Raw genomic sequence first — 286974 nt, 5'->3', positions numbered from 1 at the left:
TTTCCTTGGCAGGCGACTGGTATTTTTCCTTATGCCCAGAAAGGCTGCGCCAATTTACAGCCCATGACCTGTGGAGGGGGAGGAAGAGCCAGACTCGCGTCCCACCCTTTTCCCCCCTCCAATAATCTCAGTCTGTGGAAGCACCACACACCCTCCCGTTGGGCAGGGACCATCGCCCTGAGAATTAATTCCTGTGAGCAGGGCAGCAGTCCTGACCCCCAGGTATCCTGTGTGCCCCTCACTTGGGTTTATCATACAGCCAGGATCTGATCCTGAACGTGACCCCAAGGGAGTGGGGCAGCCTCCCCTGCTCCAGAGCTGCCTCCCAAGCCCTTCCCATGCTCGCAGGGCTGTCCCAAGGGATGGCTGGCACATCCTGCTCCTGCCGGACAGAGATCCCACCAGCACGGCCCCCCTGATGCTATCTCGGTACTTCCAGCACCGGGGCAAGCAGGAAGCACAGGGCTGTGGGAAAACTAAACAAGGAAGTTTGACGAGGTTTCTCACACCACCGAGTAGGTTTGCTCCCTTCTCACTGAAAACTGCTGGGCACAAGTTCAGGCCAGGACTTGCCTTATCACGAATTGTTTCTCCCAGGCCTCAATTACCTTCAGCAGCTTCCACCATCCTGCTCCTGGCACCATCCCCGGGCCACAGCACAGGGGGCTGGATTGTGCTCCTGTATTTAGGCAGGGAAGGAGCCCTAAGTACACAGATATTGACTCTGCTGATAGCTGAAATCTCTCCCAGGGAAGCTCCTTCTGGGGCGTAAGAATGGGGAAAAACTCAACATTTCATAGAGGGTTTAGTCCCTACCCTCCCAAGACTTTCCCCATCTCAGCTCCTGAATCTCCATTCACTTCCCTAAGACAGGAATCACGGCAGCTTTAGAAAACTGAAATCCTCCACTGAAGCAGCAGATCTCCCCAGGCTGGGGGAGGTTTCCAGGCCTGCCCTTTCATCCACCAGCAGGATAATGCTCAAAAAAGGAAAAAAACAAAAGAGTAAAGCGGAGGGTTTGCTCAGTGGCTCAGTGCATGCATCCCTCCAGCTTTTCATATGAATTACTCCTCTTCCCTCCCAGGCCCCCTCTTGCCAAGCACTCTGCCCTACCAGCCAGGCTGTGCTGTGGTGGCCAAAGTCCCACAAGCCCAAATAGCCTCTTCCCACTGGCCTGCACCAGCAGCTCTTCTCAGCGTCTTGGTTTAAAGTGGAGCTAAGAGCAAGTGTGACCCCAATCAAGCCCCACCATCTGCACCAGCCCCTGGTCCCCCACGGCCTCAGCTCACACTTTGGGGCCACACAGATTATGCAGAGTGCCTGGCATGGCAGGGAGCATCACAGTGCCTGCTGTGCCAGCAGGGCTGTGGGCACAGAGGAGCTGCAGGACCTGCACAGGGAGAGGTTGGGTTTGGCCTGTGTCACTACAGCCAGAGCCCGAGGACATGAGACCACTCACTCCAGAGCCCGCTGCACACAGGGAACAGGACATTCCTGCTCCCCTTAGGCAGTTCTCAGGAGCCAGGCAGAACCTGGGTGGTTCCAAACCCCTGTCTGCATCCACTGTGCACCCCAGTCCTCAGCAGCTGCAGCTGAAGGCCTCAGTCCTTGGGGGAATTCTTGAAGAGCACTTCCCACCATTTGAGGGCAAATATGGCAGGTCTTTGAACTTAGCAAGATACTTGCAGCTGCTTAGCAAGATGATGACAATGAACATTAATTATAACCCAGATTATGTACTTCATCCAGCATGTTTCTACAAGCACAAACCCCCCAAATGTCCCCAGACAGAGACCTCCATGAGCAGATATGGATGGAAGGGGAGGAAAGCCAAGCGTCAACTGGGCTAATCAGAAAGGAAATGGCCTTTGTCACTCAGCCAAGTCAAACTCAGATTGTCTCTTGGATTTAAAGTGCTGCTGAAGCAGGAAAGCTCTTTGAGAGCACACACAGTAATTGTCCAGCAAATAGAATGGTGCCAGCTTTTCTCCTCAGCTTTGGAAAGGACATGCAGGATGCAATACAGGGGTCACAGAGTGGTGATTCAGTGATTCGGCACCCAGCAGAAAGCTCATTTGTCACCTCTGCTAATTGCAGATCCCTCCAAAGGTTCCCAAGCTCACAGTCCCTCAAACTCTGCCATGCACCCCAGCAGAACCACAGGGCATTCTTAGGGGCTGCATTTCCCTCATTTCACCCCTGCAGTCCTTTCAGAGGTGATTATTCATCTTTCTGGACTCTCCATCACACCTCACGGCAGCAGGACTGCAAAGCTGCTCCTGGCATTTCCATCTGTATTATTGCTGGCTGGGAACACAGCTTCCAGTCTGGCCCCTGCCCCTGCCTGTGACTCCTGAGAGGCGAGGCTCCTGCTGGGACTGCTCCAGCTGCGGCAGAGAAAATGCTTTGCAGGGATTGTTTTCACAAACCTTTCTATTGCCAGCTATTTTGATACCCCAAGTCATCCCAGCAATGGGGAGGAGAGATGTCCCTGCCCCTCCAAAGGATATCCATGCTTTGTCAGGAGGCTGCTGAGTGCCAGAGTAAAGCTCATGGAAAGGGAGTCAAGGGCTGCCCCTCTAATCAGGGTGGTCCTTCCTGACTCCTTTTCAAAGTATTTTCCAAGGAAACTGGATGCATTGGCAGCAATCTGGACAACTCATAAGAGAAATTTCACCGGCTTTGGAGGCAGACAGCTTCACAAGATGGAAGGTGTTGGACATTTCTTGTCCTGGCAGCAAGCTCCCTTCAAATGATTCTGTTCTGCCTGTGAGGTATGTGTGACCCTGGAGGACTTGGGGATACTTTCCCCTGCAAGTCCCAAGTCCATCACCACCACTGTAGCTGGAATTACACCTCCAGGCCCTTGGTAGCCCAAGAGCTGCTCAGAGGACCCTGCTGCCCACCCAGCCTCTTGGGTGGGAAACGGGAGGCTGCACCTTGGAGGACTCAGGGTCATCCTCATCCAGGCTCTCCTAGAAGACATGGAGTAGGGTGATCCGGACTGGGCAGGAGTGGATGCAGGGATCTGGTCTAGAGCAATGACAGGGTAACACACTTTGAGACAGGGAGAGAAAAAGCCCCATGTTTCCCAGGTTTCCAGCTCCAGCCTTTCTGAGCCCAGAGCCAGGAGCCCACCCCACTGTAGCTGAGGGTGCCAGTGCCCCAGAAGCACTCCCAGAGGTCAGGGTGGTCACAGCATGGTGTTTCTCCCCAGGGGAGCACTCTGCTCAGCACAGCACACACTCACCTCACACCCCTGAGTCAGGGACCGCAGCGTGCCGTGTCCCGCTGCCTGTTCCCGCAGGGCAGGAGGAAACCAGGCAGCTCCTGACCCACCAGGCACCTGGAGCAGCCATCCCATGAGGTCCCTCAACCCCTGCCAAGGGAGGAGTTTTGGGGCTGGGAGGGGAGCATCTCGTCCCGCCTAAACACGCTTGGCAGCGCTGGAGGAGCGTGACTGATCCTGCAGTGGCGCTGGGAACGCGAGCGGCACCGTACGCCCCAGCACCGGGAAACGCCGCCAGCACCAGCCAGTGTGAACACGCTGGCCGGGTGTGATTGCTCCAGAATGGGGTAAATAAGGAAGTGGCAGCTCAGCCAGGGCACCAGGTAACCCCGGCCTCACAGACAGCTCATGCTCTGCCTGCAATGCCCTGCCCTGCAGCTCGTTCTCCAGACACACCGAGGGGACAGGGCTGGGATCCTCATGATCCTTGTGATCCCAACTGCTGCAGACACCAAAGGAGCTCTCCCAGGGACTGCTGTTGGGCCAGGGGTTTCATCCCCTTTGGAAAAGGCAACGTGAGTTTTCTCTCACCCACCAGATGGGCGTTGCACAGTTCCATGGGGTGAGACCCTTGTGGGAGAGCATCCCCAAGGGATGAGCTGGTCCATGGAGGCACATCTGGTATGGAGCAGGCTGACTGCTGGGGACAGATGTGTCCATTACCTTACAACCCAACCCTCCTGTTCATCACACCCAAGCAAGAATTCTCTCAGGAACAAAGGATCTTTCCACTTGCCTATGGGCAGCCCCAGGTTTTGTGTCTGGCTGTCCTGGGAGGTCAGCTGCAGCTTTTCAGGACAACAACTAGCACAAAGAGATGCTGTAAGTACATTCGTATGCAAGCAAAGGAAAACAAACCATGATTTTCAACAACACAGATCAAATAATATTCCAGTTACAGCTAACCCTGCAAGAATGTCAAAGCGAGGAGTGTTTTTCCAAGATTCTTTTCCTTTGATTTACAGTGTGCATTGGGATTTCACCCCCAACTTTGTCATATGCTGCACTACCTTCTCCTTCTCATGATTTCAAGTTTTCCTGCTCCAGGTGCAACTGAAGCATCTGGGGAAAACAGTGACAAGGGTGAACTCAGTCACCTCTGTGGCACCAGCCAGAGACTGCCAGGTAATGGTTTTGGACACCAGTGTGACACTGGGCAGTCACACAGCTGGGGAAGTCACAGGTGATGGGGCAGACATGGCTGGGACAGGAACCAGCACCTCCTGCCCAGCTCCTGCAGCCCTGCTCGCAGCTCATACACACTCCCAGGGGAAGGCTGAACCAATTGACACGGAGAAACTACAAGGGCTCAGTGGAAATGATTTGTTACCAATTAAGGCGGAAGTCAATTAAGGCAATCGGTACAGGTTAAAGAAAAGATGGCCTAAGAAATACCTAATTGACAGGAAAAAAATAATACAAAGAGCCACCTTGCAGCAGCCCTGCATTAACCAGGGAGACCAGGGATGCTGTGAGGTTTCAAGAGTTCATCGCATTTATGATCAGGAGCACAGAACTCCAGAGGCTTCTGTCCAGATGAAAGGCTGAGGGAAAGATATTGCAAATCATCACTGAACCCTCGACTGCTTGAATCCTCCTCTGTTCCCTTTTTCTCCTATTCACTGTGTCAGCAATATCTGGAATCCAACACCCACAGGTGTGTTTTCACACACAAGTGATGTGTAACAACTTCCACATCCACCCATCTAAAGAGCATCATCTACCGTTACAATTCCAGACACACGCTTCCATCCAGCCCAGGAAACCCCCAAGCTAAAAATATTTGGAGGCTGGAAAATCCTTAGACATCAATCATCGTGAGCGTACTGAAGATCCAGGAGCCACAGAGGTGCAGGTGACCCCAGGAAATTACCAGGGCAAGGGCCAAAGAGTCTAAACAGCAGAGACAAAGGCAGAGGTGGTACTGAGGATCCATCCTGCCTGCTCCAAGGGAGCTGAGCTGCAAAGAAGTGCTGGGGAGCCCATGACAGCTCCTGGTGATCTTGGGACAAGGACACTGCAGGGGTTTCCAGAAGCAGAGATCTCTGGAGCCAAGGACTGCAGCATGGCACAGAGAGGAAAGCAAACTGATCCCTCCTGGTGCTGCTCAGCTTTGGTCCAGGCTGGCAATACTGCCCATGAACAACCAAGAGTACCCATCACCAGCACCACCTCCACCCCTCCAGGAGCACACTGCCCTTGTCCCACCAGCACAGGGCCAGGCTTTGGTGACCAGCAGAAGCATTTGTACCTCACTAACTGCTGTGTGAGCAGGTGGTTGCACCTTGATCTCCCCTGCAACCTCTACAAACCATCTGCTGAACCCTCCTGCCACCACCTCCTGCCCTGAAGAGCTCTGCTCCCACAGATGCCAGCACACACATCCATTATGGGATCCTGGGGTCCTTTGCAGGAATAACTCTGATGTGCTGCAGACTTCAGATGGGGCTAAATCACTTGCCTAGTATGAAGGATGCCTTCCTTGGTGACATTTTTAACACTGTTTTTAAGGAGCATATTGCCCAGCTGGAAATGAGAATCCATCAGGCAATAGCATATATCGTAGGTCCTGGTCAGTAAGTGGAAAGAATTGGGGTTTATGGCTCAATAAATCATAGAACTTTCAATTAGATGAGTAGCTTAATTACTCTGCTGGATTTCGCATCCTACCTCTTTTGTAAGATCGTATTCTTTTAATGGCAACACAGCCGTTACCAAGGCCCTGACAAATTGCACTTCGTTCCTTCCTATTCAGCATCTGACTGGAGCAGGTAGGACATTACAGCTTAAATTCATTAAATTACTCTTAACGTACAACTTCCCTTGACTTTCTGTAGATTTTTCAAAATAAATGGCATCCCATGAACTCCCTCTCCATGGGGCAGGATTACTTCGCTTCTGTGATCCTCTCCAAACAGAAAAACACATAGAGTGAAAACGGGGGAGATCAGCAGACATTTACTAATGGGCATCAGCGTGCTTGTTTCAGGACTTCTGACACTTCAGGCCTGGTCTCCCCTCCATAGGCTGGGCAAGGTTGATGTCATTTGGATTGCAAGGAACCTCTCTAGTTTCGCTTATTTGTCACACACCTCAATGCCTGAAAACCACAGTCAACATCAGTCGTGGCCCCAAGGAGCAGCAGCTCACAGTGAATACACAGTCCCAGCAGCCCTCAAAACAGTGCTGCTGCCTTCAGGTAAAGAGGGGCTTGTCAATACGCAAAAGTGGTCACTTACAGCCACAAAAACATTGCTGAAATCCTGGGCATAAACAAACACGGCTTTCAACACAAAATAGACCAGAAACTCCCTGCCCCTCGGCAGTGGAACCCACCAGCAATCCCAAAGACAAACTGTCATCAGTTTTCCAGAAGGATCTGCTGGCAGCCATCTGGCTGAGCTCTGTGGAGCTGTAAAGCTTTAGCGGGAGAAATCTTTTGGCTGCTGCAGCCTAAACAGGGCTGTGGGGAGTGCCCTGGGCACAGGGAGGAGCTCTGCCAGCAAACACTGCCCATCCTGCTGCCCACAGACCCCAGCCATCCCTCCACAGCAGCACCCAAGAGCAGCAGGCCAGGATGACCTGTGGGGTGACCAGTCTCGGGGAAAGCTTCAGCAGCCGGTGTGAAATGAACCTGTACCTCATCCTCACTTCTGAAAAGCCAGGTTTTAGTTGAAAGCCAACGTTTCCCACACACAGAACAGAGTATCCGATCCATGCAGAGCGACTCCCCATCTCTCCTCACTTTCTTCCTATTGCACCTCAAGAGTTATAGATCCTTCACACTCATAAAAGATAATCACCCTTCATGGGTGAAGGAGCCTCTATTTATACCACTGCAGCAGGATGAATAGGCTGTGCAATTAAAGCAGGAGCTGCAGCAGAAGGGCTGGGCACAATTCCTATTGAAGGGAAAAGCCAGTATTTTCCAGTACCGAAAAATTAAGTGTTTTCACTGCTGGGATAGAAGCCCTAGAATTGAAGATTTAATCCCGAGGCTCAGTCGTGCCGTTTCCCAAGATCAGCATTGCTCCACGTCCTGCAAACATGTGTGTACAACAATGCTCCAGGTACCATGTCCCGGGGCCCATCCAGGAGCTCCAGGCACATCCCTGGGCGCATCCCTGCTTCAGGGCTCTCCAGGAGCAGCAGGACGGCCGCTGGCCGGGGTCTGCAGGAGCCCTGGATCTCCAGGGACCCTCTGCCGCAGGCGCCTCCTCGGGGGACACTTATTTACCTTGTTAATTTCTGAGGGAGGCGTTTTAATTGCTTGAAATTACCGCTGGTAAAACCGAGAGTGGTCAACAATCAATCAGGCTGATTTACCACCCCGTGCCCACCCGCCGCGAGCCGGCAATCAGCTGCCGCCGCCAGATCTATTATTGATGAACTTTGTGGCGCTGCTAATTAGCCTCGAGCGCAGGTCCCCGGCATCGCTGAGCCGGCAGAGCTCGGCGGTCACCGCTGTCCTGGACAGGGACACCGGCAGGGCTGCCCAGCCAGCCCAGCTTTGCTTTGCTTTGCTTTGCTTCCCTTCCTGGGCAGCGCATTCTGCATCCTACAGGCAGCAACAGGGGTGAAGAGGGCGAGGAAGACTGTGCCTTCCCTAAAATGTAGGGGATAACCCCTGGGGGGGTAAAGTGAAGGTGTCCAGGGAGAGAAGCCACCCTTGTGTTGGAGCAAAAGGAGTGAGGGAAGAGGAGGGCATTGCAATTCCGTGCAGGAATCTGGAGTTCCCATTGCTGCCAAGAGCACCTCCACGGCGACGGGCGCGCGCGTGCCAGTCATCCATCAGCCCACTGATCTCATCCTTGATTTTCATGGACAACTTTGATTTTTCATCATAAATTCTCCTTGTTCCTCACTGGAGACTGACAGGGGGTTTAAGTACAGAATGAAACGGAGAATATTAAAGTGGCTGCTGTTCTTTTGTGCCTGTCAGCTGATTCACTTTAAACACTGTCCTCTCTAGTGAGAGTACCACAACACTTTGGGACCCTCAAGGATATTTGATTAAGTGCAGCTTCCCCTGGAAGACCCTTCCTTTTCTTTAAGTTCCCCACAGTTTAAAGAGGGGCAATAGAGGTCCAAGGTTCCTGCCTTGCCATTCAGAATCACTACCACGATTGGTTGAGAGCCCTACAGCCCCCAGATGCCCCCAGCCCTGGCCAGCTCCTTCTGCCACACTGCTGCTGGGTGGCCCCACGCTGGTGACACTGGATGGCTGCTGTCCCAGCTCTCCTCACAGGACCAGTCCTGACAGGAGTTCCCAGGAGCCCTCAGAGCACCCAGGGACAGAGAACCCTGCCTGCAGCTCATGGCACCAGGCTGAAGCCTCCCCAAATCCTTGCTTCCAGGGGCATCAGCTTCCCTTCCACTCCAGGGAGAAAGCTGCTTTGTCATCCCCTGCTTGTTCTAATCCCATCAAAGCACTCCTGGCCGATGGCCCCCTCACCTGGGCTGCCTCTAGGCACCCACACAGCTCTGGTGCCAGCGCCTCTCCCTGGCAAGCCCAGTCACAATCTTACATCTGCAGACACAGAGCAGCAGTGCCCTGCAGCTCCTCCGCTAACAGGTGATTAAACGTGCATAAAGATTTACTCATTTCCCCTTCCCAGCGTCAGTAAGCAACACAAAAAAATAAATATTCCAAGCGCTCAGATATTAAGGCTCCAGGTTCACAGTGGGGAAACGACGACTTGGAGCTATGGAGGTTTCCCAGCTCTGCTGGAAGGAGGTTTCCATCCAGATGCAGGAGGCAACCATTCCCTGATACCACTTCACAGGCGCTAACTCCGTGCTGCTGCAACTTCCTGTGGCTTTTCTCAGCAAAGGTGCTGAGCCTCACCCGGCTGCCAACGAGGCAGGGCTGGGCACACAGGGGAAGGTCCCCAGCATGGGTCTGGCTGGTGCTCTCCTTGTCCCCACAACCCCCAGAGCATCTGCACAGCAGCCACCAAGGTCCATCAGGGCACCAGTCCCAGAGACCAAGCATGCTGCTCCTTCCTGGGACAGGGTTGGATGTGGAGAGGTGGGAGATCTCTGGTTTGGGCACATGGGCCAGGAGGTTGCAGCCCCAGCAGGGACAACCCTGGAGGCATGCCAGGAGTGGCTGAGGTCCCATGCAGGCTGCTCTGGGTGCCCTCACCATGCTCAGTTTGTTCAGCATTCCTGACCTGCCTCCAGCCCAGCTTATCTCTGCATGGCTCTGGGATGGAAACAGCCCCAGCCCCAGGGGAAGTTTGCTCACCCTGCAGTTTACACCTGAAAGATCCGTTGTTTATCCAAAGCTGTGCAAACTGTAGGCCTGGAAACCGGACTGAAACCCTTATGCAACCACCCTGCTGAGCCAGAAACAGCCCAGCAGCAGCTTGCACGGCTTGGCCTGGAGCAAGGTGGGTGTAAAAACTGGAACAGAGCCAAAAGCAAGTCCATACACTGAGTATCTCTGTGCCTCCAAGGAAGCTCAACCTCCTGGGTGACACTGAGGTGACACTTCTGTGCTGCCAGTACACACACTTGTGCAGGCAGGAGAGTCCTGGGAGGCTGGAAAGGGAATCCCACATTGAACAGCACCTCTAGCCCATGCCCAGGCCTACCTGCCCGTGCAGAACTGCCCCTTCACCACCTCTATCCAAGGAGAATAAAGTGCAGGAATCCCACATCAGAGCTCTTGGTAGTTCCCTGAATTCTCTGACCTCACTGCATCAGCTCCTACAAACACAGAGAATGGCACAGACATGACATTTGAGCCACATGCCAGGAGGAAGATGTCACCACCCTCTCCTCACTGCCACCAGTTTGCTTCCAGACAAGGAAAAATGCTGATTCTTAGTCAGGCACACCAAGGAAACCCAGAGACAGAGCACCTCTCCTTCCCAGGTCTCCCTGGCCAGGGCAGCCACTCCAGCCAGAGGGGCAAGACACATCCCACCCAGAGCCAGGGGATCCACAGCACAGGGCTGGGCTCTGGGCACACAGAGCCCCCAGTGCAGCCCCTCACCGTGGGGGAACCCTCGGGCTCCTGCCCAAGCAGGAGGAGCAGCACCCTGCTCCAGCCAGGGACCCCGCTGCACCCAGATCTGACCCAGCAGCTCACCACCAGAGACACCCGCAGCATGACTGACACCAGAAACAATAGCCCCGAGCCCCAGCACTTTATCACCACCACTGCATTCAGCCCGGCGGAAATCACATTTTGATTTGTCTATTGATTTTTAAACGTTCAAATCAGCGACAGACTCACTTCTTACCCCGCTTCCTTCTGATCACAGCCACGTGCCCCCCAACCCCTGAGGTTCCCTGGGATTCACCTTTCCCCGGCTCCTGCTTTGTAAACGCCCCAGTCTCCCCACTGCACCACTGAGCACATCGGGGCTCCTGCTCCAGCACGGACCCAGCGCTTCCAGGGTACAGCTGCTGCCAATTACCACTACTTAACTGGCACATTAAGCACAGAGTAAGGAATTAGGAGTTTCGGTCTGCTCTCTACTTAACAATAACAAAGTCACTTGACCTTTTTTCAGCCACCACAATGGCTGTGTAAGTGACTGCTTGACAAATGGGCTTTGTAATGGTCTCTGCTCTTTCTCATGTGGCTGGTGGAACAGTTAATATCTTGAGTCACAGCATTAAGAGGAGTGCTCGTGATTAATTTAAGATGTCAATTAATCACCCCGAATGGACTGGTTTGTCATCACTTCCTAATGGGAAGATGTTGATTTGTCCCACAGAATTTGTAAGAGGAAGGGAGGCTGAAGGCCCCGCTCAGAGCGGCGGGAGCTCTGTGACCAGCGCTAGGGAGAGAGGAAGGAAGAAAGGAAACAACCACTTCCATGTACAAGGGTGCCACTGTGTTCCCGTTTTAAAAATCACACTGCCCTGAGAAGAGCCTCCATGTGTTTTTTTCTGAAGTGCCAGCCCTGATTATGGCTTTAGACACCTCCTTCTAGGAATCCAAGGTGCATCACCCACAGTGCAGGGTGTGAGGGGCAGTGCCAGCTCCAGCCTTTAGAAAACTCCTACATTCTTTCTCTCTAGCACAGACAGCAAGAACTGGAAAAATCTCTGATTTTTGCTGGACAAAGGAGACGTTGACGATTTCAAATCTGTCCTTGGTTTCCTTTTATAGAAACAAGACATGTGCAGCGATGATTCAGAAATGTAGCTCCAGAGATTGCCAGGGCTGCTCCACACCAGCTCCTCCGAGCTAAGCAGACTTCCCTGGCAGAGTCTCTGCACTCAGAGTCACCCACCCTGGCCGTGGGATACGTGGACCAGGAGCTGCACTGGGTCCTGGTTCTTACACCCCGTTTCTGGAGGCCAGCAGAAGCCAGTTGGTCAGTGGGAATGCTGCTCTGCACTGCTTGGATGCTCAGAACACATCCACGGTGTTGCAGCGATTCTGGGCAGATTCTGCCAAGCCCTGCAATTTTGCTCCATTTCTAAAATATATGCTGTTTACTACGTAGCACTGATTGCTGAGCCCAGGGCTACCACAGCCAGCACACACTGCCTCTAGGAAGTCCATCTTAACTTTAGATTGTATAAGAATCTCCTCCACTGGGAAATCTAAATGTCCAAAATATCCCCTCGTCAACCCTCATACTGGGAAAAGCCTCAAGGTTCCCCATGCTCCAGAGAAGATGAGCAGGCTTTGTCTGAACAAAATCCTGTGCAATAGTGTGACAGCCATGGTGACAAGCAACTGGACCTCTCTGGATTCAAAGTGGAGAAGTTTGTACTCAAAGCAGGAGCCAAGCACTGTAGTTTCCTCTTTCTGGAGGAGGAACTGGACCTGCGGAGCTCCCAGACAATAACACACAGGGAAAGAGCCCTGTCACCCAGGGCAAAGAAAACCCAGGGTTGGTACATGCAGCACCATCATTTGGGTATTAGTGAAACAGCTAAACAGCAGCTTCTTGTAGCTATAAAAATATCTCAGAGTTTTTAACAGCTCCTCTCCGTGAGCCCACTTGTGCCCAGACTCAGCATCACTGAGGCTGCCAGAGGTGCAGGGAAGAAATCCTCCCTTCCAATCACAGTGGGCACCAAGATGTGGGAGACAGCAAACGCCTGCAAACACCCCAGCTGACTCCAAGGGGCTGTTTCCTTGGCTGCACTTTTCCAGGATGTTTCTGGGTCACTTGCTTCCGTATGAGGCATTACCTGGACTCGTGTGAGCTGTGTCACCCCTCATCAGTCTCACACTGTGGCAATAAATAGAGTCCAAGCAGAGACAAATTTTTTTTCCACCCTGAAGTCTGAAAAAGAAAGGGCTGCAGGAGCTGGAGATGGAGCATCACCTGCCTCAGGCTCCCATGCAGGTCCCAGAAACGCATCACAGTCCAGGCTGTAATTCACAAGGCATATTAATCACATAACAAAGAAGTCATTTGGGATGATGGAAAATAAAAGCAAGGATGAAAAAAAATTTTTTTTTTCAATTGGTGTATAATGAGGCAGGTTTTCCCCCACACAGGCAGGTTCCTCCCTGGGAGCAGAGCCTTGCTTCCTGCACACCCAGGGGCCCACAGTCCCGCTCTCGATCACATCCCGTGAACCGTGCTCCCTGCCCAGCGCCACGGGAAATGTGCACTCCTTTCCTACGAGTTCCCATGAAATCACAAAAATGTTGGGGGTCTGAGGGGAGGAAGCACTGCCGTTCTCATCCGTTCCTTGCCTCCCATGGAGGAGGTTTGAAAACAACTGTCCTTGTGTCTGTGTGTGCCTCGTGCGCGGCAGCTGCAGGACGGGTCCTGCTCACAGGGTTGTGGTGGGACCACGCTGCACTGGGGACCCCATAGACAGGGTCAGGAACTTCTTTCTCATGGGGGGACCCCAAGGAAGTCAGATGAACTCCCTGCACACAGGAGATGAGGCCGGACTGGGCAGAAGAAGGCACAGCATGGCACCAGCCTGCGCTCGCTGGGATTTCTCCACGGCTTTCACCAGCCAAAGCTCCATGACAAAAATGTCAAATCTGGAATTTTAACCCATAACAAAGCCATGAAATCCCAGATGCATTTCTATGAAAGCAGCCAGCCCCCTTCCTAGCCATGCCTGGGCACACGCTGTGGGATGCAGGTGCCTCGGTGCCAGCACCAGAACCTCCAGTGGAGTCACAGTCTTGTAACCACTGCTGCCAATGGGAAACTGGTTTAACTGGACAGCCAGGTCCCAGGGAGGAAGGTATAGGTGACATATCCCTTCCCTCCACTCAGGAGCCTTCCCAAGGGTCTTGTCCAGCCATCACAAACAGGCACACATGTACCCAGCTTGTCTGGGGCGTGGGACAGAGCGAGTCTAATGCCAACCTGGGCAGCGGCAGCAGCAGAGCTGTGCTCGTCTGTGTGCAGCCTCACTCACTCCAGAGCTTTTGTGTTTATCAGCTCCCTAAAACAGGCACTGGAGCTGCTGCACGCTGCCTCCAGCAAAGTCCTGGGGAGAAGGGAGAGCGTGGCCCCGGGAGGAGGCAGCTCTGCTGCTCTGATCTAACCGGGAGTGACACAGCGGCTGGGGGCCAGCGGCGCTCACCCTTCTTCTGTGATCCTGGACTTCTCATCCACAGCACTGCAATGGGAAAGTCACAGCCCGAGCAGGGCCACAGTGGGCAGCCAGGCCTGGGCTGGAGAAGGTTCTTTTGTCACAGACCCCTCAGCACAGAGGAGAGGATGATTTCCTGATAATTTCCTGATTTCAGTCGGGGATCAATTGGCCACTTGCTCCCGTTCCTTCCCCCCAGGACCACAGCCTGCAGCTCTGCATGCAAAGCAGTCGCTCCCTATTTCCAAATGCAAATGCCTCTGTGAAAGGCCTTGCTTTGAAACCAGCATTATTCCCCAGGGTCCCGACCCTCCCGCCACATCCCTCACCCCGGCCTCTAGCCCAGCCTCTGCCTCTGCCTTCCCAGAGTAACAAAGGTTACGGGAAATAAAAGCAGAGCGATTACCATCTGGGAATCATCAGGCAGAGCCCAGAGGGATGGAGCAGGCTGCAGAGACCGGGCTGACCCCACAGTCCACCACCCATGTGTGCCTCAGCCCCCCCAAACCCCAACCGAGGGCTGCAGGGACCCCCAGCAACATGCTGTGAGGGGCACTGAACCAAACTGAGCCAAACCAAATGACATCCTGCAGCCCACCGAATGGGGCTGGAGGGAAGAGTGTCTGCCACATCCCTCATCGCACCCTGACACAGCACTTTGCACCCCCAGAGCCAGGCACAGACAGCCCAGGATGGCAGCAGCATCCAGAGATAGCTACAGCAGGGCCAGAAAGTGCCTGGCAGCTCCATCTCACTCTGTCCTCATCCCGTGACCCGCTGCCTGGGTTGGTGAGGAGCGGGCAGCTGGATGGGTCTCACACCTTTGCTGGCCCCAGTGCTGGGAGTCCCTAGGCCACAGTGGGAACAGGGATGGGGATGGGGACATCCCCCAGTTCCACACTCCCTGTGTCCCCTCAGAGGTGGCTGTGCCCGTGAATGGAGTGGATGCTCCTCCCTGTCATCAATCTCCTGCTCTGTCCACTCTGGAGCCTGGAAATCAACCCCCTTGTAAATCTCCACCACAACCCTCTGTTTTGGTGGCGGAGGGCCCCACATTCCTGAGTTTCAGACTGCAGGCACGTCTTCAGGAGCGGAGCCACAAGAGCTTTCTGATGGTTAATTGCTGGCACACTCTCACTGAAAACATGAAACACCCCCTGACAAGCCGTGTGATTTATTACTGCCCACTGCAAAACGGAACAAAATCAATTGGCTATTACCTCACTTAACGAAGGCTTGTCACCGCCTGGGAGCAGGGTGTTAAAAATAAAAGCCAGGCACAGCCCCGGCTGCGATCCCCACGCTGGGGCTGCTCCACCTGCTTTGCCACAGATAACACCAGGGCTGTGCTGGGGCCGGGCTCTGTGTGCCCTGATCCCTGCCAGGCTGGTGCAGCACCAGCTCATTCCTGCTCTGCCGTTATTAATCACACAAATGCCATTGTGAGAGCCGGCACAGCGAATTTTACAAGACGTGCAGAGCAGTGGCACAATATTTATGACAGAAACGTATCCTTTAATTAATCAAATTCATGCAACCTTTCCTGCCCCGGCAAGACGGACTCTCCATGCCCGGGAAGCCACCCTGGGCTAGTTGTGGCACTGGCAGGGAAGGGCTGTAGCCTGTTCATGGGCAGGTGGAATGTGCCAGGGAAAGGGACTGTCCATCCACCCGTGTTTGAGTGTGACAGCCTTGGCTTTCCTTGGCTGTGAGTGTGTCTCTGAGCAGACACCCTCGGTGTGCCCAGTGCAGGCTGCTGAACACCCATGCTGTGGCAATGCTGGTGCAGCTGCCTCTGCTGGCATGTCCAAACATGCAGGGAAACCCACATATTGCCCTAGAAAAGTGACCAGAGAACCGCTCCAGCAGCAATCCGCCTATATTTCCCCAGTGCCAAGTCTTTTCCTTGAGAAGGAAAAGGGAGTGAGCTATAAACCACCACGGAGGCAGGGGAGGTGTGGGAGCACACACCCTGACAGCAGTGGGACAGCTCAGGAGCCAGGGCCAGGGCAGCTCCAACTCAGTGTGACACTGCAGCCAGTGCCAGGGGACAGCCCCGTGCCTGGCAGCCCCGGGTTCATCACTGTGACCCATGAGAGGCAGAGCCCTGAGGGCAAGCAGGGACCCTTCTCCCAGGTGTTTCCATTGTCAGTGCAGAGTCAGTTTTGGGAACTGTATCCTGGTACACGTGGCACAGACTAAGGCACTACCCGCAGGGTGGGTGGCAGCTCAGGAGCTGGCAGAAGTGGCTGAGGCGTATTTGCAGGATATTTCAGAAATTGAACAGTCCCTCTCTTTACATTTCATCGCCTTTGTTTCATACCCAAATCACTTACAGGCTCCTCCACTCATAGCAGGGAGATGCTCCTCCCATGAAGCTCCAAACTGTGCACAGCATAAAGAGGCTGCATTATTTATAGACTCTGGATGGATATTTCACATGAGGTCCAGCCCATTCCCAGCATTCCCTCCATTCACAGATCATTAAGTAGCACTTGCTGACATACAAGGCAATGCAAGTGAGTGGGGAACTTTGAATATTGCCACCCAGCCCCACAGTCAGTGAGAATCAGGATGTAATCTTCTGAAGAAGGGGGACAGTTTTGCCCTCCCAAACAAATCTCAAGGCATCCACCAGAGCACCCAGCACTAATGCTGTTGCAGGAGGACCCGTGGGACCCACATGGCCTGGGCACCACCAAGGGGACATGAAGGCTGCGCAGGGCCCACAAACACCATTGCTGAGCCTAAAAGGGGGTTCCTGCCCGCTGAGCTCGTGGCTGAAAGGTAATCAGCCTTGTGGGGGCAAAATCCTCCCAAAACCTTAGGAGTAGCGCAGTGCAGAAGAGCCATGAGGGCAAGGCAGCCCTCCAGATGTTTAATTCAGAGCATGGCAGGTACAGGAGGGGGTCTCCAATGTGAGCAGCATGAGCAGATGTTTGTGTCCAGGTGCTGCAGGACACCTTTCATGGCTGCCAAGTGTTCTGTGCCCTGTGACCATCCTAGCTGGGGTGCTTGGAGCAACCAGTGGCTCTGCTGCTGGCCCCAGACCCCACTCCAGGCAGGCAGACACTGTCCCTACTGAGGGCTCATGGCCATCACATTCTTGCCTACAGCTGGAGTAAACCTGGGGCTGTGTCTGCCCCCACCTCAGGCCACAGCCGAGCAGAGACAATGGCAGGACGTGACTGTGGGGACATCTGTGCCTGATCCAGGAAACATTTTGGCATCTAGTAGAGGCAGTGAGTTGTTAAAAAGCAAAAAAAAAAAAAAAAAAAAAAAAAAAAAAAAAAGATGTGTGATTGCAAGAAGATCTGGGATACATTTGCAGGCTGCAGCAGAGCATTTCAGAAGAGGGCAAGGCTGAGGTTTCAGTTCCCAGGAAGCCTGACACCCTGCTCCATGGACTGTGACCCTGCCAGGAGCCAGTCCCCAATGGGCAGGTTATGTCACCTCCCCAGGGGCTCATCCCTTTGCCCAGGGATGCAGAGTGAGGCTCACTGCCCTCTCGGTCCTTATCCGCCTGTGCCCTTCAGTTCTGTGTGTCCCCTCAGTCTCTGCAGTGTAGAGGGTGGCCAAAGAGGGAGGCTGAGGTCCAGAGCAGAGCACCTGCATCCCATCCCAAGGGCAGCCAGCGTGGCTTGGCCATGCAGACACCCCAGGGAACAGCAGCCTCCTGCTGCCCCTCACTCGGCCAATCTGGGGACCAAACATTCCCTGCAGCTCTGAGCCCCACTCTCACCCAGGCTTCCTCTGCTGAGGCTGGTCAGGGTGACCATCCGGGTGGTGCCACCAGCTTGCCCCAGGAGCACAGAGAGCTGTGGCTCATCTGGTTCCAGCCTAAGGGCACCCTGCACAGCAGCACTTCCATTTCAGTCCATGGTGCGGTGTGCTGCGGCGACGGGAACCGCGGGGCCAGTGGAAAATGGGGCTCTGAGCTCATGTGTCTTATTTTAGCTCCCCATCCTCTCTGGAAGCTATCTCAGGCATGTTTTGGGAATACAGCAGGTATTTTTATGAGTGGGATTTGCAAGGGTATTTTCATCTTAGACTTGGAGACAACTGGGCCTGCTGCCAGGTTTAGGAAGCGCAGGGGCAAGAAACATGAAACTAGTGAGAGGTAGGCTTCCCACTGGGGCTTATATTTAGCTGAGGGGAGCAGGAGCACTCGAAAATGTCCTGCTTGGTGCTCCCTATGCCAGGCCATCCCTCAGCTGGTTCACTGAGGCCAACCTTGACCCAATCCAGGAAAGGCAAGGGGAATGTGTCCCAGCTCATGGCACTTGTCCGGCTTGGCCCACCTGGCACTGCCGAGACCCCGGCTGCCCTTTGAATCAGCTGTCCCCAGAGCGAGCTGGATGTCACCTGCACTAGGGGAGCTGCCACTGAGCAGCACAAGGACAAGGACAATGAGGGCTGGGGGCACAGCACTGGCCGGGTGCTGCTCTGTGCCTGGGGCAGCAGAGCCGAGCTGCCCGGGCAGGATGACCAGCCCTGGGCAGCAGCAGAGCACAGCCCCAGGACACACACGACAGGCAGGGTCCCCTGGGTGCCACAGGGTGCAGGGCTGCTGCCCAGTGGGGGATGACAGCTGACAGCTGAGCTGGAGGGGCCAGGGAAAACCACGACCTTGCAGTGACACGGGCCTGGCCGTGCCATGCTGTGGTCGGGAACATGAGCCGAGCAGCTGCGTGGTGGTGCTTGGCCAGGGGCCGAGGTGCACGGGCTGCTGGTAGCCAGCACCAGAGCTGCTGGGAGGCCCCTCAAAGACCCTTCCTAGCAAGCACGGCCAGCTCGCTCCAGAAACAAAATGCCTTCCCAGGGGAAGAAAAAAAAAAAAGAGAGAGAGAGAGAGAGAGAGATTCAACGAAGAAATAGCCACAGGCAGGTTTTGTTTTTAAAGCATTTTTATTTTCTTCATTTTGAATTGAATTTTTAAGTGATTTGTCTCACTGAAAACGGACACATTTTGAAATCCCATGTGTTCCCTCCTCTCTGCCCAGAGGGGGTTGGCTGCTGACCCAGTGCAGCGAGCTGGGGGGCTGAGCCACAAGCTCCTCATTTTCTGTGGCAGCTTGGAAAAGGTACAAAGCAAAGACAGTCCTCAAAAAGGGGTAACCTCAAGCAAATACCCCTGTCTCCTGTATCTGCGACTGGTTTTACTGCACCTGGCAAAGAGGGCCAATAGCTGGAGGGAGCAGAATCAGAAAACAAGATTTCCTTATTACTTTCTATTTTATAATCAAACTGAGTGTAAGGTCATGCCCCACCATCCAACGCAGCCCATCACCTCATGGGGGTTTTAGGCCAGCACTCGCTGGTCTCCTTGTGTGTCCTCAAGAGTCTCCTGAACAAGCAGCACTGACAAGATCCCTGATCTGACACGGCACAGGAGCCCTTGAGCTCCAGCTCCACCAGCACAGCTTGGAGCGGGACACCCTGAGCCATGCCTGCCCCACTGCTCCAGTGCCACACAGCACCGAGGGCAACCCAGTCCTCGAAAATGTATTGGTTTTGCACCAAAACAGAGCGGGGCACGTGATGCTCCACCATTTTGGTGGCTGCCCTCGGCACATGAAGTGAAATGGTGTCGGCACAGCTGCACCACCAGTGGCTGCCATGGCGGCCCCGCTGATTACAGCGCCCTTGTCACGCCGCTCCGCCAGCGCCGCCGAGCTAAATTAGAGCAACTAATTGCACGTCTCTTTGAAACAATCAGAATGACAAATCAGTGGTAATCTCTTCAGTTCTAGAGGGAAGCTATTGCGGCTCGTTCACAAGGATTAATCAGCTTTTCATCAGTGTTATTATACCAGCGCTGCCTCAGGAGAAGCCCGGAGGCCACGCTGGCTGGGCTCACACCATGGGGACACCGAGGCATGGCCAAGCTGCTGCTCCCAGCCCTTGGTCATTGCCAGAGCTGCCACATGCACTCCCAGGCTCCGTGGCCCTTGCTCGGGCTCTGCCCAGGGGCAGCTCTGCCTGGGGGGCTGCTGGAAGCCTGGAGAGAGGCTGGAGTCGACTGCATCCCCCCCTCAGAATGACTCTCCAATACACGAAACCATTTTAATGATCAGGGCCAAATCAGAGATCAGTCAAGGAGAAATAACTACAGGCCTTTCCCTTCTACATAATGAGCTGCAGGAGACACCCTGGTGCCCCTCCCCAAGCACAGGGAAGGTTTGCTCCATGCACCACCAGCACTGCTCTGTGTCTGTCTGGGGCTGCTTCACTTAAATCCCAAACACCCTGTTGAGCGGGAGCTGTCAGCAAGCAGAGCTGGTGCCTTTCAACTCTTTACCACCTGCACTCAGCAGAAAAGCACTCAGCAGCATCCCTTCTTGGCTGACACTCAACATCCAGAGGATACAGGCTGCAAGGGTTGAATGACCTAGGCTGGGTTCTTCCAGCCCTACCCCTGCTCCATGGCATGACCATATCCAAACAAGCCACTTTCCACTCAAAGAAAACTAAAATGGAAACAATATTCATCGACATCAACACTTCCACTGCACTTCATGGCAGTCCCAGAGCACTTCACATCTGCCCACACATGTTAAGAACGGCGATGGCAGAGAGCTTTACTGAAAATGCCCAGAGCTTGTGCTGAAAGCAGTGGTGGTGCCCTTTGGCCAAGGCCTAGGAGGGAAGGATGTTTGAGGGAAGAAAAGCAATTTGTGATACCATTCCATTGACAGAACTGACTACTTGCTTTTCATGGACTCATCTTCCCCTATCAAAGACCTTCCCCTGGTCCACAGAGGTTCTTTTTCCCCACCAAGCAGAACTGAGCACACAGTGTAATCATACAAAGAGGAGAGGAGAAGGCCACCACCAGCCATGGTGCTGCCACAAAAGGACCCAGAGACAAATTCCTGATCTTTCATGCACTCAGACCAACAGCCCTCAGAGCTGAAGCACTACACATGGCTCTGCTGTGCCCTGGAAAAATTCTGCAGCGGGCACGTGGCATTTCAGTCCCGTTTCAGTTTACAGGAACACAGATCACTCCCTCCCAAGCACAGCCCTGCTCTCTCTGGCCAAGGAGCTGATGCTGGCCAGGGAGAAGCCCTTCCACCAGCATGACCGTGGTGCATGTGCCCATGGACGGGGCCAGCTGAAGACTGTACCAAATGTCCCAGGTGCTGGACATGACTCTTCCTTAGGTGCAGGTCAGCGCTGCTGCCACGGAGCCTGCCCAGGACAGCAGCTCTGAATGGGACAGTGCCCAGCCTGGCAGTGGGAGATGGTTCTTGGCATCCATGAGACAGTCAGCAGCAAGACCAGTGTGGTGCTGCGTGGGGGCACCCTCCGAGCAGGAATCACCATCTGCAAGGGATGGAGAGAAGAGAGGATTAGCAGAACTCAGCCATAGCCACGAAAGCCCAGCTCCCAGCAGCTCCTCTTGGCTCAGACCCTCTCCCTGCTCAGCCAGGAGTGAGACTGGTGTTATGTGGTCTTGGATCAGGGCCTGAGGCACCATCTTCCATGGGAAAAAACCAGCCTGCAGCCCATTGCTGGGGCTGGGGAAGGGTGTGCACAACAACACGGCAGCACTCAGAGCAGCTGAGCACAGCTCTCCTGTCGCCTTCAATAGCTCTGTGCCAGCTCTGCCACATTACAGCGCTTGGATCACACCATCAAAACTCAACAATGCACTTGAGTTACATAAAGATGCAACTCGTGGAGAAGAGGCTCTTGACGTTTCTCCACAGCAGGCTTTTAGGGTATGTTAGGAATGCTAAAACCATAGATGGAAAGTGCATGGGAAGGTGAAGTCAGGCGTCAAGACCCTCCAAAACAGTTAAACTAAAACTGCTGAAAAACAGACAAGAAAACATACAAGGTCACACGCTGCAACCAAAGGACTCTTGAAGTTGTTTACAGATGAAAAACCTGCACTACATGGCATGTGTAACTTCAGTTTCCCACTAGCACGTGTGTGGGCACACACCAAGTATAACAAGTACATAAAATAATACAGAGAGATATATTTAAGTCCTCTTCATGCACACGTAAAGCCAGCATCCAAGCAACAAACTTCTGGTGAATTCAAAGCACTGAACTAGGAGAAATCCTTAAAACCGGAAGAGCTCTCTTAACTACTTGTCTCTCACACCAGAAAAAAAGTCCTTGCCAATCCTTATTTTTTTAATCCCTTCTGAATACCAAACTCACTCCTACCTGGATTTGCCTTGCTGCTGCTGGACCTCTGGTGCACACAGTTTACCCAGCGTACGTTAAAAGACCCATGAAGTTCTGTGCTGTACCTGCCCTGCTCCAGATGATTCTCTGCAGATCTCCACTTGCAGCTTCACTCAGGCCAACCCACTTAGAAATGTCTTAAAGTCAGAGCATTGCTCTCACTCAGGGAGTATTTTGTAACTGGGGCTCACAAACACAATCCTTCCCCCATGCACTGCTGTTGTTGCCCACAACAAAGGCGTTTGGGATCAAAGGAAAGGGTTAACCCCCATGCAGTCATCGCTTGGAGTCCTGGAGGTCTGACTGCTGCCAACTCCTGAAAAATGGCCACCAGGCAGGCAAGCTGCTGAGAATCATCAGAATAAGATTGGAAGGTGTCCACATCAATCAATCACTTGTTGACAGATGACTGGAAGCCCCCACTGTGCCCGTGGACAGCTGACCAACTCTCGGCTTAACCTGGAGTCTAACATTAGCCTGTTTGCTTCGTGTGGGTGGCTGCTGCGTTATGACCTTAATAGTCAATCAATCTTGCAACGAGCAGTCTGTCTGGCAGAAACATTCATTATCCACCCTATTCATGCATTGAAAAGCTTTATCTTCAAAAACTCTGCATCACTTAGGGAGGAATAACAGAACCCTGAGCAAGAAAATGGGCCCAGCCCCAGTTTCTAGGGGGGATCCGGATGTTGGGGCCGAGCCCCCACAGCCACTGCAGCCTCAGATCCGGGGGCACTCGGGGCAAGGCTTGGCCTCCCTTTTATTTCTGGTACCTATTCAGGCTGCTTTGAGGTTGCTGCTCTTGCACCAGCAACTGCTGGAATCAGTGCCAAGAGGAAGACAAGGGGGAGAGATATAAAAGGACAACAAACACACATCAATTAAACCTTGCAAGCTGTTAGTCACACTAGTTAATAAGTTCTTTCTATCTGTAAAGTGCTCTTAGTGACAAATCCTTTAACTGGCACTCAGAGCGTTATTATGGCTTTCAAGATGCCTCTGTCTTTCATGTGCAGCTTCTTGTACACATGTGAGTGCTCCCCGTTGTGCAGCCTGTTTACACTAGTTGTGAGAAGACATCATCAAAGCAAACTGAAAGCAACACTAAATGCTTGAGAAAAACAGAATTTATTCACTGCTGCCTGCTCTGAAATCGCCTTTCACTTAACCAACCGCTGCAAACTGCAGCAGGAGGCAGGCTGGCACAGCAGCCTTCAGCCTCTACAGGCATCACCAGCAGCATCCATCTCCCAGCATCAGGCAGGGGGACCTGAACGTGCTCCCACCAGCTGAGACCTGGTAGCCACAGTCCAGGGATGAGGAACTGCAGGAGCTGCCCATCCCCTGCTGTGGCCAGGGGTCCTGAGGATGGCAGTCTGTGTACCAGAGCTGTGCCTGCAACAGGACAAGGGCAGCTCCTGTGCCCAGGGTTGGGAACCAGAGCAACGCCCCAAGGGCTCTCACCATCACTCATCCCAGCCATCCCTGTGCCACAGGGCACCCAGAGGGTGGCAGAGGATTTGTTTCAAAGAGCCGAAGCCAGACAAAGCTTTGTGCAAGGGGAAGGAAGGAGAAGAGCTCTAGAGGAGCGCTCCTGCCTCGCTCACCAGCTGCAGAAGCTGGCACAGGGTGAACACCCATGGGTGCCCATGGGGCAGTCTGCAGAAGCCTTTTCAGGGCTGGCTGGTCCCTGTTCAGGAAAGGTGCAATGAGAAGGTGGCTCCAAGCTCACCTGCATTGCACAACATCCCAGGAGAGCAATATGTGACATACAACAGAACATAAACACACCAGCACCAGGGAGGATGAGGAGCTGACCCCAAGTGCCCTGTCCAGGCCCAGCAGCCACACAGACCACACACTGCCATGGGATGCCCTTACAGAAACCATCCTCTCCTCAAAGTCAAAGCAATTAGGGCCCTGCAATGTTAGATTAAAAAAGAGACAGTTAATCAGAGATTTTCCATGATCCTTCACACCCAGGCTGCCAAAGCAGCCGCAATTCAGCAGGCCTTGTCCAGGCTGATTGTATGTCCTGAAAAATGAACGGTAACTCTTGCACAGGAGCAGGTTATGTTTCTGCAAACTCTCTCCCACGCAAACTAAATATTAATCACCTTAATAACCATTAATGTGTAATGGCCATTCATTAAATTCAGGAAAATACAGGGCCTCAAAGCAATCATTTCATGGTTTCAGTTCCTGGGGCACTCACCACACAGCACCTGTGCTCCCTGTGCACAGCATGTCCCAGGCCTCTGCTGCCCCATGCCACCCTGTTCCCCTGGCACCCACTTGTCAGTGGCAACACAGGCAGGCTCCCAGACCGTGCAGCAGGAGCTGCACTGCCACATCATCCCCTTCTGGATGTGCACAGAGAACAGCCCACTCTGCCAGGACAGCCACCGTGGCTCCCTCTGTGCTGAACAACTCAGTGCCTTGCTTGACCTGGCACAGCTCCTCCAGCAGCATGGCCCAGCACAGAGGAGCTGTGCCACTGGGGAGTGGGATGGCAGCAGTGGTGTTTTTAGGGGGCCTCCAGGCTATCAGTTGCAGGTGACAGCATTAGATCTGCTGCCCCAGAAAGTCCTCTGTGCAACCTGGTCTCCTCTGGCTGGCTCAGGGCTTCACGGACGGTGTCAAGTGGCAACTTTCTGGATTCTGACCTTGCTGGAATTTGCTGCTGGGGGGGGGGGGACACGCCAGTCCATAAAGTTCCCATTAGTGTAAAAGCAGATGTAAGCACTTTGCTGGCAGAGCCCAGCAGCAGGGAAGCCTGCAGTTGATCAGTTCTGCCTCGCTGGTCACTGCAGTCAACAGGAATTACCGCAGAGGGTTCCTGTGCCCCTCTCTCAAAGCCCACCTCTCCAAAAAGGATGGTTTAAAGAAGCCAGCCAAGTTCTGGCAGCACTCCAGGATAACACAGTAAACCCACGTGATCCGTGCTGAGGGGAGCCAGCCCCAGCCGGGAATAGCCAGCAGGAGAGCAGTGTGGATTTGTTTATTGTACAGAACAAATCTAAGTATGGGGAGTCGCTGCTGCTCCCATGAGGAGCCGGGGACTCCAGGGCCTTGGTGGCACATGACTACTCAGCACAGGACCCAGGGACAGGCAGGTGGCAGCTGGGACTGGCCTTTGCCATCAGCTCCCACAAGGACACGCAGCACCCCCGGATTGTCACAGCCAGGGAGCAGCACCTGCCCCTTCCCACAGCACCAAGGGCACCAGGGGACCGCCAGACCCTGGAGCTCCACCCTGGGCTGGGGACCTGAGTGCAGCCCCACAGACCCCAAATGGGCCACAGTGCTCAGCTACAACTGCAGGGAGGGGAAAAGGCAGCAGCAAAGGCTGCTGTGGCCACGGTGCTTCCTGTCTCTGGTGGAGTGGGACTGCCAGTCCTCCTCCCCCTGTGCTCCCTCTCCATCATGATGCACTGAGAACCAGCACCAGCTGACCTGGTTTCAACCAGTTTTCCTTCATGATTAACACTCTCCGGGCCCATGCTCACTCTGTTATTCTCACCAAATTAAAGAGCAGTCCTGGATCCTCGTTAGATTTGCTCACATTTGAGCAGTGTCATGTGGTCAGTAGCCCATGGCAATACACTAAATTAAAGGCCTAATGCAGAATCCACCTACGAGCCTGACAACTAATGAATCGAGGGCTTCAGGCCCCAGAGGAGCTGCGCTGGGATGAAGCCACTTCACACCGAGCCAGAGCAGAAGTGCAGTCCCTGGGCTGTCATTCAGAAATAAAGAATTGTTGAATTTTATTCACCACAGGACACAGAAACAACAGCATCTCTTAACAAACGCTGGTTTGCAGCGAGGAGCCCTCTCAGCACTGATCCCCCAGGGCACAGCGGCTCCTGCCCGCACACCAGAGGTGCTGCAAATGATCTCCCACTTGGTTTCAATGGGCTGGGTATGAGTCTCCATCAGGGACACGCTGACTCTTCCCTCTGGTCAAAATTAATACCTCCACCCATCCCTCCAAACCTTGCTGGTACTCCAGAGCACACAACACGGCCCTTTCCTGTGCCCCAGAGGGCTCAGGGGAGCTCAGCCCATGCCACAGCACCCAGCCCTCACAGGCATCAGCCAACACTTATCAGGCTACCCATAAGAACTACAGAGATTGTGGGTCCCACATTAGGCTGTCAGCACCCTCTCCCCATCCCCAGCAGCAGCGGGGAAAGAGCTAGATGTAAGCTCTGGGACCAGTGCTGTGGCCATCAATTTTGCTCTGAAGCATTTCAAGTTGGAGCTGAAGCCTGGAAAGGTTCAGCCTGTTGCATCAGACAGCTCCAGCCCTGCAAAGGTCAGGGCTGTTTTGGTAAGGAGCTGTTTGCTGAAGCCTCCCCCTCCCCCAGATCCCTGCTCTTGGCCACAGGCTCATGCACCCATACCCCTGCCTGTGCACACACACTGACACTCTGCTCAGCCTTTGGAAGTAGAGAAGCTCCACACCAGGACACTGCCCCTCGCAGTCAGCACATCTGGGTCACGAACCAGGGGCTGTGCAGCTCTGCTGAGGCACCCAGCATGGCACTGGGAGGATCTCACCTCCTCTGTGCCCAGCTCCTCTGCCTCTGCTACAGCTGGGAGCCCAGGCAAGCCCTCTGCCAGGGAGTGGTGACCTCTGGCCAGGTGTGTACTGGCAGTGCCACCATCCACTGTGCATTCCCAGTGGTCTCAGTCATGGACCTGGACCTCCCTCCTCATCTCCACAGCAAGGGCAGACCCACAGCACAAAGGAAAGTGCTCTCTGCTCAGGCTGCTCTGAAATGCCCTGGGAGGAGCTGCCCCAGAAAGCAGCACACTGCAGACAGAGGACACCCAAACCTTTGGGGGACAGGGGAATGCTCCCAGTGAGCCCCAAAACACTGTGATGGAGCTCTGCAGATGTGCTGCTGGGTGGTGCAGAGCAGTGCTGGGAGCAGCCAGCCATACTGCAAAGGGAGGAGGGTGGTGAAAAGGGTGATGAGCTCCATCATAGCCACCCTCCAGCCAGGCACAGGGGATTGTCCCCCTCTCCTCTCTGCAGCTGGCATCCATCCATCCATCCATCCATCCATCCATCCATCCATCCATCCATCCATCCATCCCTCCCAGTGAGGATGGCAGGGCAGGGAGGAGAACTTAAGGCTGAGACATGTTAATTGATGCCAGTGCACAGCCCATCCTCCCCACATTCCTCCATCTGGACAAGGCATGGCCACTTCTCTAAAGCCATCTTTTCATCCCTAAAGCGAGAGCTGCATTTTAACATTTTTTTTTTCCTAGACAGACTTAAATCTCATTAATTTTAAGACACTTCAAGCTCTCTTTAGCAGTCCCTAACATAATTCTCCTAACTTAAGATACAAGATACTAGATAGAAGTAGCCAATCCCGTTTATAATTGTATATATGACCAGCAATTCAAATTCACTTCCCTTGATTTAATGTCCTATTTGTATTCTATCAATAGATGGAGTTCTCAGGACCATACTTAAATGGAAGCAGCACTATGCTCTGATAGCCAAAGCCAGCAAAAAAAAATTGCATCACTAAACTAAAATGTCTTGTAGTATATGATTCCTTGACTTATTGTTCTCTCCTCTTCACTGCACTTGAATATTAACTGTTGTATTAATAGCTCACTCTTAATTATCCATGAGTAATGTACTACAACCAGAAAATTAATGGAGGGAAGCACCACAAAAATGGAAAAGAATTCTCCCTATCCCAGATATATTTTCAAGCACACTGGGAGAGGAAGAAGATACACACACTGCCTTGGACACAGCCAGAGAAGAGGCCAGTGCTGGGGAGGGTCCATTGCTGAACCCTGGGGATGGGCCCTGCTTGCCACAGGAGGGAGGTTCTGAGCCGGGGTCCATAATGATCCCAGAGACCTGGGGTGATCTGGAGAGGGGCAGCAGAGCCAGCCAGTGACTTGGTTCTCCAGCCCAAGATGAAGGAGATGAGTGAGAAATTTACAGTCATTAAGGAAGGCTTTGCCACAAAACACATAATTCAGCTCCAGATCTCACTGCAGCAGGAATCTGAACTTGAAAAGACTGACAAAGGACAGGGTGTTTTCATGGATGATGTGGATTCTCAGAGTTAAACGTTACAGCTGACCAGAGTGCAAAGATATGCTGCAGCCCTCGTTCATCACCACCCCTGCTCTCCAAAGGGCACCTGAGAGAGAGGACCTCTCATCTCTGCTGGGACATTTTCCCTCCCCAGAAGCCTGTTAGAAAATGCTCACCATGATGCCATGAAACAGTGTCTGTGCCTCCGAGCTGGGAACAGGGACAGTGCCAGCACGGCTCCTCCAAGGCAGCCAGGAGCTGCACAGGCAGGGCCACCACATCCATCTCCACAGGTGCGATCCTGAGGCTGCTCCAGAAGATTGCAATGGTGAGGTGCCTAATTAAATATGTGCCTCCCAGTGCCAGAGCCCTGCAGCAGCCATGAATTATGCAGCGGCTCACTTACATGTCAGCAGGATCACAATATTGATGAGCTATCCTGCGTGTAATCTGATAAAAACCAAGATAAACTCAGCAAAAATTGAGTGTAATATGATCCTTTCCTTTCAATAAACCACTTCCAGCCCAGCACTGGGAATGTCTCTCCAGGCTCCCTGCTCACCTCAGGCAGCCAAGCCCAGCACCTCCTCAGTATGGCCCAACAGGGGCACGGAGCAGCAGCCGTGCTGGCAGCATCCCCCTGCACCTGCAAAGGCACCACTGGGTGTCTCTGAAGGCCACCTGGGGATATTTCCATGCCCTGTGGGGTTAGAGGCTGATGCTCTCCACAGCTCTTCAGTGCATTCCACAAGGTCTGCGTTTTGGCATTTAGATTAATGCTGGAGACAGGGAGGAAGAAGTTGCCATGTCTCACACCGACTCCCTCCTCTCTGTCTGAGCAAATGAAGGATGACAGAGTGCAACTCCCACTCGGAAATGCTTTGCAGTGCTCGCACAGACCCAGGTCCAGCTCCAGCTCCCGTGACAAGCCAACTGCTTTGTAACCTGGGCCGGATGGTTTTGGTACCCTGAGAACAGCCAGCAGCACAGGCTCCTGTCCTCAGCTAAAACACATCATCTAAGAAACACCTCGAAGAGAGGGGAGAGGCTTCTGGACAGTTTTGGTCACCAGACCCATGCAGAAGGCTGAGGGCTGTGAGCCAGGGACAGGATTCTGCTCCCTGCCCCAGCACTTCCCCAGTGCAGCAGGGACTGGTGCTGTTCCCCCTGAACTTAGCAAGACCTTCAGAGAGCCCCTGAGGGCAAGCAGTGCCCACCTGCCCAAGGCACGGGGAGCCCAGCCCACCCCTGTTCCAGACAAAGCTGGAGGCCATGAGCAGCCAGCAAAGTGACTGCCCTCACCTTGGGGACACACACTGGAGCCTCCTCAGCAGCCTCATTCCCAAAGTCGCTGTCCCATCAGCGTCAGGGACATAACGAGGTGATCATTTCATTGACAAGAAACAAGCAATGGATGAAGTATAGACATGAAGGTTACACCAACTCTGGAGCCTGTTGGACACTGGCAGGGGCTGGGGACCCTGTGACAGCCCATAAACTCCACCACCAACCCCAGTGCTGCCAGGTCCTTACAGAAGAGGTGACCATCAAAAGCTTGGTTTTGATGAAAGTAAGTGTAAGTAAACGAGGGATGTTTACTTCAGAGCACAAGAACAAAGTTTCAAAAGCAGAGCACTGCTGGTTTTCTTTTAAAATGAAATCCATAGTAATGTAAAGAGAGAGGAACACAAAGCCTGAGAAAGACTCAGACTGGAGGATCTGCCCAAGAGAACCAAGAAATGGCAGAAAAAGACACATAAAATAAATGATGAATGCAAAGACCTCATTAACTGAGCAAGTGGCCAGCTCCCAGCTCTGCTGCTCCTCTCTCCAGACCTCTCTCTGGCCCATGGGAGGGCATTAGCTGGGTGGAACCTGGCTGGAATCTGCCCTGAGAGCTGGGGGTGACATCACAGCCAGCACCATGTGCCAAACCAACCAACCACAGGCAGTACCAGGTTCTCCACAGCCACAAGTTCCTCCAGTTCCTGGCGCTGCAGGAGGGGTCTGGATCCAGCCAGGCCCTCCTTGCCCCAAAGGCTGCTCTCCCTCATGCCCAGAGGGTCTACAGTGGCCCAGCAGATGCAGCTGGGGGGATATTGGGCTGCCCAGCACCCTGCAGGGGTCTCCAGCCCCACTGATAAGCCTGCAGGGAGGGACAGGAATGTGGCTGCCTGGAGACGCCTCATTTCACAGATGTGCCTGTGTCTGCGCAAGAGAGGAACTTTCACAGTTTTACTGCTTTTCAAATATTTTAATGCAAGCCATTTGGTGTCATATTTTTAAAAAAATGGGTACCAGCACAAGCTACATGCACATTAGCAACTGTCTCTCTATTAGTGTAAATACAAGAAGCAGAAAAGCACAGTCTGACTCCTAATCCATATGGTTATTCCAAATAGATTGCATGGTCTTAAACTTTGGCTTATTAGACTGGATCTTACATATGGAAAGAATTAAAATGCTGGATTTACAGTGCAGGCTAATCAGAACATGTTTAAATAACGATGCCCCAGCAGCCCCAGAGGGTCACAGCCTCCCAGACACCTGGTGGAGAGGCTGATCCTGCTCCCACAGCAAGAACCTCCCCAAAGCCTGGCGTTGCAAGAGCTGCACCGTGGCGCAGGGCAGGAGCCAGCCTCCAGCGCTCCAACAGAGCAGGCTGCAAGGAGGAAATACCTCATTTCCCACCGACTAGTCCATACAAGCAGAGACAATAGGGCCAAGTGTGCGCTGCCGGCAGCGCTCCCGCGTTGGAGTGCCGGCCAGCACTGCCCTGACTCTTCCTATCTGAAAAAGCCATCAGCCCGCCTGCTCCTTCGCTTAGAATGAAAGGTCACTTCAGGGCTTTTAGGGTGGTTTTTTTTCAAACAAAAGAATTATCTCGATTTAAAAAAAAAAAAAAATCTTCGCCCTGAGATCACAAAAGCTATTAAAAACAAAGCAAGGTATTACTGTTAACAAAGGCAGAACTCACGGGAAAGTGGATATCCATTACTTGCTTCTGCTAATTAATTTGTGGACAAGGCCAGACTCATCTCAGGTGCTTCAATACTTGCATGTCCACCACCACAGAGCTAAACATGCTCCCCCACCAGAGAGTCTCCTTGCAGCAGTCCAAGCCTCTCCCCTTTTATTCCACTGATGTTGTTTCCATGTGAGTCAGTTGCCTTTTTATTGCTCCTCTAAATACAGCTTTCTCCAAAGTTGCTGAATTTCTAGACTTGGAAGCATGACAGAAGAATGCACTGATTCACCCCCTCCACAGGGCTGGCTGACACCTCCCCTGGAGCCGACTCCGCAGGGAGGGTGACCAGTGTGAACCAGTATGAATCCAGCAAAGGAGACGTGGCCTGGGGAACTGGAAGCCAGCCACACCCCCAGCTGTCCTGGACTCTCTGCTGACCCAGATGACAAACCCCAAACCTGGTCCCACACCAGCCCCAGGAATGGTCCTGTATTGTGCTCCACCACCCAAGCTGCAGTCCATGTGCTGCAGCCAATGTCATCCGCAGGAGTCCAGCCCCCTCAGCTCCACCCTAGACTCAATAACACTGATCAACAATGCTCCTTGTCCTGGGGGATCATCAGAGGCTCTGCAGAGGGAGAGAGAGTTTCAAAAGCACAGCCAGCCCCTTAAATGACTACATCGAGTGGCAAGTCAGTTATTAGTTTAACCGCCAGAAAACATCAGCACCAGGAACCCAAGCAAGTGTTTAGTGTCTCCTCAACTCCCTAGTGCTGGGAAGTCTGCCACTTGCTAAAGGGCAGCTCATGGCCAGGGTGTCCAAGGAGCAGGATCACACCCCCAGCCCACACCTGCTCTCTCCTCCTCCTCAGCCCTGGCTGCAGAAAGCCGTGTGCTGGGTTTCCAATGAGCACGGGCAACCAGGAACAAAAGCCAGCCCCTCCATGCAGCTGCAAGGGGGCTCAGCTGTGTCAACCTGGCAGCACCCAGCACAGGGCAGCTTCCTGGGCAGGTCCTGAGAGCACAGCTGAAGCCCAAAATGGTTTTCCCATGGTCCACACTGCCAGCTGCACAGGAGCACCTTATCTGTCTTGAAACCGTCATCAGATTCTGCTGACAAAAGATGCAGAGGAACTTGGAAATGCCACAGAGGAATAACCCTGTTCTAACCATCCCCTTGGTACTGAGAGCAGTTCTACATAAACACACTGCACTAACTGTGGCCTAACAGGGTCTTCCTCTCTCCAGCCTCTCATTACTGAGGATCAGGAAAAGAGGAGTATGTACTCCTTTTGGTTTTAAAGGAAATTATTAAATTGGGCTCAACTTTTCATCTTTCCCACAAAAAGGTGCTCTGTCATCTCATGCCTGTTCACCTACACAAAGACGAGATGACATCTCTGGCTAAAGGCCGACAGTTCTGCACCTCCTTGTCGCTTTTAACAAGAAAATAATCCTGCAGAAACACTTGAAAAACAAATCGGTGTTGACACTCCTCATCTGCTAGGTACACTTTACAAAAGGAAAGAAATACTGCATTAGCGTTTGACCTCCTCACCTTTCTGACATTGGAAGAAAATAAAGAGGGAAGGCTCAGAAAAGCTGAAGTAAGAATGGCAGGAGAGCAGGCAGAGCTGGAGGCTGGATCCCGCAGCCCAGCGGGCAGGGCAGGGCTGAGTCAGCCCAGGCAGAGCTGAGAGCATCGAGGGGCACACAGGAGTCCCAGGGAAGGGTGAAGAGATGCTTCTGCAGATCAAGGCATGAGGACTTACAGAAGGACCATCACCAAAAAGCTTCTCAGTCCAGTGAAACCCTGGGGCTCTGCCCTTGGGCTGCAGTCAGTCCCTCCACATGTGTGAGCCAACATCCTCCCACCTGTCTTATCTCTCCCCCACAGCAGCCCTGTTCCAGCTCCATCCTGGCACCAGTACGTGCCTGTGTAGTGCTGAGTGGCTCCTTGCACACTCACAAGAGACTGCCTTGTCCTGCTCTAAATGCTCCTGAACCACGCAGCACACTTCCAGCTCCTGACCTCTGCAGCCCTCAGGCAGGAAGGAGAGGGTTTCCTCAGCTCCCAGCACTGTCAGCTGCTCCCTTCATTCTGGGCACGGTGGATTTCACCAAATAAGTCATGCTAACCCCACCTCCTCTTCCCTGAGCAGAGGCTACCAAGGAATAAAACTGAGCTTTGTCTTCTGACAGCCAGACACTCTCCACGAGAATGCTCCCAGCACAGCCAGCTTGCCCTTTGGACACAACACTCGGGTGGCTCTCCACGTATGCAGGCACCAGATGGTCTCACTGCTCCCCCAGTGTGGCTGGGCACAGCTCTGCTGCCTTGCTGGGCACAAGTCCTTGCCTGTAGGAGGTGGGGGCACTTCGAGGAACTCACAGAAATATTTTCCCACCGGTAGCTGTCGGCCTGAGCTAATGCGACATGACACATATCTCACTACGAACAATGTGCTGACATTCAGAGCCTGCTCACCATGTTCCCAACCACCCCACTGTCACCGCAGAGAGATCACAGGCAGGGGGATACATTTCTTCCCTGAGCTTGTTCAGAGCACCCCTTGGAGGTGGCACTGCCGTGGAAGGCCCAGCAATCCCTCCAGGAGACAGGTTTGTAACAGGTAGCACAGCACCATGGTAATGTCATCTGGAACAGGAGGACAGGGAGAGAGGCAGCGCTGCCTGAACAAGGAGTCTCCTGCAAAGCCACTCTCATTAAGTGTCCAGGCACAGCAGCAGCTTCACATCCTGCAAAGATGGCCCTGGACTCTGCCACGTCACTGTAAAAGGTGCAGCTACACACGGGAGCAAGAGTCAGACACGAGTGCCAACTGTTCACAGCCTAAAGACAACCCTTCCACCGACAGCTCCATCTGAAAAAGGGCTCTGGAATCTGTCCCTGCGACACTCACAGGAAAGTGGATGGGAAGTTCTTGGGACAGATCCCCTCCAGGCTGCAGGTGGGGAAATGCAGGGAGCATGACAGAGCATGGTTTGTGTGCTGAAACCCTGACACCCGCCCGTGCCCTGCTTACACAACAGGGTTACACAACACGGCGCTTCCCTGGGTTGCATAAGGCCAGGACAGGCACACCCGAAACCCCAGAGATGGCGACGTGCTGGGACAGCAAACCCACCACTGGTCACCCAAAAGCACATTCCCACCATGCTGCCTCCCCACTGGCCTTTGCAGGACACTCCTGAGAGGAGGCAGCCCAGCACAATGACAAGAAGCATCATAGCATGATGCCAGGAGGCAAGAGAAGGAGCTCTTTCACCACGTCCTGGGAAGAGGCTGAGCTGACCCCAAACTACCAGACCTGGAGAGCCCTTTCTTGCTGCCCAAAGAAACTGTGTAACTTTTGGAGAATTTAAAGTAAATTTTGTTCGAGGTCATCCAGGGCCAGCCCAGCACAAGGGGCAAGCAGCAGTTCCACACATCTGCAGGTTTCAGCTGGGTGACAAAGGCAGCACCGTGGTCATCAGCAGTTTGTAGCTTCTATCAAGTTGCAAGAAGGAGCAGCACTGCCAGGTGCTGCCATACTGCAAGTGTGAACTCCTGGACTGTGTTTCAGAAAATCCATCCAGTACATCCCAGTGAATGAAAAACAAAGCATCTACCACACAGCACAGAGAAGGCTGCTAGGAAGGATGAGGCTTGGGTTTCTCCCCAGCCACTAAACTTTCCATTTTCTGCACCCAAGCCAGACGCCTGCAGCCTGAGCAAGGATTTACGACAACACAAGCTTCAGAGCCCCTTCTGCTTCTCAAGGAAGTATCAGGAAATAAAAGGGCAATTGCATTAGTCAGTCATCAGGAGTTCAGGGTTTCTGCTTGGTTTCAATGACAGCAGGTAAAACAATTGCTCAGCTGCCTGACTGCAGCCAGCAGCCCTACAGGAGGTCAGACACGTCCCTTCCCAACGTGCTGCACACACCACACCACACTACCTCTGCTCTGGTGAGTGCCAGGACCAAGCTCAGGCCATCCAGGGTCTCCCCCACCCAGCACAGCAGAGCAGGTCCCAGCAGGAGCCACTGTCTCAGCCTGAGCTCTGCTCTTGTCTGTGCAGGGGTCAATGGAAATGCAATGCCTGGAGGGTCTGAGTGTCCCCATGAGGTCCTCCCAGCTCGTGGGCTGGTGTGGAGCCTTTCATCTCTATTGAAAGTCCCAGCAAGATGAGATTTGCCTCTTCCACAGCTGAATCCCGCCAGCACCCTCCTATCCCCATGGGACACCAGCCCCTGCTCTCCATGGGCACTACACCCACGTTCTCAGCGGCGGCAGAAGCACCATCAGCAAGGTCACAGACATCCCCACCCTCTGTTACCTCACAGCCTGCTCAGTGGGGAGGCCACCCACATCTGTGGGAATGATTTCTGAGGTTACATTATGAGCAAATTCCTGTTTTCTCACAACATAACTGAGCAAATACCGCTTTCCAGATCTGAAACTGATCCTTGGAAACCCCACTAACATACTCCTCCTTCCTCTGTGTGTCCCCTTCACGCTGCTCTTGGCTGGTGACCAGATAGCCAGTTACACCCACAGCGCTGCCCCCAATAATTGGTTTCCTCTCTCATGTAACAACTCCTATAAGGCCACTGCAAATCCTTTCAACAAAAGCTGAGGTAGCCAAATCCAGCTTCTACTAGCCTCTTTACCTCTCCTCCCCCCAGACATAAATTTTATACGTGGAGCTACTAAAGTTGGCTGAAAATAATGATAACTGACAGATGCTGGGTTAAATAGGCCACAGTCTTTCCCTCGGGCCTAATTTAGACCGGATATCAAAATGATACAAAATATCATTGCTTGCCTTCACTCCATCAGGACATCTGTAGACAGACCGATATTAACTCCTTCCTGGGAACACTGTGTTTGCACTGTCACCTTGCAAGAAAAAGCACATTTTACCTGATCTCCTCCTGCCCTGCATCCCATGCTCCAAGGTGGTTCCTCAGCAAAGTCTCTTTAGTTCCAGCCCAGCTCAGTGCCAGGTGCTTAGCCCAGGACCTGCCAGGCAAAGCCACACCATCCTGAGCCTCTGCCCCTCGTGGCACAGCAGCCTTAAACCATAACCCACCCATGACACTGCAGAATGTGGGGCAGCAGGACCCCCACACCAGCTGGCACCACTCAGGACAGGTAATTAGAGGCTGTATTCTAATGAATATGCACAAGGGGGCAGAGTCAGAGTTGTGCACCTGAGGTAAAGTTATGCATATTTTAATTGTTCAACGCTTGGCAGTGCAATCTCACTTAGTTCACTTGACCTCCTGCATCTCCTTTCCTAGGAGGCTTGTTGGGTTTGTTTTTCTTCAAAGGAAATGTTACAATAGAGTGTCCTTTGCCTCCATCAAGCGCTCAGGGCAAAGCCCACGAGCAATCCCAAGCCCAGACATGGAGCATGCCACATCCTCACTGGCACCTGCCTGCACCAGAGGCAATGGATCCATCCACTGACAAGACTGAAATGTCTAAATAGCAAATCTCATTTCCAGTTGCTTATAAATTTACTGAGGGTTAACTGATCAGCCCAAATTTTCCTTGGCAAATACATCAGCTGGACTGGATATATTGATTTGAAGATTTAATTTAGAATTTCTTGGTTATTTCTGAGAAATATTTCTGATGTAAACTCTCCATCTCTCCCACTGTCTTCACTTTAGAGGGCAAAGGCACATTCTGTGTTCTGAAAAAAACATGAGTTTGATTTACACAGTTATTGCTGTCACATTGTTACTGCACTAAACAACCAGCAGTGAAAGCAGCTTGAGTAGAAGCAGCAGCATTACAGCCATCTCCACTCCACACCTGGCTGCAGCTACAGCCCTCAAAGCTCTCCATCTCTGAGGGCTCAGAGCTCCTGAGGCCTCAACAAAACCCACAGAGCCGGCCAAGGCAGAAGAAAACACAGTTGGTGCTTTAAAGTGAAGTTGAATTCAAAGAAAATCAGTTCATCAGTTTAGAGCTATAAATGTTAAACCCAGGAAGGGGATCATTTGTGCTCCCATAGACCCATAAAACCCTATTAAACATGAAGTACTGTGTTAAAAGGACATTATTTCCAAATCCAGCATTCAGAAGTTAGGAATGCCTCTGCAACCTGCATTTGACCTTGTTTCTTTCAATTGTGACAGACTTGGGTTGGTTTTCCTCCTGAAGCCGAGTGCAGGCAGGTGCTGTGTGCTGGAGCTGCTCTGTGAACAAACTGAAACTGCAAAGTGGTGGGCACTGATGTCATCAAAATCCAGCTTCCCCCACTGGAGCTGGGCATAGGAGACAAAAATGGTTAAGGGAAGCCCACACACCCTCACAGAGGGCTCGCTGCACTCATCACTGGTGGATCCTGTGCTGCCCAGCCACTGCTGCCAGACCCCGTGGGGCTGGGGAGGGGATGGCAACAGGCTGGCAGCCTCCAGAGCCAGGGAAGCAGCCTGCTGCCCACACAGCTTCACTGGGAGGCCGTGGTCCTGCAGACCCAGCAACTCTCCCAAACCCTGCCTTGGGCTGGGTGAGTCCTGCTGCACACTGGATCTCTGGCACGGGGCTGTGGGGAAGGGCACGGGGCTGCAGGGCACAGGGGCTGAGCCAGGCAGCAGGCTGGGCAGCACGGGCAGGAGCAGCCACGCACGTGTGTGCCAGTGAATTGCTCACTTAACTGGACACTGAACACAGCTGACCTGTCAGCGTGTCAGCACGGGCACTCCTAATCCCAGGCTGTGTCAGGGACAGCCAACGGCCTCGATAATCACAGAGAGGCACAGGCTCATGGCCTGGCAGCAGAGATGCTGCCACTGATCTGACTTGTGGAGCAGGGCAAGGCAGCAGTGCCCAGGATCGGATCATCCGACTGCTGTGCAGAGGAGCACCACAGCCCACGGGGCTGCTCCTCTGCCTGCCAGCCCACACCACCCCAGCAGAGCCAAGCCATCGCTGTCTTCAAACTCTGCCTCCTTCAGAGGGCAGGGAAAACAGGGATGTCACAGAGAAGGGATTCCCTCAGCCTGCAGGCAGCCAAGCAGCGTTTATACCTGTGTGTGGTACCTGCCACTCTGCCGTGCTGAGATGTCAGGTTAAAGAGCCAAAGCATGTCAGAGCCCCCAACAGCAGCTCTGATGGTTTTACTCACATCATTAACAAATTAAACTTGGAGATTTGGAAAAGGCAGTGGCAACAGCTGTTTCCTGGCATTGCATCTTTCCTGGATCACTCCTTTCCTCCATGACAGTGTAAAAGGTAAGAGACCAGCATCACCTCTGCTCCTGCAGAGACATGCAACTCTCACAGACATCACATGGGAAACACTTCTTGGGGACAGCTGTGATGGAGGGAGAAGCAAGAGAGCAGAGAGCACTGCTCCAGGTTGCCCAGATCTGTGCAAATAGTTGCTGGGATTCCCAGCAGCCACAAGCAGGAACACAGTTTGCTACCTTATTTTCCAAATGAGAAACCCCATTTTCTGGAAGCTCTGTGAACTGCAGGCAGTTACTAACAGGGTGCTGGTCCTGCTTCTCAGCCCTGCACTGCAGAGTTTGACCAGGGACGGCCAACACAGAGCTGTGAGACAGCCCACAGTCCCCAAGGGCAGTGCTGCCAAGCACTTTCCCAGCAGGAGAGCCCAAGGCCTGGATCTGTGCCCCTACCTGGCCAGGCAGAGGCTCAGGCTGCTCTAGGGGCTCAAGGAATAAATCCCTCCTGCAAAATGAAGCCCTGCTCGGTGCGCAGCAGGATGTGCCACTGAGCTGACACCACCACCAGCTCTCTGCAGCACGTCCATATGGCTGGCCAGCAGTGGGCATGTTCTTTCACTTACATTTCCCTCGAGTTTTGATACTACACCAGGAGGTGCAGCAAAGCAGTTTAATGCCCAGAACAATCATGCAGCCAGACCATGGTGAGAGAGCTTTCCCCAAGAGCAGCACAAGCAGCAATGAGACAGCGTCACACGTTAGCCAGGTTGTGCTCAGCTCAGCCCAGGCACAGATGTCTGAGCAAAACCTCTCTCCTCGCTCCAGCCATGCCTCAAGGGGCACCCACAGGTATCCCCACATCCCTCACACCTGCACACTCCCCACAGAAGTAAACCCAGGCCTGTCAGCAGAACCAAGCAAGGCAGCGGCTGTGAATGGCTGCTCCTCCTCCCCACGACCAGTGCCTGGGGTGCCGGCAGCCAGTGTGGGCTCTACAGCCCAGGGGAGCTCCCATGGCCAGGCAACAGATCCCCCAAAGTCCAGAGGGATACACCCAGACCATCCCTTGATATCTACCTCCACCCAGCCCCAGCCACACTCCACTGAGACTGAAGAGCCACCTCTTCCCCTGGCCAAGTAGTATCTCCTCTGTGAGCAGACAGAATAAGGCAACAAACTATTTCATTTTTACTATTTGTATTTGACCTTTTTATATTGTTTGCTTTTTCCAGCATAATCCCTTAAGAACACGACTGATGATTTATAACAAAAGAATATCTCTATAGTGGGTGCCTTGCAAGACCTCTCTCCTGCTGCTTTAGAGTGATTTACTTTTGGATTAGCCTCTGATAGAGAAGGGCTCGGCTGACGATTTGCCCTCGTATATCAAAAGGGAAATCCTTAAGACATCACTATAAAACAGCAGGAAAGAGCACCTGCCTGACTCATAAACTTATATGATGTGGTTTAGTCAGATAGGCCATCTGCTTCCCTTACAGACCCATATGTCCTTCGCTGTTCCCCGCTACCTCACTGTTAACTTTGGTGATTTTCTCCTTCACTTCCGCAAAACTAGAACAGAGAAATGAATCGAATGATAAACTTTCATGCAGAGAGAATCAAGTGCAGTAGCCACTGTCTCTGCCTTCTAGTTACACAATAAATAATGACAGTGGAGGTGAGGAAACACACGTCTGCTCTTCATTAGAGCCGTCGTATAAACTTAATGTGCCAAATCCTGCCCTGGCCTACACCCACACGGCTCAGCCAGCTCGGGTGAAGAGAGGGAAGATCCACTCTTGCAGTGTGTCCAGCTGTTCCCAACAGGAGCAGGCCATGGTCCCCAGTATAGCTGCACTCCTGTGCTGGAGTGTCTTCCTGTGGGCGAGGAGTGGTTGTTCAGCCAGGGCTGGGGTGGTTTGCCTCAACCATCCCAATGTTTAGGGGAAAAAAATACAAGAAACTGGAGATTGCTCCATTCCCTAGAATAGGAAAACACACTCCATCCTCATCATTACCTATTTAGGGATTTTATTTAGGGACTGACTGAGCCAAACTATGTATGAAACCTCCATTCCCAATGACCAAATAGACCTTTGTCCCCTGAACTCACCTGTATCCCTCTTGAATCCATTTCTGTCTTGGCTTCTACAACCCATAACCATTACCTTCAGAAATGTATCTGAACACCATGATATAAAAGGTAGACCAGCTTCAAAACTCCCAGCTAACTTCATTATGTACCCCCAGCTCTTGCCCTTCTTAAAGAAGAAAGCAATTAATTGTTTTCTAACGAACCTTTGCCTCCCACACATGATTGCACATGGCTGGCCAGCACCCTCAGGGACCAACCCAACACTCCTTTCCCACAGGGACAGCCTGCTCATCCAGCCTGCCTCACACAGAAGTTCTTTCATGCCACCTTCTCCCCCTTTCAGCCTCTTTAGAGGTTTATTCTGCCTTTTTTGCAAGACAGGGCTTGACTAGCACATCACTTGCTATATCCAAAATGTGCTTGCAAAGACCACTGCAGCTTCTCCACAGTGTAATTTTGTCTGGTCCTCTATCCGCTTTGGTCATGCACAGTCATCAAACACTGAGGAGAAAAACCAATAGATCCTGACTCCAGCCACAATCCCAAGGAAAATGCCAGCGTGCTGGCCTGGGGGGGTGGAAAGTGCCGTGCATGGAGGCAGAGCAAGCTGCAGGCACTCGTTCTGCAATGAGAGCATGTCTGCATCCCCCGGCCTGGGCACGCTGCTGCAGTGCAGGGAGAGGGGAGCTCACACCAACCAGCCCTGGGGGCACAGGGAAATCCCTGCAGTTCAGGGGGGAAAGAAAACCTCCTGTAATTTACGTCCTTTTTTAATCTTCGTCTTGCTTTTTAATTTCCCAAAAAAATCCAGTCCCTGGGAGTTCATTTTTCTCCTCTGCAATAGAGTAAGGCAAGCGGAGGTTTTTCCGGCCCTCTGGAGAGCTGCCTATAGCCTACCACAGAGTGGATAAAAACCCGCATAAAAAGACCACCCAAGGGACTGGGAAAGTGGTCCCTAGAGGGAAGAAAGAGGCATTTTGTTTAGAAAGGCTGAAGCACAGACAATTACCCAAAGCAGAAAAAAAAAAAAAAAAAAAAAAAAAAAGGCATGAAATCTCCTGCTCAGCTTTCCCATCTGAGAGCCCTGACAGGAGCACTGGCTGGCACCGTGCTGTGCCACGGGCACCAGAGCTGCCAGCACAGGAGAAGGTAGCAGGCAGCACACATGCACACACATGCATGCACCAGCATGTGTCCTTAAGGAAAAACAGGCAGAATCTCAGGCACTGGGAACACTTCACTGCCCTTCCCCTTACAGAAACCCCAGTTTATTGCTCACTGTGCAGAGCAAACGGCTCCAGTCCCACGGCTGATCTCCACAGAGACGCAGTTATTGCAACACTTGGAGTGTGCCTACCCGTGGCACGTCCCCTGTCTGCTCTTACACACTCTTGCACACATTGTGTATGCAGCAGTGGCCTTGCACACCCACGAGGGCAGCTGGCCCTGCTGCCAGCCTGCAGGGGCATGGCAAGGGAGTGCCCAGTGGCCCTGCCTCGGGCAAAGCAGAGCACAGCTCCAGCAAGGACTCTCTTAAAGAAATTAAAAGTGGAAAAGGCATCACATTAACCTCCTTAATTTTTCATTTCTGACACACACTGTTTTCTCCTCATTTCAAAGAATTTCAAGTTAATGTCTGGAGGGCAGAAAAATCCATTTCCCAATATGCCTGCTGCAGCTTTTTCACCAATCGACTGCCCTTCCTGGTACAATCACTGCGACATTGATTTTTTTTCCTCTTTTTTTTTTTTTTTTTTTTTTTTTTTACCTAGAGCATCATCCAAAAATCTATCAATGCAAACAGCATCTTTGAAAAAAACGCCAGCAATACAAGGCAAGATGTTTCCTCCACCCTTTAACCCCAATGCTGCAGGAAACCTCTGCCTGGTACCAGTTCTAGCAGCATCTATTGCAGTGTAGCAGGGACAGAGGCAGACTCATGAAGCTCACGGCAGTGGGAAAAGTCTGGGGGAGGCGCAGTGGGCAAGGAAGAGGCTGCTTTGTGCAGTGCTAGACAGGATTTAGGGAAACCCACTACAGGCAGCTCCATGTATGTCCCCCCGGCACAAAGGTGACAAGGGACAGACTCATCACCCCAGGGACACAGCCCTCGGCAACTCTGGGCTCACCTTGAGAGCTCCGTGAGCAGGGAGAGCAGCAGCCGCGGGGATGCAGCAGGCAAAGGAGGTTTTTCTACATTGCCTTCGATGGGACCCCGAGGTTGCACATGCGACAGCTCAGGGCTCTGGCGAGCCGGGCAAAACCCGCCTCCTATTACTATGCTAAATAAACACTTCACTCAACAGTCTTGGCACTTATTAAGCACCTGGGAGAGAGACTGCCTTCACGTTGTCCAAAACACTCTTAATTACTGTTTAATCAAGATCGCTTCCCCTCTAGAAATAAATTTAAAAAAAAAAAAAAAAAAAAAAAAAAAAAAAAAAAAAAAAAAAGAGGCGGGTAAACATTTGCATGTATTTTCCACTGCAATCACATTACACATCTCTGTGACAAGCAAATTCTTGGCAGAGCTCAGGAAGAACACGCTGCCTGTGCAGGAGCATCGCAGAACAGCCTGCTCAGCCAAATAGCCTTAGGTCCCCCCTTCCTTAGGTAAGAAACGGAACCAGGAGGATTTCCTGGCACATGGACTAACGCCATCAAATGCTTCTTTTATTTGTTGTTGACACATGTATAACAGTAGAAGAATCACTAAATAGCCTTGTAATATCTTGATTTATGGAATTATTCTTCCCTACGAATAGCACATGGCAGGGACAACATGCCTTCGTGCTGTATCTCTGCTAGCACAGGAGCACTGGATTGCTGCTGTTAGCACCCACAAATCCCACACAGCACAGGGCTGAGCCAGGCACAGATGGGATGCCCAATCCCCACTATCAAAGTGGGTGAAGGCACAAAGCACAAAGCGTGGGAGTTTAGGATCTGTGCATCCTTTTTCTGTTTGTAAACCTCCGTGAGCTGGATTTTCCCTGAGTGACTCCTGCATGGAGCTTTAGAGCTGTGCCTGGCAATGTGCAGCTGTTTCCAGAGGCCTGGGGACTGCTCTGTGGCACCACCAGCCTCACTGCCCCAGCCAGCACATGGCCTGGGCTTGGGGGTCAAGACCCTGCACAGAACCTCCCATCCCCTCCACTTCACACTCAGCTCTTCCTTAAGATACAGGGGATTTGCCTTAATTGATTCCACTGGCAGTTGCAGCGCTCTGACAAAAATGAATTAATATCAGAGAAGCACAAGGAAGAGAAGGGCCCTTGGGACAGTATCACTACACTGCTTCACACCAGGGGCCAGGTCCCAAAGGGGCCAGGCAGGTCTCAGTCTGGGTCACATCACCACCGCCTCCATCACAGTCAGAAACATCAAGCAGTGCCCTCTAAAAGCCCTGGAAAGGAGCAGGATGGTGTCCAGGGCATGTGTTCCAGCACTGGTGTGCTGCACCTGACCAGCTCTGTTGACTAGCTGACAATTACCCGGGATTCACTGCTGGTGATAGATTATCAATGGCATATGACTTTGCATTTTAACAGCCACTAATCTGCCTGCTAAACCCAGAATATCAGGTTAAATCACCTAATGTGATCTTTTGAGTCAAGAGGCAAAGCAGAAATCTGTTGCTAGTGATTTAAACAGTTGCTGGTGAAGGCATCCAAAGCATCTCAGCTGTAATATTCCAACACAGAGGGTCAGGCTTTGGTTAGAGGGGACACCTGTACAGGAGAGGGGATGAACTGATTCCCCAGTACCTTTTACACCATGAATGCATTCAGAAGATCCAAAGCTCTTCATAACAACAGGCTTTGGGAAAAGGGCAAGAGCCCCCAGGGGAGATGGGCACAAAGGTCTCTCTAGGACAAAGCAGCAAGATGTAGGTAAAATGATCTTGGAGTACACATTAAACAAAGATTCATTTATTCATTTTTTATGAATGACTGAATTTCTTCCGTTTCTTCTCCCTATCCATGGCACAACAACCTCACACAGACAACAGGCAATCCACCAGACACGTGCACATCCATGTTCATGTGACAATGATGTGACCAGGAGCTGCACAACTGAACCCAGCACAGACTTCAGCTCTAAATCAGCATTCAAGCACAAACTGAGCTGTGTCAGTGCTCCTCAGCAAACCAAACTAGTCTAAGATTATCTCTGTTCTCAGCCTATTTACCAAATAGGTCTCGTAGTGAACATGTGCTGACTCTTGATCTAGGGAAAGCATCCAAGGAAAACAGCTGCCAGAGGCTTCACTGCAAATGAACACTGTGTGCTAAAGGAGTCCCGTGCCTGACACGGAGCTGGAAAACTGGCTGGAGGTTGAAGTGGGGACAGACAAAAGTTCACTCCCTCAAGTGCCATCTCTGAAGAAAGCCACACACGGACACCAAGGGCGGGGCAGACATTTGCAGCAACCCCAGCCTGGAACAGTCCCCTACAGGAGCACAGAGCCCTGCTGCTCTCTCTGGACAAGTCCCCCCAGCCCAGACACATGTGCCTGTCGGGCACTGAAGCCTGCCAGGTGCCTGCACAAGTTGTGCAGAGCTGCCCCTGCTTCTGTGCCCTCTCTCAGCTCCGTGGGAGGATGGGTCACCCCATCAGCAGCTGGCCTGAGCAAAGACCCCTCCAACAGTGCTGCTCCCACCCCAGAGCACAGCACTGCTCCTCTCTGCACGGGGAGGGAGAGCAGTCTGAACCAGCAATAGCAAACCTGCTAATCACAAACTTGGGGAGGGCTTAAAATTCACTTTTCTGGGGAACGGGAAACAATTTGAAAATCCAGCAAAACAAACATTTTTCTTTCATAAACAGGCAGTGGGGCCAGGATCTCAGCATGCTGAAGCCAGGAACAGTGGCTGCGAGGGGGCTGATGCCCATCTCTGTCCCACTGGCTGCTCCCTGTTGCTGCCCTGCAAAGCTTCATCACCATGGGCAAAAACACTGAGAGAAACAGGCTGGCTGCTGCTCTGTCAGTTAAACAAGACATTTCACATGCTGTGAAATTAGCATCTGACTCCACTGCTTTCCCCTTCCCTCATCCTTTGAAAATTCACTTTCTCCGAGATTTTGAGAAACTACAACAAGGAAGATGGAAACCAGTTCAGGGTGCACAAAGGAAAGGTCAGCGAGTGCATCTGGATAACTTTTAAAGATAATTACTCATTTTCATATCTTCCTTCCATTCTCCTGGCTGGGAGCACCAGACACAGCCTTCCCCTGGAGCATTTTCTTGGCATAGGGTGCTAAGGATCTTCAGAAGAAACTCAGAAACCAGTTCAGACCTGGGCTGGGATACCCTTGCATCTCATCAACATGCACATCCCAGTCAAAAGCTAAAAGTCTGGCGTGGAGGATGTCCGTCCATTTCCCGCTGAGCCCACAGCAGGATTTCTCTGGGCCTGGTTAGTGAAGTCCCAGCACAATAGTGCTGCAAGGCCCTTAATCACGCTGAGCTTTAGCAGCATTCCTTGGCCCAGCAGAGCACACCAGCAGTACGAGACGTGAACAATGGCCAAGCTTTGTTTCCATGTTCCTGTCTCCTGAGCCCATGAGGAACATCTGGTTGCCTTCCTTCCACTGCAGAGGGTGGGCATGGGTGGGTCCCCACTGACAGCAGCAAGGCTACAGAGAGCAGCACACCCCGAGCAGCCTATTGATCCACACAAGATGAGGCAAGACCAAGGACGTGCTTGGAGAGGCGCCCGCAAGACTTTTGCCACGCTGGCAGCAGAAATTGGAATCTGTGCGAATGTCAGCGCTGCAAACAAAACCAGGATGAAAGACTTGACCGTGGCCTGCAGAGAAAGTGGCCACTCATCTCCACAGAGTAGAGCAGGAATCACACCACCAGGCTGTGCAGCATTTCCTGGTTCCTGCCAGGACATGGGCATTGCTCCGAGGGCTTTAACCACATCAGAGGCAGCGCAGGAAGGCACTCAGGGTCACTTTCAGTGGACCAAGAAGCAGGAGCCAGCAGCCTGGCACCCCACAACCTGTGCTTGGTCTTAGAAGGGTTCAGGAAATCTCTTCCACAGAAGATGCACAAGAACACTGCCTGTACAAAGCAGAGACACAGTCCTGCTTGTGAGGGACCTTCATCATGTGGGACTCCCGTTACCCAAGAGAGATGAGGACACCAGTCTTTCGTCCAGGAACACAGGAGCAGCCAGGGCACTCACTCCCTGCTTTGAAGGGGTTCAGGTTCCAGGTATGTTCATGACTGAGTGCCATGGTCTAGTTGACAAGGTGGTCAAATGTTGAACTTAATGATCTCAGGTCTTTTCCAGCTGAATTGACCCTGTGTGTCCCTTCTCTTAGGGGTGTTTGGTAAGTGTTATTCAGGATAGGCAAACAGCAAGAGTGCACACATTGCTGTGCCTCTGGAAAAAAAAAAAGGCTTTTAGGACATAAAAAAAAAAATCTTGATCCTATAATAATAATTCATATAAAGTAACTCCATAGATTCAGCTTGTCTGATTGGAAAGCCAAGGCATAACTCAGAGAGAGTTTAGGGGGCTGTGAGATGTTGGCAGGAGACACCGAGTCCCCAAGAGGTTTCAGGCACATGCCTGCCCCACAGTTCCCTGCTGAGGAACTCAGGTAGATCTCCAGCAACCTGGCACTCACATGCCACCTCTGCAGAGGCCCACGACTGCAGAGCCACTGTGACCAGGGCTGTGATGGCACAGGCAGAAGCCTGGCCCTGAGCTGTGCCATGCTCAGGGCAGAGCTCTCCCCACCAGTGCAGGGTGGGGATGGAGGCACTGCCTGGTGTGTGGCTGTCCACCAGCATCACCCAGCAGCCTGTCCTGGGTCCTCAGGGCAAGGGCCCAGCCAGCAAGTGACACGCTGGCTGCAGGCTCAGCAGCTCCATGCAGCTGAGAGCCCAGCACAGAGGGAAGCCTGGATTAGCTCCTGGCACTGTAGGAAGTGCTATAATAGCAGAAGCAGAGCAGCAGGCAGCAATTGTGGAGCCTGAGCAAAAATCCCTTGTTTTCACTGGCTAGTTCTGGTTTCATGTTTCTGATCTTTTAAACATCAGGCACTCCCCAAGCCTGGCCAACAGCTCCCTAACGCAGCACTCTGCTCTGCCAGCAGCCTGACCTGTGCCAATGGGTTTCCTCCAAACTGCCAGCTCCAGGCTGGGGACAGAGCTCCAGCCCCACTGCATATGGGCTGGCAGCAGCCCCCAGCAGCAGGAGCAGCTGAGCTCCTTCCCCAGAGGAGAGCAGCACCATCATCCCACTTGCCTCCAGCCAAGGCTCACAACTCCAAGGCACTTTTCCCAGCCTGTCCCTGCAGGCAAACCCCCCAGTGCCCCAAACCAAGGCAGCAGAGGCACAGGGAGCAGCCTGCAATGGCATGGTGCAAGACCAGGACAAACCAGTGCCAGCTGCCACCAACACATGCTCTGCTGCCGGCCCAGCCATTTAACCACGCTGCTTTTTCCCTGTCTGTAAGGCAGCCAACAGCAGACCTGCCTGTTTCCCTTTCCAAAGGGGAGAAAGAGAAGGAAGCTTGTGGAAAATAAAATCATTCTCAACAGCTTGGAAAAAGCTGCAAGTTACGAGTCCACAGAAGCTATGAGGGCAGGTGAAGGGTTAACAGGTGGAAGCCCATGCCCCTCTACCAGGCAGCCAATATTTCTATCAATAAATTATGCATCAGCATCTAGTAATAATGACCTAGCAGCCAACGCTATTTAAAACAAACCAATCGATGGTATTAACGTAATCCCCAGGAGAAAACAAGACACCACACACAGAGCTGGGATCGGAGCAGATCAGGCCAAGGAGAAAGGGACCTTTGGGACAGCAGACAGCCAGCGGGGACAGAGGTCCCCCAGCTGAAAGGCCAGGCAGGGGCTCCAGTTCAGCCAAGAGCAGAGAATAAAAATCACCTCCCCAGCCCTGTGCCACAGCCACTGCTGCCTCAGGAAGGGCTGGCACTGAGACCAGCCCCTGGCTCACCCATGTGCGAGCTGCTGCAGCCTGACTTGATCTCCCAGGCCAGACCCTGCCCCAGCACAGAGGCAAAGAGCTCTGCCAAAGCATCTGGGCCATGCCACAGTGGCCCTCACTGCAGGGCAGGGCCCACAGCAGGCACAATGGACTTAATCTTGCTTAACCCTGGTGCTGCTCACCGTGCAGAGCCACCAGAACCTGGAGCAGGGATTTGGGAGCTGTTGCACCCCAGCAAGCCATGGCCAGGCCCCAGGAGCATGGTCCCAATGCACAGATACAGGGCTTAGCAGCCCACACATATAACACACTTCATGTGCATTCTCCATATTAATAAATGGGGAAAGAAGGAACCATCAATCTATGAACTGCCAATTTGCACAGGACTAGCTCTTTTACTGGCTACGCACTAGCACCTTTTACAGCCCATTAATTACTTTCTCTAATAAAGTTTGACAAAATGATAACTTGCCCATGAAAAGTGTTGTAATAAATATATTTTCTCTAACTTTGGACCATTCTTGCATGTCTGGCTCATAAACCCCTCCCACGGTTCAGTAACTTGGAGCCTACCTGTACTTTTCAGGCAAGGAGGGGGGCCTTGGCGTGGTGGCTGGTGGAGAGCAGCAGCACAGTGGCACTGGTGCCATGGCCACAAGCAGAGGGCTCTGCACACCAGCAGGTCCCACTCTGGCACACACAGCTCGGGCTGAGCAGGGGACAGCACACCCCACACTGTGCCCTGGAGCTCCTGGGGACCCCACAAAGCCCGTGCTCAGGGCATCCCCATCATTTCCCACTCCTTGGGTCACACAGAGACCCCTCAGCTCAAACCCTGGCAGTACTGCACCCACAGCAGCACCAGCTCTGGATGAGGAGGACCAGGGCCTCCACGAGTGTGAGTGCCATCACCAGCTCCAAGAAGCCAGATATGACTCCCATGCATGCAGCCTGCTTCTACACTCCCTGTCATTTCATTTCCCATGCCAGCCACTAGAACACATCATGTTTCTTAGACCCATGCTGACAGCTTGGGATGCCCACTGCTTCCACTATTTCTTTACCTAAACAAAGCCACAGCTGAGCTCAGCAGACAATACAATGGCTGAAGCTGATCTTTCCTAATACAGAAACAGGAAGCAATTGGTATGTTTTAGTCTCAATTTCAAATTATAAGCCGTTTAAAGACCTTTTTATTACACTCCTTAGGAGCATTAAGAGACTTGACTCGTCTGAGACAGAAATTCAGACCTCATCCTTCCCAGTCAGCCCAGTAAACAAGAGCATTGGAGACTGGCTCCAGAGCTAATGGTCAGCATGGATGGGCATCACAGCAGATAAAGCAGGAGGCACAGCTGCCCTTGGTTCCCCTGCCAGCCTCCTGCCCACTCCTGAGGCTGGCCAGCTGCTCTCTGTGGCCCAGGCACAGGGTCAGGCAGAGCCCACAGAGCCACCACTGTCACCTCTGCAGAGGAGCACAGCGAGTGCAGCAGCTTTGGCTGAAGGTCTGAGCAGGCTGGCACAGTTCTGGCACACCCTGGCCCTGCTGCAAGCCAGCCCCAGGTTTGCTGTGCAGGCTGTGCTGCTCCTCCAGCAGCCAAAGGCTCCTTCCCTGTTTAATTAGTTGAGTGACTCTGCTCTGCCCAATAAAATCATCACCCCCCTCGGCAGTGCCATGCCATGGAAATTTATGATCATAATTTAGAGGCTGAATTACCACTGTCGGTACCTGTGCCATATGAATTACTCAGTCATATTAAATTCAACTGTTGATTTTGCAGGGTTATGTGAAACAGGAACACTTAGAGCCAATGAAATAATGGAGGAGAAAGAATTATGGCCAGAGAAGTTACATTAGCTGTTCAAAGCACCCTGTGCAGAGCCCACCTGCCCATCCCCAGCAGTGCTGGGATCATGAGAGCTGGGAGATGGAGCTGGCCCTCTCCTGTCCCCATGACCCAGATCCTGGCCAGGCAGAGCTCTGCTGTCAGAAGATCTGAAGGAGTTTCCCTCCTTAGCCGAATTAAGGAACTCTGTCAGACACCTGAAATGAAAGAATCCTTCCATTTCTGAATTCAGCAGTCCCCAGGGCACATGCTGTGGTCAGACTTTTGTGTCCATACACATACAGAATTTGCTGGTCTGTGGAGTCACAGACAGAAGCTCAGGGACACTCAGCACAGCACCAGAGGTCTCAAATCCCAACATGATGATCTGAACCCAACATTGACCTGACTTTCACACGGAGATACTTCCCTACAAAGTCAGAGCAACGAACTTGAATTCCTGCCTGCCTAGACACACTTGGCCCAAGACTTCAGATCCCAGCAGCCTGCTCTGACATAGAAAAGACAAAACCTGGAGCCCTGCAATGCTGCAAACTGGAAACAAAAAGCCCTTTGACTAAGTCTCAAGCAGGCTAATTTTGGAGTGATGGCTTTAACAGCTTATATGCAGGCAGGATTTCTAATGCACAAAGAGCAAAGTGCATTTGTATACGGAACAAGTATTAATCAACTAATGCAGAAAAAAAGGCCCATCGACAAAAAAGAAAGCCTAGGATGCTTTATTATGATCCTGAGGGATTTGGTATTGGCAAAATAATTTCCTCAAAAAAAGTTACAAACCCTCATTTTACATAGCTCTTCACATGTCCATCCCAGACCTCTCTAATCATGAAAAAAAGTGCATATAAAAATTCTCATGCATGGTTTCAATCAAGTGCATTTATCTATATAGATTGCCCTTTTTATGCCAAGATAATGTCAGAAACTCTACACAAATCATCACAATTTACACTCTCCTCCTCTTTAGTATAAGGCAGACTCTGCCAAATCAAGGGCTAATATATCACATTATTTCTAGTAATCCAAGGGCTGCCTCCTGCCACCTGCTTTATGAAATACCTATGTCTTTGATTCATTGATCCCTGCCTAACCTTGCAGGTAAAAAAGCTTTTCTCCCTCCTTATAGAACTTTAACATGTTGTGTACTGTGCTGCTGGGCTGACACCAGCCTCTGCCCCTCAAGGATTAACCCTCCCCTGTAACACAGGACCACATGTATTCTGGGAGCCTCCAAGGATTTATTTCTTAGACAATAAATATGTTTTTTTTCCTTTTCAGGGAAGAGCACAAACATATTTCTCACAATCAATGCAGTCAGTTGCATGCCTGGGGAAATGCAGAGGTGAGCAGAGCTGGAGGGTGCCCCACTCCCACAGCATCTTCCCTGTCATAGCCCTACCTGCTCAGCACCTCACTTTTTGACTAGCAGGAGCAGATGGACCTCCAGACAGAGATCTTCTCTGTTCTGGCCATACAACACTGAGTGTGGCAGCAGCAGCTGTCACCAGAGACCGAATTTTTTGTAATTAACCTTCTCCTCTTTACACAGAGGCAGTCATTTGGGTTGTCTACATGACCTCAAAGCAAAACACTGAGTAAAAGCAAATTCCAAAGAGCCAAGAGCCAAATCCAGCTGATGTGAGCTAAATGCCTTTGCAAAGGTACCCAAACCTGGTGGCACTGCTGGGCAGGGCACAGGCTGCAGTGTGGGCATCAGTGCCAGACGCTCTGTGCTTTTGTGCACCCACCAACTCCAACTCCTGACGAGAGGATGGAGACAAGAGGGAACCTCAGACACTCAACAAGAAATCCCCAAGGCCTCCCACAGCCATGGCATGGCACACCCCAGAGCATTTGGGAACAGATTTCACAGGCTCTGCAGCAGCAGTGCTCCTGCTGCTACTGATGCCTTGGGAAGGTGACCTGGAACAGAGACTAGGCAGTGCTAAGAGAATAAAGTAGGTATTTATTAAAAGGCCTTTAAGGTACATCTTGGGCAGTACAGGAGCCTGGCTAGGGCTACACCCAAGGTGGACCCAAAATGGTCACAAAATGGACAAATGGTCATGAGGTCTCACACTTTTATAAGTTTTGGTCCATCTGCATATTGGGGTTAAATTGTCTAATTACAGGTTCAGATTATAAAGTCCCATCCTTCTTGTTTTCTCTCTTCAGCCCACCTTTGTTTATGCTTTTGAGCCTGAAAACTTTGAACAGTTGTCCTTAGTCTTCAGCAGGAAAAGGATTTGTTTTGTCTCCCTGCTCTGTGCAGAGAGCTGACTAACACTTAATATGAGGTTCAGAACTACACACCTGGGCAGCACAGAATCTGAAAAACATCAGAGCTAAAGCTTAAGGCATCATTACGAAACCGGGCCTCCTGCAAGAGGCTCTGCCACGCTCTCTGTCCATTCATGATGGAGACAGTTTGGTATTCCAGCTGTGCATCCCAGCAGATCGAATATGCATTGGTAAATATGGCTCCTGGTGCAAGAGCCCATAGAGAACTTATCAAGAGGAAAAGCAAATGTGTACAGCAAACAGTGTGTGGAGAACACAACTGCAATACAAAGCATGTCCTTCCCTCCTGATGCCAGCTCTGGGATGACTAATTCTGTGCAAGGATGCCTGTCACTGAAAAACCTCAGATGCCCTTCTTCCACAACTCTGAGAACTGAAATAAAAGTGTGAGACTGTCTATCTGGCAAAGCTGGTGCCTGCAGACAGCCAGGTGCCCCAGTGTACCCCTGTCCACATGAACAGGGCTGTCACTGCTCTTCACATTAACTCAGCAACCCCTGTACCTGCAACAGGGCTCCTACTCTCACATGCAGAGAACAGCCAGCAGAACCAGTACAGAGATTTCCCTAGGAAACAAGGTTAAAACCCCTCAGCAGTTTCCAAGCCCCTTCCAAAGCCCCCCAGGAGGTCCCTCCTGGCTGTTAAGGACCTCATGGGAAGGAGCCCAGCCCTGCAGAACCAGCTTTCTCAGCTCCTGCTCTTTCAGACATCTCTGGTCCTTTCAGATAAAAAAAATTTAAGCACAGGGTCTTCTCTGGTCTTTCTAAAGGGGCTACAGCCCCTGGCCTAAGAGCTTGTTGGCAAGTCTCTTCCTTGTGCTTTTTGGTCCAAATGCACTCTCCCAGCCATGGTGACACAGCTCCCTGGGGAGTGAGGGTGGCAGCTCACATGCTGAGCCCAATGGGAAGGCATGCCACAGCCAGGAGAGCACAGGCAGGATGCACTTTGTCCACTTACAGTCTCACCCAGGGCATCATTTCAGGCATTTTCTACAGATTACAAAAAAGGGGGCTTAGTGGTTTGTTTTGTTCTGTTTTGTTTTTTTTTTACAGGAAGCAAATCCAGGGCTAAAATCTTTTCCCTTGCATCTCGTGTCCAGTAGCAAGGTCTCCTCTGTTCATTATAATCTTCAGTGTAACTTCTGCTCTGCAGCTCCTTTAATCACATCAGATATGGGAACAGAAAAATGTCATTGTTCCTTGGCCATGAACAATACCATCCGTGGAGCCATGAGAAAGTGCAAGATGGATATAAAAAAGGCGGGCTCTTGTCTCCCCATAATCTCTTCTACAAACTGACAAAAGAGGGTTTTGTATAGAGAAAATTGCCACGTACAGAAACAAAACAAAAATAGAGCATGCGAGCTGGGACCACTTTTATCTGGAGAGGCACCACAGGGAGATATGCCAAATGTGATTCATTTTAACAAGTTTAGCCCTTGAGAGACAAGAGGAGAGCCCCCCGTTAAGAATGAGGAGGTTAGCCAGGAGGGTCAGGGGGGAACAAGGCCTGGCACAGCCAGGGAGGGTAAGTGACCCTGAAGACTGCTGCTTCCCTTATTACAGTGGCAAGTGGTTCTGGCTTGGGACAAGTGTCTGGAAAAAACAGCTTGGTCTGGGGTGGGGATGGGGCAGTTCAGGGTATTTTACTTCTGTCAGGTTAGCCTGTGCTTTGGCTCAATTACAGTGGAATAATTAAAGTCTATAAGCAGATACAGAGGTCCTGGCTCACCCATGCATTATGGGCAGCTAGCAATAATTAACTGCACAACCCTTTGGGGGGGATTCTTCCCCTACACAGGCACCTGAGCAAACACCCCAGAGCTGCTGAACAACTGCATGCAAAGCACTAAAAAGCGTTGGTAAAACATCATACCTGCACCCACGTGTGCTTGGGACTGACCTGCCCACTCCCCAGGCTCAGCAGGTACAGAAAGACCCTGATCAATACAACCACCAGGCCCTTTGAATGAAATCAATGCAGCTCCACAAGCACCTAAGTCCTGGTGTCATCACGTTATTTATTGCCCAAAGTCCCCGTCCCACATCAGTCCAAGGAAGAGCTTGAGTACACTGTGTGCTCTGCAGCACACAATTAAATCTGAGGTACAGTTGGGATCATGAACAACACTGGCACCACACGGCACCAGTTTGGACAGGAGCCCTGGAGCTCTCACCCAGGGGAGCAGCCAGCACCTTCCTGAGAGCAGCTCTGTGCCTACTCTCCTCACAGGTTCTCCTCCTCCAGCTCTTCACTGCCTCCCTGGCATGTCACTCTGTCCACCGCCTCCTTTCAAGCCATTGTTAGTTTATTAAGTGCTTTAAGAGATGCAATTTGTGCCCCAAGAGAACAAGCTGCAGAGAAAGAGCTCCACAGTCCTGGTGGCCTGGCAGCACCAGCCAAATGTCACATCCAGGCCCAGCAGGCAGCAGCATGGAAGCAACCAGTGCCATCCCCCACCGTGCCTCCAAAGAATGGGTGAGATGGGCACAGCCCCACCGCAGCACTGCCCACCCTCCATGGAGGGGCCACAGCACCAATAAAACTGTGGGCATGACAGCAGACAGCCACGGGGCCGGGCACTGAGCCTCTGCCCAAGCAGGCAGGGAGGACAGGGAGGTCCAGCACAGCCAGACCCAGCCTGTCCCACTGGCAGAAGAGTGGGGCTGGGGTAGGTCCAAAGCAGCAGCTTCTGTGCCAACCATCAGCCCCACGCAAGGAAAAGGCTCCCCCAGGCTCCCATGGCCACAGAGCTAACCAGCTCTGGCCTTCCCTGCTCTCCCCACCGGCACACAGCACACCCAGGGAAAAACTGAGCAGGCTGTGGTGTGTCACAGGAGCAGACCAGCAACAGCCCTGCTCTGAGCACAGCACCCAGCCAGCCCCTGGCAGGCACCACAGTGCTGTAGGGGCCAAGGAGATCAGCCCCGTGGCAGGGATGGGGAGCTCAAACACTCCCAAGCCTAGAGATGCAGCAGGATCCTCCCTTACTCTGCTTTCACACATGTGAAAATGCTGATCAAGTGACTTGTCACACAATGGGGACACCCAACTGCAGACGTTTTCCAGGTCCAGCCACGCTGGGCAGCTGGCTCTGCTCAGCTGTGGGCTGCACAGGGCTCCATGCAGGCTGTCTCCTGAGGGTCCTTCCAGGAGCTCAGGGCTTGCCCACAGCTCTCTGACACGAGTGTCAGGCAGGGACAGTGCAGGAGAGCTGTGCAAACCCACATCAGACAGTGGCTCTGCTCCCTGCTGCAGCCCAGCACCCCACAACAGGGATAACAAACTGCCCTCCCAGCACAGCATCACAGCCCTCCACTGTACCCCAGTGCCACCTGAGACCTTCCTTACTCACCCTCCTGGCAGACCTCAGGCCTCAACATGCAACTTGTTGCCAAGGATCATCATCACATCAATAAATCATCAACAGCTCGTACAAAATACCCCCACGTTCTGCCTTCTGCCATGCAGGTTTTTAAGCTGAAGGCTCTGAAAGTGACTCATGTCTCAGAGTGCCTCCCTGGACCACCAGCAGCTCACACACCCTTCACAGGTGTGTGCTTTTTCCAGATTCCTCCATATTCCCATCCATGAATGAGTGACAGGTGTCTTGCTAGACACCTGATTTTTGTCGGCCAAATCCCCGGCCAAAAGCCATGCCACAAATTAGGTCATTTAGGATTCCTAACCAACACTGTTCGCTAAACCCTTAACACCGTTAATTATGTTTCCTATCACCAATTTACAAAGCGACTCTATTGATCTTGCCCCTACTCTGCAAATTACAAAGAAATGACCAGAATTAAAAATGCAACATCTGAGTGGGAGCTTCCCCCCAACAGAGAGGAGGGCTGCACCTCAGCACTGCACTCCCCTGATGCAAGTCTTCCTGGAAGATGATCTGCATCTTGTAATTTTTTTGTGGAGGGCAATGAACCAGAGGTCTAAGGAGCAATATATTTTTTAGCTGTGGTTATAGCTTGGATTTAATGATCTTCCCACAAGCACAAAGCTAACCTGAGGTTATTTACAGCGGCATTTTACATTATCTCATTGAGAAAAATACCACAGAAAACATGGTTATAAGTACACGGTGCAGGGAGGTACCCTGGGAACACCAGGGAAACTATAGTTGTTGAGAAAAGTGTAGAAGTCTCATTTGAAACTGAGAAGTTTTCTCATTCCTCAACTGGAATTCCTCAAATCCCCACTTTAATCCCCCTGTGACCATTGGGAATGCAGCAGCACCCCTGGGACAGGCAGATGGGCCATCGAGGTCAGCACTGCCTTTGCTCTGCTCCCCAGCACTCGTGGCTCCATGCAGCACCAGGGCTGCAAACCTGGCTCTCCCCTGCTCCTGCCAGGAGCACAGCTCAGCCCTACAACCTGACACTCCTTTTCATGTCTTTTGCTGTGGCAGGAAGAGGCATTCTTTGAGATGAGCTCCATCAAAGCTTGTGCACATCGATCTCCTTACAGTCAGAAAGCTCAATTAGACCAACAACAACACGGGGAAATAGATGGCAATCCTGCCCACCAGCAGATCACAAATCCTCTTACTCAGAGGATACAGTTCATATTACACCCAAGCAAGAAATCTATCAAGTCATTTTAATTAATTTCCCTCCTCTAAAACACTCTGAGTGCCGACTGGAGAGGGGACACCCTCCTGCAGGGAAATGCTGAGTGCTCACATGCCAGGGGCAGAGCATGTCACCCTAAGAACACCTATGGAGGATCCCTTCTACCTTTACTAGACTGCACAGAAATTTCACTCCACTGTTGTCACTTTTTTATTGTTTTTCATATTTCCTCATCTCCTACAGCTGCAAGTAACCAAACCTGCAAACCTGCAGATGCCACTCACCCAGGCTTGGGGAAAATGAGGCCAACCAGAACAGGGGCAAAGCAACCAGGACCAACAAAGCACTGCAGAGCCAACCCCAGGAGAGATGCTAGCATTGCTCAGGCTCAGAAATAAGTGTGTTTGGATGCTTCACTGACAGTACAGAGAAAGAAAACCACTGGGAAAGAAAAGCCTTATGGAAACTGAAGGGATGGGAAGCTGTCATGGGAACACAGAGGAAGAAGCAGGCCAGGAATAAACCCAGGCTAGAGATCACCAGGAAGTTTCTAGCAACCAGAATGAGAATGTTCCAGACAGAATATAATTTTTGTCCCTTCTTCCGACAGCCTGGAAGAGGAATTCATCTCCACTACTTCCTCCTCAAAAAGTCCCTTCATTAGCACATCTGTCTCATGGGCATCCTCTGAATGACACTCCAGCAGACAGACAGGGCCCACAGAAACACCCGTGATTCCATGCAGGAGAACATACTCAGCCAATCTGTCTGTCTGTACATACAAACTGTGTTCAGCACCATAACATCCCAACAAATTCCCAAGGGTGTCAAATCAATATTGACTGATCCCAAAAGGCTGACAGATACTGTACAGGAGAGAGCCCAGGAGATGTTTTACCAGATTTTAGAAACAAAACCTCCTTAAATACCACGAAACATTAAAAAAATCCTCCTAGCTGCTAGTGTTTGCAAAACGAGAGATGACAGCAGCCACTGTCCTGTTGCCCTGCATGTGCAGCCAGTTGGGTTTTCACTGCAAATCCACTCGGCATCTCATTACTGTCCATCACAGGGGCTCCAGTACTGGGACCAGACTCACTTCAGCTGTGTGAGCCTTGCTCTGAGCTCCCTAATGCAGCTGGATTAATGGGAACACATCTTAGGGAACATCCTCACCAACCAGAGGGAAACAGTAACATCCTCTGACAGTTCTTAGGCAGCAAAGCACAGATCCCCAAAGGGAGAGAAGTTCAAAGAATCTCAAGACTTGACGGGGCAGGGACCTTGCGAAAGGATGTGCATGACATGCCTTCCTCTGCAAAGAGCTCTCACAGCTTGAGCTGCAAGAACAGGAGCTACATTTCCACTTGCAGACATGATTCCACATGAAAAGAAGATGGTACAATGTGAAACTCTCAGCACTGCAGAACAAGAAGAAAAGTAAGAAAGGAAAAAAAACTACCACTAAAATACAAATACACAAACTCAGTTACAGCAAGCTAGAAGTTTTTAAGAAAATAAACTTCTGTTAGCTGAAGGACAAATATTAACTGTCATTAGGAAAAGCATTCAAAATACAGACAAAAGAGACAGCCTGCTATCTTATGTTACTGGTATTATTATGTCATAATCTGCCTTTACGTTGTGCTTCCTCAGAGCCATGGAAAAGACTTGGAGGGCTCAAAACACCTGTGTTAACCAAAGGAATCCAGTTTTTAAAGTTATTGTCTTGCTTCACTAGGCACCTTCTCATAAAACACAAAAAGAAGCAATTAACTGCTAAAGCACGGTGTCTGAAGCCAGAGCTTCCTGCTCCCAGATCACTGCAAAGGCTCTCAGTAAATATCTGAGATTTTGAGGGCCACTGATGACAAGGTACGTCACACTCACACCTCACTGCTTCATCAGTGGCAAGAAGAGGGGGGTGAAGGGGCAAAAGATTTGCTCCACTGCTCTTTGCCTTCCTCATGCCCTTTGCAGGACAGTCTGGCTTTATAGAAGACACGTGTCCCACTCTGGGAAACATCCAGCTCTGATTCCCCTGCTCCTGAAGGCACTGTTCAACTCAGAGACAGTCCCACTCTCCACACCTGCGTGTTCCTGCATTCCAAATGGAAAGCAGCAATGCTGTGCACAGACCAGCCACCCCCCAGAGCCACCACAGCCATTCCTGTGCTGTTCCCTTAGGACTAGGTGCAGCCTTTAGCCATGTGCCTCCCGCCTTCTCCCAGATAAGTTTCCTCTGCACTTTTTTGTCGCTCTTATCACCCTGACCAACCGGGTCTGTCTTGCAGGATGTGAGCCAGACCACCTGCAGACTCCCATCCCAGGGAAGACACGACCCTGCCTGACGGATGCAAGGCAGAGCAGTCAGCCACACACGGCGCAAGTGCACGGAGTCTGCTCCCAGGGTGGCAGCTCTGAAGGTGCATTTCCATAGCTCGCATTTCCATAGGGTCACGCTGGCAAAGAAAGGAGAGCGCTGGGGAAAGACTGGCCTGGCGAGTTTGAGAAGAAGGCTCTTCTCCACCAGCCTTTAGATACAAAGGTCGAGGGCTTGCAAGGGTCAGCAACCCCTCTTAATATTCACCAAAGCAGCAACAACAAAGGCAAGCTGGGGAAAGGGAAGCGTTCCTGTGGAGTCCCATCTTCACTCTGGATACCACTCCACAATGAAGTTATTTCAAACCGCCCATAGGTTAAGCTCCGGCTTTCATCCCAATAGCACAGTTCCTGCTGAGCTCTGCCTGCAAAGGCACATCACACAGAGACACTCAGATGACATCTAACCTCACCCAGCTCGCTGCAGCAGCACCTTTCTCAGCCAGGCTGGAAGTTCAGATAACAGAAGAGAATGTGTCAATTGCCTAACATTTAATGAGACCAGAAGGAGCTCACAGCTCTGTCTGAGCGGCACTGCAAAAGCTCCCATCTGTTACATATGCTATGCTGGACATTGGCAGTGCTTGGTAAAGAGGCAAGTTCCACCTTCCAAAGCAAGCCACATGAATGATGCTTGGCTTTGATGATGATTCCTAGGAGGCAAATCCCAGATTTCACCTTCACACACCTGGGCATTAACCACAAAGTCAAGGATGCTTACTGCTTTCTCATTCAAAAGATCTGGGTCGTATCTCCCTGAAATATCACCATGCTGTGGCAGCAGTTGGGAAGCCAGGAAGCCTGTCCCTCTGCGTGGAGCAGTCTGGGATGCTCCTGTGAGCCCAGGAATAGTGTGCCTGGCTGCAGTCACTGACACCATGGTGGGGAGCAGTGGCAAACAGTGTCTGACTACTCCAGAAAAATGACTGAATGCTCCCTTTCAGGTTTGTTGTCTGAAGATCTTCCAGGCCTTGCGACCACATAACACCTGCACATCAAAACTGTAAAGGACTGGCACCACCACCAAGTATTCCCTTCCCCATCTGCGTTTCTATGGAACAGAAGATGTGGCTGTGACTACACCTGATCACCTACCACTTTCTTTCCCTTGTGTTTCCCTCCTGCATTGAGCACTTCATAGTGTGACATGGTCAGCCCTTCACAGCCCAACCCATGGCAGAGAGCAGGAAGGGAGCAGAGCTTCTGTGCCCACACCCTGTGCCCACCCTGACCCTCATCACCCACCTGGGCACTGCATAAGCAGCAAGGTTTGGTCAGCAGCAAGAACTTTTTGTCCTCCTTGTGCCTGGCTGTGCAGGCAGAGCTGTGAGAGAACATGAGGAGTTAAGCTTTTTCGTACAAAATGTGTAAAGATTTGGTCTGCACACTTGGTGAGCTGCAGTGGTTGTGGGCCAAAACATTTTGCTGCATATTTCTGAAATTATTTGTCAGAAAAGAACGTCAGTGACATAGAAAATGAGTTGCAGATGTAACCTTTTCAAGCATCAATAATAACTTAAGACATTTGAAACAAAATCTTAGCTCACAAGTGACTCCATCACATGGGGCAGTTTCTGAGGCGAGGGCACACAGAGGAGAGGCAGGACTGTAACACATCCCAGCAATGGTGCCCCCTCCAGCTCTCCCACTTAGAAAAGAACAATTCAATTCTTGCATTTGCCAAAGCTACTTCCCTGTCTGAGACCTTTTTTTCCTGATTTCCAGGCTATTCCTGGACACTACAGGCACTCCTGGCTGGAAAAGGAGCTGCTTCCAGACCAGGTCCAACAGCCAAGTCCCACAATACGCTGACATTAGGACAGGCAGAGTGATTCCTCAGAGGTCCTGCACAAAGACAAAGGCGCTACGCAAGGAAGATTCATGTTTTAACACTTCCTCATTCACACACACACACACAGAGCTCCTGCTCCCGTGGCCAGTGTGGCTGCTCCAGCACAGGGAGGATGAGGGAGAGCAGGGATGTGCATGCTGCAGCTCTGCAGACAGCACGGATGCCCTGTGTGTCAGTGTGTGCCATGGTGTTCACAGCTCTGTGGTTCATCCACAGCCTCTGGATGGCTCAGGGTCCATCACTGCTACAGGTCTGGCACAGCCAGAGAGCCAGCACTGCCACCACCCCGGTATTTCTGTAATGAATATCACCACTGTCATCTCAGAGGCACATGCTTAAGGAATTTAACTACTTTAATACAATGGGCTCAAATTGCCAAAGAATGTTTGTGCATCAGTGTGAAATCAGAAATTCGGGGAGGGGGTGCTTTATCTGTCAAAGGCCAACCTCAGGGGGCTGCCAGAGCAGACAGTGGGAAGCTGGATTGCATTTGACACGCATCAGCCCATCAAACACAAACAGCCTTCAAAGTGCTGGGAGGCTGAGCCAAGCCCATCACAGGCTGCACTGGCCCCACTGGGCTCCGACCCGGGTCACGCCCCGTGGGCTGTGCAGGACCCACCTGGGCCTCCCAGCCTGATCTTGCTCCATAAATCACAGGAAAAGAGATACTTCTTAACAGCTCAAATTAAGATGAAATGCCTTCATTTTCAGGCTGGGGGCTATACCTGTGCCGTTCCCTCGGCAGTGTGTCCCTGCTGAGATGCCCCGGCCACGCAGACAGCAGATGTGCAGCCACAGTGGGCAGAGCAGCACGGCAGGATGCAGCACCCATGCTGTCCCCACTCCAACCAGGCCAAGGATGATCAGCTAATGACTGTCCTACAACAGCCTACCCAGGATGGAGAGAAAATATCCCAGCCCACACCATGGGCACATGCTGCCAGTGCTCAAGGGAGGCCAACCCAAAACAAAAATCCTGCAGGGATGGTCAGACCTCAGCCAGGCATGGCCACTACTCCCACAGCCCCATTCCTGGCTGTCAGTGGGACTGGGAATCCTGAGTCTGGGGCATGAGGAGCTCACTCCCTCTGCCCTATAACCATCCCTTTGAGTTTTGCTGGAGGGTTTCCAGTGCCTTGAAAGAGCCAAACTTAAATTATTCCAGGGGAAAAGAAACACAAAACCTTGTCTTCAGATTAATTCCCAGCCCTCCACCCTGAACAAACCCCTTCTGCAGCCCCCATTGCCAAGCCCAGCCCCGGCTCTCCAGCACAGGCTGCCTGTGGAGCTCATCCAAGGGGCTCTGCAGCCCTCTGCAAGCATGAGCACAGCTGAGGGGAATAAATAACAGCCCCAACGTAAAAAACAGCCTTTTCTTACAAAGCAAAGTCTCAAACAGCAAATGAAGGGAGAGGAAGGGGAGGGAACGTGCCTGAGCAGCCCCCCTTCACCACAGCATCACTCAGTTGAGCTGGGTGCACAGCAAATAATACCCACTCCACTGTCCCCCCTGCCCCAGCAGCAAGACCCCACACACCAGGGAATGCAGGGGAACAGATGGATTTTCCATGGGAAGGAGCTGTGACTGCTCCTTCCAGTTGAACATGTCGGCCCAGCAGAGCCATGTGTTCAAACCATTAAACTGCTGCCTTTGCTCTGCCAGCAGAGAGGGGAGAGAGGGCTCTGAGGAGGGATATTCAGAGGGAAATGCTCCTCAGCCTGGCACAAGGCAGACAGGCCACAGAGACCCATGGCCAGAGCCTGAACCCATCATTTGTATGTACCCAAACAATGAGGTTTTTCTTTTCCAGATACATCTTGTCAGTGAGATGAAGGAAAATATGAAATGGCATTAATGCAGCAGTAATCTCACACACACAGGGCTGTCTTCACCTGGGCTCCTAAACAAGAGCCTTGATAAAGAATATCAGGCTTATAAAGCCAGCATGCTTTGGAGGTTGTTTGCACACGGGTTAGGGTTAGGGGTTATTCCAGGGGTTAGAGGTTATTCCACTGGGGTTATTTCAGGCCAAAACTCATGCACAGCATTGAGCCAGACACAGAGATTTCTCAGAGATAAGGGTGTGGCCTATTAATTAGGGAAACTGGCAATGTTTAATCTCACTGCCTCAAGAATAAGGGACATTGAGGGTCCATGAATTGAGATAATTTGATTTTAATACAAATACAATATTTCTCTCTCTATCTTTATTAACATCAGAGATGTAAATAGTTTCACACAGACTGCAAAGAAGCCCCAGCCATGTTTGCTGCTGGGAGAGGAGCAGACACAGTGTTTGTTTGCAAGGGATTGCAGGCTTAAATTGTCAACCACTTTCCCAACATTACCACGGAGCTGCTGGCAGACCAGGCCAGGAGCTCAGCACAGAGTGGAGGCTGCACCAGTCATGTTCTGAGGCATCAAACCCAGCACCTACTCTTGCACTTAGGAGAGGAGATGCAATGTTGATGGGGCCAGGAGCAGTCAGCTGGAACATTTCAGTTCCCCTAGAAGAGAGGAATTCTTTTCCTTGGAAATTAACAGAAAGCTTCTGTTAGCAGCAAAGGGAAACAAATTAAAATCATATCTTGCAGGTAAATGCAGCCCCAGCACTGCAGCCCTCTTGTGAAGGTGCTTTCCAGTGGGATGGGCATGTCTGCAGGAGGGCTGTGCCATGGCCCACCTGGTTCTGGGTGCACCTGTGCAGTGTCCTGTGCAGGAGTACCTGGGTTTACTCCCACAGGACAGGATTCACTTCACCTGGGCACAAGCTGCTCTGTGAAAAGCTTGGAGTCCTCCACAAGTTATCACCTCCTGAGAGGGTGGGCAGAATGGGAAAAGCAGTGTCATCATAGGCAGGCAACAGGAACCTGAGAAAAACTCAGGATTTTTCTGCGTTTCATCCCAAAAACACCTTTTCTTTGAGCTGAGTGATACTCTGAGTTGCTTGGCTGACCAAGTCTCGGGAACACAAGGCACAGAATTTAGATCATCCAAGAAAAGTAGGTATTCCAATAAACAACCCAGAAGACCTCCCTAATGTGGGAGGGAAGCATTCTGAGGGTAGGTTTCCACAGAAGCAAAATATTTCCTGGAGTAGGCTTTCCACCAGGGGAACAAATAAGGTTTCAAAGGCTGAAACCTTGGACAAGGCACACCTCACACTGTGGACATGGTGCACGTGTCCCTCCAAGGCCACTCTCCAGCCCAGCACAGTGCCTGGCAGCCCTGGCCAGCAGTGCTGGGTGCTGTGCACAGGTTATTGCAGGGCTCCCACACAGGTTCATGTCTCCAAGCATTCCCTCATGCCTCAGGAGAACCACGCAGACCATGTCCAGTTTCGTTGTTTCAAGCCATACTGTTGAGGCGCCTGTTTACTTGGGAATCATATGTTTTCTGCCCTGGTCCTCACTGTATTCAGAACAGTTACTTAGCTTCAATAAGCCCCTTGTTAAAGCCTTTTCCTTTCTGTAATCTCATCAAACTAACCAAAAGGAGTTTGTTCTGAAATAGAGTCCCATTTTGTAACCTGGCTTCCTGGAGGAGCGCTCCCCGTGCTCACCCGGCCCCTCCACCACAAAAGGGCTCTGCTTGTCCTAGCGCTGACAAAACACTCCGTCTGTTTGGGTTAGTCAGCAGGGGGTTAATGAAAAGCCCGGCCCTGGGGACTCCCACCTTATCTGCAATCATGAATTTATTGAAGAATGTGTTAATGTGCTGGATTTTATTCATCAGGGGTCAGGGCTTTTCAAATTCTTCCTCCCAGCTCCCCCTCTTTCCATCCCTCCCCAGCAAGCTCACAATGCTGTTTAAACAAAGGACTCCCAACACAAAGAGCAAATTTACACAGTAAAGTTTTCTTGCAAGCCCAGAGCAGAGTCTGGAAGAATTCCAGCTTTATAAAGAGAAAAGGGGGTGGGGGGAAGAAAGGGGGAAGGGAGACAGGGGCATTTTGCAGAGGATAAAAGGAAATTGAGAAAAGTTCCCACCTCCTGAAGCTCAGCCCTGAATATTCTCCATCAGTTAACCCCGAAGCAGGAGGAAGTTTTGGCAGATCATGAGCCCTCATAGCATCAAACTTCTCAGCCTCCTCCGAGATGGAGGCTGAAATGAGTATTTCAATATCACATTTAGGGTGACACTTCAACAGCTCCTTTGTCTGTGGACTGCTAACAGAAACCCCAAAGAGGACACAGCAACCATTCCCCAGGGCTCCTCCTCTGTTCCTTGTTTCACAGGTGTGACACAAGCACAGTCTAAAAGGAAATAACAAGGCTCAGCAATGGTGACATGGTGACACGTGTCCAAGGCCAAGTGAGAATGCAAAGGAGCCACAGATCCCACCTCCCATATCCCACCACACGCTGTCCCAAGACCAGGGACCTCCAAGGTCCTGTCAGAGCACCCTGGCACCTCCCACCCGGGCTTAGCAAGGGTCCAAACCAAAGTTTGGCAAAGTAGCCCGAATTGCTACCCATGAGTGCTGGAAATAGGCAGCCAGGGATGTCCTTCCATCACCTGGAACATCATCCCCACTCCACAGCTGGAGGAAAGGGATGTTTGGCTGGGTCTATTCTTTTTCACTAAAAGTTTAAGGCCCCCCACTACTCTGTCCATTTTGGTTGTGCTGGTCAGAGCTCTGGGCATTAGGAAACAGGGCACAACCCTGCACTAATGAACCAAAGATGACCTACGTGATTTTCTTCAGGTCTTGTCACCTCCACTTCCTGCACTGTCATTAATAAGCTCTCAGAAAGGAGAGCTTTGAAGAGACATCAGCCCCATCCCCTGCCCTTCTAGGCACAGCCTTACAGAGCTCACCTGAGCAGAGAGTTTTTAAACATTTGACAAGCAAAATGCACATGACATTATTTGACATAATGCTAGAACTATTGGGGAGGAGGGCTACAAACTGGTCCCCAGGCAGAAGAGTAACCACTTCAGGCATATGACCCAGGTATACACAGTTTTTTAATACTCAATATTAAAAGAAACCCATTTTAATTCTATTTTCTAACAATTTTCTCAGTCAAAAAAGGATGCCATTGACCCAAACTTTCACTCCTGTGTTTATTTACCTTGGTTTTTATGGAGAGAGATGCCTTCTGCTGTACTCTCGTAACACCAGCAGCGATCTGCAAGCAGCTCACCCAAACAGCCAGGGAAAAGGGGGTTTAAACGACTCTGGAGATACACAGAGGAGCTCCCAACCAGCACTGCGGGAATGTTGGCTGGCACTGCAGGGGCAGAGCTGCCCAACCAGCTCTCGTGGCGGCTGCAGAGGGGCCCAGCAGATCTCAGCACACGGGATCCAGCTGCACTGCCGATGGATTCCTGACTGCTGAACATACAATACATATTTACCGAGTCTCCTCCGTGACAGGAATTCCAAGGCCTCGTGCAGAAAGTAACTCAAAGGACGTAATTAAATCAGTTAAATGGCTCGGGCAAAGAGATGCAGCTACAGACAGATTTCAACTCTCGGCACAGTCACAGGCCACAGGAAACAATTAGGAGAGCAAGAACTGTAAAAGCTGCAGACCAACCGCTTGCTTTTCTTTACTTAATAAACTATAATCCATACTTAACACTGACACAGACCAGGTGAGCCTCTGAGCACGGTGCCCTGGGATGAAGGCAAGTGTTTAGGATAGGCAGGCACCGTGCCAGCATCAGCAGAGGTGACATTACCGGGTGACAAGTAAAGCCAGCGTCAAGAGCAGAAATCAAAGACCAGGCAGTTGATTTTCATCTGTTAATGTGATGTACAGTGAACAGTGAGCTCCTGCTGCCTTTTTGGAAGCAGGAGCTTGGGGCGGAGCGTTGCTGGAGCAGGAGGGGCTGCTCCAGCTGCTGGCAGAAGCAAAGGAGCCTTTGCACAGTGGGAGATCTGGGAGCCAAGAAACGGCCTCGTGTGCTGGAGGAGCCGTGTGAATCCAACCATTAACAGAGCTCGTGGTCAGTTTTACTGAACAACTAGGACAAAGGAGGAGCAGTGCTGTGCAGGGCTGGGGCTGGGGGAGCTACCCTGGGGGCTGCTCCCATTGCCCAGCAGCTCCAGGCCTGGTCCAACCCCTCTGGACAAGCTCCAGCGATGAGGAGAAAGGGATGCTGCCACAAGAGAGGGCACACGGAGAGCAGGACAGCCCCAAGAATCCCACGGCAGCATCTGGGCAGAGCTGCACAGACATCTCCAGCAGCAAAGAGGGTACCAACAACCTCAGTGAACAGACAGGGCCACCTCCTGTAGTGCCCCTGAGGACAGGCTGGGGGTGGTCACCAGTGGCAATGAGGAACACCCGAAGCTTTTGCTGCCCAACGAGTCCTCAGTCTCCCAAGGGGAAGGTCTTACCTTCCGTGGGCTATCCTGCAGAGCAGGGACTGCAGCGCTGCCACCAACACTGCTTTTCTTCCTCCCCCAGGATCAAGAAGAAGTGAAATTTAAACCCCACGAGTCCTGCTGGGCAGAGGGTCACCACTGATGGCAGAGAGAATCAGCAAAGTGCACCCCCAAACCTCCCAGGAGCCCTAGGGAGCCACATGTGGGTGAGGGTTTCCCCAGATCATGGGCAAATTTGTGCCATCACAAGGTCTAGGGCTTACCTGAATATGAACAGTATCAGTTCACTTCTTCGCATCCTTGGGAAAAAGACTTACTAAAAAAATCAACAAACCTGGTATGAAATATAGAGTAGCCACCATTAACATCATATTTATTGTTATTTAGTTGCTCAGTAAAACATATACAGATATGTACAATATGCAGGAATACAGAAGACTGCACTTTACATATTTAAAAAAAAAAAAAAGAAAGAAAGAAAAATAACACTCAATTTCATGAGCTATTGTCACAGTCTTCCAACCAAGCATTTAGGAAATGAACTTAACAAGAATTAAAAAAAAAAAAGAAAAAAAAAGAAAAAAAAAAGATTACAGGATTGCCTAACACACAGCAGAGTCAAGTTTTCATATTTTACATGTGCAATAACATTTTTCAGAAGAGTTTGCTAATGCAGTACGGATTACCAGTGTTTTGAGGTTTCTTTTTTTTTCTTTTCCATGAACCAAATTTAGTACAAAGAAATAACATCCTTTTGCTTAAGGCTGTCTTAAAGCTGTAATATTCTTGGGTAGTGAATAGTGATAAAGTTATAACTGCCGGAAATCAGAACCTGCAGTTTCATCAGTCAGAACCTATGAGAGGATGGACTCAAAGCAACAGTTTTAATAGAGAATTTCTAAGACAAAATTAGACTATTTCCTCCATTAGCCTTAAGCATTAAAGAAGAAACAATTCTATAAAAATGGGGTTATGCTCTTACACATCATCCCTTGAACAGCTCTGAATCCAGTAGCTGACAAAACCTTACACGGCAGCTTAACAAAAATATGTCAAATGTACCAGTTTGGTTTCTGTTGCCCTCCCCCCCTCCCTCCCAGTGCCCATCCCACTGCTGTGTTCACCTCATCCCTTCCACCTCCCCAAACTGGAACTTTTTGCTTTATTGGTGGTGCCTGGAAGTCCAGTTCCAAGGGCCAGCCAGCCCCAGAGTGACCATGGAGATCACAGGACCTGCACAACTCCCCAGGTGATCCAGGCAACAGAATTCTGGTGCTCATCCCCTTCCACCCTCAGACACTGTGAAAACCTTAACTAAGTAACAAGCCTAAACCCCCTTACTGATGCTCAAACAGCAGAGAGCAGATAACCCCAAGAGAATGTGATCTGGAGAAAATTTGCAAGAGTATTTAATAAATGAGGCCTATTCTGTCCTTTTTTGGCAAAGAGGTATTTGATCACTCCTCCCATTTGAAATGCAAGGGAATTTTCGCTCAGTTTGCTACGACACTGTAACTTGCAGACTAAGCACAGGGTTTCTTTTGGGAAACACAGAGGGAGCCAGGGCATAGGGCCAGGAGATGGGGGGATGATGTCCTGGCTCCCCCCGACCCAGCCCCGAGGCTGCGTGGGAGCCTCCGGCGCCAGGCTGCCCAGGGAGAATCCCCACGGCAAAAGGCAAAGCCACATTTCAGCTGCTGCTCACAACCCAAAGCAGATTGTGCATCGTACCACAGGTCTTTGGCTTCTTGTACAATTGTCCCCCATCTGGAAGCCATGCAGGACACACAGGCGGGAGCTTTCTCTCAGGCATTTGGGGAACACGTATGTGATAAAATTGTCCCCGTTGACCCAACTCAGCCCCTGAAGGAAGTGAGCCTTGGACATGGGGCTCTGCAACAAGCAGAGGTCAGATCTCAGTGCAGCTCAGCCCTGCTACTCTTTCCTCAGTCTCCTGCTGCTGTCTGTGCCTCAGTTTCCCTCTCCACAAGAGTGTAACTTACCTCTTCCACAACTGGCTTTTACCTACAACTCCCAAGCATGTTTCAGTTGGAATATTATTATTCAGAAAATGACATAATTTCCTTTCTTACTGTGTCAGGCCATGCTGACACTTCACATGTGTTAAAAAAACTGATCAGTGCATTCAGTGTAAAATAAATGGAGAAAATGGGTACAATGAAATTACTGCAGGTAACACCAGCTCTGTGACAAAGCTTGAGCCTTCTGTACCTGCTGTCAGTACCACAGCCCCAGGTGATGAGCAGGACATGATGCCTGTCCTGGTCAGAATGTAGAGTTTCTGTTCTGATCTTTGGCAAAAAGCAACAAAACCCTAAAAGCGCGGGTTGGGTTGGTCCTGGCTAACAGCTGCCTCAAGCAGAGCTCGTTCAATCAAGATCAAACAGACAGGAGGTCAGCAAGAGGACTGTGTGTGACTGTGAGCTCCTCAGCCAGTGAGCCCAGCACACAGCCAGCCACTGCCTTAACTCCTCACCCTCTGGCAGTCCCAACCCTGCACTGCATCCACTGCCCAGAGCAGAGCCAGAGGTGGCCAACACACAGCTCAGCACCTGGAGACACAGCCCCTGGCCTCAGGACACCCCGGCCTCCTCACCTCACAGGACTCCACTGGTGTTTAAGGAATTGCTGATGCTCTGCATTTCCATAAGCAAGTGAGAAAGCAAGTTCCAAGTGGATGAGAACAACAATCCAGGAGAGAAGTGCAAGCTGCTGAGAATGAGCCAGCAGAACTGGGTGGTGAGACCAAGCCACCACAGCTCCACTCAAACGGGGATTTCTCTTTAAAAGCCTCTGAACTCGCTGTACCCTGACAGGTTCCTTCCCGTGGCACAGGGTGTGCATCCCTGACCTCAGGAAGCCTGAAAAACCTGTTCTCTTCAGTGCAGCAGGAAAAACTAAAAACAAAGCACAAGGCAAGGGGCTGCACTCCGAGCAGGAATGCCACCAGACCATGAACTTGGCTGAAATTTTCAGCTGTAAGTGAAACTGGGTGAAACTGTACCAGTGTCACCCAGGGCCCTCTGCTGCAGACTGAGCCCCCCACAGCAGCACACGTGCTCTGGCGTGCACAGAACACCCGTGCTCTGCTGACAGGATTTAAAATCAAACACACAGGGACTTGAGGAATCACAGGCAAAGAGGCACCTTCTAGAAGGGGGCTGACAGTGATTACTAGGAGATACTTTAATGGGGATGGTGATGTTTTATTGCAGGTGCAGGAGGAGCTCTGTGCTCCTGGTTGCACACCCCGACAGAGGTACGAACCATCCCAGCTTTTTGATCCAAACCAAGTGGGTGTGAGGCAGCTCCACAGCCAGTTGCTCCAGGATGGGCAAAAATCCTCATCCTCGTGGAAGCTCCAGCTTTAATACAAAGTAAAATAATATTGAAAACCAAGATTAAAAACTATCCAAATTTATCCAAAGTCAATTCATTGACCAGACCCATAAATCAATCCATGCATGGTTAATAAGAGCACATTCAAATCACATTTCCAAACACTGCGAGTCTCTCTGAAGTCACATATGACTGAGAGTGAGGATTCCAGACCACCCTTGGCTTTTTAGGCAGAATTTCCTCTCCGTTGGTGTCTACCGAGAATATTACGTCAAAATAATTAAAGACCCAGCACAATCATCAAAGATAAAATATAAAGCAGTCTTCAACTCTGTCCCTTCAGCAGGGACACATTTGTGAAATCATGAATAAATAACCCTAGAGAGGCCAACCTTTATTTCACAACCAAAACCAAACCCTCCAGTGCTGTTTCCTGAGCTCCAGGAGCTGTGGGAGGTGAGCTGCAGGTGCGGGGCAGGACGGGGCCAGTCCTGGGTGCAGGGACACACAAATAATGGACAGTGTTACATAAAACAACCAGACAATCAGCCCATCGTGTCAGTCATGGGTTTATCTGGTTTGCTTCCAACTTTCGTCTCGAATGAGCATTATCTAGCCCGAGCAGGAAAGTATGGCTTTCCTTTTATTGTGTGCAGCCAGCAACGCTGTTCTTCAGTGCGTGGCAGAAACGGGGCTTTGAATGAGCTTGGGGGATTCTGACACCCAGTCTCCCTGCCCTGGCAGATTAGGAAATGCCACCCCTGGGCACACAGCCCCCTGCACCTTCCAACCGAGGCCATCCCTGACCCCTGCCACTGAGTTGGGATTTGTTGTGGCAGGGGCTGGGGCACCCCTAGGCAAGTACAGGGGACACTGGACCTGCTGCCAATTAACAGCATCTTTCTGCAGTTTAAAATGGGCAAAAAATGGGCAGGGTGTGGGGGATTTTCTTCTCCAGTATCAATAAAGTGGGAACTGTAGGAGCACCACCAGGCCCAGGCAAGCAAGATGGAATCTGGGCCTTTGGAGGAGGAAATATTGACTATCAGACTTATTTAGAAAACCTCTCCATGCCTTCCCTGCTGTGCCTGAACCAGCCCGTTCATGACAGAGCTCCATCCCAGGGCGACATCCAGGTACACAGAGGAAGGAGCATCCTGGCCTCACCAGGAGGCACAGAGCAAAACAAGGCTCAACCTTTTCAAATAGCAAAGCCTCATTCTCTCAGGAAAGGGCAGGCCCATGCCTGAACATTCAACAGAGCATCAACTGCTTGGTTTGTAGGAGACTGGCAAAGGCTGGGTGTCACTATAATATATGATATAATGCTGACCATTTCGCTTTCACTGGTGTTTATTCCTGAACTGCTGCTCCTCAGGATCACCATCCTAATAAGCACTGAACAAAGCAAAACAAAACAAAACAAAATAAAAAAGAAAAACAAAGCAAATGAGGAAGAAAAGGAGGAGGAGGAGGAAGAGGAGAATCTTTGTCTTATTATGACATACGTGACTTGGACACACACTGAGATGAAAAAGGAAAAGGCCTCATCCAGAAATGTATGCCAAGGTTACAGAGTAATGGGAAAAAGTGGTCTAGCAGGAAAATCTTAAGCAAAAGTGTGCTAACTGCAGAAGGGTTAACACTGGTAACATACTGTGGCAGAAGATTAAAAAAAAGTTGAGGTTTACTTTAAATTAACCCTTTCCAGTCCATACGCCACTAAGCAGGTACCAACCTAGAAAAATAGTCCACCTAGCAGTAGCGGCCCTTTGAAATTAAAAAAAAAAAAAAAAAAAAAAAAAAAAAAACCAAAGGAAAAAAAAAACCCCAAAACTTCTTTTGTTCAAGTCAGGGCAGCCACAAAAGTCCCGAATCTGTTGGAGATGTCCGAGTGCAGGGACCTCCACGTCGGCACCGCAGTCCGGCCCTTCGCCTCGCCCACGTCGTCCGTGCAGTGGACCGAGAGGCACTGCAGGTGGGTGCCCGTCTGCGCCGCCGCCGCCGAGGTCTTGCTCGGGGGAAGGTCGTGGGCTGGAAAGGGTTCACAGAGAGAGGTTAGGAGACCCGTGACACGCAATCCCATCGACTCACAGCCTGCCAGAGACACCCTCTCCCCGCCTGCCGTGCCCCTCTCCTGCGTCTCCGCCTCGGTTCCGAGGTCACCACCACACTGATGTGAGATCCCGTGGCTGGTTGTTCACCAGGCCAGAAGAACACCTGAGAGAAACCAGTGAGATGTCTGAACACTGGGGATGGACCTGGATTGATGAGTGTGTCCTAGACCGCAGCACAATCGGGAACTTTCCTTCCCGGCACACCCTCTGCTGCTGGAAATGGATGCTGAAACACCTCCAAGCAGGAAGCCAGCCCTAAACCCTCTGTGCCCTTGTGGTCAGTCCCAGCATCAGTCTCCCTCTTCCCCTCTTTTAATGGAGCACTGTGATAATATTTTTCTTAGAATTTATTTTAAGACTTTGTATGATCTTTAGCTATCATTAGTTTCTGTTAACCACAGAAATGTAAGACTTTAACTGAAACATCCTAAACAATGTCCCTAGACCTTTTCCTCTGGATTTTACAGTTAGTGTGAAGAGTAGCTAAAATGGGTGGAACATGACAAAGACGACAAAAACCAGCTGTGAATGTTTAACACCTCAGGACTTTTCCTCCCATCACCTTTCTCCTGTTCCACAAAGCCAAGCTGTGTGGGGGTACCACACTTCATGAGGCAACTCAGGTTACTTTCACTGAACCTCCTGCTATACCAGATACAAAACCAGAACTGAACAGCTTGTTACACAATTGCAATGATACTAAAAAATAATGCTAAACTAGCCTGGAAGTCCCTGGTTTAAACTGGAAAAGGCTTTTAATGCTTGATTATCACAGGATGTCAGAGATGCTCATAATTAAACAGCATAACACCACCACACAGAAACTACTAAGAACTTGGGGATGTGAGGCCATAAATGCTGGGAGAAGGAACCAGGCTCCAGAGCAGCACTGCTGCCTGCTCAGCCCTGCTCTGTGTTAGTGCTGCAATGTGCAAAATCCACCCAGAGCTCTGCTGCACACCTCAGCCAGGCCTCACACTTGCTTTTTTCTGGACATCCTCCTGCACTGCTCCAGTCAAATATCCAGCAGCAGCAGGGCAAAGGTGCTCTCATGATCTGCACCCAAATGCATTCTAGCTCCCTGCAGTTGGTGTTGGTGTTTTTAGTCAGTTTGGATAAACAGGCAGCACTGGGTGGCTGAGCAGAAGCCTGGAGCAGAGGCTGCTGCATGATACCCGAAGTTCCGGCCGGCAAAGAGGGGTTGGCACAGATCCCTTCCCACCACATGGAGCTTCTACTCTTCCTTCCTGTCACCCCTGAGTCCTATAGCTTTGGGAAAACCACAGGGCAAAAATCCCAGACTCCCTGAAAATAACTGCTATTTGATCGGGTGTTCAATTTAACTTACTGTCCAGAGTGCAAGTATACCTAAGACATATTTTATTTATAAAATATTCAAAACTCAGATGGGATTGTGCAGAAAATTGTGGACAGGAAATGTTTTCCTGACTTGTATTTGTTCACAAGACACACAGTACCCACTGTTTTTATTCTTAGGTCTCCCTGACTGCACAGGACATGCTGGGCTCGGCACAGGAAGAGCCAGCGCCTCGAGATTAGTCCTTGTGACAGCAGCTCTCTTCCTCTCCTGCAGAAAAAGAGGAAAGAGTCCCACAGCTGAACTACTGCCACAAGAGGCCCAGGGGTCCCAGCGGTGTTTCTGCAAGGGCTGCAGGAGACCCCTGACAGCTGAGGACTCCACCAGCTAAGGCAGAGGTAGCACATTCCCAGGCTGGGATTGGAGTCAGAGCTCTGCTGCACCAGCTGTGCAGGCACCCCAACACCCAGAACAGAGCTGGTCCTCAGTAATGACTACATGAACAACTTCATGTGCCACAAGCAATTGGAGAAAAAAAATTAGGCTTTTTTTCCTTTTAAATCAGCAAATTATTTCTAAGCCATTTGCCGTGGATAAAATTCATAAGCAAGCTACTGATAAAGAAATCAAAGCAAAATCTGTCTCACATGGATGAACAAGATTCCTTAACTTGAGAGGAAAATCCAGGTAAAAGAGGTGGGCAGGGACTGAGCCTCAGTTTGCCAAGCCAATACTGCCTGCCACTGTCCACACAAGCCTTGCTCACCATGGGACACCACTGTGGGAGCTCCAGCTCTCCTGTCTATCGTTAGTGAGCACAGAAAATTACATATTCAAATCCAAATCAAAGAGAGCTCACAGCAAAGCTTGCACTGGCACAAGAATTCTCAAAGCCAATCTGGATGGAAATTTTCAGTGCAATTTACTTTTTTCCAGTATTTCTGTCTGGATAAAGGTATGATGCTTTCCAGGAAAAAACCTTTGTAGCAAAAATTTTAAGTTGTGCTGATTCGCCTGATGAGAATTACGTTCTTAAGCATGAGATACTGCCTGATGCTTGTTCAGGATAGTAACACTCTCTCAGCAGACCTGTTTCACCAGTTATCCTCTCTGCCTCCTTCCTCACAGCCACAGTATCCACAGTCCAGAGAAGTTCTGGTAGCTGAGATGGACGTGACTCGGAGCATTAAAATTACTCAGGTAATGCAAGATGGTGTCACCACATCATTGCCTCACAGCTGCCAAGTTTCAAATAAATCATTGTCAGTCATGAAGTACCTCACTGAAAGCACGGAATTTTCAAACAAATTATCTTTGAACTGCACAACTGCCTCTAATAGCAACTATTGCAAGAAATTTGTGTTATTAAAAAAAGCAGTACACTTCTAATAAGGGCCATCCTCCACACCCAAGATCCTGAGATGGTCTGGGTGGAGACTTCCCCTCCACACCAAAGGACAAGACACAGAACCAGGGACTGACAAAAGCACAACCTCCCTGCACACAGGACAGCACGTGCCACTTGGAAACAGCAAATGCTGAAGGAGAGGTAAGGAATCAAACACCACACATAAGCTCACGTCATGTTCATGTGAAAGGCATGAAACTCAAAGTAGTAAAGTGACCAAAGACCAAAAGAACTCTGGAAAATACTCCCCCATGATGGTGTCCTTCCCCACTGCTGTTGGTGATGCTGTGGTGGTCTCAAGAGCCAGTTTGCTTTCAGGTAAGAGCTTCTGACCCAGCTTGAGCCAGCCAAACACATTCCAGCCATTCAACCCCGGACAAACACTGAGAAGAGAGCGCCCAGCCAGGCTCCCCAGCCTCCCTCCAGACCCAAACTTCTGCTCTGACCTTGCACATTTAGGAAGCTGCTCTTTCGTTCTGCTCTACTTTGCAAAGGCACACAGCCTTTGAAAAGAAAAGGTTGCTGTTTGTTTGTTTGTCTGTTGACACAGCATTAATGGCAGCGTGGTGACTAACCCAGGAGCCTGGCCAGCAGCGTTGGAGCCTGCAGCTGGGACAAAGGAAGAGAACCAGGAGTTCTGCACCACAAACAAATTCAGTACACACACTACAGACTGCTTTTCCATATCAGCTCAGGAAAAACACATTTCTCTAGTGAGGTTAGGCCCTGGACGCACCTTACTCTGCAGACACCATGTGTACACACTGTCAGTCCCTCCAGCTTCCTTCTCCCTTTCTCGTGAGACCCTGAGCAGTTAAGCTGCTCTATATAAAGCCTCTTTCGTCATGTAGCACCTTCTTATGCATTATGAAAAAAACAAACGTTCTCTTTACTGTGGCAACCCCACCGAGCACTGTGCAAACCCAGAGGTGTCCCAATTTTTAAGTAAAGTAATCCCATTACAAAAGAGTTCACCTGCACAGCTACCACACATCGCTTGCATCTTCTCATCAGAGAGGAGGCTAACTGAGGGAGGGCTGGTGTAGCCAAGGCAACTGCAGATGTTCTGCTGAGACACCGGGAGCTGACGCTACTCTTCAGGTGCTGCTTATGCCATCCTTCTCACTTTTGCCAAAATCACCACCAACAAAAGGACGGAGAGCAGCGAGACACAGGAGCGAGAGCACAGACACAGTCTGGTAGGGGTCTGGTTGGGAGTGGGTTCCTCTCAACATTTCAGCGTTCCTTGGAGATTGAAGTGACAAACAGGAGGTGAAGATCCCTAGAACGGCTCCTTGCCCCAGGGCTCATCCCTTACACTTCCTCACCGCTGTGACACCGCCGCAGCCGCCCGCGCTGCCCAGGGTCCGGCTGCCCGGCACAGCACGGCCCCGCCGCCGCCCTCGATGGCCAGCCAAGCGTGAAGGCCCTGCATTGCTACTCATCTTGTTAAGGCTGAATCCGAGGATTTGGCCAATAACGCTATATTCCCTGATCACAGATCTGTTTCCCCTCCACCATCTGATAACCACTCTTAAAGGACGCGTTAATGGGCTTCTCTTCACTCTGTGCCCGTTAAGCAGAGGCCAAGCTACCATAAGAGGGAATAGATTTGAGTAATGATCCCTTATGAGGCAGCAAACCTACATATAGTGTTTAAAATTATTCCCTTAGGACAAGATGTTTTTCACCAAATCTCCCACATGACAGTTTGACATATTGGTTCAGGCACATAGCTCTGCATTTGTACACAGCACAGAAGCATCTCTTTTCAGTTTTTTGAGAAAAATAAGGTCTGAAAACATTTCATGTTTCCCTGGACACTGGACCTAGTCTCCACAGATTAATTTATTCCTGAAATTGTAGTTTTAAACACTCGCAAAATTTTATTTTTAAACACAACTAGTTCATTTGTGTTGATAAACACATGAGCAATCTCCTTCTTCACCTCTGCAGCTCTGACGAGGTCCTTGACAAAGGCATTTTCTTGACCCTGGAATACAAGGAGGCAACGGCTTGCATTTGGTCCTAGACACAAACAGGCACCTGTCACCTGCTTACACCATAAACCTGCACCACTTTTAGGTGATTTCACCCCTGACAACCTGTGCCTGCTTTGGGCTGGATCTTTCTGCTGTTCCCAAAGCCCGGAGGCCACAGACTGTCTGGACCCAGACTGGCAGCACCCAGCTCTGCTGGCACTCGAGGAAAACTACCCATTACTAGAACATTCCTCTTAATTCGATTTTACTTCTTCATTTATTCTGTGTAATCCTTGCCCGTAAGACACTTGAAGGTGCTGCTCTCCCCTGCTGCTCTCTGCTCTGTATACACAGAATTCAGTGTTGGTGGTTCAGATGAACAGCTGACGCCAAGAACTCGTCACGACGAGCTCAGCGGAAACGGGGACAGGTGACTCCTCACGTTGCTGACCAGAAGCACTCTGCAGAGACACCCCAGCTCCAGGGCACCAGCCACATTTCACTCCATGGCATTTCAAGAAGCCATTTGGCTTGGTCAGCCCCTCAATTTATTGTCAAGGCCCAGCCAGCTGAGCGCTCTCTGAGAGCCTTTCTCACGAAAGGAGGGAAGGCTCTTCATCAAACACGCATGCACAGTGCTGAGCATCATCCCACAGCACTCGTATATCCTGTAAACCAGGATTAAAGCTCTGACTTTGCTGCAATACACACAAGACTCACCCAAAGGCATGGCACACCCAGGCTAACACACAGTCTGTTCACCCTTAATGCTGCTTGCTGCCCACCCCTTCGTCAGCCCATCCGCTCTGGCGGCATCCTCTGGTCCTCACAGGCCCTTCCTCCTCCACAGACAGCTTGATTAATTGGAGGTGCCTGAGGCTCTAAAGGGAGCCTGTATCAGCCTGTGCTGCAGAGATGTTTATTTTGTTTTCAGTGATCTCCAAGCTGGCATGGGGCTCCATCAGAGCTCGCTGCTTGCACAGAATTCAGATAACAGGAGACACATAGTGCTTGCTGCAAATACATATTTTTCTTTTTTCTCCCTTGACCTCTTTTCCTGCTCCTGTTTTCACCAGGAGCAATGGAAGGATGTGCACGCCACGACAGGGAGGCTGCCCAAACCCACGGCAGCGTTAAGAGTTTGCTGTCAGGCTGTAGGGTTCCAGTCAGACTGTGAGCCACATGCTTGCAGAAAGAAACAGAAGAAACTGGTGAAAAAAACCGTGAAGTAGGAAAAATGCTAACCCTGTCAATGGAAAAGGCGGCACTCATCTTACACGTAGCACGACCTTGAAGACACAGAATGAAGGATGTGTGGATGAGGACAATGATATTGCTGTTCTAAAATCCACATTCCCTGCACTGTGCCAGGAGAGACAAGAGATGGGGAACACATTGCTCCCCACCCTGCAGCCACTGCCCAGCAGGAGAGCAACATGCCACCACGGCTCCACAGGCCAAGTGTGAAACTGCCTACACCTATTTATTTCTCTGGAGGCTACTGTTCAATCACTGTTTTCCAGCTCTATGACTCTCCAAAAAGAAACGTAAGCTCTACATCCCCGAAGAAGCCAGAAGTTCTGGGCCATGGGACACCACCAGCTCCTGTACCTTGCTAGATGGCCACAGGGACAACGGACTGTTTCTAACTCATATCCTTCCTCTCTTTTGGCTACCTTCAGTTCCTCTTTTCAGTTCAACACACTGACTTCTCAGGCTGGCTTCCCTGCAAAACACAAACCGCAGAGAGGGGTCCTGCCTACCCCCCTGGTGAAGTGGCTGATGTTGGGGTTTGGTTCTCACAGAATAAAAGACCATTCTGGGAAACCAGGTTCCACCCCAGCTGCAGGGCTGATGTCTGCCAGTCTGGTCCTGCCTACCCCACGCAGGTGAACCACTGCTTGTCTGTGACAGCCACAGAAAGCTGAGCTCTCAACCAGAGCCTAATCCACCAGTCTGGCTCCAAACTGCTGGTCAGCTCCTGGTGCCATCACCAACACTGTGCTCTCCTCAGTTCTGCACAGTGTGAGAACTGTCACCCTGCCCAAGCAAGGAAAACTGGCATTAAAAATCAAATCAAACCAAACCAACTGCCAGCAACAGTCAAACAATGTCTGGACACTTTCAAGAGAAAATAAACCTGAGTCCAGCACCTGCAGCCCATTTCAGCACAGCCAACTCAACACCCACAACATCTATATGCTGCCATCCAACACCAATGAAGCCTCGGGGAGCTCCAAGTTATTTTCCAGGATCTGCTCCTCTTCCCCCTCAAATAACCTGAAGACTTCTGCTATATATCATATAAAGGAGTGAACTGCCTAAGCCCGACCCACCAGCTCCATCACACTGGTGACCTGGCATTGAGAAGAGGCTACAACCAGCTTCTCCTGCATAATCCTTCTTCCAAGGGCTGTCCCAGACATGTCCCTGCCTCTGAATCCAGCCCCCAACCTGAGAAGACCACCTCCATAGAAGGAAAGAACATTGGCTGACTGATCCTGTGCTTTCCATGCTGCTGGCATACATCACCTGCTTGCACTACCTAAATGCTCTGAGCCTATTTTCACCAAAGATGACAAATGACACATCCGTGATGAGTAAGGAAATGCTGGGTTTTGCTTTCAAATTTATTTCATAGGTACACAAACTATCACATGACAGTTTTACACACAGCTCCAGCCCATGCAAAACCCATCTCTTGACTGCCAGAACACACAAGCAAACACAAGGTTTACAATAAAATCCAAAGTGGAATTTTCTGATTGCGCAGAAGTCATATGAAATTGTTCAGTAAGCCCTCACTTAAATAAAACCAGTCCTGGACATTGTCTAGTATTATTTCAGGACAGGCCAAAACTGAAAAAAGATGCTACTTAAATGTTCTGCATTTAATCACCACCTGGATATTTCACATGGAAAGGTCTCCAAAAATAAGATAAAATGCCCCCTTCCACTAGCAAGGGAAGGAATCCACTAGCAATGGATTTGTAAAGGCAGTGAATAGCTCATGATTATGCACAGAGCAAACAGAAAGGGAAACATAAATTCCAGCGCTCCATCAAACTTGTGCACAAGCTTTGACACTATTTTGGGGGGGAAAATAGACATTACAGTAATAAGTAGGAAACTTAAGTCCTGCAGATCAAACATGGAAAACTATTTTCCTTAAGTGAAAACAGAATTAAAGATGAAGATTCCCTTCAAAGAACTTAGTTTGTAGTCATTTAGTTTCAGGATGCAAACTAAATGAGCAGTTATTAGCCAAGCAAAAGAAGGAAATTAACTGAAATATTATCAGTCTCTTGTAAGGCTCAGATACACTTGGCCAAAGACTTTTAAGTCTTTTATTGCCTTGTTCCCCAAGAGCTCCCCAAGGACCTGTATTGTCACATCCCAAAGCCAGATCTGCATCCAGCCTGGCTGCCGGGCTGGGACAGGGCTCTGCTTGGTCCCTCTGTCTCCTCCCTGGCTCTGCCCACAGCTCCTGGAGGTGCCTCTGCCCCATCTATAACTCACAATTACGAGAGACTGTAACACAGAACTGCCACAGGCAAAGTCAATCTCTCCCAGGGGCCTCACACATCTGAGGCTCCTGCACACCAAGAAACGGTGATCATGTGCAGTAATGCTTGGGGTTAAACCACACAAGTTCAAGGATATTCCTGAAAACACAGTGGGAGTTTACCAAAGGCTAACATTAGTGAGAAGGACCAGCATCAAGGATCATTAGCTCTTTTACACCATTTATTTATAGCCTACCTTGAAACACATCCCATTTCTCTTTAGGACACCTCCAGCTGAAGTTTGGTGTCTCAGGGGTGAATGAGGAGACTTAGAACCAACATTCATGAAAACAAAACAAAAATTCATGTTCAAGTGTTTACCACTCACAGATCAAGAGAAAAGGGAGACCAGAGACCCCAGGTCAAAGCTGGCACCTGCAGAGACACAGTTCAGAGATGGACAGAACAGGCTGAACAGGGCTCTAAGCACCTGGTCTAGTGGAAGGTGTCCCTGCCCATAGCAGGGGTGTGGAATGAGATGAGTTTTAAGGTCTCTCCCAGCCTAAACCATTCTTTGATGCTATGAGGCACTCCCTGACCTGCTCTGTGCTCAGCAGCACCGACTGCTTGACACCTGACACTCCAAAAACAGGGTTCCAAATCACTGCTTGTGAGCCCCTTGCAAGTAATTCACTGGCAAATTCTAAGAGTCTGCAAGAAATTACCATAAAAAGCAGAATCGTCAGGAGGCCTGAGCTTCTAAAAGAAGGGTCAAAATCTCTGCTGGAAAACACTTAAGTGCTGGCAAATCAGACTGAGAGCTGATACTATCAACCCAGTATTTCCTGGGCAGATTCTTGCTAGATCTCTTCTGCTGTAGAAAAATCTCAAATTCTGGTGTACCCCAAATTTTGACTACAGAAAGAGATAGAAAAGTCTTCATATAATGGACTTGGCATATTCAGAAACATCCCCTAAAGCAGCAATAAGGTGTGGTGATTGAGCTGAGGCCCAGAAGTCTGATGGAAGAACAGGGTTTGATTGAGCAGCATGTTTAAAAATTAAATCTATCTGAAGGAAAAGAAAAAAAGAATCATCAGAAGAAATGCCCAACCATATGAGGAGCAATGGCAGTGAGGGAAATTCAGCATTTAAAAAACCACACAAAGAAACCTGGCATTCTTAGGTACGGCTGTAAGTGCCACTATTAGGATAAGAAAAAATAAAAGCTCATCTTTTACTTCCAATTGTCACATCACTGTGGAGAGTCTTCATGAAATTCTCAGAATAGCAACGAATCAGGAGCAAACAGCTGTTCAAGCAGGAAAGTCACAGGTAGACAGACTTTCTTTGCTTCAACAAAAAATTAACTCTAAAGTTTCACAGGCCAGTAAATCAACAAAATGGGCCTGAACAACACAGGACAAACAGTCTCATCTTCCAGCCCAAAGCTGATATATGGGCCTGTGTTCTCCTTCCGGCCATATGCTCACGTGATTTATGACCCACAACAATTTCAATACTCCTGGAAAATGAAAGAAGAGCAGACAATTAGTTCATCCCACTACACTGGGGATTGTGTGGGCTCTGCCCTGCGGCACCTCCCAAGGGAAGGGGGCCAGAAGCCCCAGCTGCCCCTGTCAAAGGCAGGGGAGGGACACAGGGCTGAGCAGCACCCAAGCACTGGCACAGGGAGCACAAGGGATTCCCAAGACTTCACTGCGTGGAGCAGCCCACAGGAACTCCAAGAGAGATGCAGATGGACTTCTAACCAAAGCCTGGAGTGACAAGACAAGGGGAAATGTCCTCCCTCCGAGAGAGGGTAGGATTAGAATGGATATTGGAAGAAATTATTTATTCAGCAAGTACTGAAGCACTGAAACAGGTTGCCAAGAGAAGTTGCGCCTGCCCTATCCCTGCCAGTGTTCAAGGCCAGGCTGGATGGAGCTTGGAACAACCTGGTCTAGTGAAAGGTGTCCCTGCCCACAGCTGGAATGAGATGACCCTTCCAACCCAATTCTGATTCTCTTCTGTGATTCATTGCTATCTGTAACCACGGCTGTTTGTGACAATTGCTGCTAACCTGGTCTAGATGTGCTCAGTGCAGAAGTACAGACCATCCCACTAGCAGGGCATAAGGACCTTGTAATCTCTACCTGCAGCTGTCCCAGGCAGGGCACTGCCTGCAATGCAAACACTGTCAAACCAGGCAGGATTCAGCTCTGCAGCACCTGCTTCACTGCTACAACACAAATGCAAAGGCATCACCAAACAAACAAACAAAATCCTCTACCCCACCCTGAATTAGGCTTTTCCCTTGCACAGGTGGGGTGAAGTGCAAGTTCAACAGCTTGAGTCATACAGCCAAAACTTCACCCAACCCCAGCCATCATGGCAGCATCAGCTGGGGCTGATGCATTTGTGAACCACCACAGAGCACATAGCTGAGAGCCTGTGAGATACCAAGTCTACTGGCACAACATCAAAACTGTTTTTTCTGAAGCCAAGGGTATCCAGACTGGTCTTATCCAACTTCTGAGTGACAAACTCAAGTCACATGTCTATTCAAAGGCATGTCTCTGAACAGCAGCATCATGCCCTCCATGGATGAACATTTTGTCCACTGGGAAATGTGCCAAATAACTCAGGTATTCGTAACAGTACTGCAATGAATTCTGCTATCTGCCATCCTCCTCAGGTCTGGATCCACACAGCTTCATCCCCCAGCAGCAGAGCTGCCAGGGCAGGTGGGCCAGCCAGGCTTCAACAGGAGGGTGAGCAAAAGGGCAGCAGGAGCACCCATTACCCACAGGACCACACGGATAGAGGGATGGAGTCTGAGCTCAGTGTCTTACTGTACCCACCTTGCCTCCCTTCCTGCATGTCTTAAGCAGAAAGCAGCCGTGCTGAAGGAGTTAATCTTGCCTGGAACAACCTATCTCCGGTTTCTCAGAAACTCCAAGGCTGCAGAGCTGGGCTTTCTGCTCCCTGCCTGCTCCTGCCTGCCCTGCCTGCAGCCTGACCCCTGACATTTCCACTCTGCTTCTCCCTGGCATGGAAAACTTAACCATACACAAACAAACAGGTTGGGAGGACAGATAAATGGAACAGAGGAGGAGAAAGCGAAGATTGCTCAGATTCCTTGTCAAGGCCCTGATTAAATAACAGCAGCACCACCAGATGTGGGTGAGGGGCTGGCATTTATCAGTAAACCCTGAAGTCTACAGCAAGACATCTCTGTTTAATTAATCCTGAAAGGGTCCCTTCCCCCTTCTACTTCCCAGGGAGGTTTTGAGGATCTGCAAGTTTAAAGACGCAGAGAATCCTTTTTAGCTCTTTCCTTACAAAACACGAGGGCAAAACCAGAGTCAAGATTTACTAATTCTGTGGCAAAAGCTTCCATTGCATGGACACATGCAGGCAACCCTCACTGAGGGGGTATCTTGGATTTAGTCACACTGAACCCTCTGTGGCAATACACCCACCATGTGACAGCTTTAGAGTGACCAGCTGGAAGCCTGCACACACGTAACCAAACCTGGCAGGGATCTGCAGATCTCACCTGGACTCTTCTGCCACTCTTACACAACACCCCTTTCCCAAGGGATTTCCTCTTCAGTGCCTGATGCAGTTCTACTCTCACCCTTTTTTGTACACTCTTCCCATGGTGGCATCAACATCACCCAGCTGTGGAAGAGACTGCACATACACATAAAGCAGGAACTGCAATGCTCTTGCCTCTGGGCTTTCATGTAGCTTGAGGAGGACTTTCCAAGGCACCTTCCATTTCAGGAGACCTCCTGCCCTTCGATCAAAGGTGAACACTGTGTTCACACGCTACTAGTGCAGAGCACCACAGTTTAAGCCATCAGCCACAAAACTGGCAAGTCCCTCCACACATCTCAGCAGCAGTGCAAGAAGGAGCTCTGCTTCCAGGGTGCCTTCACCCCACCACAATGCTCCGAGAGCTGTAAGGTCTCTGAGGGTTGTAACAGCTGTGGAAACTCTGGACCCTAGAGAGTTGACTGACCATCAAACCTCAGAACAGCTTCCAACAGAAGAGGCCTCAGTGAGCATTTCCCAAGGCTCAGCATCAGTCCTCAACATGAGCAGGGCAGGGAGGGTCTGGCAGAAGTGCTCAGGCCCCCAGGTCAGCCACCTTAACCACCATTCACCCAACCATCCATCCAAGCAACCCTCCAACTGATGGTAGAATTACAGAGATCAATTCTTTTTGTGTGGTGTAACTTGTAAAAAGAGAAAATTAAAAAGTAGCAGAAATTCCCTGTAATAATGACTTCTGGTCCAATCGGAAGCAAAAGAAGGGGTGGGGGGGGGAAGAGGAAAATTTAAAAGTCTAAGTTCAAATTGTAAAATAAATCTGTAGTTCACATCAGCTTTCTGAAATTCCCAGGAAAATACAGAGTCAAAACCAGTTATTTTCTTGAGGATCTATATTCTTAAATACCTGGTTTCAACATTATTTCTTTTTAAGTAAGTACTGGGATGGGGATGAACTGTGAGGAACTGAAAAATGTCTCTGCCTACCCCCAAAAAAAAATCATTATGCATGACAAGAGACAATCCAGTCTATAATCAAAGACAGAATCCTGACATGTTCAAAGAGAAAATTATTGTAACAACAGTGACTTTGAAGATGAGAAGGGTTTTTTAGATTGAAACAATGGCCATCAAGATTTTTACTGTAGCATCCAATGCTTTAAATGCATCACTCAGCACGCTGACTGCCTGCAGGTACACCAAGCACCAACAGCAAAAAAACATGAAAAAATAAAACAGTGACACCTAAGAAATTTCTACCTAAAGTGGAATCAGCAACACTCTCTGAGTGTGAACCACTCACACCAGGGAGCAAACACTCCTACGGATGGGCAAGCTTGTCCCAGGCAGTGAAGTCTTACAGGAAACCTCAAGAGCCAGTGTCCCATTAATACAGAACTCGCAAGTTACAAGGCACTACACTAAAATACTTTCATATTTGACATTTGCTTCCAGGGAATTGCATATTTGGCTGTAAAAGTCGTGATCTGCACTCTTTGCTGAACTAGTGTGATTCACAGAAAATGAATCACAAAAGACAAGTTTGGTGACTAAAAAACCAGCTGTTCTGTAATGCACCTAACGAGCAGCATCGTATTTGCTGCTGTTTGATTGGGAGACTCTCGGAAGACGACTATAAATACCCCTTTCAAAAACAGAATTTGGATTAAGCTCAGTGTTAATTGGGTGTAAGAATCAGACAGAATGCCTCACACCTTTTCACCTTTTAGGGGAAAGCCTAAGCACAGTCCCTTTGAAGGATAATTTGTCACAGAAATGATGCAAAAGCTGTGCAGCATCAGGACCATCAAAATTCGTATTTTTAACATGGAGACTTTGAATTGTATCAATTCTGTCTGTCTCCATCACTATGAGCATTCCTTATATGTGGGAATTATTTTATTAAAACTATGAAAACACAAACAATTTATTTAATAAAAAGCACTTTAGCCACTTTACCTCAGCAGTGAAAAGCTGTTTAAAGCAGAGTATATCAGCCCTACTTCTTCCACACACTTCTGTTCTCATCATTACATTAAAAACCTTTCACCAAGAAGGAAACCATTAAAAAGCATGAATACATGTTTTGATTTTCTCTTAGCTGGAACTGGCAAATCTTCCTGGGGGCATCTCCACTTCAGTTTCACAGCTACCACAGAGGATACCCCCTTCTTTCTTTCATTAGACATTTATGTATCTCCTGTAGAAAAGAAACTGATGTCTGCGTGGTTTTGCTGATGTTGTTCCAGGCCACGCCACACTTGGGCTCAGCACTTGTGCCCCAGGTGTGCAACAATGAACCAACGCAGGCTGAGGCCACAGAGGGCTTGGCCCTTCTCCCTTTTGGGGTGTTTCTGGCAGAATTGCCCTGGTTAGTGCCCATGTTCATGTCCCTACTGCATGGTGGTCACTGGCCAAGTAGTGGAGCTGTGAGAGCACAGCTGGTGTGCACAGCACACACCACCACGGTGACAGCCCAAATCCAGCTGTGACAGCAGGGTAAGGAGCACACCCTGTGACAGGACAGTCAGACTGGGACACCCACCTTGGAATCCAACATCTGTTTTCCATGGAATGCCCAGACAGCCTGTGGCAGTCAATCCAATGATATTTAAACCGAGAGCACTGCTGATAAAGACAGATCAATTTTGCTCTACAATTTTAAATGAAACTCTCCTGTTTTGGAAAGAATTTCATTAAGGTGAAAATATAATACAGAACTACCCATTTAGGAAGAATGTGCTATTAATTCTTAGCAGTGTATGTGGAAGGGAAAATTGCATTTTTATCTAAATGGTTTTTTCTGCATAACCCATTTCCAGTATTCTTTTACAGCTCAGTAGTGGGAACTTTTCACATTTCTATTTGGGCCAGACCACTGTGGAAGGCAGCCTTCAGGAACGTGTCAAATATAACCCCTAAAAATGTGTTCTAAGAGAACTTCCACAAACTGGAGAAAGGCCAGAAAAGCACACCTTAAAGAATAGCTGGAAAAGAAAAGCTAGAAAACCTCCCTCTTAAAGATGTAAGCCAAATTTTCAAGGGGGAGAGGAAAAAGGATGTGGTTTAGGGTGTTGTTTTTCCCTAAGGGCCAAGAAGAGTTTTGGTCTTCCCTCTCTTCTTCCTCACTTGAAGCAGAAACACCTTCTCTTTGATGCAGTTCCCAGTCCCGAATGCACACAAAGAGCAGAGTGAGGCCACGTTATCACTCTGAAAAAATGGACACTGAGCTATAACATGTACTAGTATGTACAACCAAAACAAGTGTATGCTATGAAAGACTCATTTTATCAGCATAAACAAATGCTCATTTCTCACTCCAGTTTCATACCATTTGAAACTGAATATAATCCAAACAATAATTCCAAACAACTGATGCTGGGATCCAAGTTTCCCTGACATACTGCCATCACACAGCAAGAGCAACGTCAAGTAAAAGCAAAAGCAGATTCGGAACTGACTGCTTCAAGTTTTACCCCGTTTGCCTAATCTAGTACAAAGAAAAGCAAACACAAAATTCAAAGTTTTTAAAATTCTTCATTTCATCATCAAGGATCTGAGATTCAAGTGAACCCAAACTGTAACAGCACAGTGGCCCTGTGTTTAACAAACAAAGCCACTCACTTTCCAAGCACCGCAGCAGGGCTCACTGAAGAAACTGAAGCTCCCTGTTTTCTAAGCATTGTTCATCAGACATTCTTCACCTCTTTTATTTTTTTTTTCCCTGCATTGGCTTTTATTAGCTTACTTCAGAAAATTAGTATAACAAAAAATTTTATCTTTCAAAACAGACATTTAAAAGTGCAGCAGTTATGGAAATACAATTGGACAATGAACAGTTTTTATTCCCTCTACCTCGCCACACTCCGCACAGCAAAGCAGTAATTACAGGAATCTACTTCTGGTTTAAGCTCTACAGTAAGCTCTTTCCAAATTTAAGGCCAGCAACCAACCCTTCATTATGCTTAATAGGTAGACATAAAATGTAATTGTATCACAATCTCCCAACGCACGTTCCCAGCTCTGAGGCTCACACGTGTCTGGCTCAAAGAAGAGATTTTTTATCTGTTCTTTTCTGTAAGAGAAACACTGCAGCACCATTGGCATCAGCCACTCGAGGAAAACTACACAAAACACTAGAGGATCTGGAGAATTATCTGGAGCAAGACTTCACTGTGTTGTTAAAACCCCACATTTCCAAAGTGGTGTTTGTTGGTCTGCAGTAGCTGGACCCTTGTGCCCTGGCAGAGTCAGGACCGCGGTCACCTGCCCCAGGGGCCTGGAGCACTGGGAGCAGCAAATTCCCTTCTGCCTTTCCCATTCACACCTCAGCTAAAATAAGTAACATCAGGACACAGAACATGAACTGGATTTAGCTACAGGACACACCATTTGTCACGTAACATACAACACAACTTTGATGAGCAGAGTTGAAAAGCAAAGCTCGCCCAAATCACCAGGGCTGCTCTTGAACTTTCCCCAACACTGCCCCGTCCCCCTGCACATTTTCCAGCCATCACCCTCACAGCCACCCTGCCAGCAGCACAAAGACTTGGCAAATGATGGGATGAAACTTCTATCATCATCGTCATAATAATAACAATAACAATAATAATAATAACAATAATAACGTTCCAGAACGAAGGAATGTTTTACTATTCTCCTTTTGTGATCTGCCTCTTTCAAAGTAGTTCATATAGGATTTGAATTGTACTTGGGACAGCTCTTGTTTTCCCTCCGCCTCAGAAGCATGGCATGGTAGGGAGAGCACAGGGAGCTGGGCTGCGTGTGCTTTCTGCCAGAACAAAAAGAACGGCATGAGCCTATATTTAGAGGTAGAGAAGGGAACTATAGCATCCAGGAAAAAAAAGAAATAAATCTTACTGATTTTATCTTCAAAAAAGCATTTGTGTTTTTGGTTTGTTTAAATCAAAAATGTGCTGCAAGCGTTTGACCCTATATCCAGCAACAATAAAATCTCTTCTATCATAAAATACCAGCTGCTTTGCACTTCGAATAATAATACTATTTTTAAAGGGTTTCAGAATTATTGTCTCATAGATTGTGGTAGCTTTTATTACAATTACTGGGGAACTCCTTTTTTTCTTCTGCAGAATACAATCAATAGGCCCATTTATTATCTTCTTGCTTTTAAAACTACTTGGTCTGAAATTCTGGGTTACTTTTCACGCTAGGCAAAGAACATTTTTCAGCCTAATATTTGGCACTAATAAAAATTAAAACAATTGAGTCAGATCAAAAATATCTGTAACATTAGGTGCAAAGAGTTACCTGGCTGCCTGGCAGATTTAAGGGACACTCTTTTTCAAATTATCAGCTCAGTAGCACTCCAGGAATAGGTCACATCAGGTGGCTGTGAACTACTGGACAGCTCAGTCCTGGGATCTGGGTCCTCCTCTCCCTTGGTGATGCTTCCAACCCCAGGCATCTGGAGGAGGTGAAAACCCACCTCACACCAAACCACTTCTGCAACATCAAGGTCTCTTTTCCTGCTGCTAAGACTGACAAACTAATGTAGAAATTCACTCACACACAGATCAGAAGTGCTGTAATTGGGGTTTGGGTTTTATTTTTTCCACGAGAGGAGAAATGCTGCCCCGGAGAGGGCAGTGCAGCCGCACCATCCCCACCGAAGGAGGAATCCATGCAGAAATGAGATCACCAGGTGGGACGAGATGCTCTCAGCCCTTCATTCCCTGCCCACACACCCAACCCAGCAGCATTCAGTGCCGGTGTGCCAGCCTTTCCTGGGTACCCAAGTGCCCTCCAGCTCCCCTGTGCACCTCACCAGCATCCTCTGCCCAAACCCTGGTGGCACCACATCTTGTTCTGGCGCTGAACCAGCCCAACAACGCCTGTTTCATCTCATCTGGACAGTAAATCTTCAGCAGTGGGAACATCTCCCAGGTTTCTAAAGCACCGTGGCAATTTATGGTGCAATAAATATGATCTTAAATAAAAATAATCCGAGACTGGGACCTGAACATGGACTCGGCTGCGCTCTAAATCACAGGCAGACCCCAATCTCTGTAAGTACGGCGGCGATGCCTTGACTGACCGAGCCACGCAGGCAGGAGCAGGAACGCTGTGCAGACACTCCCTCCCCACCCGTTTCCACTGGCAGCCTCACCTCCAGCAGTGCAGGGGAGGGAAGGCTCAGCCCCATTCCCCAGGGACCAGCACTCCTCACAGTGATGCACAGCTGTGCCTCAGACCGACAGCACCCTCTGCGTTTTTAAATGCCATTAGAGAGGAATATTATACCCACCTACCCTGCCCACTCCCCCCCCCAAAAAAAAAAAATTAGTGGAAGATTTTTCTAGGAAAGAGATCCTAAAATTCTGACCAGATAATAACCCCAGCCCAACCTCCATTTCCTATGTTAATAGATCAATTTACATCTTTCTAGCAAAATGGTTTCAGGCTACATTATAAAAAAGAAAAAAAGTCATGCCTTTCTTCTGAAACTGCATTTTGGGAGAGGATTAAGGAGGAAGGAAGGATATGACTCTTTTAAGGGCTTTGTAGTGTATTTGCTTCACACAGCAAATTAATATTCTCAATTTTAACTCAGGAGTACATTCTTAATTAGGGTATGAAATGTTTTAAAATTTTCTTCACTTTACAAATGGCTGCTTTTTCAATTAACTGTGCTTCCCCAGCCTCAGGATGATCTTTCTATTAGCAACAGAATGCTTTCGAGTATTTTGTGAATACTAATTCACAAAATTAATTAAATGCAGACTTAACTCTGAAAACATATATTTTACCACCAAAAAATCCTGCTGTCTTCCAGCTACTGACCAATCACAGGCTTTGCTGGGATCAAGGGGATCAAGTCCTAAGGGCCCAGCAGTCAGAACTGAAGGTACGAGAGTTAAAAGGAAAAAAAACTAAGTTCTTCATTTTGCATTTTAAATGCTCCAAACACAGAGGGGGATAAGAAAAAGATAAATATCCCAAAGTTCACAGAAAGTGGCCACAGGAGCAGGACTGGGACACGTCTCTCCCATCGTTCACAGTCGGAGCTAGCAGAGCCCTTCGAGCTCCCACATGTGTTGTCTGCGTTTAAACTCAAATAAACTGCATTTATTTCGATGTAAAAAATCTATCACTTAAGCATAACCAGATTTCTGCTTACCAAACAAAGAAAAGCTTTTTTTAGACAAATGTTAAAAGCTAATAAAAAATGCAGACCACCTAGCGTCCTGCTCGGTGGTGTTACGTTAGAACACTGAGCAGACACAAACAGATTTGCTGGAATTGAAAACAAACAGACACGAAGTGCCCCGCTGCAGCATCCAAACACCTCTGCTGAGATTCCTGCAGCATCCAAACACCTCAGCCTGCCGCTGAGCCTCTGCTGCTGCTCGGGAGCTGCCCGTGATGGATGCGCACGTGTGTCCCAGGGAGCGGCACCGTCGGCGGTGCCAGAGCAGCTCCTGCCCAAACGGGCAAGGCAAGACTTGGGAAAACACAGCTTCCAAACGGTCAGCATGGATCAGACCCAATCCTACGGAGAGGGACGTGCCCAACGTGTGAGTCAGGTGTTTCAAAAAGGCACAAGCACGGAGCAAAAATACTCCTGTGACAAAATGCCTGTGCCACTACAAAAAATAATCCAAGTACAGGAAAGAAACACAGAACAGTGGTGACCACGTATTTTTGCATTACTATGGATCAAAAGTGCAACACTAAGAAAGGCACATTTCTAGACCATCGAGTCTTAAAACTTATTACATCAACTAAGGAAAATGCATTCCCCCCATCCAGGCGCCTTTGTCACTTGCCAGGAGATGAGCGGAGCATGAAGCCTTAGAGGAGAGGGCACTGGTAGGGAGAGGAGAAGAAGGGGTGCTGAAGAGGGGAACAGTAAAGCAATATCATCTAAGATGTTCTCTTTGAAGTATTAAGAAAGTCAGCTTGTAAAAATTAATGGATTAGACCTCCAGCTGTTCCAAGTCTCAGCTTTAAATTTAGAAGGCATTTGACTTTGGAACATTGGCACATAATCCATAAAATATATTTAAATTTGTAAAAAAAACCCCAAATCCTTTGTATTAAAAGGTCACTAGTAACTCAGAATGTTTTAACTGCACCAACACAAAAGCATCTGGCAAAGGAAAAGCAGAAAATTACAAAGAATCGCAGTATTTTTATATAAGCCAGTCATCTAATCACTGTATGTAAAGTGGGTCTATCTACAGAACAGTAAAAATTCAGAATCACATTTTAAAAGCTGTGAAATCTAACCAAGACCAGGAAGGTGAGAGCAGACCTTGAATTTCCTGAATGATTCCACAGCTTCACCTATTTAATTTCCGTAAGGTTCCCCATGTCCCTTGCCCAAGATGTGGTGCACAGCCAGCCATGTTCCGAACAGCCCTCACTAAACAGAGGCTCTCATTTAAAAACGCTCCGCAAAAAAATAAAAAAACCCCACGAAACAAGAATAATTTCATATTTAAAAATAAACAACACACCAATCTTAAACAAGTCCTGCAAACCTTAATCATGTGTTTACAGGTGCAAGAATCATTCTTTTCAAGGGTGTAGATTTTTCAATGGAAGGGAGGCGGATGCCGGCCGGAGCCGCGGCGCGATGGCGAGGTGGGTACCAGCGCCTGACGCCCACCACCCACACTGCCTGCTCCAGTCCCAAACATGCACAAGGACCATCTATTCTATACCAGAAATAAACCAGGCAATGATGCTCTGCCTACAATTTGATGGGTCTCCTTCGATATTCTCAGTGTGCTTGAGAAATTATGCCATTAAACGGCTTCTGATATTTCAGTAAATTTAGTGTTAACAAAGCATACATGTTAGGCCACCTGAAGATTCATTTCAGAACTGGCTCTGCACTTTCTGAGGAGACTCTCCTCACAGTCAGATTTAACAGAAATACATGAGAAACCACTGACTGAAAATATACAGTAATTTGTCTAGTACTAAAATTTTATATGGCCACATAAAGGCATTTTACAGTACCAAAACCTTTCCCTGGTACAGAACATTACCGAGGCTGGAAGTCAGCTGGTTCAAATAAAAGCAGCCTATTTAGTTTTAGGTTAGACTTTTGTTTGATGCCATATTCTTTGTTCTACACAAGTAACAACAAATTGTATCTATAGACATTGCTAATTAATAACGCTTTTTACCAAAATATTATTTGTAGTTCTGTGGTCGAACATTCCACTATGTCATTGGTAAAAAAACAGGTATTGTACCTTAAAAATTAAGGGCAGACATGGTGTAATACATCACAGATCAAATAAATCTATGCTGTCATCCAAGTTCATATATAAATACTAAGTCTAATTCATTTCCTTTTACATCATACATAAAGATCTGAAGCACATTCACACACCAATTTCAAGAAACATCTCCCTCGAAGTCTGTCTCACGCACATCCTCACACCCCAGTTTGTGCAAAACAACCCTGTTAAAACTCACCTTGCAACTGAATGGGCCATCAGAAAATAACACACTTTGGGGCAAGGAGGCACCAGGATGCAAACCAGATAGGTAATCTGCATTAATTCAAACACAGCTAGATCGTCCACTGAAATGAGAACAGGTAAGTCTAGAGACCAAAAATTAACAGCCAGACAGACAGTGGATGCAAAGGCAAACAGTGGCCACAGTTGTTACTGAAATACCAATAAATTTACACACTTCCTGCACTAAATATTTTAGTATATCACAGCAAGAGGAAATAATACGGAAAATTTTGTCCCCTGCTTTCTCTAATATATGCCATAAAGGTCGACAAGCACACTGCTACAGAATGTTTATAAAACAAAGGAAAATATTTCTAAACAGGACCATTTTCTAGTAGAAAGTATTAAAAATTATAGTCAGTCAAGGTAAACAATGGAGAATTTCTGTCATTCACATGAGGCCAAGCAGGACCAACCCTTCCAATTATTTTTTTTTTAACAGGTTAGAAAAGTTTAAAGCATCATATTAATTCCAAATCTAACACACACCAAACTCTCTCCTCCCAGGATAAGCAGCGGCAGCGTTCTTCTCTCATCCCTCTAGTTGCTAATCCAGATGATTTAATAAAGATGTGGATTTGATATAAGTGGAGTTTATCGTGTAACTCCCAAGACAAAGGCAATAGCTTCTTTTTTCACTAAATTGTTAAAATTGTGTAAGTTTCAGCAGCCCAGCGAGGCAAACAAAGCAGCATCGGCAATCACAGCCCCCTCGCTGGAAAAGGCGCTGAGCTTTGCTGCTGAACTCGCTTCCACAGCGCTCACTACAACACAGCCGCTCACAGCACATCGCTTGCAGTGAGGGTTCAGTGCCTGAAAAACCTCACCAGAGGTCTGACAAACTCAGTCCCAGCAAACAAACACGGTCCCTCGGTAAAGCTTCTGAAAGAACTAAGCAGTATTTAAAATAAAGCACGCAGCAGAATGCACTGGAAAGGGAAAGAAAACAAAGGCTCCCGGCCGCATCTGGACCAAATTTGACCTTTGTTAATGTATTTCTAGTAATTCACAGATGTTACACGCTGCTCCAGCAAGAGGGTTGGCCTGTGGGCTCATTCCAGTGACAGGTTTGGTGTAACGATGAAATATTAACAAAATCTCACAGATGAAGGCTAACGGTGCCGCGTGGCACGTGCCCGTCAGCCTGGACTGATGAGCCCAACAGCCACCGAGCAGTGAAATATATTCCCATCCTTTCCAATCAACACCTGCACAGTTCTAGGGACATACTGATGTCTTCACCTGACATTTGCACTATGGGACCTTCAAAATTTCAATTAAAAACTAAAACCAAAACCCCACCAGCACTTAATTACTGGGTTTCTAAAGAATACTAATACACATTTCACGGAAGGGGGAATTGTTCTGCTTTGGTCAAACCAGGAAAAGCAGAATCCCATTAAACTGGCCCTGGATTTTTAAGTGAATTTGATCTGGTTATTCTTTGTCAGCTAGAGCTGTGGTGTTGGAAGTCAAGACAACCCCTACAGACTCTCTGTTATTTATCTCTCACTCCCAGCACAAGCTGCTAGGCAAAGGAAAACACGAAATTCTAGAAAGCATTTTCAGGGGGGAAAAAACCCAAAACCTACCAGCTACTTCACATAAAACGTGTTGGTACAAGAAACGATGCATCAGAGAAAACTCCTTCCAGAAAACACATCTCAGGGCAGAGCCATGTCCAGGCAGCATTACTAATACCACACTCCGAAATGGAACGTGAACGCACGCACAGGGCTCGCGGCAGGCCAGCGTCGGAGGTGTCACACCTCACAGGGGCACCAGCAGCACCCGTGTCTGCTCTCGGCAACCTCCAGACCCACAGCTCACACAACTGCCAGAGGCCAGCAAATCATTTTAACACTGTTATGGGAGAAAAGGTGAGCTCCAAGGAATCTGAGCAGCCATTAAAACAACTTGTTCCTCCCATAACCTGCACGTTCACGGAGTATTTGAGAAGTTCCTGATCGTGCTGTGTTTTGGGGAGTCTGCTCCTTCCTTCATGGCAAGCACTGAAGGCAGACCCTCCGGTCCTGGCACTGGCTGAGAGTGGCAGGCAGTGCTGCACTGAGGGGAAGCTGCCCCCTGACACCCACAGTCCCTTCCTCCACCTCCTCTTCCTCCACCACCCCAGCACCTGAGGAGCTGCCGGTGCCAATCGCAGCAGTGCCACAATGGGAATAAATCCCCGGCCGCCTGCCTTCTCACAGCAGGTGTAAATCAGAAGCCCCCCAGCAATGTCTGCACTGGGGAGGACCCCGGGTCTAATGCTGCTCTCAGTAACGCTGCCCAACCCCAAAACGGTGCCCACCTTCCAGCACAGCATTCCACACACCGAGGAACTGCCTCAGTTCAGAGGAGCGCTGTCTGGAGCCTGCGCATCCACCCGGACACTGGGTTACTGCTGGAACAAACACGACAGTGCAAATCCCAGCCAACTGAGAAGGTTTAAAATCTCAGCCCACGTCTAAAGAAAGCCTTTTCTTAAGCACAGTTTCACACACTCCAGGGGTACGGCAATGTTAAGGTAAATTATTTCTACTGACCGAGGTGAACAGCCTGTTTTGTCTCACCCATTGTATCTTTATCATCTCCAACAACAGTTAAAGTAAATTCTCTGTGAGTCTGTATAAATTTCCTCATCCGAGGAACCAGCCCATTCAAATCCCTCAAGTGACTAAAGCATGAACCAACCCGAGCGCCTCTGCATTGTTGTGGAACTGGTTTGCTATTTTATGTTAAGCTTCTGAAATACTAAAACATATCCTTATATAGGAACACTGATTAAATGGTTTTCCTTCCAAGTGATGAACTGTTTTAACACCAACATTGTGGTTATCACGACCAGAAAGCAATTACTTCTTTCACTAGCTGTTACTAAGAATAGCTGTGATCAAAGTGACTGGAGGAGTGCTGTTAAAAGACGCTGCAGAAGCATCGCTCTGTATGACACACGCACACACAAAATATAGATCATTTTAAGCCAAATTACACTTTTAATAAATGTGCTGTTCAGAATTAAATCACTGCTCAGGATTTCTTTTTTCATCCAGGAAGTCAAGATCTATACAAGTTATTCTTTCAACACCTATTTCTAAACACAGCGCGGTGTGAGATTGTGTATCTGTGTGCGTGTGAAAGTGCACAAGGTAACGGGGTGCGTGTGGTGTGAGAGAACGTATATATGTGCTTGAGCCTGCCAAGGCAGAAGTGACAGGAACTGTGATTTGTGCTAACTAGCTATTGATCCAGTCAGATCTAGATGTTGTGTACAAGAAACAATAAAAGAGAAGGGGCCAGGAAGGATGCTGTGTGCAACTCCATTTAAAAATGGAAAAGAAGGGCCCCAAACAAACCAATTTATGTCCTTGCCTGGGTGAAGCATGGAGAATGCTGATGGGCTTCCTCGGGTCTGCCGTGCATGCTAAACACTCTCCTCGAAATGAGAGTCTCCTGCGCTGGGCATTAAACATGAACAAAGAGACAAACCATGGGGGCTAGGATTCACGCTTCAGAAAGCCAAAGCTGCAAAGCCAACCAGAACCGGGTCAGCAAACAGCCCAGTTTCCAAACCAGCTCCCTTCTAATTTCACCAACAACTTTCTTAGCAAAATTACTAAATGTGGAGAGCTGTAAAAAGTCAGTCTCCACTACGAGAGGTAATGAAAACAATTTCAAACTACACTGCAGTAGCAAAATATCACCTTTTCTAGGCACAAATAATGAGTTTATATTGTGTAAACTGCACACATGTATTTCTAGCACACCAAAACCCTGCCTGCCCTCAGATAGCAGGTACAGCATGTGCACCCATTATAACAATCACACATACTGCTAGGCAGGTTGCAAAATAGGGATTTGATAAGATAAAATAGAAACCAATTGAATCTATAATCATCCTTATCTCAAACAGCTTTTATAATAGAGGGTTTTCCATTAAAATATTTTTTCCTAAGCCTGGGGAATTATGATGCCCTCTGGACACAAGGAAGGATCAAAAATGACAACTAATGTCAAAATTAAACATCTGTCAACTAAGCAAGTTTTACACTAAAGATACAGAGCCTTATTTTAAATCACCTTTCAGTGAAATGAAAAATAGTTTGTTACAAGCTGTTCAGCTCAGTATCACACTGCTATGGGCACCAAATGCAAGCAGGGGGCACCTGGACTCGAAGGGGCAGCACTACCACCACACTCATGTTTTCATGGTTTGGGAAAACCTCAGCAGAGTTTTGGGAAGGTTGGTTGGAAGGTTCAGCTGGCACCAGGCTCTGTGGGAGCCCGCTCCTCAGCACTCCATGCTTGGTGAGACCCTGCAGTCCCTTTCTGCAGCACCCCAGGCCCAGGAGCTCAGGTGGGGCTCTCACTGGGAGCCCCTGTGCTCAGCACCCCCACCTGCCCATTCCCTAGGAGGCACGATGGGGCTAGCAGCAGAGATGCCATGGGGCAGTTGTCACCTGGGCCAGTCAGGCAGCAGGCACTGTGTCCCTGACACTGGCCCTCCCAGCAGAGCCACCCAGCATCCTGCAGCCCCAGTCCAGACTGGGAAGGTGCCTGGCATCCACCAAGGGTAGAGAGGGTGTGGAGCCAGTGTGTGCCCAAAGTACTAGAGCTCCAACCCCACCACGTCCCCTTCCCTGAGCAGCCCACAACCACCCCTACCCCTGTGACAGCACCCATGTGGGACAACTGATACCTTCTTTGCTGGGGTTCGGGGGCTTGGGCTTCTCCCAGGGCGCCATGGGCTTGTCCTCCTCCTGCCCCTCCATCAGGGCCTTCTCTCCAGGCAGGTACCAGGTGGAGTTGTGCTCTGCCATCAGAGAGTCCAGGTCGATGGTGCTCATGGTGCCCTTGACACCCTCCGAGCAGCAGCTGCCCAGGTCACTGTCCCCATTCTGCCCCGCACACTCCCCCTTCTTGCTCTTCAACCCCAAGGGCTGGTCTTCCGAGATGCTGAACTGCTGCCGCTGGAGCTGGATCTGTGCCTGCAGGATCTCCAGGGGGTGGATCTCATCCTGGGCCGAGGTGCTCGTGGGGGTCCGCACCTGTTCCATGCTTGGCGTGCCAGGGTGAGCGCCCGCCGTGGTGCTGAGCCCATAGCTGTCGGGGGTCGAGGTAGATGTACTGAGAAGGCCAAGGGCCAGGGGCTTCTGTCCGTTGAGAAGTGTGTGCTCCCCACGGGGCAGCTTGGGCGAACCACCCAGCAGCGGGCTACGGGTGGGCTTGGAGGTGGCATTGTCGGAGCTGGAGGACACCTCGTCCTCGTTGCCATAGCTGGTGCTGACCTCGTCAGGAAAGTCCACGTGCGGGGAGCTGCCGTCTGACTTGGTCACGCTCTGGATGCCGCTGTCCAGGGAGGACATCAGGTCGGGCTGCTCCGCCAGCAACAGTTCACTACCCTTGCCCCAGGAAGGGGAGGTCAGGGGCTTGTCATGAGGGGTGCCTCCACCGCGCTCAGCGCCCGCAGCCCCCGGCGGGGCCCCCGCCGCCACCGGCACTGCCGGCTGCCCTGGGCTGACACCGGCTCCCCCGCCCTCGGCAGCTGAGAACTTGTCAAAAAACGTGCCGGGGCTGACGTGCCCACTGTCCCGTTTCCGGCGACCCCGACCCCGCCCGCCACCCGCCTTCCCCTCGCCACCGGCCACCGGCTCCAGCGCGTAGCCGGGCGAGAGGCTGCTCTCCGCGGGCAGCAGCGGGGCAGTGCCCGCTGCTTTGCCCGTGCCACCCCCACCGACTGGCGGCCCTGCTGGGAAATAGTCCGGGGCAGCAGGTGGCGGGTCGGGCTCGGCCTGGCTGAGCTTGCGCTTGGCCTCGGCCGGGCTCTTCTTGTTGAAGGTGACGTTGAGGTTGGGAGCGCCCAGGCTCGCGATCATGTTTTGGCAGGCAGTGGAGAGGGCAGCCAGGCAGCTCTGCCCGAAGACATTGTCCTTGCTGGCCGCCTTGCTGAAGGAGCCCAGCGAGAGGGCACCCAGCTTGCTGGCAGCGGGCCGTGGCGGGGGCGGCGGGGGAAACTCGGGCGGGGGCGGCGGGTAGGCCCCCGGCGAGGCGCTGAGGGCAGGTGCAGCCCCGTGGGCCGCCGGCTGCCGCGCCGCCGCCGCGAAGGGGAAGCCGGGCTGGGTGGCGAAGTCGGCGGGGCCACGGCGCTCAGCGGGGGCACTGGGCAGTGCCACACCGCTGCCTGGTGACTGCAGCTGCGAGAGGCCGCCCATTGAGGGTGTGAAGGGCGGATGGACGCCGGGCGACGGCAGGGCCTGTGCCGGCCCCTCGCCTGCCATCCGCAAGGGCTCCTGCAGCCCCAGCCCACCGGCGCCCGGCCGGAAGAGCACGGCGGGGCCGCCCGGCTGCAGGCCCAGCTCGTGGGGGGCTGCCTCGGCCGGTAGCCCGGGCGCTGCCAAGCGCCTCGGCAGCAGCTCCCCAGGCGGCGCCGGCCCCGCGAACCAGGCGCCGTCGGGGGCCAGGTGCGGCGCCGGAGCATCGAAGCTGCGGCCGCCACCGGCCTCCCGCTCGAAGGCTGGCGGGGGCAGGCCGCCGGGTGCGCCCACCTCACCATGATGCCCCAGCTGCTGCAGACTGGGCGGCCGCAGGCGCTGCTGGCTTCGCGAGGCCATCTGCTTCATCACCAGGGCCGCGTTCTGGCGCTGCGCCAGCGCCGGGTGCTCAGGGCCGCCGTGTGGCAACGGGCCCCCAAAGGCCTCGGGTGCCGGCGGGGTGAACTCGCCCGGCAGGCCAGGGTAGGCCGTCGGGGAAAGGTGACTCTCCATGGCCGGGCCGTGCATGCCGCCGCCCCAGGAGGCGCAGCGCTCGACGCCAGGAGTGTTGGGGAAGTCAAACCGCGGCCTCTTGGCGACGCTCACGTAGGGGGCATCGAAGTGCTGCAGTCTTTGATTTGGTGGCTGTTGCGGAGGAGGGTGCTGCATATTAAACACGGGGTCGGTGTAGGGATGCATATTCCTGTTCTCCAGTCTGTGAATAGGGTATTCAAACTGTGCATGCTGGTTCTGCATTATGGGCCCATTGTCCTGCAGGTTGGAGTTGGGAGCGTTGGCTTCTGTTTGCTGTTGCCTAGGGATGGCTGGCGGGCAGGAGTTCTGTCTGGCCAGCAAGCCCGGCGGCTGCTGCGGTGGTTGCGGTGGTGGCGGTGGTGGCTGCTGCTGCTGCATCAGCGGGTGCCTGGCGTTGGCCCCCGGCTCCAGACTGGCCGACATCTTCCGCGCCCCCCCGAAGCGCTCGAAGAAGACGCCGTGCTGCTGCGGCTGGTGCGCCTTGGCCACGGCCATGCCCGGCGCCCGGGGCAGGGCGGGCGCCCCCGCGAAGCTGCCGCCCGCCGGCACCTGCCGCCCGCCGCCGTAGTGCGGCAGCTGCCCCTCAGGCTCCGACGGGGAGAAGACGGGCAGCTCGAAGTGGCTGGCAGGGCCATCGCCAGGATAATTGTATTCCAGCGAGTCCACGCCGCCCTGCGCCGGCAGCCGCCGCGGCTCCAGGCCGTGGGGCTCTGAGGAGCCGGCCGCCGGCAGCCCGTGGAAGGAGGCAGCGCGGTTGGGGGACTGGTCGAGGGGCAGGCAGGGCGCCGGCACGGCGTGGCTGGCAGCGCCGGCGCCGTGGTGCTGGAAATCGGGCAAGGTCCCGGGGCGCTGCTGCCCGAAGCCCTCGCCGCCCTGGCCCTCGGCCATGTGCTCGTAGCCGTCGGCGAACGCCGTCTGCCCGCCCAAAGCGCCGCTGTAGCCCAGAAGGCGCCCGCCGTGCACGCAGGAGGCGCCGGGGTCGGGCCCGAAGCCGCCGCCGAAGTGCGGGGGGTGCTGGTGCGGGTGGGGGGCGCCGCCGGGGCCGCCGTGCGGCTGCTGTCCGCCGAAGAAGCCGTGCACAGGCGGCTGCATGCCGCCGCCGTGCAGCTCGGCAGGGCCGCGGCCCGGGAAGCCGTAGCCGTCCCCGGCCAGACTCATGTTCATGCCCAGGAGGGGCGGCTCGCCCAGCGCTCCCAGGGCCGGGTCCGCCGGTGCTGGGCCGCCGCCGGGGAAGGCCGGCGCCTTGAAGTGCGCGCTCATGCTCAGTCCGGGCTGGCCGAAGCCCCGCTCCGCCTGCCCGCCGCTCCGGCCGCTGTTCTGCGGCTCGAACTGCTCCAGCCCGAACATCCTGCGCGGCTCCTCAGCAGGGCATGGCTGCTCCACGCCGCTCCGCCGTCCCGCTGCCCGCCGCTCCCCGCTGCTCCGCTCCGCGCCACTCGGCCGCCCCCCGCTCACATCCTGCCGCGCCGCCGGCACCGGCCGCTCGCCCGCGCTCACCCCGCCGCTCGCTGCTCGCTGCTGCCCGAGAGCCGACGGGGCGGCGCGCCGCCGCTCACAGGCTCCGGCGCCCGGGAGCTGCGCGCCGCATCGCCGGCCGGCCGTGCGCTCCCGCGGCTCGCAGCGCTCCGGCGGCGGCGGGGCCGGGGCGCGGGGCCGGGCGGGCGCTGCGAGGGCTGCGCCGCGCTCCCCGCGCGCTGCCGCGCTCTCACCCAGCGCTGGCGGAGCAGCAACAAGTTTTGCATTTCAGCGATGAATTTCAGCCATCGGGGCTGCGCCAATGAGCGCCGCGGACCGGGGCGGGGCTGCCGTTAAGGTGGCTCCGCCGCCGGCCCCGCGCCCCGCCCGCACCGCGCCCCGCACCGCCCCCCGTGCCCGGCCGCGCCGCTGCTGCCGCGGCGCACGGAGCGCGGGCGGACGGGGAGGTGCGCGGTGCCTCGGGGTCCCGGAGCGGGGTCCTGGAGCGGGGCGGGGGGCACTGGAGCTGGGACCAAGTGGCGGGTGTGGGGAGCCACCGGCCGCACCGGGGTGAAACCCGTGCGGCAGCCCCGAGCCCGGGAACAGGAGCGGCCCCGGGCCGGACACTGCGCGGAGCCTGGCGGGGAGCGGGCGCTGCGGCAGCGGGGGCAGTCACAAGCCCGTTCCCCCGGAGGGACAAACACCCACCAGGGCTAGGGGCCCACAGATCGCCGGCGGGACACGGTGCTTCAGGTGCTCGCGGATGCACATGTCGATAGTTTAAAGAAATAGTAATGAATATTGCTCCCACCAAAAAAAAAATGAGATCTATAAATAAGCGGCTGAGGACTGTTTGTATATGGCAGGAGAGTTTTAACGGGATTTTTTTCTGCAGGATCAGGATGCTGCGCTGTGATTAAATATTGATTTTGTGTAATTAGTTTTCATGTGAACTATCCTCCTTGCTGATGGCCTGGAGATTTCAGAACCGGCGAAGAAATGGAATTGGACGTGGAAATTATTACTTAGCGAAGTGACAAGGGGGAAAGAGGGGGGCGCGGGGCTCGAGCTGCGGGGCGGGCACCGGGGTGGAAAACGCAGCACGCGCGGCACGACCGCGGCACAAAGGAACGAAGGGGACGTCTCGCTCTTCGCTACGGGAACGGCGGCAACGGAGGGAGGGACTGAGGGAGACACGAGGCCGCCGGCCCCTGCGCCGCTTCCCTGCACAGGGGCAGCGGTCCGGACCGACGGCTGCGCCGACCGGAGCCCCGCACCCGGCGCGGCTCCGGGTCAGAGGCGGCCCCGCGCCCGGGGCTCCCCCAGCGCCGCCGCCGTCGCGCCCCCTGTGCGCCTGCGTGCGCGCCGTCGGAGCGGCTCTTCCGAACGGGCACAGCGCCCCCTGGCGCCCGCCCGGGCCCCGCTGGCAGGAGAAGCCCCGCTCCGTGTCCCCGCCGGGCGGAGAGTCCCCGCTCCGTGTCCCCGTCGGGCCGACAGGACCCGCTCCGTGTCCCCGCCGGGGAGAGAAGCCCCGCTCCGTGTCCCCAACGGGCCGACAGGACCCGCTCCGTGTCCCTGCCGGGCCGACAGGCCCCGCTCCGTGTCCCCGCCGGGGAGAGAAGCCCCGCTCCGTGTCCCCGCCGGGGAGAGAAGCCCCGCTCCGTGTCCCCGCCGGCGGACAGGCTCTGCTCCGTGTCCTGCTCCGTGTCCCCGCCGGGCGGAGGGGCCCCCCTCCGTGCCCGCACCTCCGCTCCGCCCCGACGGCGGGCAGTCGGGCCGGACGGGGCGGGCCGGGACCGGAGAGCATTCCTCGCGGAAGGACAGGGTCGGGTGCGGGGGATGTCGGGCGGAGTCGCGGGGAGCGGCTGTCGGGATTCGTCTTAGGACACCGGCACCGCCGCCACTCCCTTTCCCGGCCCGTCCTGCGCTTTTCTGGGGGCCCTGGGCGGGCAGCCCACCGCCCCGGGAGGCCGCCGCTCCTTCCCGAGCCTCTCCTCGCCGTCGGCACAGAAGGGCCCTCAGCCCAGCGGCCTGGAGTCCGTGCGCTGCGCGGACAGCTCAGCCCCGCTCCTCCAGGGCCGCCGCATCTGGCTGGAGCGGGAAATCTCATCCCCACCCACGGCTGGGCCCGGCTCGCCCAGCACCACTCCTCCTGGGTGCCAGATGGTGTCTAGAGATGGACAATGGCAAACATGGAAATAATCTCAGCCGAAGTATTCTGACCGTAAAAACAGTGAGCTGCTTGGAATGGCAAGGTCGGATCCCAGCTCTGGGATCATTCTGCTGGCCTGTGATGTGCACGTGGGAAGGTGGCTCGGCCAGTTTATAATCTGAGACGTGCTCTGGGCTGCCAACCTGCCCCACAGCTCCTGGTGTCCGGCAGGGGACTGGGAGCACTGGTGGGAGCGTGGCTCTGGACTGTGGCCTGTCAGGTCACCTGTGTCACAAAGGGCTGCAGTCCCCAGCCAAGGAGAAGGAAGTCTCTCTCAATCAGACTAAGCAGTGAAAAGTGTATTTTATAAAACATATTTTTACTTTCATTCTTGGGGTTTTGGTCATCTTGGGGAAAGCAAGGAAAGGCATTATTTAAATAGTTGTAGCTGCTGGGGATTATTTTCTAAATTAACAATAGTAATTGTGCCTGCCAAATCCAAAGTTGAGGGGATTCATTTATTTCAACTCTCCAGACAATAGCACAATTTTGGGTTTCATATTGCAAGCTCTGAAAACCAAATAGTGGGACTGATGTTTAAAAAAAAATTCAAACAACATCAATTCATCAGACTTAAATCCAGTTCTTTCCATTGTGTCAGTTTAACTTGCACTGAGAAAAGTTGCTGCTCAGCAAAAAAAAAGGGGAAAAAATCCTTTTTAACAAAATGAATGCATCATACATAAAACATCACGGACCATACAATTAGTAAGCAAATGTAAGAGTTCAGCTGAGTTCATAATTATTCAGCAAACCTATTCAGAATGATTTTTTCTCCCTGCAGCAATCTACTGTGTGGGCTCATTACCACTGAAAATCTAACGAAGAAACCACCACAGAAACTGCACAAAATAAGCCCATATGCTCAAGACACTTTAGCTCAGCCAGCCCTTAGCATGAGCCTCTTAAACACTGACAGGGAGGGAGCCCAAGCTCACTTCTCTGCGGTGTCTGCACTCCCAGCTCTCCAAAGGTGTCCTGTCTTTAGTGCAGCTTCAGGCACTTCAGTTGTAGCCACTCCTTTGTCCTCCGTGGTGCCACCAGCCCCTGCACCGAGTCACACAGCAGCCCTGGTGATGGGCCCTGTCCCTGGAGCAGTGTCCCAAAAGCCACTTCACAAAAGAGCTGATGGGTTTCTCTCGGCAGGGATTCCTCTTCCTAGCAGGGATATTCGGTGAAAGGAATTGTAATATTTAGATGGACAGGCCTCCAAATCTGGCAGGTGATATTTTTCAGGGAAGTTTTCAGCTTTTCTGCCTGGAACAGTTTAGAGAAACTGTTGTATTTCCTGCCTCTCAAACTACAGCGAACGTGGTGGTGGAACAGACACAGGAGGCAAATGTATAAAATCATTAGATGAGCTTGTGAGTGCAGGGAGCACAGAGCCAGCTCCCAAGGGAAGGCATTGCTCCACAGGGGACACTGTCTGCCTGTGTACATCTGCTTGAGCTCCTGAGAACAGGATTTTGGGGTATGGAAGGGCTCTGCTCTGGGCAGGTCCCAGGGCCTGGCATGGTTCAGGCTGTGCCCAGAGCAGGCAAACCTGGGATTCGCTGCCAGCCGGGAGGCACCAGCTAAAAAAGCAACATGTAGAGACTCCCAGTGATCTGACCTCTGCCACTCCTTGTCCTTCCCTGCCTGAGTGTCTATTGACTCGGTTTGTAATTGAGATTAAAGACAATTTCATCTGCGAAACCTGATTTGCATTCAGTTTCTGGGAGGTTCACCTTGCCGGTGTAGAAATTTCATGCTTAGTTTTAACAACAATGTGTGGTTTCTGAAAAGGCTGAGCCAAATTCCTTCAGACGCTTTACTGCTTCCCATTTTTAAAAATGCATAGCTGAATAAACAGAGTTAAGGGACTAAACCACTTCAGTTGTTTCCCATAGGGATAGACAGCAATTTCAGAATTTAGCCCTTCACAGGGATTTTCCTCTTTGGTTCTTCTGCAAGGTAGGTTCAGTTTAGTTCCTTTACATGGCTGCAGCCTTAAGCTGTGTATTTTTCCTGTTTGGGTTTACAGATTCCTCAGTATGAATCATGAAATTTTTTTCCAATATCAGTAGAGTTTTCCATTGCTGCAAACAGCTTTTTTTTTTTTTTTTTTTTTTTTTTTTTTTTTACAATTTAGTTAGTATATTAGGTGCCCTTTGTGCCACTTAGGTGAAAACTTTTGCAGCACATATGGGGTACTTTGGTGTACATATAATGAACACCAAAAATCTGTTTTGATTGAACATATAATTTAGATGACTAAAAATACAGGACAGTGTAAAATCATAGAACACCAAGAGTGTACATTAGTAAAAACACAGGAAACCCTAAAGCAAATTTTCCTGTCCATAGCACAGTCCATTTCTTGGGCTTTTGTTTTTTCCCTTCAAATTCCCATATCTAAAACATACATGTAGGATCAGACATTACATTGGGAAAGGGTATTAAAAAAAGAAATTATATATATATACAGCACAACAATATATATATATATATACACACAGCACAGCAGAAATAGACAGAAGTAGTGAATTAGTTTGGCTAGAGGAAAAGTAAAAATTTTATGTTTCCCAAAATAGCTCAGTGAAACATAAATAACAAAATGGCACCTCTTTGTAGGGCTAATCAGTATTTAACTCTCTTCACTATTTTATAGTGGAGGTTGTGTGACCAACTTCGTTCTGCTGCTTTCCTAAACTTGAACCAGGTGGCAATTTATGTAAGCGTGGTGGAGCAAGAACAATCTTTGAGCATCTGGAAAGACTGGCTCACTGTGGGTGATGCCAGAAAACCACCAAAGTTAATTCATTTTTCATCATCTTATAAATTGAATTACTGTGAAAGGAGAGAGCCAGGGGGTGTTTTATAAAGTCCTGATGACTTAATTTCCCCTAAGTATTAGCTTCACGAGAGCACTCGCCGTGGTGCTTCCTCTCCTCATCCTGCCATCCCCTGGGATGCCACACGCTGCAGTTCCATCCCCCCCTTGCCTCCCTGTCAGGACAGCCCTGGGCACAGCGGCACTGCTGGGTGTGGGTTTTCTAAAACATATTTTGGTTTGGAAGTCACTGTTCTCAGGAGGTCACCCACTGAGGACCGGGTTGGCTTCTCCAGGAGAACCTCCCCCAGGGCTGAGTGTCTGAGCATCCCCCACATTCCGCTGTCCCCTGCCACCCCTCCCACTCTGGCTGCCAGGGCTCCCTGCCTTCAGCCTGTGACCTCCTGGCTCTGCTGGAGAGCACACTGCACATCCTGGGGTAACTGAAATGCTCGACACCCTTGGGACCCAGAACTCAAAGCTACCAGGCAAATAAAGCTACTCCTGTGGGGGTTTTTTTACAGGTTTAACATCACGACATGCGTTCCTGAGCCACTGGTGAACCTTGGCTCGCAATCCTGCCTTTTCCAATTTAAATCAAGCGCCGCTGCCCACACGCTGTAGTGAAGAAACATCCCAAGGCAGTGAGCACCCGGTCCAGCAGCACAGATTCACATGCCCCGCTTAAAGCATTCTTTGCTTTCCAGCAGGAATCACTCCGGCACTATTGGCTGCTCCACACAGCTGCCCCTCGCAGAGTGCCTCCCCCAGACCTCCCGTCTCCCCGCCAGAGGCACAAAGGGTTAACAATCTCCTGCTGCCCAAAACCATCGCTCCTCCACCATCACGGCCCCTCAGCATCTGTACAAAGGCCCTGATTTAATCCGGGTTGCAGACGACTCACATTGTACTCGCAGCCTCGGAGTGATGTCGGGTGATCAGGTTTCCAACTAATATCCAAGGCACAGCCCGAGCACTGAGCGGGAACAAAGGCACCTTTGTTACTGAAGAAAAAAAAATCCCCTGAAGATATTAGCAGTGCAGTAGAGTTCAAACTGTTAAATGATTCAAATATTATTTAATGAATACATTTGAAATGAGGTCTCACAACCCAGAACACTTTTTAGATCATCATTTACAAAGAGCCGCCTCTTCACTTACTTCTTTACGAAGTTGCTGCTTTCAGATTTCAATTATGGTCATTTTGCTTCCAGCCTTTTTCAGGGACTTCCCATGTTGGTATCGCTCAGTTCTTTTTATGGTACAGTTTAGCCAGTGACTACTGAGTTTTTCAGAAGTCCTGACAATCACATTCCTTTAATTTACCTTGGACTGTGAGAAACAAGGGAGACAGCGCCTTTTGCAAAAGGAGCAACAGCATTATATGTTGTTCTAGAGGGTGCTAAAGCCAAGCTTATAAAACAGAAATTTGGTAAATAAGCCTATCAAGATTTTAGCTGGGATTGGAGAAGCTCTATAGTTCAGGTTCAACAAATACCTCTAATTTCTTGTGTGTCCTGGACATGCAATTCTAAACCAGAAGGCCATGTAATTTAGAGAAAAAAAATAAAGACTAAAGTTAGATGAGGTTCAGGAAAGAAATGCGTCTCCAACCTAGGGTATAAAGTTTTAAAATTAAATCAGGGCTTCCTGTGCTTATAGCAATAAGAAATCCAAGGCTGTTCTGAAGCACAGACAGCAGATACTGTCCCTAAAAGTAAGAGCAGCACAGCTGGGGTTGTGCTGGTGCCTGCTGAGAGGTTTTTAAAAAATACAGCATAACTATCAAAAGTGGGGAAAGAACACCAGAACAGAGTGACTGCAAAAATCAGAACAAATACCAGCAAAGAAAGGCACAGGGCAGTGGCAGAAACACCTCCAGACTCTGTCTTCAGGTACACTGCAAAGAAATCACATCCCCTCACACCAGGCCCCTCCTGGCTCTGCTGCCGGGGGCTGCGGCCTCAAATAGCCACTGCTGAGGAGACAGGGACAGCAACACAGGATTTCACTTAACTCACATTAAGGGTCCTCATGCAGGTGATGCCTCAGGTGGAAGGAATTGAAAATCTGCCTCCAAAACCTGGGCTTGACACACTATCATTATAACCTTTAAAACGACTGTGCATGCCAAAACTTTGTGGTGGGGTTTGCACACTGAATTCTGCCCACAGCAGGCAACAAGAAGAGGCGGCTCCACAGGAATGAAATGTCTGCAGCCATCACTGGATAATCTCTGCTTCCCGACAATTATATGCTGTTGCTTAAAATTCATTTCCCATATCAATTCAAGCAAGTAGCAAGTCTTTCATTAAAAGTTACAAAACTTCAAAGAAAATCTTTTCCCAATGACTTTATCAAGACACAATTCAACAGAGAAGACTCTTGAATTGTATGAACTGAATAAAAACCTCAGCAACAGCCTCATGCTTCAGATTTTGCCATAAAACCATGGCACCACATTTCAAGGACATGACGTTGCTCCTAAACATGGCTAAATCGACTGAGGCTTGGAAATGAGGAGTCCGTTCTCTTACAGGACTTTTCAGATTTCAATTTTTCAGATTGCTCAGAGTATTTAGAAAGTCCTGAAGGTGGAAAATCACAAAAGACCCAAAATCTGAGCGGATTTTTTCTGACATTTCTGTCTACATGTAAAGGTAAAAGACAGAAATCATTCTCATTTCTTTTCAGTGATTAAAAATCCTCCAGAAAAAAAAGCGAATTCCTTACAAGTCCCCTTTAGCTCACACTTGTGTACAGCCAAGTGATGGATTTCAAAGGTTACTGCTGGAATATGGTTCACAGCAGTCTATTGCAGTGAGTAACTATCACGTTTACATATCCATTATATCAAAACTACGTTACACTTCCACTGCTTCCTGTTGGTTCACCATCTGGAAGCTAAACAAGCTGGTAGTAAAGACAGGATTCAATTCTGGTTTTATCAAAGGAGCCACACAAGCCTTCATTTGCAGCAGGTGATTTGTACAACCTGAGCAGGCAGAACCCTGCCCCAGAGCCAGCACAGGAACAGGAACAGGAGCAGCCAGGGAGGGACACCCAGAAGCCCCTCGGAACCTCCTCTGCCTGGTGCCACCTCTGTCACAGCAGCCACAGCACAGAGCCCTCGCTGCTTAGGAGTGTCAAGGTTCCAGGTGCTGCTCAGCCTGAAATCCCAAACCCAGCCCCAGAGCACCCAGGAGAGAGCAGCCTTTGGGACCCCAAACAGCACCAGCTCAGGAACAAATTGTGAGTGCCTGAGATAAGAGACAGAGCTTTTTATGATCAAATTTATTTAATTAAATTTCATTGCCTGCTTTACTTGTCAGTCGCACCAGAGACTGCCAAAGGAAACTAAACATTGTACATTCACTACAAGATTCTCTCAAATTTTCACAACTAGTCCAAATCCATGGAAGTCACAGGGCCCCTTTCCCTCTGCCTTGCAACACATTAACAATGGCAGGACACAAACTCCAGCACTGAGGAGACCTGAGCCCTTGGTTCCAGGGGTACTTCAACGACCTGTGTGTGTGTGTCATGTCTCTGCATAAACCACGCCAACCTCCTGGTGGTACAGGACAAATAACCACTGAACTAACCCAGAAAGGAAATAAAAACACATCCCTGTGGGGCTGGAAGGTGGGTGCAGTGCCCAGGTGAGGCACCAGCACCAGGCAGGTGTGGCAGTGCCAGCCTGCACAGCACCAGGACAAGGTGCACAGCACACCTGGCCCCTGCTGCCAGTGCAGAAATCTTTTGTCACGGATGGCAACAGAAATCAGATCCCTCCTGGGAAGTCAGGCAAGGCTTCCCCTGCCAAGAGTGCTGGGAGGAAACCAGGCATTAATAGATCTTTATCTAACTAGTGCTTTTAAAAATACTTTTTCTTTGATCTAACAAGCATTAGGATAATGTCCCCCTGTTATTTGCTCTGAATAGTTCCTTAAACATGCTGAAGACCTTTTCCCTATGGAGTTTCCTACAGGAGACATTTGTTATCCCAGGGGCTCCCACACATCAGCCCCTCACAGACAGCAGGGAAACACGTCAGGGGCTACAACTGAAACTGTCACCATATCTGAAAGTCTACATCTCCCAAAGTGTATTTCCAACATGAAAACAGCTAAAATCACAATTATATTCCATTGCTGTGTGTGAAATCCAGAATGCTTCCATGGCTTCTAAAGGGAAGCTCTCGAAAACAGCCACTGCACTGGCAGGAATATTCCCGGAGGGAAGAAAAGTTGACCCTGTTCTCACTGCCCAGCCTAAGATAAACTGGAAAATGTTCCACAGGTACTGTCAGTGGACTTGTCTAAAAAGCAGCTTCTGGAAAATTTCAAGTTACAAATTACTTTATGAATCACAAGCCATTTTTCCTTAATCTTGCCAATTTTAATGAAGAAAACTGTTAGCATTTCAATGTACAAAAGTCCAATAAAACATGATTTTTTTCCTTTTAAATCAGTGAGTGGGTAAAGTTTGGGTTAAACTTATTCAACAGTAAAAGTCTTCCAATTTCCACTAACAGATTTTTTTTTTCTGATTTGACTAGAGGATAATGACAATCCAGAAATAAATAGCTATAAATACATTCATTGTTCCTATTCCAAAAACTCATCACATAGGGAAGACATAAAACTGAAATTAACTTGTTTGAGTGTTCCTTTACAATGAGAGATGGGCGAGTTAGAGCAAGAGTGACTTGGACAGGAGAGAAAAACAAGTAGGGCAGAAATTGGTCCAGTATTGACATTCATAAACATACCAGTTAGCAAAATTCATCCTTTAAATGACACTACTCAGTTGATTTTTTTTTATTTGCTTGGGGTATACATAATGAAAGCAGTTTCCTTGGAATCTTTGCTAGGACAGGTATAGCACCCAGAGACACTGTAACCACCCCTTCTGTCTGCATGTGTGTGTGTAGTTATATACAGAGTCATGCACCCACACACACAGCCAAGATCCGGCATCGGCGTCCGTCCGGCGTCACTCGTCATTGGCAGCACTCGTTCCTCTCACCTGGCCTTGGTTACGCAGCTGTGGAGAGAGGAAGGGCAATTCCTGCATTAGCAGCTTCTTCACACAGAGCTCCGAACAGGCAGGGAGATTATCTCCAGGGAAAAGCAGGACAGGGCCTCAGAACACCGCCGGGACTGAGAGTCACACCAAAGCAATGCCGGCTCCTGAGGGAATCTCAGCGGGAGCTGTCCTTGGGTAGGACCAGCTCCCCTCACTGGGGAGCCCACACAGATCGGTGGGATGTGGCACCCTGGGGCTGGGATGTTACAACAGTCCCTGTGAGGACAGCAGCAAGGCTGCTGGGCACAAGCACCAAGAGCCTGTCACTCCTGGAGAAGCTGCTCCTGCAGTAACGGTTCTGACACAGTTTAGTGTCTACAAAGACCGGGTGGAACAGGATTTCAAGAACGAATCGTGTTTGGAAGGTGACACTCCACAGCTTCCCTAAGTGACAAGGACCAAGCCCAGAGCTCACTTTGCTCCTGTGTGTGCAGCAAAGCCATGCTGGCATGTCTGACTGTGCCCAGAAGGGGCGGGCGCCAGGGCTCAGCGCCATTGCCACAACAGCAGCACATCCCACACCTCGGGTGCCTGCACTGGGTGAGCACCAGGCACCAGGGCAGGTGGCCAACACTGCAGGAATTCTGCTCCCAGCCTTAATGCCTCCATCAGTGCCCATCTGGTGTGTCCTGGGCACTGAGGGCCAGTCCCACCTGCTGATCACCACACCACTACCGAGCAGGAGGAAGCTCAGGCCCACATGGGTTATGTGGACATTAAGATGAATTCTGCTAGCAATTCCCATCCAAAAGAACATTAATCCCTCTTCTCCTTTTCCATCCAGCAGTTGACTTACACAGCTTGCTTTGCCTCAGAACCTACAGAGAACTCCTCTAGACGTCCGCAGCCAAAGTGCCTCGAACGGAACCCTTCTTACGCATCTGAAGTGAAATAAAACGTGAGCTCCACACACAGAACCTGTCACGCCGTGGTTAGTATGACAGAAGGAATGACCTGCAGGGCCAGGATCAGCTTCTCCTTGGCCAGGGCCAGGGCCAGGACCAGCTATAGCTCAGGGGGTTTGGCCATGGTATGGTATTTCATTTTGGCAAGGAGACCTGGGAACTGGAGAGCAGCTGTAAACAATGCTGCTTGAATTTTTACTAAGCCCACGATGCTCCAACATGGAATCACTGCTCAGAATACCCAGCGTGGCATCTCTACCCTCACATGGGCATGAGAGAGGTTGGTCACAGGGCTTTGGCTGGACCAGATGCTTTCCTACTCTGCACTGATGAGCTAATGCATGTTTCATGGAGCAGAGGTGCTTCTCATCTCCAGCAGCCAGAGACAGAATCCACCAAGGGAAACATAAACAGTGAGAAAAAGATGAACTGGGACAGAGGAACTCTGGAAGAAAACTGATGAGGAATCAGAGAGTAACAGAAAGTAACAAAAGCAGAGATCCTGACTATAAAAATCGACTGAAGATGAAGCACAGGAGCAACAAAAGAACTGGAATGCGCACAGAACCCAGAGAAAGAACAGCTCAGAGCAGAAGGAAGAAAGGGTGTTCATGAGAAGGGGAAGAGTACCAGGACACTGTGTGGGGAAGAACATGCACTGCCAGCCCTGCTTTGTGCCTGGTTTGGCTCTCAGCATCACAGCCTAGGGCAGCCCTGTCCATTCCTGACCACCCTGCAGGGACAGGGGCATGGACATATCCGTGTCACACTGAGCACTCACTTCCCAGAGGTCCTGGCCATAAAACACACTTTGTGGTGTACTGGGGATGTAATGGCAGTTACTGGGGTGAGCACAGTGGATGGAGTAGCTTAATATGAAACCAGATGACAAATTATTTTAGATAAAACTAGAATTCATATTATTTGGCAGTGACTTTTTTGCCCTTAGGTTGTTTAAGGCACTGCACCACAAACCTATGGAAATTACATAATTTATAGGTGTTTGTAGATACCCCACGTGCAACAACTGAAAAAACCCCAAGACAGTAGGTCCCCACTCCTCTCACATTTCACAATATCCACAGAAATCTGGGTTAGTGTAACATCACACATTTATCTTGTGGGGAAAAAAAAAAAAAAAAAAAAAAAAAAAACCACAAACAAACCCAAAGAAACCAAAACAACCCAACTTTTTCAACAATACACATATTCCTGACACTAACATCTTACACAACAAGCTATTTGCAAAAAACCAATTTGCTTTCACAAAATGAGAAGATAGTAAGTAAATATGTTTGATGTTTAAGAGTGAGGATAAATGTTACACCCAGAGACGTGCAAACTGGGCTTGGCTTAAGGTAAGAACTAAAAGAGCAGCAAATACTTTGGAAAAGATATTTAAAAGGAGCTACTTACCAGTGAGAAATGTGAAACAAAACATCCACAGAGACACAAAGGAACAATTTCATCATGCACACAGGTGTGTCAGGTTCTGCTGCCTCTCTCCAGCACACATCTAGTGTGCACTCCTCACTGTCACTACCCTTGCTAGGGAAACTGGATAAAGTCTGTTTCAGTCCAAGGAAGAACTATGGATGTGGAAAAGGGAACCCTTCTGGCAAACATCAGTTTAGAGAGGAGAGCTGTTACGCTTCCTCCTCCACAGACACCTGGGAACAGGATCAGGCATAAATTACAATTGAAGGAGAAACCCTCGTGATTTGAGAGAACAACTGCCAAAAATACCCAAATGCTCGTGAGACAGCAAAAGATCTGCAGGAGGTGGTGAACACCAATCTTGTTCAAAGCTCATTCTGGGGCTGCTGACCCAAACCCTTCAACTTACGGGAAAAGAGCATTTGGTGCTACAGCTCAGCACAGGACCATGAAGAAATGCTTCTTCCAAACCCAGGAAGCATCCCTACACAACACAGGGTGTTCCACGCTGTTTGGAAAGTCCCTGGAGAGCAGGAGTGGGGAGGGAGGAGCTGCAGCTGGTTTGGAACCAAGAGTAAAGATGCACCAGGCACAGCCCATGGAATGTATCACAGGGCCCCTGTCCACAGCTGGTCTGAAGCCTCGGGCAACCAGGTTACAGGTGTCTGGAATGGGTCAAACCATGCAAACAGCAAGTTGTAGCTGAAGACACATTGTGTCTTGGAGAAATCAAAACACTGGAACTGTCTGGGTAACCTGACTGTGGTTTGAGGCATGAAGCAATTGTCAGAACGGGAAGGAAATACAATGCAAATCCAAGAACTGCAAAAATGCCAAAAAGTGGGATTTAACATGGGAAAGGTTCATGCCAAAGGCCATGTTCTGGACTCTACAGAGGAAGGTTTCCTTCCCAACCTAGGGTGGTTCTCTACCTCTGAATGGAGAGAGCAGTGGCAGTGCCCTAAGTCTGAGCTTTCTCCCAAATATCAGGCCACAGATTTGGTCCTCATAGCCACTAAAACAGGCAAACTGAAATGATCTCAGCTATTTTACTGACTTTCTTTTTGGAAGTAAGACTTTGTTTTAGTGTGCTAATCAGAAGTGGAACAGGTGACAAACTTGCTTGAAAACATGCCTGAAGAGAAAGTTATCAGATCTAGTGAGGACTAGAAATGAAACAAAGCAAGACAGGTGATGGAACAGACAGTGACGGCTTTGACTTCCGACCAACAAGCAACAAAAGGGCCCTGAATGGGACTTTGTGCAATGGGTGTGGTGCCATAAACACAGAGGCAGACATCCTGCAGACATCAGAGGTACAAACACACACACAGGCGTGGACACCACACAACTTGCCTCAGCTTCTGCACAGACAGATCTGCAGGTAGAAGCACACACATCTCAAAAAGAAAAAAAAAGCTTTCTTACCGCTTCCAGCTCCTTCTGGGTTTCATCCTCCATCCTCCTGATGTCCTCCATAGTCAGTTCAATCCACTTGTCAATCCAACAGAACAGCTGGCGGTGGAAGTTGGTAAATATCCTTTTTTCTTGCTTTAAGAAGATAAACAAGCATTAGATCACAGGCAGGATATGCTAAAAGCTGGTGAAGTGATAGCTGCTGCTCAGTTTGAAGAGTTAAAATCTTCAAGTGAGTGCTGCTTCACACTGCTACGGATTCAGCACCTCACACCTCTGGATCCAATTTAAATTCACCTCATTTCTCAAATGCTTTAACATCAAAAAAATGAACAAATTTCACTATCAGAAAAAGAGTTTCTTGAAAGTTCAGCCATTCGCATTACTTGAGAATTATGAAGAATGTTGTTAAAATCTGTTCTAATTCCAAGGTGGCAGCAGCCAAACCAGAACAGCCACTTCCTGAAGACTTTGCTATTTTTCCTTAGAGAATTGTTCTGGTAATACCAGTGAAGCCTCACTTCAGCAAACCAAGACACAAATGGTTTCACTGGTGGGGGAAATGGACAGGAATTCCCTGGCTGTGAGCAATAGGAAACTGCACCATTGTTCCTGCTCAAATCCCCACATCAACACAGCCCCAAAAGGCAGAAGTACTTACCTTCTGTATAAAGTTTTCGACTTTGTTCTGCAGTCCCCACCACTTAAATTTGATGGTCACCAATTTATAAGCACACATTTTGGGACACTCCTCATCAGTTGCTAATTCCTTCTGTTTGGGGATAACAGAAAAGAAGTTTTAATACTTAGAAGTTTAATTATTAGAAATTATAATTCTAATTAGTGCGTTAGAATGACAAATAATATAATTATTTTACAGTCAATTAATTAAATTTAACTATGCTGTTATGACAGTAAAATAATTCTAAGCATTGTTACAGAAAAGCAACATTCTAATCAGTAACTTGGGGTTGCTCCTGACAGATTCCCTGTGTTTCACTGCAGGGCACAGCACTGCTCAATTCCTGTGGGGATGTCTGGTGTGGCACACACCATTCCCTCCTGGGATAGACTCTGATGGCTGGCAGGGGGTACTGCCAAGCCCTGTGCTGCTCCTGAGGTGTCACTGGAGTGTCACATGGAAGGTTGTGCTGGGCCACAGGAAATTTGTTCCTCAACTGGAGCTGAGCCAAGTTCTGCAGGAACCATAAGCTTCATTTTTCTGCTGATAAAGACTTCATAAGGCTGTAACAACAGCTCCTAGTACCTTCCAGTTTGGCCCCAGAGGTCCTCTCTTCGTCTTAACTGACTGGAATAACGCAGGATCTTCATCAGCTTTGTAGTCCTGTAATATAAAACACTCTGAGAGTCAGAAAACACCACCAGATTCAATATCCCACTGTGTTAAGTTTCTGCTCATGGCTGCAAGAACAATTCCCTGAGTGCTGCCAGGCTGACTCCATGGCTCCATGACACCTGCTCCCAACACGACAGCCCTCCAGGGCTGCTGCAGGCCAGAGCTGCCCTGTGCTGTGCACAGTGACATCTGCACTGTCCCACTGGGTCTGTGACCCCTGAGAGGAGGAGAAGGCAATAATTCAGCAACCAGCATGCTAAAGCTATTCAGGCTGCAACACATGGCCACGGCTGGGGAGGCAGAAGAGGACAGCAAGAGGCAGAAGAACTCCCTTACACAGTCAGAAACTCTGAGATCCCAGCCTGAGCCAGGGGCAGAGCCCACCTGGTGCTGCCCCACTTGTGGACAGCTCTGCTCACTCCCTGTGCATGGGGGGAAAGCCAATGGGTATAGAGCTGAAAGGGACAAATGCTTCCAACAGATGGATTTACTGAATTTTACTGATGAGGGGTATGAAAATGATTATTTGATAAAGATGTTGTCACAGAAAATAGGAAAGGATTAAAAACTCTGGGCTCAGTGAAAGTAACTAAGGTTTATACTGTGTACAAAAAATTATCTGAGATTACCATTGCACCCACACAACCCAACTGTAACAATTTAAGTTGCTTCAAAGCAGAACAAATGCTTGATAGGTGCTACAGAAAAGCCCAAGAAAGTTTAGCAGAGTTTAAGGTCTCATTTTTAAACAAAGTTTCAGTGAAGCCAAAATCTGCACGGAGTGAAAGAAACACCTCCAAGAGAAGCAGCTCCTGGCTACTGAGGCCACATCAGTTTTCAGCTCCAGGTTCTTCCATCAGCACAGAGCAACAAAGGATACTTTTAGACTAAATTCTGAATCCATAAAGCAAGGCTACATGTATTAACTGTTAATGCTTGCTTTCACAGACATTCTGAGATTTACAAAAACCTATTGCCAGCCAAATGGAGCCGAAAAATCCAGGAAGTCCTCCCAGAGGAATCCGATTTGACTTACAGAACATCAGCTGTTACACTTTCTTCTCCCCAATCTTCTCCCATTGTTCCCAGTTCCTTTAACATACCTATCTACACTGCATATTAAAATAGGCTGAAGAAACCCTAAATTATCTAGAAAACATTACTAGGAGTTCAGACAAACTTCCATATTGAGGACTCAAACATATACTTTAGGAAGTGAGCAGATATCTCCTAGAAGCAGCCAAATAAGTGAAGACATTTCAATCCCACTGCTAATCAGTTTTTTACGAACTTCCACAAACCAGGACTCTCCTCTAGTTCTCCCTCTAAGCTGAAACAACATTCTAGTTTGAAGAACCCACACAACATTCAGCCAGCCTCAGCAGGGGCTGCCACAGTGCTCCACAAGCCTTGCCCTGCCTCAGAGCCTGAGGAACCAGCATTAGCACTGCACAGCAACACTTAAACATTTAAAGCTTTGAATTATTATAATTGCAGAAGACTACAAGCCATCTTTGTCACCAGAATTTTAGTGAAACCCATTTATCTATGATTTTACTGTAATAAAGCAGATGTCCTTTCCAGAGACATCAAAATAAAAAATACCCAGCAGCACACGAGTCCCTGAGTCCCCTCCTGCTGCACTGAGCACAGCACTGAGCCAAAGCCTCTGGCTGTGTCTGAGACCAACTTCTCACCTCACAAGTTATTTCCAAATAACTTGGACAGATGCAATCCACTGGAATCCTCAGGTTCTGCATTGTCCTGGAGGCTCGGTGTGACACACTTTCCAAAAATAATTTTTTAACAATCCTTGTGTGGAAAAAGAGTCACCCTCTTCACAATTAAATCATCTTTAAGATACCTATGCAAATACTACAGCAAAATGTTCTCACAGAAATACACTGAATGTTTTAAATTACTGATCATGACTGCCTTCTAAAAATTACACTCCACCACTGGATAGAAGACACTGTAGTGAATCAAGCTATAGCAATGGATAAACAATTTTGCTCTAGTAACTAATTGCTGGCAGAACTGCTGCTGGTTTGGGGCAGGAACGTGCCAAACACAAACACAAGAATTCCACATCTCAGTGCCAGTTTTATAAATAAAACCAGGTACTGCATTGAGACAACCCTGAATTTATTTTCACTGTGTGAACATCCTGCCAAGGCAGAGCTCACTGTAGTGGTGTGAGGCATGAGGCATTTAAACTGAGCTACATGTGCAGCCTTGATCTGCCTGGTCTATGGAGTGGAATGATTTGTCTGGATAGCCCAGGGACACTCAAGTCCACACGATGCTGTTACCTGCCATCCTATCTCCCAGTGCACAGGGACACTGGTAAAAGGCAACTGTGCTCTTGCATTTAGGACCCACACAAAAATAACCACAGCTGGAAACACTGGGGAAGAAAAATGTTATCTGCGAGTAGGAGTGAAAAGAGAAATTCCAAGAAAATAGATGAATCAGGGTAAAGTTTTCTAGGCTAGAGACAGAAGCTTGGAACCAAGACCTTTTAGAACTTAGTCACCCCAAATCCTGTTAAGGACAGGAAAAACCCTTTATAGACTAAAGCCTAGATGGACAGGAGAGCGTTGTAGGAACTCTTCTCTACACACAAATCCTAAAAGCACGCAGGGAAGAAGACTGGACTAGAGCCAAAGTACAAATAAACAGCAGTTCTTTGCAGAGTTTAAGGAAAATATCTGTGCAGCAAGAGCTTAACTCCTGACAACAACAAGTCCTTCTTAGGAAGAAAAACAGGCAGCTGCTGGAGCAAATATTACAGCTCAAACCCCTGAAGCACTCTGAAAAGCCAGACAGGCAAACATCAGCCTGGAGCAGCATAACAAGACAGAGGAGCAAAACCATTTCAAAGAAATACACAAATACCATTTCACAGGCAGTTTCTGCTCATATTCTCAATATAATATGCATGAATGCAACCATCTATTATAAACAACGATTTAGAGACTGTGAACCACATACAATAAAGCAACATCACAACAAACCCAGAACCTGGACACTTCTTTACAATTCTCATTCTCAGTCTTTAGAACTGCTCAAAGTGGTAACAGTGCTCCTGAGAACTCATGGTTCACTATCAATTGGTATAAAAATTCAGTGCACATATTCAGGACAGAATGTTTTTTAAGAAAACTTCTAGAAGCTACCAGGAAAATTACACAAGTCTGATTATTGATCTGCAAACTTGTGAAAATGGAACTGAATATGGAGTGGCATGACACTAACTAGGTAGGTGGACACAAATTCTGGCTTTCCAGCTCAGGGTTGTATTAGTGTTTTAAGCAAGACAATGTACATACTACTGATGTTATGGAACAAAAAACTCACAAATAGATCCTGTAGAAGGAAGCACCTACCAGCACTTCCCTCCAACACCATCCACAGCTCTGTGAGTGCTCATTCACAGCACAACAGAAGACCAAAATCAGGTCTATCCAAGTATGTCACACTCCCAACTCAGTGCATGATTATCTTATCACTGAAAGAGTCACCAGCACCACTGTGACAAGCACTCGTGTGTTTTAGGTAGGTTCAGCTAAATGGCTTTTAATAAAAAATGTCTTGCAATCACACTCCCATCTCCTGAAGAGTCCTGCAGCTACAGCACAGCTATCAGGGGAACCACTGCCTGAGATCACCTTTGAAAGGATGCCAAGGTTCAAAAGACAAATCAGCCTGGTTATCACGGACTCACATCGTGGTTAAAGGTCTCTAGGAACGAGGTTGGAAGAGATGAATATTTATAAACACCCAGGGCAGGATGAGAAGAAGGGCATAAAACTAAAAGCACATCATATTTGTACACAGATAGGCTGTCCCATGGGATGTGCCACTGCATGATGATTCCAAGGTTCAGCACTAATAACATGGAGCTGTTTAGTTGCCTATCATGATAAAGTAAGTCTGAAATGGAAGAGATCCACCTATTAAGCTCTGTAACCTGAGAATCTTTTAACACTTCCTTACAGACTACAGCAGAACAATTCCTATGTTCCTATATATTTCCTCAAACTGTAGAAAAATGGACAGCACACAGAAACCCAAACTCTTAAGGCATGTGTAATCTGACTGATTTGTACAAAATTGTGATTTTAAAACTTTCTTTCAAGCAATAAAGATCCACCATGACCTAAACAAGACATTTAATGTCTTCATTGTACCAAAATAGCTATAAACCTGATTTCAATTTGTTTTCACTAGACTCTACTTCTCTACAAATTGTTTCCAAAACCACAGCCTACTCTGATGTTAATCGAGTGCTCATTTCTGCTTACACTTTAAAAGGTCTTTCTCTCCTGGGAAGTCACTTTTATATACAAACAAAATTAAGTGACACAGACTGCATGCTGGAGGTGATTAAGAGAAGGCAGGGTTAAATGTGTATCTAAACAAAGTCACAGCTGTCACCCAAATTACTTCTATACATACTTAAATGAGCACGAGTCAGCACATGCATGCCATCAGTAGCTTAAAAAATTCTATTTTCATATTTATGCTGATTGTAGCTCTGAAACTAAAGTAAATGCAGCACCACAGGAGGGTGGAAGACGTTCATTTATAGAACAAGATGATACAACTTGAATACATGGAAACTTTTTCAACTTTGCTGGATTTTATAGATGCAGCTCCATTCTTTCAGTTCTACTGTTACCTGAGGTCATACATCTGAGCTGCTTTTCCAGGTAAAACTATGTTTGAGAAGATAAACGCACAAAAAAACCTTTCCTTTGACAACATTGATAATTTCTTTCCCCCAAAAAATGGAGCAGAACAAAAAAACTCACCCAGTCACCTGAAATGATAATTTCCAAACAAGCTTCATAACAAAAAAAAAAAAATCCAAAACCATACAAAGCACATGATTTCAGACACTACCTCACAGAGTGAACTGGTGATTTCTTGAATATCACTGAACAAAGATGAAGAAAGTGCAGAAAAAGAACATCTGGACAAACAGAACACAGGGTATGCTTCTGTCAGGGAGATTTACTTTCCAAGGCAAATATCCTTCTCTGAAGGCACAAGCCAGCAAGTCAGTCTTGGCAATTTTGTTATGATGTAGCTGAACTTCAAGGGAAAAAAAATCAAGTTCCATTGCCTAAATTTGATAAAGATATCAGCACAAATAGAAATTGTCTCTCCTGAAGTCCTAAGAAGTGAAAAGAGAGAAGACAAAGGCCAGAAACTGCAGACTTTTATAACAGAAGGGACTCCAAGTGTGGGTCCCAGAAAATTCCTGATGTCTAACCCCAGAAGGGGAAAACAGGTAAATAGCAAAGATGTCAGTCTGCAGGTAGCTCAGAGTTACCAGTGTCTGCTAAGAGTTTAATCACAAAGCCAGGCTTTGGTTAATGAAGTCAGGGCTTAGCAAAACGGAGTTTCTGGGGGATGAAACAGGAACAAAAAGTTCAATCACATGGTGAAAATCAATCTCAAGTACTCCTACACAAAAATGGGCTATACTGTGAGTTTGAATCTGCAAATATCTGCTAAAATATTTGCTAAAAGTGGAAATGGTGTTAAAAGTTTGTAAGAAGGGAAGAGAGATGTAGAAACGTCAGAAGAGACTTAAGACTCTGGATGAGACCACTCTGCTCTCAGTTTTGGTACTCTGTAGGTCTAATACACATAAGAAAAAAGAGGATTATGTACTGAAAATAGTTCCAAAGAAATCCTCTCCCCAGAATGTAGGATATCCAGGTATCTACTTACAGAAAATAACAGTTAAACAGTATAAAGAGCCTCTTCTTGCACAAAACCAAGACAAACTGATTGTGCAAACAGTCCCCATATTAGTGCCTACCATTTCCCTACTGTCCATAAAATATTACACTTCCAACAGTCCAGCTGTTACAATTTAACAAACCAGGCAACAGCCCCAGCAGATCCAGATGTGCAGAAAGAACCAGCAGTAATAAAACCAAAGGAGTAAGGCAGACACATAAATGAATGGTTCTGTTCAAGACACTCTTTGTGTCTCTGTCAGGTGAAATCCACACCATTTTAGCTGATTCAGTATCAACAGAAAGCACAAGTGGAATCAGCTGCATGCTACATCCCAGTCACAAGAGCAGAGCATTTACTTACTCCTGGTTCTACTTGGGTTCTATCTGCAATGTCAATATGGACAACCTCAACACTCTTCCATGTGTTTGGATCTAAATTGTGCACCTGCAAAAAAAGAAACAACAACAAAGAAGGAATTATTCCCATGCTGGGAATTCCACAGAGATGCACCTTGTGCAGTACATGTGTGTGCCAGGGAGTTTTTTTAAAGGCAGCATTCTCCAATCCTACCCTTTCCTCCTCTGCCTTTCTCAAAGGGAATGATCTCCACAATAACAGTTTAGTTCACTCACTAATCAATTTTAAACCAGCACAAAACCTTCACTTCTTGTGCATTCAGGAAACCTGGATTTAAGATTAGGCTGTATTCATCTGTCACATTTGTTAGTACTAATGAAACCAAGCCCTAATTAGAACCATTACCAATTCCATAATCCTCTGCCTGGATCTCCTTAGATGAGACATCCTAACCATCCTGCAAGATCTGAAAAATGCTCTTCTTGCTTTACTCACTGCTCAGGCATTGACTTTATGCAGCAATTATCCACCATCACCATGTATAACATATTTTATCTATATTAATTGTACAATTGCACTAAGGCTTGGTATCCAAAGCACAACTCACGTTCTCTGTTGTTCCCAAATCTGGTTTATGCCAGGTCTCAATTTTTATGAAGAAGTCATCTTTCATGTATTCATTCTGCGAGAATTAAAAGCAAAAAGCAGAAGTCTGATTACACCTCTCTGCTCTAAGTTTAGACAAATGTTACCTGCATACAAGACACTACTAATCCCTGACTAGCAGCACAATCTACTGAAATTACCAGAGAAACACCCCCTTACCTACACACAGAAATAGGTACATGATAATCTTGAACTAGAGCAGTGACTACTAAATGAAAACCACTCATGTTTAAGAAATCCACTCTACCTGTGCACACCAATAGAAATAACTTTGCCATTTGCTTTCCTGCTTCCTCAACCCTGAAGTTCTTTACCTCAATGTTCAAGTAATTTTCAAATTATTAATCCAGCAGTTAGATGTTACTGTACAACACAATTAAAATCATAAAGCTGAATCATAATAGTCCAGCTGCCACCAAATTGTACATCTAAAGACAATGACAGAGCCCTGCTGATCCAGAAGTGAGAGGGCACAGGTATTGGTATGAGTCAAGCTCAACAACTCAAACTCACTTGTTACTCCTTGTGTCACATTCACATGGTAACAATCTACATCATGTTTGCAAGTGAGCAGATAAAGCAGTTTAACATTTAACTAATAAGGTTTTAGTAAACAGGTCACCAAAACATGTAAAACGGCATTAAAACCTTCATGATGTGCCTCTCATGCATCCTAAAAAACCAAACTCAAATCCTGAGCTGTATTGATCCATTTAGATTCCCAGTTACCCCATCTGAACTGAGGCAGGAATTCATTTTACAGCAATGGCACTTCAGACAGGCAGGGGCTGATTCCATTTCACTGCTCTTCCTGCATTCAGGAGTGTAGAAGCCTCAGATATGTTGCTTTTCCCCTCTCACTTTTTTTAGCATTATGTCTTACCAGGACAGACATTATGCATCTGTAATGGCAACTAAAGGCATAAAACAAGATGTAGAAATTGAAATAATTTCTCTGACAAATTACAGTTCTAATTATAGCCACATGCAGACAAATTAAGTAACAGGGAGCTCTACACCAAGAGTCCTAGCAAGAAAATGGTAATAGTAATAACATACAAAATATATCCCAAAAACCCCCAATATATGACTGGTAGGATTTCAAATACTCACTGTCACAACTGGTGTCGTTGGAAAACACAGGCAATGAAAAAGAAAAGAAAACACAGAGCATTATTGGATGCAATTGTTTCTAAAAGGTCTCACATATAAAAACACCAACAAAAGAAAACATATTGGGGAGACTCACTTGTTCTACAATAGGGATATGCATTCCAGGCCTTCTCATGGAACACCAGGGAGCCTTCTGGAGCAATCATCCTTACAAACCCTGGGACTTTACTGGGAAAACAAACACAGACAATGTCTTTAAAATCCTGCCAGCTGAAATTCCTTGTTGGTTTCTTACACTCCAATAAGAAAGGCACATTCTACTCAAGCATTTGAGGGGTTATGATATAACCTTGTCACCTGTAGTGAAATACACAGGAACTTCAAAACCCTTCCTGATCACGGCATGATTAAGAAAAAAATGGTAAAGGTAGTAATTAGGTAATTGAGAGTGAGCTGTGTGATCATGAGGAAAGCTGTGCTACCCCTCCTCTTGCAGAGCAGCAAAGACACCTGCTGAGGAAGAGCACTGCACAGAGCCCTCACCTCCAGCTCCCTGGCAAACAGCTCCTGCAGCAGGAACTTTATGTCCCACTCACCCCTGACTCCTGTCTAGAGCAAACACACACAATCCTTTCAGCATCCCAGAAAAGTAACCCACATATTTTAAATCCACTGTATTTCACATTTCCCCACTCACCAGATCACTCATGCACAATCCAGCAAATCACAAAGTGGCAGGAAAACACACACAAGTGTCCCAGAATAGCAAACAATGGAAGGCTACCCTCAACTTTAAACATTTCTTCCTAAATACGAAGGGACCACAACATACATCAAGGTTTTTCTCACCTCTTTAAATGATAGATTTTGTGAGTATATTGTCCCTTCTCACCATCCTGTTCGTAAGGCTCGTTTTTTAAGACCTGAATTCCTTCTCCACCTCCTGTTTCGTTTTTGCTTGCTTCTGCCACAGAATAAAGTTGCCCAACTTGATACTGAGGAGAGAAGACAAATGTCAGCACCAAAGTTGGCCAAAACTTTTAACACATTTAAAACAATTAGCTGGCTCCTCTGACAATGCAGCAGTGCAACAAAGATTATCAGCAAAACAAAATACACCACATAAAAGGTATTTAGTGAACTCTGACAACTTTTTGGCAACATGTGTCTCAGCTCATAAACACCACGCCTACATCCAGGTTGTTCCACAGCAACCCAACACTTTGGTGCACACCATGACTTCATTTTTCCCATCCCAAGAGCTAAGTGTACTTGTCATTCTTCACTGCACCAAGAAAAAAAAATCAATTTTGGGTTTACAGATTTTGGAGTGACTGATTTCCAGCTCTGAGCCTTCCCAATCCACACTTCCAACCAGCTAAATGCTGCCCTTACAGGACCCAGGAAACACACACTACAGAACAAGTGTCATGTTTCCCTCAGAAGCACATTCAACACCCTGTCAGGACAGACATCCTATCATGGCTCTCATTTTAATGTACTTCAGTGCCATCTGAATCACTGGCTTCAGATCTGGGAAGACAATTCCTACACTTGTGGCTTCAGGAAAAGGCTTAAGAGTCCCTCAGTCCTGGATGAGCAGCAAAGTGCTGCCACAGGGCACAGCTGTACTGGTGCCAGTGGAAGGCTCAGAACACCTCCACACCCTGTGTTGCATTTGTTTCCTTGGAAATCCCTTGATCAGAACAGGGCTCACACGTGTGGCACTCATCTCTGCCAGCACAGCTACAGCACAGGGCATGTTTGGACTCAGGTTGGTCACATTTCTGATGCAAAATCCCCTCCCAGCCCTCAGTCTGAATAAAGCAGGGAGGATCAGGACATACCTCTTGCACTGAGCAAGGTAAAACCACTCGGCTGAAAGAGGAAAAGAAAAAATTCAGTAAAATGAATCATTACACTTCACTGCAGATAAGAGATAGAAAAGAGACATTCAAGAAAGAAGTGTCAAAAGGAGCCAATTCAAGTTTTCTCTTCACAAGCCTCTCTGAGAGAGAGGCTCTGGATATAATGCATCAAACCCAAGCAAAGTTCAACGCCAAATACATTACAAAAGGAAAAACAAGGAATGGAAGATGGCACAAGCTGCACAAAAGAGCCAGGAAATCTGGGAATCTACTTCCAGCTCTGTCATAATAACTTTATGTTATGCTAAATTTGTTTATAAACTTTTGAACCTACACACACTACCTTTACTACCACTGGGGCTACAGTCATCGGACTTTGAAGCAATTAGCAGCCAAAAGGAGGGACAGAGAACCAAACCAGCTTGTGGTTTGCCGGCAGGAGCCCCCCAGGGAAAGATCCACCCAGTGGCGTGGAGCTCCCGCCGTCACCAGACCGGGGAACCGGGACAGGGAAGGGCTGCGGCCCCGCTCCGGGGCTGTGGCCACTTCCATCCGAGCCGCTTTCTGAGGAACACGGGGGAAATTCCCCGCGGCCCCGCCGCCGCCCCACGGCACGACCCGCGGGATGGAGCTCGCGGAGCCGCCGGTGCGGGGCCGCGGCTCTGGCTGCAGGCGGAGAACGGCCTTTCCCGTGACGGAGGAGCGGAGCGGCCCCGCAGGAAGCGGCGAGCCCGGGGCCACACGGCAGGAGCGGCGCGGGCGGGCCCCGGCGGCGGCGGGCGCGGCCGGGGCAGACCCGTCGGGGCGCGGCCCGGGCGGGGCGGCGGCGGTCGCTGTAGCGGTACCGGCGGCCCCGGTGCCGGTCCCCTCAGCCCCGGCCCCCCCCCGGCGCTCCCCCGCCGCCCCCACTCACAACTCCTTGATCAGCACCATCTTCCCGCCGCTCCGCGCACGCGCCGCTCCCCGGCCAGGCCCCGCCCCCGCCCGCGCGCCCAATCGCGCTCGCGCCTCGCCCGGAGGGGCGCAAGCGCCGGGCGCCGCCAATCCGAGAGCGCGCAGCTCCCGCGAGCGCACACCTCACCCGCCAGCAGCCAATCAGAACGCGCCGGGCCGGATCCGGTGCGCATCCGCCCTCCCGTCGCTGCCGGCTGGGTGACGTCATCGCCGGGCGCCGCACGCGAGGGGCCGGTGAGGGGCGTGAGGGGCCCGGCCCGGCGGGGAGCGGGGTCTGAGATCGGGGCCAGAGAGCGGGAACAGAGAGCGGGGCCGGGCAGGGAGCGGGGAAAGAGAACGGTGCTGGGGATGGGGGCCGGTCTGGGGTGCGGTGCCGGCCGTTTCGGCCGTGCTCGGCAGCTGGACGGACCCTCCGCGCTGCCTTGCGGGCGGGGACGGGCCGGTGTCGGCCAGCCCGGCTTGCCCGCTCCGCGGTGTGGGGCCCTCACGGACCGGCGCCGTTGCCGAATGGGGTCGCCCCCAGCCTTCCCAGCGCATGGGAAGTGAGAAGCTGCAGTGCTGATGAATTTCGGGGTACCCAGTTCCGCGATTCCGGTGTCACACCGAGCACCGTGTGCGGCTCCCGGCCTGGGCACTGTCGCTGTCGTGGCTGCACCGCCACTCTGGCGCTGCCGGCCCCGTCCTCTGCCTCTGTCCCACCGGGGAAGGTAAAACTCCCATTTACAGTCCGTTTCAAGCAAAATCCTTCACCGGCGGATCCCAGTCAAGTCTGGGTTAACCCTGTATTGCCACGCAAAGAAAACCACATCAAATCCGTAGCCGACTCGGTTTCCGCGGCCAATGCTGCCCTCTTGTGAGACTTTTTTTTTAGCCTCTATTGCAGTCACAAGAAGGACGACAGGGATTAATAACGACCTGACAAGGTTCAAACAAGGTTCAGCCAGGCTGGGGCTTCGACCTTCAGCTGGCATTAAAAAATACGAAATGAAAGGAGTCTGCAAGTCTAAAAACTCAGAGACATTGAAAGAAGGCTGAAATCAGCCCCAGATGGAGCCCTTCCAGGCTGTGAGGAACCTGCAACGCTGCTCCTGGAGGAGAGGAATTCCAGTGCTACCTCAGGGGTGCTGGACAGTGTGACAGGGAAAACTTCTACCCAGGCTCCTGGTTGGGGAACAGAGGGATGGAACCACCCAAGGCATGATCTGTGTGTGGAATTTGGCTTTATCCCAGTTTACGTAATAATGGAAGTTATCCTGTGGCAAAATGTTGCCCTAAGAACAAAGCACCCAGGAAACATACTTCCACTTCGAGGTTCTCAAAAACTAATTTAGGGAAAACCGCAGGATTAATTTAAAATAATATATTTTTAATATACTGATTTGCTTTCTAGTTCCTAAGCATTAGCTTTCAATTTTTCCCCCAGATGTTTTTCACAGCCATGCAGACTTGCTTTCCCTTTGTTTGAAATGCACACATAAACACAAAACCGGGTAAACTGGGAAGAAAAAAACCAACCACAAGCTCCACACTCGTGTTCCAGTGGTGCATCCTGTTCCCCAGAGGTGACCCGTGACCCTCTCTGCAGCCCCCTGGTTCCCCTTTCCCTGGAGCCACCATCCCCCACATTTCCTCTGCCAGGAGCCAGAACCAAGGAGGCATTTACACAAAGGACAGAAATCCAGATAAAATTCAGTGTTGCCAAACCTTCGTCCCCCACAGAAATGGCTGTAAGGAATCCCCCAGCAGGCTGTTCCTACAGACACACATTTCCATGGAAGTCCTTGGATGTGACTCAGGCCTTGCACTGGCTGTGAGGCACAGCAGTGATCAGGGCTGTGCTGGGGCACAGCTGCACGGGGTTGTCAGTCCCTGTTTTCCCCAAGCATTCAGGATTTTCCTTTATTTGGTTTTTCAAGGCGCTGGCAGCGTGCAGTCCCTGCTGCTGCTCCTTCCCCATATGGAGAACATTTGGTGTTTGCTCAGTCCCCAGACCCTGTTTACAGCTGCATCCTGCCACACACGACAGTGGCACAAGCGGCCACATCCCGCTGACCCCGGAGCTGGCACAGACAAAGCTCCACCACAGCCCCAGGACAGGAGGGATGCTTCCTCAGGAGCTGCTCCTCATGGCAAGGCTCCAGCCCAGGCTCACCCTGTGGCAGCACCAGCACTGCCAGTGGCCCTGGCTGCTCTCAGAGGAGAGTGTGTGGTCCTGCAGCCCCAGGACAGCTTGGTGTGTTTAGTTTCATGTCTCCAACACGCCCCCACAGTACAAGGGCACCTTTCACATGGGGGGAGGAGGAAGATTTAATTCATCGAGTTCCAGCTTGGTGTGGGGAGAGTCTCTCCTCCCTTTAGCACTGGGTTGTCTCAGGACCCTCAGAACTCCTCCCAGCCCTTTTGCTGCTGACTACAAGAGATACAAGCAAATAACTGGTGCTCCCACCACCTGTCAGAAGGAAAAGCCATTCCAATGAGCATCGGTAACAGTAACACTGCACAAAAAGGGGAGGAAAGTTCCAGAGGGAGCTGAGGAGAGTGGCCATGAGTTTCTGCCACAGGGGACAGTCACACGGGAGCTGGGTGTGGGCAGAGCCAACAACCACCCTTCCCCAACATCCTTCCAGATCAAGAGACTGAGACACTGAGAGAACTCATGCTTTAATAGACACTGAAATCACAAAGAAGAAAAGGCCAAATGCCTTAGCAATTTCAATAAAAATATGAAAATCTTTTTACATGGTAAATTTCATAATATAAAAAGTTTAATGCTGTCTGGAAACAGAGTTTTCATTTACAAAGAAAGTCCGTAGAGGCCAAACATGGCTAACACTGCACATAGGGAGAGCGAGTGCTGAAGGGCTGCTGCTGGGAAGCCTCTGCTGACCATCCTCTCTGGGTCACTGTCTCCAGTGCTCTTCTGCAGCTGAGGGGACGAGTGTCCACACACACGTGCAGCCCTGCTGGGCAGCATGGCAATGCAATGAACCCAAAACTGCTCAAACCCATTTTCACCATCCAGCTGAAACTACCAGTGCTTCCTAACAGATTCACAGACACCTCTGTGCCCCTGGATCTGTTCTGCAACTTGGAAGAGATGTTCACAGAACGAGCTTGCCCTAATGAAAGAAAATATGGCCTAGAGTGATATGCATGGGTGTAGCACCTTTTTCCTTGTTTCAGTAAGGTATAATTACACAGAAGGAAAACCAATATCAGGCCAGAGGTACAGGCTAACCAACAAAATCAAATTAAACTAGATTTTGATCACAGGGGTTGTTTACTGTTCCCATTTAGTTGGAGCTAAAGACAGTCAATAAAAAATTCTGAAATCTCACACAGTAAAACATACAGGGCAAAACCAAAACATTCTATGGCCTTGGGGAATGGTTGCATGTGGCAGGTTTAATGTGAAAGTGGTTAATACCTAATTGTTATTGCTCACTGTATTACGCAGTGTTGTCACTTGTACCATGCACAAATACAACAACGACAAATGCATTAAACCCACAGAAGGAATTCTAACAGCAAATGGAGAACATGTGATTTTCATTTCCTGAATTTCTCCACGTATTGGGCAAACCTGATAAAACTCTTTATTTCCTCACAAAGGGGTTGTTTCTCATTCAGGAGGTGGAGGAGTGAGGGACAAGGTGTGCAGTGTCTCCCAGCCACGAGTAAGCATGCATTTCATGGCTCCTGGCAAGCCAATGGAAGTGACCTGTGCCAAGTCAACGGAGACCTATTTCCCAAAAGACTTGTTCTAGTGACACTCACCTTCCATATTTATACAACATCAAATTCCCCAAATACTGAACTTTCTCTACATCCGAACCCTTCCCTGCTTCTAATGCTCCCCCCTCCTTAAAAACAACAGAAGAACCACTCCCCCACACCCCCCACCCCAATTTAGCTCTGTCTGAAAGCTTTAAGCCAGCATGAAACCTGCTGGAGCACAGAAATGGGTTGTAACAAAATGGCAGCATAGAATTTTTACAGGTTAAAAGATCCTTTAGTTATGGAAGTAAACTACAACAAAGAGGCTTATTTCTGGCGTGTTATGCAGCACTACAGGGAGTATTTGCTGTTGCTATAAACAAAAAGCTGCCCACTTCCATCCTGGGTGTTCCTGGGATGTCGTTTCAAAAAGTTTATGCTGGTTAGAAAACAGAGCAGGTCACATGAAGTCTCTCAGCAGTCCTGTGACCACAGCAAGTGGCATGATCAACAGCACCACTGTCTCCACAAGGGGCAGACACTGTGCTGACTCATTTTGGCCCACTATTCTGATTTTTCCTGCCAAATGACACAAAGGTGATGTTTAGCACCAAACCATCACAGGAAGATGTCATGTACAGACAAATAATTTGCATCATAATGAGTTGAACAGATTGACTCAACTGTTCTGCTACATTGTGTATGAGTAGGCAACTACTCCTTCTCTCTGCACTGAAAACTTTGGTGATCCTCCCTCTCCTGTTACCTGGCTGTAACAACCCAGCCCAGTATCCTTTGCCTTTAGTGTTTGAGTTCATTTCTTGCAATGATAAAAAGGAAAACATTCTGAAACCAGCAGACTCCAGAATATTCTCACAGCACGCATCTGATTATGCCCTATGAGTAAGCTGAGCCTAAGCATTTTCATGTTTCCATATCAGAACTGAATTTTCTGCCCTGTTATCATGCTTTTCCTCCAAGATCCCTAAGAAAAACCACAAATTATCAGATCCATGTTTACAACAAGAGCATCCAGCCATGCTAAGTACAATTCTCTGCATCAGCAACATACCTCTGGTACGTCCACAGAGCTGCCTGCACTCTCCATTCAGCTGCAAGACTGGAAGTTGACTTTAAGATCCAGCTAAAACTCAGGCCCTAATGAATTCAGCCTCACAACACCTCTGTGAGGTAGGTAGGTAAGTATTACTATCCCCATTTAGATAGAAAGGGAAGACGAGGCACGGAGAGGTGAAGTGATTAGCCTTCAGTCACTCAGCAATTCTGGGAGTGCAGAATAGACACCAAAACCCTTGGTGATACAGTGCTCTGACTTCACAGCCTGGGAATACCTTGTGTGGATCTGAGCTCACATGGCGGGGCCAATGTTTGCCACACACCCACGGCTTCAGTGCATGTAAATGATCACTGGGATCCTGATCACATCACTGCATTCCACAGCCACTCAGAAACCATCTCCAGCCTGCCCCTAACTCCTAAACCCCACCTAGCCTGGGGAAGCTGACTCTCATATTGCCCTGGGGGTGTTGTTGGTCACCTTTCCTCCACAAGTCAGAGGGCACTCAGGTTCTGCATCCAGCCCCTCCACTTGCTGCCTCATGTTCTGGCTCCAGCTGCACCAACAGCTGCTTACAGCTGCACACCTGCTCCAAATGAAACTTGTTCCCACACCTGCTCCAAAGGAAACCTGCCTCCACAGCAGGGAAAAGGTTCGCAGACCTGCCTGCCCTGAGCCCTGGCAATGATTTAGCAGGACCAAGGAGGGATTTTTTTGGCCTGGTGATGTCTCAATCACACACACTGATGTCACATTATTGCCTGCTGTGGAACTGCAAAATAACGTTCTGAGCTGCAGCATCTGTAATCCTTTTCTGTGCTCACTGAGCAGAGAGTGGTGTAAGTACTGCCCAAAACTTGCCAGGATAAGAAGTTCACCCTCACAATGTGGTGTGCCAGAGAGACCAGAGCACTCAGTAAAACCAGAACTTGTCTCTCTGACACACACTCACTACCACACTTGCAGGGTCGCCTGGTTTGTTAGATCCCAAACATTTCCTTTGAGCAGACCAACCAGCAAAGTCTCATCTGAGGGCTTTCCCTCTAAAAAAGTTACCTGAGATGCAGATTTTAGAATGGGGCACCTCTCTCCTCTTGTTTTTGTTTCACCAGTCTCTAAATGATGCAAGAGAACTGCCAGATCCTGCTGCTATGGCGTTTTACTGACAGCAGTTTCTGGTTTGGCCAACCTGGCAGAGGTGTCTAGAGGCGTGTGGTCTTCTCCTCTGTCAGCCTTTGAAAGCAGTCGAGTAAATGGCTCATCCTTCTCCAGGCAGAGACTTGTACCTATGTTCTTTGTGGTACACAGGAATGTTCTGCCTCCTCTCCCTTTCCTCTCCAACCCCTGATATGTGTAATTTCTGTACAAAAAGACAGCTTGAAAACTTCTGGTTAAGAAATACGAGGAGGTGGCTTAAAAGCCGGTATTTAAGAAACAGACAACCAGATGCTTTGCACCTGCTGCTGCACAAATACTGAATACTACAAACCTGTTATCAGGTGAGTCTGGCCAAGGTCCTGATAAGGGAAACAAAAACCCATGTGTGTGAGGCCGTGTGCCCCCACAGTGACAGCAGGCCAGCCTGTCCCATCCCTGGGCACTGCCAGCTGAGGGCATGACCACGGCTGCTTAGCTGCTGGTTCTGTTTTGGTAAAGGCAAGTGGGCAGAAGCAAATACATCAGCAAGACTTTAAGTTATCAGCTGGTACTCAGGACATTTCAACATTTGGAGGAAGGGAAAAATCTTCCCGGTGACAAAAATTTGTACCCATTCCCAGCTGGCAGCCTCAGGGGACGCACGGCTCCCAGAGTGTTGCCAGGAGAGGAATGAGCTGATGTCATGGCATTTGTGGTTTCAGGGTGTCTGTGTCCATTTGGAGGGATCTTCTGTGGTGAAGCAGCAAGGTGTTGCCCAAGAGACAGGTCCTTCAGTTCCAGCTTCTCTGCACTTTCTTCTTTGCTGTGTCGTGGTGATAAATTGAGCAAGCTGAGGACATCTTTCTTCGAAGTCATTGTTCCAGGAGCTCCTCGGAGAATCTTTATTGGGCCAGTGGAGTGGTGGGGAGTGCTTTGCCAGAACATCTTTAAGTTGTGAATTGCTTGCACTTTTTCATCGATGGCAGCCAATTTTAATTTGTCTATGTCTGGGGCATCAGCTGGGCTTGAGCGAGCAGAACCAGCAGAGGAATAAGAAAGAGCAGGAGATGGAGTGCTGCCACCAGGAGACTGATGGCCCGAGCTAGGAGAGATATTTCTGGGTGATTTAGAAATGTGAGCACTATAAGGGGAGCTGGGGTACTTGAGTTTAAAGGGAGGCTGCTCAGTTAGAGACCCATGTGAATCACAACCTGGAGACGGCTGCCCACTGTACTGGCCTGTGCCTTCTCTGTTTGACATCTCCGACGTCGTGGGGCTGTTGTAGCCAGAGCTCACCTTCTGAAGGGATGAACTCCTCGTTGGAGGCTTTGGTTTAATTGCAAGAGGTGAGGACTGGTTCCTGTGGCTGGAGCTGAGCGGGCGGCTGAAGGCGCTGGTCTCCGAGGAGCGGAAGGCGGACACGCCGGCCGGGCTGGCGGCCCCGTCCTCGGAGCTGTTGCTCTTGCTCAGCTGGCTGCTGCTTCTCTGAAGACGTTCAACAGCAATGAGGTGACTCTGAGTTTCCTCCAGAATTTTCTGGGCCAACTCTTGCGGATCAAGCTTTGGATTACTGTCCTCCTGGGATTTGACGGTGCTGTCGGTCTCAGTGCTGGACTGGTCAGATTCCCCAGTGTCAGAACTTGCAAGTTTCCCAACTTTTTGGAAAGGTGAATTTGGGCTGGGGATGAGAGTCATTTTAACAGGAGAATTTGGAGTACTTATGCTCCCTTTGGAGTTGATGGACACTTTAATACCTCCATTCTGACTAGTTTTGGGCTGTTTGTGATCAGGGGAAAATCTTGGTTTTATGTTTTCTTGGTAACTGGCCAAAGGCTCATTGCTGATTATAGAGAAACCTTCATACTCTTCCTCATCTTTGCTGGCTGCAGTGGCTTGTGGTGACAGCTGGCTCTGAGCTGCAGATCTGTGTGGATAGATATTCTTGGGCCTCTCATAATCCTGCCGTCCTCTGTGTCCTGCCCCATCCAGCGTGTTCTCTGGCTTGGAAACAAAGCTCATGGAAGAAGCAATGGAGCTCAGGCTGTACACAGAAATGGCATCTGAGGCAATGCTGTCTGGACAGGTAGGAGAGAAGGGAGGGTTCTGATACTGGGGTACAGGGTTGGAAACAGACTGAGCAGAAGCCAGTGACTCCAGTGATGAGGAACTGTCCAGACTAAGGCGCTTGGGCAGCTCTGTAGAATCTAAAAAAGAAAAGACAACAGTATGTACAAACATGCCCCTAGATACACCATAAAATCAAACAAAACCAGGTAACATTCTATCAGAATTAAGAGAAAATGCTACAAAACATGCAGTCAGGCTCTACGCTATCTCAGAACAACCAACTACTACTCAGGTAAGGAAAAAGAAGTGCACAGTCCAGGCAAGAACTTCTGTCCAGGTATCCTAGATGGAAGTTCATTATCATTTTACATCTCAAAACAAAGAATGAGTTATATGTCCTCCAGCTGCTGGACTCCATCTCCAGGTTCTGCTCAGACAAGTCCTTCCCATACAAAAATAACATTTACTCCAGTCTCTGTATCACATTTGGTCTGTGTGACACGTGTGACCTCTGCAAAGGTGCAAGTGTGAGATTTCTGCAGAAGCTGTTCTGATTAAATCATCAGATGACACAAGAGCAAAAACACACAGAGCAGCTTTACCAAAAAGTGCCAGCAAGGATTGTAGAGCAAAGTGCATGGTCCTCCTGGTAGCTTGTTTCCCAGTTTTCAGAATGACCTCCTCTTGGCCAACTTCACAAAGGTCAAAACCTGTAGCGGGACATGGAACAGAAAACTACAGCTCATAAAAAGACCCTCTGTCTCAAATGAGAAAAATCTCATTTATAACACAGACAAAACAGAGAGGTATGACAGCCTGCAGCACCCTCAGAAGGATGACTTCACCTCTCATGTGCAGTTTGTTGTCTGTTATTTATTACTGTTTAGCACACCTTCTCCAGGTGTTGGGAACTTTGTGGCACTGGACTGGGAAAACACACACTCATTAACAAATCGCTCCTGTCAACACCTCTGTAGTTGCAAATTCTCTGGAGTTGTCAGGAAATTATATACCAAACACACCTCAGGGGACAGTGTCCTACATGCCAAACTGTTTACTATTAATTCCAGGTTTCCTTACAGAAATGGAGCTGAAGACCACAGACCTTGGAATTTGGCAAATGCAGGCTGGGCTGCAGGAGGCAGACAAATGTGAGGCTGTGAGTCTTATCAGTACTTCAAGCCCCAACATGAGACACCAGCAATGGATTTAGAGATAACAGAAAGAAGTGTTTTCCTACCTAGAGCTGCCAGAAACTCATGGCAGCCAGGCAGCCTCCAGAGCTGGACACTGATGGAGACCTGGATTGGTGCAGAGGGGAAATCTTGCTCCTTCTCGCCTGCCTGAAGCTGAACCAGGACTTGATGCAGCTGAAGACAACAATACAGACATTAGCCATTCCCTGCAAGTCACATCACTGCTTCACTTACAGCCACAGATAAGGCAATGCCCTTCCCTGGACACCCTTTCCCTGGACACCCAGTTCAGCTGCTGCTCCTGAACAGAGCAGTGACATGGGAAGGTCTGGGAAGAAGGACAGTTCAGGGACAGCAACATCAGACAGATTGGAACAGAAGCAAAGGCAGGGACAGACCAGGGGTGAGGGCTGGGGGGTGGCCAGTGGAAGCTGAGCAAGAAGGAAGCACAGCAGGAACATCTGTGAAGGGAAAGAAAAGGAAAGAGATACTCTGGGGCTGCTGACAGAAATATACTAAAGCCCATTCCATGACTGAGCCATACTCCTTACGCAAATCCTAAGAAACTCATTAACTGGGCAGAACAGGTCATATGAAACCATGGAAGACTTTCCTAATATCTCCATGGCCTCCAGGAAAGAAGTTTCTCAACTGTGCCCAAGGGACAGGAGTAGCAAGCTAGAGAGAAAATGTGTTTATGAAGATCTGACACAAATTAAGATGCCAGGATCCCGTGTAATTCACCAACACAGCCAGGGCAGCAAGGATGGAAAGCCATTAATCAGGGACCAGCTAACCTCAGGACCACCCATCTCTCACAACCCACAAAAGCTTACACAGGCCTTTTTCCACAGTAGCTCTGTGGAGCAAATCCCAGGCCTGAGAGCGGGTGCAGACACGTTGCAGCACAGGGCACGGGTCTGCAGCGACCCCAGCATGTCACCCTGCAGTGTCACCCCCGTGCACAGCATACTCACCATTCCCACCACATTTTTAACAGCCTTCGGGCAGCAGGTAACAAGAAAGGAAAAGAGGAGAAAAGAACATGGGTTACTCTGTGCTACAAAGTGCCTGTGCTGAGGAACCTTGCAGGGACACAACCGTGTGCCAGCCAGCGCCCTGACTGCAAGATGCTCTGTCCAGAGAAAGAAGGGAGCAATGGGAACGGCCTGAGCTGTGAATCCAACAGCATGGGAACAGGCAGCTGGAATCTGGGAGTGCCCAGCTCATGACAGCTCAGACACTCAGCAGGCAGACACTCAGGCCAACCCACACTCTGGCAGGAGGCTGAACATAAACCAGCCCTTCTCTTGTTTCCTCTGGGACACAGTACTGGCGTCAACGCAGCCAGAAATCCCTAACTTTTCCTTGCACATGCAGTAGTCTGAAGTTCTCTCTTTTGTGGCTCCTGCTTTCTCTTTCGCACTCAAAATAAGCATTTTCTATCCAGTGCAGCCGCTCAGGCTCCCACCTTGCTGCTTTACTAATGCCAAGAGCACCTGCTCCCTTGTGATGCTGGTCACCTGCTCAGGAAAACCAGCGAGCAGCACCCACTGACTGAAATGTCTGACATCCTGCTTCTGTCTGGAACAAAGTCTGCTTTCCTCTGGGACAGGCAGAGTCCCAGCTGCTCACACCACCAACTGCCAAGAGGCAGGAGAGAACAAAAGCAATAACCACAATGGAGGGAGAGCTGCTGAAAACCAACATGTAACAGGATAGACTGGTGCAAAAGGGGATTCTGCCAGGGGCCTGGGCTATGGAAGGAAATTTGCAATATCCCTGCCAGTATTTGCTCCGTGGGGCAGTGAGAAAACAGTGAGTGTGTCTTTTGTTCCTTGTGCACAGCCAGCTCAATGTTTTTCCTTGAGTAATTTAATTATCTGAGGCAGGGCAGCAATCATGAAGCCACCTCATTAGCACTCTAAGGCATTTCCAGCCATGGGAATGCTGTCCTGTCCTCCTCACACCCTCAGACCTGGTCTCCCTTGGGTGGCCATGAGGCAGATAACCCTGAAGTTAACCACACACATCTCAGGCACTAATGAGAGCCAAGGCAAGAGGCAAAACACCACCGAGGACACTGGTCACCAAGGGAATTGGAAACATCTCAAACTCTGCTGCAGATCCTAACAGGAACCCTTTCCTTGGAGCAGACCCATCCTAGTGGGCTGCCAGAGCCACTCAGTAGGTAACAGAGAAGCTGGGGCTCTTCTCTGGCTTTTTCTGCAGATTCCATGTGACCAAAGGCAGGGCAGCCCAACACCACACAGAACCAATCCCAGCTCCCCACCACAGTATTGCCTGGAATGTCTCTGCATGGAGAAAGGGGAAAGACAGTGACATACAGGCCCATTCCCTGTGTGAGGGTGTCTGTGTACTAAAGCAGGCAAATGATGAAGAGAAACCTCTCTCCAGGAGCACTCAGGACAGTAAGAACCATGGAATGGGAAGCAGCCAGGCTGGTGGCGCACAGAAAGGTCAGGTTAGGCTAGGCATGCTCCAGAGATGGGAGAGGGAGGAGTGTGAAGGAGGTTGAGGGGAGCAGGGAGCAGTCCCATCACCACAGGTAGCACTGCCCTTCTCCTAAAGACCAGAAATCCCTTTCATGGAGCTGTGAGAACACACAGGAGCAGCACAGGCTCAGTGAGTTTTCTGACAGACCTTGCATTGTCCAAAGTCAGCCATACCTTGGGACTTCAGTAAATACAGTGGGCCATGACCAGCCAGTGTGGGCCTAGGTAGGATGGCCAAGCAGCAATTAGGGGTCTGTTACTCAATTCCCCCACTGCTGTAGGGATCATGCTGTCACTTGTCACTGAACAGGGAGTCCCAACCCAGCAACCCACCTGCATATTTTCCTTCTGGACACACACTTTCATTCACACAAACAGGCAAGTTTAGAATTTCAACCCTCAAGTCTCCTAGCAAGCTCTGGGTCGATAAACCAGGGCATCAACCCTTCTGCATATTTCTGCATTTACTGACCTGGGAAGAGCCATTTGGAACCTGGTACTGGAGGAAAACCTCCCAACTCACCCTGTTGATAAGCTGCTCTCCTGTTTCTGAAGCTGTGATAAGTTTACAAAGTGCCTGAAGTGCAGGGTTAGGCAAACCTGAAAAACATCAGCAGAAACATCTGTATCTGTTTCTTGACTGCAAGAAATGCAACAAACCTGAACAGAACACACTCTTGGCTAATTCCTAAAACCTCTCCCCCACATCACTGGACAGCTCTGGAAGCAGCAGCAATTTCCAGAAAGCAAAAGGTCTTCCCACTTTGGATCTGATGACAGGTTTCCTGACCGAAAGCTGGGGGAGAGGCAGTGTCACATCATGCTTAGTGGACCCAGCAGCAAACAATTCTCATCTGTGACAGAATTTTCAGTTAACATTTACTTGTAGAACTTCTTCCCCCAGTCCAGTACATTGATTTCATTGAGGTAAAACATCCCTGTTTCACATGCTGACATCACAGAAAGGCATGAAAGGCTGATGACTGCCTGGTCAGGGCCCACAGCTGCCTCCTCTCACCTAGGAGGGACTGGATGGTGGTGCTGCACTGCTGCAGCCTGTCCCCAGGGTCCGAGGTTGGGAAGAATACAGCTGCTGGGAGGCCACTGGCTGGAGGGTCCAACCGAAATCCCACTGCTGTGAGGAGTGCCTGCCAGCCTGGGATGCCACCAACTTTATTCTCCACACTCTGCTGGGAGGTGTACATGGAGTTGTGCTGCCCGTTTTGGATTCGCTGCAATGATTTCTCCACCTGTGGGGAAAAGACATGGCTTATTGTACAAGATGCTGCCACTGCCTCTTTTTACACAGAGGACAGACTGGAACAGCAGGCTGAGAGACAGCAAATCCAAGACTGACCCTGGCCTGTCTCACACAAGAGGATATTAGTGCCTTGGAAAGAGAAGCTTCAGTAAACTCAGCATTCACAGCTGTTAACATCACAGTGATGTGTGTCAGTATTCTCTGGGACACTGGGAACAATAATGCCACAGCAAACTAAGTAGCAATTTGCTTGGGATTGTTTCCTGTAAGCCTGGCAGCTGCAACTCTCCCCAAACGATGACTCACCTTGGGGTTCCAGGCTGCTTATTACCAGACTAAGAGCCTGCAGCCACAGGGCAAACAGGAAAGAGAGATGAGTGTCCACAAACCCCAGCAACTGGGAAGACCAACAACATTCACAGGTTTCCATCATTCTATGGATACTTCACACTCCTGTGAGGCCACAGATGATGCATTGGGAAGAAAAGTATTAGGAGTCATGAGTGATCATTCCAGCCACCTGGCAGTTGGCTGCAGTCCCACTGTTCCCCAGGACAGACTGGTGGCACAGATGGGGACAGAAGAGCCTCTTATCTTCCAAATATGCAGAGACAGCAGTGACTGTGCTCTGTGTTTCCATGACTGCCATGCTCGTAGCCATTTCCCTGTATAAACAATTAATCCCAATGCTTACCCCTTAAGCAGAAACCCAGTTCAACAGCTAATGCAAACCAGATGGGTCTGGGGAGGATTCTGTCACAATACAATCTAAGATTTTGCTTACTTTGCCTCTTTTTGCACTGAACACTTCCTTAGGTGTCCAAGTCTTTCCACACTGACCCTGAGTGTTGCAAGAGGATATGTCATGACACAAGAGGAGGGATGGAGGTGGGGGTGTGTGTATATATTTTGGTTTTTTCAAGTGGGAGTGGCTGCACATCAGGGAGTGGCTGCTGTTCCACTCATGCCCCCCAGGTGAGGGTGTCTCCTGGTTGTGACAGCACTTCCTTTCCCTTACCAGATGGAGGAGGACACGCAGAGCATCCCGGGCCCTTTCAGGGTGCTGCAGGATCTCAGTCAGGGCCTGTCCTACCAGTGAAGAAGGGCTGTTCAGCTTCATATCACTCCCAATAAGCATGAAACCTGCAGGATTCAGAATGAGAGACAATCAATCTCCTGTTGTTATGGAAAATGTTCAAACCAGTCACAGATGTCCTCTGCCCTCAGGATGGTTCACTGTATCCTGCACAGGGACATTCTTTTCCCAGAGCTGCTGCCCACTCCCTGCCCAGTCGTGCAGACTGAACTTCCAGAAAGTTTCTAGATACTTCTTCCTGTCCTCTGCTATTAAATCAATAGTGTCTTCCTGTTCAAGCAAGCAGAAAACCACTGGATTGCAGCTAAACGTGTCCAGGCACGTTCCAGGTCTCCTCTACACCCACAGAAATCAACACATGCCAGCAGTGGTCGTAGCACAGAACTGTGAACATGAGAAGTCTTGGCTGTCCTGGTCAGAAACCTGTCCTGGCTCATGCACCATTCAATGCCAGACTCCCCAGATGCCAGCACAAAGAGCTCTACGTTCTCCTTCTCATTCATGCAGTGAGAATGCAGCTACTCCTGGCTGTGGTGCTCTGTCCAAGAGTCAGCAGTGGAAGTCAGGGCCTGTGTGTGATGCACTTGCACAGGGCCATAGAAGGGGCAGTACTCAAGACAGCTGAAAGCCTCTGCTTGCTGGCAATGCCAAGCATCGTGTGGCTATGGTTCTTTTCTGCCTAGGAAGTGGTCACTTTGGGGTTTTTTAGTGCTTTTTACTTTTGAGACAGAATAATCTTGGAAGGAAAATAAAATCCCAACTGAACTGTGGACCGTAACCTGAACTCAGCTCACAGCTGGTACTACCTGAACCACATCCTAATGCTGGATTCAACATGCCTGAAATCCTTGTCAGCCTGACTCATTTTAACTAGTTCCTGCTCCTCCAGCCATGTGCAGTTCACACCAGAGCCATATTCACCACAGTTTCCTGAGCTAAATAACATGGTTCAGCTGCCTGTGCAAAAATCAATTTGGGGAATGCCTACAGTTTTCAAAAACCAGGCCTCATGCCAAGAGGAAAAATTAGGCTATCTGTACATACTCCTGTCACAGCACTGCTGAACTCCAGGATTTTGTCATTCCAAATCTCAACATACAGATCTAATTGAGAGGGAACAAGCACCAGCATTGCACAAGGAGCTGACACTGCTGAGCCATTCCCAATGGAAGCAAGGGAAACCTTTCTCCTAAAAAGACCAAAGGAATAAGCCCTACAAGGTTCATGTCACAGAAATCACAGCTACTTGCTGCTGCTGCTTCTAGCAGCACTTCTCCTGCCTCCTGTTGAAGTGTCATTAAATTTTCCATTAAAAAGTCTGTATGTGTGCTCCACCTGACTCCATCTCACGGACACAGGAAGCGTGAGCCTGGAGATTTCAAACACAGAGAATGAGTTGTGGTACTGCACTTTATTTCTTTCCAGTCATGAAACACACTTCACCTCACAACTGCTTTTAATTATACTCAATCCACAGCCACCTACTGTGCCCAGTGAAATGCTGATGAGTCCTGTGACACTGACATTCAGTCACACTCAGCTGAATCAGGGACAAAGGGGCTGAATTCCGGGAAAGCACAGGGCACACACTGCTCCCAATTACCTGCCAGCACTGCTCCTTGCTTAGCTTATGTAGTTTGGCAGCTGCCTAGAAACCCCATCTGATTTGTGCAGAAGAAAGAAGACTCTTCCTACCTGCCCAGTTGGCTGGATGGGAGAACTGCTTGCTGCTCTGCACGGTTTTCATCGCTTCTCCAAGGGCTGCGCTGGCTTTCATCCCGTTTAAGAGAGAGGAATAGAAGGCGTGCACAAACATTTTGGAAGCAGCCACAGGAATGGGCCAGAGTGACACAAGGACACACTGAGCCCCAGCAGCCAGGAAGGCTCTTGTCAAGCCAATGACTCCATCAGAAGTGACTTTGCTGTTGGACTCTTGGTAGGAGCCTAGAACCACCAGCTTGACAGGAAGACGCAGATCCAGCACATCAGCCGCTGTAAGCAGGAACTCCTGGAGAGGAGGGCAGTCCGAGATGCTCTCCACATCACTGGCATCATCCTGCATCCTAAGAGATTCTGGGATTGTGTAGGGGTTCCCAAAAGAACTCTTGCTGCTGGCTGGGTTGCTGTCAGTGTTGGGTGTCAGGACCAAAGCAGCCAGTTTCCAGGAGACGTGGGTTGCAAAGTGGACACATTCTGCCTGAGTGAGGGCACTCATGACTCTCTCTTTTGTTGATGAGCTGCCGACTAAGGGCTGGCAGCCAAGTAACTCAGATACCATATATGCTTCCTCTTCTGCAGAGGGCATAGGTCCCCACAGCCACCTGTCCATAACTGCTGAAGGGAGCTTGGGATTTCCTATCACAGCTGCCATTGAGGTAGAACTGGAGTAAGCAGGAGTATTCTTCCTCACATGGGACTACACAGAGAAAGAGAGAGAGAAAATGGGGTTCAAAGATCTGGTTTTTATGGTGCTGGTAAAAAAATATCCTGTCCCTTTGGCTCTAAGCATAAGTCTGATGTCATAATTACAAGAACACTGTGTTTCTTTAGTTTCTTAACTATTCCAAGGAACACCTCTTTGTCTGAGTCTGGTCAAGATTTCTATCTCCAGATCTTGGGTGAACAAAAAGAAAATAAGAGAAACCAACAGATTTAGCTCAGATCCCTTTGAAGGCTGCAGCAGAACTAAAAACATTAAGAAGATTGCAGGTTCTCACATTACTGGAACACTACCTTCAATCACTCACTAAGTGGCTCCTTGTACCTTTATTTCCAAGATCAGTGTCAGCTCTACCAGCAGCAGGTGCTGCATGCAGCTGATACTGAATGAAATAGCAGTAATGCTGACAAGATTCAAACCCTTTACTGTTCCACTGACTGTGCCTAACCCAGGGCAAACCAAGATGTGCCCCAAAACACTGCCCACCAAGGGCAAATGTGACTTGATGCATTCACCAAGAGACCTGGGCATTAGAAATGTTGCTGCCAAACCTCAGCATGAAGATACTTCTGTGCAGGATTCATCTGTGGGATTTGCTTTTCCTCACAGCTCTGAGTCCAGAGACATTAGTGGCCTTCCCCACTCAGAATGCTAAAATGGAGGTGAACATACCAGCAATGTGACAGGGCAGTCAGCTTTGGCAAGGAAGCTCAGCACAGATCACAGACACCTACAACTCTGGACTCTGCCATGCAGTTCCCACACACAGCACATACCATCTTTAGGGGAGGATATCCAAATGATCCAACCCCCTTGTCTTTCCTGGCATGCCTGGGGCTGTGATTTTGTGCTGCAGGAACTACATCAGAACCTACTTCAGAGCTGTGGTGCTGAGTGTGCTCCTTAGACCCAGGGTGGCCTGTTTGGGGTTTCTGTTCTTGTGTCTGGCACAGCAGGACAGAGCTGCTGCTTTCTGAGCATGCACCAGGACCTGTACCCCCAGGAGAGGGGTTTCATAAGCAGTGTCAGACCTTGGAGCTGGGGTTCAGTGACTGGATGGAGGGCACTGCAATGAGGCTGAAGCGCTCGTACAGGTACTCGTTGGAGGAACTGCCCTTCAGGAGAGCAAAAGGAATGAGGTACAGTTCTCCCTCCAGAACCAGGATCAGCTGGCGGTGGCGGCCAACAGGCCCACTGGAATGCATCAAACCCTGAAAACAAAGGAGACAGAATTAGTTTGGATCCTTCTCTCCACCTGTGTTCTCACCTGCACTTCCCCACATCAGGCTCTAGTTGACCCCATGTCGGGTTTGGAAACACCCACATGAGAACCACGCTCTGTGTGAGAGATGAGCACGTGTCCTGTGCAGCTGGACTGCTGCCCACCTGTGCCCAGCCAGTTCCACTGGGACAAGTGAGCTCTGAGGGCACTGACCCATCTGCTCTGGGTCATCATCCTGGCCTCAGTCCATCTGGGGCTCAGCCTCACCCTGGTACTGCAGCTCCTTCTGCTCCAGTCTGAAGCCTTTACTAACCCAAACCACCTAAGCCTTGTCAGTATTGCCATCACCTTATCCTTGGTCAGAGAATGTTCTTTCTGATATTGAATTTCTAAATAGCCATTTCCTCTGAAGAGCAAACAATCTACAGACAGATTGTGTCCATGGCCTTCCAGAGACTTGCTATCATCAACCCAGAGGCTCCAAAAGATCTAACCAGAAAGCATCTTATGGATGGGAAAGTGAAGCAGAGAGATTAGTAAATATGGAACATGCAGCTGGGCACAAAATGTGACAAGTGCTCCTGTGCCATGTAACTGGAAATTTATTCATCTAGTGTATCATAAAAAACAATTACTTTGCACTCCAGGAAAGAGTAACTCCAAAGCACTGAAATTTGCTCCTGCTTATACACAGGCAGCCCACCAAAAAAAAAAAAAAAAAATGCAGGACTAAATCCTTGTCTCTAGATGGTTGCTAAGATGCCTTCCAACCCAGACTGTTCTGTGAAAATACCGTACTTCAGAAACCAGCCCCCAGCCTGTTCTTGCTTCCCCACACTGAGAGGGTTTTGGTAAGTGTCTGTGCCAAGGGCTTACTCCTTCCATGGGTCCTATCAGTAAGTCGTAGAGAGCACGGAGTGGGGGTTTGCTGAAAGAAGTCTGCCTCCTTGGCAGTGATGATGTTCCATCCTTAGCAGGAGACATGGTACTGCTGAACAGGCTGGTCATGCTCTGACAGCTCCTGTGGGCAAAAGCCAAGGGAGAGGTTAGCTGCAGGATTGAATCTGAGCTGCTCTGTGGCTGCCCTGACTTCTGACAGTGACATGAGCCAGGTCCTGTCATCCAGGGGACTCTGCTCTCTAAGATGCTTCAGGGGAGGACTCCAGGCTCCCATTCAGCTTCACACCTCAGTGAACAGTGACATTAATGGCAGGATGAATCAGCTGCATGACACTGCTGTGGAGTTTCTCTACACACTCCAGTGCCTGAAGCGCTGTTCCCAGTTGCTCCTGCACACCTCCAGCAGCTGTGTGCAGGCAGGCATGAGACCCACTGACAACTGACCACAGCCACAGGAGGATCTGCACTTGGGTTGTGCACCAACTGACCTAGTATGATACCAAAGGAAATGTGACAACAGGCAAACCACGAGACATCAAGATTCTGCACTTCTGCCACTGCTGTGCAACACCTGGTGCCCATTTCTGATATTCCCACAGAATATCTCCTGCACGTGATCTCCTGGCATCAGCAGCCAGAAATGTCTGCCCTGCTGAGGAAATGAAGTTGCCCCATTCTGGGCTCACTTAGCCCAGCAGCTGTGCTCCCCAGAAATGTTATCCTTGGCTTGGGGCCATGAACAACCATTTTAGATGGAAATTGTGACTTGCCAAAACATTTTAGCAGGTGGACCTCAAAGGAAAGGTAGGAAGGCCAGAGACATACCCCAAGCTTTTCTGATACATACCAACACACAGAAATTGTGTTTTTCCCTCTCTTTCTCTCCTCAGCTGCTGCAACCAGCCTCCTGACCCAGCTCACTTCATGCATAAAACCTATAGTTCTCTGAAGAAAAAATGCTCTTACCACCCACAAGGAATTTCCATCTTATGGGCACATAGGAATAACCTCAGAATGTCAATATAAGCCCAGTGTCTGACTGCCCATGGTCTCCAACCCAGAGATTCCAGTGACAGTAGGAGTATGCTGCTCCTGCTGCTGGTTAGAGGGATTTGTGCACCAGGGTATCAGCATAGGCTGGGTGCTGTGTGCTCCCCTCACCAGTGTCTGCCCCACTTCACTGCCAGCACCTGACTGCAAGGTTCAGATTTATGAAGCACAGATTTTAAAATAAGATCAGGAAAAACAAATCTGTGCAGGGATATCCCAGTGGTCCCTCAGGACCTTGTGCCTTGATCATCCCTGAGTGGTTTGCTGCCAGCAGGCAGCACTTGCCAGCCCCACAGCCATTGTTACACACTCATTTACTGCAGGGAACAGGGGCTTGATTACTCCTGCATCTTGGGTTTCCCAGCCAAGCAGCTCCAGATTTATTTCTTCACCACTCAGACTGCTTTTTATGAGAACAAAACCGAGGAAGCACCATAAATCTCTCACATCTCCCGCCTCTGTGTGTGTGTGTGTGTGTACATAAAGAGTGAGCAAATCCACAGGGGAGGATGGATAGATCTCTTGTGGCAGTGGAGCTGACCAGGAGCCCTGGCCAGCCCATCCTTTCCTCCCAAAGAAGCCAACAAAAGGCTCCAGGTGCACTGATGATTTCTATCTTGCTCTTGCATTGCAGAGGATCCCCTGATATCTGAGCAGTGAAATTTCTCATTTGGAAGCCTTTGCTCAGACTCTGCAGCACTGCTGATTTATAACCCTTTGTACAGGCAGCCTGGCCTGCAGCAAGCAGAGAAACAGCATAAACAGCCAGGGCTTAGCTCTGCTCTCTCCCTTTGTCTTGGAGATGCAGGAACAAAGCAAAGTCTCAGAGAACAGCATCAGACTGACCTGGCTGACCACCAGCCTCACAGATGCTGGCTCTGCCTGCTGAGGATGAGTGGCAGGGCCAGGGCAGGAAGGAGGGGTTAATCCCAGAACCAGCACAGAGCTGCTCTTGCCTTAGCACTAATTAGGATTTTGGGTAAGTCAAATACTCCCCATGGCCAAGCACAGCCATTGAGAGGGCTGGAAGTCAGGCCTGGTGCTGCAGGGGTCTGACAGCCTCAGGAAGCTGGATATCCATCCAGCCTTCCTCAAAGGGACTCTTCCTAAGGATGCACTCTTCCTAAATCCACAATCAAGGCCTTGACACACACACCCTACAAAGCCATGGGAAGCTCCAGAGAACAGCCAGATCTGAGCTCCCTGTGGATCCTTGAAAGGATCCACAAGTATCTCCAGAACCCACTAGCGGTTGCAAAGACCCACAGCCCACCCAGCACTCTCTGCCAGGGTGGTCTGCATGTCAGCAGCTGCAGCACTACATCCTGCACTGCAGGGAACCACCACAGAAAGGATTCCTCAGCTACTGTGCCCCATCTGCCAGCCCCCATTCCTCTGCTCTGGAGAGGGTCAGCTCTGTGGTTCTCTAGGTTTTGTCAGGCCCTGAGGGCAGTAACAGGGTCCCAATGATCCTGATCAGCTTGCCCTACCTAAGGAGCAGAGAAAATAGAAGCTGCAAGAAGACACAAGCCACTGTGGCTATCTTGGTGGCTGTACCAGTGGCATCCTCAGCTCAGACAGCTGTTGACCAGTCCTGAGATCACCACAGTGTTCCTTCAGTGCTTCTTTCTCCTCCAAAGTCCATTTCCTCTCCGAAGTTCCCTAAGTGAACTGCCAACCCTCCAAGTTTGCTTTTCAAACAGAGCTGGCAAAAAATCCTACTATTGTCTGTTTAAAAGCACCTACCCTGAATTCAGGGCTCAGCAAGCCAGCTGCAAACTGATGTGGCAGTGTTAGCTCCATCCCCAGGTCCCCCTCCACAGGCAAAAGAAGAGGGGCAGGCAGGGAAGTCATCCAGCAGTGTCTCCTTATTTTTTCACCTCAGTGCTCATTGCAAGAACATCACAGACATGGCTGCTTCTAATGCTTCCCCTGCTTCTCTTCTGAGGGTGCTTTTAGTTAAATGCCCAAGATGCCCCATCCCTGGGCTGCTCTTAAGAGCTGCAAGCTACTTACTAGACAAGACACCTGAACTGAGCTCCTAGGTCTGGATTCAAAGTAATGCATGTGGCTCCTGTGGAGCAGAAAGACAGAGATGTGGCATGGTTGGCCACTGCAGTGCTCCTGAAGATTTGCATTCCCTGGAACAGAATCACATCTTACATCTCCCTGTAATCAGAAGGACAATCTCCTCTCTTTCTAAGCCTGATAAACTGGCAAAACATCTCAGCAATTCTGGGGATCTGCCTGAGTGATCCAAAACTAGCAAGTACTCGTGGTCCTTCATCAGTGCAGCAGCTTGAACAGACACGCTTGTGGATTCTGAGAAGGAAACCAGGCCAGTTGCTGGTGCCAGCAGGCAGCTCCCAGTTCTGTGGGGATGCTGTAACAGTGCACAAGCTCCAATGGTGGTTCACAACACTCCAGGCTGATCACATTTGCTTTTCCAGCTGAGAAAGGCCTAGGGTATCCTGTGCTCATAAACCACAACCGAGCACAGATCCAGTCAGAAATCCTGGGTTGCATCATGCAGTCACACTGGAAAAATTCTGTCCTTAATTTTCTTTCCAAATGGTTGCCCTAAGCCCTAATCAGCACAGTCATGTGAAAGGCTGAGAACAAGTTGTAAGAGGCAGAAAATGAGTGGTGACTTGCAGCTAGTACAATCCTGTAATTCTGGAAATGCAGCATGTTCCCACCTAAATGGTGCCTCACTTGAGATGAACAGAAACATTTCTGTAAACAAGTGTGCAGGAAAGAACTCCCAAGTTCCACATGCCACACACAGCATGGAAGAACACAGCTTCCCTGCAATTGCTTGGTGTCTCAAAATCAGCACTTGCCCAAGAGAAGAGCAAATTCAGAAATGCTGCTCCTCTGGACAGTCATCAGCTACAACTGGGACCAGTCCCTGCTGGCTCTGCCCTCAAGCACTGCCACTGACTGCACCTAAACTTGAAATTTAGAGAGAAGCCCATCACCAAGACATCTGCTGCTTGCTGATCCCCACAGCAGTGCTGCCTTCTCACCTGTTCAATAGGTTGTTCCTGCTGACCATCCTCAGGAAGCCAGTTGGATCAGTCATTGAGTTCAGCTTGTTATTCATCTCCTCAAACTGCTGGTCCATGATATCCCCAGCTTCACTCTCTGTCTCACTGCTAGCACAGGCTCTGGGGGGGAATCAGTGACAGGAGGGGGTCATTGATATGAGAAGGAGCAACAGCTTGACGACAAATGCTCGGCCAGTTTGAGCAAAAATGTTTTTCAAACAGAAACTCAAGCAAAGGCTAATGCCAAATCTTCCCTGGTTTGTCTTTTTTCAGGCATATAAGACAGTACCAGCCCCATTTCCTCCTCTTCTGGGATTCCTCAAGGTTTAGTGAGTGGCACACACAGGTGGGAGTGCAGGACCCTTTCTGTGCATTGCAGGCAGGGACTTTTAAAGTTGCAGCACAACAGTGAAAAGCTGAGTCTGCAGGAAACACCAACTCAACCCTTATCTACCTAAGAACCCATGTGAGCACATCCTTTTCAGATCTCCACAGTTAACTTCAAGCTCTACATACTCCCTTCACTGGCAAAGGCTGACATAGCAGAGGGAGCTGTGCTGGCATTCCTGTTATACAAAGAGGGAAAGCACAGAACAATTTACTCTACCAATGCTCCAGGTGCAGCAGCAATACAGAGAAACAGCCCAACTATCCTAAATTCCCAGTCTCCTGACACTAATATCTAAATTTTCTCGTGCGGTTAGGGTGCTCATGGTGGGCTGGTTGAGCTCAGTGAACATTTTGCATGTGAATCATTCTCTCTATTTTGTTGTTATTAGTGTTTGTTTCCTTGTCTCATTGCTGTTTCCAATAAATTGTTCTTATCTCAACCTGTGATCTTCACCTTTTGTGCCTCCAATTCTCCTCTCCAGCCACCAGAAGGAGGGAGAGAGAGGGAGGGAGCAAGCAAGTAGTATTGGGTTTGGAGAGTCTCAGTGGTAGAACTAAGCTGGGGAGAACCATTCCTAAACCACAACAATAGCACATGACAAACCTTGGAATCTGTACACTTAAGATAAACCTATGATGCTACACGATGAAGGCTCCTCGCATCTAATTTCTGCTTCATTTGGGTTCCTGACAGCTTGAAGCTTCTCCTCAAGGTCATGTTTCCAAATAAATGGCACAGGAATTAAATGAACACACAACTCATACCTGTGCAGGTAACTAGAGCTATACCTCTCCTGCTGTATGGATCACGGATCTCTTGAGAGTGAATTTCCTGGTCAATATGATTTATAACATAGTAGGTCCTGACATAAGCCAATCACTTCATGAACACAGAAATGGGGACAGCTGAACCACAGACGGGGGATAAAAAAAACCAACATAAGGGGGAAAAGGGAAAAGAAAAGGTTGTCAACAGCTTTTCCCTGCACATTTTTCCTCCAGATGAGGCATGCTCAGCTCTAAGTCCTGGCATGGTTCGGAGTAACACTCATAGCTCCTTAAAGAGGCAAAAATCTTGAGTTCATGAACCCAAGAGAGCAGGTCACATGCTCTCCCTAAAGAGAACAGAGTCTGTTCTGACACAAGTTCAAGCAGACTTCAAAATCCCTTTACACTTCTCTTTTTTGTTTTTTACAAGAATGCATTACTTTGAGGATTAATTAGACCAGCTGAGAAGAACCCTTTCTAGCAGAACCTGAAGGCTGCAGTGTGGAACTGAACATCCTGTGCATCCCTTCCCCTCTAGAAAGTGTGAAGACACGCTCTGGAGACTCTGACCCTGCTCACAGCAGCGTGGACAGCACCAACTCTTCAACCTGAACCCCAGAGCACTCCAGCAAGCCAGGGGCTGAGCAGTCAAGTTCCTTCACATGTGCTGTGCATATTCACACCCTGCTGCTCTCTGGTGCTGGGTTTGAGGCTGGCAGCTCCTGCTGGGGCCCTGGGGGGGCTGGAGAGCAGTGCAATCAGCAGGGCTGAGGGGAAGCACTCGAACCACACGAAGAAGATGTTTCAAAGTAGAAAGTGATGTTCACCGACATGGAACAGCCAAGATTTGTTGCTTGATTCCCTGCACATGATTTTGACATGGGTAAAGAACATTTGCCTATGATTGCACCACACTGGTCCAAGGATCTTGGAGACAAGCATTAAACTCAGAGTCCTTAACCAAAAACATACCCCTACCATTACCACTAAGTGAGGAAGAAGCTGATATCCCAGCAAATTAAAAACTCATCCCAGAACCTGAAGACTGAAGGACTGCCTTTGCCAGGAGGAGAATCTGGGGCGACAAATAGTTAATGAAACAAAAAACTGTATCTGCAAAACTGCTGCATGAGGTCCAACTGCAGATTTCAGTTATGGATCTTGTGTATCTATATGTCTGCAGGGTAAGACTCAACAATCAACATGTGGGTTCTAAATTATTTACTTAGCTACAGCCACAAGCCACATTGGGGGTGGTAAGAATTCCTATGGTACTTGCAGTTTTTCAAAGCAAACTGTTGAAAGAGAATTAATTACACTGGAAACTGTAAGCAGGGTGAAATCTGTCCATATGCAGACAGACATAGCACCTGCCTCTTCATCCAATCTACAGATTCACCACACAGCCTGTGGGTTTGGATCTTATTTGCATGTGCACAGAGTTGTTTGGCAGGAAAATAATCATGGTTACAAAAACAAAGCCTTTTTTTTGTTGTTGTTGCTGTACGAAAAATTTGCCTCTTTTGTGACTCACGGTTCTCAGACTTCTCGGCCAATTAGCTCATCCCAAAACGTTATAAATTCAGCTGGGAGAGCAGAGAGCAGGATGTCATCCCCCTGATCCCAGCTCACCTCGTGTAGTAGGAATCCACTCCCAGAGCCTCCCTCACGCTGGAGATGTGCTGCTCCAGGGCTGAGTTTGTCAGTGTCTGCAGGGCCACGCTGTTGGCTTCATGGAAGTCCCCAGCATTTTCTGTCAGGCTGTCACCCAGATAATACTCATGGAATTTCAGAATTCCTGCAAGGCACCAGAATCAGGAGGTTATTTCTGCAGGGCTAGAACAGTGCTGCCAGCAGCTGTCTAAGAAGATGGCACAGCCCCAGTCATTTGGCATTTTCAGCATAACTGGGGCAAAGTGTTCTGTGCTAGCTCTCCACTGAACTTCTCCAGCATTCCCAGTTTTGTTTTTAAAATCTGGGTTTGTACTTTGCAGATAATGGCTCAAAGGCACAAAGGCAGAGGAGAGCTTTTATGAGATGCTCAGAATGCCTTTGCTATTACAGCACTCATATAAATTATAAACCAGATCTTCCATACAGGCCCCTAGTAGAGTAATTCACATTTCAATTGATACACATGAAAAATACCTATTAATAGCCTCTGAGCAAATTAACTGAACACACAAGGCTGAACAAGAGTGTTGTTACAACAGCAGAACCTCCTCACATAACACGCACTGATTTCACTCTATAAAAGGAAAGAAGATGGATTAAAGCACAGTGAATTATTAAAAGATAGCATTTCACAATGGGTAAACCAGATAAAGGCCACTTCCTGTTTTGCTGAGAATTCCACAGCTACTGCAGATAAAACCTTCCTGCTTTCAGACTGGTCCATTCTTCCTGATATAATTAATTCTGCAGCCTGTGATCAACAGTAAAAGGCTGCTCTGGATGCCTTAGCAGCATCAATTATTACACCAGTTACAGAAGAGCAGAGAACAAAGAATAAAGCAACTCCTCCTGCAGCAACAGCAGCAAACAGCAACAGACAAGAGGTTCTGAGGGTTCCATGTCAGGGGGACAATCAGGACCCTGAGCTGCCACGGAAGCTGCTCCCTCTGTCAATGAATAAGAGCAGGTCACCGTGGCTGGACCAGAGTCACTCCTGAAGAGCTCCCAGCAAAGTTTATTGAGAAAAACCCCTGAAGCACCACAGTCTGTAGCCTTCCCATCACCTGACAGAACCTTCAAAGAGGCAGCCACAAACCATGGACTCAAAACACTGCAACTGCTTTTCTCCAAGACTCACTTTGGGCAAGGAGGAGACTGATCATGAAGCCAGTGGCAAATCCTACACTTGATCCATATAATTTTAATAAGCTCAGCCTAATAGTGATACTATAGAATTATTGGCATTTTATTGTGCAAACTACAGGCCTGAAGAGCCAATTAGTGACTGGATGCACAGCAGGCCAATCCCATCTCACACTCAGACATGCAACATTGCAAAATGCTCCCAAAAAGCATCTCTTCCAACCACTGTCATCCCATCTAAGTCAGACATGTGTGAGTGCTTCCTTCCCTTTCTGAAGCATTTTTCGTGCAATCTAAATAGTGCTTTTTATCTCCTTAGCTTTGTCATGATGAAGGGCTGCAATTATTAAATTATATCCAGAAAGAACTTGTTAAAATTTACAGTCATCACTTTATTAGATAATGAATAACAGCTGTCTGCAAAAAGCAATCCTCTTCAAATTAATCCTCCTTGCTCCTCTGTGATAAGTGTTTCCACATTCATGTGAGGATCAGGCAGTTTAATGGCATATCAGGAAGTGGGCATGCCCTTCTGTTTGCTGCAATCCACTTCAGTGAATAAAAGTCAAAAGCTTTTGGAAAAATAAAGCTTAGAACTATAATTAAAGTAGGGATTCTTATGCATAGAAGATTCTTATAGAGCCAACATACTTGGAATTTCATTACTCTTCTGTTCTGCCCTGTGGGAAATATATACAGATTGGAGGTTGAAAAATGAAAATATTAAACATGTGAAACATTTCCATCTCCAGGTGAATGTCAAAGTCCTGAATAAGCACTTCTAAGTCATTACTGCTGTGGCTATGCCATAGCTTTTAGTCTATTCAGCTTTAAGGTACTAGATGGAAATTATTTCCTCCTACATTCACTCTGGTCCTAAATTCATTCCTGTTCTCCCTTTGTAAGGCCTGCTCCCAGGCACTGGTGTCCAAAAAGGAGCTCACCTGCTCCAGGAGCCAGCAGCCAGCTGTACAGATAACCTGCAGCCAGTGAGTAGTAGAGAACAAGTCCCCTCTGGCCATTCACAGTCTCCAGGACCTGGTCCAGGGTCACAGGAGAATAGGGATCTGAGTCCTGCTGCCCAGTCTGACGTTCCACGAGCAGGTCAGCAAAAGCCCTCGTTCGTCCTCTCTCTGCTACTGCCAGTGCCTCATCATGGTGACCTAAAAAGACAAAGCCATCTCTCAGACCTGACACAAGTGTGGTCTGCAGCTCATGGAACAGGGACAGCTGCTATCCCAATCCCAACAGACACCTGGGGGAAGCAGTGTCACCTCCTTCCCAAAAGAGCAGTCTCTGCACTGGAACAGCACTGGAACACAGTCCCACAGAATGCTGCAGGCAATAACACAATGGGCCACAGAAAGGCAAATCAATGGAGGAAGCAAGGAAGAAGAACCAAAGGGGCCCCAAACCCAAAGACAGCCAGCCATACTGCTGTCCTGGAACAGAAATGCTGTGCTGTCTTGGACAGCTGTGCAGCAAAGGACATACTAGGAACTGCCACCCCACAAGTCCAGCTGAACTGGCAGGAGCCTGGAGCTCAGGCTCAGATGTGAAGGTGTGTCTTACCCAGAGTGACAAGAACTCGCTGCAGGGCCTGATAGGAGGATGTCTGCAGGTCGAAGAGTGACAGCTTGTAATCCGTGCTCAGCTGCACCTCGTGGCGGATGGTTTCAAACAGCGCAGAGGCCCGGTACAGCTGGGAGGGAAAACAGCCACAGTGACTTCCTCATGGACACTGCACAAAGCACTGGAATGCAGGATGATCCAGGGCCAGCGTCCCCTCAGGCTGAGGAGCTCTGGCTCACACCAGATATATTCTTCCCTGCGAACAGGAATCCCCCTCCAGGAGGGCCTGGAGGACACAAGCCCCCCACAGCACGGGGCAGACCATGGTGTACCTGGTGCTGGGACTCCTCCAGGTTCCCACTGGCCCAGAGGGAGAGGCCAAGGCCATGACGGATTTTTGCTTCATCTTCTCTGCGTCCCAGCTGCTCTGCCAGCCTCAGTCCTGAAAAGGAATCAGAGTGAGAGAGTGCCAGAGGGGAGAAGGGGCTGTGGCCTCTCTGTGCATGCAGAGACAGCTGTGGAGCTGCCAGCACCAGGACAGAAAGTGAGGCAGCACCAGTGGTGGGATGGTGGCAGGGCAGGGACAGCACCAGGATGACCAGTGGGGCAGTACCTTGCATCAGCACCACATGAGAGGTGACAAACACTTCCATGAATGAGCCCTCCCTAAGTGAGGTTAAGGCCCCACCCCCTGAGACACACTCAGTAAGCCCCTATTAGAAAGTTCAACTTTTAAACCCTGAAAGCCACACAGACAAACAAAATCACAGTGAGCTGTCAAACACTGCCAGAAGAGACACCTCTTGCCACATTCCTGGCTTGTTTCCCATCAGCTCTCCCTGGCCCTCTGGCAAACTCTGCATGGTTTATGTGCTGAGCCAGAGCAGAGGGCAGGGGCCTGGCCTGAAGGACCTGGAGCTCATTCACTTCCAGCAGCACATTCTGCACTGTCCCTGCTTCCATACACTCCAAACCTCTCGCCTTGGTGGCCCCTGCTGACAACAGGGACACCTCCTCGGAGGCACCTCAGGTTTCCCCCAGCCGAGGGAGCAGGGCCCTGGCTGTCACCACGCAGCTCAGCAGCAGCTAGCATTCCCAGGCTATGCAGGAATTCTGCAGCACACCAGGAGAAGGAGCTGTGTTTCATTTCTCCCCTTCCAACAGCAATCTGGCATCCTGCCAAGGTCAGTTCCATGAAAACCAAACTAACTGATGTAATACATCCTTCGGCCTCCAGCTTCATACACTCCAGCTACATTGTTCATCTGCTGCATCAGAGCCCATGGTTTGATCAGCTGCTGCCTGCATGCTGCAACTCCTTGCAGCAGCACAGCTCCCAGGCCAGTGCTGACCCAGAACTCAGAAAGCAGATGGCTCCTGGATACCTCAGGCTGAACTTCCCTTGCCTCTCTATCAAACAGCACTTGTTTCCACTCAGACTTTGTAGAAAAACTCATCCACTTTCTCTCACTCCGAGGTGAAGAGGTAAGAAGAGTCAGGTGGCTACCAGCAAGGCATAAATCTCTCCTAACAGACCTCTCAGAATCAGAGAGATTCATCATAATCCTCTGTGTTTTCCCAGGGCCAGATCCTGGTATGCAATGCCATTTATAGAGAAGGTTTACACCTTTAGGCACAAATGAGCTTTACAAAGAGACTCTGCTGGGTGTAGTCAAGATCCATGCTCTGAGGCACCTGAGGTACCCATAGGAAGGCACAGATCATGCTTCGTCTAGAGGACACCAAGAAGGCTCCAACTGAGATGGCACACTGGCTATAACAGCTCCACAGACAGCTACTCAGAGATGCTCAGCAGTAGCTGTGGATGTCTGCAAGAGCTTCTGCATCAAACACATCCTGCTCCAGCCATGTTTAGAGTACACCTCACTTCTCCATGTCTTCAGGTCTCCCTCCCACCCTTCTGACCCTACCACTGCGTGCTCTGTTGTTCAACTCAGCCTCTTACCTTCCTGCAGGTACATCACAGCCTGAGAGTAGTTCTGCAAAGCATGATGAGTCCTCCCCAGGCTGCTGTACGACACGGTTTTGGCCACGAGGTCGTTCATTTGCGCGGCAATGCTGAGGTGCTGCTCCTGATAAACCACGGCCCTCTCGTAGGTGCCCAAGGACTCGTAGGTGAGGCCCAGGTTGCCGTAGGCCCGGCCCTGGCCCGCCGGGTTGTTGGTCTCCTCGGCGATCTGCAGGTCCAGCTGGTGGTACTGCAGGGCGGTCTCGTACTCGCCCATCTGCTGGTACACCCCGCCCAGCCCGCAGGCAGCGTCGCTCTCCAGCGCCCGGTCCTTCATCTCCCGGGAGATGTTCAGCTGCCGCTCCAGGCATGAGATAGCCTGCTCGTAGTTGCCCAGCTGGCTGTGCAGGCTTCCCAGCTCCCCGTAAGCCTGGGCTTTGTTAAACGCTTCCCCCAGCTCGTGTGCTACTACAAGCCTCTTCTCAAAGCACACCAGAGCCTGTTGTAAACTTCCCATAGCCCTACAAGGGAGGAAAACAGTGGTGTTTATTTGGCCGGTATTTCCTTGAGAGAAGGTGTTTTGCCATTTCCCCCGGAGGCCAGCTCAAACCTTCCTGTCAGAGGCTTTCCCCCAGGAGACATCCCCAGCACTTTTGAACAACCTCCTCCTTCTCTCGGAGCAGTGACATCAGCTTTGTAATTTGAGCTGTCAGCACAGCCCTCAGCACTCACAGGACTCTAACTCACTCCTGTGTCACATCACTGTGTGTGTGCCAAGGCCCTCAAACACACCCCACCAGTACCACACGGCATTGTACTTCAGTGACATTAGAACAGACGTGCAGCTCCTTACCTGTGCCCACTGCCCAAGCCTCGGTAGGCCTTTGCCTGATCTTGCATACGGTTCAAGCTTTGAGCCACAGACAGGTACTGTTCATAATATTTTATAGCTTCCTCAAAATCTCCCAGAGCCTCATAACAATCTCCCAGGTTCCCATAGGCTCGGCCCCGATCTAATACGGATTCATTCCCACTGAGCTGCTGCAGCATGGCCAGCTGCTGCTCAAAGTAGCCAATCGCTTCCTCCATGACATTCATGTTCATCTTGGTAATGCCCATGTTACCGTAGACCTGGGCTTCGATGCTGGGGTCCTTCAACTTCTGCCCCAGCTCCAGCTGTTCTTCGTAGCACTTGAAGGCCATGGTGTACTTCCCAAGTGACATATACACTGCAGCAAGGTGACCGTGTGCTCTGCATTCACCCGACATATCCCCCAGCTCTTGGTACACCTCCAGTTCCTGCGTGTGGTAACCTAAAGCCTTGTCACACTTCTGCACCATCCTGTATGCAGAGCCCAGGGCTGCATAGGCATTGGCTTCCAGTCTCCTGTCTTTAACATGATGGGCTAAGCTCAACTGCTGCTCATAAAATTTTATTGCACCATGTACATCTTTTTTACAGACAAAAATATCCCCCAAGTTCCCCAGAGCTCGGAATTTGGCCTGGGAATTGTTCAGAGACTGTGCCAGGGACAACAGGTACTTTTGACACTCCTCTGCTTTGTTGAAGTCCATCAAGGCTTTGAAGGCCAAGCCCAGGTTGCAATAGGCTTTGGCTTGGCTCAGCTTGTCATGAAGATCCTTTGCCAAGGCAAGATCCTGCTCGTAGTACTTAACAGCTTCTTCATAGTTCCCGAGGCAATAATGGGCATAGCCGAGGTTGTGGCAAACTTTCCCCTCGCCTTCCATGTCCTGCAGCTCTGGGGACAAGCGCAGGTACTGCTCGTAGTACGGGGCCGCCTGCACAAACTCTCCTCGTGTGCAGTGGAAGTTGCCCAAGTTGCTGAGGGCCCTCGCTTCGCTCTGGATGTCCCGCAGCTCCCGGGCAATGTTGAGATGGTTTTGGTAGTGCTGCAGAGCGCGGTCGTGGGCACCCAGCGCCTGGTAAGCAACTGCCAAGTTCCCGTGTGTGGAGGCCTGAGAAGCACGGTCGTTGACCTCCATGGAGATCTGCAGCTCCTGCCGATGGTACTTGACAGCCTGGTCGTACATGCCCAGGGCATTGTAAGCGTTGCCCATGTTGCCATAGGCCCGGCCCTGGGCCGCGTAGTCGCTCAGCTCCTGCGCTATGGACAGGTGCGTCTTGTGCAGCCGCAGCGCCGTGTCGTAGTCGCCCTTCATCTGGTGGATGATTCCTGGAAAAGAGCAGAAAGGAGCTCAACGATCACAATGCTCTGTACTAAGCCTCTGCAGCACCCTGCAGGCCAGGACTGCCAGCAGCCCGGCCCCTTCCCTGGTTCCTCACACTCGGCAGGGCACAGCCCTTCTGGACAAACTGCCTCCCTGCTTCTAACAGGGAGAGCACAGGGAAGGTTTAGGTTTTATGTTATACAAAAGCACCCAGTCACCAACACAACCAGACACAGTCTGGCCTTATAAAACTGCGGTTTATTTCCAGAAGTGACACCTGGTAGCTCCAAAGCTCAGACTCAACACATTGAGTGAGACAGCATTCGCAGATGCTTTTCAATTTCAGTTGAATCATCCTGCATTTGCTGTGAGACATGGGAACAGGAGCTCTGATTCTGCTGATGATACCACCTACACTTCAATTAAACTCTGTGCTAATAATGCCTGTGGCTACTTTGCAAACACCCGTGAAAGAGCCTGGAGGTTTGGGAGCCACTGAAGGAGGCCCTGCAAATGTTTTTTGACATTAATTGCAAAAGCTTCAAGAGAAAGTATCTGGCATCTTGGGGAAACATGATGAGAACATAGAAAGAGGTACAGAAGTCTTCTTGGAGCTGCAAAGAGGCAGCACAGAGAGACTTTAAATAGTATTCCATTAATAATATGAAGTTTCTTTTCTCCATCATACTGAGAACCCTTAAAAGCTGCAGAGGATGGAAAGCCTGGTCTCCACATGGAGCCTGAGTGTTTGGAAATACCAGATGCTTTGCAAACGCTGAGAACCTGAGACTTCTGGTTAAACTCCACGTCCTGTGAAAGGCTGATAGCTTGTGCTTCACCCTCAGTCCATCACCTCCTGTTCACCTCGTCCCAGAGCACAGAGGATGTCCCTGCAGAACACTGCAGCAGCTGGGCTCTGTTACAGTCCATGTCTGCCCTGCTAACACTGGATCACACACTTAAGGGTGCCTTCCATCTGCATCAGAGAAATGCAACAGAAAATGTCTGTTGCTTCAGCAGAGAGGCCAACTCTAACATTCTGGCCTGGAAACACACATTTAGATACATTTTTTTTGCCTGTCAGCATGGTTATTTTGATGAGGTTTTGTTTTGCATGTGGATTAGATGAAAGAGACAATTAAAACTTGACTTTTTGATTGGTACTGGATGCATTTTAAACAACAGTAATAGATTGTCTCAACAAGAACTGCATGTTCCCTTTCTCCAGTATAACTTAGCTCTGACAGAAGAGACAAAAAATATAGCCAAATAACAGCTGAAACGTGAGACCCCGCGCTCAGAGGCTAGGAGAACTATTCTAACACAAAGTGTGGAGTGGCTGAGTCAGCATACCAACTGAAAGTTATATTTAGGCTAAAATCCAACACTGAAAAGCAGTCTCTGCTGCACCAGTCCATCTCTCCCATCTCTGTGTCTGCCCAGGACTGGAGCCACAGCCTCCCCCAGACAAGGTCCCACACTGGAGAAGAGATGGGGAATGTAGTTTGTGCTTTGCTGTTCAGGCAAGGCCTCCTCTCCCAGCCCTCCCGCCTGCTGGGCCCTGTCACATTAACAGAAACCTTGTTCATGCACGCTGTTCTCTCATGCTAAGCTGCCCACAAGCATTTTTGCATCACAAACCTATTTTGCCCCACGGATCTGCCTCAATTTGTGTAAAGGAGGAGATTTGCAACGCTAATTAAAAAGCTACGACTGTTTTGTTTTCTGCAGTTCCCCTTATCTTCTTCATTCAGCTCCTGAAGACTCAGCTACTAAGAGAAATTAAGTAATTCATCAAGCTCTTTTCAATTACCTGCTGTTGATAACATCAGAGTACAATTAGCATCTACAAATGAACCAAGTGCCAACTGCCAAGCAGAAACAGGAGCTGATTTACAGCGTGGGGCAGCCTGCAAGGGCTGGGATTCAGGGGCTGCCAACAAACACTTATTTTGATATCTCAGCACCAGCCCTGCTCTGCTGTTCCCAGCCAACTGAGAACACATCCCGAACGACAGCTGGAACATTGGCAGCACAACTGCCACAGCCATGGCAGAGATGGAAATGCATCCTTGGTCGCTCCCACATCTGGTGCTGTGAGACAGCAGGAGAAACAGCATTCACTTGAAGGCAACTCAGTCTCTCCCAGCCTGGCAGCAGCATGCCAATGCTGCTTCTTAGGAGAATGTAAGACTCCTACACCCTAGTATTTCAGTGAGTATATTCAGAAAATAAACTACTTAGGATTTGACCCACGTGTCTCTCAACTTACAAGGCAGCAATACATTGACATATCCAGCAGACAAGCTCCCAAAGAAATGGCCAGGTAACAAACCACCTCACTTCTTGCATTAGTCCAAGAATTACATTTATTCCTAACTCCTGAAGAGCTCTTAAAGTGCGTTTTATCTTCTCATTTCCCTTTCGCTATGAGTTTGTGCTTTCTAGTGTTTTTCTAAGGAATTTAATAATTGAACATGGAATACAGTACAGCAGCACACCGTCTGCCAAGGGTCTGTTTAATTCATTAAGGCAGTCTGGTGAAACTGGGGTGACTAAGAAGACAGCAGATCTTGGGCATCCTCGCAGCAGCTCTGATAGTCTCAGCATTCTATGACAAATTCTGCTTCCTGTCAGAACCTTACCTAGATTGGAGGAGGCTCTGCCTTCAGCAGCTCGGTCCTGCAGGCTCTCAGCAATGTGCAACTGCTCTTCATGGTACTGCTTAGCCCTCTCCAGGTCTTGCATACATCTAGCTGCATGGCCCAGGCCAGCGTAGGCTCGCATCTCAATGGCCTTCTCAGCCAGCTCCTGGGCCAACTCCAGCACATAGTTGTGGTAGGACATGGCTTTGTCGAAGTTCCTGCGGTAGTGGTAAGCACTGCCCAGGTTGCTGTAGGCTCGAGCCTCCTCCCGCTTGTTCCCCAGCTCCTTGGCGATCTTCAGATGCTGCTCATGGCACTGCACTGCGTTCTCAAAATCCCCCATGGCAATGTACACTGCCCCCATGTTGCCCAGCTCCCGCGCCTCCGAGAGCTCATCCTTGGACTGCTTGGCCAGGAGGACACACTGCTTGTGGCTGGCCAGTGCGTTGGGGTAGTCCCCGATGGCTGTGTACACGTGGCCCAGACTGCTCAGTGCTGAGGATGCTGCCTGCAGGGGGAAGAGAGACAATGTCAGTACAAGCGTTCGTGGCAACACGTCAGATGGCCTCAATCCTAGAAATCAAAAACCATGAGAGGCCATCCTGGCGAAAGAATGTGACTACTGACTAGGAAACCTGCTCTCTGCAGTTCTGAACTGCTCAGAGCAGCTTATGTGAAGGCAGCAGGAATGGATGGGGTTGACTCAGGAGGACATGGGTTGGACCATCTCTTTCTTTGGTGTGTGTTTGTACATGGCAAAGGAGAAGGACAACACTCTAAAGATACAGAGACTATTGAGGAGACAGAGAGAGTGATTCCTTCACCAAGCACACCATGCTCCAAAGAGCACAGTTCTTACTGTGCAGTATCAGGGTCCTGAACCCCACACAATCTTGGGAATGCAGCAAAGACAACAGCATTTCAGTAGCTGGAGCCTCTGTCACTTAGGAGCATCTTACCTAACTGCAGCTCTCTGAAAACCCAAGTTGCTATCAAAAAACAGCTGTATTTAACAGGAGAAATTCTCTGATAATCAGATTTTTTTGCCCCCTCCATCTCCCAGGATGCTGACCAGCCTTCCACCTGGCAGAGCCAGAGCTCCCAACCAGTCAGCAGGGCAAGGAGCCAAGGGCAGGGATGTGCTCCTCACATGCCTGCTGCCTCAGCAAGGCTGTCTGCTGCAGCATGCTGACCCTGACTCCTCTGCAGCTCCTACACGTGCATTTCCTTTGCTACCCAGCTGCTGCTGTGACCCAATTCCAAACCTCCCAAAAGGAGCTGTCAGGGTGAGGGCAGCAGCTGGCCAAGGGCTGCTGCTCATGGCTGCTGGGCAGTCCTGGCCCCAGCCCCTCCTCAGTGCAGGCCAGACCAACTGCTGCTGGTGTGGCCACAGGCAGAGCTGGGACTGGGTCCTGCTCCATGCTGGTCAGACTGGCTGCAGAACTGGGGTGGTCTGGCCTTGGACAGGCTCTTCAGCAGCACAGTGACATAAATTCTTGGCTGACACTATGAGGGAGAGCTCTTAGAGGGTTTGAGGGGGCCTGTTTGGAGGCCGCTACAAAACCAACACAAAAATTCTTGCTCTGAATTTGAATCCATTTTTACACAAACCTTCATGAAGCTTAATATATACAGAGTATTGAGTCATTTGCGACCTAATTAGGGAAGAAGAGGGGAAAAAAACAGATACATGCAGCCATCTTCCACAAACCAAAGTAGTGAGTGGGGCCCATTACAGGCCTCAAGATACATCAGAACTACCTTCATCCTGACAGGAAGCAATGTCCCCACTGCTGTGGAACAAAGCCACAGCATCCTCTGGGCCAAGTCAAGCCCAGTACAATTCTATGAGAACTGATCCAGGCTGGAAGTTCAGAAATTCTGGAAGACTGGCCACCACCAGCAACAGAACTTCGTTATTGCTGGGAAGAGAATAGAAATGTCTTTCTGGAAAACAAGGAATCAGTGAAATCTGGTGTCTCCTGGGGCTGCTAAAATAAAAAAAAGTGGACATCTATGCGTGCAGATTGCTGAGGAGATGAGCTCTGGCCAAGAGCCATCAGGCAGAGACTCAGATGATGTTAATGGGCTATGGCTGGGGAAAAGAGGCATAAATGGAAAGCAGCAGATCTCAGATTGTGTGTGCACTAGAAAAACTTGACAGAAGCAGGGACTGCGTATCCCACACATGGGAAGAAATCCTTAGGATGTCTCCTAGAATGGGAAGCAGATGATAGGAATTGAAATTTGTGAGGCTGGAAATGTTTATTCTTAGAGCTCCTAATTCCTTTGCCCAAGAGCATGCCCAGGCTCACATTAAAGACCTAGAATGAAGGGTACAAGCTCTGCAACCATTCTCAGAGCATGCAAAAACACTTGGCTGACATGCTTGAGTGCCCAGGGCAGGATTATCTAAACCAGGATGTAGCAGGAGGACTAGTGAAGCAGAAAAGAAAAATAAGTTGAAGGAGGCAGAAAGAGATATGGGAAATAAAGGGTGATGAACTGACGAGAAAAAGCACAAATGGATTAGAAAGCTGGGGCTGTTTTTAGAGGCTGGGCTGTGGCTCACCCAGACAGACAGACAAGGCATGAAGGCCACCTCCAAACTCAAATGTGTCCTTCATTCCAATGGTCCTCATGTTTTATTCTGCAGCAGCCTCCACTGTTACCTGATCTGAGAACAGCACTTCTCAGTCCTCTGGGAGTCTGTCTGGGAGGACAGCCTGTGGCACTTCTGGCTTCCCCAGGCTGGGGCTGATTCGTGCAGCAGCAATCCTCCAGCAAGATAACCATCAGTGCTCTATTTGCACTGGGGGCAGTAAGGGGAGCTTGCCCTTACAGCAGTGTTTAGGAACAATTTGGAGATAACATCTGCTGGGTGACTCCAGTGACTCACTTCAGGGGATTAGGAATAGGATTCCAGAATCTAAATGCATGACTGTGTATTTAATAAAATCCTCCACATTACAGGATGCACTGGGAACCCCAAGTGGCTCACACACTGGGCCAAGAGGGATGGGGTGTTCCCACGTCACTGGCAGAAGAGCCCTGTGTGGCAGGGAGAGCACATGGCTGACAAATGGCAAACAGACTCCATCTCTGCTAGCACACACCTCTGCTTGGTAGCACGGTGATGTGAGACTACAGCTCCATACCACAGGGGGTTTGCAACAGCAAACAAAGAAAATCAATGTTTTATGTATCTGACAAAGACAAATTTTACAGTGGGGGTTGCTTACACCTCCAATTAAGCAATTTATCACTTTAATAGAAAGCAGATTCTTCTGCCATTGAGCTGAGGCACAGAAGGGAGCTCTGAAAAAGATTCTTAAGCGCTCTCTTTCTCTCGGAAGCAACAGCCAGCTCAGGTTTTTCAGCTGAGTAAGGCAGAGTCTGATGTTAAGCAGATGTGCATCACAGAATGGCACCTGGCAACTTGGAGAGATGCATTCCTTAGGTATTTCACCCTTGCCGGAGAATGGTCATTTCCCAATCATGTTACATTTAAACATCTGACTACACAGCCTGCTTAAATAAGAACACTCTATAATCATCCAAAATGGGTGAAGTGAAAATGTTCTGCCTGGTATCTCACTGTAAGGTACCCTTAATCCCTGAACACAGACACTAATTAAGACCGATCAGAGACTGATCAGAGATGGAACATGCCCCGCTGCATGCTGCTGCTTTCAACTTCCTTTCTCCCTCTAGGCACAGAGTAACAGCAGCTTGATCCTACAGATGTAGTGGAACTGTATCCAGCAGATCACCATGCATATTCATCACAGCTGTACTGGGGGCAGGCAGCTGCACCTCTGAAAGCCAGTGCCCCTCCTCATCCACACTTCATCACTCCTCACCTGCATACCCTTGCTCCTGAATGCAAGCAAAGGTGTGCTGGTGCACTGAGAGTGCTCTGAGGGTACTGACAGGAGCAGATTGTTCCAGAACAGACACACACAGAGCTCTGAAAGCACAGGCTGAGTGCTGTGGGTGTCACCACACACAGTAAAACCTCACTGTGCCCTTTGCTGCTCTGACTGTTGCAGGTAGGAAGAGCTCAGGTTAACTGACACCAGGGACACATCCCAGCTCTTTCTCTGAGGGAGCTTGTTTGTTTTTCAGGTAAGGACCAAGTAACTGCTGTGCACATAAACATCACACTGTGATGGGGGTAGATCCAGGACCTGCTAAAATGATCACTTACGGTAAATTGCGCTTTATCTCCACTTCTATTAAGCCCCTTCATCATTTCCTCAGAATCCACAGGCATGCCTCAGCCTGGCTTGGACAACAGCTGATTTATGCACTAAGACAAGTCTCACATCCAAACTGAGCACGTGCCCCAGCAAAATTAAAACCTGTCCTTCTCTCCTCCCTTAAAGGTGAGGTTGATGTGCCAGTACCACATCTACCTTCTTTCTTTGTGTGCCATGCCTTTGAAAATTGGAAAGGAAACAGCAGGCAATATCCTCCCCTCATACACATGATCAGTATGCAGAAAGAAGGAATGATTTGCTTTTAGGTAATTATTTCCTGGGGAAAAAAATACACTGAAATCAATATCCCTGCCAATCAATATCCCTATTTATTTGTAGAAGGCCTCAGTCTTTTACAAAGAAGCTATCAAAGAGCAAGCCCCAAAAAAGCCAAAGCCATGGAACAGAAGCACTAGTATCTGAAAGCCTGAAAGGAGCTTTATAACTCCTAATAGAAAAAGAACAACCAGAAATTAATGACACAATAGAAAGACTCGAAAAACACAGCATAAAGAGATGGTCCCGGCCCCCACTTGATTAATGGGTAAAATCCACAGCTCTGCAAACATCAGAGCTGCTGCTCTCAACAGAGCTTGTCATGGACTGTGCTGACAATCTGCTCCCAGCCCTCTGTGTTCTTACTTGCTCAGGAAATTGTTCCTGTTTCAGAGGACTTCTCATTCTCCCTGTTACATGGCAGAAGTATCACATCAAGTAGGTGAATCCCAGCAAACCTGAGCAGCACTGGGGGTTTGACTGCCGGACCATTCACAGCCGCCCCTCCTCAAGGGGAATGCTGACTTTCAGCTGCTCATTTGGAGATCAAAATAATGTTGCTCCATTCCAGTGGAAAATCCACTGACTCCACCTCCTCCATTATCATTTAGGAGCAAGGTGCCTAGTTCTGCCTAGAACACTTTTAAAAGTAAACTTGAGCTACACCCTTAACAGAATAGTTTTGCAAATAGATTTAACCAAGTTAGAAGGGTTTTGCTGAAAAGCTGAAGCAACAACTATTCCATTCCATTTTTAGGAGTAACTCTGCCTCTCACTCATACTGACCAGGCTGTTCATGTTCACTGTGGGAACTAGTGCCAACACCCTTCACCATGTGGGGCTGGGGACCTGGAGGAGTGGGCTGCCTTTCTTGGGTGGGCTCTGCAAAGCTCCACTCATTCCACAAAGAAATCACACAAAATACACCAGCCCAAGAACACTACAAAGGAGATCTCATCAGTGAACCTACACATCACCAGGGGTTGATCTATCTTTACCCCAAGGAGCCCAAATTTGGTTGCTTTCTGGACACAGTCTGAAAGGCTCCTGTGTGCAATCACTTTAGGGAGGACGGCTGACTTGACATTTTTAGTGGTGATGTAAGTATTCCTCATTTAAAACCACAAGCTTCTCCACGGTGCTGACCCTGAGGAGTGACTCATACCCTGGTCAAAGTCAGTCAGGGAGAATAAGCCAACAAGTCACAAACTTGGATCTAACAAGTTCAGAGCAGGCAAAGAAAACAGCAGTGTGCTGACCTGTGCCAACCCTTGCTACTCTTGTTCATAAGCTGGACATCCCCTTACTGCAAACTCAACACTGAGGCTGAGGTGGGCCTCCTGAAAACCCAGAGTGCTGCAGCTCTTGCATGAGTTTTCTGCTTCATTTCTTTTAGTGCAGCCAGGTCCAGGCCTCAGCAGCATGCTAAGCTTTGCAGACACTGTGAAAGTAAAACCAGAAGACTGCATTTCTTTTAGCTAAAATCCATGTGCTGTGGAGGTCAAATGGGGACATTTAAAGGAGATCCTCAGGAAGTATTACATTTCCCTCTTGAGTCACAAGTCCAAACAAAACAAAGCATATGGCCTTTTAGCACATTCCCAAATTTCCTGCACCGGTCAGATTTCTCCTCATTCTGCTTAATCCTATCACTTTTGAACGAGACAAACCTGTATGAATCCTGTCAAGCTGACTCAAAAAAACCTGCTAAAGACAGAAAGAGAAAGGCAAAAAATTTATACTCTCAGATACAAATCCAAATGGTGAAGGTCAGGCACTAAGGCTGATTCACATCACTGCACTCATCCTTTCAACCACATAGGTGATTCAGTCCAAGGTGTGATGTAGCACTAGAGGACCCACAATTCCCAAGTAAACTCCAATGGTAAATGTTCTCCCAGCAGCTGGCACACAGCATTCCTCCAGGGCACAAGGCAGTCTGCCTGGATCCCTAATAAAGCAAGACTGCTGTCTGCACTGAGAGGCTGGAATCATTTCCTCATCACAGCCTGTCTCTGACATCTTAGGCTATGTTTCCAGGCATGACAAACTGCTTTAGCCTGAAGACTCTTTCCAGTTCTCATTTGTGAGGTATTTATATCCTGTCCTCATTTTCCAGATTGTTCGCAAACAAAACAACAATGGTCATAGGATTTTCAGATTTCTCCTTTCTGAAAAATGTGGCAGCCCCAGGGCCAGACCACCTCTTCGTATGGCTGAGTGCCACAAACATCCCACAGGCAGGGACACTGCCATGGGCTCCCTCATGCTGCAGCTCATCAATGAATGGGATTCTCCACACTCCATCCAAGACTGCTGATAAGGAGCACATCCTCTGTGAGATCTAACGCAGAAGAACAGAAAAAAAACCCTCATTCTGCTGCCCCAAACCAGAATTTATACAAGTTCAGGGAAAAGGCTGAATCCATACAGCCCTGCTACTGACTGAAGATGTGGCTTTACAGACAAAGCAGGGCTGGAGGGACACCTGGAAAGCATTTCCCCTTCCCCTCAGGAAAGGGCAGAAAACCGTGGCTTTACAGAATTTACAGATTTCATTAGAAAGGAATGATCTATCTTTCTTTCAGCATCTCCTGGAAACAAGAAGGTGAAATTTGATCTTTGATTTGCACAGCCTGACAGCGAGGAGCTGCAGTTTACCAAATGTGGGAGTTTTACACTGAGTTTCATTTCTTTGAAGGGGACTGGGAAAAACTACCAAAACAGCAAACCTAAATAATTACCAGTGGCTGAGCTGCTCACAAAGCGTGTTCAGACGGTTGCAGAATCTTCAAATTGCCAACAGAATCCAACCAAGGATTATGTCTGTCCCAGTAACCATACTCCCTAATACTCCTCCTCCAAGGATGCACAGGGGTTGATGACCCCTCCCAGCCATGGCTCCAGGTGCAATCAGCTCCATGGCAATGCCCTCTGTAGCAAGAAGCAGAGCACCCAGCTGGATTCTGGAGTCTCCTGAGCTGCAAGCCCATAGTTTCTCTTTCCACTGCAAATTTCTGCATTCTGGTGTTTTCCCTGCCACACAAGAACCCTGATAGATATGCCAGAGCAAGGTGACACAGAAAACCCACTAAAGACTGCTTAATAAACATCTTTCTTCTGTGCTACTTAGCTACTCAGTTCTAATTATCATCTTCATCATCCCCATTTCCTGCAAATAGTCAGCCTTTCTGAACAAAATCTGCTGAAGCTGCAAACATGAACTCTGCCTTACATTTGCAATCGTTTTAAAAAGCATCTTGAGACAGCAAAACCTGGCTCATCAGTTACTGAGCACACCCACCTGCTGCAGAGAATTCCCAGAGCCACAAATGCTCATGGAGATGTCCAGGGCAGCAGCCAGAGGGTCACACGAAGGGTCAGTAACAAGAGGGCACCGAGTCCCAGCAGTTCTGCACCTTTTCCTTCCACAAACAGCTTCTTCCAAAGCGAGGTGGGGGGAAATCCCTTCAAAACCAGGCCAGGAATGATTGCTGCAAGCTGTTGGTCATCATGAGTCAACCTAGGGGCAAGACTCAGTACTGACACAGTCCATCAGTCTGTCCTTGGCTCTTTGCCCTTCCCTCAGCCACACTCCTGAGAAAAGGGGCACCACAAAGTGTTTGGCTGCACCTTCATCCCAGCCCTAGGGAGAATTCAGAGGTGCAGACAATCCTCCTTCTCACCCAACACCTTCTGCTCGCTCCTGCACGGTGAAGAGGGATGCTGCATCCCAGGGAAAGGCACAGTTCAGCTCCGAGCATGGCCTGCCAGCCAGCATGGAGGGGCTGCCAGCACCCAGTGGCTTTCTGGCAGCAGCACTGCTTCCCAAGAGCTCCGTGCTGGCAGCACAAGCATTCATTTTGTGATGGTTAGTTTATGATCTTGCCATAGTGCCCTGCTATTTCTGAACAGCGGGGCTGTAATCGAAGGCGTCTGAGGGCCCAGGAGAGAAGGGAGTGATTACACTGCAGAGTTCCTGTGGTGTCCAAGGTCTCTACATAGCAGGATTCAAGCAAAGCCTTTGTCAGGGTTTGGAGACTGGACCCAAGAAGTGGCTCCACAGCTTTTCCTTTCCTGCCCATTTCTGCTTGTCAGCCACTCACAGCTCCAAAACTCAAGTATTACTTCTTTAAATGAAATGCTCTTGGAAGGAACACAGGGCCTTCAAAACAGTCATCAAAAAGGACCACCCCAGCCCATCCCAAGAAATCACACATCACTGGCACTCAGGTCTTACAGAATTCCTAATACAAGACAGTTCTAGACACCTGAGGAGCAGCTAGTGATGAAAAGGGACACAAGGGACTAGTGTTACAGGCATAAAAAGCTTTCACATTTACATTTAGATTCCATTCTTTCTTCTGATCCTTCTGTCAGCTGCATAATCTTTGTCTAAATCACAGCCTGTGATGTGGCATCAAAACACCCTACCTACATGAGTTACCTGATGGTTTCCAGAAGATTAGGTTATCTGGTGTTAAAACCAAAGCAATTAATTCAGAAATAGAGTACAGATACAACATTCAGCACCTCCATTATGGGCTGGTGTAACTGCAGGCCACTCTGAGAAGAAACAGGCTGCAAGCTTCTGCTGCTCATCAGAGCCAGTTTTTGTGACAAGAAAAAGACAACAAGCTAAAATAACGTGATTCAGTCTTCCCTGCTAACATCATCTGCCACTCCTCCTCTGGCACATTCCAGCACCTTGGCTGCTGCTTTAGAGAACCTTTCCTTGTACAACTCCCAGTGCTTTCATGAGCACTAAGCACAGACTGGAAAAAAGGGCAGTAGCCCAAGCTACCAGAAAGGGATTTCCTCAGCATGTGAACTGCTGGACAGTATGTGCTGACATCTCAGTCCCAGAGAGCACAGAACACGTCACAAGAACACGAGGTTGCTGCTACTCTAGGACAGGGCTGAGACTTGTTATCCATCTTTATCAATCAGCTGGGAAGTAAAGACTACATTTCACTCCACTGCAGCCAGATCTGCTCAGAGTGGACCCTCTCACTCCTGTTCAGTGGTATTTACCCCTGCACAGGCAGCAGTTCCTTGCTGCAGGACAGGAGTGGGTGAACTCCAACAGCCTGCAGCTGGCTCTGAATGAGCAAGGAAAAGACAAGCCTCTACCTAGGGGCCTCATCAGCTCAAGGAAGTCTTACTTCCACCTCTGCAGGAATTGTGTGGGCCTTCGTCAGAGCAAGTGCCAAGAGAGATGCCCAAAGTTCAGCTCCTGAGGTGCACACATGTGCTGAGCCAGGGTCCTGCAGCCTCCTGCCCATGTGTTCCCTCTGAGTTCAGATGGGCTGTGCAGCACCCTCCTCACTTGGGATGGGATGGTTCCACTTTGTACTGCTGCCATGGGGCTACACCACGAGTGATGCCATGGTTGAAGCAGGGACAAGTATACCCACAGAACTAGCTCTTTTGAATTTCTTAACCAGCTACTGAAGCTGGTCAAAAAAATCTAACTCATTCCTTACCTGAGACAGCTGTTTCATGGTGCCCTTCACAGGGTCTCACTAAGAACCAGTCCTCTCCATCATCTGCAAACCCACACGTGTGTTCAACCCCCCAAATTCCCTTTTAAAGATACTACAGGTATGCCAAATCCCAGCAACGCCTGTCCCGTGCTCTCTCTGGACACAAGAACAATAAAACAGCTCAAACTTCTCCCCACACTGACTGAAACAGCAAATGGTCTGCCTGGACACATAGCCTGTGTTTGTAACAGGAGTTGTACAGACTTTCTGTGCCAAGGAAGAAAAACATGTACAATCTTGAGTCCCTGTGAGCAGCTGAGATGTTTCCCTGCTCAGCTGACAGCTCCCCTTCTCCAGGCCTGCATGGGGGAGGACAGACCTGAATGCTCCAGACAGACCTTCTGCAACCTCCTCCTCCATCTATGGGTGGCATTACCCAGTAAACATTTGCTCCAGCAGCATCAGAACCTGACAGCCCCTCCAAAGACAGCAGTGTCCCATACAAAGGAGCACTTTTTACCTTTTCTGCCAATTCTCTGTACAGTCGGGGTAAAACAATTACCTCATTACAGTCACACACCAAATTCCCTTCTGCTGGAATTCACATCAGCCCTACTGCAACTTTATAACATTTGCATTATAAAAATGTCTGCAAAGAAGGCCAAGAAAAACAGCTTTTTGTTCAGAGGAAGCTCTGTGGTCAAGATGATGTCATCAGAAAGCGCCAAATTAATTTCCTGTGGTTACATCCTACAGGAAATCCAAGAAGCTCAGCTTTCTTGCTAAACCAAGTAGTCATTTGTTGTCAATAACTGTTAATTATGTGCCCAGATGTGTCATGAACTAAGGACTATTATGATTAGCCCTCATTCCCTGGGCTCCCCCCAGTGAGATCTGTTTAAATCAGTGGGCTGAAGACCAGGCAAAATGCTCCAGCCCCACGTCCCAGGCCAGCCTGGGGTTGTAGGGCTGCTGTGCTCATTCATGCTGCACACCAACTCCCCTGCTGCTGCCTCCAGGCCCCACAACAGGGGATGTGCTGGGCAAGAAACCCCATAGTAGAGCAGCAGCTACACAGGGACCTCGATCAAGAAAACTGTACAAACAATGACAATTAACAGCTTTTCTGCTCTTCATGAACAGAAACAAGGAAATCAGGAGTGATTTAGGAGGTTTTCCAGCTGGTAAAATAATCAAGGAAATGTCTAGGAAGTCCCTCCCCCAGCCACAGTCCTTCCACCACCTACTGAAAGATGCATTTTTCCAAGGCTTACTTGGTATTTAACTTAACAACTAAGTTAGTAAAGCAGTAAAACATTCAGCAAATTCTAGCAGATCTTTTCCGCAACTTACCAGTGGGAAACTGATCTTCCTCAGTTTTTAGATCTCCCCCAAATCTACTTCTGCTTACATGAATTCTCACCTGCCCTGCTGCCTCCATGCAACCACCCATCTCCATTTTCCCACTCACATTAGAGGGGAATCCCTGGAGCAAGGGATAGGTTTTATATCTGTGCACTAAAATATGATTGTGTCCTTACAGTGAACTTTCAGTAGAAATCCCTAGGGACAGGCTCCTCAGCCTGTGCAGCCCACTTCCCTGCACTGGCAGAGAGCCCAGCATAACTGAATGGTCAAGGCAAAGCAGATCCTGCACAATTTGTTTTCCGGTTTGCCTGAGTTCTTTTTGTTTTCACTGGTGTTTAGAGTAAGTGCCTTTTATGCAAACACTAGGGACAGGGATCTTGCCCATTTCTGGTCTGGAAAAGGCACAACTTAGGATGCAGAGTCCAGGCCAGCAGCACCTGTAACTCTGGGAAATGTGCTGAGGACAGCAAGGGCTCAGCTGCAGCAACGTAGTACTGACACTGACCCAGCAGCAGCTCCCAGCCCTGGAGCCCAGAGCCTCTGTGCTGCAGGAACACAGATGGTAAAGAGAGAGAGGCAAAATGACCTGCCCCAAGCCCAGAGACTAGAGATGGGGAGGCAAATGGACAACTCAAGCATCCTGCCCCTTGCACTCACATATCATATCTACTGGTACAAAGACTTTCCTTAACAAAAGGCAAGTGGACACCCAGGAGGAGAAGTCACAGCTTCCAAATTCTTGGGGTAAAACAGGGTAGATAGACAAGACTTTCTGATATATTCAGATCTGTCTGGAGAATCATGCAGTGCAGACCACCAGCTTTGATTAACAAGCTTCCTACCTCTCTGTCCTTGAGCTTCATGGCAAGCACCAGCTGATGTCTGTGGTTAGTAAGGGCTTCCCGGTAATTTCCTTTGGAGAAGAATGCAGAGCCCAGATTTCCATGAGCTCGGCATTCTCCTGTCTGGTCACCTGTGTCACATGCAAACAAAACAAAGATTAGCTAATACAGACACTGCTGGAAGCATCCAGTGGGAAGACTAAAACATGGGGTCCAAGTAATGGTCTGGTGAGAACCAGCATTAGAACAAACTCATCTTTATGTTTAACACACAGCCAAACTTCCCTCTTTACTGGCCTTCAGAAACTTCTACAATAGCCATCAATCTTATTTTTAGAATTGTTTTACTTTCTTCTGTGGCTTAACACTTGGCAATTTTCCATTCCTCCTTGTTTATTCCTTACTTGACATTGTGAACAGTCAGTCAATGGCCAGGGCCTAGAACAAACACGAAGCATGCCAGCTTCCTCCAGAAAGCAATTCTGCAGCACAGCTCAGCTCAGATGTATAAAGTACACCTACAACCATCTTCAAGAGAGCAGTCCCTGTGCTCTCAGTGAACAGTCTTGGCTCGAGCCTTTGGGCATTGTCTCTCCAGCTCTGCACAGTCAGGGCTTTGTCTCACACCTGGTCTGCTCTCCTACAGCACCCCATGAAGCTGAATGCTCTCTGTTGTGCAGAATATACTGCATTCAAGAGGGATTTTTGAATTTGTTTGTTTTCAAACACTCTTTGTTCTTCATTGTGTCACTACTGATTTGTTCCTTCCCTGGCTACTGCCCCAGAATCTCAGAGTGAGTACTTTTGTCTATCAAATACTTGGAAAAGCAGATGGCTTCATTTAAGACTCATGTAAGGTTTTGAGCCCAAGTCTACAGAGGGAATACGAGCAGTTCTCACATACATGACATCAGGTAATTAGAAGACCCTGTAAAACATTAGCACATCCACTGATCACCTGCCCCCTTCACACAGGCAGGCAAACAGGAATGCACAAACCTGCAGTCTGCACATTTCAGAACCTTCAGATTGGATTTAGCAGCTTGTGAAAGCCCACAGAAACCAGAGCATTTGAGAGAGCTGCTGTTCATCAGCCTAACTCTTGATTTGTTTCACCATTCTCAGCCTAGCACTCCAGAGCTGAAAGGAGGATTCTTACCTAAACTCTTGGCCACGTCCAAGTCCTGCTGCATGTATCCAGTGCTTTTCTCCGTGTTCCCGAGCGACCAGTACGCGCTGCTCAGTGCAGAGAACACCGATCCCCGCAGCTTCAGGCTGCACGTGCCAATCTTCAGGGCAGCCTCCAGCACCACCACAGAGGCCCCGTGGTGGCCTGCAGTCAGGAGCTCCTGGCCAATCACAGACACCACCACAAAGGGGCTCTTGTCCAGCTTCATCTTCTGCAGTTGTTGGTAGGTGGGCTCCAGGGACTCTGAAGCGCAAAAACAAAGACAGAGGTACTCAGCAAACCAAGTTATTTGTGTCAGGAATCACCTTCACAACTCATCTTGATATTTTGATAAATAAATTACATAACTTAAGGGCCAGAAAGCCCAAATCCAACAAAGATTTATTAAGAGAGCTTGGGGCTCAAAGGTGCCATCTTAGGTGTGGCATATCAAGACCGATCACCTGGCAAGCTGCTGTTTGCCTTGCAGAAAGCACTTCAGAAAGGCAGCACAAGACTAGAGCTTAGAGCAGTCTCAGCACAGAGCAGTCCCATACTCAGCTCTGAAGTCTGGCCTCATGGCAGAAGGAATACAGAAGATATCTGTGGAATTTCGTAGGAAATTGGAAATGGGCCATCTGCAGTGTCTGAGAGCACTGCAGTTTTTGCTCTTTCAGCACAAACCTTCAGATGAATGTCTGCAAAGTCTGTGCCTGTCCAGATACCCAAGCACATGATGTGTGCTAAGAGAGGTGACCAAAACTGCAGAAAGACGCTGCTCCTTCTGCAGGAGACAGTGATCCTGTGGCACAATAGTACTGGACTTGCCCAACTGCTTCAATTTGTCTAACTGCAGCAGGGAGCACAGTTGATACACAGCTGCAGGGCAGGCAGCCAGAGATCATCCTGCCAAATGTGGGGATGCTTCCACAGAATACCATATAACCTGCATTCTAAGCAGCAGCCTTAGTACCTTTGGGTAGCAAATCAAATTGCTTTCACCAGGTAACTGCTGTATAGGACAGAAACTTCCAGATGAATTCGTTTTGGAGGGTGGAGAAAAACACTGTAAAAAAGGAAACACCAACAAGGATATTTTTTCATTTCAGTGCTCCTTGGCTCCTAAGCCCTGTGGCCCCCAGCACCATCTGCTGAGGACGACAATTGCCATGTTCCCTCCTGACTAACAGCATTAGGGCATTAGAGGAAAAAGCCTGCAAGAGAAACAGAGCTGGGAGGAGACAACCCCCTTCCTCTAGAGAAAAAAAATCTTGGAAACGGGGACACGATGAAAGAGGCAAAACACTGCACAGCTCATATGGCTTCAAGGTCTCTGTATTTTCAAATACTGCTTAAACAGAAGTGAATTAGCAGAGCAGCCTTTTTGCCTTCTGGAATGCTGTGTTTTGAGAGACAGTATACCACAGAAAAGCTGCTGATGTGCTCTTCTGGGCAAACACTGGCCTGGGGCATTTCAGATGTGCTGCTCCCAAGCAAAACACTGTGGGAAGTTATTCCAGTAAGAACACAGCCAGGGCCACAGCAGCACACACCTCTGCACTGATATTGGAGAAAGAAAAAAAGAACAAGGACTCTATGGGAAGTGCTGAACAAACCCAGCCTGGTTCATTCTCCAGTGCCCCTCAAGCTGGCTATCACCATCTCACTGTCCCACTCAACCAGAAGGACAGTTTTTGTTCCTCTTGTAACTTCAGGCCTCTTTTCTTGGCATCCTCCTGACTCAGCAGAGAAGCCAAATCTTGAAATCTTTCCCTCCAGATTCTCCTGTCCTCAGACGCTGGCACTGAAGCTCCCACCTCTGGCTACCTCAGCAGCAGGTCAGAGCCCTGAGAACCCCCATGTTCTTACCTCTCATGGGTGACTTCATGGCGGCCTCCACCATGCCGACCAGGAGCTGGAGGCTCTTGGGATCCTGCGCCAGCCCCGAGGCGAAGGCGGCCAGCGCATCCGCGTGGCGTCCCAGGTACTGCAGGGCCACGCCCTGACGGAAGTATGCCTGCAGGAACAGAGGCAACAGAATGCCCATCACTGAGCCAGCACAAACAGGCACAGATAACACAGCTGTCCTCACCTCGTGCTGCTGGACAACAGGCCACACCATCACAGTCTGGCTTCTCTGGGCACAGTCAATGTCACCCAACGCTGCAGCCCGGTCTATGAATTCCAGCAGCATGTACCCCCTCATTGTCATCACCTTTTGAGCTTTACTAAGGCCTCTGAACTGCTTTGGAGACCAGGGCTGACCACTACTAGTAAGGCAAAGCTTGCCCCTTGGACTTGGCCAAATACTAGTTTTTAACTGCTTGTACCAGATGCTTTTTCTCAAGACCCTCCTTTTCCAGTCTCGGCTCACACAGCACAGAAGCAACCGACTTCCTCTCTCATCAGCTCTTGTCAATGAGTCCAATATCAACACCCACCACTAGCAGGGCCCAAAATGTACTGAAAGCTCAAGCTGCAATGAAACACAACACGAAGATGCAGCCAGGAGCTGAGCCTTCTTTCTCCACTCACATCCATGGAGGCAGACACTGTCCAGCACTGCCCCACTTGCTAAGTGCACTATATATGCAACACCCACACATACACATGTATACATCGATCTATACAAGCTTCTTGGACTAAAGCAAGACACTCATCATTCTGAAACTGTTCACAAGACCATTTTTCTTCATTTCTTTATTTTCCAGAAAACCATTTATGAGAACCTGCAATACCTTCAAAGTAACTCCTATCTCCTATCATCATGTGTCTCCATTTCTACAGCAGCAACATCAATATGGAGCTGCAGAGCATTCCCAAACAGAGCTCCCACTTCTCCACACACTGGCATACCAGGACCCTACACAGAAAGTAGGAACTTCAGACACGTGCTCTGCTCACACAGTGAGCACAGGCGAAGCCCAAAGGGTATCCAGAGCTGCCTGGGAGACACCAGAGAAAAAGAGCACAAAAAACACAATCCAGTATTTACAAAGTACTCAGGTTTTTGTAGCACACACATCTGGACTCTGTGTTATAAAAAGGTCTTGAATCTTTAAGCACCTTTGATGCCGTTACTCAGGTTTTATATTCATGCCCCGCTAATACGTTTCTAATGCAAATTTTGCTGCACTTTGAGTTCATTCAAACCTATTACAACAGCATAAACAGGGAGGATAAAGCATTATTTGTACTCTTTAAAAGTGTTTTAAGAACCAACACTGCCCCTTGAGATTGGCTCTCTTGGCTAGGACCTCATCCCTCTCACTTCTTCCATAACAGCACAGAGACCTGCACTCAAGATATGTTAGGTATACATCTGGGAGTCTTTTTACTTAAACAGGAGAAATCCTTAATTAATTTTTGAACTCATTAGAGCATTCAGGCACTTTTGGACTCTAATCCAGGAAGGCAGAGATTAAGGAAAATCAGAAATGATGTGAGAAATTTAGAGACATGAATATTTAATCTCTTTTCCATTAGTAAGTCTTGATTGTAGAACCCCTTTTAATGAATTCAATGAAAGCAAAATGCTTTTCATTAACCTTTAGTATAAATGTGTTCTTATTGAACCAAACAAGCCACTGTACTGGAAACCCAATTCAGTGCTAACTAGATTACAAGCATGAAGCTTTAAATCAAAGAAAATACAAAGAACTAACAACATGCAGCAGCCACCAAGCACAAGTCCTCCCAGCAGAGTGCGAAGTGTCACCTAAATCATGCTGTACACTATTAAGTCTTGTTTTTGCAGAATTACCATCTAATTACTTTCTTTACTGCCTGATGACAGAGGGAGTTGGACCCAGCACGACTCTGACTGGGACCTTTCCAGCCCACAAGGCTGTTTGGTCCAGGACAGCTGTGCCTGCCTGATTCAGCTCTTCAGAAGGTGGGCACAGACACGCAGCCGCCAGCACCGAGCTCCATGCGGTGTGAGGGCATCTTCAGCACCCTGTGCTTCCTCACTGGCACATCCTAAATGCTGAGAAATGAGAATCCCCATCCTCTGAATCCTGCACATGGAGGAGACACACAGGCTCCAGGTGACAGGAGGAGACAAGATGGAGCAAGACCCATGAACACACAGTTCAGTTCCGCACATTCTGAACATCCTTTATGGAAAGGGCTTTTATCCGCTCCCCACATCTATTCCTGGAAGTGCCCCTGGAAACCACTGAATTTGAATACAAACACAACATTCAAAGCCCAAAAGAGAAACCTATTAATCATAACAGAAAGTATGATTTTGGCCTATTTTTCTCCTGCAAAAAACCCTTCCTTCCTTCCTCTTCCAGTTTCCAGCATACACAAGAATGCTCTCTGCACATTGTGTTCCCCACGGACCTTTAACTAAATAAATAAAAAGCATTCACATCACCTATTTCCTCCCCAAGTGGCACTCACAAGTTAGTTTAGCATTGGAATGAAGACACTGTATCAAGGGGAAAAGTCTGCAAAGAGGAAATGGTGAGAATCACCCTTTGGAAGAGGAGAGGAAAAGGGAAGGCAGGCAGCCAGCAGCTGCAGCTGAAGGAATGAGCCAAGGAGCAGCTCCTGGTCCCGACACAGACAGAGCCTTCCCCTGCTGAGAGAGCTTTAAATTTTAAATCACATTATGTGAAGATACTACAGTGCTCACTCTACAGTGACAGTGACATTAATTTTCCAGTGATCCCAAATAAAAAAACGATCAATTCCTTTTAAGAAGATTAAAGCAAGGAAAGAGACAATGTTTCACTACAGACAAGACAGAAACAGCAGGTGTTTTCTAACCTGGCTCTCTACATCCTGAGTGTAATACAGACAGCTGGAACCATCTCTTTCATTTTTTGCAGTCTCTGCATCACACTTTCCAGGAACAAGGCACTGTGCAAGAAGAAAGCCTCACTCTCAGCTGGAATTTGGCAGCAGATGCACTGCCCTCAATGGGAACTCTTCTCCTGCCCTTGTGTTAGCAGGATGGACACAGCTGTGCTGTTCCCACCTCCAGAGCCACAGCATGTCAGGGGTTCCCAGCACCTGCAGCCACCCCTCCAGCCTGATCTCTGCCCAGCACACCCACTGCAGGAAGAGCAGGGATGCAGCTCTTGCCAGCAGGAGCCTTTCGGGAAGGGAAGAGGATTAAAGACTCCAAAGCAGCTCAAAGAAGCAGCCATTCTCATCAAGTCGCCAATATTATGTTGGAGAGGCTGTTAAGTGAGCATTCCCACACATCTCTGAGAATCAGACACCAGGGCAGGCTCACACAGCCAGGTGGGCTCAGCCTTCTGCACAACATTTCCACCAGTCATCCAATTTCAGGCAGCCAAGGGAAGGAGGAAGGACAAGGAACAGACAGTGCTTTTTATCCATAATACCTTTGAAAGCACCATTGATATTCCGGAAGCAAAAATAAGTTATTCTAATTAATTAATGGGCAAAATATATTTGCCCCTTGAGACTTCTGAGCCATGCAAAACACTGCTGCTGTACCAGAGGCTGGCCTCAGGACAGAACCCAGGGAGGTGAAGTGGCATCACCTCCAGCAGAGGACCCAAAGGGGTCTAAGTCTTCCCACCTCATTCAGGTTTTGCCACCCCTTTTTGCAGACTTGCCTCTTTGCCCCATGCTTTTCAGAACATTCCATGTTTTCATGGCTGGAATAAAGGTTTTTACTGCTTTTGCCTACCCTCAACCTAATTTTACAGAATTTGTATGAGCACGAGAAGGGCACAGAGATGGCCCTGCCCCTCGGCCAGGGCAGTTCTGTGGGGCCAGGCCACAGCACAGTCAGCACCTGCCTAGGCAGGCACAGCTCCTCTCTGCAATTCTAAGCACAAGTCCTATTTTTTCTGCTCAGTTTATTGACCCATGTAGCTTCTGTACACACCAGTATTTCCACCTGTGTTTATTATAGAGCATTTAATGGAAAAGGAGAATTTCTGTCTGTCCTACTAGGAGCTGCCACTGGACTGATGGCTGCAGTGTCCCAAGAACACAAATAAACATGCTTATTATTAGCTTTGTGATCCTCATCATTTGAGATCCCACCTGGGTAACTGTCTAGACCCTGAATATTAGATTTCCCTGTGCAATCTAAAACAGGATTAGAATGCAAATGTCATAACTGAATGGCCAATATCAAGAGGGGAGCTGATATTTTTATTAAATCTTCTGCTATCAATATGCAAGAAATGTTTCAGGCAACAGAAATTTGTTTATAATTAATACAAAATACGCAATGAAGATAAAAATACAGATAAAGACAAAGATACAGCATGTAAATAATGAATGGGACCTTTAAGTCCCCAAGATTTTGCTACATAAAACCAAATCAAGGTCCAGCCCATAAGGAATGCAGCAACAGATTCTACAAATGGGATCTCCCCTCCCTGCTCAGGAACTCCTGTGCCTCCTCCTGCACCCCCCTTTTCTGCAGGGATTTCACTGCCATCACAGGCCACAGCTGCACTGCTCTGCCAGGGCTCACCTGGTCCCTCTGCCACCAAACCTCACACCACAGGCTCATGGACATGGCACAGTGCTGGCCAACATTAACTGGATAACAGAGACAGAGGAACGAAACTGGAACAGCATCAGAAGAACTTGCAGCAGAAAATTCCCATCAAACAACATGGAAAACTTGAAAAAAGCACCTCGGTCTTAGAACAAAGGCTGCCATTGTACACAGGGGAGGAAACTCAAACCACCTTGATGCTGCTGTCAGCTCCGGGCCCTGGACAGCCGGCCATCGGGGCAGGAAAGGCAAACACACAGAAAACTCTTCTTCCATAATGCTCCCTTGGTTTGCCAGATCAGGAGAAGGTGCCAAAAACAGCAAGAATAATCTCTGATGCATTTCATGCCTGCTCTCAGTTCTGCAGAACACCTCTGGTGCAGTCAGACCCGCTGTCCCCCACGCCAGCTGTGCCCACGGCCGAGCAGGGCTGTGCAGGATGGAGTGTGTGAACAGCTGCCACGGCTTCCCAGGGCCAAGCACCAGGTTGGATCTGTCCTCTCCCCCTGTAACTGTTTTACAGCCAAATTTTAGAGAAAAATACGGACAAATCTCTGCTGTGGGATTTCAGGAATGCGAGGAGAGGGAAGACTGCACTTTAATTCAGAACACATGTAGCACATGCAGAAATACTGCTGCTGACCACACGAGCTGAATTCTTGCTTTCCCAAAATTAAGGTTGCACCCCAGGTAACACTTTTCCTTTACAGTCCTACATCTGGCTGACACCTGAACCACAGCTGTCAGCCTGCCCTGGAGAATCAGCACAACAGATTTGTTGTCTCTGCAGCTTTGTTTCTTTATCTTCTACCTGTTTCCAAGGTGCCTCTTACAGAACTACAGTACTTAGAAGTGGAAATTTGCTCTAAGTCCCATTGAGCTATAGAGAAAAACAAGATGGGTGTGTGTGTGTAAAACATCTTGCCTGGTTTTATCCAAAGAGCATTTAATCATTTTTATTAATTGTGCTTCCACTACCAGCTAATGGGATGCTGTGCACAGCTCACTTGCCCACCTGAAATAAATCGAATTCAATCAGTAAATAAAAGAGTCAAACCTCTGTTTACTCAGCTGAAGTAAACAGCCCAGCTTTTTACAGAGCTTATCCTTGTTGCTCCTTTCTCACATGCTTCAGGCTTACCCTAGGAACAGCAGCTACATCCTGGAGCCCCTCTTCAGACTACATCCCTCTTCTTCCCTAAGTGCTGCTGCCAGCAGACAATCTTCCTGTCTTCATCAGCTAAAACTCTTAAACCTTCATTTAACAGAAAGAATCAGCTATGAGTGGAGGGAGGAAACTGCTCTGGAGGAGTAACAACCAACCTGCCAGGACCCAAGTACAGCACAAGGAAAACAGAACCAGCCTCTTCTGTCTGAGGCCAAGAGGCACAGCACTGCAGCATCTGCTACAGCTCCTCCATGAGGAGGACAGGGACAGTTTGGCACAATTTTTAGCTAAACAATTTCTTTCAGAAATGGCAGAAGAAAAGACAGGCCACCTTTCATCCTGCTCAGAAGTAACATCAGTCTTTGTAAGGTATTGGATATTTAACAGATACTTCAACTAAATGGATTAGCTGACACCTGTAGGTGGCTTTTCAGGGAAGCCTGGGGCAGAGGTAAGACTGGTTTAAACACCATTATTACCTGGGGCTTAGTTTATTTTCAGCACTGTACTGTGACATAAATTGTAAATTTAATTCTTTTCCCCAATCCAGGTACTGTTCCACTGGACCCAAATACCAGGCCCTCTTGGCTTCACTCTGTGAAATCCCTGTGACTTGCATTTCCCAATTATCCTACCTCCTCCAAGTTTTAGCTGCTGTTTGATTGCTGTGAAAAGCATCTCAGATTGTTTTGGAAATGCTCTCATCCGAACTGAGACACTGAGATATAGCAGAGGTCATTTAATAACCCTTTAACAACTTTGGCTTACCATGACAAGGTACTTCACCCGAATGACTCTGTAACTGCTGAAAGTCAGATAAACTTTGATCAGCAAATGGTGATTTGTGTGTTTTAAGAATGAGTGAAGTGCAATATTTTAAACTAGCATTTCAGGATTTTAACGCAGTTTTTCCAACATAGCAGAAAGACTCCACAAGAGCAACAGCTCTGCATACAACCAAAAATTCAAAGAGAAAGGAAACGCACTCTGAGAGCTGCCAGAACTACGCTGGGCTTTGTGGAAAACAAGCCCCAAAGCCACTTCCTTATCACACATCTCCCTGAGTCCATTCTCAACACTGCCCTGATCTTAAGCTACATCCTTTCTTACCGGTGAAACAAGAAAAAAATCTGAGCAGTGCAAACTCCAGGAAAGCAGAGCAGAAGAGGAAAGTAAGACGAAACACACAGAAGTTCGAGCACAGGATAACAGTGGCTGCCACGTGCTCACAGGTGGGTGGCTGCAGCCAGGAGTTGTTCCATATTCCCTGGAGAAGCAGCTGATGCTCAGCAGGGACTGTGACAGAGAAGCCCAGCACACACCTACTGCAGACACAGCCCCTGCCTCTTGGCTCACCGTCACCCTGCCAGCGCCCAGCCAGCACCGCCTGCCAAGGACAAAGCTGATGACAGGGGAGAGGGGAAAAATCAAATTTGCAAAAGTACTAAACATATAAATCTCTTTGGCCCAAGTGAACGTGGGAAAAATTCTTCAGCGGGGACGTCCCATTTAGCAAGTTTTGCCAGATCATTACTCTTGTAATGCAAAGGGGAGAAACATCAACACCATGTTTCCCTACAATGATTCGCCTCCTTTATCACAGATCTCTGAAGCACCAAGTAATTTAGTAGTTGCTATGGAAACTGCTAGTTTTATTGAACAGCCCTGAAAGGGTCAAGAGGTACCATCAAACTGGCCAATTGTAAATTATTTCCCTGCTAAACATCTGCTTTATTTTAGTTGCCCTACCACTTCTCTGTTTTGCTGTTAGAACAGTATCTGGATGGACTCCAGAATAGGTGTCATTCTTCACTGGGGCTGCAACAGCCAAGTCCAAAAATAGTGATTTTCATTTTCTAATACCCTGTAAAATCCTTCAAACAAAGGAGCCCTACTGAGGGCAGAATAGCAAAGGACTGGGGACTCTTCCTTCTTGCACACATCAGCACCAACTTGAGGCAGTGGTAACCAACACAAAGAGCTGGTTTTCACCATGATCCCTGGGGTCTTCACAAGGCTGCCTGCACCAGCCACGAGATGTACAACTCATCATACTGATCCACTTATGCCTTCAGAAAAGGGCAAAACAGCAGTAAAAGAGCACCCTGGCCTTCTCAGCAAGCACCCAGCTCTTCTCAGCTTTGCAACACCAAGAAAGGACAGTCTCCCTTGCCAGCAAGGGTCTAGGAACAGACTACCAGAAAAACAATGTAATCTACCTTCCTTTATTCATCATACAGAAAATGGCACCAGAGATTCCAAATGCTAGTTAGCAGCTTCCATTCCTACAGACCAGGAGAACAGCAGGAGTATTGGCTGCATTTCCATCTTTGCTATTGAACTCACTGGATTTGTGTCAGTTCAATAAAAGTGCCAAATTTCTTATTATTCCTATTTATTGAATGTGTGCTTGTGAAGCAAGGCTTCCTCTCTGGAGGACATGAGCAGCTCCCCTGTGCAGAGGCACCCTCTTGTGTCTCTTCCACAACAGAAAGCTGCCTTAGGCAACATCACCTAGAAATCCTTACTCCAACATCTTTAAGTTACATTTAATGTTATCTTTAAGTAACCTTTAAGTTACAAGTGTACTTAATTCAAATAACTGGAGTGGGCAGGAGAGAGCATTTTATTACAGAACATACCTGAATTTAAGAGGTTGCATGCTTTCTAATGACAACCATGCCTAAGTTCTGTGCCCAGGGCAAGCCAGTAAAGGGCAGGCTCTGTTCCCTCCTCATACATTTCTACGGTCCTCATCTGGCTGAAATTATTCAAGTGATGACAAAGAAAGCAAAAGCTGTATCTATGTAGACAAGTTCTGGTCTTTCTCACATATCCTGTGAACTCCATTACATGTGTAAAGTCTTGGCTTGGAAGAAAATATTCTAAGTTCTGAGGTATTTGGCATGCCTTGGTATGGTGACTCCAGCCTTGATTCAGACTTTCCATCCCCAGGAATCCCAGGAGAAATGAAGACATTTTTCTGCACATCCAAAGGAAAATTTCTCCTTCGTCAGGCGATGAGTTCATAGTATTAATTTCAGTTCTCTTTTCTAAAATTATCCACCACAGACTAAAACTTCCACACACTGGAACACAGCAGAACTGGGGCATTGCTCTGTTAGGATACATTCAGCAGAAAGGCTTCTCACAAGGCCAGGGCTTGTCTGCCTGCAGAGCTCCAGGCTGGACTCCTGAGAAAGTTATCAGGGCTGTATAGAAACTGCAAATCATGCAGACATAGCTACAGAGAGAACAAAACCAGAGAAATGTTTGATGTGTCACAGCCCTCTCCAGCTAATGGGAACTCATTACATCTGGACTCTGATGCAGGCAGGTGCCAGGTGTTGAAGAGCTTTCCTACATACAAATACAAGCGGACATGCTAAGACAAGAGAGATCCTGCACTTTTAGAGGCATGATTCAGGAATGCTGGAGGAGAAAACCAGGCAGTGCCCCAGCTCCAGGACCATGGCCTGGCCAGAGGACAAGGGAGTCCCAGCTTAACAACTGGTGTGTTAATTGCCTCCTGACTAACAGCCATGGCAATTGCCCCTACAAAACCAACAGCTCCAGCCAGGAGCCCCTGGGCACAGGCAGAACCCCGAGCACCAGGCATGCACCATGGGCACAGACCTCAGCTCTGCCTCGGAGGATAAACTCTTCATTAAGCATTTCCTGCAACTTCCTCTTCTGCTGGCCTCTCTTTTGGCATTTCCTAGAGGATGTTCTGACAAACAGGTCACTGCTGTTCAGCCACGGCATTCGTGCAGGGTAAATGCAGCCACAGTGAAAACTGTGTCTCTAGGGAAGGAGAAAGCTCACAATGATTACAGATTGCTGAGAAACCTCCTCCAACAGGGACGCCTGTAGACTCTTCCCTGTCTGTGAACTGTACAAATTTCAACTTTGGGTGAGAGGTTTAATACAGTAAGGACCAGGCAAGTCTCCCCCACAAGGTACCAGGAGAACAAAGAGAAGAAAGCACTGCCTGCTGCTTGCCACTGGCCTGCAGCCCTGTCAGAGCGCTGGCAGGGGAACAAGCAGGCTTAGTGAATAATTGAAGATACAGTGATGAAATCTCAGAATGTCAGAGGCATAATACAGTTTTGTAGGTTTCATCATGAAGCCTTGAATTCCCAAATAAGACACGCTGAATAATTTATCTCTGTGTCAGCACTGGGTCATCAGCTGTTCACTCACAGCACGCTTCAAGACACTTGAATGGGTTTGAACAGACTAAAGAACGGTGTCCAGAGGGAAGAGGTGATGAAAACTCAAGCCACTCACCCTTCCAAACACTCAACTCAGATAAAAATGTGTAGACCCCTCAGTCATGCCCTGTGCATGAGGTCCCATGGGCTCTGAACCTGCTTTTGTGCTGCTCAGCACAACAGACCATGGAACCCTCCTGTGCTGGCTTCAGGCTGGCATCTGCCACCCTGTCACCCAGACTCAGGCTCATCCAGCTCGGATCCAGAGGCTCACCTGTCTGTCTCTTGAAGACCTCAGCCACAGCTCTGAGCCACTAAACACCACTCACTCACCAGAGCAGGCGATTAACACTGCACAGCCTTTGCTCGGACATCATTTGGAGCTTGCCAGGTAGCTACATGCACTCAGATTTTATTGGTTTGCTGTTACTTTTTTCACACTTTTAGCATTCACTGCTGGGCAGGTACCTGTGCAGCAATCCATACCCAGCCTGTTTAATCAATAACCGCATGGCAGCAAATAAAAATCCATTTTCAAGTGGAATTCCACAACTGCCACACCCAACCACCCATGATGGGATCAGAGAGCACAGCTCAATCTGTCTGGGCAATCTGCTTTCTTAGAAATCTGCTTTAGATAATATGAGCACACAGGCAGGTCACACACAACAAAGCTTGTAGAATTTAAATCAATTCTCAACCACCAAAGACTTTCCCACATACTAATATCCTGAAACAGCTTCCATCAATACTGACTGACCTGGTAGCATGAGTAATTACCTCCTAGTTCATCCTTTAAATGACAGTAGAATCCTTCCCAGCTGAGCTATTCCCCTGAGCATCTCCCTGGGAAGAAGGAGCAGTATTCAGAGGCAGAGCTGCATGCCTGTAGCTTTCCCTGTGGAAAAGGCAAGCAGTCACCAAGGAATTCCCCTTTCCACCTACACTGACAGGAATTTTGTAATGTATCAGATTATTTGAGGGGAAAAAATTAAATGCAACACAACTACACTTGCACATATTCTTTTGGCTTCCACAATAACATTCTTTTCTTATTGTTTCTCTTAAAAATATAATTTAAATGAAGGAGTCTAGATTAAATTGCAGTAAATTGCCTGAGGCATTAATTACGTCCATTCATTATTTGTAAGACACAACAAACTTTCCAAAAGCTCTTGAATATCATCACTTGTACAGTGGATTTGTGCACTGGTGATTGTCAGTAACTGGATACAGAGAGTCAGAAAACACCTGGGTGCCAAAAAGGCAGGGGAAATGTTTCAAAAAGAAATGGCAAGTGACACTGAAGAGTCTGGAAAGAACTGGTCATTGAAATGACAACGTGCCAGACAAAGGCAAAAGACAAGGAATGAAGAAATCAAATTCACTTAAATGAGCAAGTGTGTGCATTCATGCATATGCAACAGAAAAAAGGCAGCCAGTCACAGATCAATCATGCTAACAGACCATATGAACATCAGAAAATGCAGGTCTGAGATAGTGTGTATCCAGTGGCAAAGAAACAGAGACATAAGCAAAGGTACAACTGCCACAGCAGCACCAGTGTCACTATGTCCCTGCACTGTCCTGCAGCAAATTTTTCTGCAGATCAGTTAAGCAGCCTTTCACTTAATGCTTGCCTAATTAAGTGAAAAACAAGAACATCATCCTTTAGGTCTTTGTTAACACTTCAGTAAATAATTCCAAGCTTTTGTCTCATTATATGACAATCTTTCAAGGCATCTGTTCTTTCTCATCACACATCTCCAAATGTACTTCCAATCAGGGTGCCACAGCTCAAGAAGGACATCACTGTGGAAGATGACAACCACCACACTGGGTCTGACTAAAGCTCCTGCAGACCTGCAAATGATTCTGGCCACAATCAGCCTGAATCCCCTGGGAGGAGTAGGACAAACATGCAGTCCTCAAAGCCCTTCTCAGTACAACCTGGAAATGGCAAGATACCGGAGCTTCATCACAGCCCAGGGCTTTGAGTGGGAAAGTCCTGCAAAAGCTCCATTCTTCACTTTCACCAGACAATGGACAGGTGAAAGTTAAAAACCTCTCCTGAAAATTGCAACAATTAGGAAGTGCCTTTTTCTGGGAACATGCTGCTTTCACGGCAGCATGACAGAGGTTATTTTGAACTTATTACTTCCACTGGATTCAGCTGTAAGTAATTAAATTTAGTCATAGAAGTCTGATCTATAAATGGAACCTACAGAGGCAATTACCAGAGCTTCCACTAGATCAGGAAGCAATGGCCTGCTCTGTTTGATGTAAACTGAAAAGAACATTATTTATACTGCTTGAGAAGTCACAGTAACATGGTCCCCTTGTAGAGATTTGCTTTGAAAATTACAGTTTTCAGTGAAGAGAGTCACAGGTTATAAATTCCAGCCATGCTCTTCTCCTTCCACTTGAACAATCTCATGGGCAAAAAAGACAATCATATGACACAATTTAAAAGGACTCTTTTGGCTCCTGTTCTGCACTCAGAAACCACATGAAGGAGGAATTAATTAAACATGCAAGAGATGGGGTGACTAAGCATCAAGATTTTAAAAATTATATATTGTGATACCTCATTTTGGTCTGTTTGGAATCTAGACTATGCACAGTCTGATGGATCTGTGAAGCCAGTGGGTGTCTCTCAGCCCAGCCTGAGCACGCACTTTTTCACTCCTCAAACCACCACTGTACAACTGGACTTGATCAGGAAAAGTTTTCAGAATTGTGCATTCCTGAACACAGAGGTGCAGCCTCACAACATCTGCTGAGGAAACCAAACTGAGTGGGGAAGTGGACACTTGGGAAGGCAGAGCCAACCTGCAGAAGACCAGGACAGGCTGGAAGAGTCTGCAAACTATTTTCTATCTTTCTGCACAGGCAAAGACACTGAAGCACACCAACTTGTGCAGGAGAAACAGCTGAATCCTGCTCTCCCTTGTCAAGAAGATGAAGAGCTTGCGTGCTGCTGGAAGTGAGATGTGCCACATGCTCATCGAATTTGAATCCCCATCTGGAGGTGCAGCCCAGGCAGCAGAAGGTCACCGCAGTCAACTCCTCTGTGCTCAGACATCAGCACTGCCATCAATATTTCAGTGCTCCCCTTCATGGTACAGGCAAGGAGAACAACCTACTCTTCATCACAATTTCTTTTACTTCACAGAGGAAAGCAGAAACAATACTTTGTTTGCAAGTGCAACACAATTAACAGAGTAATAATGTTCAAAACTACTGCACCTTATAAAATCTTTGCTTGGTTATAAAGACTTCTTTGACTACTAATGGCATTGTGCAATGAGGTCTGCAGTAGCTTGGCAGCCATTAGCAATGATTCACTGCCACAAGGCACTTCTCAACCAACATATTCAAGAATCACAATTCTGAAAGCTTTTCTTGGTCAATCTCTGGGCATAAAAATACGAGGAAAAACAGAGGATCTGTGAGGAATGAATACAGATCCCCACACACTGAGTATAATATAGAGAATTGTTATAAATATGTTATAGATGTTCTAAATTTTTCTACAGCATAAAAAACCGGTATTTTAACATTTACCATTTGATAAGGAATGTGCTAGGGCCATCCCTTACTGAGACTGAACACCCCAGATTCTGCACATGTTTATGCTACCGTGGCAAAACTGCAAACACAGCCAAGCTCTGAAAAATGGCCATGTGATAGTTCTCACATAAGGCAGTCTGCAGCCAGAAAATAATCCAAACATACTTTAGCAGATCAAGAAATGCTCTAGCAGTCTCTTCAGGAAAACTACTTTGAGCCTGAAGCCTCTTAAGCCTGCCTAGGACAAACCTTTTTGAGGACCATCTTGGCATTTGCACTCTGACATGTATTAGAGGTTTTTCCATAATAAAAATCTACCCAAAAACCAACAAATAAAACCTTTTACCGGAAAACCTGAAAAAATTGCTGTCTGGGAAAACCTGCCCTCCATAAGATTGCCTGCTTGTCAGCTGCTGTCCTACACCAACATTGGCAATTACCACCTCAGACACTGAGCACTTCTCACACCAGATCCTTTCTTTGAGGACAGCAGTTTATAAAATAATGATGCTGACATGAAAATCCTGTGACTATGCATTTCATATACAGCTGGGAGATTTGGTATAGCAATCCAGGGGAAAAGCAGCCAACAACAACCATATCCCCAACAAGAACACATGCTCCACACCCAGCAGACACAGCAGTTGCAGCCACAGGCAATTCTCATGCCACATGCAGCACCTTACCCCTGCCACATCTCATCCCTCGTCTATCCTAGAGAGGGACACAGCAGTTACAGACCTGGCTAGCAGTAAATGTTCCTTCAGTAATTCAGTCCCATTTAAAAAAAAAATGAAAAAGTAATTCAGCAGGGTGTGAAGGTTTCAATTTCAATCATCTCCCCTTTGCCCTTTCACGTGACTGCTCCCAAAGGAAATCCTGCTTCGAGGCATCACTATTTCATGTACCAGAGTCAATAAGCCTCTGCTCTGAAATACACAATACCAAGGGAATACACTATCCCACTGCCTTTAAAGACACATGTCCCAATTCTACACACACACACTGATCCTCTCTTTTGCACACACAAGACTCAGTGCATGGCCTGCCAAGCATCTCCTCACATCAGGTACACTCATGCCCTGCCTCATATCCCCCAGCTCCTCCTGGATCATGCCAAACCCTGTGTGGCTGAGCACAGCCTCCAAGAGCAGGGACAAAGCTGAGCCACATGCACAGGCCACAGTCTCAAACAGGTTATTTCTTACTCCCAGCTATGCAGGAAAAAACAGAGTGCTATGACAGTACATACTGGCAAAGATCTGTCAGATAATTTAAAAGATTTGCTTTAAACTACCAACAAGGGAGAAAATGCGGTTAGTGGTGGCAACAACCCTCCTCCCAGGCTTTGGTATTATAAGCAGGTGGGAAAGAAAACTTTCAAGCCAGCACTTCAGTTAAAATAGATCTTTAGCTTGAAGGCAAAAAAAAGATTCAGCTGCAACTGAAGTCTGGAATTTCCAAAACATGTTTTGCATTTATTAAGATATTATTAACATCAGTAGAGAAGATAACCTGTCAATTCATACAGCAGCCCAGACTCATTTAAAGGTTGTTAAAAATGCAGTTCAGTAGCAGAGATAGGAATGTAGCTGCCATGAAACGCAGAGCACAGACACCTAGCAGAAGGCATGAAAGCAGCATCCCGGAAATATCAGCTAAAATAACACTAATTTCTGCAATTGCTGGTTCTGGAAGTAGGGTCCTAGATCCCACTTTAAAGTCTAAGCAGTCCAAACTGCTGGACCAAAGCAACACAGCTACTGACTCTGTGAGTATTCATCTTCTGAAATTCCAAGTACTTGCAGCAGGACAGATGCCACAGAGAGGTGACCTCTTCTCAGCCTGCTCACATCAATCTGACAAAAAAGCCAGGAAAGGCCTTTTTCTGATGATTCATTGCTCTCAGTTCAGCGAGTCCCACCCAAGCTGGATGGACCTTGCAGAGCAGTCACAGAGGCCAAAGGGACAAAAGAGAGCCATTGCTGCACCAATCTTACCTCTATTTGAAACATTTTATGTGTTCATCAGTAAATTAAAAAGCAATAGCTCAAGTTACCGGCTTCACAGTAAGAGACAACTGAACACCCAGACTCATTGTTGGGAAATTTTCCTATTTAACAGCTGTTTTCCCCTTTATACTGTAATTCCATTGCCCCCATCATCCCACATTGAATAATCTCTCCCTGACACATCCCTGTTCATATACATTCCATAATCACAGACTTTTATGTTCCCCACTCAGTCAGTTATCCAAATGATACAAATTCAGCCCCTTTGATCTTTCCTCATACATCAGTCCCTCCAGGCCCCTAATCACTTTTTTCACTCTTCTCTGAACTCCCTCCAGTAATGATGTGATTCTAATCCTCTGAAAGGAGAGGTTTTTGGCTCCAGTTCTTCCCACAGATGCGAGCAAACTAATTCAGAGAGACTCCACAAGCTCCGTGCATAGCACTGTCACCAGCCACCACACATTAGACCGTGACACCAAAACAAAGATGGAATTGTATTGTGAATGCTAGAGAGCCAGAAGCTGAAAGGAACCACAGTGAAAATTAAAACAATGAACTGATCAGTGCTTTATACAGTCACCAGGACTTTAGGGCAGTTTCCTGCTGGATGCTCTGAAGAAGCCAGGCTGACTGTCCCAGGGTTTTACAGAACTACAGCTCCTGCAGCAGCTTCATGAGAAATATATACCCCAAGAAAATGGTGTACAGAGCAAGGCCCAGGGCCCTGCCCACAGCCTGAGAGCTGTCTCACAGTTACCACAGGCCACCCTGCAGCAGCTGCAAGTGATATGAGCCCTGCTTACACTGATCAAGTGCCTGGCAGCCCACCAGAGGAGGAGACACTATTGACACCTCCACCAAAGGCCCTGGCCAGCATGAGAGCCTCCAGAGGCTACATAGGACTTGCAGGCCATCATTCAGAACCAGTTCTGAACCATTTCCAAACTGAACTACAATAAATTGAATCCAATTTGACAGCCAGCAAGTAAATAACATTTAAATTATATCCACAGATGTGTTGCCTGATTAGTGTATTCTTTGCTACAGTTCTGGCAAAGGAAGGTACATCAAAATCCACACGACTTGCCTGTTGCAGAAAACTTCCCATTTTATGAACAGAGATTACACTGGGTCCCAGATAATACTGGAATTACAGGTATCCCAAGCTGGATCCCATGGGCACACCACCACCTTTTCTCTGGGGAAGATGCAGATCTCCAGACTTCTTACGCACCATGTGAAAGCCAGGAGAAGCCTTATGCAAAAAGCAGATGGCAGAAACAGCTCAAAATGCTGCATCTCAATGATTAAAAGGCACCACGGTAAGAGAGAGACAGCTTGTGTTGGGCCACAAAGCATTACATCTGAGAATGTATGACTGGGAGGGCACTGTGCTGTGAGCATGGAGAAGATGGAATTCATCAAAGCAGGATTCAAACCAGGAAAATGCTGATGGGAGCAGGATGATGGGAATTGCAGGCACAGCAGGAGCCGCCATCTCAGCACCACTGTAATGGCCACTGGTGATGTGTCTCCATGGCAGCGGGGCCTGCGGCTGCAGGAGAGGGGACAGGCCCCATCCCAGGGGACAGGAGGCCAAGCAGGACACACTCCAGTAGCAGCAGACAGACTCTGCCTTCATGTGCTCCTAAATGAGAGACTCGAGATAAATGGAAATGAAAACACTCCTGGAAGTCGGTCCATACAAAGCCAGTTCCTGAGCGTCAGACTTCCCCCTTCAGATGGAGGCACAGGGCTGCAGTGTAAAAACCCCAGGATAAGAACCCCTGAAACAGCTCCAGGTCGTTAAGGGACAACTGATTTCAATGCAGCTTTAAGTGATCTTTTGCACAAGACAAAAGCATCAGTGCTGTCTGCATTCAAACTGCTGAACACCTCAACAGATTCAAGGCTGGTCAAGTGAGAGCCTGAGATTAGCTCTGTTGGTTAAAGCATGGTGCTAATAATGCCAAGGTCATGGGGTCCACCCCATGGATCACTCACTGAAGAGTTGGACTTGATGGTACTTCTGGGTCCCTCTCAAACCAAGACTATTCTCCCATGAAAATGAGTATCAGGCAAGGAAATGCCTGTGTCCCACTGGAACCTGAACTGGTCAAATGGACTCAGTTGGACATGGCAAACGAAACAGCAGCAAATACGGAGAGTGGGGACACCTCCTTGCAGTACCTCCACTCACTGTCACAGCCCACACAGACAAGGGGTACAGCTTCATGTGAAGACAGTGATCCTTTGGACTCTTGGTACAAATGACATGAGCCACATTCTAACTCCGAAGGGATGAACCAGTGGGGTGGGGTCCATGGTTTCTAGGATTTACTACAGCAGCCACAGACTTCTCATGGAAGTAGACAGTTCAACCATTATCAGGACCATAAGGACTTGTTAATGTCTTTGGAAATGACTGCAAGATTTGAGGTCACCTGTGCTGCAATGCAACATAAGTGAGTACAGGTTAACATAGCTAACATTTATAATGGGGTGGATCCTACTTTCAACTGCTTATTGGAACAAAAACATAAATCAGTCAATGCTGAGATGATTAACAAGATAAGATTAAGGTTAAAACTAGAAAATCTATTAACCTGTTTAAGAAGTAAATGTAGCACCTGGCAGGTCATCAGTCTTTTAAGCCTCTAGGGTGTAGATGCTCTAAGCAAACAGGAAACTGACTGAGGCAGCCAAAAGCTCTGTGTGAAGGCTAATGGATCTGTTACTGCCTTGCCACATCAGAAGGGACATTACTTCTCCCTAAACTCAGCGGAGTGAGCCACAGACCATCCCCTCAGCTTCCACTGCTACAAACTCAATGTGCCACAACCCCTGGAAGAAAGAGCTAGTAAGAGGCTCAACATACAAAAAGAAGCACAAAGAAAAGAAATCAGCATTTAGAATGGCAGACTCAATTTCACATCTATATGCCAACAGCTGGGAATTCAGCTTATAACAAAAGTTTTACTCAGAATACTATATTCACCCATTCTGCTTGCCCTAGTCTGCATATATGCTTGTCATTCACCTGTCACACTTATCCATTCACCGTGTATTGTGAAAATAATTGTAAAGAATTTTAATTATGCCTCAGAAGACACATCATCTCCAGAAGAGTGAGACACATGGTCCACCTGCATATTTAGTCTAATTTCCCTTAGGAAAATTTTCCTCTAATGCATTATTTCACATCAGACAGCCTACTACACAGAGCAACTCGCCAGACTGCACTAATTGTTAACAGTTTGGGGTTTATCACGTCCTGCTTTTTAAAGCCATGTACAGAGCCAGTCAGAATTGTGAGAGCACAAAGACAGCCTATTCAGAGGGATGCTGACCTACAGAAGCAAGAAAACAAACACTGAAGATTGAAAAATGAAGACAAAAAAGACAGTGATTAAACCTGTACCCTAGACCCGTGAACTTAGGCATGACTGTAACTGGGGAGTTCCCATCTCAATGCCATCAAGTCCTTGCCTGAGATCAAACTGAACAGGGTATTTTTGCAGCTAAGACCTTGGTTCTGTCATAGTGAGAACCTAAATGCATTACTACTCTCCCAAGACTTCCTCTGTGCATTGAAGAAAACTAGGGAAAAGCTTAAGTAATTGCTTTTACAAAGTTGGGGAACTTTGTATCTCCCTCACTGAGCGCCTGTGCAAAATATTAAATATTTCCCTACATTTCTTTACCCACCAAAACACAGACTTAATCACTGCACACACACTGATACCCAAAACAAAAGACCTCTAGGCTTGGAAGTGAGAGGATTTCACAGGCAAAAGGCTGCAAAGAACAGTACCCACTGGAGGCCACTGGAGCTCCTCCTAACTAATTATCCCAGAGTGTCCATTTGCTATGTAACCAAGGGAGAAGTGTGTCAGATTGTGGCAAAGCTGTCTTCAGCAGCTTATGGAATGTTTCTCCGAGCCCTGATGCAATTAACTGCCAGGAAAGTGCTGAGGCAAGCAGAATTAGGAAGCTATAACAAATCAAGTATATAATCCTACACCATTTACATTTAAAACAGCTGAATTGCTTTTAACTCACAGAGCTGTAGCATGTTTACAATTTCATCTGATCTAGATGTCCTATTCCCCAACCAGGACAAATAAAAAAATCCAGTTTCAAGGCCAAAATGGGGAAAGGCTCAAAAAAAAAAAGGCACAGCTCTCCAGAGCTCCCTGAGCCAGGTGGCAAGATTGGCCATCCTGAACCACCAGTACACCCTCAAAGTCACTGCAAACACTCAGAACCACTAAAAAAAAATCATTACTAGCCCAGAAGTTCTTGTTTAGCTCATAGGTAGTTTGAGTAATGTACAATATGGAGGTTTCTGGGTCCAGGAAACACTTTCCCATAAAAACAAGCATGCACAAACTCCACATTCTTGCTGCAATATCCAGTTAGCTGCAGAGAGAGTAAAACAACTGCTGCTGAAGTGTTAAAAAGCTTTGTGGTGGGAAAGGGGGAAGGTATCAGGGGAAATGGACATTTCCATAGGCTCTGAAGACTTCTAAGGAGGACGATTAAAAAAATCAAAAACAACAACAAACCACAAACAAAAACACACACACACACCTGCTTCTTAAAAGACAGTAAAAGCAAGGTTTGACAAGGTCTTAAGCTCAATCTACAGTGTCAGAAAAATAATACACACTACTCAACACTAATGTCTTCAGCAATCCTGATATAAAATGGTCGGGCAGACCCACATCCAACAGCTACTGAGGATGAGAGGAATTTCTCTGCTAACTCAGTTGACTTTTAGCCTGGACTGTTGGATGGACTTTGCTGCTACTGCTCAGAAGATAATGCCAATTAGAAAGGAAAGCAGCGCAGAGAATCCACCAAATACTTTTATCTTCTGCCAGCTACACAAAGAACAGAATTAATGTCTAAGAAAAATACATAAAAGTGACACCTGTACTCAAACAACTCATCACCATCCAACCAGCTGCATTACAACTGGGACACCCTGTGAGCAAGTGCTGACAGATTTCACTGATTCCCACCCTTCCCCAGGACAAGAAGATGCAGGACAGGCAGGAGTGCTGCCCTTGCTGCCCAGCCACTCACACTGCTTTAACTGCAGGAACACTGTGGATTTCAAAGCATCATGCACTTGTTTAGAAGTCACCCAGGCTGGAGCACAGCTGGGGTTTATGCCCATATAGCAAATTTCTCTCTCTAATCTAACTTTGATAGCGAGATGTGTTAAATCCTTGATTTTATTGGCAGATACTGACTGTATTTGCCTAACCTCTGAAGCCTGATGATTGACAGTGTTAATGTACTTTTTAATAGATGAAAAGGGAAATGACAGCTTTTGGCTCACTTTCAAGCACATTTTTTCACTGCAAAATACTCTACAGCTCAACCTGCTTTTCGTACAACCTAAGAAATCTATTCTTTATAGTGTTGCTAATAACTGGTGGCACGCAGAAGAAAACTGTAGCTCAATAGGAACACTTACTGTGGGAGCTGCTTTACTTCCTGAAAGGAAGATGTTTTCTTCCTTTCTTTAATCTCAGCTGCATTGATCTGATCTTAGAAAAACCCAGACAGAAGTTAAACATTACTTCAATGATTTCTCAGCTCTTTCTACACCAAACAAAGCTTACCCCCAGACTTTTCAAGTGCAGCAGTTATAACAAGACACTGGTGGTTCCAGCATCAAAGGTGATCTGGATGGACTGCTGAGGCTGAGGGACTGCACTCTTCCACATGAAGGAAGCTATTCACAGAATCACTGGTTCTGTGGTTTGGTCAGGAAGCAACTTTAAAGCTCATCCAGCGCCGCCCCCTGCCATGGGCAGGGAGCACCTTCCACAATCCAAACCCCATCCAACCTGGCCTTGAACATTTCCAGGGATGGAGCAGCCACAGCTTCTCTGGGCACCCTGTGCCAGCGCCTCACCATGCTCAATGGAAGAATTTGCAGCAAGTCTGAGAAGGGAAAAGCTGTGGTTTGCATTACATGTTGTGAGAGACTGGCAAAGGTGTTTCTCTGCCCAGATATCCTTGTCATGAGTCTGCATCTGAGCAAGAGCTAATATTCAGAACCCAGAAATTCATGGAAGGGCTCTCCAACCAAAACAGAGTAACATTTCTATGGAAAATGGGATGGTGCCAGGTAATAGGAGTCTCTGTAAAAGCCTAATTAACATGAATAACACAGCTGGATATTTTATGTATCAGCTAAGTCCCTCCTTCCTGCCACTTAAGAGTAAAAATAGTAGAATGCTTTATGGAGGTTAATTCATGCTTGCTTAGGTGTGATTCCACTTTAAGAGAGGACAGAATAGACTCTTGCAGCCATCCATATAGAAGACACACGGACAGCCTGTCAAAATGGTGTTTGCTGAAGGAAGTCACAACATAGCAGGTTTGTCAGGGAAATGTGGGTAGTTGCCAGAGTATCAAAGGAATTGCCTTTCCTTCCATTCCAGACTTGGGTTTCAGGATAGATGAGCTGATATCATCACCTGGCAGGTTATAAGATGATCAGAAAAGGAAAGAGTAATGGCAGAGTACGAAGAAAAAATACAAAGAAATCTAAAAGAAAACCAGCATGGTTTCCCAGGAGATCAGACAGTTGGTTTTATCCCTCTGATAGCTGTTTAATTTAATTTTGGCATGCTTCTTTACAAATACACAGCATCTCAATTAATCTTAAGTGGCAGCAGCTCCCAGACCTGCACAATCCCTTTGGACCCTGCACCAGAGCTAATTCAGATTACAGAGTTTCAGACCAGCCAATCCCATAAACATCCCCATGTCAGCTGTGCAATTTTGTTTCAATGTAGCATACATCAGGCAAGAAACAAAACAAGTCTAGATGTGGGTTATTCAAATAGCTGAAGGCACTGAATTGTTAGTGCTGCCCTGGAAAGCATGCAACCATAGTTTGCAGAAAGTTGTCGCACTTAGGTTCATCTCACAATCCTCATTTACTCCATTAAATGTAGTAAGCTACTAAATAATAAAAACAAGAATAAAAGAAACAATAAGTGACTCTGACAGGAAGACCTGCATTTTCATATAACAAAAAAAACCAGGTTTTTTGAAAACACAACTTACTACTCACTGAAAGAAAAAAAAAAAACAAACTCAAAAAAACAGTACCATCAAGGCTTGGAGTGCAGCGAGGTGCTGAGGAAACAAGCCTCCTGCAATCAAACACACTTTCCTAGGGTCACTCCCAAGCAGCCCTGGATCCACACAGCATCCCAGCCTGCCCCAGGATGTGCAGGGCAGGAGCAGGGAGCAGCTCTGACCAGGCAGCTGTGCTTTTGGGGAACAAACTCAAGCTATGCTGACAGCACAATCCATACAGCTTCAATAAATATCCCAGTAGGAATGTTACTGACACTTTTAACTGTGGCTAAGCAAAGAGTAATGGTCTAAGAGATTATTCCAATTAAACTGATGACACAGACAGGTATTTTATTATTTATAAAGCCTTGGTTTTTGCAGCGTAGGAGAAAGCAATCTGAGAACATTTCCCTATTCATTAGTCCAAACTCTTCAAACCAGCATCTCTGCAAACAAATCCCTCTATGCTGGGCTTCTGCTGTTGCCCCACATTAGGCCCAGTTATGAACCACTGTGTTTGCCCCATATAGAGAATCCTTTTCCATTCACCCAGAGGCAAGCTCTCCTTCCCAAACACTCTATGGCTGAACCAGTCCATCCAACCTGTATCAAGGAATTCCACAATTCCATCTTACCTGTATTTTCTCAGATTTGTACGCTTAGCTGCTCCTGTCAAACGAATATTCCAAGTTCCAGTTAAAGATTTTTAGCAATACAAGCTGCTGCTTCTCTCACAAATTGACCCAGCAATCCCTATTACAAGGGTCGATTTACCAGAGCAGAGTACGTCTGCTTACATAAGGTAACACAGAGAAGAATGTTACAAATATGCTAAAAAGCACTAATGCCATTTGGCAGCTGAAGACTTCATTTTTTTTTCCACAAAACATCGTGAAGTGACATTGAAACTAATCAGAAAGACTTCAAATCATGATACTATTTTCCAGTGTTCAATTCAAATACAGAACTCTGACAAATACATACAAAAACAGCAAGACAATGAGCTGTGCAGAGCAGTGCCTACAAATGCAACCTGACTCCAGAGTGCAGTGCAGGTACAATGTACTCATCATGCACCCTTGCTATAAGGCATAAGGTTTGACCTTAGCCAGCTATCACATCCTCTTCTCTCACCTTCACCTACATCTAACTTCATGCTCATTTTTAACCTCTTTTATCTGCTCTTGAAGTAACAGACTCAGTTTAAGAGAAGCTTTGTGCATGTCATGGATTTTTCTTCTAAACCAGTGTAAGCTTTAGCAGAAATTCAAATGGATGAGCAGGACTGAAGGGATGATTTTAGGTGTATCAGAAGGTTACAAGACTCATACACAGGAATTAAGGAAGATTGCATTAATCATCTAAAAGGATTCAAATATTGCAAGCAGAGCAATTCCACTTCCTAACAGGAACAAATTCAAACTATTTCCCTTGCAGAAATTTCCATAATTACAAGTAATAATTATCTTCTACACTGAAATTCTGCAGTACAGCACTTACTGCAAAGGACATTCCCATCAAATTCCCTCTATTTAGGAAATAGAGGAGGAATATTTTCCTGGTGAATTGTATGCTGCCATCACATTGATTAACCCACGGTTCTGCTCTGCCAAAATATGCATCTATCTTTGATAACATTAACAAGAATCAGCAAACCCTACTTAATGCCCCTATCATTAGGTTCTAATAAAAGCCTAAAAGATACAGATTTTTAGAAGTGCATGCAGAAGAGGAGGAATAGATCATATCCACAGATTACATGAAAGGAAGATCAGTTATAACACTGCGTATTGGACACACAGTTCTTTTCTGCTGAGTGAATCAAAGGCTCCAAGACAGCATTTGGATATGCATTCCTTTTTGGGCAATAAGGACAAGCATGGCAACAGCTGCTCCAGTATTTGCAAAAACTGTATAAATGCAAACAAAATACCAGAGGTTACAAGAAACTAATATTTGCATTTGTTGCTTTTGTGCACAAGGAAAATGTCTGTCAGCTGTTCTCCTCGTGCATAAGGAAAATGTCTGTCAGGAACATGTAATGTCAGTTATTCACCATTTTTCATAAGCAAATATGTACAATCCTACATCTCTTGTGACCAAGTGTGGGAAAAGAATCCACTGGACTGCTGCTGCCCCCAGACATCTCTGTTACTGTATAATATCCCAATTCAGCCTTCCAGCAGTGCAGCCAAACAGATCCTGCTCCAAGCCTGTGGAAAGGGGAGCACAGTGTTCACTGACCTTCTGCAGCACCTGAGCCACCAGCGATGGGCTGAGCTTGCTCATAGCACAGCATCTTCCAGACACTGCAGACACAAGTTTTCAAAGCAAGCTGATCAGGGCTCATGACTGACCCAACAGTCAAACCCAATACTCAAACAGTATTACCAAAGAGTGTTCAGTGTGTTGAAAGACTCTAAATGATCACAGACAGGTGGAAGTCAATCATCCATACACCAGGAGATCCTGAAGCACAAGTACAAGAGACGACAAATGCAACAGCAATCTGACAGTGAGGGACAAAATGATAATGTTTTGGGGGACTGTCCCCTCAAAAGTTGCTTGGTCTTTGCTGTACAGAAAAAGAGTTTGCAACACCAAGGAGATGTCACACATATTACTATGCCCATAAGACTGGAAATGACGATAGAGTCACTCTTATCAGATATAAAGAAGCTTAGATAATGCACTGCAGTTATAAAGTGCAAATTTCATCGCAGAAATTTGTGGGAAATGGGGTAAGACCGATCAGGATTTTGCAGACTTTTCTACTGGAATTATTCAAATCAGCCCTATCAGCCGAGTTCCCACCCAGTTAGCCTTCCCCTCGAGGAGGTGCCCTCATGCTCCCCCCTCTCTGAAAGAAGCTTTTTGATTTCATTGTTGAAGGAAGGCAGGACAGTGGTCCATCACAGCAGAATGACGGATTACCAGCCCAGATCGCTATGAAATCAGGCATAACATCATTCCAGAGCCAAGGACTGTATTGCCTTAAATGGAAAAGATCTGTAATATTTAACAGGTCAGGAATACTATCCATTTCTGTTTATTTAAGCATGTAAGAGGGTAGATACAGATTTTAAAAGTCTCTTAAGAAATATAAAATGGGAAAGCTTTTGAATACTCCTCTGATAACAGCCAGTTATGAAAGTGGTGAAAGAAGCATGAGTGAGAAAGGAGGGGAAGAAAAAAGGGAAAAGTATTTTAAAAAAATCAATTTGCTTATTTTCTCCTAATATGAACAGAATTCTGGGAAATGAATTTGATTTTCTAGCTTAGAAAAATCATGGCATTTGCCACATCAGTAAATCCTCACGCAACCAATCTAAGTGTTGCTCATCACCTGCCAACATGCCCAAAGGACACCAAGGTCACCTAAGCTCAAGCTCCTTTGCAGGAATTATCAGTCTTGCAAGCATTCCCCAGTCCTTTTCCACAGCATAACCCATTTCGCCCCACAATAGAGTGAAAAAGTGACTTACACCAATAGCCCACCCAGGAGGGAGCCCATTCCATTCCCTATGGAAAAGGACTCTACAGCCTGTGACATTTTAGCTGCAGTACAATACAGATTGCAATCACTGTAGATTCCCCACCGTGCTTGCTTGTAAGAGTCACACAGACATCATTACTGACAAGAACAAGGTCACAAAAAGGTATTTCATTGTTTCTAGTGAATAACGGAGGTTGTCCCAGGAACCCAAACACTCCCAATTCAATCCCACTTAAGCTCCAAATGGCACAGTGAGAAAACAGCTCCTCTCCCATGCAGAACATGATGTGTGTGCCCAGATTCAGTAGCAGCAGGGACAGATGGAGCCAGGAATGGTGGCACGAAGTTACAGATTAAAAGAAAAATAAAATCTGAGCTTTTGGATCCTACTATTAAACAATGACCAAGATAAAATGCACTACTCCAGGCTCGAGCACGCACTGAAAATCCAAACAGAGGACTTGGACATACCATGATATACAGATTCAGAGTCAAAAAACCAACATAGATCTCCAAGACAGTAAGTTATGGCAGAGAGATAATGAGATTTGCATGAATTTACTAAGAGCATATTTTCTTCTGTACTCCAGGAAAACTGAAGATGATGTTTGTACACAGAGGCACTTACACATGAATGAATCTTCTTACTGAAATGCTCTTGGTAAGTATGCCTAACTTGTGGCAGTCAGGAACAAAGGGACAGCTCAGCTCAGTACTGTGTTGCTATTGATGATTTACTGAATCCCTCATGACATCCACACCCACCACAGTCAGTTCAGGTTTCATCCAGCATTTAGTCACAGAATCGATTAGCAATTGACTCCTGTATGCGATTTTGTTTAGTATCCAAACCAGTTGCTGTTATCAGGCTCAAGCAGGCGGAATTACCCACACTGCTCCTACATAAAAACAAAATACATTTCATAAACATGAAGCACCAATTTACACAACTTGCTGGCTTGAACAGTTCAGAAAGGAGTGCTCTCACCTGAACTCCAGTACCCCATTATGCACTCACAAGTATAACGACATTTTTATTATTATCCACAGATTCACTATTCTGCATTAGCAAACGTGACCATACCACCTCCAATCTTTTCTCCCCTTAGCCCAGAGGCTGTAGCTAATCCAACAACAGGTCAGAGCAGCTCAAGGCAAGTCCAGGGTAATGGGATCCAGCAAAAAATCACCATTTCACTGATGGAGCTGCTTGAACCAGCATCCTGTGCACAGCACACGTGGCTCTGCCAGCAAACTCTACCCTGAAGTCGAAGAAAGCTTCAAAAAGAGGTTTTGGTAAGGGAAAGGTTTTAGTTCCAGAACTACAAGACTGTCAGCCTGCCCTCAGTGCCAGAGGAGATCATGGAACAGGTCACCAGAGAAGGGAACAGAGCTGGGGAAGAATCTGGAGCACAAATCTGATGAGGAGAGACAGAAGGAGCTGGGGAGGCTCAGCCTGAGAACAGGAGGCTCAGAGGGGATCTTCTCACTCTCTACATCTCCCTCAAAGGAGGCTGTAGCCACCTGGGAGTTATTTCCCTGAGTAACAAGAGACAGGAAAAGAAGAAACAGACTCAAGTTATACCAGGGAAGGTTTAGGTTGGGCATTATGGAAAATTTCTTCACGGAAAGAGTTGTCCAGCCCTGGCACAGGCTGCCCAGGGTAGCAGCGGAGTCCTCATCCCTGGAAAAACATGTGGATGTGGCACTTTAGTGCTTTACATGCTTTAGTGGTGAACATGGTGATGCAGGGTTGACAGCTGGACTTGGTGATCTTGTCCAAACATAACAATTCTATGATTCTATGTAATTCCTAAAAAACTGAGCCGCTGAACACACTGACATGACTGATTTTACACTTTTCAAAGAACATGATCAACATAACGAATCAGTCACGGCAGTAGCCAGATCCTGTACAATTACTGGCTCTTGAGAGGCTGTGGCACAGTTGTGCTCACCCAAACACGGGGGACATCTCATGCTGGAATTCCAGCCTGACTTCCCAAGGCAACAGACTCACACACTGCGCTGGCAGCCTCTGGCTCCTGGGCCCAGTGCCCATGTCCCAGGGCACTTGGCCAGCACAGACCTTGCTCTGGACTAGAAGTCAAGGATGCAGGGGAAACCTGGAAGGAAGTGGAGCCAGAGGTGAGTCACCAAAGTCCACAGGAAAAGAGTCTTTATTAGTTCTGATGCTTTTGAGAAAAAATTAGTAAACAACAGTAATTTTCTAAACTTAAAAAGACACATGGTTTACAACAGAACAGGAGGATTTCAGTCACAAGCAAATTCAGTTTTTCACTTGCTGAAGGCAAGAGAACCCGTTACACATTCCAGGCAATAGCTGTATCTGGGAAATCACCAGACAAAGGAGCATACTCCAGGGTTACACACAGGACTAATAAACTGCATGAGATTCTACACAGCACCATTTCACAGCTGTGAAAGCAAATATCTCTCAGTGAGCAACACCTTAAACATCTGACAATAAAAACATGGGTAAAGCACAAGAACACGAGTATAAATAAATCAAGGGAGACTCCCGATTCAGTGAAGCAGCACATGCATTCAGCTCTCTAATTTGGGTATTCTAATAGGCACAAGGCAGGGAAATGACTTCTTGGAAGTCACTTGAGGAAAGGACCAGCAGTACCAGGGGGTATTGATACCACTGAGTGCTGCACTGCCTCATTTTCTGCTCTCCCCAGACCTGGGGCAGCAGAACCTCCTGCGTGGTCTGCACGAGCCCCTTTCCTGAGGCTACTCTGAGCAGCACATGACGGCAGCACTGCAAAGGCAGCGGGCCAGCAGAAATCCCAGCCGCGCTCACGTGAGGCTGCTGGCAGCACGGACTAAATAACCTCTGCTGAGATTCACTGGGGCTACAGCTGAAAACACAGCCTGGTCCAACACGAACATAGTTTGCATCACATCATATCAGCAATAGGAATCATGTTTTGCTCAGACAAGTAAGATGCCTGACAGTTCAGAGAAGTTCAGCTGTCTCGTGTACCCTCTATGCAATCAAATTTGGTTGCCCAAAATCAACTCGACTCGGACACAGACAATAATGCAGAAAAAAAAGAACAACCATCTGACATGGTGATTTAAGCACAAGTGGGGTGAGCCAATACTGCCGAGTGAATCCTGACACTCTGAACAGAATCTTCCAGAGCCGAGGAGTCCAGCCAACAGCCAAGAATAATATTTCAGTGGTTCAGTCAATACAGCTGTAACCATGGCCTGGAGGGGTTTCCACAGCCGTAACCACAGGAGTGACTGCACATTCACTTGAAAATAGTAAAAACAGACATTTAAAAATCTACAGCTTGTAGACATCTTAGAACCAGTTTTAAAGGAGGCACAGAGGAGCCTGAAAAATGCACCGACACTCCCACCAAGCTTGACTGTCATCTGTTTATCTTTCTTTCGAGACAATGACTTGAAATAAGAACTCCTCTCACTAGGTACAATCACTTGCTCGAAAAATCCTGAAGGAACAGCATCAGACTAGCTGAAAAGAGATGAGGTACCAGCGTACAAAGTCTGACTGATCACCCCGAGCTGCAGTGGCGCAAGGCACGTTCCAGCCAGGACAGTCTAACACCGTTTATTCGTGTCTCACACTCACAGCCAGAGACACTCTCATGCCTTTCACATATGATTTCTATTTCTTCCCTGATGTAAGACACAGTATCACACAACATGCTACAGAAGGAGCCCTGCTGGTTAAAGCAGGCTTTCCCAAACGAAAAAAAAAAAAAAAAAAAAGGGAAAAAAAAAGAAAATAAAAAGTTTAATAGTCCACAGCTGCCAGGAGCAAAGGGTCACTGCCGCAGAGGGGCGGCACAGCACACTCGGTTTGCTGGGTTCTCCCTTCAAAGAATATCCATAAAATGCACTGCCAAGCGCCACGGAAAAGCGAAAAGCGCCCTGCTCCGCGTCCAGCGCTGCGGCCCCGCACGGACACCGCGCACCGCCCGGCGCGGGGCCTCCGCGGGCACCGGCACCGCCGAGCGCCGAGCCCGGCCCGCACCGCCCGCATCCCGCCGGGGCGAGGGGAGCGCGAGAGGGAGCGGGGCGGACCCTGCCGGCACTCACCTTTTTCCGGGGCTGCCATTTCATCATATTTGTAGAGCGGGGACGTGCAACATCAAGGTGGCGCTGGGGCGGCGGGCGCAGCGGGGCCGCAGCCCGCGGTCATGCTGCCCGGCCCCGCCACCAGGCCCGCGCCGCGTCCCGCGGGACAGCAGCCGGCCCGGCCGCGCGGGCCATGGGCGGCTCCGTGCCCAGGCGGCGGCTCCGCCCGCAGCGGTCACGCCCGGGGCCCGCGGGGCGCGGCCGCTCCCGGGCGCATCGCGGGCGGCGAGACCCGAACCAGGACCCGGCCCCGGCCCGGCCCGCCCGGCGCGCGGCAGCTCAGGGGCGGTGCCGGCCCGGCCCCGCCCCCGCCGCGCGCCCGGCCCCGCCCCCGCCGCACGCGAGCCCGCCGCGGGCACAGACACACCGGGCCGCCAGGGGGCGCCGCGCGCGGGAGAGGCTCTTGCGCCCCCTGTCGGTGTCACCCGGCACGGGGACAGCACGGGGGACAGCCCGTGTGCCACCGGGACACAGGGACAGCCGCTGTGCCCGGGCATGGGGACAGCCCGTGTGGCACCGGCACACAGGGACAGCCGCTGTGCCTGGGCACGGGGACAGCCCGTGTGGCACCGGCACACGGGGACAGCCCGTGTGGCACCGGCACACGGGGACAGCCGCTGTGCCCGGGCACGGGGACAGCCCGTGTGGCACCGGCACAGAGGGACAGCCGCTGTGCCCGGGCACGGGGACAGCCCGGGTGCCACCGGGACACAGAGACAGCCGCTATGCCCGGGCACGGGGACAGCCCGTGTGGCACCGGCACACAGGGACAGCCGCTGTGTCCGGGCACAGGGACAGCCCGTGTGGCACCAGCACACAGGGACAGCCCCGGGCACAGGGAGAGGCGGTGCTGCCGGTGGAAGGGCTGTGCAGTTCCACCTTTATCGTGTGGCTGAAGTCTTTTCCCGTCGAGCTTTCGCTGCCAGTGCTGCGGCTGCAGACTGAAGGCAGAGCTGGGCACTGTGGCACTGTGGCCATCTCCAAGTTATTTATTCTAACATCACACAGCTTCAGCCTGAGCTCTGGGGGATGTTCTGAGACTGTTCTAATAAACCAACATAGGCGCAGGAGAGTTACAAATCCTTAGGGCATGAACACAACACAATTTTACTCTGGGCTTATATTATTGAAATGGTGCAGAGGTGTAGTTTTCATTGCTGTGAGGAATGACCAACAATGTAGCATCTCAGAGGTAAACAATAAACTTAACGGCAAATGTAGTATCAAAACACAGATCAAAAAATATTCACCGCCAGGTCTCTTGGAAATACAACAGTTGCTTCTTTCTGCTGCAGTTCCTCAATCCCGAAGGACACCGTGCCTTGGGGCTCAGGAGGCCATAGCACTGACAGGGATATTTCAGCTGTAGCCTCGATGTTCAAATGCCACTCCCTTCCACAGTGACTGTGTGTACTCTGCCATGATAAACACACAGCTCAGACACCAGTCCCAAGCTGCCTTCTGCAGGTGCCATCTTATCCCACACTCCCCTCTGCTCCCACACCTTCCCCTGGACCATTGACAGTGCACACGGCAGCACAGAGATGCAAGTGAAAAACAAAGCTTTGAAATGCAGTAGGGACTAAAAAGAACAGGTGTGGCTGAGCAGAAAAGGAACTCCAGCTGGTTTTACTCCCCAGAGCTAGTGTCTCATGGAGCTGTGCCCTTCTACTACAGCAACAGCAGAGCCAGTGGGCCCTGAAATTCACAGATTTCCATAAACTGAAAAACTCATATTGACCATTCCTAAGAGTTCTGCACACAGCAGTCGGTGCTTGAGTCAAGAAAATAAGTGCTCAGCATCAGACAATGCTCAGCATCAGACAATGCCACTCTCCACGTGGCTGTCAGAATGAAGCTTCGTCAAATTCACAGCCAGATTAGAAAATGTGGTGTTTTGACATAATCAACAGGAGGTTTTTGAAATTCTTCCCAAGTAAGGATAATTAAGTGGAAGCATGCAGGAGCTGTTGTGAGAGATTGAAATGTTACTGTTTATGGCTGAAACATTGTTACGAAGGACTTTTTGCCCATTATGGCAGAACTGTGTAAAGAAGCTGAGCCCACCAAAGCCCACCCTTCCCTGAACATGACTCCTGACTGATGCACTGGACTGTGAGCTTCCTAAGGAACTTGAGATAAGATAAAGGTGACACTACTTCCAATTGTCTCAGGTCTAGCAAAAAGGGAATACATAAATAAACATATTTTATTCCTTTTACTACTTTAGAGTGAATAATGGTCATAATTTGGGCTGGCTGGCACAAAATCATCCAACAAAATACCAGCCTACACCCATCTTGATTTACTGGTGTTTTTAAAATTTGCACTGTAGATCTGACAGTCCAGTATATGGTCCTTCTTTTGTACAGTCAGTAAATACCAGAAGCAAGCTGTGCATTATTAGACAGATCTGATACCTCTCAACCTTGTAACTCAATGGACAAAAAACATTTCAAAGTAATCTTTGGCAAGAACCTAGAACAATCAAGGTGTACCATAAATGTGATGCACTATCATGTTTTTCACATAATCCTTCATTTTTAGTAACTTCTAAGCTGGTATCTTTTTACACCTTGAAATTCCCTCTGCTCAACCCAAGAGAGCACCACCCGGAAGCAATCATACACTGTAAGTAGGAAAAGGTCCTGTTGGAGATGGCTTGTTGAGCAGTTTGCTAGTCAGGCTATCCAGGCAGTATGAGAATTCAGTTCATTGTGTCATTCTACTTAGGTAGCAGCTAAATTGGAGAGCGTTCAGCAGGAACATGAAGACTGAGAGCACTTCCCTGTGTACTGCCTGGGCTGGCAGCACGTGAGATGCCAGCACTTCAGTAACACCCACACAGCCAGAGCACTGCAGACCAAACTCCCCTTGGCAAATTCAGGAAGGATAATGAAATCAAGTCCTTTTACTTCTGGATTTATTAAAGCAGCTTTCGATTCATTACAGTGATTCTGTGTCTGTCACCTTGACTCCCTCCAGCCAGAATGCTGAAGGCAGATAACAGCACCTTGCAAGGGTTTACAGATGAGACTCTGCATGAGTGAATGAGCTACAGCAGCTGCTGAGCAAGTGTGGCCTGTGAGAGGGAAAAAGGAGTTCAGAAAATTCTTCTCTGGGAGGAGGGAACTCCCCTCAAGTACAGGAATTAAGCAATTCTCTTTTAATTAACGGACCAAGTCTTCTGACAAAATTCCATGTATCTCACACCCTTCAGGAAATAAAGGGACAACACTCCATCATTTTCCATGCCATCCCTTCGTGCTTCAAATGAAAGCCTTACCCCATGTCTTGGAGAAGGGAAAATGTGGGGAAGAGAGGTGATAATGAGAGACACAGAGAGAGAGAACTGCAGCGCCCACAGTGCTCTGTTCATCCTTCCCCTCACAGCACAGTGAGTCTCTGCTGGCACCTCAGTTGTGTATTATATAAACATGATGTGCTTGTGAAATATCTGTATTATAGTCCTATGGCAAAATGTATTTCTGTAGTTCAATGGATAGGAAACACAGTCTAAATTTTAACTGCATCATTCCAAGGAAGGTGTTTGCTTTCAGAACTGTTCATACTCTTACTGGCTTCGGAGGCTTCAGTTCTACCCTTACATGATCCTGAGCAGAAAACCATGTTTGGGACCTGCTTCTAATTATGACCTGCCCCTCCTTTTTTCCATAGGAAGTACAATTACTGCTGCTATGGAGACAAGTGTAATTCAGCCAAGATGTGGGCCAAAGCAATACTTGGAAGGCAAAGATGCACAGAAAAGTACCCTTTCTGCTATCTGTCCTCTCCTGGAGAAGAGTCCTCTCCCAGCCTTCCCTTGCCAACTTCCATCACCATCTGCTGTCTCAGGTAAGGAAGAGCCAAATAAATCACCTGTAACTAACACCTGAAACTTCTCACCAGGAGATCTGCTCTTTCTCCCTTGCCCACCTCCCATTCCCACACCTTACCCAGTGACTCCAGCCATTCATAGGATCTGCCAGCACTCACACCATCAGCATCTCTGTGGGCACAACAGCCTCAAACAAGCTCTTACCAGCCCAAGATGGGAGACTTATATTAATTTAGTGGAGAAAGCTATACAAGTTTAAATAGTTTTTTAGGTATACTTACAATGTTATCAGGGTCCTGAAGCAAAACACTACTTTTATTGCCCAAGACAGTCCCCTTTGCCTGCTCCTCACAGTACACCTTAAACATATTTGTATGAATTCTTTCCAAAAAATCCAGTTTATCTTACATGCAGACAGTGAGACTGAAAACAATCTTGCCCTTCCTGGTATGCTGCTGCTTGGACTAATGGGCTGAGATGATCATTTGCTGGAAGAGGCAATTGATTCAAACAAAAGGTCTGTATTGAAATGAAGGAATTCTGTGTCTGAATATGAAATAACATCAAGCAGGATAGAGGATGGCTGTGGTATCTTTAAGGACACTCCTGCTCTGAGGAAACCGATACATCAATACACAAGAAGAATGAACAAGCTCCCAAATTCTAACAGCAAATTAAATGTGAAACCTTTCAATTATGGTTTAAAATCACATCCCCACTTAGATACTTCTCCTAAAAGTGTGGGCTTCATATATACAATGACAATAACATGAAGAAATTGAAAGATAAAATAAATTAGAGTCAAAGTTATTGCTTTAATAATTATTTCTTCTGGAGCTCACAGGTGAGAAGTGAGGGAGTTAAGAGTTTGGTGACATACTCTGCACATTAAATTTGTCCTGAGTTTCAAGATACAGAACATACCTTCTAAATTTAAAGAAATCATAGAAGAATATGCAAAGTTTTAATAAAAATTCTTTTTAGCTTTGTCTGAATGGGCTACACAATAAAACTATTGTATTATAAAATATCTGTTTTGTCTATCCTAAATTTTTCTTCCACACAGTGGAAATGTAAGCATGTTACACAAGCTATCCTACTCCTGAGCCCTGAGATACTTCACAAAAGATCCTATAACAGTCAGAAACAGCATTTAAAACTCTCTAAGGACTCGACTCTTACTGATTTAGAATGAGAGACAGTTCACCTGCTGAACTTTCTTGTAAAATGGGTACCAGGAATTTTGTTTGTGTCTATTCACATTTTCAGTCAGGACTGTATGAATAAGAGATGTGGCACAATTTATCCATATGCAGCACCTTATCTTCCCAAAGCACAGCATGCTATATCTCACAGCTGCCCTTCCCATTGCTGCAGCAGGAAGAGAACAGAGGAAAGAAATACACTGAACTCCTCTACCATGACAAAGTGTCTACAGACAGCCAATGAACCCTCAAAACCAGAATCAGATAAATCTTCAGAAAGATAGATGTTCAAAGAGCAATTCCTTCTGTAGGGCTGAAGTTAATCTGAAGAACACCTTGTCACTGCCACGTCAGAGATAACCATTTCAAAAGCAGGAAACAACCTCAAGGTGCTGTAAAACCCTACAGCATCACTGAAATCATTGGAGCAGAGATAATCTGGCCTCTCTGAGGAGTCACATCTAAGATTCTTAGAAGAGAAGAGCTCCAGCTGGGGGGGACAATCCTCTAGCGCAGTTTGCTGAGAAGAAATATCTCCAATTCAGCATTACAATGAAGGGCTTCTGATGTAGTTTTAGTTAGCTTCACTACTTCAAACTGTAAAATTAGGAGAGCTCACCAAAATAGGAACTCAAGACCCTGTCAGTGACCAAGGCAACCCCAGTTAGCTTTCTCCTACAACAGTAAAGCCAGCACACCACTACATCACACAAGACTTAGTCAGAACCTGAGTTCAGTGACATTTTTCTGCATAAAGTTGTGAGAGCATTTAAAAATAACTAGGACAGCTGTTGGCTCCAACCTAAAAATACAGAACGCATCTGCTTCACTTACCTTCATATGCTCAAACATCCAGCACTGAACGAGCATAAGTGCTGCTAAAATTTTTCTCTATGGAGAAACAGAAGGAGCCAACCATGCAGCACAGTTTTCATTCATGCCTGACAGGAAAGGTGAGGTGTGAGCTATTTGCAAGAATAAAAAAAAAAAAAATTCAATCTGCACCTACATAAAAGTGTTTACTGATGATAAAAGATTGATTTAAAACACTTTTTGAAGGTTATGAAAATGGAAGTTAATTACTAGATACTAGATTACTCCATAATCTATTTTTGCAATTAGCATCTTTTCTTCCTGAAGTTTTATTACAGAAGGTGACACCACAGCAGACCCAAAAGCACAAACCCAGTCTTGAAAAGTCACCTGTACTCATTTCACCTTTCTTTTTCTCCAGCACAGATTTTTCCATTTTAAAAAGTAAGATTATCAGCAGATACCTTAGAAACAGAGGCTTTTTACACAGGCACCTGGCAAACAGGAAAAAATAACATTATCTGCTTCCCCAGAATCTCTCTGCTGATGTATCTGGACCCTTTGGAACAAGGACTCTGGTGTCACTCACAGACCCCAAAGCCCAGGCCCCACCATGCAGAACAGAAAACACAATTAGGACTGAAATGTAATTAGGTAATTATAGCTGGAAACAAGATTGTGGTATGTGTCTTTAACCTGATACACAGAAACTTTGACAGCAGGTTCTGAATGTGTGTAAGAAATATGAAAAAAATAGGTATGGGAATGATATAAGCAAAAATAACAAAGGGGAAGAATTAACTAAAACCTTTAAATTTATTAAGATCTAGGAGAAACGGAATATTAAGATCTAGGAGAAATGGAAAAGACTCAAGAGATCTTGAATTACACTGCTACACATGATGCCTTCTTTATATGCTGCATGTACAAGCAATGACAGACAAAAGAGAGACAAATTAGTTTGATATATTCTCTCTGCCTGGGCACAGACTTTCACTGTTCAACATGACATCGTAGCAGGCTGTCAGAAATGCAGTGATTGTCAGGTTTTCACACTGCTGCCCAACCACCATTCTATAAACATCAGAGTTTAGGTAAAAGGCTGCCAATAAGCTCATATTTACACTTCAGAGAAGTCTGCTGTTATTCTTCTCCTTCTAATTAAGCTGTATAAAGGCTTAGGCCTAATAACCATGACTTTATGTCCTAAAACTGAAACAGTTTTACAACAGTTTATTCCAAGTAATTCCAGGTTCAACAAAAATCAGTTCATTAAAAAAAAATAAAATAAAGAGTTCTTGTTGCTAGCCTCAACTAAGATCCTACAGGATCCCATATCAGATAGACAATTGGTCCCCAAATTTAACAGCCTGGCCTATTAAATCAGTAATTTGTTCTGCTGGGTGTCCTGATCATTCTAAGAGACAAAATCTGGGAACATACCTCTTATAGATCCATCTTCTACAACATGAAGACAGCAAATGGTGCATCTTGTTTATGAGGAAGAAAACTCCTTTCTGATGCCACTTTTTAGAAGTTTATGCCTTGAAGTCTGGGAGTAGTTATCACACCTATCCAAGCACAGGGACACTTACAGGGCTGTGCCCTTCCTTACTAAAACAGCACAGAACACAATTTGCCTCCTGACTTTTCCAGCTGGAGCATCACCATCACGTTCTGAGGACAGGGTCTCACTGCCAGCACTAATCCCCACCAGCACAGCAGAAATCCTGGGCATCCCAGACAGGAGGAACCAGATCCCTGCTGTGGTGCAGTCTCTGAGCCCAGCAGAACGATTTCTACTCAACAAGTGTACAATATGAACCTCCTGGCAACTCATAGATGTCACATTCCTCTGAGGCAACCATCAGAATACCCTTAAATAGAGCCCTCAGAACTGCACAGTTCCAAAGATTCCAGAGTAGCAATTTACCTGTGTGACTACTACAGGAGACTTTCTTTGTAGTCTTGTACACAGACCAGCAAGACTGTAATACTATTAGTTAGCAATGATCCTTTCAGCAGGAAAAATCACCAGTAAACATAAAAAAAAGTATTTAAAACAGAAAAAAAAATCTCAAGCTTGAAATGTTGTTCCATTTGGATAAAGAATTCCTGACTTTCTGTAGGCGTTCTCCTGTTGCTGCCTTCCAGCATCTCCCCTCCTCCCTTTAATTAGAGCCTGTGCAAAAGGAGGGAGAAGCAAAGCTGTATTTAACTCTCTGTACACCAATGACCAGATAACATATTCTGTACTGAATAAAAATATTTTTAGTTGACCTCAAAATCCAGGGGAAAGAAATCTAGGAAAAAAAAAAAAAACAAAACAAACATATTTTCACCCTGAAATACAGAAAAGCTTAAACCCACCTTTGGCTTTATTGCACATGAAGCACTGTTGGGTAAGAGATTCAAATAATTCCTGGAGGCCAGTTAATCTGCAGAGAGAGCTGTGCATCAGAGCCCCTGTTGGAATGTGGAACCATTCTTAATAGGAAGTACAAGTGAAAACTGGAGTCAATAGATCCCTTTGATTCTCCTCTGCTGCAAGTAATTCCTGTGAAGAAGCCCTCCATATGTTTTCTGGACAAAACAGGAAATTCCCCGAGCTCATCTCAGAAAAACACTGGGAAAGGCATTCTACACAGGCTGCTCCCAGGAGCAGAACCTGGCCTCCAGGACTGAGAAACCCCACGGAGCGTATTTGTACTCTGCACATACCGTGGCTGAGGCCAGGCTCAGCACAGGACATTTCTCAGCATCTTCACCAAGATGGTTTTTCCATTTCTCAGAGCGCGTTCCAGCGCGCACATCTGGCAGCGCTGCGGCGCGAACAGCAGTTCCTGGCTCTCCGTGCATGTGTTCTGCATCCCATGACATCATGCACTCCTCAGCCTGCCAAAGAGCAGTCTCTACTGTACAGACCACCAAAACAGAGCCCCAGCATCCCTGTGGGGAACAGGGCTAACTTCCAGCCCCAAAAGTTTTCCCCTTGCAAAATCTTGTACGGTGTTTCATCTGCTGTGCTGCACTCTCTCCCACTCACACCCATTACTCAACAACAGTTTTCAAATCATTCCTAAATTGCCTCTATTCTAACCCTGCCTGTAAAGATCTTCTCTTTGCACAAGGCTGTAACTACTCAGTTACTTCTCAGCAGAACAACCATTTTTCCTTTTATTCACAGTGCATTTTTAACTCTTTAACAACCTAAAAACCGGGAAATCTGTATTTCCCAAAGAAACCTACATTTGTTTTTCTTTGTTATGGGTAATAGTAGGTGGCACTGCACAGATTGATTGTTCTCTGGAGATGGGATTAATGGCTCACCTTGTGTCATATTCATTACTTAACACTGCCTTAGCAGCAAGGAAGCTCTCTGGCACACTTAAGAAAATAGGTTCTACACTACAGGGCAAATCAGAAGAAAAATAATTCTATTACCTGAAAAATGTTCATGTTCAAAATCTTTCAAAACCTTTTAAAGAAAGGCAGACAAATGCCAAGAGCAAAGGTCCATGACTTACACACTCATTGGTGGAGAGCTCTAGAGCCAAGAACTGCTGCATGATTAGAGCCTGGAATTTACCAAAACTGGCTCTCTGCTCCAACTCCTGTTATCAATCCCAAATTAATCAGCCAGAAGGAAATAGACATACAGATACTGCAACTTGGTAATGAAGTCACAATAAGAGATAAGGCTGCAAGATTTCCCTGCAATAATTTCACTAACAGAGGTGGAAAACAAGGCTTCCAGACCTGATTCCTCCTAAATAGGGCTTAATTGTCAAAGGGTGGAGAAAAATTGCAACAGACTGATATTTCAAAATGACAAATTTCAGTTTTCTTCTCATGCAAAGCGGTCTGGTGCAGAAGAGCCAACTCACTCATCAGGGAAGGGTCACTCAGAGGTTATCCACAGAAACAGGACAAAGCCAGAAGCCAGGTCTATCACAAATTACCAGGCACATTGGCTCGAGGCAGCAGCAGCCCATAAATCCATTTCTCCCAAGACAGTACTTGCATATCCAGATACAGTGATTCCACTGACATCTCCTTCACTTGCCACCAGAGCATTTCCAGATATCAGTCTAATGTTCCAGAACAGAAAAATGAGGGCACTTGCATGATTTCAAATTACTGTGCTACCAAATGAAAAAGCAATTTTTTTCCTATTGCCTGCCCCCTGACTGAAGGTTCCCAAGCCCAGCTGCTGTGTTTGGGACCAGGTAACTGCACCCAGGAATTGTGGCTATTGCCACTCATTTCAGAGCACTCTTGAAAAGGCCAGCCAGTTAACACCCTTGAGTTCCTTTTCATCCAGTATTATTATTTTAAAATGGTGATTATTTTAGTAATAATGATGACCAGTGTTTGAACTAAGTAGTTTGCTTTATATTAATAAAGATTAAAACATGTTACATACTATGTAGCATTTCTCACACTGAAATGCACATGTTTTGTTTATAATACCTCTTCCCCTGGAAAAATCTCAGATTAATTAATTGCCACATATGATACTCCAGGGAAAATATATTTCCCTTTTTATTTTTGGTTGGGAAATACGTGATTCAAAGAGACTCCCAACTGCAGATAAAGTAAAAGGCCTTAGAAACACCAGATTTAAAAAACACTGAAAGAAGGAAGAGTCAATCTGGCACTCCTACTCTGAATGTAACAGGGTGGTTTGTTTTGACTCAGGGAGTCCGGAATATTTCTGGTTCTTCCTCACTTGTAACAGCAGTGCAAGGAAATTTATGTTCCTGAATCTTAGTTCTGGGTCTGTTTTCATGGCAAGTTATTCCTCACTGAATCTTTAGAGAAGCTTTAAAGAAAAGTTACACTGTGATCACAGAGATGGAGCACTAATGAGTTTAATTAGAATGCAGTGCATCAACCCTATATTGAGACATAGCCCAACATGATTAATTACCCTCTTGGAATGGCTACAATAAAATAGAGGGGCCTATCAAGGCTATCCTCTAATAGCTGTGTCCACCCACCTTCCCCACCTGCCTCAAGAGGTGCTCTCCTTCCCTGCAGCTTGGCTACCACTGTGACAGCTGTGGGTGGTGCTACTACCAGCTCAATAAAGGATAATCTTAATTCATCATCTCCTCTATTAGCAATTACCCTTGCTCATTTCAAAATCAAGGTCAGTTTTATTTAGCACACTTATCTTTCAGAAAAGTGTCAGTGTTCTAAGCATGAGGTTTTCAGCATCAACTACTATTTAGTTATGTAAAAAGAGGAATCTTCTTATTTCACAGCTAAGCTTATAATCATGTGCAATCAAACTAACTCAGAAATTATCCCAATTAATTCTTTGAAATGCATCAGCCAGTTCCCCAGTTCACCCAGTTATAGCAGTATCAAAAAACTAGAGTTGAAAATGTGTTTACTTGATTTTTACTTTTCAGAACATCTTGAAAACAGATTTGACTACAAAGATAACTGAAACCTATTTGGAAAGCAGACTGCAGGTAAACCTACCGCTGCTCAAACTTTATTGGCATTATCTTGACAGCTGTTACTTTCTGTAGCTCTAAGATGCCTCCCACAAGGGTTTAGCCATGAAATATTAGGCACCTGAACACATTGTCCATGTGCTCCTCAAACATCACAGCCAGCAAACTGCATGAAGGAACAGGTCTCAGCACATATCCCAGTCAGGCACCAAAATTAATTTTTTTCAGTTATAAAATCTCCTCCGTATCTCGTTGTTCCACAGCTTGTTCCAAAAACTATACTCCTAGAGATACACATTTGCTCTAAAGACATTTAGACTTGATGATCTTTAAAGACCCTATCCCACCCAAGCCATTTCATGTGAACTCTGTGTTACAATAAGCACAGAATATGGACTTGAAGCTCCCTAAAGGATTGAGTCTTGCATTGGTACAAACAACAGAAACTTCACAATATTCTTCCAGGGGTGTCCACTATTCAACGTGCCTGTGCCATGTGGCAGAGGCCTCCTGACCTCGCTGCCTGTGTGGCACAGACACTGCTGGGATGTCAGTTTGCTCACACATTCTATTATTTCTGATACCACCACCTCCATGCCACTTAGGATTCTTGGCTCTGAGGGTAGGGAGCCCGTGGCACAGGATGCCCAGAGAAACTGTGGCTGCCCCTGGATCCCTACAAGTGTCCAAGGTCAGGTTGGACAGGGCATGGAGCAGCCTGGGCTAGTGGAAGGTGTCCCTGCCCATGGCAGGGGGTGGAACAAGCAGGCTTTAAGTTCCCTTCCAACCCAAACCATTCTGTGATTCTAGGAAAAGTATTACTAAACCCTACTACGTCTCTCAGCAGCTGCCAAAAAGCTGCAAGCCATACCAGCCCCATTTCAGCTCTTCCATTTGTAACACTTCTAATGAGCAGATGGTTAATTTTTGTGAGCAGGGAATAAAAAACAAAACAACTTTTGTTGGTGCAAGTGTCTGGGGGTCCTTTAGGTTATAAAAACCAGTCGTTTCAGACACCTGCTTAAATTTTTGACTGCAAATTTAGCCTTCTCTGTATTACTAGACAAATATTCATATCCTCCATTTGTTTTCAGGTAAAATAAAAACCTGCCAGATATTGTTCAAGGTTATTTTAGCTATTTAGAAGTTGGGAAATATTTCAAGAGCAAAAAAAATGTTATTGTGCCTGTTTCCTGTGTATTTCCAGCAATAACATTTTTGTACCTCCAGGTCACAAGGAGTGTTTCTCCACCTTCATTATTGCCATCTCACTAAAAAACAGTAGATGAAGTTCCCACACAACTGTGAGTACCTCACCTTCAGAGTCAGTTCCTCAAATACAACCCCAGGCTGAACCTGAAGACTACAGAATATTGAAAGTGTGAATATTTGAACAATGCCACTGTTCACTTCAGAGGCCAAGGGACTTGGGCAACCCCAAAGTAAGGGAAATAACCAGGTAACAAGTTTTCTTTTTGTTGTACTGCAAGAATTTTGGGGAGTTGTAGCACTGTAGAGATTCGAAGAGGTACCTAAAGTAAAATGTAAACACTACCTTCTTTACCACGATGGAAAGTAAAAAATTTAGTTAAATGTACCACAAAAGCTCTTCAGAGGCCTCAGCATTTGAAAGACCAACGAGCTCACTGCATTCACCTTCCCAGCAAAAGTCTCTTCAACTTAGATTAACACAATGCACAGTTGTAGATCTCCTACACTCAGATCGCTTCTTTCTGTTCTACAGTGTGATTTTGTGAAACATAAATTCACAGAAACTGCAGTAAGTTTTTAATTAGTGAAATACAGATGGTTATTTTCATACAAATTTTAAATTTTCCTGTTTTTGTTAAGCACCAACCAAACCCAACACAATGTGCACAGTATTTACAAATGCATAAAAATATTTATAGTTCCAGATATGATTTATCACTGTACTTAACAGTACTGCGTACTCTAAATTACAAAAAATTACATTTCTGTGATTTTTTTTTGTTGTTTTGTTTAGTATAAACACAATTTTGCGTGGGGACACAGAAGAAAAGAGAACAAAAGCATTAGTATTTGGGAGGAGAAATTGTGTGAGAGCACAAGAGACAATGGATGTGTCTGAGCCAGGAGTGAGTTGCTGGTTTGGATCATTAACTAAGAGCTCGATGCTCACTGCTGCTCCCTCTGCAGACTCCAGGATCAGTGCAGCCCAAGTGTGAGATCAAGCAGAACAAATGTGGGAGGGCACAAAATCATACAGGCAACTGATTTCACTTTCATTCGTTGGAACACTAATTTAGGCTCTTTTAAAAGCTACGTTTACGATACACACTCCTCTTATCCACATTCCTTTTCTGCTGCATTCCCGATTCTGTTACAGCTTTCCAAAGCCTCTGTAACTGTACCTTGCAATACCAAACATTTCCATCTGAGTTAAGTGCACATATTTTCTGCTTTGAGCCTAGGAGGGCTCAGTGCTGTATCTGTCCTTTCCCAAACAGTCACAGAAGCCATTATTCCTCAGCACACTTTTAGAGTGCAACCAAATCCAAGAAGCTGACATTTTTTATTTAGTACCCACGGGCTATAACCATGAAAAATTTACTCCCTGAAATACAGTTGCATGCATTTCCTATCCACCCTACTCATGATAAAAAGTAATTTCCTTGCACAGCCTGGTAACAATGGCAACTGAATGAGATGTATCACCATAAAATAAACATGAACACATCTCACATCTGAATTCTCTGGAGTGAGACTACTACTCTGTGTTCCCAGGGAAGATTTAAATGAATAAGAGGCCTTGAAGCTTGACACGTATCTCTAAAGGCATGGGAGAGGATTCAGGGCAACTGTCATTAAAATTAATCACTATTAGTGATTACAAACCTCCAGTAACACTGTGGCTCACTGCAGGAGAGCTGTCAGGGCCAAAACAAGATGTCTAAGCAATGGAAACCAAAGGTAATCAAGAAGCTTACAGATATTCCTGTGTGATAACTGAGGGGGGCTAAAGGCTACACTTACAACAAAATCTGATATTAGATTGTTTCCCACTTCCTACTCATCTGGTAAAGGAAAAGCAAAGGAGAACCATTATGTTGTATTTTGGACCAATTAAGAATGATTACAGTGCAAGGAAAAATAAAAAGAAAATAAAAATAAGAAAATATGTCCAGAACTCCTACCCTGAGTTATTACAAAAGTCCAACAGAGTGAGGCAGGACCCAACCACGCTCTGCCCAACTCACGGGGGAGCTGTCCAGCAAACACAGAACTGAATGTTACCATGGTAACAGAAATAAAACCACCTTTTACCAGCTTTTTCACACATTTAGGAAAATTATGAAACTGAATTCCACCAGATGTTATGGCTTCACAGGACAAATTGGCTCAGAAATTCAGTTCCTGAGAAGCCCATCAGTGATAATGAAAATATAACAGCTCAAATGTAACCTCCAGGACAGAAAGGCCCTGAACCTATGATGTGTTTGCCAGGAAAGCAGTCCTCACAGTTTCTGTTTTCTTAAATATCTCATACTCACCAGAGTTTAAACTCCTTCAGTCTCAGCACAGCAACTCTCATGGAAGAGCCAACACCTTCCACCAGCGGAAGGGAACAGAACTCTCAGAGACAGAAGAAGGTTTTGTTTGATTCTAGGATTCTGTGACCCATGGTTCCTAGTGCTTGTGAGGATGTGAGTTTACAAAATCACCTTTAATTACGTAAATTAGTAATTATTACATTGTCATTAAGTTATTACATTATTTATTTTGTATAATCCTCTTTCTGCTACGTCCTGCACTGCTTTTTGTGTTCCATTTGTGAGGGACAAAAGCCTACAAGCAGACAGCCACAAGGAGTAAAATACGGATTATATAACCCATGGCAAAAATTAAACCTCCTTTTTCACTCTGAAAAAAGTTGGAAAATTATGTTTGAAGTACTCACTTAATGCAGTGTTTCAAGAAAGTTTCTTTCCACTTCCCATATGAGACAAGCTTCTATTAACAAATGTTTCATCCAAGTACATTCTCCCTTTGTTAACATCCAGAATATCTAGGGCTTGGTATACATCTTTGAAGAAGTTCATTAAAAATGAATCATAAAACCATGAATTTAACACTTGTCTAAATAAAAAATAAGTTTTCCACCAAGGGAACTGAGCACTGTATTAGTTCTACCACAAGAAAAACTAAAGGAATAGTTTTCAGTTACAGACCCATCAAGCACATGGAACAGAATTTTGACCCTGACAAGACTAACAAAAGCCATCAGATAGATACACTGCCTGGGGAGAATACTCTCAAATACTGGACACTAAGAAAATGCCTTTATTATATATTCTTTTTATACATCAATATTCATATGATGTATTTTTTTCTATGAGCTGGTTCCTCAACTGTTTTAGAATGAAAAAAGCAATACGGGAATTTGCATACCACTGCCAACTTCTGGTAAAGTCATCAGAAATTACAAAAGTAACTGCACTGAAGAGCATGAAAAATTTGTGTCTATCATTGACTTCTAAGAACTTGTAGAGAAATTTAGTTATTTAACTTCCAGGAGAGAAACTTCCTGACTGATGGGAAGAAGAGTTCAAAACTAACATACATCCAGAAAATAAAATTGAAACTAGAGTGTCTACTCACTATGTGATAGAAATTGCAATATTGTTCAACCTTTCTTTTAAACTTCGGGGGTAAATTCTCTGTTAGTGGATAATAGCTGAAATATCAGTCATTTCTTTCTCTCGTTCCATGCTACACAAGAGGCTTTTTAATTTCCTCTTGGGAGCAAAAGAGAAATCATGTACAAAGATGCTTGTGGCAAAAGGGAAATGTCATCTGCTTTGTCCAGCAGTCCAGACCTCAGTGCCCTCAGACAAAAATGGAGCAGCGACTCAGAGAACAACAGATTTATAGAAATAAAAATAATTGCCACAAACCTCTTCCCTGTTTGCATTAGTCTGAACTGTCATCGTGCTCTTGTCTCAGAAAAAGCCTGTGCTTAATGCAGCAATTATCCCTGTGCTGCATTTCCTACTTGTACATGATCACAGACACTTCACATCTGACTTTGCTACAGGGAGTGAGATGGAATGACCTGAACAAACCCCTGTTGGCACTATAAAGCCAGGAAGATGGAATGTTAAGCCCTGGATGTATTTTCAGCTGTCAGGGAGCTCTCAGCAAGGCCCCTGCTAATTGGTTGGGTTTTCTTGCCCTTGGCACAGTGCAGCACACTGTGTAAATGGTATCCTTGAGTGCTTCCTACTGCCTTACTAGTCAGGGCAATTTCCTGCTTTCTCCATTTTTAGTATTTTCTCCTGTCTTCTTGCTTTCACAAACTCTCCATTTAATTTAATTTCCTCAGAGACTGGTTGAGATTACAGGTCTCTGATGAGGATCCAGTGATGCCCAGAAATGCCATGATGTATCAGCCTGTACACTCAAACAAGAAATGCAGCTTTATAAAAGCATTCTTTTCTATTTCAGGTACAGCATCCTTGAATTCACTCAAATCCCCTCCTGTTCTTTATTGTCACTCAGCCACCTATTGGCAACTCTCAAAGGAGAGGAGGGCTCGAAGCACTCCTTATAATCCACATCTTAGGCAGTCTCCCTTGTGCTGCTCTATTCTAGTCCTTGGCCAACCAGAACTACAGCATAAATTCAGAAAGCTGGGATGAACCCAGGATGGCAAACCTTAAGAAAAACAGGACTATGTGCTGCAGAACAAAACCAAAAACATCTGAGACGCTTGTTGGTGATTTGATTAATCAAAGCAGCAAAGAATGTAATTGTAACAAAAGGAAAAATAGATGGTGATGGAGCGCTTACAGACACTAGGATATCAAAATTAGAGCAAACAATTAAAATGCAAAGAAACCCTAATCTGTATAGATAATGTTAGCAAACTAAACCATTTCAGCAAGCCCAGCTCAGAACAGCTGCTCTCTGCTGCCAAGCACCAGTGACACTGCAGCCTCAGGAGCCTGCTCTGCCAGCACTGCCATGCCAGACAAACACAACGGGCAGCAAGAACAGCACCAACTGTGGAAAGAAATTAACGAAATTCCACTTCAAAGTATCTAAAAAACGTGAATATCTGCACAGAGCTGGAATGAGATCCCAGGCTCTGCTGAACGCCTGAGCACAGAGCGCCCTCTCATGTGCTTCACTCATTTCTCCTCACGTCACTCCAATCCTCCACAATTCCACAACTTCAGAAAGAAGTTGTCACCACTGTGGTAGTATTTGCAAAGGAATTAATCGCCAAGATTAGAAAACTCAGTCTTTGTATGCTGAGCAAAAACAAGGAATATATATCTCATTCTTAAGAATAACAAAATTGAAGGAACAAACCACTGAAAAACTAAAAATTGAGCAGTAAAAACATCTGGCAACTACCTCCTCAAGGGCTGGGTAGGTGAGAAAAGAGGTAAAAACACATACTAAGGTTTTAGTCTGAAACTGTGGGGTACAAAACCCAGTACTGTATGAATAAATAAAAGCAGTCCAAATGTCTTAAAATGCTATCCAATGGTGATGCGCTTGAATCTCAATGAGCAGGTAACAAGATACTTTTTCCTTAAATATCACCCTTGCAGATCAATCCTCACTTCTGCATTTCAGAATTACTTCTGCATTTTTGCTTTGGATATTCAGATGTATGAGGAATAAAAACCACTATACCATTCCTGCACAGTAATATAACCAGTTACAGTGACAAGAGAACTATGGAGTAAAAAACTAGCACGTTCCAGGAGAGAAATTTACATTACACCATTTAGACTAAGTAGAATAACTGCAGTCAATTCCATAAAAGAAAACTAAGTTGCTTTATTCCATATACAAAAGGGTTTCAGAAAACAAAGGAAGGAATAATGAAACCCTACAGTAAGTGCTTGGAAAATTTGTGTAGATTTGTTGCATGCTGAGACTCAAGTATCTCTGTAAGCTTTTCCAATTCTAAGGAAATAAGCCAATTTCTTAGAAAGGAGCAATTTTTCTGGTGTACTTGTCTAAGACAGACAACCATTAAATGTGGAAAATATATATACATATATATATATATATATATATATATTTAGCATGACATAACTATAGTGTCATCAGTCCACTGTGTCCCTGTCCCCAGCTCTCATGTTGCACTGCTACTGCTCTGTAATTTTGAGAAAGAAGAACCTATACAACTTGGCTGCCCAGCATTTTTTTCCCCAGCAATGCCATAACCATCACTTTTGGTGTAGAGAATTCACTTCTCCAGTGAACCTGACTGTTGGAAAAAATCATTAACTCCATAAAGTTGTCAAAATACTACATGATGCTTGTTATTTAAGTATCTAATTGGAAAAAAAAAATAAAAAAGGTGGGGAAGGAGCAGAAAATTCTTTGGTGAGGTGGTCAAACACAGGAACATGTTTCCCAGAGAGGCTGTGGAGTCTCCACCTTTGGAGATATTCAAAACCCAACCAGACAATGTCATGGACAACCTGCTCCAGCTGACCCTGCATTCATCTCCAGGGCTTCCAGCCAACTTCAGCTATGCTGTGATTTTGCAACACAAAAAGACAAAAAGAAATGCACAAATCTCACAATAATGTAACACAAGCCCTAGCATAGTCTGCTAAATGGTTGTATGTCTGAAAAACTGGAATGCAACTTCCTGCAAATTAAAGACAGACTGTAAGCTGAAGGACAGGACTGGAAAGTTCCTTGCTCATCAAATTAAAAACAAGAGGTCTATTCATGAAAAAAGTTATGTGGTCAAGTCACATTCTTTGCTCAAAAGTTTTACATGGGACTGAGGATGGGCACTCTGCTTTCCATTCATTGAGAAACTCTGAGGTCCTTAGGGATTGCTAGAGCATGGGAAGGTTTGTTTATAAAGGTGGCCAAGCACTCAGGAGAAGTGCAAGTGGACATGCAAGTGTCCCTTTTTCTTGTGAAAGTCCTGGTCATACGACTCACAGCTGGAGTCACTTAACAAAATACCAGTGCAAGCTACTCTGCCAAATTCCCCTACAGTGAGATGACAACACCTAAACCTCTCCTGCACTGCAAACACCCAAAGGCTTCATGGTTCACAATTCCCCTTTCTTTCTGTTCCTCCTTTTTTTTCTCCACTAGAGATACTAAGCCACATCTTTAAATTGAGACAATATTTTTAAATTAGGAGAGACAAAGGCCATAAGAGAAACTCGTGCCTGATGAAAAGTGCTGTAATTCTTCCTAGTTACTTCTGAATTACACATGCACACGCATTCCTTTTGTATCAACTACATTCTCCAGACTATTTAACTTTTCTCTACAAGGTGTTTCAGCTCTAAAAAAGGTTGATGCAATAAGGTGGTCCTGTTTTAAGAAACAACATTTTTCCCTGCCTAGTGCTTTGAACAGTTGCAATAATCGGAGATCATTACTGAACCCCAATCTTCAAACGTGTTTGCCAGCTTGGCTCCCTCTCATTCAGCAACCCACTGTGCTTTTTTTCAGGGAATGCTGCTCCTCAAGGCTTCAAACAGCACAGTGGCACTAAATGGTACAGTCAGCATCCTTACACAGGACAAAGAAATCAAATAAAATCAAGGTACCCCTCAGAGTGCTGAAAACATCCATCTCTGGGATTCTTGCTTCCATTTGTCTTAGGCTGTGAATGTTCCTATTAGCCAAATGTATTCAAGTTTGACAAAGTCATTTCATCTCCTGTTAATGAACAACTTTTCTGTTGAGAGATGAAGAGAATAAATCAATGCCAAAACCCAGTTAATTGTTCAGCAGCAGTAGACTGTTTGTACCTTTTGTTAGCTGTCACAGCACTGAGCCAGCACTCAACGGGTAGTGAAATCTACATTTTAGCACAGAATTAGGTCCAAATTTAAATCATTTAAGCTACAGCATTTTTCCTATAATGCGAGGATTAAAAAATATCTCAAAATCAGCAAGAACTAAGGAGAGACCGTTCAGGTATCAGAGTCACATAATACATATCCCTCCATTTTCATGTACCATGCCTAAGGCTGCACAGCTGTGAAGAGAAATAGAATAAAAATTTTCTAGAGCATGATCAACAGCAAAACAAAGAAAACTGTTCAGTGAGAAATCAAAGAACAAAATGAGCCTGATGTGATTTACCTCTTGGATATTTCCAAAATGCATTTAATTCCTAAAATATTCTGTTATCCTTGCATTTCTCAGTGCTATGTACACAAAATATTTTTCAAATAGCAGAACTCACGAGCCAGCCCTCTCAGACAAAGCCTCTGAACAGCTTTATGTGCTGTTGTCATAAACATGTTTCAGCCACACACAATAAGTTATTGTGGTCTGTAAGAGATCTAATGTTTCCCTCTGTGATCACTTTCTCATTGTTCACATCCGGAGCTGCATAGATAAGCATATGCATTTGTATAAACATACCTGCTCATTTCCCAACATTAATTAATGCTTTAAAGAAAGATTTTAGGGGTGAGGATGTTAAAAGCATGACTTTCAGCCACAGATTGTACCGAACTGACATTAACAAGCATCAAGCGGAGTAGGAGTAAAAAAGTAAAAATTAACGAACTACCCAAGAAATGTAGTTTGCACCCAAAAAGAAATACAGAAACCTGCATTTAGTAGTTCAAAACTCAAAAAGCCTGCATTCAAATTAATTTTTCAACTTCCTAAGAGAAAAGAAGTCAGATTCTGTATTTAAAACCCAGGCCTTTCAAATCAAATACCAGTTGTCCCTACTGAGCTCCCTCTTCTGGCTAATTAATAAACTTGCTTAGACTTTGTATGCAGAAGTTTCAATCTTCCCAGTTCTGTTCTACTAATAAAAACCAATTATTTTTTTAATTAATTGGTAAATAAAGCCTGACATTGAAATATACAAGTTTTCAACTTCACAAAGAGCTCTCCTTTTCTCTCAAGGAGGACAAGTTACACAAACACACACAAGGAAATGAACATCCCTGCACTGTGTAGGGACATCCTACAAACTGACACTCCACCTTCTGCACCTCCTCTAAGCATCTAAACACCACTGTCTATTTTCTAGTATCAGATATTCTTGAAATACGTTCAAAATGTATCAGACTAGTTAATTTGTTTCCCAAAGTACACCTTTCCTTGTTCTGGCTAAAATTAGGACTAAACATGTAATAAAACTACAATTACACCTTTAAGAAATTGTAAATGTTGAAAATGCGGAAAAGAGAATCACAGAATAAACTAGGTTAGAAAAGACCTTGGAGATCATCAAGTCCAACCTGTGACCTAACATCATCTTACCAGCCAAACCATGGCACAGAGTGCCTTGTCAAGTCTTTTTTTAAAAAGACAGAGACAGTGACTCAACCAATTCAGCATTCCAATGCTGAACCACTCTTTCTGTGAAGAGGTTTTTTTTTAATATCTAGCCTAAACTAGAAGCAACCAGTCCTCACCAAACTAACAGAAATTCAGGACACAGAATGAAGACAGAGGGGCAGTGAATGGTCTCAATGTCTTAAGTCAACCCTCACTGTGGAGCTGCCAAATCAGTAACAGAAAGACTCTGGTAAAATTTTTCATTCTCTTCTAAAATCTAGAGTCATTGCAGATGACTTGTGGAAACAACAATCCAAAGTGAAAGGCAAGTACTATGTAGAGGGGTGTGGAATGAACATGCAGAGGATAAAAAAATAATTCGTTCAGCTGGGGATTTTCATTATTTCAGTTACTGCAGTAGCATCATTGCTCCTTTCCAAAAGCCAAGCCACACTCCCAGCCAAGCCAATTTTATGAGACTTCTATCACAACTGGCAGGCAGCAAACTCCAATCTCTCTGCAAATCATTTCTGCTCAACACCTTTTTGACCTTCAATCCAGCTAATGAAAGGCCTTGAAGGGAAATTAATTTCACGTTTACATTTACTATTGCAGCTTCAGCCCAAGTGAGATCAAGAATCTGTTTCTCCATACAAAGTCTTAAAAGAAACATGACAACAAAAGATTGCAAAGAAATGGCCTCTGAAGCAAAATACGGAGATTTGATCTGAAAAAAACAACATCAAACCTTTAAAAGTTAAAAAAAACAGGGACAAGGTTCCAAATAGGATTATGAGGGTTTAAGAGAAAAGAAGGAAGAGTGTGATGCACTGACAAACTAAAGATACCACTATGAGAAGATAAAAGGGAAGATACAACTAGCAACTGTGGCTGAGCTTTATTCAGGACAGGATGCCTGCAAAAGCTTTGTTGACTCTTCCACTGCCAACTGATAGTAACTTCTGATGTATATAAACATCGTGTATCACAGAGAAAGATATCTATTACACACTGATAGAATAAAACAAGAACAGATGCTATGTCATCACAGCAACTTCATTTAAGTCTTCCAGTACTTTTTCCACCAATGAGGCTCAAAATGTTTTGTAGAAGTGACTCCTGACTTTTTGTAAAACAAGAATAAACAAAGAAATAAAGTTTGCTTAAGGTCCAGTGGGCATTTAATAGCAGAACTAGAACTGAAACAGAATTACTTCATGTTTTTTAACTCACTGATACGGTCTACCTGAAAAAAAAAATCTCATTTTTTTGTTATTAAGAATGTTTTGGGGTTTTTTTTACATTTCACCTTTGAAATGCATCAATACTTAAGTCTATTGTGTCTGTATTCAACTGACTGTAAGTAATGCCTTCATTTAACACAGCCCTTTGTGAGGTCATAAATCTTTTCCATCTTATCTTCTATTTTGATCCAAAAGTCTTTTCAACTGGTCATTTCAAAAGCTGTCGTACTTCTGTGACTGGCATTTTGAAAGTATTATTTTATGAAATCTTTTTAGAACTTTTCATCTAAGTGAGCTCTGTATTAAATCACTACCAGACTTCTCAGAACCAGGATACAAAACTGAGCACAGGGACCCTGGCTTTTACACTCCTTAACCACCTGCAGCCAACCAACCTGGACAGCTAATGTCAATGACAGTAACAACATTTTCTACTGTTAAACAGAATCCTTCATACAAATTCTTTTATGACGTGCAGTAATACAATCAGTTAATGACCAAAGAAAAACCCACAAAAAAACCCCACTACTCAACAACAACACCAATTAGAAGTTTATAAATCATCTCGCTGACAAAGCAGGAGTTTCTTCTAATGTGGACTAATTCAAGTCTTAAGGAAGCGTATGAAAAAGCTTTTCCAGAGGCTAATAAACAGCTGCAACTCAAAATACAAGACTAAAAGTGATCTGCTTTGGAATAGAAGAAAACTTAACTTCAATACTTTGGAGCCCAGCTGATGCAGAGCACCATGCACCTGCTCTAATTTCTGAGGAGAGGAGCCTGGGTGATGAGTCTGCTCTTAAACTGCACCTTTAGCTAAAGTGGCTCATAAGGACACATGAGGGATTGACAAAAGAAATGGAATCTGGAGCAGATGCTGTTAAAATCAATTAGCATGCAAAGGACTGGCCCTGGACTAGCCAAAGCAAGGCAGCTACTGGAGCAATCAATGGCAGCTGGTGGGAAGCAAGCCCAGGAGGAAGAGGCAACCAACATCATTTACTCTTCACAAATGTTTCCTTACATAGTCAAGTCTTACTGAGAATGCCAAGATACATATTTCTTCAAATGTTTGTCCAAAATACATTACACACAAACACTCTTTGAATTTTGAAAGGCCTTATCGTTCTAATGTACTAATAAGAATCTCTGTGCTACCTCTCCAAGTTTTGGAACCACATGTTCCTGGATGCTGATGAATGCTGACTACATTAAACATTAAAACAGATGTCTGGTCTTCACAACCCAGGAACCATGCTGTGTTAAAACAGTAAAATAGTAGCATACTCCCATTGGGGAACAGTATGCTTACACAGAAAACTGTTTAATACCCAACAGGTAATTCAAGTGAAACGACTTTTAAACAGAAAATATATTATTATCTGGAGCTTTTAGAAAAACCAGACTTTAGCACAGAAATACATGCACTCGCTTACACTGGGTGTCACACACATGACACACAGGACTTCCTCACTCGCCCAGAAGGCAAAGACCCTTCCTTACCTTGGGCCATTTGGGATTCAGGAGGCGTGCTTTGATGGCATCATCCAAGGCCTTGTCATACTGGTGGATTTTCATGTAGGCTGCGGAGCGGTTGCTGTAGAGGATGCAGTTCTGGGGGTCCACGCCCAGGGCCTCGTTGTACAGCACGATGGCCGTGTGGAAGTCACCCTCATGGCACGCCTGGTTGCTCTGCCGAACCTTCTCCACAAATTCAGCTTTGCTCAGCATGGGACTGTCGGGACTTTTTCTTCTGAAGGATTTGGAGCCACAGAAAGGTGTCTGGCAAGGTGGGGGGAAAGGGAGAAGTTATATGTTAGTGTTAAGAAATGTTCCTCAAAAAAGAAAAAAAAAAAGATATTGAACTATTAGGAACCGTACAGCAGAAATTAAAGCCACCAGCATCACTGCAGAATAAATTATGAATCCAGAACCAGATTCTTACAAAAGTAAATTGTTTATCTATTGAATCTCTTTTCGAGGGTACACAAATAACAGAAAGAGTCTTGCAAAACATATCATTCCCTATGAATGATGTCTTCTAGACACAAGAGCAGCTGCAGTCTGTTTACAAATGCTGCACTCCACACACTCAGAAGTGCTTTTCTCCTCAGCCACACTATTTGATTCTACAGCACTAAGGAGAGCTGCCAGGTAGAGAACAGGTGGCAGCTGTGAATATGAAGATGATGCTGGTACATCTGAAGTTTGATATGCAGATCACAGAGAAGCACATGCATACACAGACAATGAAAAAATGTGTAAAATCTCTTTGAACCAAAGAACCTGCGCCACAACCTCTGCTCACGAACCTCTACGTCCAACAACATGCAAATTGTTCATATTTGGGAAGAAGGAGTTTTTAGAATCACATAAACTCACAGAAGTAAGCGAGTTACCAGTGAGAGAAATATTTTAACAACAGAAGAGCCATCCTTGGGAGAGCTACCCTCCCACACTGACAACTTCAGGTAATACAAAACAACAAAGAAAAAAGATTTAAGCCTTCTAATTATAAGACATTATTTAAAGTGAGCTGTAGAAAGTCCTAGTTCCATTGATTGTGGTACACTCTTTCTCCTTATTTAACTGTTCAGCAAGAACATCTTAGTCCAACTCTGATCACAAGGCAGTTGGGAGCTGTGCAGTAACAGTATTTGGCAACAGGCAATACAATACATATGGCAACATACAAAGTACTTGAAAATATTCATTAAAGGTTTAGACTACTATGATTAAGATTGGTGTCATCTAGTTTTAGTCCTGCAGATCAAAAAAGCTTAAGAATATCACATACTGTTACCACAACACAACAACCACAGGGCTTAAATACATTACCAGAGCCAGCTGGGGCATATTTTTAAAGGTGGAAAGGGAAGCAAGCTGCAAACTGACATCCTGTCACAAGGATCAATTGATCTGCAGACTTTTCTTTTTTTTCTTTTCTTCCTTAAGTCAAATAACAACAATAGAAAAGCATCAAGTTAGAAACTACTGATTTCTTATTTTTCTTATTACATCCATTCTTTTCTGACAGTGTTTGTCCAAAATTTTTCTAAACTTCTCTATTGAAGGAGATTCCAGGCTTTCCTCAGGCAATCTCCTTACACTGCTTCAGGATTTTCATCATTAAAGTATTTTTCCTAATATCCAAATCTCCTTTGTTTTAGTAAATGTACATTTCTTGTCCTATTGAGCTATTGTAGACTGAACCAAAACCTCATTTCCTTTCATTTGTGAGGTTGCTTTTTCTACAGTATAGCTAATGCCAGCATTGAACACGTTGCTTTATTCAAGTAGTGCAATAATTCACACATCTGTGAGCATCTGACAATAAACTTCATTACATGGACAGTTTATTGTGACCTGAGGGTAAGAACTGATTATGAAGATGCAGCAGCTATTATACGGGCACGTGTCCAAACACAAAGATGAGGAAACCCTGAGAAAGGTAATTAATTAGTCCCCAGAAGGCTTGGAGGTACTGCAGGAAAGGGGCTGGTGAGTACCCAGGTGCCAGGGGCAGCAGTTTCTCCAGGTGTCTTTAAAGGTGGCTGTTGTCTCCTTCCCTGTGTATTTCCTGGTCACTGACCTGCATCAGGCACAATGAAAAATACCAAATGCCACGTATTTCCCACGCTTTTATCACATGCAGAGTGAAGGACTGCAGCTTCCACAAGCAGCACCACAACTAGCCATGAACTTCAGTTATTCAAAAGATAAATATTTCAAGAAACAGATTCCCCACCAGCTGTGGCCATAACTGCCTCCAGCGGGAGGCCTGGCTTGGTGAGAAGGCACAGCCAGCCCCACCCTGGAGAGCTCAGGGGCAGCAGTGACATGTCACCCACCCCTGGGCCTGAGCACAGGGACTCTGCTGCTCAGCCAGCTGGAGCTGCCTGCCCAGGACCACCAAGAGCAGTGGGGCCTCTGCAAGGGCACAAAGCACCCAGCACAACCTCAGCAGCACCAGGGAGACAAGTCCAACAACAGCTGTCTTTTCTGGCAGTTTATTATGCACAAACAAATGAACACACAAAGCTGTTAATGATGCTTCCAGAATCATACTGTGAGTCTGTAACAACAAGGAGAATCCATGAGGAGACATCCTCTCGGTCCAAGTGAAGTGGTTTCTGCCTTTAATATCCTGTGACGTGAAATAATCTCATGAAAAAAAAAATAAAAGGAAACTATGATGGTAATTTGTGGAATATGTTACTATTTAATTCCTGCTATCATGAGAACTACGTAAGGCAGTAAAACATCATGAGGTAAAAGAAAAAACTCTAAAACCAGTAAAACTGAGTCACTCTGGCACTCAAACCACAAGTAAAAAAAGATTATGATTATGGTACCAACCCACTCATTAGAAAGTCATCCCCACTTTCCAGTCACCACTGCTCCTCTCCTGCTAATACAGTGGAAGGTGATGGTAATGCACATCTTTAGGCTGCCTAACATTTTGCTACAGAAGGTGTTTGCATGTACTAAAACAATACTAAAGAAGAAGTTTCTTAGTGCAGCAGAACAAATAAGGTTCGAATGAGGTGCAGAAGAGGATCTAGTGAGAAAGTCTGAGTTAGAAGCTCATATATTTCTAATAGAGTAGAAGATGGCACGAGCTTCTCAACATTACTTCTCAAACCAGCATAAGACAGCAGAAATCACTCCCACTACAGAGGTCACATCAGACAGAAGTTTCCACAATATCTGCTTCAGACCAGACTCGGCAACAAATTTCCTTCACTGGTGAAAAAATCTCTTCTGGAAGAAGATGCTCATGATTCAACCTTGCTGGCCGTGCAAGGGGAGTGTTGAAATACACACAATCTTCTTTGGTCTTTTCCTTTTCAAGAAGAAATGAACTCCCAACAGCCCCCAAAGCAAACAGGAAGCTGAATATAGAGCAAAACTTACCTTACAAGAACTTTTGTCTTCACTGATCAAGCTTGTTAAACGTAGTCCTCTCTACAGAACATCCACCAAATAAAAGAATTGTCCATACACACTGAAAGATGTGTCTGAACAGCATATTGCTATCCAGAAAGCCACAGGGAGCAGATTCCCAGTGAGTTCCAGTAAGATGAGTGAGAAGAGATAACAGCTAATCCACATTCTGCTCCAAGAGGACCAAAGAAAACAGTGTGGTACAAAAGTAAATGTTCTATCATAACACCAGCATTACACCCCAGAGCTTGTTGGTTTGTATGTAATTCCTCTTATTTAATGCTACATAGTGCAAATAAATATGCCTTATACAGATGGTGTCTTGGGTAGCAAGTCCATAGTTAAGACACCTTTTTTAAAGAGTTCTTTATCATTTTCAAGAAAGATACTGTAAGTGGGATATGTAGAATTTTACATTTTAAATTATCTAAATAGCTCAAGTTACTTAATGAAGCATTAGGAAGAGGAAAAAACCAAAAAGAGGCAAGCAGAAAAATTGGCATTCTTAATGGATTCTGAAAAGAAAGAGTGACAGTAACTTATGCTAAATACAGGTTTCCAAAACCAGCTTAAATCTGTAACTGAGCTTCCCTTTCTATGAAAAAACCATTTTACAGATTTAAATATAAGTTGTGTAGAAGTTATGTTTTCTCTCCATATTCTGGGGTATTACTGTTTTTCTGCAACAGAAATTGGCTTCAACAAGAGCCCAAGAACAAATAAAGCACATGAAGTCTGTCCCTGAAACCTCCCAGCAGCCAGCCACTTCAACCACACTCCTGAACAGATATTAAACCTTGGCAACCACATGAAATCTTCCCCAAAACAAAGCAGAATTTCAACAGAAATAGTGTGGAAAGAAATGAAAGACCACCAAAACTGCAGGTTTAAGCCACCTCAGGATGATATGAACTTATCAACAGGAAGGAAACCGATTTTTTTCTTAGCTGGAGCTTACACAAAACTTTCTAAAGAAAATGTGGTTTTTTTAAGATTTTTTTTTTTTTTTAATGCAAAGAAATTGTGAGCTTCCAGTACTGAGCTTGGAGACATCTGCACTTATGACAGCAGTTAGATCCACCCTAATTTAAGGCATGCTACATGTTCTTAAAAATTGTAGTAACAACTATGTAATCCATAGTTAACTTTAAACAGTACTTCTTGGTTCATACCTAATTTTTAAAGCTAGTTATTAATAATAATATTTTTATATATATATGTATAGAGATATACATAAAATTAAATCACCAACTATCAATGAGGAAACAGACCTTTCCCTCTGACCTGTGAGCCAGAGGCAGCAACAAGGGAGTGATGAACGAGTAATTCAGCAGAAGTCAGGCATGAACAGTAACCTCACTCGAGGAACACCTGTTCGGGCAACATTCAAAGCACATCCACTCATCCATTTAGGAATTTATCCACTTGCCACCTAACCATTTCAAAGAGCCTATAAAGGGCTCCATTAGCACCTGAAGAGCTCTAGTTTCACGCCAGAAGAAAGCACCGGAGAGGTATTACCTAAGATTGTGAAAACCTCCAAGAGAAAGAAAAGACACTACAATTATGAACAACTCCAAAGGAAGAAGGAGAACAAGGCTTAGGCACGCAACTCTCTGGATTTCAACTTTGCGCACTGGTGACAGCCGGGGACATCCCTGCGGCTGCGACATCCACCCGGGGGAGCGCTGGCCGGGATAACACCGCGCATCGCTGGTCGCCGACCTGCGTCCAGAGCCACATTCGTGACATCTGCTGTCACCCAAGACGCGCTGACTGAATCCAATCCCCGGCTTCCCAGTTCCGTCGGTAACGAAGCCCGTAACAACTTTCTGCACCACTGGAGCGGGGTAAGGAGCTCTGCGGTGCTGCCGAGGACACCTGACACGCTTACCTCCAAACTTCGCAGACTTGAACGAGAGCGGAGTTTGTTTACGGGGGCGCCAGAGCGAGCACAATGCCCATGCCGACATCCGAGCTCTGTGCTCGCGAGGGTCCCGCTCCAGCTAGCGGCGGCCGGGCGCGTTCGGGGCACAGCAGCCCCGCTCCGGGGCCAGGCCCGGGCCCTCCCGGCCGGGACTGCGGCGGGACCCCCGCCCGCCCCGGGGCTGCCGAGCGCGGCGCTCACTCGCGGCACCCCGACGTGCTCGAGGGAGAAGGGAGCCGAGCGCTCGGCCCGGAGCCCCCGCAGCCCCGCCGGGAGCTGCCCCAGCGCCGCCCGGCCCCTCACGGCGCCTCGGGCCACCGGGCCTGCGCCCCCGCCGGGCTCCCTCCCGCTCCGTGCCGGGACAGCCGCCGGCCCTCAGCTCCCCCCCGCCGCCCGCGTCCGGCCCGGCTCCTTCCCGCCTCCCCGACCGCTCCAGCGCCGCCCGTCCGGCGTCAGCTCACCCGGGGAGGCTCCGCGTCCTGCTCCCGCCGAGCCCGGCCCACCGCCGCGGCCCCCGCCGGGGGCGCCTCTTGCTCCATCGCCTCCTCCTTCTCCTCCTTCTCCTGCGGGGGCCGGGGCCGCCCCCGCCAGGCCGCTCCCGCTCCGGCCCCCGGCGCCACGTTCCGGGCCCGGCTGAGCGGGACCCGCAGTGCCCCGGCCCCGCCCCGGGGCTGGGCTCCGCCCGGAGCCCGGTACCCCCGCCCGCCGGCGCCGGACGTCCTGCGGCTGCTGCCCGGCTGCTGCCCGCTCCCCCGGCCGCCGCAGCTCCGGCCCGGGCCGCCTGTGCTCGGCCGCACCTCTGCCGGGCTGCGGTGGCCTCTCGGCCACTTCGGCCGAGCTCCGTCCTCACGGAGGACACAGCTCCAGCGTCGCTGTGTCGCTGTACGGGTGGGGGACCGTCGGCCAAAAGCAGCGGCAGCCGGAGCTCGAGAGAAGCGGGGCCCACATGGACCGCAGGTGGTGATGCTGGTCACTCATGACACCGCACTGGGCAGGCACAGCAAGCCTCAGCACTGTGGTTAACCCGTCCTCAACTGCTGTGACCATCCTGCCTCTTGAACAGGCAAAATGGGTTATGCTCAAGACTCTTGTGCTGCGGATAACGAGTGATCAAGAATGGATTTCTTACCTCGGTGAAAATTGGATGCTGCTTCACCTTAGTGAAACTTAGTCTTCCATAGAAAAAAAATGAGTCTGAAACTTCAGAAAGTTTTCTGCAATCAAATGATGAACACATGGCCAGCAGCCCCAAGGTTTGCCTCAAATGAGTGAGATCAAATTTAGGACATCATTGGAACCAGGTCTTAGGACCCAGGGAAAGGACCCAAGCAAAGCAGTTACTGGTTATCTAACAACTGTGGGTGTAAAAAAAAGGATGCAGGAATAAAGGATAAAAGTTTTCTATCTAAAAACAAACAGTGTAAGTAGGAGCTAGGGAATTAACATTCTCATCAGCAATGATGCAGGTCTTTTTGAAGCGACTGCTAACCACAGCCCAAAGGTATCAGCTTTTACAGTACACCAGGACACAAATCTGGCCCAAACACACTGCATCTTTTGATTCTTTGATGTACCAAATGGCAGCTGTGTGTTCCCTTTTACTTCAAATGAGCTACAGTAAGCACCAGAACTCCCTGAGGATGTGCCAGTGACAAATTTGCACCAAAAGGGCACATCCCCAAGGACAGACACACCTTTGTTTTACCACCCCAGTACATTCTATTGTACCTAGAATACAATACCAGTGGTATTGTTTCTATCCAGATGCCTAGGGATGTTTCTCCATCCAATCCATTAAGAAAGGTATCAGTGTACAAGAATCAACATTTTATCATTAACATTGATTAATATCAAATATATTAAAACACACAAAATCTCTGCAATGGACACATTTAGAAAATGTGACTCATGAATATCTTAATTCTTACCTGACATTGGTTTATTCCATAACACATTAGGTTTTATTCTTTACAAATCAACTTAGAGCAGATGCCTTTAACCAGAAGATGGCATGTTGGAGAACAGTTACTAAATTGTTCTTTCACTCAGCAATTAAATCAATAAACCTTTACTAAGAGGCACACAGTTCAAAACTTTCACCTAACAAGCAAGTTTGTTTCTCTCAGTTCAATTCCTAGTTCTTCCTTGAGAGGAATTTATGCATCTTCATTTCATTTCTTGTTATTATGTTTCCCCTTACTCATCCCTCCTCTGGGAAATAAACATAGCACACACCTTTCAAACACCATGCAGATGGTAATGGTTGCTTTGGAAGCCAACCAGCCCCATCCTAGTGCTCAATGCTGAGAGTCTGCCAGTCCAGCATTTACTTTAATGGAGCTTTACCTGAAGCCCAGAGCACCTCAAGCTCCATCAGAAGTTTTACATCTGAACTGAATAGTCTAAGTGTCCTCAGAAGTCTGTGGGCAGCATTGTGTCGGGTAATGCTCTGTCTCAGGCAAAAGTTCAGCAAGTTTAGTATTCCTTCTTCATCTGTCTGGACTAAGCATTATTTCCATGCCTAACCTAGAAATTGGAAAAGAAGAAACAGAGAATGTAGGTGGGGATGAAGCTAGCCTAAAAAATTGTTAGTTACTTAGTTCAGGAGTTTTTCTGATACTTTCCTTGAGTCAGCTGGATGGACTAGAACATGATTAATTGTGCAGATTCTCATGCATGCACAGCAGTCACTTCCATCTTACAAAGTTATTTTTATTTGGAAATTATACATCCTCAACCGTTTATTCCATTATTAAGATTTCTTGTTAGTAAAAAAATCTGCTTCCCATAAAAAAGCTGTCATTAACAAAGTCATTTTCTCTTCCTTTTCACCTCATTTTCTGAAAGGACGTAGAAGGAACAGCACGCTTAGCAGAGCCACATTCCTCCTCATTTTCATGGGGACGCTTTCTCGTTGTGGCTTTCTGGAAGAAAAACACAAAGGATGGCTCAAACCAGGTGAGGCAGAGCCTGACTGTTCTGCTTGCTCCAGAACTACAGGTGTTGCACAGTGTGACCAAAAAAGCAGCATGACTAACGCATGTTTCTCTCCCAAGATCCATCTAATTATACTTGATGGTTCTCATGTAAGACATTGCTCCCAGCTTGAAAGAGCTACTGTTCACAATTTTCTTAATTAGCATCTGGTAATGAATGGCACAATGCCATCCTAACCTTGCACCAGCATGAGAATTTCAACTGGAATACTAAACATTAGTGACTTCAATCCATTAAGAAAACCCCATACATTCAACAATTTTAGTCTAAATACAGGAATAATCCTTTAAAGTCTAGGCAAGTGTTTCTCTACATTTAAACAAAGTGCCGACAAAGCATGGAAATCCATTGCTGCTCTTCAGGAAGCAGAACTAACCAGAAGGCTGCCACATACAGCCCAAGGATACATTTCTCTAAAGTCTCAAAATGAATTAATTTTCTTATTAAAGACTACTTCAAAATCTAGTTTCTTTGTGCATCAAGTATTAATCTTCAAATATCTACTGCACATACCATTTTTGACGTTTCTGGTGGATTCATATTGGTACATGTCTGAGCAAGCAGCTGTTGAAATGTAGTTTTCATATCATCATCCTGCAAAAAATGTAAGTAGCATATAGAATATTTAAGGGAAAAACAAAGACTGGGAAACTCAAAGAGAAGTGAATGGGACATACACTGCTAGAGACAATTAGAAATAAACATCATTGAGTTCCTAAGAATTTCAGCTGTTTAAACTTAATTTCCTTAGGTGAAGGCAATGGAGAGGGTCCTTTCCCTGCGCAATGGAGTATTGCAAGTATCTCTTTTTTTTTTTTTTTTTTTTTTTAATTTAACTATTCTTAAGTGCTACAAAAAGGCTTTCACCTGAATATCCATTTGTGTTTTTTCCTGCTGACTTGTAAAGTCAATACTTCCAGACAACACAAGAGGGAGAGAGGAGCCAAAAATTAAGAAAAGGCCACCTAAAGAGACTGTCCCTCTCAAACCTAATTATAGACTGTAACAGGAGGCAGGGAAACCATCACTTCCTACTCAGAGGCTCCCCAAACCAAGGACACTTATTTCTACACAGCAGAGTAAAAACAAAGTAGTACTGGATGCTTGCCAGAAACAAACTCTGCACTGCCTGTCCACACAAACATCTGAGTAAATGGGGCTCTGTTATAATGTCCAAAAGGAGAGGTCCATCCTGCCAGAACCACAGGCAGACTTGGGCTCTAAAAAACACATCTTGATCCTCACATGTGAAAGAGTTCTGCAAAGAGGTGTCTCAGAAAGGATGCAGAAGCTGCTTATTGTATTGAAAGAAGGTATTCAGGAGACTACTCCATGCTGCTTTTGCAGTCTCTCTACAGGGACTAAATCTGAAAACACAAGACATCAACAAGTTATCCCCCGGAACAACTCAGCTTTCAGATAAAACTCAATCCCTACCTGAAGCCAAGGATGCTCTAAGGCTTCCTCTGTGGTAAGACGTTTGCTTGGATCCACTACTAACAGCTTCTTCACAAGATCCAGAGCTAGGATAATAAAAGGAGCTGGTTGGCATATGGTCAATACATTCATTATCGGAAATATGCCTACCCCAAAACTACTTGTGACAAAAGGTGCCTTATACCCCTTCAGAACACTGCACAAAAGTGCAGGCTGGGCAGATCTCTTTTCTTTTTTCTATGCCTGGGAAGGGCTGCAGACTGCAACCATCTTTCCTTCATATGTACACAACTCAACACTTTTCAGTATACCAGAATTAGCCCTAGATATATTCAGCATGTATACAATTTATGTTCTGAGCATGCACAGGAAGCCCAGCACTTTCAGTATTGCTGTGGAAAAGCAAAGACAGCTTAATTTATCCTGGTTTACAGTGCCTTGGAAAGCAGATTATTCATCTGGGAAGGTGGGAAAGAGACAGGACATACACATGTATGCTCAACAGAATCTCAAGCTTTCATCTTCTTAGGAAGCTGCTTAGTAGACACTGTGAAAAATATGGCATTTATGTCATATTTATTACTCCAAATCTCCCATGAAGGAATTTCAGGAAGACTTATTTTTCATTTGATCAGATTATTCTGAATACATACCAGTAGGTCTATGGAAATTATGTTAATATTGTATATTCTCATGAATGTCTGACTTATTATTGAAAAAGCTTCAAACTATTCAGGAAGGAGTTATATTTGATAAGTTTATTAGACAAAGGATGACCACATCATTTATTAGAAACTCCTCTGCACACACAAAGAAGCATCCAAAGTAAATACTACAATTATTCAGTGCATATAAAATGTCTTGAAAAACTAAATGCACACAGACAGTAATTATCATCTTAGTTTGCTATGCAAAAACTGTTTCACAGACTACTTCATTTACAGTGGGCCAAACATAATAGATGATTCCTCAAATGTGACTGACACTTTCAGCTCAAAGACTAGCACCATGAAAGGACTCTCTTGGAACATTTGTTTTTTGGAATTCTAGCTTGTATTCCTTAAATTCCTGGTATTTTTGGTTCAATACTTGAAGAATCTTTACGCAAAGTCTGTAGACCAGTTTGATATAGTCAGAAGAAAAAGTGAAAAGAGGAGAAAGAGATGTATTTTAACCACTCTAACTAATTAACCACACCACACTTGTGTGGTTAATTATGCTAAATACTACTAAGAAATCTCTTCAATAATAAAGCATGTGCTCTTTCTGATGCTTTAACTGTGAACTTAAAAAGAATTAAATATTAATTTAAAAACTAAACATATCACACAATGTGCCATGCAGCTGAAAAGAGGATAAAGGAAAACACAAACTACAAGAGAAGAGGCAGATATTTTACTACCCACTGTGCTGGAGTCATACCCGTGCCTGACACGTGCTTCCATTCTTTTGCGATGAACGTGTATTTTCCACGAGTGATTTGATCCTTCAGAGAGAGTTGAGTATTTTGCTCATTGAATGGTGGATATCCACACAAGCTGCACAAAAGAAAACAAGTTCAATAACACAGGATTTGTCATGGCAAACGAAACACTGCAATGACACACTTTTAAGGCATCTGCTATGGTAGTGTTTTTATACGTGTAGAGCTTTAAACGCACTTTCACTTCCTCATAGAGACACTGAAGTTGCCAAGTCTCAAGCCATGTATGTCAAAGACTGCCCAGTGAAGGTACATCTACACAATTTCTTACCATACAAAAAGAATAACTCCTAAACTCCAGCAGTCCACAGCTCGGCTGTATCCAGCAGTCCCAAGTGAATTTAGAACCTCAGGAGCAAGATACATGGGAGTACCACATAATGTTTTCATAAGAGAGGCTTCTCCAAGAATCTTGGATTGTCCAAAATCTGTAATCTCGTATTTAAAAACGGTAACACCACATTACATATGAGGATGGACTGTACTAGAACACATCATATTGTAGACATACATCAGGAGGTAGAACTAAGTTTCTTCCTTCCAAGCCAGTTCCAGTACATGACTATGAATAGAAGTCACCCCAAACATTATTGAGTGAGAATGGGAGAGAAGGAAGAGGGGGAGATATGAAAAAGGATCACATTTTACACTAGCAAAAAGTACTCTCAGATTTGGATATAAATGGACAATCACAGAATAAAGGTATTGTGGCCTATTAGAAGAGTTTATGTGAAAAATAAGCATTTTAGCATGCAAATATAGTCAATGCTTTCTCTGGGTAAAAAAAAACAGCACAAAAGAAAATCCACAACTCTAATTCCCCCCCAGAAAACTCAAAACAACAACAAAAAAAAATCCTGTCAGCATACAGCCAGGACATTTGTGGGAATGCTGTCTGTAATTAAAGAATTTCGATTTTATTGAGGAAAAAATTGAGATTTGAAAATACATACGCAGTGTATGGGGCTGAAATATCCATAAAAGTAAAATTACAATTATGAAAAAAAAAAATCTATGTTTTAAGTTACTTCATAGTTTGTATGACTAATTCCATAATATCTTTTTGGCTATGTTTAATGAAATATCAAGAAGAATGTGAAGGAACACTCCCAAATTTCTCCATTAACAAGAAAGGTAAGTTTCCTTACCTTTATAAGGCATGTCTCTTCAGAAGATGAAAGTAGCACATTTTCTGGCTTTAGATCTCGGTGTATAATCCCATTGTCATGAAGATACTAAATACATACAGATGGGCAATTAAGGAAAAACAGACTATTAACTTGTTTTAAAATGTAAGATTTCCATTTTTTCTCATGGCAATGGCAGGATAACTGAAATATATGAGTTTGTGTATGAGGTGGGCATACATTTAAAGCTCCCTAACATGTGACTATCCCTTAAAAAAAAAAAAAAAAAATGAAAACAAAACAAACAGAAAAAAACCACAGCACCAAAACACCAGCACAAAGAAATAAAAATCCACCTTAGAAATCATTATGCTTCAAATATCAAATCTCAGTGCAAGCACAGTGTGCAGAGCCAAGTTCTGTGTCACCAGTAAGAATTCTGCTTTTCTGTCTCTCTGGTTGTTAAACCAACTTGTTAAGAATGCTGTGCTGATTGCTTGCATGGGTTTGAGCAATGACAAGTGACAGAAAAACTCATCTTACTGACTTTTCTTTTTGGTAGAATTCACAGTTATGTACCTTTACTGCCAGCAACATCTGATAAAAGTACAACTTGCAGATATCTTCTTTCATCTTGACTGGCCTTGACACTCTGTCATACAGTTCTCCTCCTTCCATCCTAAAACAAATGCAGGTTAACAAGCCAACACATAACTTCCAAGAAGATTCATCTTATTAGGCAAGACTAACACCAAAACATTTGGTTATTCTGGCTACAGAGGAAGAATATATTTCTGAAAAGGAGTGAGCAACATCCTAAACACAGCACATGCATGACAGAGTTAAGGTCAGTTTCTTGAGTTTTCACTGGGAGTTGTTACATGATTTTTGATCAGTCCCCTCTTACGAGCTCAAAAATAAAAAAAAAACAGCAGCAGAGCAAACAATATCCAGGCCCTGAGTGCCTACAAAGCATAGAAGGATGATTTCTCCTGGTTATCCTAGCTCCTAATCATACCAAGGTTTATGAGAACAGTGGAGGCCAGCAAAAGGAAAACAAACCAAACAAAACCTCCCCAGTTCATTTGTGGCTATGGAAAAAACGCTTTCATTTTATGCATCTACTTTCAAACAGGTTACTTACAGTTCCAAAACAATGTAATAATCCTCTGCTTCGAAGAAATTTTTTATCTTGATTAAGCAGGGCTAACAGAAAAGGGAACACAAACAGGGACTCACAAATAGAATAATTTGTAGAAATTAATCCTAAAGTTCTTATTTCAGTATTTCAAACCAGGTCACTTAAACTAACACTTAACACAAGTGACTTGCAAGCAGCCCAGATCAGACCCTCAACATTTTATCTATTTTACATACAGAGGAAAGAGGGGAAACAAATTCAAGAAATTGCCAGTGAAAACTAGTCTTTGTATTTAGTTATTTCGCAGCATTTACAAAAACTTGCATCAAAGAAAAATTTCTGCAAGTGGCTCAGGTTAAAACTTCTGTGATTTTCTTCTCAAATTACATCTCAATTATCCAAAGCTTTAAAATCTTAAATCTGCTAGGATATGATATACTTCAGAAAAAATGACCCATTCAATAATTTACAAGGAAAACTATGTATCTTCTTTAACACATTTCTAAATGGATAAAATTGCTCTTTAGTTACTAAACTAAGGTCAGTAAGCTAAACAATTACATACGAGAGGGAGCAAAAAAAAAAGAATAAAAATGTACAGTAACACTCACATGATCTATTTTCTTCAAAATTTCAATTTCTGTATTGATATTTAAAGCTGAATTCTATTAAAAGAATCAAATACCATATTGGGTAAGACAGAGCTGTTCTGGAATAAGACATGTGAGAAATAAGAGACAATACCAGAAAAGACATCATTTCATGCCTTTTACTACTGTAAGTGACCATAACATACAATTTTTTTTCCATAAAATGATCAGGTGCCTTCAGTAAATTAAATAAATAGAGTGCTGTCACTATCTGGAGCAAGATATTACTCCAGACATAATTTCACTGCAGGTTAGAAATCCCCAACGAATTCCAAATTAAAACCAGAATAAAATTATTTTTGCTTGTATTATACTTTTTGCTTGTGTGTATATACTTGTATTGTATTTAAACAGCTTCTCTCCCTCCAAGATGCTTTGCAGATGGGCCAACCTAAAATTACATGCTACTCTCTTCTATTTTGCAAGATAACATAAACAGATTCTACAATCTGTGGCTTAGGCTCAGCTAATGAAATCAACCCAGCAGGGTTTTATTTTTGCTCTTGTTCCAATCCAAATCAATCATCTTGGAACACACAACTTAACCCACACACAACATTCCAGATATACTCCTGTGTCTGTTTTGTAGAACGGCATGTATTACTGATTATAATTCCCAACTGTATCTCAAGCCAGTTGTCTTTGTTCTTCTCCAAATTCTGGCTTCTGTCATAAGACACATGAAAAGCCCTTCCCAAAAGGCATCATACAATTTTCTTAAAATGTATTATGATGGAGCATTCAACAAAATTAGCTTAGTTGGTACATTTTTGGTTAAGACTCTGCTGGTTATGATGTCTATCTGATGCATTTTAGGACATAAACCAAACCCTACAAGACTCCACCCCCTTGTACGCATCCCATTAACAGTCCTAAATGATGAACCTAATGGAATGTGGTCAAGGAATAAAAACAAGCATTTCCTACAGATTTCTGTACATCATCCAGGACCAAAAAGCATTTTGAAATTATGTACAAAAGACATTAAGCAAGAAAATCCTCGTTTGAAGATAGCTGAGGAGTCAGACAAGTTACCAAATACGCCAGGACCAGTGCAAGGTGGCCAAGACAGACAGACAGAAATACTTACTGCCTCGCTCAGGCCACTTGCCATAAACTTCCGTTTATTGATGATTTTCACTGCAACTTTGTTACAGGTGCTCTTCTCAAATGCCAGTTTGACTTCCCCACAGGCACCACTAAAACAAAAGCACAGCTCTGTTAAAAATCTGTGTAACAAGTGCAGGCAAATGAAAGCATAATTTGGAGCTGGCTGCTTTGTAACGTTTTTTCTAAACCCCAAGCCAATTAGAAAGACAAAGCCAAAATTCCTGTTTAAATTGTTGTAAAGAGCATGTTTACTCACACGTTATAATTTTTTCCCTTTTTCCTTTTAAAACAGCAGCTAAGTTAACACTGATAATAATTCCACCACAAGATACTGATTATGATAATGAAGCTAACCCTTTCTACTCAGGGAAGAAGGATACTTACCTCCCCAAAGTCTTTGACATGATATATTTCTCTCTGAATTCTTTAGGAAACATCATCTGATCGTCCACAGTAAGATCAGAAAATACAAACACTGGGAAGACAAGTAGAGATCATTTTCCTATTATTAAGTTTAAAACTTTTATTACAACAAACAGCTATGTTTCATGAGCTTTTATAGATGACACTATAACTGAGAAAATACTTCCTGCTAGAGGAAAAACTAAATACATGCTATGAAATAAAGCAACCATGGGTTAGCATGGTGATCTTATTGCTGAAAAATTACATTTTGGGATTAAATTCATAACAGTCTTTAACTAATTAACTACATTTAAGGACAAAAGAAGGAAAAATTTCAACGTCCCAGTAGAGATCAAAGAGAAGTAATAATAAAGAAGATAGCACCTTAGTGGAAAATCAAAAACAAAGAAACAAAAGCCCAGCCCTGTTTATTTTTAAGAGGATTTTCTATTTATTATGCAGCATCTGGTTAGGTATCTGGGCCTTTTTTTTTCAACTTTTCTTGAATAGTCTGTTTCCCCTATTCCCACATCATATGCACAGCTACTGAAGCCCAAAAATGTTTCAAAACCAGGAAAATAACTATAAAAGTTTATATTTTAGTAAAGTTCTATCTGATGCAGATTTTTTAAATTTTCCTTTTGATATTTTTCCCTAGGGTTGACAGGCACATGGATAATTTTTATGTGAATACTAAAACATCTATTAATGATCTGTGCTCATGAAGCAGCTCAGCTCCCAACAAACAAATCAATGCAGAAACAACCTCTTGGTCAATATATGAAAAACGTACTGAAGTTAAAGCACATTTTACCCTTATTGGTCTGTAAGGACAATGCAATTTCAGAGTTGTGTGTCAGTGGAAGCCTCTTCCCTTTTCCAACGAGCTGTCTATTAACAAATGTCCCATTTGCACTGTGGTCTTCAATGTAGGCAACAAAGGAATTTTTTGGACCCATTTCCTCAAAGAGAAAGAAATAGGAAAGATGCAGTAAAGAACAAATGACTTTATAACAAAGACACGATACTCTAGAAATTAACTATTGTTGACTCAAAAAATGAGACTGTGAGTTTATTTCATAAACCATATAAATGGGGCATTGCCAAAAGTCAAGTTAAAGGACTCAGCCCTGAAGATATTCTGATTTCTTTAGGATCTCTGGCCCAAAGTCTCTTTTGAATTATGCCCAAATAGATGGAGAATTAACATTTTTGGTACTTACCCTGAAAATTCGGAAGTGCTTCTTGCTATAGTTTTGGTAAAAGCCAGTCTCAGACAACCCTAGCTTAGAAAAACTGTAATCACAGCTTTTATCTCTCCCAAACCAGTATTCCTCATTCACACAGTCTGCAGAGGAGGGAAAGTAAAGCAGAAAAAGAACAGAACATTGCAGGAAGTTAATAACATGGCACTACAGAATGATTCCAAGTGGTAATGAATACCATAACAAAGACAAGATTCTGCCCATAGAACAAAGCTTTTCCTAACTCATACAAAGCACCACACCTTGTCAAATCCTTTCATAATTTTACCCTCTTTAGCAGTGGTAATTTTCAGTTCACCTTCAGCAATATAGAGATATATAACTAAATAAAAGATATATATTTCTTAAATGAAGCATGTAGCAAAGAATATGAATACCCCAGAATTTCTGTAAGTCTGTGGAAGCTGTGCATCCCAGTACTCAGTGTAAACACTGGGATGCAGTATGGAATAAAACATTTTAGCAAAAGGTTGCATACCTAAATTTGCTAGTACCTAATTTGAAAATGAAAAGACATTGCTCTTCAGGAGGCTGCTCAGAACTTTTCTTTACAAAGAAACTAAGAGGTTTATTACAGTATGCACATACCACAGTTGCTGAAACCTTTTGCAAGTGCAAAGAGTCGACCCCAAGGCTGAGGAACCAACTCTTCAGGTTCCTGGTCCTCAGGGATGGATGGAAGCTCCTGAGTGGGAACAGTGTCCAAGGAACTGAGAGTCCCAGAACTTGAGGAAGACTGACTAGTGCTCTGTGACCCGCTGGACGAGGAACTGGTACCACTCTGCGCCTGCTGGCCGCTCTGAGACTGCTGTGTTTCACCTCCAGTCTCTCGAGACATGTTGGCTTCAAAGAAGAATGTTGAAAAAAACCGCAATTACTACAGCAAAGTACAACTAGGAAACACTCACAGACTGTACTATTAATGTCCAAGTCCATCCTCAGGCTCAAAGAAGTAAAACTCCCAACCAAAGCGTGCGTGTCTGGGCTATACATAAATTCCCAGGAATGTTGCAGACCAGGATGGTTTTCCTTTTAAAAGACATCGAGGAGCGGCCTCTGCTGGTTCCAAAGCAGAAGTAACCCTTATTCCCGACTCGCTACCGAGGACCTCAGCGCTCACGTTGGTACCGGCATGGGCTGTGCTCTGACAGAGCATCCCCCACGGAGCAAGGCACCACGGCTGCTTCCCCAACACAAAGAGAAAAACTGAAAGGAGTAAGAACTGTAAAGTGACATACTTTTTTTTTTTTTTTAAAGTGCCCGAGAGATTTATCACAGCTGTACACAATAATTGTACAAAACCCTGCCACATTCAGACACTCACCACAGCCCTGGCAGCTGCTGGCACAGCCAGAGGCAAGAAACAGCGGCTCCCTGCCCCGTTACAGCTCGGAAATTCACAGCCTGCGGTGCCTCCTTCTCCATTTCAATGCTGCACCAGCCAGCCCACCCTCACAGCCAGCTTCCTCCGACACACCAGTGCTCACCGGGGCTCCTGGAACGTCCACGAGCCTTCCAACCTTACCACCCCATATCGGGTTTTTAGCTGGTTGCCATATAGTTAAATGTATACTTCTCCTTATCGGTTTGCTACATTTCATGACCAGCCATAAAACCACAACAGCTCCCCAGTTCCCTCCCACGTCCCGTTTGTTACAGGTGTTTACAAGCACAGGCGAGGCGCGGGGCTCTGCCGGCAGACAGAACGGGATCACGGAACCATCTGGGCTGGAAAGGACAGAGGCCACCGAGTCCAACCGCCCCGCCGGCACTGCCGATGCCACCGCTGGCCTGTCCCCCGGCTCCACATCCACACGGCTGTGGAATCCCTCTAAGTGTGGTGCCTCCACCTCTGACCCGGGCAGCCCTTTCCATAAAGGAATTTTCCCTCGTTTCCGACCCAAACCTCCCTCTAAACGCTCAGACGGCGGGGCCGGGCCACCAGCGGCCTCCCGGCACCGTGCGGAGCGGCGCGGCCGAGCCCCGAGGGCGGCACTGCCGGGCGCCCGTGCGGTCAGCGCCCGGCCCGGCCCCCGCCAGAGCACCGCTGCCCCACGATCGACACCGGCCCCAGCGGCCCCGCCGTCCCCACTGAGCACTGTGTCCCGGTCCCGGGAGAAGCGGCGGGGAGCAGGCTGCGGCGGCCCCGGGGCAGGGGAGGGAGCGGGGAAGGGCCGGAGCGGGACCCGAACTCACGGCTCTGGGGGCTCACGCCGTCGGGCCGGGGCCGCCGTGCGCGCTGCGCGCGCGCCCCGAGCGCAGCCAATGAGCGGGCGGCCCGCGCGGGGGCCGCCGGGAGCGGGGCGCGATGCGGGCGGTGCTGCGGGCGCGGCTCGGGTGGGCGCGCCGGGCGCTGCTCGGGGCCGCGCTGGGCCGCGCCCCGGGGCCGCCGTGCTGGAGCTGCGGCGCCGCGCTCCCCGGCGGCGATGGGCCGCGCTTCTGCCCCGGCTGCCAGGCTCTGCAGCCGCCGGCCCCGCGGCCTGACCTTTTCCGCCTGATGGACTGGTGAGTGTGGGCGGGGCGGCCGCGGGCTCGGCCGGCCGCGGGTCTCACCCGCCTCGTGTCCTGCAGTGACCGCTCCTTTCGCATCGACGCGCAGCAGCTGCAGCGGCGGTTCCGGAGCCTGCAGCGCGCCGTCCACCCCGACCGCTTCGGCCAGAGGCCGCCGGTGAGCGCCGGGCCGGGCGGGGGAGCCGGGCCGGGAGGGGCCCGCGGGGCTCGGTGACCGCCGGAGGAACTCGCCTTTAGCCTTCGGCTGCCTGGCGGGGTCGCAGTGTCGAGTCCCCACCTCTCTCCCGCTCGGGGAGTGAGGGGATTCGCCTGTGTTTGTCTTTCGGTGCTCAGAAGAGACTCTGCCATGGATTTGCGGTGGAGGTGGACGATGAGGGGCCGCTGCGGTTCGTCAGGCCTTAGCTGAGTGCAGTGACAGTTCTCAGGTCCACAGAGCCTTCTGTCTCACACACGGACTGCTGTGGGGACGCCGGTGTTCCGCATGTAACAAAAGTGTATTTTGCCACTTGTAATTAGCTTCCAATTATTTGCCGTCCCTTTGCAGAAAGAGCAGTACTACTCTGAGCAACACTCTTCCCTGATCAACAAGGCCTACCAGACGCTGCTGAACCCTCTGAGCCGAGGCCTCTATCTAGTAAGGGCTCCGTTAGGTATTCCAGTGTTCCTGTAACTAACCCTGGGGGCTGGTGCTGCTGGTAGGGATCGCACCTTCCATTCAGCCCTTAGTCGGCTAATTTGTATTCCTCTGAAGAGGATCACCAGAGATTGAAGGGAGACCAGAACCAAATTTGTCCAAAAATTAATGAACATATCATTTCATTTGCTATTCATCTTACATTGATTTGCCTTCACATTGCACGTGGTGTTTGGCCATGGCTGCTTATTCAGAATTTCAGTCTGGCCCATGGCAGACTTTTTTATGTTTTTTTGGCTTTGGGTAATTGCTGATTTTTATGGTCAGCCTATGTATGAAGTTAATTTTCAGACTGTCTCTAAGCACTGTAGGTCTGTTGGATATGAATCTGACTATGACCCGTGAAGAGACTTAATACTAAAGAAAATAATTCCCATTGAAATAGATGTGGAAGTATTCATTTTCAAATTCCCATTTCCTTTGCCAGCTGGAGCTGAGTGGAGTGGAGCCAGCACAAGAGACAGATGCAGATGCAGACTCAGCGTTCCTTATGGAAATCATGGAAATTAATGAGAAATTAGCAGAGGCCAAAAATGAGCATGGCCTTGTAGAAATTGAGACTTTAATTAAAGGTAGGTTATGATTTGAGGAATTTGTACAGAGCTAATATACTGAATTATTTGTAATACCAGAGTCTGAAAGCTTTTAACTGTTTTGGTATATTTCTTATAATGTCTTCAATTTGTCTTAGTCTGGAATTGACTCACTGCAAGAGCTTCTGCCCTGTGCTCCCCTTTTCCAGTGTTGTCTTTACCCGTTTATGCACCTAAACATCACATCTGTCTTGAGAATACTTGTATAACAGAACCTATTATGATGTCAAAATAAATATATATAGACAATAAAAAGGAATTTACTCAACCTCCTTCAGGTGAGGGCTAGTCAATTGCTCCAAAGAAAAAACCTGTCAGAATGAAGTTGAATAAAATGCTTGTCTGACTTTCCCAACTTTCCCACCACAGGCAGTCAAAATTCAGTGGTATAAAATACCCTAAGTATAACAAAGAGAAAATGAAATAATTTGTTTTGCAGTTAAACAAGAAGGACTGACCAAAGAGGTGACTGCAGCTTTTGAACGAGGTACCTGTTTTAATGAAGTTTTTAGTTGCCATACGTACTGTCAAATGCTTAAAGCTCCACATGCTCTTACTGGCAAATATTCCCTGAGCTATGGAACAGAAATACTGCATTAACAAGGGTTCTTTGTTAGGTATTTAGAATAAGTACTTCTAAACTGACATTCCTGCTGATTGGGGAAATTCAGGACCTCACATTAAAAACAAAGTCCACTACAAAAGTTCCATTCATCTTGCATCTAAATAATCATTTTGACTGGGAATGTAGATGCTGAGAAATTGTTTGTGTGATTCCCAGAATACTGGGAAGGACAGACTTCACCTCAGACATTTTCTGAGGTTTCACACTTTAATTTGGGAGCTGTTCTGCAGTCCTGGGTCTGCAGAAGAGCAGTGAGTGCTGTTCCTTGCAGTGAAAGCCACAGAAGCTGTGTGGCAAGTAAAGACCTGTTCAGCCTAAGGTTTTGGGGACTTCCTGTGCAATAATCAGCTTTATTCTACAACCAATGGATAAGCACAAGCTTGAACCATTCCCAAGCTTCTGAAGCTGGGAAGAAACCTTTGTAGTTCTGTGCCAGGTGCAGGTGTGTGTAGCTGTAAACATCAAAGTAGTGCTGGCTGAGCCTAATGTGTAACTCCTGTGAGGAGTTACATTCTGTTAGTCTGTGCCATGAGAAGGACTGTTGTATTTGTCTGTGGGTCATAAACCACCCTCCCCTTTAATTGAGGAGAAATTGCATCAATATCAGTTTTGGAATTGGCACTGTCCAGACCAGACTCCTCCTCATTTGCATTTTTCAGTTATGTCAGTTGGTCTATTTATACACATTTAAACTTGCCTAGTGGGTAGATCAATACTACAGCCACTTTACAGAAGTCATTAAAGGATATTCATTCACATTTCTTTTCCAAATTGTTCAGTGTTACATGTTTTGTGAAACATTTGAATTGAGGTGTTCCCAAACCATCTGAGATTAAAACAACAGGCAGCATGGTTTTAATAGTGTCTGAGTCCTTGCAGCTTACAGCTCTTGGTACTAAAACAGGTGCTGCCACTGAAACCTTGAGACTCATTTTGAGAATGCAAATTCACCTCTCCCTCTGTAAACTAGTAATGTTTTATTTCATTTCAGATGATCTTCAAGAAGCCAAGAAGCTGCTAGCAAAAATGAAGTATTTTGCAAACTTAGAGGATAAACTAAAGGCCAAGAAGATCCCTTCCTGATGTTGCCTCCTTTGTTATTAAGTCAGCATTATTTTCAATTAAACAAATGGTTTTGTTATCAAAATCACACCAATGGTGTTTGTTTCCTATACTTCCATTAAAAGCTTTAATTCTGAGAGGAGGAAAATAAATGTAAAAGAAATCCCATGCTTGCTGCAGCAGTTCAGTAACAGATGGGTTTTGGAAATGCTTACAGCCAGGAAAAATACTGGGTAAGGTGGGCGACTCTGCTGGCTGTGGCAGGTATGGAAACAAATGTCAGGCACACAAACACCAGATGTGACATTTCCTACTTCCTAACACGTGAAGGATTTATTTAAGTTGAGAAAGAGTCAAGGAAAAAATACTGAAGAGGGGACAGAAGGCTCATTAAGCATGTCCTACAGGCTTCCTGTAGTTTAAAGGTAAAAAGTCTTTTATTCCTCCGTTTCTGTCCTCTCTGCTACTTCATGCTTTTTGGTATGTAGAGCTCAGTCTAATGGCAACTAACCTCCTAAACCTAGAAGGAGTTTTACCCTGTTGCATAGTTTAAAAAGGTAAGATGCTAGGTTAGAGAAAAAATAAACCAAATTGAAACCCCAAGGAACTCTTTTATCCGGATACAAGTTTTTATTATAAATACCAATAATTCAGGGAGGTGCTGTACTTTATTGTACAGTACAGTAGTAGGATTGGATGAAGAATGTCTTTAAGGCTTTCAGAGTTACATACTTGGAAAAAAAGAAACTAAATATCCCTATTTCTACATAAACTGGAATATTTCAAATATTCTCAGTTATCAGTTTTTGTGTGGGCTTTAACAAGAACTCAGAGTGTTACACTCAGCAAAGCATTTGGATGCACCCATGACCCAAACTGAGGAGAGCTTTGAAATGCAAGAAGGGTCACTGAATTATCTACAGAAATCTCTCAGAGGGGCTCACTGAACATCCTCCCTGGGACTTCTGCATCCCTACAGCACCAGGTTACAGCTAAACAAAGTTTTCTGTGGATAATGCAATATGTTGTTAATAGTATTTCAGCAATACTAACTTGCCTCTAGTTACATTCCTCTAAATACACAGGAAGATTTAATAAGCCACTTGATCATGTATTACACTCCTAATTTAGAAGATTATGTTCATAATTCTCACTGAAGTTCTATTGCACTTGTGAAATTATGCAGAATTCTTTAAAAATTCATCTTGAAGTTGTCTCCTTTCAGAAAGCTCTGTTTCCTTTTTCCTGGTATTTCTTCCAAAATTAAGCTTGTGAAATTCCTTTTTGATTTCCAGAAAAGATTTGTTTTTTGTCTCAGGAATTACGAGGAAGATGAAAGCAGCAACAAAGAAGCACTCCAGTAAGAACACCACAAAACAATACTGCTTCAGTCCATTCTGAAAAGAAATGTGATTGCAACATATTTCAAGTGTAATAGTAGGTTTGAGAAAATAAGCTTTTTGTTTCTATTCACATTTAAGATTGCTGCTCAGATGTTTCTTAAAAAGAGTCATTCAACCTATTCTTTACCTGTAACTTTTTAGAATTTTGGTTTTTAGATAAAAGACTGTCAAGTGCTGCACAGCTATGGGGTAACTTTTAAAATAAAGATAAACCATTTAAACAGTCAAATGTCACAATCTAGCGAGAAGTCAGCATTTGCTACTTAGATGTCACATATTTTAAGATTATATCATTTAAGTTTTTTATGAATGTTAATAGTTTTCAATGCTGTATGTTAAAAAAACCCAACAATCTTACTGAGAAGCAGAGCTCCACCATGAAGAAAGGACAGGCAGATCCAGATACCCTGGTGCATGCTGTTCCTGCAGGTTTTGCTGTCAAGAATATGTGCTAAAACTAAAAATACAAAGCTGGAGATGGAAGTCTGTCTTCCCTTTCCTAATAATCTTCTGCTTACAGAACTCTGTCAGTTCAGCAAGTTCTCAGGGATGTGACCCACTGGCCACAGGTCCTCAATGTTACTTTGCCATAAAAGCACAAGGGACTATTAAAAAATGTCTTACCTAAACCTCAGTATCTGATTAAGCTTTTCTGCTTTTGATACCTTCTCTGTTTTTTTCATCTGAACATGAACATTGCCCTCCAGTGCATTCCTTTTACTTTTCATTTATCATGTTATATTGGGGTTTGTGATGTGTAAAAAATACTTCAAAGAGGGACTGAATCTAGTTAAATTCATTTGAGGGGCAGTGTACATCCTGGTCAAGTGTCAATAATATACACAAGTGTATATAATGCAATGGGATGGAGACTGGCAGCAGATGAAGTGGAAATTGTGCTGTGCATACTCACCACTATGAAGGGAAAGAGCATTCCAACTGTGAAGAAACTAATCCAGCTCACAGTCCCTGCAATCATGTAGGCAGCAGGACGTGAGGACTGTACAAATAACTCGGCTGTCAGGGTGTTTGTTATGCCACCTGGGGATGGTTCAGAAACACAACAGAGAATTCTGCTCAATGTCCATCTGAGGTATTTCAATGCTACAGAATATTGACTTGCTTTTGAATATGCTATTAGCTGATCTATTATAATTCCTAACAGCACAGTTCTGAGGCTATTGCCTTGGCAGGAAGTTTCTCACTAAAACAGCCCCATTTCAGCAGCTCTGATCAGGGAGCAGGCCCCTTCTGACAAGTGTAGAACCCCTCTGCTCTGAGGGGCAGAACTGAGCCCTCCCTCACACGTAGCTGTCCCAGAAGTGTGCATGGTAAGCCTCAGCTGTGGGCTGTAGGATGGCCTCAGTTGAGTTCCTTAGCCAGAGCAACAGCAGCTCTGCTGCAAAGGCTTGTTGCCTGTGTGACAGCCCAGCCCTCCCAGACCTTCCACCCCTCACACACGTTCCTGTGCAATACCTGGGCCCAGCCCAAAGCTCAAGATGAAGGCAAACACACACGTCATGCTCATGTAAGGCACCCAGGAGTACAGCTCCTGAAACAGAAGACAGTGCGATGGTTTAGGTCAGATTTTGATAATCCAGTTTTAAAGTCTGGCTTTAAGTTATGTTTCTTTTTGTATTTTATTTCAACTAAGACCAGCAGTTTTTCATTACTCTTCTACAGCTAATTTATTTAACAGTTCTGCTTCAGAGAAATTAAATAGTGTTCACTTAATAATTTTTGCTAAATCATTTCATAGAATTACATAATCATAGTGTGGGCTGGGCTGGAAGGGACTTTAAAGCTCATCCCATTCCACCCCTGGCCATGGGAAGGGACACCTTCCACTATCCTGGGTTGCTCCAAGCTCCATCTAACCTGGCCTTGGGACACTTCCAGGGCTGGGGTAGCCAAAACTTCTCTGGGCAACCTCTGCCAGGGCCTCACCACCCTCACAGGGAAGAATTTCTTCCTGACACCTGATACATTTCTCAGTTTAAACCCATTTCCCCTTATCGTGCCCTTTTCACTCCTCAGTCACATCGTGTAATAGGAACGAGTCCTTGGCACCTGGTAGGTCAGAGAGAAGGTCAGAACAGTGCACCAGAGGGTCATGAGGAGATAACCCCCAATGATAAGGTATCTTCTTCCCACATAGTCTATCAGCAAACCCTGTGGACAAGACACAATCTTCTGTTAAAACCCTGATCTCATTTTTACCAATATTCTTCAAGAATTGTCATTACTCTTTGTACTGGGAGGTGGAACAAACTGCTCCTTACACAGGAGAGGGCTGTGAGACATTCACAAACTCCAGTGCCGAGTGTCACATACGGGATTTTTTCTGCCAAGATCCCAGCTTGTTCAAAAACATAAGTTGCATAGAAATAAATCTACAACAGAAGAAAAAAAAAGAACCCAAAAGCAAATAATGAGGTTTTTCTGGTTTTAAAACATTGTCTGGAAACAAAGTCATGTTCGTACTAAACATACAGATCAGTGTATTTTATATTGTGAGTTACTTATTTAACTTAAGCAGCAATAACAATCTGTTTAATTCATGTCTAAGTAAACATACTGCTATCATAAAAGCCAATAGGACTATTCAACTTACTGAATATGCTTTATAGTCCTAAACCAGACACACTGGGATAAGATGATCCACCTTTATTTACTTTTTCAGAGGAATATTTTTCAGAGGAAGTATCAAGTCATTCTTTAAAAAAGTTTGCAAACCAGAAACTCAGAAATGAGAAAAAATGAAAGGGAAACACCAAAATAACGCAAAGACATTCTTTCTCACTTATCCCATTTCTCTGAGGATCCTTTGTGTTAATAAACAGTTGAAAAACAGGTGGAAATGAAATAATTATTTAAGCTGTTTGTTCTCGTGAACTCTTACAGCATTAATGCCACTGAGCTGTTGGCCCATTGTCATCACAATGACAGTGATGAGCTGCCATCTCACACCACGGTCAGTGAACAATTGCCAGGGCTTCTTGGGTTTCTCCCCATCTAAGGCAAAACATTCCCGCTGGATGTCTTCCATCTCCCTTCGATACTCTGAGGAACCATGAAATCGTTTCAAAGCTACAAATAGAAAAAATAGTTTACATTTACCTATTAACCACAACTCCTGGGAAATCATCTCTTTCCATAACAACCTGGCTTTTGCTAAGATATGAAAAATTTTCTTTGTGACTAGCTTGCTCCTTGCTGTTCTTTCAACATTTTTTGCTGTGGTGGATTTGGAGAATTCTGTGGCATTTCTTTGGTTCTTTTTAGAGGAATATCTGACTGCAATATTCACTACACAAAATATTTTGTATCTGAACTTCAAACCTTCAAATAGTCTTTTCCTTAAAGGACACTCTTACCAGTTGGAAGTGTTTTGCCTAAATTCTAGGCAGATATTGAGTCCTCCATTATGGCCCTGACTTTAATGTTGCCAGTGGGATGCAGTTAGTGAGCTGGAACAAAGACAGAAAATGCTTCTCCTAAGGCAAATATAATCAGAAGTCATTTGGATCCCAGACTAAAATCTTTACAAATGATCTTAAAGAGTATACAGCATCAGTTCCTTTAAAATGTTCATTATTAAATATATCTCAAGTGACAATTTGTCTTCTTAAGGCCAACAGTAGGGGTTTTGATGATCCTGTTAATGAACTTTCCACTAAGAGTAATCAGCTTGAAGCTTCAGCAATGAACTTACATTTGAAACAGGATAATAAAGTTTTGTTTATAACCTATTATAGGCTCCTGAGCTCCACAATCCCTTCTTCCATATAAGCTCAATGGTGGAAAAACATGGGCCAAAAAGCACTAAATGATACAACTGTGCTGTGTGGATAAAGATAAAAGGAGAATCTGGAGCCCAATATATTCATTGTACCCTTCTGGAGAACAGAAAGTGTAGATGCTGGATATTACCTTTGGCACAGCTTAGCTCATCACCTCTGTCAATAAGAAGGTATCTGGGACTTTCAGGAAACCATGGAAGGAATAAAAGTTGGGCTAATGCTGGAATACAGCTGCTTGATAGCAACAGAGGCCATTGCTTTTCTCCACCTAATAACTCTCTGAAAAATGTGGAAAAAGAAGGCAAAGAAATGTAATAATTAGCTATTGGTTACTATTTAGTGTAGTCTCTGCTCTTGGAACTTCTAAGTTTCAGCTGGATGAAGGCCTGAGCAACTTCCTCTGATCACACAGAAGACAAAAGCAGTGATAGTGCTGTGATACAGAAATGTGAGTCCTTTGCTCTCAAGTCCTCTCTTCCCAACATCCACTGTCTCCAGCAAGACACTGCCAGAAAACATGAACTCAGCTCAAATGTGGCTGCTTTACTGATGCTGTTCTGGTGACCCATCTGAACTGACACTACTTTCCCTGAGGAGACAGCACTGATGGCTGGCAGCTGTAGGAATAAGGTGACTCAAGCAGGATTTTCTTCTCTCTTTCTTCTTGTGTGAATTCTAATGGCACAAGGCATGTTCTGCAATGAGCTGTAGGAAATTGGAATTCTTTACACCAGGAGTAACAAAAAACAGGAAAATAAAAAAGGCATTTCTTACCTCAAACCAATTACTTGTCCTGTAAGAATTCCCCCAGTCAGGAAGATGGAAGTCCCCATGGCCAAGCCACCTCTTAGATGTTTTGGGGCAAACTCCCCAATATAAAGAGGCTGCACACAGAGCCCAATACCTACAAGTAAATGAAAAAAAAACATTTTCCTATCAATAGAAATTGCTTTGCAAAGAGTTACTAAAGCAAAACACACACACAATGGGACTTCATTAATTTCCTATTCATTTAACTGCCTTCAGATTCCAAGCTAAACTACAGGACATTTTTGTCATAAACATGTATCATAAAACCTAAAGGATCAGAAGGAACAATAATTTATCATTCACCACAGTTTATTGATAGTAGGAATAGGAAATCATTCACCTGAATTTATGCCAATCAAAAACCTTCCAGCAATCAGTAACTCAAACAATCCTGTAGGAAAACTGATCCCCATTAAAATGGAGGCTAGTATTGCTATAACATTATTCATCAAAAGAGCTCCTTTCCTAAAGAGGAGGAACAAAATAATAATAATAATAATAATAATAATAATAATAATAATAGTACCACAGAACGAACAAAAACTGATTAAAACAAAAACCCCTCAAAACCAAAAACATCCCACCCCAACCAGACAAAGGAAATCTGTAATAAGGTGGGTTTTTAGTTTTCCTTTCTGATAATGTGGGGGAAAAATTGACCTTATACAGAAGAAACATGCTTTTCCCTAAAAACCCAGATATCTGATATAACTGCTATGTTTTTTTAAATGTCTAAACATAAGAATAACACATAAATATGACAGAAATGCCTGACAAGGTAGGAGTGGGGTTTCCTCATTTAGACAAATTAAGTGCAACAGATGAAGCAGCGTGTCTTTACTGGCACAAGGGCTGCAAATGTGTCAGGGGGGAACTCATGTTTCCAACACACTCTATGTGCATTCTCCTACTCAGATTTCAGTAAATGTAATGCAGAGACAAAGTCAAAGGTCACAATTCAGGGCTCATCCTTGAGAGTCACACTGAAATAAACTGTAAAATTCTACTATAAAACTCAGTTTTAAAGTGAAAAAACATAGATATATAGGTACCCCAGGTACTCTTTTCTCCCACTCTTTTTCCATTTATTCCCTTTCTATTCCAGTGGGAAGGTAGGAAAAGCAAACATGCTTTTCTGTGCCTGCTGCAACTGACCTGCCCAGCCGTATTGCCATGCTGCCTCCGATCAGGGCTCCACACAGGCCTCCAAGGGAAAAGATGGAAGCAATGACAGACCAGAGAAAAGTCAGCAAATCTGGATTCAGTTCCTTGTGGTAACGACTACTCCAGGTTTCATTTAAGAACTTGTGTATATGCTGCAGTAAAAAAGAGTGATGAATGTGTAGCATTTTATACAGCACTATAAATAACTAACTTGCACTCCAGTCCTGAAAATCAATTCTGGGAGTCAGTTCTAAGAGATATCATCTGACTGGTAGAAGCTTACTTGACCACAAGGAAAACCTTGTGTTTCCTACTCACCACACACCTCAAAGGCTGCTGAGCAGCTCTGCTGTGTGCCCTGCCTCGGGTGCTGCAGCAGAGGAGAAACACAACCCTGACATGCACTGGCACGAGAGAGCTCTGAGGTCGTTCTCAACAAGGAGGGGAACAGGGTGGATGCTTGTCCCTATTGTTTTTAGGAACATCTCAGAGCACAGAGGCCTTGCAACCTAAAATATTTTACTGTCAGGGGACTCATTCTGACACTTCAAAATCTCCCTGCCTTAGTGTAACCAAAAAAGTCATAGTAAAATCCCTTTTCAACTCTAATAATACTCCACCTTTCTTACAGTATTCATGTGTCAGAACTTTTAAGCTGTTATTCCACATGCTTGGTTTTGTAAAATTTGCCTTTGGAAACTCTTGAACTGGCATGTATCTCTAATCAGAGGCTCCTGTTCTTTGCCTGGAAACAAAGACTACAGAAGAATAAACTTCTTGGATTCTCCTGTTTCCAGCATATGACTTTTTTTTTTTTTTTTTTTTTTCACAAACAGCTTCTTTGAAGCTTTGTAAAAAGCATACAGCATTGAAGCAAATTCAGTCTTCACAGTTTCCCAAGCAAATAAATCAGCTGGTAGCAAAAAGTGATACCCACCACTTGCACAAGATCATTTGCTCAGATCCTTGAGTCATCCACAAAATATGCAGAATCTTGGAGGCCACAGCAAAGAACCCTCAAGTAACAAGTGAAAATACCTCCAAGTTACTCAGCCACTACAGCTGCAACATTTTAATTCCCTAAGATCTTTTTCAGTAATCTGCCTTGTGATGGACACCCGTAAATAGTAACTACCCTTTCTCCCTGTTATCCAGTGATAGAAAGAATGGGAATGGCTCAAAGCTGTGTCAGGTGAGGTTTAAACTTGATATTTGGGAGAAGCAGTGTTGATATCCTATAGAAAGGGTGGATAAACAGAAGAACAGGCTTCCTAGACAAGTGGTCAGTGCTCCAAGGGCATTTGGACAAAGCTGTTAGTTACATGATTCAGCTTTTGGTCAGCCCTGAAATGATCAGGTAGTTGGACTAGATGGTCATTTAGGTCCCTTCCAACTGAAAATGTTCTGTCTACTCTACCCTTAGTGTTCTGGGCTATTTTAGTAACTGAAAAATACATTACTTATTCAGTTAATCCTTCTAATAATAACAGCATTTATGTGGCCTGTTTGGCACTTTTGTCTGACACAGAATACCTCTGATGGGAGGCACTCACAAGCAAATGCACATGAAACCATGGGGGAAGTTAACAAGATTCCTTCATTTGAGAGGAAGACTGCTTCAGTCCCCACTGAGATCACAGCAAAAGCACATTTTGCTCAGAAATGAAACAGCCCAGTGAATAAAAGATGAGCTTTTTACCTGTGTGGGTGCATTGATAATAGAGACATTGTACCCATACTGAAAGGTGCCTCCAATTCCAACAGCACAAACAGCCAGGAACAAGGTCCAGCTGGGCAGCTGGGGAACAAAACAAAGTCACAGGCATGAAAAGAGATAGGACCTTGAGCCCACACACACGTAATAGCTAAAAGAAAATTATGGTGAAATACATCATGCATTTGGTGTGGAGTAGTTAAAATACTTGTTTAAAAGTCACTTAAACTCCTGAACACCTGCAGCAGAAGAAGCATTTCAGGCTGGCTTTGGCCTGATCATTAACCTTTGGAAATACCACAATTACAAGTCTCCAGATTAACTGTAGGCAAGAAAACCATTAGAGCTGAGTAAATGCTTTTTGCATAAGCCAGTCTGCTCACGGTGTCTGTTTTTGATGAAAGAATGCCAAGACTGTGTATGTTTGGTGTTAGAGACACGACTCAGTATAAGAATTAACCAAATCTCAATTTCTGTGAGTCACATTTTAACCAAGATGTGAGAAAAAAACAGTATCTTTTTCCCCCTAAACAATATTTTAAGTCCCTAAAATAATTACTTGATGTCTGCAGGTTGGCAGGTGCACAGCCTTAGTACCTCCATCACAATTGTTTGTTCACTGGCAACAATATTTAATAATTATTTCTTATTTATTAAATATTTATTTAATAAGAATATTTAACGTTTATTTATGTGCCAATATGGCACGTATTTTTTTAATTTTTCAATATCCATGATGTAGTTACATTCTCAAATCAGTATTTACAAACTAAAACTTATAGAATCACAAATGCACAGGTTTTAAGGTCAACACAAACTACAACTGTGATACATTCAAATCTGAAGAATCTAACTGGTCATAAAACATACTTTGGATGAGGCCTCATGGCCAGATATCTCCAGAGATTTATACAGTGTTTGATATTCTCATACAGTGCTCTCTATGTCTACTTTTTACTGAATATGATCATACTAAAAAAACCATCCAGTTCAAATGCCTAGAAAACTTGTTTTAAATTAGCTTCTAATTTCATCTCATAGTATCTTATTGACTAACTTCAGCTGGACACAATGTCTCCTATATTAAAGGCACTTCAGTGATCAGATTTCCCTTTCCTTCATTTATAAAGGCTGTACATATTTCTTTCAATAAACTTGTAGTCTCTGAATTTTGCATTGTAAGGTAAGTAGACTAATTCTTCATCATTCTCATTCTTGGTCCAGTTCCCAGAAACGCTGAGTTATTCCAGATATTGTACTGTATTCTGAAAGAGCTGTAGCCTTCCTAAAGAGAATTCATCAAAATTTACTTCCTTCCTTCAGGACTGAAATTTGCAAGTTGAAATTGATCTAATTGAATTAAAATCCAATTAACATTTCCTTATGGTTTCCAAGAATAAAAAGTGTTTCTCTGAATGTCAACCAAAGCAATCCATCAAGAGTAATAAGTAAGGGCAGCAGTGAGTATGGAAAAAAAATAAAACTTGATATGGTAAATAGTGGCACTGCACACTCAGACCTTTACATTAACTAAGAACTATTTTGTGTAAAACTATTTTGTGTGTCTTGTGGGTACAACCTGGAATCGAGAAAGGACAGAAAATAAACAAACAACCCAAAATGATGACCGTACATCATATAACTTCGGTTTTGTTATGACAGATCTTTTGTTCTTCCTGCCCAAATCAGCTGGGCTCATGACACTGGCATGCTCTCTCACACTGGAATTTGTGCCCTGGTTCCTTAGAGAGAGCACAGATAACAGCCTCATGTGTTCTGGCAGCTACTGAACTCCTGGCAGTTTATAAGGGCGTTCACCTCATCTCAGAAACACGACACAAACAAAATTCAATTTGCTTTCAATGCAAAACGTGACAATCAGAAAGCTGCTTTTACAGCTTCCACTTTCTAACACAACCAGGTGTCCAAGGAAAGCACAAAACTCTTTGAGTCTGATCACTTAATGCATTTCTATTTAAAAGCAAACATGAAATACCTGCACATTTCACATCTGTACATCGTAGCTAAAACTACAAACTCCCTGCAGGATCCACCTCGAGAGGCCAGGATGGTTCTGCTTACCTTGCAGGGCGAGCTAGACCCTCTGAGCAGGGGCTGGTGCTCCATTCTGAGCATGGGCTGAATTAGATTTCCTTCGCAAAATTTAATAAACTACGTTACAGGGGGAAAAAGGTGCCAAAGAACTTAAGTTACTAATATATTAAGACACAGCTTTGCCTTTTTTTGTTGTTGTTTTGTTTGGCTTTGGTGGTGGGTTGTTTTTTTGGTTTTTTTCCCCCGCCCATTGGGACTCTCCTCGATGGTTCAGAACTTTTTTGTGACAGGGATGCTCAACTTCGCTCAATCCTCACAGCAGCCTCAGGGAGCTTTCCCACCTCCTACACTGTGTCCATGCACTGTCCTTCCCTCACTCCGCGCAGAACCCGCAGCCTCCCGCGAGTGAAGACAAGGCCGGGCAGTTACCGTGTGCCGGGGCGCCATCCCTCCCTCCTGCCGCCCGGAGCTCAGCTCCTCTCGCCACCTCCCCGAGCCCGCCTGAGCTCCTCAGCTGACCGGGATTTGGCCGGCGGCCCGTGCCCGCCCCGCTGCGGGGATTAGGCCAGGCCACGGACAGGAGCGGGGCTGGCCCGGCCCTCTTTATGGGGCCGCCGTAGCCGTGAGGGCGCGGGGTCCCCATCGGGGCGCCGCTCCCAGACCGCGTCCCTCAGAGCAGGCGGGACTACAACTCCCACAGCTCCCACAGCACTCGGGACTACAACTCCCAGAGGTCCGCGGGTGCCCGGGACTACAACTCCCAGAGTGCCCGCGGGCCCTTATCCGATCGCAGCGAGAGGCCTGGAAGGAGCCGGGCTGCAGCGGCGGCCGCTCGGCCCGGCCCGGCCCGGGTGAGCGCTGCGGGGCTCCTGCGGGAGCGCCTCGGGCAAGGCCGGAGCGTCGCGCAGCGCGGATTGCGGCGTTGATGTGCGCTTTCTCTCCCGCAGCAGGAAATGGCAGCGCTAGGCAGATCCTGCCAGGGCATCCCGGCGGGCCCGGCCGTGGAGCTCCCCACAGCGCCGGCCGCTGCCCCGGAGCGCCTCGGCCCGCAGCCCTTAGCCGGCGGCCACGGCCGTCTGCAGCCACCCGGGATGGTCACGGCAGGGATCAGAAACGACGGCGTCGACGGATCCTCCGGCCTCTGTCTGCAGAACAGCTTCGACCTGGCCTCGCTGGCCGCGCTCGGGAGCCACAGCGAGGGGCTGACGGTGGCCCCGGTGAGCTCCTTCCCCAGGAGCCGCAGCCAGTAAGTGCCGCAGCCGCAGCGCCGAGGGCAGAGCGCCGGCAGCGCCAAACGGCGCTCGGGGCTTTGCGAGGCGGCGGCGGTGTGTTTCCTTGTAGCAGTGTTGTACTCGTAGGAGGTTAGGATTGTATCAAGGCTAAGGACCTTGAAGCTGGCTGGTGGGGGTTGAAGGAACCTTTTAAAAGGCAAGAAAGGTGTTCGAGTATATCAGCGTCTTTGCATTCTTTCAAACTCTTTTTTTTTTTTTTTTTTTCAGTATTTTTTCAGTGTGTCCCTGTGATACAGAGTATTAAGAGATTCAAGCTGGGTCATATGTTCCTTCTTGAAGGATTTGAATTTTAGCAAAGATTGGTCTTGCCGCATGTGGGAAAAAAAATAACATAAAGGAGAAGAAATTAGCATAGAATTCTGTTCCGAGAACTGAGCAATTACAGCTGCCTTTGACTTCCTTTGGAACAAAGTGGTCATTTATTGTCCCAAACTTTTACTCCCTTCACAGCTGGTGACATACTGTGACTGTTGATCGCTGATAAAATTTTAAAAGGGACGAAAATATTGTCTCAAAATATCAGGGTTACCAGAAGATATGATTTGAAGCTAAGTAACTGTTTTTCTTTTGTAGTGTCTCTGTGCGATGTGGAAAGAAGCATAAGCTAGAAGAAGAAGCAGAAGGGTAAATTAATTTGTCTTTTATAGCCTGAAAAATCCTGATTTGCTTTTTTGTTTTGTAAAAGATTTGAGCACATCTCACCTACAATACAAACAGGAAGGAAATCTATTATTGTTTCCATTTGGAACTCTTCCCTTGAATTGCACATGAACCCAAATCCATTTCTATTACCTAATTAATTGCGTGGCACTGATTTTCCTGAATAGGTACTCACATTTTACTAAGAGCAAGGTGAATTTATTTTCTTTGTTGAGGTTGCATTGCCACAGTGTGTCAGTGCTGCTGAAATGCACTTTCTATGACGTTTGTTCCTGTAGAATGCCCCATTTCTTTTTTGACAACTGTCAACTTCCTTTGTTTCCTAGCTGTCCTGTGCGGAAGAAGAGACTGACAGGAAGCAAAAATTGCCCTTTGAATCCCAACACTGAAGAATGGATTCTTTGTGCAGGTCAGCAGGCAGCTGGGGAGGTAGCAAGTCAGTATGGTGGCAGCGGTCCTGAAACTGCCATGTTAGAAATTCCCTGTGAAGAAATGGATCAGACAATGGGGGAACAGCAATGCGAGGTTGCTCGCAGGAAACTTCAGGAAATTGAGGACAGGTAAATGCAGGGATTGAGTAGCCTGGCTTTGCTGAGCTTTCCCTTTTTTGGTGGGCATTCAGGGGTAAATCTAGCACTTAGCAGTATGATAACACTGCTGTAAGTCTGAGGTGAACCTTCTGTTCAAATGATTTCATTTTAGCCTCCTTTTGGTCCTTTGAGTCTTCAGGCTGATCTGAAATTGAGGGTTCTGGAGCAGGAGATGCTGAGTAAATAACACCCTGCTCACAATCATTATGCAGTTTCAATATACCATAACGGGATTTAATACTCTTGTATGAGCATCCAGAGCTCAAATTGTAACACTTACCTGCTCAGGCTTGACCTCAGCTTTTTTCAACCAGCTGCAGCTTGTTCTGTGATTAATACATAAAATAGATGTGGATTTGTCAGTGTAGAGAGTAGCATGAACCAGAGAGGTCTCTCTGCACATATGCAGTAAGTCTGAGATTCATCTTGCTGATGGTTTGATGTGGGGTAATCATGATGGGGTGGCTATAGACAGTCTGCTGTAGTCATTTAATAAATTTACTGTGCATTCTGGCCCTTGAAAGAGTTCTGGGAATTGCATGTGTATATATCAGTTGATTGCAGTTGAGCTGGTATTCCAAAATATATAAAATGACCACTGCAGATGATTACAAAAGTTAAAAGTTACAGAAGTTTTAAAACAAGATTTTTTGTAGATTACTCCATAGATGATGTATAATGAGAAGCAAGGTACTGTTAGACTTACTTTTTTCATGGGTAAATCAGAGTAGTGAAATAGGTTTCTATTATCTGCTTTGGTCCTCTTGGAGGATTGTTCCCTACTCTTCCCAGCTATGCTGCTAAATTTTCTTTAAAAGGTTTACCAGAAACAAAGTAGATGCTTCCATTTGTTCCAAACCCTTCAGCAATTTGTGCCAATTTAATCTCAGAAACTGGCACAACATTGTGGAAAGTGAAGCACTGTTTCCAGTACCTTTGCAATAATTCTCAAAGTCCAGCTATGGGGAATTGAGCAGGTGAAGCAGTTGCATAGCTGAGACTCATTTGTGTAATGTGACTGAATCATACAGTTTTCTTTGGAGGGAATTTGTTTATTTTCTCTCAGTGTATGTCTGCACTGGGATAACACAGGGGTAACAAAGCTAGCTCAGGTACCAGAAGTGGCACTGCTGCTCAAGTGGCTTCTATGATGAGTATTTTGGGTATTTTGGCCCAAGAGAGACTCGTGTTAACATGGCCCTGCTGCTTCTGGTACCCAGCCTAGGTCAGAGATCTGCACAGAGCAGAGCACATAGATACTGTAGTCTGCAGTGGATGTTCCTGATAACAGTATGCTCAATAGTGTTTATCTCCCTCTTCCCCCTCCATTCCTAGGATAATTGATGAAGATGAGGAAGTTCATGCTGATGGAAATATTAGCAATCTGCCCACTCTTATCCTGTCAGATACCCTTAAGAAAGGGATGAAGAGGGATTTTGGTGAAGTCCTGACAAAGAAAATAATAGAGTCTATGTAAGTTCTGGAGGAAATCATGGTACTATGTAGCTAACATGTGCAAATGAAAAGAGAGACCTCGTTTCATGTTTATGGAGATGTCCTTGATTACTGCATGATGCAGCCAATGTTGTGTAACAGACCATTCATGTGGTTAAAAATAGGAAAAACTGTCCTAATGTACAAAAGAAATAAGTGTAACTGTAGTGGTCATCAAGTGTCTGTTTTGTACTCCTCATTTCTACAGAGTGAAATCTGTTGAGTGAACCAGTTTAAGTTTTGGTTTTGTTTGTATGAATTTTCAAAATGAGAAGATCCTGAAATGTGACCAACAGTGGTCAAGTTCGGTGCAAAAAAGAGAGGAAATACAGGGTTAGAACTAGAAATAATGGAACTAGTTAGGGGAGAGGAAATTCAATAGAGGGGAAAAAGGTATATATTTTCTGGAATATAGTTCTAGCTATAAGGATAGCTCAAAGGATGAAGATACAGTCTTCTGCATTTAATAGCTGTGCTTGGAGAACTTAAATTTTACTGAAACTCTGTCCCTTCTAGGAGCCGTCCTTCTATGGAGCTGGTGCTTTGGAAACCTCTTCCTGAATTTATGACAGATAAACTGAAGTCTGTTTCTGTTAAGGACTTCAAACAGCAGAGTACACAAGGGTGTCAAGCTAAGCAGCCAATACCAAGAGCTCCTTTTGATCCACAGACTGAAACGTTCCCTGGATCACAACAGACTGCCATGTCTCCAGATCCGTATGCTAGTTTGGGAATATCTGGGTGTGCAGAAGAAGAAATGGAGTTGTAGATCCCAGATTTTAGACTGGAAGTGGTGAGCTTCTGATGCTTATTGTTGGTGTTTTTTGATTATTTTTTCTGGTTTGATGTGTGAATCTGAAGTTATATTATTTGGTTTTTTTGTTTTCTTACTAACAGTCATAAGCACACCACAATCATAGGGTGGCCAGGAAACACCCTAAGATTTCTGTGTTCCAATCTGTTAAATATTCTTACTTTTACTGAAAAGGTAATTCAGAGGCCTTTGGAACAGGGAAGTAGCTTTCCCTCTTGCTTAATGGTGGAATATCCTCTAACTGCCCTTGGTAAAGTATAAAATCCAAATACTGAATGTAACTGTGGCTTAAGCCACACCTTTCTCTTACTGAGCCATTGAAACTGGTGTACATACTGTACTTGGCCATTTGGTAATTTGAATTACAAAGTGTGAAGGAAGAAGTACCTTCAAATCTAGTCACAGATAGAAAAGCAATCCCTCTGGTAATACAGCTTTTCACACCATCTTCCTTTTGGACTTGATATAAACTCAGATGTAGAAATTACACAATCCATGGGGTGGTAGGGAAGGAATATTACTGCTGAGCTGAAGTCTTTTGCTTTGTAGAAAGCAAAGCCAGTGCTTATAACTTGCAGGATACCAGCTAACTGAAGTCATCTTTGGTTCATTGGCTTCTAAATTTTATTTGTGGGTTTTTGATGTTCTCCTCCCCATCAATGGAGAAAAGCGGTTCTCAGCAGAGATTCACATTTTACATTGAGATTCTTCGTATGCATGGAGTTGGAAAGTCAGTTGTAACTTCTGGTGAAATGAATGGCTTCCATCAATTTGGACAAACATAAGTAAATCAGATAAAAGAGCTGCTTGCTGCCACTAGGAGGGTCAAATGCTAGATTATTGTTTGTACCCAAGTCCCAGCCTTTGGTGGTGAAGTAAAGGAGACGTCTTTTTCCTGAGAGAACCTAGACATAAAATTGAAGCCGCAGTATGTGCCAATATTATAGCATCACAGTGTTTATACAGATGTATGCCAAAAGAATTTTCTGCCCTGTGCAGGGTGCCAAGGAAAGGAATCCACGAGCTATTGTTTGTACCTTTTCTCAATGCACAGCAGTTCCTTCTGCTTAAGGTTCTCTAACTTGTTTAAGGGTTTTATCTTTTGTTCATAAGTCCTTGAGCTTTCTCAGAGATACCTGAATTGAGGCTTTTCATAAGAGATCCCTCTCTAAGTAATAGGTTCTGTTCAGAGTCCTACATCTCAATCTGGTTTTGACATCTTGCTAACATAAAGGAGCAAGTACACAGTAACACAGCTGCTCACATAAGAAAATCTACTCTTCCTCTGCACAGCTAAGAGATAATCCTTGTGATAATATTTACTGTTGAGTAACCCATAGCTGAAGGTTTAAAATCAAGCTTCTCTTTTTGGCAGTCATCCTTTATTTCCTTTTGGTTGTTCAAAAGATACCTGTTTGTTAAACCCTGTTTGTCTTGCTGCTTTTGTTGAAGGTTGTCTCAATTTTCTGTCTCTTGATAAAACATTTCAGAGCTTCACAAAAAAAACCCCACTCCAGCATTTAATTAGGCATTACTCTGGAAACCAGTATACACCTGTATCATTCTGGAAGGTTTATTAAGTTGAAGAACACGTGCAGCCTATCTTGCTATAATGCCTAATTTCATTTCAGGGTCTGCTATAAATCTCTTGCATGAACTGTGTAAAATTTCTTATGTATTATTAAGCTGCTGAACGTGTTGAAAACCTACAGCCTTTGACGTGCTCCAGTGTTTGAGTAGAGCATAAAGCAGTGAAGTTTGGAGAAGGCTGTAGTCACTGCAGGTAGAAAATGTGGAGCCTCCGAGTAAGTAACTGGTTTTCAGCTTGCTGGATTATAGTGAAAGCTCAAACTGGGAAGTATTTTGAAATTAACTGAATCCTAAATAAACTGAAAAGAAAGGATAAAAATTTCAAAAATGTGATGAAACCATCTCAGCAACACTAAAGTTGCAACAGAAGATGTAAAAAACCTGTAGGAGGCTTAAATACATCACATGATGCAGTTGTTTTCCTCTTAAAAACACCAAATTGCATATCAGATCTGCAGAATGAGAAAGTGTTCTAGATGGCTTTTAAGCATACTTTTTTTCCTGCTAGGTTTGTACCAAAGGTTGACTTTCAGAGCTGTCTTTCCTCTTAATTCAATACCAATAGGGCATCACTGACCTGTTACCTGCCATCTAAAACAAGAATATAGTGGTGCACTTCTGACAAAGACTATGAGGTGGAGAAAAAAATTGTCTAAGAATTTTGCCTTTATAGAAAACATTTGCTTTCATTTTTTCCACAATGCATTTCTGCCCTTGTGATAGGAGACAGAGGGCTGAGTTGCTTAAAATGATAGAAGAGCAGGCTAGAGTGGGAACGAAGTGACCAGGAGCACTGAGCAAGATCCTTGCTACAGCAATCACTTGGAGAGGGTTATATGGATGAGAGATCAAGCTGTGGGCATTTACAGACTTCTGTATTTGTGAGTTTCATTTGTTGTTGTTGTTCTCAAAAGACTTTTATTACTGCTGTTCACAAACAGGATGGCAAATGCAGTATTAGAAAAAACCTTATTTTGAAATACCGAAGATCCGATTCTGGTCTGTCTTCTCTTGGGACCAAATCACCCTTTGTATGTCAGTTTTCAATAAATTTTCTAAAATATTTTTTAGATGACTGTTTCATTCCTGGTAAGAGTGAAAAAACCTTGGGAGCCTATGTGCAGTCCTTCAGCTGGACAGTAAAGTGCTCTTCTGGCTTAAGATTTGAATTTAACTATGTTGTGTCAAAGGCATACCCCTTTTTCCTCCACAGTATTCAGCAGGGTAGAATAAACCTGAATAAGGGAAGGCAACAGCACAGTAGAATAAACCTGAAGCTTCCAGGAAGGAAGAGTTGTTTTAAGTCTGTCATGATCCAAAGGCTTCTGATAAAGCAATAGGAGTACCAATAGGTGTTGCTGTAGTTTGTGTTTTCAGACCGTTCATTTTATTTCAGAATAAAACTAGTCAGAACTAAGCATGCTCAGTATTCTTAAAATTAAGAAAAGTTTGAGGAATGCTTTAAATTCAGATTTTAATAATTTTGTTGGAATGTAAGACTTTGCTCTTTTGTGTTCCATCTTAGTGGACTTGATTCTAGCAGAAAACACGAGTGCTTATAGAAATTCTGAATGGTAATAGGCTTCTAGGTGCCAAACAAGAATTAGTTCTGTGTTTTTAGTGGAAGAGATCTCAGTAACTATTAACAGCTTGCTGTGGGACCCAGTGCTTGCAATAAGTCAGGATAAAGCATGCCAGGATATAGCTGTTAAGTTGAAAAGGGGAAGCAAAACAGTGTCAAGACCATGTCCCTGACCATTTCTATCACCTGTGCTTAACAAGGTTGAAATGTTAAGCACATCCCATGTCTTACCCTGATGGAAAGGAGACTATAACAGTTTTCCTTGGATTTTTTAGATGTTGAAATGGCTTGTTCACAGTTGCCAGGAGGGGCTCCATAAAAGGGTGCTAACAAAATGTAATACAAAACTACAGATCAAATCCTCACTTCTGCTTTTTTTTTGGACTTGCAACAATTTATTTGATACTCTTGTAGTCATCCCTATTTTCCCACCTTGAACTTACTCTTCTGACAACTTGGATTTTCAATCTAAATTTGTTGTACTGCACAGCTGTAGTCTTTACTTCCACCCACTATTCAGGTAAAAATCCTTCATTATAAGCTAGGTTACTCAAACTTGTAATCCAAACCAGTCCTGTCACCTTGAATGTTACTGACCAAAATATCTCAGGTCTTCTTTCCTCCCCACCCCAAGTTATTTTTGTCAAAATTAAATGCAAGATGTGAAATAGTACTGAAACCAAAAACAGCTGTGCCAACACCTGCAACAGCAGTCTTATTTTCAGTATAAAATTTCTTCTGTCTCTCCAAGTGTTTTAAATATTGTGATAAATACTGGATACTGGAGCAAATGAGAAATCCTGCTGTAGCTCCTCACAAGTCCATCTGATGCTTCTGGATTTCCTGTGGTAATACACAATCTGCATCTGTTTTAACACAGTGTCTGTCTCACACCCACACCCCTCAGACTGAGAATTTTGGACAGCATTACTGGCCACCAGGGTGCCACCACTGCCCTGAGTTTTGAATATTCAGACTTCAAGCTCCTGCCACCTGCGTGCCTTAGAGGCTGAAGGTTTTGCTCCAGTAGCTCTGGCCCTCACACAAACCCCTCTGCCACATGCAGTGCCCCCAAAAGGGAACTGCTGAAGCATCCAGCTGCAGACACCCTCTGAGCACTGCTCATCAATGCCTGGCAGGATGAGACACCGAGGGACCTGAATTTAAATTCTCCAAGGCCCAGATACTCTCCCCTCCCCACTGAGTTTTAAGGCAAAAAAAGGGTCAGTGAGCTGGACTGCATTTTAATTGCACCAATAGTTAAATATTAAATGGACAAAGCAACTCTACATAGCAAATGGAAAACAAGCATTTAGTGAAGCTGTAAGACTTAGAGACTATTATGGTCTAGCCCAGTTGTCTATACATGAATATCCCAGTTTAGTTTTTTGGTGTTAAAAATTTTAACTGGAAAACAAAACATTTTCAGGTTCATAGAGAATGAGCAAGTTATTGAGAAACAAACCTGCCTTTCTCCTAAACCAACACTTACTGGAGGGGAGCCAGGGCAGGACAGGACACCCTTGACTTTTTCATACCATCATGCCATCTACTAGCATGAGAAACACTTTTCTGAGTGGACTTGATTTTCTCCACATACACCCCAAAGGGGCATTATGCTGGTATCTTGCCAGGACAGTTATTTAAGGGCAGTTAACACTACCAGGTTAGACACTGATGAGCTGGGGAAAGAGTTCCTTGGCAAAGCTATCCTCCCACGCATGGTCAGCGCCAAGCGGAGACGATGTATCGCTGAAGGGCGACAGGGATCCTTCATACCCAGAGTCACTACAGCCATCCAACAGGTAGCTTGAGGCTTCAAGACTATGACAAGAAGAAAGCAGATGAGAAATGCCCAGTTCAGGCATGAAGCTGTCTACAGGTTCTTTCTTCACAGACACTGGGACCTCGGGGACGGTCTTATCGTCAGATGAAGAGACATTTTCTTCCTCCATTTTCACTAGCATATTGGTTTGGTTGCCCACTTCAACAGGAATCTCCACTACGAGGGGTTTTGTGTACACGTGATCAAACCTTATGAGTTCATTAATGGCTTCCAGCTTAGCTGATGGGGACCCCAAAGAGGGAGACAGGGTGGTTGGTACGGAATTTGTTTCTCCAGAGAGCTCTTCCTCCAGCTTTTCCAGGCACGTTGACTCTGTATCAGCATATCTGAGTAGCATTTCTGGGTCCAGACCGTCCAGAAAGCCCAATAGGAGATCAGACTGCAAAAGGAAAGACAATTTTAGAAAGACAGTTTATTACTGTTACAGCCAAATGCGTCATCTATTAACCCCCATGTGGAAGTTAAATACACTGATGCAATCACAGCCATTTTACCAAGAACACCATCAAACAAAGGGTGGTTAAGGCAGTTACTTATCTTGCAGAAATTTACAGAATCTGCCAGGTTGGTAGGGACCACAGTAGGTCACAACTGGTCCAATTTCCCTGCTCAAGCAGAGTCATGGTAGAGCACATGGCACAGGATTGCACCAGATGGTTCCTGACTGTCCCCAGTGAGGGAGATTCCACACCCTTCTGGGCAATCTGTTCCAGGGCACAGCCATCCTTTGCCCACAGTTTTTTTATAAGGGTACTAGCAATCCCCAAAGAATTATACAGGCATTAGAGAGTCACAGCCACTATTAGAAGTTCCTAGAGATCTAGTACCTATCAAGTACAAACACCACAGTGACTGCTGGCTACACAGACCAGAACATGGCTTAGGCACACCTGCACATGACCAAAGCTTTAGGGGCTGGGTTTTTTCATGTGGGTATTGTTGAACCCCTGTATTCACTGGATACAGCCTAACACAGCTGTTCTAAGCCACAGCTGTGGCATTCCAAGACTTGGAAAACAAACCAAGTATAAATGGAAACCATCGAATTATTTAAAATCAGAAAGTTATAACACTAGTCTCAAATCTACAGCAGTTCCGAATTTCATGGACAATTTGTCCAGGACTGGATGCTCACCTCAGAGTCTGAAGAGTCACTGCCATCAGAATCCATGTGGAAACGATCAGAAATGGTGACTGCTGGGCCTGCACCTGCTGCAGAGGAACACGTAGTCTGAGTGCTGCGGACTCAGCGGACCCGGTCACCAATCTAATCTCATCCACCTGAGACTCCTTCACAACCTGTACCAAGACAAAAACTCAGTCACTGCAAATATTCTGGCAGGCAGTACAGTACATAATCTTGAAGATCATATTCTTTCTGCAAAGGCTTCCAACACAAAATTCTCTGTTTGCTTGTTCTGGTAGGAACCTGAAGGTAAGCCAATTTCCAAAGTTAGCTGAAGCATCCCTACACTTGTACATTTATTTTGTTGGACACTTTTAAATGAAAGCCTGACTCTTTCCACCACATCTGAGATGCACCTACATGACTGTAACAGTTTCTACTGTACTTCTACGATAAAAGGTAGAAAACCAGATAAAACAATCTTAAGACAGCCTGGAACTAGCCAGCTTTCCACCTCCCACGTTACTAGTGACACCCATTTCGACTTGGCACACACTGAACTTCAGGACAGCGTCCATATGGAGGACAAAGGTAATTCCGGCATATCCCTGCCCACAGCACCAAGGTTGCCCCGGGAGCGGGGCAGCTCTGCCCAAGGCGGGGGCGGACACGGCAGCAGGCGGCTCACCTGGATCTCTTCACCCTCCTCCTCCTCCTCCGTCTTCAGAGCATCGAAACCCAGGCGGCAGCGGAGCTCCTGGTTCTCCCTCGCGAGGTTACACGTCCTTTCCCGTAAGAGCTGGTTTTCCCGCAACAGCTTCTTGTTCTGCGGAGAGCCGTGAGGCAGGGAGGCCGCTCCACTCCTCCCGCTCCTCCAGCCCCTCATTCCCCCCAGCCCCTTACCTCCTCCTCCAGCTCCACCACTTGCTGCTCCAGCTCCGTCATCCGCGCCTTCTTCCTGTCGCGGGCACTCTGGGCGGCCACGCGGTTCTTCAGCTTCCTGCGGGGCAGATCGGCCGTCAGCGGGAGAACCTGTACCCACCAGGTACAGCCGCAGCCCTCCCACCACTGCCCCCCACTCACCTACGCAGCGCCTTCTCCTCTGGGCTCAGATGCGTGAGCCGCTGCCGCTTACGGGCCGGCTGCGTGTTCTCCATCCCCGGGAGGCCGGGGTCGGCCCCCGCCGGCAGGACAACGGACAGATGCCGGGCAGCCGCGGGGCCGGGCGCCTCGGCCGCTTTGCTAGGGATGAGGAGCAACCGCGGGGCCGCGGCACCGGGCAGCGCTGCCATGGCGGCACGGGAGGAGAGCGGACACGCCGCCCGGCGTCACCAGCGCCGCCGTCTGAGCCCCGCGCGGCCCCGCCCGGATTTCTACCATCGTGGCTCTCGCTCATTGGCTGCGATGCGTGACGCCACGGCCGAGAGAGCTCGTGATTGGCCCGAGGCCGCGAGCAAGGGGGGAAGCAAATTGCATCAGACTGGGGGATTGCAGTCCGCTGGCGAGCGGCGGGGGCGGGGCCTAGGATGGGCGGGGCTTGTGAGGGGCGGGGCTTGCAGGGGTGTGGCGGGGGGAATGGGGCCGTGAGGGAGCGGGGCGGGCTGTGAGGGGCCGTGAGTGCCCAGGCCGTGAGTGCCCAGGCCGTGGCCGCCCGCCTTGGCCGTCGCCGAAGTTGACCTGCTCCTTGAGGAGGAGGTAGTGAGCTGGGCCTGCCTTGGCGATGCAGCAGAAGTCTCCCTCTGGTCTCCTTTCCGGGGCCGGTCTGTCACAAGTAGTCACAAGCATAATCATGGGGAACACAAGTGCCAGGAATGGAGCTGTAGCAGATGCCATAGGAACGGGCTAAAAAAGGGCTAAGAAGACTGAAAAAGCAGCGAGGTTAGTGATTGACGAGTGGAAGTTGCAGACTATGCAGAAATGGCTCACAGCGCTGGCCCCAGCCTGTTCCGAGAAGCAGCAGTGCTGCGTGGGGAGTGATGTGAGCATTTCTTTGGGTGTCTGACGCAGGAAATCACCCTGCCGCGATGGGTTGGTGTCAGATCTGATAGATCTAGGGCTCAGACAAGAGTTCTGTAGGTCGAAAGCCTAGAAATACCGTGCCCATGGGAATGCAGGTGTTCAGCAACCTACCGACAGCAATGCACAGCCGTGCAGGGCGCCGAGGGTGTTTGAGCTGTCGACGGCTCAGTGCCTGAAGCTTTCCAAGTTTCCACTTGTGACAGTTGCCAACGACCTGAATAGTTATGAAATGCCGAGGCTTTGGCTGCTCACTATTATTTCTGAAAGCCATTTGTACATTGATTTTAAATTAGTTGAGATGTTAAACACTAAAGGAAAACATGAGCTTTAGAAGATCAAAGACACTGGTGTGCTGGTTTGGCATTACTCCAGCACTGGAGTTCTGCCAGGCTTTCATGATACAGAGAACAAACTGCATTTGTAAGCTTGTGTTTGTTCTTTTCTTATGCACTGCAGCATGACATTGAGCTAAGGCTGAAAGTTCGTCTTTCCACTTTGACACCTTTGTGAAAAATATGGCAATTTTTCGATAAGCCTTTGAATCGGAGTGCAAAAAATTGTTTGTTCTGGTCCTGCTAAGCCCCTTAGATGTTGGACGTAGAAAACTGCTTTTCTTTTGTGTGTCTCTTCTGGATTTGGACTCATGTTTCTTCTGTAATTCTAATTCCCGATTTAAAGTGTTACTGTTTTCTACCAAAATGCAGATTCAGTATCAATAACTGCTTCAGATTTCAGACGTCCATTTCAAGTTGCCCTTATTTGCCAGAAAAGCATTGAATGGGGTGAACAAGGCTGATTTGTAATATTTACAGCTATACTGGGGAGATCTGATTTATAATTATATGATTTATCATAAAGATATCCAGATGTCTTGATGTTATGACTGAAGAAAAATCCTAACCTTCTGTCTGCTGGTGATTTAATTTTCCTATTTAATTTTATGTGGAAGTAAAGCACCCTTTCTTTTGCAACAAACACTTGTGATAGTGAATAAACCACAGAAGTGCAGGCACATATGTGCTAGTAGTGGTGCCTGAGTTGCTTCATAGTGATGTGCAACCAACAAAAGTGGAAACTGCCCTTGGCACTGGTGGAGCCCATTGTTACTGAATATAATAATGGCATCCATTAGCATGTCTAGTGTTGGCAGTAATAGCTAGCAAAGAAGGGCATGACACCCTGCATTCTAGTCTTGTTGAATAATTTTAGCAGTACTAAGACTAGCTCTGGTGCAGTTGCTGAGAATATATTTAGGCTTGCAAAAATGATGTTACTCCCATTAGGATATATAAAGTATTGTACCAATTATGTTACACTGGGTAAAAGAGTGCCTAAAGAAAGGGCCATAAAGCTGATCTTACACTGTGACACTCTTTCAGAGACTTTTAACAAAAAGGGTTCAAGTTTAATTCTGATTTCCACTTTTTTTTTTTGCCCATTCACTGTTTACACATTCCGGTCTTTGTATTTTTCCTTTTTTCAGTCACTGGATTTCATCCTGTGATCCACGTGACTCAAGAATGCTTCTCACCCTGCCTTCACCCCACTGAGGGGTTCAGCACTACCATCAAGGATGTGCCAGGGAGGATACTGTTGGCTGTCCTGCCAGAAACCACATTAGTTCCTGCTAAAATAGCTTTATGTTTTATGTTCCAGGTGGCCAACCCACCAGAGGAAATAATTTTGTTTAACGAAGGTGGAGAGGCTTTGCCCTTGTGTAATCTCAGATACAGAGAAAGAAATGTGTGTTGAATGTTATCTACACATGAAAAAAGGGGGAATAGAGGAGGAAAGTAAAATGGGAGAGGGGGGCATAGTGAAAAGATTAAGTGACAATCATAATCTGAGAAAGAGCTTGCTTGCCAAATGTGTGTCTGAAAATACTTGGATGGTGGCCCAGGCCCCCAAGTTCTTGACAACACCTGGAGTGTTCCCATACCTGTATCAATAGCTGATTAAATGAGAAGAGAACCTGTTTTGCAGCCTAAAACAAGGTTATTCAAACTTTTTTTACTTATTCTTAAATTTTGTCATTACACACTGGGATTCAGGAGTGCATTTTTCAAAGTTTTAGTGTTCTCAGTCTCAGGCAATACACAGAATCTGTATCCTCTGGCTACTGCAAGGAGCTGCCACCCTGCCTGCATGCTGTCCAAAGTGACATTGGCTTTCCCTTCTCTTAACACTGCCACAAGCAAGCCCTTCAGAAAGGAGGTTTTCACTCAGCTCTAATCTGTTCTCCATTAATAATAAATTATTTGGATTCTGCTTCATTGGCTTCTGGGATTTTTCCCAGGGTACCACCAGAAAAGCATGGAAAAGGCACAGGAAGTTCAACCTGAAACCATGACTCCCCCAACATATGTGTACCTTGCATTCCAGTTCATTGTCCTCATGTTCCACCCACATGTTACTGGTACTTCCAACTACCCAGAATTTCAGGAACAGTGGGGTAGGTCTGCCTGAGCTCCATCTTAGCTCTTGGTTGTGGGCCAAAGGCACAGCCTGGAGAATCTTACTTTGGTCATCTTTATGGTTCAGTCCTCTGACCAACTGATTTGTGGTGAGGGAGAGATCCCATCACACCTGTACCTCAAGTGACTCTTGTTACAGCTCTTCTTCAGTCCTTCTTGCTGGAGTTCTGGCTGTCTGCAGTGTCCCAACCACTGCAGGGAGCATCAGTTGGCTCAGGCAGCCCACATCTTGTGACAGAGCTCACATGCCCCTGTTGTGGGGTTATCTGCCTCCCCATGCCATTGGAGTTCATTCTCCCATCACCATACTCAGTGAAGTCTTGCTTCTGATTCACAAAACAAGTCTGAGTTAACTCAGGCAACGCTGTCAGTGTTTCTGAAAAAAAGACATTCTGCAAGTTGACTAGAGATTAGGCCTTTTGTAAGGCTTTTTCTTCAGGAAAAGAGGATCTCCCTTCACTGCTGTGGGAGTTCTCAGCAGCCATGGGCACTGAGGCTTACCTTGGAGCTTCTTTGGACAGTTCAGTTCCATTGCCCACATTCAAAGAGGTTGTGCCCTATTCCAGGTTTAATGGTAGCTTAGCAGCAACGAATTTCAATGCAGTACCTTGTAAAAAAATAGATGGGAAGCACACTGCCCAAAGGCCAGGTGTAGATGCATGTATAGCAACTGATTAACTTTTTAGAAAATACAAACCTCCATTGTGGCCCCCTTCTGTAGTGACCTCTTTGCATCACAGATTTTTTGGCAACAAAATCATCTCATGTTCCACAGCTTCTAACATTTTTTTGTGTGGAATTCCTTTTTCTATTGTTACAGAATACAAGACGGCAGATTTTTCTTAAAAGTCTAATGATTTTTTTTTTTAAGTGATAACAGTAAATTTGAGATCAAGCAATGTCTACAAAAGGCCCAGGATGTTCCTTGCACCTCCATAGTGTTTTTTTCCCTGACTTTCACCTGCATTGTAATTCCAAATTGTTTCATTTTTAGATTCCTCTGAGACTCAAGAATTCACTGGCCTCAGGCAAGACTAGAAATTAACAAATGTATATTATTTTGTAGCAGTTGCAATTTTTTGCCAATTAACTAATTTTTCCAGAAAACTGACGCGCTTATTTAAACAGCAGAGGTCCCAGTGTAGCCACAGCTTCTTAATTCCCCTCATACTGTCAAGGAATGCTGATATAAAGGGAAAAATCTATCTGCTTACAAGGACATGGCAGTATTTTTAGATAAAGATCTCTTGATTTGATTCTTTCTGTCAGACAGAGAAGCAAATGTCTCTTGCACATTCAGAGCTTGGAGCAAACCACTGATGGGAATTTTAAAGAAGACAAGATATCCACACCACAGCAAACAGAAAGGCTGGCAACCCTGTGCTACCAGTTCTGGAAGAGTGAAATGTTACTGGAAAACTCTGCAAACATCAGTTATATAAACAGATCTTTATACATAGCCCCTGGATGCCCTTGGGAAGGTTTGTGCCATTCGCCAGTCCCTGAGAGACTCTAGATGGGAATCAAACAGCATTGGTCACTTAGCCAGGAAAATGGGCTCAGGTCAGGTCATCTGTTTGCTGGGCACCCTGATCTCTGCAGGAATCCCAGAGGTCAGGAGAAGGTTGCAGTTGTCATTTGGGCTTTGCTTAGTTGTTTTGGCTTCTGCTTCCAACCAGCTTGGCCCATCCCCTTCCCACACCATTCCTCTGTTGCTCAATCGATTTTATTTCCATTGCATGGGTTCTCTTTCTCTTTAAAAGGTCCAGCTGTTGGCACCTCTGATGCTTTGCTGTGGTTTGTCTGATTGTAGTCTCTATTTCCATGTGTAGTCCTACTGAACATTAGGACAATTTAGTCCTACTTCAATCCTACTTCAGCTCTTTGGCTTTTCTCTTTCTAACTTGGTCCCAAGCACCGTGTTCCCCTGCAGGGTTCTCTCCTCCTGCTGGCAGGAAAATGTGGACCAGGGAGTTGTGCAGGGTACACAGGATTTGGAGGTTCTGGGAGATGCCACAGGAGTTGTGCATGAAGAGGTGTTGTGCTCACCTGTGTACACTCACTGATGCACAGTGACACATTAGAGGTGGTAGTCACAAGCAAATGAAAAAAGGTAAAGGTGCTACACTTACTTGAGGTGATGCAGGAGGTGGATTGTTTGGGGTGATGCTGCAGAATGTGCTTGGACAGAACAGCAGAGACTGAACTTGCTGCTGTGCTGTCCCAGGGAACCAACAGTGCTGTTCTGGGGTTTGTGCCAGTGTCTCACATGTTGAGCAAGCTCTCTGCGGAAAACACTTAACTTGAAATCCCACATACCTAGAAGCTCCTGTTCCAGTAAGATTTTCTGTTTGCACATCCTGGTTCAGAACTGGAACCTCTTCTGGGAAAATACCCAGGGAGGTAAACAGCCATGCATAGGAAAACTTGATGGCTACTTCCTGTTGGCAGAAGCCAGCTCTTCTTTGGAGCAGTGCCAGTGTTTGAAAGGGAAAACCTTTTCTTACTTCTTAGACCTTCCCAAGGCTTTGAAATTCTTTTAGAAGTCCAGAGCCCCTGAGAGTCCTGGAAGCGTTCTCATTTTGTAATTTTGAATTTATTTCCTTATATTCTTCCACTTGGGTGACCTTTTGTATGCAGAACCCTGTCTCCAGCTGTCATGTGACCCCGTATGAGAAGAGGAAATTATCAGGAAATGTCAAGTTAGGAATCAGTTCTGTTTCAGCATAGATTCAGCAGGACCCAAAATGTGAGGGCTATTGTCAGAATTATCCATCTCCTGCCTCCAACATTTTTGATTTGCTGACTCCAGAGGTTCAAGGTAGCAGCTGGTGTTCAGAGAGGGATTAGTCTGTTATGGTTTGTCTCTGGTAGCCTCACTGATTTGCTCTGTTAGCACTGACTTTAATGATAACTCTTATGTAAACAGCTAAAGCCCTTAATCTACTAATTAAATAGATTCAACACTAGTAGTTGAATGTGAAAAATGAGTGTTTTAAGGTGATTAATTAAAAGTGCCAGTCAGATCTTTCAACTTAGTTGAGTCTTTAATATAATAGATAACCCAAGATGAAGTACAGTAAATAGTTGCTTAACTCACTGTCACATGAACGAATCCATTGTTAATGTAGGAATTCCTTCATTTTAGCCAGTAACATTTTGAGACTGGTTTTTGCTTTTGGTACTCAGAAGCAGTGATTTTTTTTTTTGTTTGTTTTAGAATAGAGTTCTTCATATTGCAGTTATTATTAGCAGCTGATACATCACACACTTTAACCATGTGCTTGAAATTTATTTTGCCATGTTTATACATTGCTCATTTTATATTATTGCTTGAAGCAGGGCTTCATGAACAAAAACTTGTACCCTATATTTACTCCAGAAACACTAATAACAATGCTGAATTAAATACAGAAGTGTCAATATCTAGATTGTATATAAATGATTCTGTGAAATATACAGGGTGTGTTATTTATGTATTATTTTCATTGGCTGCTTATTCAATTTTTTGAATGAGGAAACTGCTAAGGACTGACATAATGAACACAGGAAACTAACACTAGTCTGGGATTTAGTGCAACTGTAACCGACAGTGACTAGATGTGATACAGAGCAATCTGTATCTGTATAGATCATCTGTACAGAGCAATTTCAGGGACACAGGAGCACAGTGAAAGACATTGGTACGGATGCATTTGAGGGTCGTTCTTGCAGAATGGATACTGAGAATCTTGGAAAATATGGCTCAAATTTTTTTTTCCAAATCCATTCTGTTCCTGTCAGCCCTTACAGAGATTTTAGATGATTAAAAAGCATACAGAAATAATTTCCTTAGTTTGTTTCTTAGAATTCTTTTTTCTCCTTTTGGTAACATGATCTGCTGTGCCTGTTGGGTGTGGACTCTGAGGGAAAGCACCAAGCATGGCTGTACTGTCTTGCAACTCTTATTTGAGCTTGTACTGTGTATTGGGCAATAGTTTGCAAAAAAGAAAGGGCTGAATTTATCTAAATAAGGGTATTTTCAGTACAATCTACATAATTCAGTTTTACAGACCTGATTCATTATTATTTTTTTTCCTTCAGTAGACAATTACATGTACAGAGAGGTGAAGGATTCTCCAATCACCACTTTCCCCTTCTTACAGATTTAAAAGATTACATGTTCAAAACATTGGATACATTAACTATTCAAACATTAACTAAAAATTTTGCTCACAAAAAATTGTTATGATTAAAGTTGTTGTGGCTAGTCAGTTGGTTAATTTGCATTGCTTCAATGCTGATTTACTTGGATGAATTGTGTTTCCAAACCTTCAATAGCAAGAAGCAAAGCCACTTTACACAAAATTTTTTTTCTTAGC

The 286974-nt window shown here is 47.0% G+C and overlaps 8 protein-coding genes across 16 annotated transcripts; 2 read left to right on the top strand and 6 right to left on the bottom strand.

Moving 5' to 3' along the window:
- Positions 1–68027: 68027 nt before the first annotated feature.
- Positions 68028–102795, bottom strand: MN1 (MN1 proto-oncogene, transcriptional regulator). Its single transcript, XM_066331510.1, has 2 exons — positions 99156–102795; positions 68028–73074 (listed from the first exon to the last, which is right to left on the bottom strand). Exons 1-2 carry the CDS (start codon positions 102586–102588, stop codon positions 72887–72889), a joined length of 3621 nt encoding a protein of 1206 aa, XP_066187607.1. The 5' UTR covers positions 102589–102795; the 3' UTR covers positions 68028–72886.
- Positions 102796–110999: 8204 nt separating this feature from the next.
- PITPNB (phosphatidylinositol transfer protein beta) lies at positions 111000–128663 on the bottom strand. Its single transcript, XM_066331509.1, has 11 exons — positions 128604–128663; positions 127670–127700; positions 126672–126817; positions 125959–126050; positions 125823–125830; positions 124651–124725; positions 124047–124130; positions 117837–117914; positions 117231–117341; positions 116582–116704; positions 111000–112769 (listed from the first exon to the last, which is right to left on the bottom strand). Exons 1-11 carry the CDS (start codon positions 128621–128623, stop codon positions 112719–112721), a joined length of 819 nt encoding a protein of 272 aa, XP_066187606.1. The 5' UTR covers positions 128624–128663; the 3' UTR covers positions 111000–112718.
- Positions 128664–131288: 2625 nt separating this feature from the next.
- Positions 131289–239711, bottom strand: TTC28 (tetratricopeptide repeat domain 28). 3 transcript variants are annotated; one of them, XM_066331508.1, is made up of 22 exons: positions 239539–239711; positions 233707–233985; positions 178997–179144; positions 177119–177391; positions 175960–176090; positions 163726–164233; positions 159744–161085; positions 158888–159411; positions 157254–157363; positions 156922–157051; positions 156294–156512; positions 154165–154330; positions 151354–151494; positions 147251–147395; positions 146184–146363; positions 144408–145128; positions 142635–142759; positions 141374–141605; positions 140879–140955; positions 137884–138013; positions 137246–137353; positions 131289–136780 (listed from the first exon to the last, which is right to left on the bottom strand). In XM_066331508.1, exons 1-22 carry the CDS (start codon positions 239614–239616, stop codon positions 135159–135161), a joined length of 7389 nt encoding a protein of 2462 aa, XP_066187605.1. In that variant the 5' UTR covers positions 239617–239711; the 3' UTR covers positions 131289–135158. The 3 variants fall into 3 exon arrangements, with proteins under 3 accessions (XP_066187605.1, XP_066187602.1, XP_066187604.1); XM_066331505.1 differs by lacking the exon at positions 239539–239711 and having other exon boundaries at positions 233707–234053; XM_066331507.1 differs by lacking the exons at positions 233707–233985; positions 239539–239711 and adding an exon at positions 209307–209399.
- Positions 239712–240984: 1273 nt separating this feature from the next.
- CHEK2 (checkpoint kinase 2) lies at positions 240985–252919 on the bottom strand. Of its 4 annotated transcripts, none has more exons than XM_066331503.1 (16): positions 252889–252919; positions 251281–251535; positions 250651–250775; positions 250242–250389; positions 249407–249497; positions 249003–249111; positions 247874–247927; positions 247266–247327; positions 246701–246800; positions 246163–246229; positions 245266–245434; positions 244934–245049; positions 243512–243597; positions 242588–242668; positions 241910–242001; positions 240985–241603 (listed from the first exon to the last, which is right to left on the bottom strand). In XM_066331503.1, the coding sequence occupies exons 2-16, from the start codon at positions 251528–251530 to the stop codon at positions 241567–241569; spliced, it is 1587 nt and encodes a 528-aa protein (XP_066187600.1). In that variant the 5' UTR covers positions 251531–251535; positions 252889–252919; the 3' UTR covers positions 240985–241566. The 4 variants fall into 4 exon arrangements, with proteins under 4 accessions (XP_066187600.1, XP_066187598.1, XP_066187599.1 ...); XM_066331501.1 differs by having other exon boundaries at positions 240986–241603; positions 245266–245429; positions 246143–246229; XM_066331502.1 differs by lacking the exon at positions 252889–252919 and adding an exon at positions 252180–252399 and having other exon boundaries at positions 240986–241603; positions 245266–245429; positions 246143–246229.
- A 64-nt stretch (positions 252920–252983) lies between these two features.
- On the top strand, positions 252984–256267 carry HSCB (HscB mitochondrial iron-sulfur cluster cochaperone). Of its 2 annotated transcripts, XM_066331496.1 has the most exons (6): positions 252984–253197; positions 253264–253360; positions 253748–253837; positions 254325–254469; positions 254930–254977; positions 256107–256267. In XM_066331496.1, exons 1-6 carry the CDS (start codon positions 253001–253003, stop codon positions 256196–256198), a joined length of 669 nt encoding a protein of 222 aa, XP_066187593.1. In that variant the 5' UTR covers positions 252984–253000; the 3' UTR covers positions 256199–256267. The 2 variants fall into 2 exon arrangements, with proteins under 2 accessions (XP_066187593.1, XP_066187595.1); XM_066331498.1 differs by lacking the exon at positions 253748–253837.
- A 518-nt stretch (positions 256268–256785) lies between these two features.
- On the bottom strand, positions 256786–267771 carry LOC136368963 (solute carrier family 2, facilitated glucose transporter member 11-like). 3 transcript variants are annotated; one of them, XM_066331493.1, is made up of 13 exons: positions 267556–267771; positions 267154–267224; positions 265057–265155; positions 263349–263509; positions 262534–262658; positions 262158–262287; positions 261514–261662; positions 260483–260670; positions 259863–259973; positions 259651–259752; positions 259057–259132; positions 258494–258621; positions 256786–257574 (listed from the first exon to the last, which is right to left on the bottom strand). In XM_066331493.1, exons 1-13 carry the CDS (start codon positions 267767–267769, stop codon positions 257356–257358), a joined length of 1773 nt encoding a protein of 590 aa, XP_066187590.1. In that variant the 5' UTR covers positions 267770–267771; the 3' UTR covers positions 256786–257355. The 3 variants fall into 3 exon arrangements, with proteins under 3 accessions (XP_066187590.1, XP_066187591.1, XP_066187592.1); XM_066331494.1 differs by lacking the exon at positions 259863–259973; XM_066331495.1 differs by lacking the exon at positions 267154–267224 and having other exon boundaries at positions 267556–267656.
- A 75-nt stretch (positions 267772–267846) lies between these two features.
- Positions 267847–274629, top strand: CCDC117 (coiled-coil domain containing 117). Its single transcript, XM_066331499.1, has 6 exons — positions 267847–267977; positions 268074–268372; positions 268992–269042; positions 269405–269638; positions 271004–271141; positions 271679–274629. The coding sequence occupies exons 2-6, from the start codon at positions 268080–268082 to the stop codon at positions 271929–271931; spliced, it is 969 nt and encodes a 322-aa protein (XP_066187596.1). The 5' UTR covers positions 267847–267977; positions 268074–268079; the 3' UTR covers positions 271932–274629.
- A 394-nt stretch (positions 274630–275023) lies between these two features.
- XBP1 (X-box binding protein 1) lies at positions 275024–279496 on the bottom strand. Its single transcript, XM_066331500.1, is given in 6 exon segments — positions 275024–277373; positions 278130–278237; positions 278240–278284; positions 278809–278946; positions 279024–279120; positions 279204–279496. Coding segments are annotated over 6 exon segments (1155 nt in total). The 5' UTR covers positions 279413–279496; the 3' UTR covers positions 275024–276815.
- Positions 279497–286974: the final 7478 nt, after the last annotated feature.

This window comes from Sylvia atricapilla, chromosome 17 (assembly GCF_009819655.1).
Source record: "Sylvia atricapilla isolate bSylAtr1 chromosome 17, bSylAtr1.pri, whole genome shotgun sequence".
Taxonomy (NCBI): Eukaryota; Metazoa; Chordata; class Aves; order Passeriformes; family Sylviidae; genus Sylvia; species Sylvia atricapilla.
Note: the sequence above shows the minus strand (reverse complement) of the source record. Positions and strands in the feature narration are given on the sequence as shown.

What these genes read in the sequence shown, in the direction of transcription:
- MN1 (XM_066331510.1), bottom strand. Translation starts at nt 102,588, where the DNA reads ATGTTCGGGCTGGAGCAGTTCGAGCCGCAGAACAGCGGCCGGAGCGGC. An exon ending in CCCGAACCCCAGCAAAGAAG is followed by an intron (nt 73,075 to 99,155) that starts GTATCAGTTGTC and finishes AACCCTTTCCAG; the next exon opens with CCCACGACCTTCCCCCGAGC.
- PITPNB (XM_066331509.1), bottom strand. Translation starts at nt 128,623, where the DNA reads ATGGTGCTGATCAAGGAGTT. An exon ending in ATGGTGCTGATCAAGGAGTT is followed by an intron (nt 127,701 to 128,603) that starts GTGAGTGGGGGC and finishes TTCCTCTTTCAG; the next exon opens with CCGAGTGGTTTTACCTTGCT. An exon ending in TCGAAAACTTTATACAGAAG is followed by an intron (nt 116,705 to 117,230) that starts GTAAGTACTTCT and finishes ATCTTCTTAAAG; the next exon opens with CAAGAAAAAAGGATATTTAC.
- TTC28 (XM_066331508.1), bottom strand. Translation starts at nt 239,616, where the DNA reads ATGGAGCAAGAGGCGCCCCCGGCGGGGGCCGCGGCGGTGGGCCGGGCT. An exon ending in TGAATCCCAAATGGCCCAAG is followed by an intron (nt 179,145 to 233,706) that starts GTAAGGAAGGGT and finishes CTGTTCCTGCAG; the next exon opens with GCATACTTCCGTCAGGGCGT. An exon ending in TGGAGGAGTCCCAGCACCAG is followed by an intron (nt 157,052 to 157,253) that starts GTACACCATGGT and finishes TTTCCCTCCCAG; the next exon opens with CTGTACCGGGCCTCTGCGCT.
- CHEK2 (XM_066331501.1), bottom strand. Translation starts at nt 251,530, where the DNA reads ATGTCTCGAGAGACTGGAGGTGAAACACAGCAGTCTCAGAGCGGCCAG. An exon ending in ATGTCAAAGACTTTGGGGAG is followed by an intron (nt 249,112 to 249,406) that starts GTAAGTATCCTT and finishes CTTTTGTTTTAG; the next exon opens with TGGTGCCTGTGGGGAAGTCA. An exon ending in TATTACATTGTTTTGGAACT is followed by an intron (nt 246,801 to 247,265) that starts GTAAGTAACCTG and finishes CATTTGTTTTAG; the next exon opens with GATGGAAGGAGGAGAACTGT.
- HSCB (XM_066331496.1), top strand. Translation starts at nt 253,001, where the DNA reads ATGCGGGCGGTGCTGCGGGCGCGGCTCGGGTGGGCGCGCCGGGCGCTG. An exon ending in AATTGAGACTTTAATTAAAG is followed by an intron (nt 254,470 to 254,929) that starts GTAGGTTATGAT and finishes TTTGTTTTGCAG; the next exon opens with TTAAACAAGAAGGACTGACC. An exon ending in GACTGCAGCTTTTGAACGAG is followed by an intron (nt 254,978 to 256,106) that starts GTACCTGTTTTA and finishes ATTTCATTTCAG; the next exon opens with ATGATCTTCAAGAAGCCAAG.
- LOC136368963 (XM_066331493.1), bottom strand. Translation starts at nt 267,769, where the DNA reads ATGGGGACCCCGCGCCCTCACGGCTACGGCGGCCCCATAAAGAGGGCC. An exon ending in AGCTCAGTGGCATTAATGCT is followed by an intron (nt 259,974 to 260,482) that starts GTAAGAGTTCAC and finishes CTTCTGTTGTAG; the next exon opens with ATTTATTTCTATGCAACTTA. An exon ending in GAGCTTTGGGCTGGGCCCAG is followed by an intron (nt 258,622 to 259,056) that starts GTATTGCACAGG and finishes AACCATCCCCAG; the next exon opens with GTGGCATAACAAACACCCTG.
- CCDC117 (XM_066331499.1), top strand. Translation starts at nt 268,080, where the DNA reads ATGGCAGCGCTAGGCAGATCCTGCCAGGGCATCCCGGCGGGCCCGGCC. An exon ending in TTCCCCAGGAGCCGCAGCCA is followed by an intron (nt 268,373 to 268,991) that starts GTAAGTGCCGCA and finishes TTTCTTTTGTAG; the next exon opens with TGTCTCTGTGCGATGTGGAA. An exon ending in CTTCAGGAAATTGAGGACAG is followed by an intron (nt 269,639 to 271,003) that starts GTAAATGCAGGG and finishes CTCCATTCCTAG; the next exon opens with GATAATTGATGAAGATGAGG.